The 272,292-nt window shown below is 47.9% G+C and overlaps 1 long non-coding RNA gene, 1 other non-coding gene and 1 pseudogene across 8 annotated transcripts; 1 reads left to right on the top strand and 2 right to left on the bottom strand.

The window, feature by feature from the left end:
• Positions 1 to 60,181: 60,181 nt before the first annotated feature.
• On the bottom strand, positions 60,182 to 221,730 carry LOC147355696 (uncharacterized). Of its 7 annotated transcripts, XR_015144045.1 has the most exons (7): positions 221,357 to 221,730; positions 215,938 to 216,065; positions 160,191 to 160,421; positions 143,898 to 144,016; positions 96,324 to 96,398; positions 64,926 to 65,095; positions 60,182 to 60,515 (listed from the first exon to the last, which is right to left on the bottom strand). It is a non-coding gene; the product is annotated as an uncharacterized LOC147355696 (long non-coding RNA). The 7 variants fall into 7 exon arrangements; XR_015144044.1 differs by lacking the exon at positions 64,926 to 65,095; XR_015144050.1 differs by lacking the exons at positions 64,926 to 65,095; positions 143,898 to 144,016.
• On the top strand, positions 179,066 to 179,161 carry LOC147355697 (U2 spliceosomal RNA; annotated as a pseudogene).
• A 10,061-nt stretch (positions 221,731 to 231,791) lies between the features above and the next one.
• TRNAG-ACC (transfer RNA glycine (anticodon ACC)) lies at positions 231,792 to 231,864 on the bottom strand. The gene has a single exon. It is a non-coding gene; the product is annotated as a tRNA-Gly (tRNA).
• Between the last annotated feature and the right edge of the window lie 40,428 nt (positions 231,865 to 272,292).

Genomic DNA, 272,292 nt, shown 5'->3' with positions numbered 1-272,292 from the left:
ATGGGCATGCCCTTGGGATCCTCATGAGATTTCATTAAGACGGTTAATGCATGTAAGGACCTCACGGAACAGTGGGAGTGGCAGGCTGTGGTGTGACTATCCCCATTTTACAGAAAAGGAGAGCTGGACCCTGGGCCATCCTCACTCCCTCACTCACCCATCCATCCATTCATTCATTCCCTCTTTCATCCCTTAGCTTGTTGACTGGAGAAGCACACCCCTCTACCCAGGTCTCCGGGGGTGTCAGCACCCCTGAAATGCATGTGGGGGAGAGGGAGGCCGGGAGCAGGTCTCCCCGCTCCCCAGGCCTTCTTGTCTCTCCCTGCTGAGGAGGCAGCTGCAGCCAGACATTTGGAAACCATTACGAACATCCCCGCCTGACTCTGTTCCCCTCAGTGCGTAGCTTAAAGCAACAGATTCCAAGGAATTTTGGCTGCGTTCCTTGGCAGAGAGAGACCCAGGAGGAATGGTGGAGAGAGCTGTCTCCTCTCCGCCCCGTCCACACATGGTCCTCTTCATGTCAGGGTCCGGGGCGGCGCACAGCAGACCCAGAGGGGGGCGGGCAGGAGCTGATGCCAGGAGGAGGACTCGGGTCTCCACCCAGACTCGGCGAGGTCCTGATGGAGCCCCCGTTCTGAGCCTCAGTTTCCCCATCTGTACCTGGAAGTCATCCCAGCATGAAGACTCCCTAGCCTTACTGAGAGGGACCCAGCATTCGATGTCAATTAAATGCCCGATGCATAGTAGGTGATGGAGAAATTCTGTCTCTCCGGTTCTCATTTCAAGGTTGCTTGTTGATGTGACTAAGAAAACAGGAAGGTGGATTAAGTGAGAGCCTGGTGAAGCTGTGAGGCCCCCAGACTGCCAGATGCCCTTGACAAAGCCACTTCCCCTTCCTCTGCCGCCGTCTCCCCAGTCTTCCAGCTCTGGCACCCCGACTTTCCTAGCTGGGCACCCTGCCCGCCTTGGGGGCTCCCAGCACAACCCTTGCCCAGGTGGCCCTCCAAAGCCCCTCACGTCTTCCTCTCTCCTGACCTCCCTCCATCATTTTATCTCATTTCTTTCTGTTTCCTTGTTCTCTCTCTTCTGCTCCTTTGGTTACATCTTCTCATGTGTTTCCTTTGCTCCTCACTCTCTCCAGCCTCTCCCTTCAATCTCCATGTGTTTTTGTCTCTCTATCTCCTTGAATATCCCTCTCTGCCTGTCCCTCTTTCCTATCTGTGCCTCTCTCCCTCCGTCCCTCCTTCTGTCTCTCTCCCCCTCTTTCTCTCTCCCTCTCTCTCTCTGACTCCCGCCCTCCACCCCATCACTTTGTTCCCTGCCCCTCCACACCTCTCTGCCTCTCCCCCTTCCCCACCACCTCCTGTCTACTTCCATCCGTTTCATCCACAGAAGCCCATTCATCCCAGAAGCCGCCAGGACTCTGTCGGGAGCCCCAGCATTCCGTGATGAGGCTCTCGTGAGTGATTTCTCTCCCCGCTGCGTCACTGAGCCCTGTCAGACTGCTTTCTGCAGGGCTGCACTGTCTGTTCCCCGTCTGCCCCCTCCAGCTTCTCCCGGAGCCCTCTGCTCTGAGAATGGACCTTCTGCAGGCATCATCACCAGCTCGCTCCGCCCTGGCTTCCGGATGCAGGTCCTGAAGGGGTTCAGGGTGCAGAAGGCAAGATCGGCTGGATACCCTGTAGTTTTGACTCCACCCCAGGGTCCAGGTCCTGGTGGGCGGCCAGCTCCCGCAGCCACGCCTGTCTCCAGGTCCCAGGAACTCCCCCTTCTCTCTCCCAGGCCTGGGGTGCTGACGGCTCCCCACTGTTGCCAGCCCAGAGGTGCTGCACCTTGCCTTTGGCTCCCCTAACCCTGGCCACGCTCTGATCACTCTGGCCTTCATTATGCATCCCTTTGGTCACCCCAGGTTGAATTGCCACTTGTGTCGTTATGCGACCAAGATGGATGCAAATTTCCCCCTTCTGCCAAACCCCTCCTGCCGTCTTCTCCCCCTCTTCTCTCCTTCGACACCTCTCCACCCCTCTGCTCTCACCCACCCTCCTGCACGGGGCCCAGATCCACTCCCTAGACATACTGGGAGTTCCGCAAGGGGCAGACCTTGTCTAGACCTCCAGGGCACCCCTGCCCAGAGCCCTGCATCTAGGAAGCTCTCAGAGGCTGTTAAAATATCGCTGAATGAGTCTGGGCAGTGGAGGGGCAAGACTGTCACCAGCACGCCAGCAAGTGACGTGTGTCTGCAGCACTGCGTGCATGCTCAGAGCACTGCGTCCGCTCTGGGGCTGTCCCTCCCCTTCCCAGGTGTCCCGTCAGAGCCCCTGCAGCCGTCCGGTGGGGAGGGGTGTCCCGGACAATGGGACGCAGCCATGCTCCAGCACCCCCAATTCCACAGCACCTCTCTGCATGCCCTGAGCTCACGGATGGGAGGGCTCCCCTGCTCCTGGCGCCCATTCAAGCTGCCTGGTGAACTAAATTGATTTTTTATCGTTGCTCTGGAGCGAGCTTAATGAATCTGTTAGTGACGGCTGCCTGCCCCAAATGCCTCCCAATGCCTGAGCCTCCAGAACCGCTCTTCCTACAAAAGAAAAGGCGTTATTTAAGGTTCAGCCTCCACCCCTGAGAGTGTCCGGGGATCAACTGTGCCATGCCTCATCCTTTCTGGGTGTTTCCCGTCCTGGGGTGAGGCTCTAACACGGGTTAGGAATGGAAAGGCAATTGAAGAGGTTAGTACACGTGGGCTTAGGGACCAATGGTCCATCTGTGCATCCATCCATCCATTCATCTATCCACTTATTCACATGTTTACCCACCCATCCACCCAACCATTCATCCACCCACCCAGCCATCTGTTTATCTATTCATCCATCCGTTCATGCGTCCATGCTTCCATCCATTCACCTATCCTGCAATCCATCCAACCATTCCTTCATCTATCCATACATTTAACCACCTACTCATCCAACCATCCATCCATACATCCTTCCATGAACTAACCCACCCATTCATCTATCCACGTGTCCACTCACTCATCCATCTATCCACCCACCCACCTTTCATCCACCCATTCATTCATTTACCTACCTATCCATCTGGGCATCCACTCATCCACCTATCATTCCATCCATTCACCCATTCCTTCATCTAACCATACATCTATTCATTCATTCACCAAACCACCTGTGCATCCACTCTTCCATCCATCCCTCCCTTCATCCATCCATCCATTCACCTGTCCATCCATCCACAAACCCATCCATCTCTCCACTGTTTCGCTTATTTCTTCATTCACTTGACTTTATGCATACTGATTATGAAACCCAATGTCCTTATGGTGGTCTGCAGGGTAACACACAACTGCCCCTCAAGCTGTCTCCCTCTACTCTCCCCGCTTCCCCCACTGCAATCTCTCTGACACTGCTGCTGCAGGCCCTGTGTATCTGCTCTCCTCTCTACCAGAAACTGTCCTTCCTGGACACCCCCATGGCTTACCCCTCCCTCGACTAGGCCTCTGCTCAAACTTCATCCCTCAGCACATCACTCTTTATCCGTTGTGCCACATGTGCTCAGTTGTGCCCGACTCTTTGTGACCCCGTGGACTGTAGCCCGCCAGGCTCCTCTGTCCATGGGATTCTCTAGACAAGAACACTGGAGTGGGTTGCCATTCCCTCCTCCAGAGAGTCTCCCCAACCCAGGGGTCGAACCCATGTCTCCTGTGCCTCCTGCATTGCAGGCAGATTCTTTACCCTCTGAGCCCCCTTTTAATTTCCACAGAGTTCTCCTTGCCGTCTGACATTACACAATAAATTAATTTATCTTGTTCAGTGTCTACTGTCTCCCACTGGAATGAAGCTCCATGAAGATAAGGGCTGTCCCAGTTCTCCTGGCCACGGCATCCCACCTCCTAGAACCATGCCTGGTCTGTAATCAGTACTCAGGACAGTTGACTTATTGAATCAATTATTTCATTAGCTAATACACGTTCCGTTACTTCTGTCACATACGAAGCCCTGAAATGAATGGTCAATGAAACCAGGCAGAGTCCTTCCCCCTATAGGACACCAGCTCCCTGGAAACACAAGATGGAAGAGGAGTCTGAGCCAAACACACACACACGTGATAGTAAAACTCCCTCTGGCTAACAGCCTTGATGACGGTCACATGGGGTCTATAAACATTTTAGGTTGTTTGAGTTGTATTTCTTTTTTTTCTTTTTTCTTTTTTTTTTTTGCTCGCACCCATGGCATCCTGTCTGCCACATCACCCACGTAGATGCTGGTTGAACCTAGAACCTGCTCTTCTCAAGGCTCATCTCTGTTGCTCCAGGCCCTCCGTCAGCAAGGAGAGAGGGCAATGGTGGGGGTGGGGGCGGCGCTCCCTCCTCTCTGAGCTGGGCCTGGGCCTGGCTTAGAGCGTGGATACGACTGGGTTTGCTCCCTCTTTTCCCTTCTTCCACCCAAGGCAGGGGCCAGGGCTACGGTGCTGCCCTGCCTCAGGAAAGAGGTGTTTAAGTAAGCCAGAGGCCCTTCCCATGTTTCATGCAGTGTCTGCTTACATTAGTCGCTCAGCCATGTCTGACCCTTTGTGAGTCTTTGCAACTGTAACCCACCAGGATCCTCTCTCCACGGGATTCTCCAGGTGAGAATACTGGAATAAGTAGCCATTCTCTTCTCCGGTGTATCTTCCTGACCCAGGGATTGAACCCGGGTCTCCTTCATTGCAGGCAGATTTTTTAGTCTCTGAGCCACCTGGGAAGTGCCTGAGTCTCCCTAAATGTGATCCTGGGTAGCCTGTGGGGTGAAGGGACTGAAGCCCAACTTTGGTGACAACAGGTATGCAGGAGGAGCACCCCAAGACCAAAATGAGGTTGGGGGAAGGTGGGGAAGGTGGGGACCTGAGGGTATTGAAGATGTTACCAGACCTCAGAAGGCACAGTAGTGGGTGCACCAAGGGAGGTGTAATCTTGGCCACAGAAGCTCTCTGAGACCTCCTTCCCCAAGATCCCCATACCTGCAGCTTGAGGATGGCGAGTCATGGCTATAGCAGTTCATTTTCCTCCAAAAGGCAACATTTCCAGTCCTCTCTGCTCTTCACCAGCCTTGCCATACCCCACCAAGAAGCAGAGTCTATTCCCCTTCCCCTTGACCCTGGGAGGGCTTATGACTGCTCTGATAAATAAAGTGCATTAATAGTGATAACATGTGACTTTGGTGGTGGGGTGGGAAGTGTAGATCTAAAAAAGCCTGACATGCTGCAGTCCATGGGGTCACAAAGAGTTGGGCATGACTCAGCAACTGAACGACAACAACAGTGGCACTAAAAGAGACACAGCTTCTACCCAGTCCTCTTCTGCTTGGGTTGCTCAGGCTTGGAACCAGCCGCCATGCTGTGAGGAAGCCCAGGCTCCATGGGGAGGCTGTGGACAGATGTGCTGGCCTGTGGCCCCAGCCAAGGTCTCAGCTTACAACCCTCATCAGCCATCTAATAGGCAAGTAAGTGAGACTTCAGATGACTCTAGTTCCTGACCCTCAAGTCTTCCAGTTGAAGTCCTAGATAAGCCAGCCCCACTGTGGCCTCTCTGAAGTTCTGACCCACAGACACTATGAGCATCATACATGCTCAGTAGTGTGTGCACTGGGTTTTGGCGTGATTTTTTCTAACACAGCCAGGTTAAGTGGGACAGCAAGTACATAGACTATAGCTCCCAGGGGGCCAATCACTGTGCTAAGCAACTTGCAAATATTCACTCCCTTAATCTTCAAGTTGTCTCCTAGAAGTCCTATTCACATCTCCATTTTACAGCTGAGGACCTGACGCACAGAGAGGTAAAGTAACTTGCCCAAGGCTGCAGAATAAGAGGTTGAACTGGGCTTGAACCCAAGCAGTTTGACTCCAGGGCTCACATTCTTAATGACTGGCCAGGGCAGCCTAATGCAATTTGCATCCTTAGGGAAGTGGTAGAAATTTAAGTGTGATCAATGGAGTTCCACCTTGTAGATGCACAACCTCAGGGGATTACTGTCTCTTGTAATCAAAACTGGAGCTCTTTCCAACTCTACAGGATAAGACTTCTCTGTTGAATGCAAGTTGATAAATAGAATCCAGAAAACTAGGGATGGGTGAATGGATGGATGGATGGATGGATGGATGAATGGATGGATGAATGGATAGATGGATGAATTGATGGATAAATGGAAAGATGGATAAATGAATAGATGAATGGATGAGTAGATGGCAGAATGGATAGATGGATGGATGGATGGATGAATGGATGGATAAATGGAAAGATGGATAAATAAATAGATGAATGGATGAGTGGATGACTGAATGGATAGACAGATGAATGGATGGATAGATGGATGGATGGATGGATAAATGGACAGATGGATAAATGGATGGATGGATGATGAATGAATGAATGGGTAGATGGATGGATGGATGGATAAATGAATAGATGGATGAGTAGATGGATAGACGTATGGGTGCATGGATAGATAGATAATGGTAGTCAGTGATAAGTAGTTTATTTTTGTGGCTTTTTTACATTCAGTTCAATTCAGTCACTCAGTCATGTCTAACTCTTTGTGACCCCATGGACTGCAGCATGCCAGGCCTTCCTGTCCATCACCAACTCCCAGAGTTTACTCAAACTCATGTCCATTGAGTCAGTGATGTCATCCAACTATCTCATCCTCTGTTGTCCCCTTCTCCTCCTGCCTTCAATCTTTCCCAACATCAGGGTCTTTTCAAATGAGGAAGATCTTTGCATCAGGTGGCCAAAGTATTGGAGCTTCAACTTCAACATCAGTCCTTCCAATGAATATTCAGGACTGATTTCCTTCAGGATGGACTGGTTAGATCTCCTTGCAGTCCTAGGGACTCTCAAGAGTCTTCTCCAACACCACAGTTTAAAAGCATCAATTCTTCAGCACTCAGCTTTCTTTATAGTCCCACTCTCACATCCATACACGACCACTGGAAAAACCATAGCTTTGACTAGACAGACCTTTATTGGCAAAGTGATGCCTCTGCTTTTTACATATACAGGAGTTATAGCTTAATGACAAGGCTTGTTCTGCAGTATTTGAGAAGGACAAATGAGAGATGAAGTCCCAGCTCCATGTTTCACCAACTCTCTCAGAGCCTCAGTTTCCTCATCTGTAAAATGGTCATGACCTTACCCCTCTCAGGGGATGTGACAAAGATCCATGGAGATAACACTTTTAAAGCACTTCTCATGACGCCAGCCCCTCATAAATGCTAGATTCCTCCTCTGGCCCCATCCCCTCGTCCATCCCCTTTCCTCACGCTGGCCCAGCTCCCACAAGTCCCCAGCTGGCCTGTGGCTCCCTGAGATGTCTCAGGCAGCAGGGGTCCCTCCCCAGCCCCCGCTCCCCTCGAGCTGGTGGTCATAGAAGTGTGTCTCCCTCTAACGTACGATGCCAGGCTGCTGGCAGCCTCCAGCGCCGAGCACAGCTGCCAGGCCGGCACGCCTCCTTCCACACAGCTGCTGGGATGCGACCTTGTCTATCAGGCAGCCCCAGGAAACCTGCTGAGTGCGCTCCCAGCTTGGGAGGTGACATAAATATTTTCCAACATGCAGGCAACAGTCTGATTGGTGCCTTCCCCAGAGTGCCAAACTCCAAGCTTGGGGCCGCAGAAGCAAAAAGGGAAAAAACAAAAAAAAATTCCTTTTGCCAGTGAAGTCTGGCTCCTTCCTTCACTGAAGTGTTTAACTCTTCCTATCTCCCATTTGTTTCCTTGTTTACTCCAAGTTCTAACCCAAATGCTGACACGCAGCAGGGTCCGGTGAAATACTCCCAGTGATGAGGACAGCCCTGGCCCTTACCTCACGGAGCCAACACACCATCTAGGGCAGCATCTCAGACCTGAGTGTGCATTAGAACCGTCCAACGTGAGAATAATATGGTGGCTTAAAACTTAATATAAGGTATGTTTTAGAGTCCTTGTCTCTCAGACATAGATGCAGCGCAATCCAAAGATATCATGACAGGGTGTCTAGATTTGCTCCAAAACAATACAGGAGGTAGTCACACAGGGAAAGTAGTATTATCGCCTTTAAATTCCAGATGACAAAACTGAGTCTTGGAGAGACTGGTGCCTCAGCCAGGGAGTGCTGGCAGGGCACTTGAACCCAGGAAATGTGTCTTCAGAGCCTCTAAACCCTGAGCTCCTGGTAAGACATTATCTCAGCGTCTTCACTGACCGCTTCCCCAGGTGACATGCCCCTGGAAACCCAGAAAGTCACACGCAGGGAGTTCTGTAATTCTATCTCATGTGCTTATCCTACTCTTTGTGACCCCATGGACTGTAGCCCGCCAGGCTCCTCTGTCCATGGGATTTTTCAGGCAAGAGTACTGGAGTAAGTTGCCATTTTTCTTCTCCAGGGGATCTTCCCCACCCAGGGATGGAACCCATGTCTTCTGTGTCTCCTGCATTACAGGTGGATTCTTTACCCACTGAGACATCGGGGGAGCCCCAATTCTATCTCATAAACAGATGCAAATCAGGTCCTTGAGCGAGATGGGAATGTTCCTGTTTTGAAAATGAAAAATAGTGGTGTGGTTTTCTTTGCAGCTACCATCTCCTGAGCCACGGTGTCACAGTCACAGTGGAGTGCGATCCATACCTGTCCTGTCATCGGGGGCTGGCGACTCCTGCAGGGAGATGTGCAGTCCTCAGCAAGGTGTGGGGAGAGCCCTGCCTGAGGTCACACACAGGCATCTGAGGGTGAAGGGAAGTCGGCCTGACAGCCAAACCCACCCCGATCCCCTTCCGGCCACCGAGCTGCCTGGAGATGAACACGGCAGCTCACCCTGAGGATACAGGACACTGTAGTGAAGAACGTGGTTGGTGCATTTTTTTTACAGAAAAGCTAAGAAGGTGCCTCACCAAAGCAGCGTCTTGCATCCCACTTGACCTGATTTTGAGGGCAAGGCGTTCCAAAAGTGAATGAACACAGGCAGGACTACTGCAGCGTACCAGCTGAGGAGTGCCGAGCACCCGAGCTTTCGGTGGCCTGATCTGCTGCGACGCGAGCCTCCCGATCCCCCGGAGGAGAGAGGCCGGTGAGCGTTCTCCTCACCCCTGGGGCCCCTGGGACGCTGAGCCCTCTCTGTTCTCTGAGAAGATGGGGAGGGGTCCCAGTGGAGGTCCCAGAGAAGACCCTTCCTGTGCTTTGACATCCTCCCCCAAGGAGAGTGGCCTTATTTTGGGGAGAGGGGGTGGGAAGGGAAGAATATCAACATAGATTCTCCCTTTATATGACAATATTAATTCCAGATGGGTCTTGTGAACACAGAGCCAAATGTAAAAATTAATAAAAATTTGAAGATAAAAATGGAAAGTTAATGACACTAGGGAAGGGAAGGTATTTCTTAAGCAGAAAAAAAAAAAAAAAACAAAGAAATAAATCACAAAGGAAGGGAAAATTGGATAGATTTGTGTACCTGAAATGAAACAGAAGGAGAAAAAAAGATTTAACTAAAGACATCATAAGTGAAATTAAAATCTGGCTGAAAAATGGATGAAGAGTATTTGCAACCCTCATGATAAACAAACGGCCAGTGCCCCATATATTTTTTTTTAACCAGGATCTTGCATATCAAATAGAAAACACTAAAACCCTAAGAGAAAAGAAGTCAAAGGAAATAAACAGATAGTTCCTAGAAGAAGAAATGTAATTGACAGATGAACTCATGAAAAAAAAAAATGTATCTAGCCAATCTCAAGAGAAACAAATTGTTGGTTGGGCAAAGATTTAAAGAAGTGGATTCTGTACTGGTGAGAGGCAGCTGAGCGAGGGCCCTTCACCACTGCTGGAGAGGGAACTCACCCTTCTAGAAGGCGTCTACTTGCGTGGCTTCCCAGGATGAGCTAGTGGTAAAGAATACACCTGCCAATGCAGGAGACAGAAGAGACGTGGGTTCGATCCCTGGATTGGGAAGATCCCCCGTAGGGGGTCATGGCAACCCACTCCAGTATTCTTGCCTGGAGAATCCCATGGACAGAGGAGCCTGGTGGGCTACAGATAGGGTTGCAAATCAAGAGACCTAAAACTTCCATTTCTGGCCTATTAAAACCACTTCCAAAAACCTATCCTCAGGGAAAATCATGTGTACAAAGGTCAGAACCATCCCAAGTATTCACTCTACATCATGGATTGGACATATGATGGGGTTCTGTACGCCTCTTTAGAAAGTAGTTAAAGACTCACAATTAAGACAGAATGTGGTAAAATATCTCGTACACAAAAACTGCATTTTAGAAATGATCTTGAAGTCGGTGTGAGCCTGTGGCTGTATGGACCTGCGTAAATGCAGAAATACTAGGTGGAAGGATATTCATCATAAAACACCATAAAATTAACAGCAGATTTGGGAATTGGGGACGATGTTTAATTGTCTTCCTTATATTTTTATATGTTACAATGTTCTATTACAAGCACATATTATTTTTGTAATAAGGAAAAATTTTAAGCCAATCCAGTAAAATTAGAAAAGCTGCCCTCCACTTGGGGCCATATGCACAGGTAGAGGCCTCGAAAGATGTGTAAGGGAAGGCGGGGTTGCTCGGCCTTGGGGCTGGTGGCATTCCAGGTCAAATAATTCTTTGTGGTGGAGGCTGTGCATTATGGGGTGTGCAGCAGCAGCCCTGGCCTCTACCCATCAAATGCAAGCAACAAACTTGCCAAGCTGTAACAAGCAAGTATGCCTCCAGACGTGGCCAAATGGGGGTGGGGGGTGGAGGAGGACCAAAAATCACCTCTGGGTGAGAACCACTGCAGCCAGGAGTAAGGAAGGAGCAGTTTATCTTTAAGGTATCTATTTCTTTTTGGTTGTGCTGGGTCTTCACTGCTACGCAGGCTTTTCTCTAGCTGCAGCGAGTGGAGGCTACTCTTCCTTGCGGTGCGGAAATTTCTCATCATGGTGGCCTCTCTTGTTGCAGGGCTCTGGAGCACAGGCTCAGTAGTTGTGGCACACAGGCTCTGTTTGTTGCTCCACGGCATGTGGAATCTTCCCGGACCAGGGATCGAACCCGTGTCTCCTGCGTTGGCAGGAGGATTCTTTACCACTGAGCCACAGGGAAGCCCAGGAAGGAGCACTTATCATCTCTTGGTTCTGGGGATGATACTCATGCAACCCTGTGTTCACTCATTCATTCATTTAATAGACATTTTCATATCCTAGCTCTGAGTGCTGGGGGACCACCGCGCTGGTCCCACGTCATAGTCTCATGGTGTGGACTCAGGAAAGTCACCCAAGGCTCCTGTATTGGTAAAACCCTCCCTGAGCCCTTTCTGAGGTGCTAGTCCAGCCACGAGGAGCATGCAGCCAGGGACGGTGCCATGGGACTCCAGGCTCTGCTCTCCAGAGGTCACAGTCTGGGAGAGACAGCCACGAGTCCACTACACAAACAGCTATGTTTGTGGAGAGGGATGGGTGTTAACAGGTGATGTCAGTGGTGATGGATGAATGGAAGAGAGACTGTCAGGGAGGGTAACAATGGTGGCCATGCCTTTAAAAATAGCCCTTTACACGTGCACTGCACTTTACAGTTTATAAAGTGAGACAGAGTATTAAAAGGCAGCAACATCACTTTGCCGACAAAGGTCGGTATAGTCAAAGCTATGGTTTTTCCAGTAGTCATGTATGGATGTGAGAGTTGAACTGTAAAGAAAGCTGAGCGCCAAAGAACTGATGCTTTCGAACTGTGGTGCTGGAGAAGACTCTTGAGAGTCCCTTGGACTGCAGGAAGACCAAACCAGTCCATCCTAAAGGAAATCAGTCCTGAATATTCATTGGAAGGACTGGCGCTGAGGCTGAAGCTCCAATACTTTGGCCACCTAATGCGAAGAGCTGACTCATTGGAAAAGACCCTGATGCTGGAAAAGATTGAGGGCAGGAGGAGAAGGGGATGACAGAGGATGAGATGGTTGCATGACATCACCGACTCGATGGACGTGCGTTTGAGCAAACTCCGGAAGACACTGAAGGACAGAGAAGCCTGGCGTGCTGTGGTCTGTGGGGTCGCAAAGAGTTAGACACGAATGAGTGACTGAACAACAACAACAAAAGGAGATCCTCAGGGTTTTGGCAGGAAACCAATAGTGCATTTTGTGGAGTTTACCTGAGAGAGTTTAAGGATGGGGTACTTGGAAAGCAAGGGAGGGGGGAGGAAAAGCCATCAAGGATGATGCAGCAGCACTTGAGAGTAACCAACAGCCAAGAACCCGTCCATCCTTCGGCCTAAAGGAGCCTCAGGAAGGTGCTGGGTTCTGGGGAGAGTTGTGGCTGCCACCGGGGGAGACAGCCTCCCCACAGAAAGGGATGGAGCAGGGGGAAGGAATTTCTCAATGTCACTCTCCTCCTGCCCTCCAGGCTCCTGACATCGCCTCCCACTGGCCAGACCCTACAGGACACCCGAGAGCAAGGGAGCCTGATACCGGTGTGGGTCAGACATGTGAGTCAAACCACAACTGGAGAAGGTAAAGGAGATCGAGAGGGGCGTACCGAAGAAGTCAGGGCAGAAAGCATTGTCTCCTGTCTTCTCATTCCACCACCACAGCAATCCTACGAGGTAGATTTTGTTATCTTCCTTTTATATAATGTTCAGAGAGCTATAGTGATTTTCCCAAAGTCATACAGCTAAAGGGGATGGAGGCAAGACTGAAAGCACGGTTTGCCTGGGTCTCTGAGTTCCAGGCTTTATTGTTAGGAGAAATCTGGGTTCAAATCCCCGCCCCTCCACTTATGAGCTTTTGACCTTGGGCGACACCTGTGTATCACTGTATGTGGATGTACCTACGAAGCGGGGTTAGTGGCGCCTACACCAGCGAGCTGCTGAGGGCTGGATCAGAAGTGTAGGTTGTAGGGCCCCTGCTGGGAGGGAAGGGAGCTGACTCAGGCAGAGGCCTGCCCACTTCCCACTGGGCAGCTATTAACCAGCGCATCAGACTCTGCATTAGGCAGGGGGCAATTTATCCGCCTTCTCCTCCACCTGCAGAATCGATCTCCATGCTCAGCTGCCTCATTGAGATTCAGGTCCTCCGCTCCGGGACTCCATCCCAGTGTCTGGTCAATAGCTTATATTTTTAATTTGTCAATAATCAGTCGGGACCTTGGCCAGTGCCCCGCGGAGGGAGGGCTCAGCAAGATCACTCCACAGTAGCGGGAGAGGAGGGCAGAGTGCGTGAAGGGGAACAGATCCTTGAGCTGGGCTAACAAACCCAGGTGGGGATGGCAAACAGCTGGGGTAGCCACAGCAGCCACGGCCTGGGTGTCACGAGACCTCAGACACGAGCCTGAAGTGGACAAAACCTGGGTTCAACACCAGCTCTGCCACTTTAAGGACAGGTGGCCTTGACAAGGTCAAAAACTTGTCAAGGCGGCTCTGGCCAGAGACTTACCTCTCAGAGCCTTCATTTCCACGTTTGTCAGGCAGCCACTGTAATAACGAACAATAACCTGCAGGGTGCTAGAACAGCCAGTGACTTCATACAGGCAAAGTTGCCGAGGAAAATGCCTGGCACATATACACATTAACTACAGTGGTTTTATTTTTAGCCAAACAAAAGACACAGTTTATAAATAAAACAGTAGTTATCAGTATCCTTGCTGATTCTTAATACAGATGGGGAACCGGACACCCACAGAGCAGAAATGACCGTTCCCGTTTTACAGACGAGGAGACTGAGGCTCAGAGAAGAGAAATTATTTGCCGCGAGTCACACAGCTGGAGGGTGGGAGAGCTGCAGTTGCAAAGCCAAGCCTCCTGCTTCTAATCATCATGCAAAAGTCAGAGTCTGCAGTGTAAGTGCCCAGAACAAATGCGGCTTCACCTCCCTCCTTCCAGTCTTGCCATGTTTTCTCCCCGCGACCTTTTTTTTGTGTGTGTGAATAAGTACATTGCTTCCTTCTCTTTGAGGAGCAAGCACAGTGCCCACCAGAGGACAGGGAAGTGAGAACAGCAGGAAAATCTGTTTTTTATGAGTCTTTACCCATCCTGTCACCTGAAAAAAAAAAAAAAAGGAAAAACTCAATTCCTACCTGTCCTGTGCCCCTCCCAAATAAAAAGCCCAGGAGAGATCAGGAGCGCTGGAATGGGGGGTGGGGGGGGTGGCTGAAGAAATCAGCACTGCCCGGAAGGGAGCAGGGGTCTTCCCAAGGTCAAAGGGCAGACAGCGTTAGAGCCAGGACATGCATATAGTATGTCGATGGCCAGCCCTAGGCTTTCTTTCCTAGTCCTTTGCCTCTAACATCATGGGAGCCTGGTTCCCCATGGCTGTTGATGCCTCTTCTTGTGGACTCCACTGTCAGGCCCCATGGGACAGGCAGATTCCCTAAGACAAGCCAGGCAGATGCTCCAGTTTTCTGTGGGCTGTCCAGCAGGCTCACAAGACACACGTGCCTGCCCAGCTTTCCCTGCTGCAGCCTCCAGGTCCCACCCAGCCCTGGAGACTTCCCCCCTCTTCATCCTGCCCGGCTCCTCAGTCTCCAGAGAACCTACCCTCCTGAGTCTGCATCTATTGAAAGATGCTTTTCCACCAGAACACTCCCCAGACACCAGCAGAATCCCCCACAGGTAGCATCCAGAAGCTGTTAAACGCCCCCCAGGGACTCCCAGAGCTCCTGGGACCCACTTCAAAGTGTCGATCACAGGCAGGGATCTCAGGGAGCCCAGAACATTGGTTTCTCAGGAACCTCTGTGGCCACCTAACCCCCTTCCTATTGAACAGAGGGGACACAGAGCCAGCTGGCAAAGAGCCGGGATTCTGCTCTTTGTGCGTGGCACCCCTCACCTCCTCACCAGTGCTGGGAGTGGTAAGTGGGTCAGAACCAGTCCGTCTTCAGGGCTGCAGACAACTCCAAGGGAATCAGGCTCTCTTGAGAGCCTCCTAGTGGGCTCATTGTCTCAGGCTGGTGGATGGAGTAAGGAGGGTGAGTTTGTCTACGCTTTGCTGTGTGAACCCAGGGAAGTCACTTTCCCTCTCTGAATTTTAGTTGTTCCATCTACATTGGATCATAACAAGTCATCCAAGTGATCAGGGGGATGAAGTATCATCCACAGCATCACTTTCCCCTCCCCCCCCCACTCCCTTCCCTCCTAACCTCCTCTTTTTTCTTCTTTTTCTTTGCAGTTCTCATTTATTAAACATTTGCACCATACACAAGACATATTTCAAAAAATGTTTGTAAGAAGCTTAGGAAGAAGTTCTTATTACCCTGTTTTCCAGGTGATGAGACTGAGGGTTGGAAAGATTTATTTGCTTGTCCTGCGTCACTATAAGGTCCCCAGAGAGGCAACCAGCATTTGGACCTGGGCGGCCGGAAAGTCGGCGACCTTAACCCCTGCCCAACCCTCCTCCCACACAGAAGAACTTGGCGGAGGAGACCCTGCAAACACCAGTGATGATTCTTCGCCTGGTGTTCTTTTTGGTTTCACAATCCAGAGCAGTCATGTTTGAGCCTAAGCATGAAGCATTGGGCCAGCATCCCTGGAGGCCCAGCTTTAATTCTTTCTGCCTTTCCCACGGCTGGGACTGAGGACAGCAGGTGGGTTTGCTGAGGAGCAGTCAGATGTGAAATGGGTCAGAGAACAAATGGAGAAGGAGCATTTAGCGTGTTTGGGTTCCTCGGCGGCTGGGAGTCATCCATGCAGGAAGTGCCTTGAATCTATAGATTTCCCCTGCGGCTGGGAGGGGTCAGCCAGTCTGGTGACAGGGAGGCCCTCGGGCAGGGAGGTGACGCTGCTAAGCCTTTGCACCAGTAAAAGGTCCCTTCCAGATTTTTCTCACCGTCTGACATGCCTGCCCTACTAGCTGTGTAGTCTTGGACAGGCTATGTCCCTCTCTGGGCACCAGTTTCTTTATCAGTGTAACATACACACTGGGGCTGAGGAATAGAGGTGTCGGCTACAGCTACTTCTTCAAAAGTTCCTATCCACTGGTTAGAGCTTCTAACTTCTACCATCTGAACATTAGAATTACTCGGGCTGGGGCAGCGGGGCGTCTTAGAAATGTCAATGACCACGCCCTGTCCCAAAAAATTGAAGAAAAATGCCTGGGGATTGGCTCAGCCATCAATATTCTCTAAGACTCTCCTGGTGGCTCTAGCTGGTAGCTGCTCTGTACCATCCCTGGAGCAATGCCTCTGAGTGGCAGGTGTTAAGTAGCGTCATTTGACTGCTAAGACACGGAGGCCCAGACAGGGAAATGAGCTGCCCAAGGTCACAGGTATAGGCCCAAGGGTCTCTGTCCAGAGTGCTGAAATGGGAGGGCTGGTGACTCCGGCCTGAGTCTAATGCTTGCACTCCTGGGATTTCACTCTCACCTTCGCACAGATTGCTTGTCCTATAAAAGACATTTTTCTCTTGTCTTCTCTCTTCCTTTCTCTCCACATGTAATTTGCTCTCTCCCTCAGTTCCCCACCTCTATCTTTTCATAGATGTATCTCTTCCTCCCTGGGGAAGCAGGGTGTGCTGCAGTCCATGGGATCGCAGAGTCAGATAACACAACTTAGCAACTGAACAACAGATCTCTTGCTCCTCCTCTCTCTTTTTCTTTCTTTCTCTGCTCTTTCTCTCTCTCTTTCCTCCATCTCTTCCTTGTTTTATCTTTCTCTCCATCTCTGTCTTTCCTTCTGCATTTCTCTCTACTTTCTCATTTTGCCTCCCTCTCCTCCTCCTCCTATCTCTTTCTCTCCCTCTCTCTTGGCTCAAATCCCCATCTTCCCAGCTGCTCCCCAGGACCCTTGACTTGAATCTCTTCCTCAGCCAGTCCTTGTCCCTCTGCCTGCCTCCCCACCAGCAAACACTGACCTCCAGCCCAAGTTCTCCTTCCCTAGCCTTACCCAGCCCTTTGGGGAAGTCTAGCTTCTCCGTATGATTCTAGAAGGGGATTGGGAACCAGAGATGTCCCTTCCTTCTCAATCCTCCACTGTAGAGAGACCACTGGGGAAAGTGGCTTTCCATAATCCAGTGGGGCAGTAGCTTCCCAGCAGCTCCTCCCAATGGGGACACATTCCTTCAATTGAAAAGCCTCTTGCTGAGCATCTATGTCCAAGATTCTGGGAACACAACAAACATGAAGGTGACCTGACCTCTTCTCCCCTCTTTCCAGTGAGGGGGACAAAAAATAAACAAAGAATTTAGACACTGATTTTAATTATCTGTCACTAAGATAATGGCCAAAATATCAGGTTAGAAGATGACTTGGGGTGGAACCAGGGTTACTTTAGGTTGAAAGATCAAGGAAAAGTATCTCCAAATAACTGACATTTAAACTAAGACCTACAAGATGAGAAGGAATCGGCTATGCTGAGGGGCAGGAAAAGAGGATTTCAAGCAGAAGGTACAGCAAATGCAAAGATCCTGCTCCTGGAAAGAACTTGATACAGTCAGACAACAGGAATAAGGCTCATGTAAATGCAGAAACAGAAATAAGGACTAAAACTCAAGAGATGAGGTTGGAGACATCAACTGCCAGGCTCTGAGTATCCTTGGAGTAGGCAAAATGGAATTTGTATTTTACTTTTTATGTCATGGGTTTGGGGCTGGGGCACACCTGTCATCTCATTCGCATGGTCATTGGTTCCTGAGGGCAGGAGGATGGGAAAGAGCAGACATCAGGACATAGATCATTTCATGGTTGTGGCTTGGATTTAGAGGTTCATTTAAAAGTGGTACCTTTCCCCTTCTCTTTTCCAACTCCACCCCACCAGGGCTTCAGCAATTCTGACTCACCTAGTCCCCCTCACAGGGCCCACATCTAGGGCCCTACCTCAGGTGTAGTGGCTGTCATCACTACAGTCGCCATCACCGTCATCCCCGTCATTATCACCATCCCCCTTATCGTCATCACCACCATCATCACCACAAGCACCACCACCACCACCACCATCCTCACTGCTGGGGGCTCTAGCTGACATAGGGATGAGCACAAGGAACAAATTACAGTGTCCTTCAAGGTCTAGCTCAAATTTTTGCCATAAAGTCAACGACAAGCGTATTTAATACCATAACCATTTACAGAATGCCTGCTACATGCAATACAGAGAGAAGCAGACCCCCCGAGTAAGCTAATATGGATGCTGACATCAAGAGCTGCTGTCGTTTATTGGACACTTGCTAAGGGCCAGTCCCCTTGCTAAGGGTTTTACATGAATTACCTCCCTAAATCCTTATGATAATCCTATGAGCCTTTCCACTTTTCTGATGAGAAAATTGAGACATGGGGAGTTGAAGCAATCAATTAGGCAAATTAAAAGCTGTCTACTCCATCCCTACCCTGGAGGCATCTTTTGGTTACTCGGCTTGCCCCCAACCCCCTAAAACTCTGTACTGAGGGGTTGACATGTTACCTTAAAGGGAACATATAGTTGAGCCCAGGGGAATAAGAGGTCAATTTGCCCAAGTGAATTCCAATCTGAGCACCTCTAATTTATTTATACTTGTTTTCTGTGAAACTGTTTCTTCATGTGCAAAGAAAGAAAAAAGAATCATTGCTCAAAAATTGGTGACTAGTGGAATAGTAATAGCAGTTTTAGAACTCATATCCATGTCAGCCCATACGGATACCTTCTCAAGCCCAAGAAGGATGACCTAACTAATGGTAGAGTTTCAGGCGTGCTGTCAAGAAGCATGAGTGTGTGCTTAGGTGCTCAGTTGTGTCTGACTCCTCGTGACCATTTGGACTGTAGCCTGCCAGGCTCCTCTGTCCATGGAATTTTCCAGGCAAGAACAGTGGAGTGGGTTGCCATTTTCCTCCTCCAGGGAAACTTCCCGACCCAAGGACTGAACCTACGTCTCCTGTATCTCCTGCATTGCAGGCAGATTCTATACCCAGTGAACCATCAGGGAAGCCTGTTGTCAAGAAGAGGGGATAGTATATTTTTGAGTGAAAATCTGGGAGTGATGGCTGATCCAGGAGCAAAAGGTTTCAGTAGGGACAATGTGTCCCTCTGGGCTAAGTGTCCTTCCTTCTCCATAGTGATACTAAAGGGGAACCTCCTTACTGCACCCCAGCACCAACAATCTTCTCCCACAAGCCCTCCCTCTGAATCACAAGCTATTTTGCCCCTTCTGGAATGCATGACTAATCAGCGCCTCATCGAAGGCAATACTCAGTCGTGCTGTGGCGTGAAGGGACTCGTGCACCACATATCACCCCAGCTGCTCTTACAAGCAGGAGATCAATAGTCCAGCAATAGACATTTCATAATTAAAAGTAGACGAAGAAGAAGATGAAGAAGAAGAGGGAGGAGGAGAAGGAGGAGGGTGGTGGGGAAGGCAAGGACCCTGGCAGATGGTCCTTCCTCTTCCTTAGCCCTCTGGTTCCCAAGGCTCTGGCGGATTTGCTAGGACAATAAGTCCTGTTTGGAGCTGCCCCAAAAGGCCAGCTGGGAAAGGACTTCAGTAAACTCACATAGTCCGTCCCCCTGCCTGGAGGATAAATGCTGCCATTTTTAGGCTTCTGAAGTGCCATTTAAGAACTTCTCAATGCCTTTCTGCATCACCCGAAGCCGGCTGGAGTGGACGTCGGTTCCTATTCTCTACCCACCATCCGTCCCCATCCTTAAGATAAGCTTTCAGCTCTTCCTCTGGGAAGATCTTCACCTCAGGGTCATTCGGTCCAGCATGGGATGAACATGACCTCCCCAACCTGGAGGTGGGCATGTGGACAGATCTGACCAGTAAGAGCAACCTATTAATTCTCAAGACCAGAAGGACTGGTTGACGGACGCACATGTGACCTGAATTAAGTCAATCTGGGTAAATTCTGGGACTTCTGCTACAACTGTTCCTCTCTCAGCTGGGGTTGGACAACAGACACCTGAAGCCCCTGTGGACCATCTTGTCACCGTGGATTTAAAAAATGACTTCCAGCCAGCATGCTGGAAAACAAAGCTGACAAATGGAAATGTGGGGGAAAAGGAAATCAATCAAGTCTCAGCAAAATTGGTGGGCCTCTGAATACAGCCATGCAAAACTCCAGGTTAGGCTCTTAATTATGAGACCTCATAAATCCTCTTTTGCCTAAATTATTTTGAATGAAACTTTCTTCCTTGTATATTAAAGAGTCCTGAAAAATTCACTTTTGTCTTTCTGGGTCCACCCTTCCAATCAATGAGTTGCTTAATGTAAAGGGAAAAGGCACAGATGGATACGGATTCAGAGTCCAGCGTCCGACTCCACTGTCTACAGGCTGTGTGATCTTTGGCAAATTGCCTCAGCTTTTTGAAACTCAGTTTCCTCATTTGGAAAGTGGGTATGATACCACCACTGTAAGAGTTGTTGTGAGGATTAAATAAGACAGTATCTAGATGTCATTGCAAAGACCCATCACTTACCTTCATCACCATTTGCAACAGCAAACTGGATCTGCTAGCCCGTTCCGGTGTGGAGAAAAAAAGGTGTGGCAGCGTCAACTGGCCCCATCCTGCAAAACAGAAATTTATGAAGTTTAATTGAGGTAACAGTTTTTCTTCAAGTACAGAATTAGCTGGAGGTAGTCATGATGCGAAAGTCAAAGTGTTAGTTGCTCAGTCGCGGCCGACTCTTTGGGACTCTATGGACTGTAGCCCACTAGGCTCCTCTGTCCATGGAACTCTCCAGGCAAGAATACTGGAGTGGGTAGCAATTCCCTTCTCCAGGGGATCTTCCTGAACCAGGGATCAAAGCCAGGTCTCCTGCATTGCAGGTGGATTCTTTACCCTCTGAGCCACCAGGGAAGCCATGATGCTAAAATGAAGATAAAATATTGCTTGAACATCCAGATGCCACCATCTGCTTTCTTTGTGTTATCTTACATAAGTTTCACAATTCTATGAGGAAACCAAGGTTCAGAGAGGTGCAGCAACTGTCCTAAGGTCACACAGCTGGCAAGCCTGAGTCCAGAGTCTGGGCCCCTCTTCTGGCACTGGGCTGTGCCAGTTCCCATGATGAAGCCCAGGTCTTGGATGCTGACCACGTCCTGAGCAAGCCTCGCTAAGCATCTCCCCAGCGAATCTTCTTACCATCCCTTTGAAAACCGCACGGGACCCATTTCATGGAAGGAAAAACAGTGGTGCTAGGTGTCAGGTACACTTAAAGCGGGGATCCAAGACCCCACTGCTCAATTTGGTATAAACTGTGATTTCATATTGCACAGATTTTACCACAATGTAAAAATGGTAGGAAAATCACGTTTTAAGAGCACATATGAATACATCCTTTGGCCCACTGCTGGAAGGTACCCTGAGAAAAATCAAGCTGATGTCCTCAAACTGGAAACAACTTAACGGGTCTACCAGTGCGGCCCTGATGTTAAAATAAGGGACGCACACGCATAAGAAGCTATTAATTATTCCAAAGACTGAAGTGGAACTGTTTGTGCTCACCATGAAAAGATGGATCCAACTATGTTAGCAAATGAAACAAGATGCAGAACAACAACAAAACACCCTGAAGCAAAAAGCCCTCCACGGCCCACCACCTCCTCCCTGTCAGCTTCACCCGCACCCCTCTCCCACACCACAGCCCTGGCAAACCCTCCTCATCACCCAGCCCCTCTGCTGGAAATGTGCTTCTTTTCCACATTCTTTAAAGGCACGCTCGTCAGCCTCTCTGTCCCAGCCCCCAGTCCCGCCCGACACAGATGGAGGGACAGTGGACCTGTTGCGGATGCCCAGCGGTATGATCGGTGGGGTCTGTGACCAGCGTCGGTCCCTGACCTTGAGTCTTTTCCTTGGTCATCCTCTGCTGACCCTGTGAATTCATGTGGGGTGGGAGGGTGAGGGGACAGAAGTGATGTGGTCAGGCATCTCCTTGGTTCCAGATGCTGTGCTGTTGTTTCCCTTCGGTGTGTTTTTCTCTGAATCTTTTGTTTTGTCCTCGTATTCTCCCATTTTACATATGAGAAAAACTGAGGTCTTGGAAGAGAAAGGATTTACTCTGACGAGGTTGCCAGCTGCTTGTTGCTGGGTTCAGTGTACAAACCTCTACTGGGAGAAGAGTGCAGCGGAGCAGCTGGCATGCTCAGCAGTGCGCCAGGCCCGTAGCGTTGAGACCCAGTGCTGTGGCGGGTTCTTACATCTGATCTATAATGTGTCACTCAGGCAACGCCGATACACAGGCACCGGTCGCTGGCAAACTGACCCTGAGATGACTCCTCGCTCACCATTGAAAGGGACGCCCACTTGTTAAGAAGCCTGTGGGCTGTTCCGAGAGCTGTCACCCTGTGACAATATTGACAGAGCCTGTGCCCCCACCTCATAAAACCCCAGTGTACACACTCGGGGAAAGCAAGCCCATCCTCTCTCGCTGAGAGAGTAAGTGTAAGGCATTAAGGAGACTCTGATTAAACAAACAGATGTTTTTAGTCGGCAATAGAAGTGTCAACACTATCCTAATTAATGAATGTGTTAATGGCTGTTCTCTGTTGGAAGACAATAGTCGCCGCCTTCTAGACGTATCCGCAATGACTCACGGGGCACACACAAAGATGCGCGCACAGAGACTGCACGGGGTGGGGGGTGCAAGCTGATACACCCGCAGGCAGCGTCAGGGAGCACGCCCCGAGCTCACGGAAGGGACACACAGCAGTTCAGAGTCACATACAGGGAATGTGCCCCTAATCCGCAGGGACTGCGTGAGACATTCGGGATGCAGGCTGTCGGAGGACACACGTGGACACACGTTACTCAAAATGCACACACAACACGCAATACTTGGGCCATTACAATTCCCTACAGCAACACACAGTACTCACAGAGCAGCCACATCACCCACACAGCATCACACAAAACACATGCGCCATACATAGTGTTCACAGGACACACCCACATCAGCCCGTGACACATGTACCACGCACACAAAACATCCATACTTGCAGCGCACACTGAACACAGAACACACTCACTCAGTAAGCACACACCACAGTCACAGCTCACCACCACACACACGCACAGTTCCAGAATAGAGCTCCCGGCTCCCAGAGTTCTAGCCTGACACACAGCACACCTCCATGCACACACACACTCTGTGTCAATAGTAATAACACTCTGTGTACCCACCATGTTTCAGACTCTGTAATAAGACATGAAAACAGAAATGAAGCGGGTAGAGTCTCTTTCCTCCAGCCTATCCTAAGACCACAGAGAAGCCTTGGTAGCTCCCTGTGAGAGGTACCAAAAGAACGCCTCTACCTCATTTACATGTCTGTGTTTTGGCATTTATACATATTTTCATGTGTTTCAACAAGGTAAAACATGGGAAGGAGCTTGCTATGAGGAAACAGAACTGGAGAATAGCAAGGCAAGCTGCAGCCTCTCAGTGATCTTTTTAACAAAGATGTTGAGGGAAAAAATATTCTGTAACTCTTATCGTATTTGTCCTTAGCAATGGTGCTTTTATTTACCTCAAAGGCTATGGATAGTAGAGAACTGAACAGCTCTTCCTTTTCACCCTGGCTTCTAGGAAGCTCTGAGCTGTATTTCTGACCCACACATAGTAGGGATGTTGGTTTGCATAGCACACATTTCTGAGTGTTATATCCGGCGCTGTCTTATATCCCCTCAAGTGGTTTTCTTTCCTTCTATTTTTAATATATATATATATATATATATATATATATTTAAATGAATACATTCTTTCTGGAACAATATGGGGATAAGAAGAAAGATTTTAACTAGATAGATATGTTAGGGAAGTTTAGCTCCTGTAACAAAGAACCTCCAATTCTCAATGGCTGAGCATGCCAAAGGTTTATTTCTTGTTCAGAGCACAGTCATGCGAGTCAGCATGGCACAAACCATTGTTCCACACGATCAGGAAGCCAGGCTTCTTTCCATCAAGTGGCAGTTAGAGAAAGTAGGATCGTGTCCTGTAAGTGTAGCTGTATCTTTATCCCCAACTCACAGTAGGGCCTCAGGAATGACATGCGCTAGGATCCAAGGTCTTGTCCCAAGGAAGAAGAGACAGCCTTCAATGGGCAAGAAAGACAAGACCTCAGGTCGGGTCAGTCTCTAAACTAGGCATTGAGGACAAGCCAATCCTGGGTCTGCAGGGAAGGGGAACAGCAGATGTGCAGACAGATATCTGGACAAACCAACAGAAAAGAGAAGTGGTGGGGAGACTGTGGAGACCAGAGGGCGCTCCCTTCTAGTCAAAGACCAGGACACAAGATGCTGGTTGAGGGCCCTCGTGGCAGGCAGAAAGAAAGGCAGAGCCTGGGTCAAGACAGCCCTGAGTGTCAGACACCAGAACCCTCTCTTCACAGCCCAAGCTTCTAATAACCCAACTTCTCTTGGGTGCTGAGAACTATGCTGAGTGCTTTGCTTGCAATCATGGCATCTGTTTCCATAGTAGCACCGTACGGCTCAATACAACCGTGATCCCAATCCTACCACAGTGGACAGTGAGGCTCAGAGAGATGAAAAGACTCACCTGAATTCACACAGGCAGAAAAGAGCACCATCAGAGGCTGAAACAGTGCACCCTCCAGGGCCCTCCCCTGTGTTGTGATCATTGCTGCAGTGGGCTGGGCTACATGGGTTAATCAGGGGGCAGGAGTAACTAGCCTAATTCTCAGAGTCAGCCACGGATCATGAGCTCAGTCCCCAGCTCTGTGTAATGCACCAAAGCTCGGGGCCTCATTTTTCCCACCCATAGAATGGGGCTAATGATACTTTCCATTGCAGAGCTCCGCAAGATGCAACATCCTCTAGCCCAGTGCCTGGCATACAGGAGGGGCCTCTGTTATTACTGTTGTGTTGTTGTTGTTGAAGGGATGGAGGAATCAAGGATCAGGCTGCTATCCCCAGCCAGGAGACAAGTAATTTGGGGATGCAGTAGCAGAGGCCGTGGAGAGGGACAGCTGTGAAGGAGATTAAGGAAATTCACGCGGAATATATGTACGTCTGGTACGTATGGCACTTTGGCAAAGGCAGAGTGGGGACGGATGCACTTCTCCCCAGAAAGATGTGAACGGCATTTGGCATTGCGTGTTGTTCAAGCCAGGAGCAGTCCTGCGTGTGTTTCTGTGTGTTTCATGCAAATGTGGGCGTGTGTAGATGTAAATTGCACACGGCTCGGAGACACAGGGGCGGGTGGGAACAAAAGAGAAGCACAGGCACTCACCCCCCTACACACAAGAAACCAGGCTCGTGGGGTCCGGAATGGCTGCAACGTGGACCTCAGTCCCCTCTTACACTGTGGGTCAGAAGCAGGCACTTGGCCTCAGTGGACTTGTCTATAAAATGAGACCCAGATCACTTGGTCTTGATGCTGGGGCTGGATTAGATCTATCTTGGAGGTTCCTTGTGGCTCAAGATCCAAGGCCAATGAGAGGGGACGATATGTCCAAACAGGAGAGGAAGAACAAGTTCTAAGACAGGATCATGGCTCCTTCATGTCAGGACACGTGGGAGAGAAAGAGGGTAGACAGTGGCCAAAAAAAAATCCAATGTCTCAAGGAGATGGCAGAGAAGGCAATGGCAACCCGCTCCAGTACTCTCGCCTGGAAAATCCCACGGACGGAGGAGCCTGGTAGGCTGCAGTCCATGGGGTCGCGAAGAGTCGAACAAGTCTGAGCGACTTCACTTTCACTGTTCACTTTCATGCATTGGAGGAAATGGCAACCCACTCTGGTGTTCTTGCCTGGAGAATCCCAGGGACAGGGGAGCCTGGTGGGCTGCCGTCTGTGGGGTCACACAGAGTTGGACACGACTGAAGCGACTTAGCAGCAGCAGCAGCAAGGAGATGGGAAAAGAAAAAGGAAGAACTCTAAGAAATATTGAGAAAAAAATACTAGAGCTTAGAATATTGATAGCAGGTCTTTCACCTGTAACCATGCCCACTCTCTGAGGTCTCCTGCCCAAAAGGTATTTAGTCCCCAGAGACTCATCCCCCTTGCAGAGGGAACGTGATCCTTGCAGTGAAAGTCATCAGCAGAGACAACTAGAGAGGAACCAGAGACAGCATCTCCGTCTCCAAGACCCTGCCCTTGAGAGAGGAACCCCTGCTTTAAGCGCCTTGTGTGCATGCGTGCTAAGTTACTTCCATCATGTCTGACTGTTTGGGACCCTGTGGACTGTAGCCCGCCAGGCTCTTCTGTCCATGGGAGTCTCCAGGCAAGAATGCTGGAGTGAGTTGCTATGCCCTCCTCCAGGGGATCTTCCCAATCCAGGGATCAAACCAGGGTCTCTCATGTGTCCTGCATTGGCAGGTGGGTTCTTTACCACTAGCGACACCTAGAGAGCCCGTTTTTAAGCCCCTTAATGATCCCCAAACAGAAGACCAGCACCAAAACTCAGAGAAACTAAGCTGGAAGCTGGAAGAAGGACTCCAGTATCAGCCTGGCTTGGGTGGCTGGTCCTGGGATCAGCTTGTGCAGATCACATGTCCTTGGCCAGAGCTTTTGTCTCTTGGGACCTCAATTTCCCCATCTGTGAAATGGGGCTGAAAATAGAAGCTACTCCCCAGGATGAACGTGAGGATCCACAGCCGTAGTTTTTGTCAAGTGCCTGGCAGAGAGTGTGGCCGAGAATCAGAATACTGTATTGGTCATTCACTGCCCAGCCCCCTGGCTTTTGTTGGAGGTCAGGGGGGGACACGGCCGCATTCAAACTTCTTTGCCATATGTTTGATTTTACGAAATCAGAAATGTCCTTAAGAAATGTCCTTAATGTCCTTAAGAAAGTCCTTCCTTTAGCCAAACACACCCAAACACTTTCTTTTTCTAAAATGTTTGTCTCCTCCAGCCGCCTTTCCACTTATGTATTGATTTAGAAGAAGATCAAAATACAACCTGGGAAGCTGTAAGCTGTAACACTATTTTTTTTTCCCCTCTCGGTACACTCTGCTTATGTGTAAACAGCAAATTGCAAATTAATTCCTCTTTATTTGTCAACTCCTCAAGCCACCTCTGGGTCCCTCGGAATGAGTAATGGGCTCTGGGACATCGTGTGACAATTGGCTTTGTGTAGATATTTATCTCCAGGGAGTCTGCTTCTGGCTCTTGGGTATTCCAGCACAGAGTGCCAGGTTGGGGGAGGGGGTCAGACCTACATGATCTGGGGGCTTTTTTACTCCCTCTGCAGAGCCTCTTTTGGGGAGAGGGGTGGCAGCGAAGACCACAGTCACATGATACAAAGAGAGACTGGTTGAAAAAAGCTCAATTGGGCTGATCTTTGAGTTTCATTTGCTGTCTCAGAATCTCTTTTGATTCCTGTTACACAGAGCAGAGAATACCTGCTCCCAGGAACCCCCAAACCTTGTACCTCCAGATTCCATCCTTAGAATCTTGTGAAACTCAACAGTCTTTGGGGACAAGACAAGGAGTACAGGTGGCTATGAGTTAGTCACTCAGTTGTGTCCAACTCTTTGCAGTCTCATGGACTGTAGCCTGCCAGGCTCCTCTGTCCATGGAATTCTCCAGGCAAGAATACTGGAGTGGGTTGCCATTCCCTTCTCCAGGGGATCTTCCTGACTCAGGGATTGAACCCAGATCTCCTGCATTGCAGTCAGATTCTTTACCATCTGTGCCACCAGCTACAAATTCTAAGCCGTGAAGTTTTACAACGTCTGGTTCAAATTTTGGTTCTGCCCCTGAAAGAGCACCAGGATTCTGGGCAAGAAATCTAACTTCCCTGTGCCTCTGTTTCTGCATCTTTAAAATGGATACAACCCTGAAGCTACCCTGGAGGCTGTCCTTTGCAGGAATTAGGAAAAGGCAGCCCTTTCTGGCAGAGAGATTAGAGAGCAGCAGCCCCTCCCCAAAGTGAGTGCAAGCCTGCCCCAGGGTCTAGGGAGCAGGGTACAGACTGGGTCAGCTCTCCCTGACCCTTTGGTGGGAGCTCTTCTGTAGGACACGGCCCGCACAGCTGGAGCTGGCAGCCTGGCTCATAGAGCGCCCACAGGAGCCAGGCTCGAGGGTGAGCACTCAGTATCGGGCAGCAGTCATGGTCATGGTCGTCATACATTACTACTTGAATGATTTTGACTCTTAAGATCCACAAAAAGCTAGGCACTCTGAAACTCTGTCATGTCTTTAACATGTGGAGGAAAAAGGATTAGGCACTCAGTCATGTCCAACTCTTTGCAACCCGATGGACTGTAGCCCGCCAGGCTCCAATGTCCCTGGGACTCTCCAGGCAAGATTACTGGAGGGGATTGCCGTGCCCTCCTTCAGGGGATCGTCCTGACCCAGGGATCAAACCCGTGTCTCTTATGTCTCTTGCACTGGCAGGTGAGTTCTTTACCACTAGGGAACAGTAATACCAGCTGGTGCTGGGCTTCTGGTTAGACAATGTATATGTCAAGTTCCCACAGTTCAGTGCCTGGCACAGGCTAGGTGCTCAGAAAATGTTAGTTCCTTCACAGCAAGCAAAAGGAGACCTCCTCACCATGGCTTTTTCCCCTTTAGCACAAGCTTCCATGGTCAATGTACTTAGAAGACATATCGAACCATTTTGATGAAAATACTCAGCAGTGTGAGGTACAACCTATTTGCAAGCCAAAAGCATCAAGTCTGGAATCAGGACACTGGGTGTCTAGTCCCTGGGTACCCGTCCCTCCCCCCGACTCTGCAACTTTGGATAAGTCACAGGCTCTCTGAGATTTGGTTTCCCTTTCTGTGAACCCAGGGGTAGAGGAAGCAGTGGTTATTGAATATTTTGTACAAAAGTGGCTGCCTTAATTCCAAACAAGCCTGTGTATAATCATAGTGTACAAATCGTGCAAAACAGAGATGCTCTGATTGAAGCAAGGTCCATGGAAGAGCCAAACATCCCACCACCTCCACCCCCAAACACACACACTTTTTCTCACCCTGCAGCACCCTCTGATGCTATTTTGAGGAAGAACAGGGCTCTGGGAATGCAACGTGGCAGCCATCAGACTCAGATCCCCTTCCTGCTGGGATATTCCAAGATGCTGTGTTTGTGCTTTGACATTCACTGCCTTGCCACCCAATTCATCCTGACCTGGAGTGGTGTGTGTGTGTGTGTGTGTGTGCCACAAACAAATGCTCAGAAAGAAAGCAAAAAGAAGTTCCAGCAGCCATTAAGGGGAAATTACAAATGCATTTTTCTCTGCCTCCGGCACATTAATAAAAGAGATTACAAAAGTGAGTGGAAGTGAGTCGAAGCCGGGCAGCCTCACAACAATTGGAAGGCGGGAGGTGGGGCGGGGGTTGGGGTGGGGGGACGGCTGCTTCCTGTACAGTCATCTGATTTCATGGCCGTTCCCATGCTGAGAGAATCTGTCTGCAGCGGCTGCAGGGAGGACAAGGAGCTCATGCATTAAACATCAGGGGACCCTCCCAACAAGCACTGTGGGCTGGGAGAAGGACAGGGAGGAGGACCGGCTGGGGGGTGTGCTTGTGACATGCCCCGGCACGGCAGTGCCAACGGGCAGAGACCCAGAGATTGTTTAGGGTGGCCTCCAGAAATATTGCTGAAAACTGCAGGGTGGGAGATGAAAGAGGGTGTCAGATACAAAAAGTGCAAAGATATTTTAGCGTCTTGAAGATGAGGCGGGTCCCCATGGTCACTTTCTCTCCAAAGTCATAGGGAGGGGCATCTGTGTGCCATGAGCTCGAAGCTAGATGCTAGAGGTGGTCACTGGGGTAGACAGATTTATGGACCCTGATCCTTCACCCTTCGATATGTCCATACCTTCTACCCTGACACTTTGAAGCCTCTCCTCTTAGACGGTACATCCTTGTCCACTGACTGAGCTTGACCGCCTGCCTAGCTTTGGCCAACGATACTGGACTAGAAGGGCCAAGGTACTAGTCCAGGGATGAGACCTCAAGAAACCACGTGTGTTTCCACTTTTCCCCTTGTACCTCTGCCCTCGCTATGTTCTGGTTAGACTGCTGGCCCATAGAGGACGACGCTCATGTGGAGCTGAGCCAGACACCACCTGTAGCTCGGAGCTCTCCCAGCTGACTCGCAGGATAAGGCTAAATGAAAAACAAATGCCTATTGTTGCATGCAGCTGAGATTTAGTGGCTGTTGTTACACAGCAACAGCTGACTGACACAGTTACATATGCAGTCACGCGTTTTATTTACCTGTTCATTCATTCAGTAACTATTTCCTGACCATGTCCGTGCCAGGCATGTGGTAGGCTGCAGGGATAGGATGGTTAGTAAGAAATCTGTGAAAATGGGTAGAGATTTCAGACTTATTAATTCAAGGATTAAACACCTACAGTATGCCAGGCATGAAAATAAGAGCAGCAGTTACAGCAGCAAGCAAAAGTATAGAAGGCCCTGTACTCAAGATGTTTACAGACAGCAGACCAAGAAAGCAACAAGGCAGAAAAACTCCCAAGACCCCTGATTAAGAAGTTTATCTCTTCCTTTTAAGCTAGCCACTGACCAGGGGAAAAGCCTTTACCCTAGAAAGCGTTAAGTACCAGGACGAGATACCTCCAAGCAACTCAGAGGAAGGACATCCAGGAGCCTGGGGTTGGAGACAGGAAGAAGGTAGGTTAGAGAAGGTTTCTCAGGGCCCAACATAGCTGAGTTGAGCACTGAAGTTCAACTAGTTCACAGACAAAGAGAGAAAGGGCAGGGGAGGAGCATCAGGCAGAAGGCAGCAGGAACCAAGGCAGGAAAGAGCATGGTGCCTGAGGGTTGACACAGACTTGTGCGTTTTGCTGGAAAACAGAATGTAAGAAGGAGACGCAGGAGATGAGGGGCTGAGAGGAACCAGAGCGTCCAGGATTTTGGATGCCAGGCTGAGATACTTCGACTTGATCCAAAGAAGGGAAATAGCCACCAAAGGGTTTGAGTATCAGATTGCCCTCTGAGACTTTTGGAAAAGTGGAGATAGGGTGAGACTGAAGGCAAGGAGGTCAGGAGGAGGCTGAGCAACAGTCCAGGAGAAGGAGGACACCCATGCTGGGGCAACATGGGGGTGAGAGATGGCCCCACCTTTGGAATGATGGAATTGGAGATAGTACAGCTGGGCATGTCCTGGGACCACCAAGCTCCATCCACTCTTTTTGCAAAAGTTGGGTCTTAGAGAAGAGGAGTGTCCTACACTCAGGTCTCATAACAGGCGAGTTTAGGGCTTGGGACTGTACACAAGATCCTCATTCCTATTCCCAAGCTCACTCCATGACCCCACTCTATGCCCCAGTCTCCACCATCCGATTAATAACAATAATTAAAGAACAATAATGACGACTATAATCCAGTAACTGAGCCCCTTCTGTAGTGCTAGGCTCTGTGCCCAGCACATTGTGCGTAAAATCTCACTGAATCCTCCCAACACTCTGGTCACAAGTCCCCATTTTACAGATAAGAAACCTGTGGATCCGGAGGTGAAGCCACTTAAACTCGAGCCTCAGCGACGGTCTTAGTCGGTTTGTGCTGCTACAACAAATACCAAAGGCTGAGTGGCTCGAAGGATAAATTTACTTCTTGCAACTCTGGACCCTTGAGAAATCAAGATCAAGATGTCGGAAGATTCTGTCTCTCGTGAGGCCTCTCATTCTGGCCTATACATGGCTGCCTCCTCAGTGTGTGACCTCCCCTCCTCTGTGTGTGCGTGCATGGAGAGAGAATGCGTGTATATGTGTATGGATGAGACAGCGATCTGTACCTTTTTTTACCACCATTAGGGCACTAATCCCATTATAGGGTCCCCACCCTCATGACCTCATCTAAACCTATTTACCAGGACTTCCCTGGAGTTCCAGGGGTTAAGACTTTACCTTCCAATGCAGGGAGTGTGGGTTCTATCCCTGGTTGAGGGAGCTAAGATCCTATGTGCTTCAAGGCCAAAAAAAAAAAAACCCCAAAACATAAAACAGAAGAAATATTATAACACATTCAAATAAATACTTTTTAAAAAAAGAATCTCAAATCAATATTTAAAAAAAATTAAAAATAAACCTATTTACCTCTTAGAGGTCCCACCTTCCAAATACCATCACACTAGGGGTTATGGCTTCAATGCTGGAATTTGAAGGGGGAACACAAGCATTCTGTCTGTAACAGTAACCTCGTTGGGAATAATTGTGCAGCTCCTGTGTAGAATTAGGGCCAAGGGCTAACTGAAGTAAGGAATATATGTGCCTGGCACATGGAAAGCTCTCAGCAGAGAAGAGTGACCACAAAGATGATGACAGCGATGGTGATGATGATGAAAAAGCCAGCTCTGTACCCTGGTCTTGTCTCCACTGGGTGACTTGCGGCCAGTCGCCTAACTCTTTGGGCCCCCGTCTTTCCAATAAAGACTTTAGTCTAGAGCAGTGACTCTCAGGGTGTCTCCCGGGGCCAGCGGCATCACCATCCCCCAGGAGCTTGTTGGAAGTGAGCATTTCTGAGCCCTCCCTGGACCAAGGCTGAGAATCTGGGAGGAGCACTCGGCAGTCTACGTTTAACAAGCCCTCCCGGTAAGTCTGATGCATGTTCAAGCTTGATCTGGTCTACGTGAATGATTTTTCAATTTTTTTAAAATGACGTAAATGCTTTCTTGTAAACAAAACCGGGAGAAGGCAGGTACATAAAGCAGATAAAAAGCAGTGGTGCTAGCCTGGAGCAGAAGCCAGGTCCATCCTCCCACTCTTGCCCGCGTACAGGCCAGGGGGAGGTGGACGCTCTCCGCACTTTGTGTCAATTCCTCCTGCCAACCACAGCCCGAAGCTCCCCACTGCCCGCCTGCCTCCTCCCAGCCTCCCTTCCTGTTGACATGCTCCGTGAAGTATGGATTTGTTGTGGCCTCGTGCAACCTGGTCTATTTCTTCTCTCCTTCTTTATTTATTTATTTTTCTTTTTTTGGAAAATAGGTTTGAGCCTGTGATTCAGTTCATTATTTCCCAGAGCACCGGTTTGGTGGCTACGGCACAGCACGAGGCAGGAGAACAGGAGACGGGTCCTCGGAAGCTTCTTTCCAGAAAATCTAATTTCATCATTGAGAAATCTTCTGTCTTAAGCAGCCTCCTCCGCCACCACCACCATAAATTTACATATTCTATATGCCGCTGCCGCCGGAACGCACTGGGCCCGATTTGCATAATGCTGCTGGAGGGGCTGGCGCTTCTCTTGAACCCGAATGCAGCGGGAGCAAGGAAGCAATTATTAAGCTGTAGACACTGGCAGGGAGAGAGGCCTCAGATGGATTTCGACTCCAAACCTCATTCGCAGCCTAGGCTGCTCATTACCCGAGGCTGACAGTGGACCCGAGGGCCCGGAACACCACTGAGGGGCTCTCTTCAGGTTATATCTACAGCCAGGCCAAGGCTGGGTGAGGATGAGTGGCTTTGGCTTTTCCAGTCTCGATGGCTGGAGCAATCTTGACTCTTTTCCCACAGGCAAATTTGTTCCTTGGATGGTTTTGTGGAGTTGCCTTTGCCAACACGTCCCTGCACCTTTCTGTAACACCCTTTCAAACAGCTTCAAGACAAGCTGGCAAGGGTTTGCCCACCTCCATGCAGACAGCCCACCAGAAATGATTAAGAAAATGATCTTCCACAAAATCCCAGGTGGGAAAGGGTGGGTGGAAGCAGGGATTCTTGCATGGCACAGTGGTCCTGCTTCACATCTATCCAAACTCAGGCTGCCTGAGAAGGGGGGGTCTTCCCCACCCTTGGCCTCTGGTTGGCAGATAGTCCATGTATACTTGAGCTCTGGGTCTCAGACTAGGGGTTCTTTGATGTTCCAGGATCCACAGGCCACTCTCTGTAGTTTCAAGACCTTCCAGAGCTCTGAGCTTGACCTCCAAGTCACTCCACGACCCACCACTCCCAACCTCAGTAGTCCGTGGATGAAAATGGCCACTTCCGAGTGTGGGGTGCCATTTTGGTTTGACTCCAGCATTGATGTAAAGGCTTCCTTATGCAGTCAATGCTCAAAGAACAAGTCTCAAGCACAGGGTGATCTCTTGGTCAGACTTCAAACCCAGCTCTTCCCGACAGTTTTTTTCAACCAGATTAATTCACAAAAGCAACCAGACAGAAAACCACCTGCCAACTTCCTACGGGTGAATTCCATGGGCACACTTTTCAGGCGACGCCAACAAAAGCACTAGACCCGCTTGATAAGTTTACTGACAGAACACACACCGTCAGCAGGAAAGTGGAGGACTGGCTGAGGACAGCCAGTGCTTTGCTTCTGATAGTTCATAATCAGCTAGGCAACTTCAACTTTTTCCAGCAAACATCTGTTATTTCTGAGGAAGTGGAAATACATTTGCAAACACCAGTTTCACTCCTGGCTGCCTTGATGTTCAAAATTGGTGGCGTTCATCAGAAAAGCCATGACACCAGAGATGGCCCATGGCATGAAAATTTCGCTCCATGCCAGTATTTGAACAGAAAGTCAGTTGTTGGAAATTTGAAACAGCAGGTTTTTCCACTGAGGGGGAAAAAAAAAAAGCATCTCCACTTACTAAGAGGCACCGTCTCCTCAAAAGACCTCAACATTTTGTCCTCAGCGCTGACTGTCTCATTGCAAGAATTTGGAGGGGACTCACTTTTTCCATGATTGCATCCAACACTGAATTATTTCTCCAAGAAAAGGAGATTGCTCCTGATTAGCCAAACCCAGGACTTCAAAAGCACAAATGGTGACTTTTCCAAAGGAAACCATTTTGGCGCATAACTGGGGTTAGTGCTTCAGAGCAACAGATGGTCTCTAACATGAGAGTCCAGGGTGCAGACATGAGTGTGTCCTCCAGCAAGTCTTTGCTGTTTCTAAACCCTCCATTTCTGGATCTGTCAAGTGAGGGTGGTAACAGTGCCTGCTGCGTAATTGTCACTGGGAGAATCAGATGAGCTCATGTGTGGTAGTGGAGTCGCAGGAAGACTAATCTGCCCTCAGTTACAGAACATTGAGGGTCCAGGCAGAGTCTGAACTCAAATGAGTTTGTTTATAGCCATCCAATTGCATGCTGGTCCCTACCACAGCCAAGGAATGCTGGAAAGCTGGTGCTTACAAAAACCCAGTCATATCCGTCGGCTTTCTGGGCTGAGCTGAGAGGGGCTAGGTTAGGACGTCTTTGAAGGAAGATACTCAAGGGAACATGGGCTTCACTGAACAGGTCACCGTGTTTAGAAACAGAGGTCAGAGCTGTTTCCAACTAGCCTTCTTAAAGACCCAAACTTTCTTTCATTTTATAGATAAGGCCGTCTTTGCTTGCCATGAAATGCAGGCTATTGCGGTCAAGGAAATGGGAGATGAAATGGCAGGAAAAGGAAATGTACCAAAGAGAAGAGCTGAGCTTATAAAACCTGTCACCTGAGTTGTTCCCTTGAGCTTCTGGGTCGTTGTGCTGCCGGTCCTTCAGCCCCAGGCTGCACCACGGATCTGCTTTATCTCGTGCAAGCTGGTGACTGCCTTCCCTGTGTCTCTGCAGTGATGCTGCAGCCCCTGGGGGCAGGTCCTGGGGCAGAAATAAGCGGTGCCTGGTGGTTCAGTCGGTAAAGGATCTGCCTGCAATACAGCAGATCCAGGTTTGATTCTTGAGTCAGGAAGATCCCCTGGAGAAGAGAATGGCCACCCACTGTGGCATTCTTCCCTGGAGAATTTCATGGACAGAGGAGTCTGGAGGGCTACAGTCCATGGGGTCGCAAAGAGCTGGACACGACTGAGCGACTAATACTTTCACTGCTCTAATACAAAGCAACAGCAAGCAGGAAGGGGAGGAAACAGCTGCACAGTCAAAACCCAAGAGCTCACCTAGCAGAGGATCATCAGTGCTACCGTTCCTCATCTAACAAAGCCTCCTAGGACCCCGAGATCCCGCATCTAGGTATGCACACAACAAAAATGAGAGTATCTGTGTGCCAAAAGATAGGTGAGAGCACATTCACAGCAGCATTCTTTGTAACAACCTAAAACTGAGAACTACCCAAACCTCCATCAACCATTTAAACACAAAGATTGCACCATATGCCCAGAAAGGTATACCACATGACGAGATGGGCAAATCCAGCCCACCATCATATCTGACCACTTCCTGTCTTGTAAATAAAGTTTTATTAGAATGCAGCCACCTCCATTCACTACATACTGTCTACGGCGGCTTTTGCACTAACTGGCAGAGATGAGCAGTTACAGAAGAAATAGTATAGCCTGCAGAGCCTCAAGTATTTACTCCCTGGCTCTTTCCAGAACAAATTTGCCAAACCTTGCCACATAAAAATGAAAATAAACAGTCTACAACTTCCCTTGGGCAATGTGGCTGATTTTCACAAACATAATATTGAGTGAAAGAAGTGAACACAGATGAGTACCGGTTGCACAACTGCATTTGTATGAAGTGTGGAGACAAGCAGCAGAGCCAGTCTACGTTGCTGGAAGACAGGTTACTCGGGGAGGGTAGTAACTAGACAGGGCCCGTGGCGGCTTACGGGCGCTGGAAACGTGCTTATTCTCCATCTTGGGTGCTCATTCTGTGACAGTCCATTAGGATGTACACAGGTGATGTGCACACTTTCGTGTATGTATGCTGTTCATCGATAAAATTTTTTTAAATAAATAAAAAAAAGAGAAACGGTGGGTGTGGACCACGATGCCAAGTATTTTCTCAATGTATTTCCTGGGCAGAAAGCTCAAATAACAGATTGTCAAGTTAGAAAACAGATAACTTTAACTTTTCCACACGAGCACACATTTATGCATTCACTCTACAAATGTTTATTGATCTCTCACCACGCACCAGGTGCTGGGGATTCAGCCGGGAGGGAGCTAGACTCAGCCCTCGCCTTCCCGGCATTTGCATTCACTCTCACACAAGTCCAGGGAGTCATATGTGTGTGTCTACACCAACACACACCTCTCCATCCCCCAGACGGAGCTGCACATGTGTGCGCTCCCGACCTGCAGGTCATGTCATTCTCAGGCGAATGCTTTTCTGAGTTTTGCTCTCTCTCCCCTCACATCCATAACTACCACCTCCCTCCCCACTCAGACACCAAGACTGATGGATGAAGCTCAGTTTAGCTAGCATCGCTCAGAAGGCCTGCATCCTCCAGGGGCCATGGGCCTGTGCTGGTTCCCCAGGTGAGATGGGTCAAACCAGCTGGTTTCCCCAAGGTCATACCTGGCATCTGAGACACCTCAGTTCATTTCAGTCACTCCAGTCATGTCCAACTCTTTGCGACCCCATGGACTGCAGCACACCAGGCTTTCCTGTCCATCACCAACTCCCAGAGCTTGCTCAAACTCATGTCCATCAAGTCAGTAATGCCATCCAACCATCTCATCCTCTGTTGGGCCTCCTGCCCTCGGTGTGGTCACTGCCACCCACAGAGCATGGTCACCAGAGCCTCATGGTCTAGTGATCAAGGCTTTCCTACATGTGGATTAGTGACTGATACATGCAGAGGTTATATATTTGCTTCTCATATTCTTGGAAGAGCTTCCCAGGCAGCTCAGTGGTAAAGAACCTGCCTGCCCAGGCAGGAGGCTCAGGAGAGATGGGTTTCTTTCCTGGGTTGGGGAAGAGTCCCCTGGAGGAGGAAACGGCAACCCACTCCAGTATTCTTGCCCGAAGAATCCCATGGACTGAGGAGCCTGACAGGCTACCATCCACGGGGTCGCAAAAGATTCAGACATGACTGAGCGACTAAGCATGCATGCACACATGTCTATAGAAGAAGGCCAGAACGTCAGTGATGGAAGGTCAGACCCCATGCCCTGTGCGTTGTGAATAAGGAAACGGAGTTTCCATAATGGGAGAAGCTGGAACAGAGCTCCACACTCAAGCAGGACTGGGTCTGCCAGACTCTAGCCAGACACCTGTCCCTAACTCCAGGTGGCTGAATGCCTCCTTGCTAAGGGGCCCTCACTGAAAGGGGCTGGCTGATCACCCTCATGGCCTCATCACTTAGAACAAAACCAACCCCTTATTCCTTTCTGTTCCTCCAACATCCCAAGCTCTTCCCCATCCCAGGGCCTTTGCACATGCTGTTCCCTAAACCTGGAGCACCCTTTGCTCTGTGTTCACAGGGCTGGTTCCTTCTCCTCGTTAGAATCTCAGCACAGAGGTCACCTTCTCAGAGAGCTGTTCCCTGAGCATCCAGTCTCAGCGAGATGCCACCTCCTTCCACCTGCTCTCCGTCTACCTCTCTCTGTGATTCTTTGCAGCACTCAGCAATATCTGAAAAGTATTTGTTTGTCTATTCTGTGAGCCCCACTGTGGCAAGGACTGCCTTCTTGCCCACTGCTCTCCTAGTGTCTCCAAGCAGCTTGGTATGCAGGAAGCATCGAGAGCATGTTGAATGAATGAATGAACGAATGCATGAATAGAAAGAGCCTACAGTAGAGCAGCTCACAATGCAGACACATCCCCGAGGGGCTGGGTGACCCCGCGAGGTGAGAGCTCGCTCGACTGCCCTGATTAAGACCTCCCCAGTATCAGCAACAGCTCCCGGCGTATTTATATATGGCAGCATATTGACCCAGGGCTGACGGGACCCTGGCGGCGATTTGTGTTTACCTCTCTGATCAATAGGCATCTCAGTGCTCACCCCAGCACAACCTACCGCTGAGCGTTGTTAATTCCGTGCCTGCCTTTTCTTGCATCTCTTGACCCCTCGTGAAGTCTGTCTTTGTCCGTCCTCTGCCTTGTGGATTTCTTGGGCCTGCAGCTGAGGTCAGGAGGGGGCCTGAGAGCGTTGCTTATTTTCTTCTCCTTCTGAACTAAGTGTCTGGACCACAGGTCTAGACGCTGCCCTCTTCTCTCCTGTGCATTTTCAGGAAAACACTTCTGGAGAGGCTGGGGTGGCCATGTGGTAGGAAAAAGGGCACCTTGATTCCAGCCTCAATCCTTCCCCTCACTTGCTGTGTGTCCTTGGCCCCATCCCTTTCCCTCTCTGGGCCTTGAGTCTCAGTTCAGTTCAGTTCAGTCGCTCAGTCGTGTCCAACTCTTTGCCACCCCATGAATCGCACTATGCCAGGCCTCCCTGTCCATCACCAGCTCCCGGAGTTCACTCAGACTCACGTCCATCGAGTCAGTAATGCCATCCAGCCATCTCATCCTCTGTCGTCCCCTTCCCTTCCTGCCCCCAATCCCTCCCAGCATCAGAGTCTTTTCCAATGAGTCAACTCTTCGCATGAGGTGGCCAAAGTACTGGAGTTTCAGCTTTAGCATCATTCCTTCCAAAGAAATCCCAGGGCTGATCTCCTTCAGAAAGGACTGGTTGGATCTCCTTGCAGTCCAAGGGACTCTCAAGAGTCTTCTCCAACACCACAGTTCAAAAGTATCTCCCCTTCAAAATGAAAAGGCTCTCAAAGACTCCCTCAGTTCCTGATAGCATGGGATTCTTCAAGTTTGGGATCTTCAAGATTCATGAAGAATCATGAACAGCCTCCACACTTTTAATGCCCAAAGGGTCAAGCAACGCAAGTCCTGCCGACTTTCTTGACTGGGGACACTGTCCACCCTGGTAACCTCTGAATGGCACAGCTTCATTTATTCATTCCACAATCGCTCGTGCATCTAGACACACTTCCAGAAGACACTTTTGGGAGTCTGCATATGTACCTGGTATGTGCCTAGTCACTCCATCCGCCTCCCCCTGGCCATACAGAATAAAGCTCTATGATCCCTATGACATGGATGAGGACACTGAGTCCCTGCATGGCCAAGGACTCGCCCAAGGTCACACAGCTAGTGGGTGGCTGAACCAAGACTGCAAGTCAGAGCTGTCTGGCTTAAGGGTGGGTTGCCATCTGACCATTCCAACTGAGAACCCCAACCCTAAAATTCTTATCTCCTCTGCCCCCTCTTGAAGAGAGATCCCTGGAGGTGAACTTGGCCATGAGCCATTGCTTTTCATCAAAGGTGGAAGCACTTCAGAAAAGAACTGTGGTCATTACAACCCTGACCCAAGTGTGGGTGGCTTACGGCCTGCAGGAGTTCACACATGAGGTCCAATTAGTTGACACCAATTAACACTGCGCCACAGACCCCTCCCTCCCGGTACCAAAGTCCTTTCAGGATCGAAAAGACAGACGACCCAGGTCATACTTTAAGAAAGAAGCTACGCAGCAAACACCATTTACTATGCAAAGCAATTCCTCTCTCCTAGAATGTGCTGGTGTTGAGACACGGAAATACATTCAAATTAACCCCTGAGCTATTCCTCTTCCAAATTCCTCATTTAGGGTTGACTCCCTGGCACATGATATTACTAATTCAGATCTCCAGGAAGGCATACTGATTACCTTGAATGCATATGAGGGCTCCACAAAAACCATTTGGTTCAGGGTGGAAATTAGAGTTCAAGGTACAAGTTCCAGCCCCCAGTGCAACATGGAAGGGCCCCCCAGGACCTGGCTGCAACCAAATTTGTTCATGAACCCATTAAACAAGTATTTATTGAACACCTATTCTATGCCAGACACTGTTCCCAGTGCTGGAGATACAGCAGTGAATAAAGCAATTGGAAAGTCCCTGCGCTCTAGGAATTCACATTTTAGTGGGAGAGAAAGTTAACAATAATAATAAATTCTAGAGCATAGTAGATGAAGAGAAGTGTTCTGAAGAAAAACAAAGCAGGGGACTTCCCTGGTGATCCAGTGGTTGAGACTCCGCCTCCCAATGCAGGGGACACAGGTTCAATCCCTGGCTGGGGAGCTAAAAGTCCACACGCATCGAGGCCCCAAACATAAAACAGAGCAGTGTTATAATAAATGCAATAAAGACTTTAAAAATAGTCCACATTTTCAAAAATCTTTGAAAATGAAAAAGAGAGCAGGATCAGGCAGTAGACAGGGTTGTGAGGCGAGGATGTTGATTTTTAACAGGGTTATCGGGGAAGACCTACTAAGAAGGAGAAAGCTGGACAAAGACTTTACTCCAAGGCGTACTGACATGATCTAAGGAGAGCTGGTGGGGGCTCCACGCAGAGGAGAAACAGTGAAACACAACAGGAGCTCAGAGTCTCTCAAAATATACGAAAAGGATGGCCCGCTGTGCTGACAATGGTTTAAAAGTGGGGGGAGGCGCTTCCCTGGTGGTCCAGTGGCAGAGACGCCACGCTCCCAGTGCAGGCGGCGTGGGTTTGACTCTTGGGCAGGGAACTAGATCCCACACGCCACGAATGAGAGTTCACGTGCCTTAACCGAAGATCCCCCGTTGTTGTTCTGTCGCTCCGTCGTGTCTTGACTCTCTGTCACCCCAAGGACTGCAACCCGCCAGGCTCCTCGGTCCGTGGGACTTCCCAGGCAAGAATACTGGAGTATTTCCTTCTCCAGGGGATCTCCCCTACCCAGGGATCAAAGACCTGGGTCTCCTGGAATGCAGGCGGACTCTTTATCACTGAGCCACCTGGGAAGCCAAAAGATCCCACATGCCACAACTCATAAAAGGGGCCCCACATGCCACAACCACAGAGCCTGCGTGTGGCAGTGAAGACCTGCAGCCAGATATACATCAATTCAGGGGAAGACTTGATCGAAGATGACCCCAAGGCATTCTGAGCCTCTGGGAAGGTGGGTCTGTTGACTCCTGCAAGACACGTCTGCAAATTAAATTGGAGGGGATCAGTTTGGGTTGAGGGTAGCACGGTACATATTCAATGCTCAAGTGTAGTCAGCAAGCAGGCTGGATAGTTTCCTCACAGGTCTCCTCCAGGAGGAGTCTCTGCTGTCTCTCTTTGTTCCCACCGAGCCTCTACCTGAAGGGCACCCCCCATCTCACAGCAGGAGCAGCCCCCACCTTCAATGCCAACTTGCCCAAGAACTGGAACACTGCCCCTCTTTGGAAATCTCCCAGTCCCTCTCCCTACAGCTTTTCCAGGCACTTGCTCTTTCCTACCAGAACCTAGCAGGCTGATGAAAGAGGGAATATTTAAGAGTTGAGCAGGGAATAGAGGGAATTGCTGCCTCATATCTCACGAGTGACTGACTCTCTCCTCGGGAGTAAGTTGACCTGCCTTCTCCCCCTGCCTCCTGAAGACCCCTGTCTCTTCTTAAGAGTCACAGGCCTTTTCACAATATGCCTTTATCAATATGATTCCAATAAATGTTTCAGGTCCGCGTATAAATTCCAGGGCCCAGCTGCCCAGCGGAGGTGACCTGCTCAATCAGCAGACCATAAAGATGTAATAATGCAATTAAAAGGTATGGCCTGTCACCCTCATAAAGCTGAAGATCAATGCAGGAGGAGCAGAGGACATCGGGGAGTGGAATCTGGCTTCTCGGCAACACCTGTAGGATGAGGAAACTGGGTGATTCAACAAAATGGGGGAACAAGATGCCCAAACCTGGAGAGGTTCTAGTTCCAGATTAGGGTCCCATCTTGATCTCTGGTCTCCTTCAGTGGGCTGGAGGTCAAGAGATGTGGACTCTGTCTCCAGGTCATACACAAAGATCCTGAGATTTCAAACAAGTCCCTTTAATTCTTTAAGCCTCAGTTGCCTCACCAGTAAAGTGGGTGTAATGCTAATACTACCTTCTTCACAAGACTGTTGAGACAGACCAGGCACAGAAAAAATTAATGCTGGAGGGATCCTAAGTCTGTAGACTGCAAAAATCAAATGCCTACAGGGGACAGGCAAATGATGGTATGGATCACCAGGGCTGGACAATCTCTTATCATTCATAGAATCACAAAGAATTTGAGTGGAAGGAAATTCAGATCAAATCTTCTTCATCTTATTTGTTGCACAGAAATAACACTGAAATCCAGGGAGGGTGACAAATTCCATGAAGCCCAAAAGAGCATCAGTGAGGGAGGTGGGAGCAGAACTCAAATATACTGACTGAATTCAGTGCTTAAAGCACTGTCCCACCCAGATGTCCAAGGATGAAAGGGGGAGTAAGAACCACTGAAAGAGGGAAGAGGTGAGCCATAATTTACCTGCAGACAGAAGACAGAGTGTTGTTCAGTCACTAAGTCATGTCCAACTCTTTGTGACCCCATGGACTGCAGTACGCTAGGCTCCTCTGGCCTCCACTGTCTCCCAGAGCTTACTCAAATTCACGTCCACTGAGTGTGATGTTATTAAACTTTTCCTCTTCTGCTGCCCTCTTCTCCTTTTGCCTTCAATCTTTCCAAGCACCAGAGTCTTTCCCAATGAGTTTGTACTTCGTGACAAGTGGCCAAAATATTGGAGCTTCAGCAACAGGCCTTCTGATGAATATTCAGGGCTGATTTACTTGAGGATTGACTGATTTGCTCTCCTTAAAGTCCAAGGGACATTCAAGAATCTTCTCCAGCACCACGATTCTAAAGCACCAATTCTTTGGCACTCAGCCTTTTTTATGGTCCAACTCTCATATCCATACATGACTACTGGAAAAAACATAGGTTTGACTATACAGACCCTTGTTGACTAAGGGATGTCTCTGCTTTTTGATACACTGCCTAGGTTTGTCATAGCTTTTCTTCCAAGGAGCAAGGGCTTTTAATTTCACGGCTGCACCTGGAAGGTGATGCAGTTAAGGTGAGATGAACCATAAAAGGCCTATTTGCCCCTGGAATGATGGACTCCCTTGGATGACCTTGGAAATCATGGGCTGGGAACACTCTAAGTTGAAGTCTTATGTAATACACTGCTTACGAAACTGGCCCTGTTCTCAATTCCTCTCGGTGTGTTTGCCATCTGCAATGTGTCTTTACAGTTCCTTCAGTTGGGAAGTAGAATCTATTTCTCTAGCTCTTTAGTTCGGATTAGCCATCTGGTAGAGGAGGAGATTGCATGTCTTTTCCAAGCCTGGGCCTCAAGAGGCCTTATGCATTTCTGTTCTTTACTTTGGAACTTGCCCATCTACCATGAGTCTGCTAGAGGATGGAAAACACTTGGTTCTTAATCCCCATCAGCCCAGTGCAATAGTTAGCCAAACAACAGACTTAAGCAAGGCTATCCTAGAGCATCCAGAAGCATGAGTGAGCCAAGTCCCAACTAGCCGAGTCCAGTCAAGACCAGAAGAACCACCTAGCTGACCCATAGGCTTGTAGACAATAATAAGTACTTACTGTTTGAAGCCAGTGAGCTTTGGCATTGTTTGTTACTCAGCAACAGCTAACTGATACTTACTTTCCCTTACTTCCTAGCCTTATAATCTTGGGCGAAATTCCTTTACTACTTTAAGCCTCAGTTTGCAAATAGTGGCAATGATGACGATAAGGATAATGCCAACCTGCCAGGGTCTTTGTGGAGATTAAACAAGAGACGGTACCTGCCATACAGTGAGTGCTCAGTATACATCAACATATATATTTCTTTCTTCCAGGAAGCCATACCACAGCCTTGGTTCACCAAGGGATTAGAGGATGTGTGGTTTGCCCCCAGGAACCATTTCTAGAAGACCTGTAATTAAATTGAAACCGGGCTAACAGGTCTTGGAATTCCAAGCCCAAGTCCTTAGGCACCCCTGGACTTCTCTGGAACCCTTGGTCTGCCGGGCAGTCAGGGCAGGGGCAGCGCCAGGGCAGGCGGCCTCGATGCCGGCTGAGTTCAGCAGTGCAGTTTGCTCTGCTTGCCAGAGCTTGCATGTTTACATACATCCCATAATTACCATCTGCACAGCCAGCGGCATTTGTTGCAAATGGGCCGTTTCCATCTGTTGAAGCAATTTCCTCAGAGGAATTTGCATTGATCACTTTTTTATGCAAAGCTTTTGTATAGATCATTTTTCCCCCCAATGGTTTTTAATAGGTCTAAATATTTGAAGGGCAGGGAGGGGCCTCAGAAGGAAGGAGGTAGAGGGCTGGGGAGATTCGTGGTGGGGGGAGGAGAAAGGGGGGGTGCTGCTCTTCCACAAAACTCCACCTGTATTCCTCATCTGCAGCGACCCAACTCAACTGCTGCTCAGGACCCCAGCCCAGGCAATGCCATTTCAAATATTTATTGTTTGCCTTTACACTTGAGCTGGTAGCTGATGGTTAATGGAGGAGCCTCCCTCGGAATGAGGGAAAATGGGGCGTGGTAATTAACCAAGCAACTGGTTGACTCCAGCTCAGAGCTTCGTACCTGAGAGGACCAGATGGACAACTTTGCATATTTTTGACAGCTGTAATGAACAGGGCAGCTCCGTATTGATTAAATGTCTGGGAAATTAGTGCAACCCTCTGGAGCTTCATTATTTACTATTTCTGCTCAAATTCTCAGCAAAGTTTACACAAACAGAAGTCTGCGGTAAGAGAAGGGGAAAAAAGAGGAGACAGTTGAATGAGATGATAAATGCATTCTAAGGGCTCCAGCCCAACAGATGCAGAATGGGGGTACTGCCTGTGGTTTTGACATTGAGCTCCCGGGGGGACAAAAATCTAGGTTGATTCACTTCAGCATCCCCGGTGTCCAAGCATGGTATCTGGTACAAAGCAGGCTCTTGGGAGATGACTGGCCCTACATAGAGCATTTGACTAGAAATAAAAATCTAGTTTCTGGACTCAAGCAGAAATCTGAGGCTCAATAGGTAGATGGCGGACTGTGCCTTTAAAGTAGATGACATCACATCCTTGAAAATATAACTAAATCTTTACTAAACAGCAACAAAAAAATTCATGTGCATGTAAGTGATGTTCATGCCAATACCCCAGCCCCACCTTAATTCTCTTTTAAGCATCACAACACTGAATGGCTATGAGATGCTGGATGAACAAAAGAAGACAGGTCTAAACAGGCCCAGCCAACACTCAGGTGGAGTTTCTGAAAGTATGGTCTGCAGAATACCTGCATCAGAATCAGCTGGGAAATGGATTACAAATGCAGATTCTTCGGCCCCTGTTAAAGAAAAGGTTATTCATACACTTGTTAAAAGTGGTGAGGAAGACCTCATTCAAGAGGGTAGGAAGTGCATAGTTACTACACCGGGAATTTTGCAATAGGTGAGAGACTGGGCTCAACTCTAAATGAATACAATAAGCAAAAGTGGGAATTTATAGTCAAGGAGCAGAGTTGAGGTGTGGGGGGGTGGGGGAGCACGGTATGTGGAATCTGTGGATGGAAAATTACTAAGAGGTAGGGTAATTCTTTGCTAGACTGACTTAATAGGATTCTTGCTGAAGGCAGGCCACAGTGACAAGATATCAAGTGTCAGGGGCTTGGGAAGTCCGATCAGATATCAAGGGTGATCAGGCCAAGGATGGGGGATTTTTGGCTAAATCTGACCCAGCAAGATTCTTGCTAAAACTGGGAAAAGTAAGTCAAAGACAGAGTCCATGGCCCAAGTCTAATCAGAAAGAGGACTCAGTGGAGCCTAACTCAAAGGGAAGAGTCTTTGTTACTCTCAAGAATAAGCAGGTTAAATAAGCTCCTAAGGGGATTCCGATGTGTTGAAGCTGGAGGATCACTGCGGGCTCTGGATCCTGGGTTGGAATCCTAGCTCCACCTCTTACCAGTCATGTGACCTGGACAGGTAGAGTTGCCCAATCAGAAGGCCTTGGAGCAGTCCCTGGTGCTGCCCTGGGCTTCAATGCCTCATTCTACTAGTCTGTTTTTTCCATCTTAGTTCACAACCTCTCTTCATTCAGGAAGCCATATTCTGTCACTTCCACTGATGTCTAGTCTCCTGTGTGCACCCTCATGCTAGGAAAACACACTCTGAAATTTATATATATACATACACACACACACACACACACACACACATATATATATATGCCTTTACCCTTCTCTCTTGTTTTTTTAGAGATCTCACCTACCTCTGATTCCACAGGTCTGAATGGCACCCCACTCCAGTACTCTTGCCTGGAAAATCTAATGGACGGAGGAGCCTAGTAGGCTGCAGTCCATGGGGTCGCTGAGGGTCGGACACGACTGAGCAACTTCACTTTCACTTTTCACTTTCATGCATTGGAGAAGGAAATGGCAACCCACTCCAGTGTTCTTGCCTGGAGAATCCCAGGGACGGGGGAGCCTGGTGGGCTGCCATCTATGGGGTCGCGCAGAGTCGGACACAACTGGAGTGACTTAGCAGCAGCAGCAGCAGCAGCAGCAGACCACAGTTCACCTAACACCTGTTGATTCCAGTCTTTGGCAAATGCAATCATTGCAACAGAATCTCAATGCTTCCACCAGAAGAAGAGGGAGAAAAATCCTGGGTGGGAGTCTAGGTGTCAAACAGATACACGGACTGGTCTAAGGGACTTCTTTGCTGAACTTTTTGCCTTTTGTCATATTCACAGAAGGTGAGTTGGATCTTGACTAGCATAGTAAGCCTTCAATAAGTGTTGAAAGGACAGAGGGAAAGCGGACATATCCAATAAGTGACAGATACGATGGAAACTATGATAATGATGATGAGGACGTTGACAATGAGGATGTCAGTCATGGAGCTAGTGGTGCTCCTAGTAGACTAGTAGACTAGTAGAATGAGGCATTGAAGCCCAGGGCAGCACCAGGGACAGCTCCAAGGCCTTCTGATTGGGCAACTCTAGTGGTTCTATTTTGTCACAGGACCACAAAGATTTACTCATTTATATCACTGACTCCTGAAGATATTTGGGTTTGAGACCCTGGTTTATTACATGGATGAAGAAATGGATGGATGGGTGGATGGATATAGGGTACAGGGAGGAGTTGAGTGATAGATGTATGAATGGGTGGAAAGAAGCACTAAAAGAAAGGCTGGAGGAAGAAAGGAAAGAAAATGAGATATTTAAAAAAAAAAAAAGAAAGAAAAGGAAGACAAGTGAAGATTAAAGAACGAAAAGAAAAACGTGGGGGGTCGTGGGATGCGGGAGACCATGAATTCTATTGTGCTGTAAATAGTCATCAAGCAAGACCGAGAGAAAATGGAGTAAATCCGTCCAATGCATCACGGAATATTTCTGTACTTCATTTACTTTCCCTTTAATTAGGTAAAAAGCCTATTCTATTAACAGCTACCCTTGCAGATCCAGACAAAATTAACTCCTGGTGCCTCATCCAGGCAGCAGGGCAATTGATTCTTCCCCCTAATCCGTTTATTTCATTAGCAATACATTTATTTGGTACATGCATTTTGCCACGCGGCAGCAATGAAATGTCCCTGCAAGGTGTGGGCCATGGGGGTAGCGTTTGGAATATTAACCAAATCGCTATTACCGCCATGGCAGTGCTTAAAGATCATATGTAAATCAAATGTCAAGGGAGAAAATTGTAGCGAGGGCTGTCAGGAAACAATTTAGCGGTGGTTAAAGGCACAGCTCATGGCTGGGTGAATTGTGAACTTAGTAAATGGAAAACCAAGCCAGCTTCCACTGTGGAGGCTGATGAGACCCAGAAGAAAAAGCATGGGGAGGCTGGGGAAGTGTTGGATAGTCGCACCCACAAAAATGGAAACAAGCAAACACTGTGTCCGGTCTTCAATGCTCACAGCCAGCCGCTGTGGTGAGTGCCCACTGAAAGTGAACTTGGTCTGTTGAAGAATTTCACCACCTTTTCTGCCCTTTTTATTTAGAAGGAGGATTTAATCACATGGAAAGAGCAGTGGTTCAACAGCAGCAACAACTAGTGTGGGCTCTTTCTTTTCTCAGACTCTTAGAGATTGGTTTCCATGTTGCAAGACAGATGATGATGATGATGATGATGATGATTTTAGTATCACATGCACAAGGATGTTTGATATAGACTTCTTTTCTCAGAAAGTTATCCTTGTAAGATGATTCTGTGTGTGTGTATGTTTATAAAATGACTGGTGGGTTACTCTGTTGAGGGTGAGTTACTGCTCAATTGTGCGTGTGTTTATAAAGTGACAGATGGGTTACTCTATCAGGGGTGAGTCACTGTTCAAAGGTATCTCAAGCAGGAAGGGATTTAATACAGGGAGTTAATTGTTGGAAAGACAGAAGGGAACACAGCTCAGGAAATCCAGAAGCACAGGAATCACGGGGACTCACATGGGAAATGTTGGTTTGCATGTCTCCTGGAAACTGACGATCCCCAAAGTTAAAGCAGATGCTGCCCGCCTTTGCCGATGCCTTGTACCTCCCTGCAGTGCTCTCTCGAGGATCATGGCTTCTCCTTCCCCACCTTCAAATCTCACCAAAGAGCTTCTCCTTCTTTCACACCACTCCCCTCTCCAGAAACTGCATCGCTTGGGAAGAAGTTTGCATTGGAGTTCAAATCATAGCTCCGACAGCAGTACTGAGATCTCAGGCCAGCTCACCTCTTGGAGTCTCCAACCTCCCATCTCTGATATGGGCTTACTAGTACCTGGTCACCACAGAGACGTTGCTGGGACAAAGTATAAAATATCCAGGTACCCAGCACACAGAGGGGGCCACACTAATGCCAGGTGTTTTCTGCCCTCTTCCTTTTACCCTTGCGTCTCCCTGGGAGGTTCATCTGAAGCCAGTTTCCTCCATAGAGACCTTGCCGGGGCACAGGGGGCGAATTCCCAAGGTTCCGGGTCCCCCTGGGAAAAGTCTGCCTTTAAAGAAAGCCATTAAGGATTTAATTTCTTATCATCTTCCATTCCAACTAGCCAGAGTGTTATGAATAATATCCTATTAGCTGGAGACATTCAAACAATCACCCGTTAACATGTTCTCACGGCGAAATGATGAAGCATCCTCCGAAATCACGGGCGCTTATCTGCGGCCCACTCAGCAGGCACTCCATCACGCCCACCAACGACACTTCTTGTATTGCTGTCTTGGATTCCAACTAATCATTACAGGGCAGCAGGAGAGCTGGGAGCTTCCTTCGGCTGGCTGCAGGCTCCTGGGCCAGGGCCCTGCTTCACCTTGGCCAGCCCCCTGGTGTCTGGATACGCACCGGCCCCAGAGGAAATTGAAGCAACTTCTCATTAGGCAAATCACCAGCATGCAATGATTTTTTAAGATTTTTTTTTTATGTGGACTATTTTTAACATCTTTATTGAACTTGTTACAATATTGTTTCTGTTTTGTGTTTGGGTTTTTTGGCTGGGAGGCAAGTGGGACCTTACTTCCCTGACCAGGGGTTGAACCCTTCCGACCCCTCTGCATTGGAAGGCAGAGTCTTAACCACTGGACCACCAGGAAGTCCTTCCACGCAGTGACTTTGCAAGAGGGAAGCCAAATCAGGAAAACCACTGGTTGCGAAATGCATTAAGCCAAGAACAGACAAAGAGGAAAATGACACAAGGGCGTTATTTAAAATAAAGATACAGATGAAAGAGATAAAATGGAGACATCAACTTTCAAGGGTAAGAAGGGGCCCCAGAGAAGGGCAGTTCCAGTTTTCATTCCTCTCCTCCCAAATGCCAGGAAACGCAACCCCATGGACTGTATAGTCCCTGGAATTTTCTAGGCCAGAATACTGGAGAGGGTAGCCTTTCCCTTCTCCAGGGGATCTTCCCAACTCAGGGATCAAACCCAGGTCTCCTGCATTACAGGCAGATTCTTTACCAGCTGAGCCACAAGGGAAGCCCAAGAATATTGGAGTGGGTAGCCTATCCCTTCTCCAGTGGATCTTCCCAACTCAGGAATCGAACCGGGGTCTCCTGCATTGCAGGCAGATTCTTTACCAACTGAGCTATGAGGGAAGCCACTTAAAATAAAGATATACATGAAACAGCTAAAATGGAGACATCAACTTTCAAGAGTAAGAAGGGGTCCCAGAGAAGGGCAGTTTCAGTTTTTATTCCTCTCCCCCCAAATGCCAGAAAAATGCGTCTTACAGAAGCTAAGCCCAGCAAAGCATCCTCTGGCCATGTAACTGAGGGAAACATTGAGTAATCAAAGCCCAGCTTGCTGCTTCAAAGTACGCATCACACGCTAAGGACGGCAACCTGCCCTGCAGGAAAGACAGTCGCTTCATTCTTTCTTTACAATGCTCACCAAACCTGTTTAACCAGAGAATCTCTCTTTTCGTTCCTGCATCTGCCAGAAACATTCCTTGGTAGGGATGGGGCTTTCTGTGAGACAAGGAGCCTTCGTTCTCTAAGTTCTCTTTGTTTTTACAGTCTCTCTTAATTAAGAGAGAGTGTTTTCCTGTGTTTATATTGATCTGCGATCAAAGGGAACTGTGATAGGTATTCCACAGAATGGTTCCCTTTGAGAATTCTGGATGGTGATGGTGACTCCACTGAGGTCAAGGAAAGAGGAAAAGGAGTAAATAGATACCGTGTTCCTACTATGTGCTAAGCCCTTCAGAGGCATTGTACCGCTAACCCTCCCAATAATCCTATGAAGTACATCCCACTGTTTCCCCCTTTATAGATGAGAACACTGAGGCCCGCATAGCTGGTGAAAGAGTCCCATTTCCCCGGGCCAGGGATAGCCCACGTCTGGATTCTGAGTACTGGCCCAGAGCACTTCTACCTGGAACAAGACATTCCTTAGTCCTCTGGGTGCCAGGACCCACTTGGAAAATCTGATGAATCTGAGTGTTCAAATGCAGAGAATTCTTGGACCCATTAAGGTCCAGGATTAAGGCTCCTATGCTTTTACACTAACGCTTCCAAGGGCGGAACACTGCCCCAGATGTAGCAGGGGAAGAAAGGGTCTACCTACGCCCCAGTGCCAACCTCTGCTGTGAAAAGACAAAAACCATTATGACAGGTGAGACCCTGTCCTCCCAGCATGCAACAGCTCCAAACATTTCACTGATCCCCACACTCAACTTGTAAGTCGTTCCTGTTATTGCACCCACTTTACAGATGAGCAAACTCGAGGCTTGGGGAGACTGCTTGCCTTGCCAAGAAGTGAAGTCACCTAGAATTTAGAAAAGAAAAGAAAACCAAAAAAAAGGTGGAAAGGAAGAAGCTCCAAGAAGGACAATCATTTTTGAGCACTTTGTCTACAGCCTTCCAGGTTCCTCATTTAGTCTTCCCAGAAATGAGAACTAAGCTGGTGCCCGGCTCCCATCTTACGGATAATGCTGTTGAGGTCAGAACTCTTTTAGCGAGTCCTTCCAGACCGCAGCGGGGTAAGATCTGAACCCGCTCCTGTTCCCAGCCCAGACCTGTTCTCTTTCCTCTCCCCTTCCCTCAGCTCCCTAAGGAATTTCAGGGGCTGTTCTTATCCTTGGGGTTGTAGATACAGAGGACAGTGGATCAGGCACTCGGTGGGTGGGAGGGAGGAGCAGCTTGAGGAAGGCTGCTCCTATTTAGGGGAATGTCCATGCTTAAACGCTTCCCTACCCGTTCTCTCTGACCTTGGGTGGCTGCCGTCACCTTAAATGCACAGTAATACACTCTCAGTCACTGTTCAATGCCCAGGGGAATGGTTTAAGGCCCTCCACTGGAGTGAATATTTTTATGCAGGCTATAATTTCTTTTAAGACCTTCACAGCGAAGCTGCAGCCTCCACCATGCCCTCTCCTCCGGGGAGCACGCGGCAGAAAGAAAAACCGCTCTCTAATGAGGGGGCGGCGAGCTGTAGGCAGAGGAGCCCAGGCTGCGTCACCCCTGGGCTGAGCGTAGGGTCTGCTTTCCTATTATCTTCTCTTTTACCCCCTAAAATCCATCCTCAGTAATAATAATTATGACCAACATTTACAGAGCGCTTGCTATGTGTCAGGCCCATTGTAGAGACCAATACTTATCCTCTCACTTAATCCTAACAGCACTGAGAGGCTGGTACCCCATTTTACAGATGGGCAGCTGAAACACAAAGAAGGCAAGTGCTGTATGAGTTATCCATGGTCACACAGCAAGAAACGGGAAGCCAGACTAGAAGCCTAGGGAGTCAGAGTTCCATATACAACACCGAAATACACTCCATCAAACGTGGCACAGTGGTAAAGAATCTGCCTGCCAATGCGGGAGATACAAGAGACGCAGGTTAGACCCCTGGGTTGGGAAGATTCCCCTGGAGGATGGCAACCCACTCCAGTATTCTTGCCTGGGAAATCCCATGGACAGAGGAGCCTCGGGGGCCACAGTCCATGGGGTGGCAAAGAGTCGGACACAACTGAGAGACTGATCACACACGCACACTCCATCCAGCAACCAAGAACAAACCTGGTCACGTCACCCCCAGGTGCAAATCCTCCAGTAGCTCCCTACTGCCCTTGGGCTGGAGGGCAAATCCTTCCCCCCTGCGTCCTCAGGCCCTGCCCACCGCTCCATCCTTGTTTTGCCTCCACACCCTTCCTGGCTCTCAGTGTGATGCTGGATTGGCCTCTTGTGTCTCTAGATCCCCCCTCCACACTCCTGCCTTTGCTACAGGGCCTTTGCACCTGCCTTTCCTCTGCCTGGAACACTCTCAGCCACATACCTTCAATCCATTCCCATCTGGTTATCTCCATCGCACCTAAATATCACCTCCTCAGGGAAGCCTGCTCTGATTGCCGCTCTCGGTCAACACCCCCATTGGTTCCCTTTGCTGCAGCTGCCACACTTCTATTTGTAATTTGTTTACAGGATTATTTGACCCACATCTGCTGCTCCAGTTAAACTGTCCATGCCAGGAAGCCAGAAACCATGATTATCTTGCACACTGCTATTTTTCTGGCTCCTGGAATCATGGACATCCAGAATATATGCTGAATGACTGCATGAGTAAACGAGCAGATGAATGAGTGAGTGAACAGACAGGAAAGGAGTAAGGTGTCCGGGTTGGCAGGGCAAGTCCAGGAGGGCCGGGACTAGGGTGAGGTGAGCGAGGCATCCGCGTCTGGGACTTAAAAAGGTCAGTAATCAAGAGAAGCGCTTTCATGCAGTATTTTTAAAATTCAAATTTAATGCAAACAAAAATCCATGATGAACAAAGTCTAAACATTTTAAATAAAGTGCCGTGTGAGTCACATTGGCGCCTGAGGCAAAAGGGAAAAAAATCAGTCATTCTAATTCTGTCTTTGTTTAAAATTTTGATATTTTGTTCATCAGAGATTTGTTTGCACTGACTTTTGCTTTTTGAAAAAATACTTCACTGAAGCTTTTTTTTTAATCTCAACTACTGGGATCATTGATAACCTTCCTTTCAATTCTGCGACCAATACTTTCCTCTTTCTAGTCCTGGCTGGCTCCAGCCTTTGCTTTGTCATCGGACAGCTCTGCAACCTCAAGCAAGCTACGTGACGTCTCTGGTCTTCTTCTTTCCCGTCCATAAAGGTGGATCAGGACCATGAGGCGGCCCCCACAGTCAGGGCCTTCATCAGGGAGGTGGTGACCATGAGCTTGCCACGGGATCTTTGCAGTTTCCTTTGCCTGGAACATGCTAGGAACTCATAAATGGCAGCTGCCCAATGAGTGTGTCATTTCTAGCTCATAAATGAGGAAACTGAGGCTCAGGGAGATTACGTGGGTTGTTTCAAGTTACAAATTCTGTAAGGTTCAAGATGAGTCTTGAACCTCAGTCTTGTGTTCTCCACTATCTCTCCAAGTTCAACCCTCCTCAGTGAACAGAGGCAGAGGCTGAGAACAGAGCTGGGAAGAAGAGGCAGCAAGCGAGGGGCAGAGACGGGACTGGAAGCCAGGTCTTCCTTCCCCAGCTCAGGCACTTTCCTCAACCCCGTGGTGCATTTGGAGTTTGCAAAGACTCATAAGGCTACATGGTGCGTGTTGTTCTAAGTCGCTTCAGTCACGTCCGACTCTTGGTGACTCTGTGGACCATAACGTGCCAGGCTCCTCTGTCCATGGGATTCTCCAGGCAAAAACACTGGGCTGGGTTGCCATGCCCTATATCAAGGGATCTTCCCAACCCAGGGATCAGACCTTGGTCTCCTACATCTCCTAAATTGGCAGGCGAGTTCTTTACCACAAGCACCACCTGGGAAAGCTAAATGCAGTGCCCAGCAAGGAGACCAGGAAGCCATGTAGCTCAGTCTCAGGGCATTTGAGGCATCTCCCAGTGGCCATCCGCTGGACGCATCCTTCCTTCGCAGCGGCCTCATATTTCACGAAGCCCAGAACTCTCTCATCTCCGACCTCATGCCGTTATCTATGCCCTCTGAGATGCATAGAGCCGTGCAAAGGGGGTACTTGGAGAGGCCGATGGTTCTCAGAAGATGCACATTGGGTAAACTCTTTAAAAACAGCCCCTCCTCAACTCTTTGGTTCAATTCACTCTGCTGTCAGCCGAAGAATAATGTGCAAACACCACAACCTGTGCAGTTAGACAGAGCTGGACTTGAACCCGGCTGCCTGGCATTGGGAAGTCCCTTCACCTCTATGTCACACCATTTATTTGTCAAAAGTGGATAAGGGATGGTGTAAGAGTGACAGAGATCATAAATTCATTTAGGTACCCTCATATACATTTTCATTTTTTGTGTAGATGGGATTATATTCTGTACAGTCATCTGCAAAGATGTGTTTTTTCTCTTAGTTTTTTTTCTCTTATTGTTTTCTCTCTTATTGCTTCTTGAGTATCTTAGTACTGGGGCTTAGGAATGCAGGCTTTAGAGACAGATCTCCTGTTTTGAATCTCAGATCTGCACCATGCTGGCTGGACAAACGTCCTAATGTCCTCCTCTCACCTTCCCTGAGCGTTCACTTCTATAAAATGGGGTGTTGACATTGTTCACAGTGTAGCTGAGATGATTAAGTGAGGGGCTGCAGGGAGAGTGTGTGAGCCCTGGTAAGGGCTCAGTAAAAGCTGGCTGATATTGCTCCAAACACCAACTTTGGTTCTCCTAGGCTATTGCCAATAAGATTGTATTCCAGAACGTGCTTAGCCTTTATTCTGGTGATGGACGTCAAGGCTCTTTTCCTACACCTGCCGTACAAGTGCATGTCAAATTGGGAGATGCAGGTTCCACTCGGCACTGACCACAGTCATCATTGCTAAGAAACTGAGTGGTCACAAGGCAGGAGATACAAAAGGGAAGGTTTGTATTGTCAGGACCGTGTTGATGCTTTACAGTGAAAAAGTACCCACGTACATCACTTATAGGAGATGAAAATTAAAAGAAAGAAAACAGAAGCAAGGGGAAGGAAGAAAAAGGGAACAAGGGAATGGGAAGAAAAAGGTAGAGAGGTTGGTGGATGGGACGTAAGATGTCAGGCGTAGGTCTGAAATAGACCAGCCAGGTGACCCCGGAATGGTAGCAGTGACTTTGTATCATCAATCCTCTGTGGTTATCATGACCCTGGAATCATTTGGAATCTGACCAACCCAAGATAGGGAACACAGCCTTCAGATTCATTGTTTGAAAGACTGGAAGAGAGCATGCGTGCCTGAATGTGGCTGTGCACTCGTGTATGTGTGTGTCTCTCCGGGTAAGTGTGTCTCTATGTGCGTGTGTTCTGTGTAAAGGCACGTCTGTGTGTGTGTGTGCACCCTCTGTGTGGGCATGCCAGCCAGCACCTGTGGGCATGCCTGCGTGTCTGTGCATTTGTGTATGCGTGTGCCTGTGTGTAAACGTATGTAAGCACGTGTGCATTTGTGTATACGCATGTCTGCATGTTTGTGGCACACGTGTGTGTATGAATGTGTGTGTGCATGTCTGTATGTACATAAGGATGTGTATGAGCGTGTGTCCTTATGCACAGCTGCACGTCCTTGTGCGTGTCTGTTCACATATGTGCTTGTGTCTCCTCTTAGCAGGCAAGAAGCCCAGTAAACGGGGTGAAATACAGATGTGAAATAGTTCTGAACACCACCCGGTCCTTCACACGGGTATGGAGGGAGGGTTAACATTCACGTTCAGGATGAAACGCCGTCCTGATTGATCTCCCCCACACCGTGCCCTCTCCCTTGTCTTCCCTTAAGTTCTCTAATTGTCAGCTCCGTCCACACAAAGAGCAGCAGATCTCAGCAGCATGTGTAACCTGCCCTGACCGAGCTGTTTGAGAAAGCCAAGCTTTCTGGTTGATGGACGATTACCTCTCTTTAATTACCGTTTTGAAAATTACATTTTGGATGGGGATCTCAGCAAAATGCACTCTGCTCTTTGATCGTTTGGATGGGGGCCCTTGAACTGAATCTCAGCTCCATCATTAGGAGCATCACTAATTTTCCAGAGAGAGATGCAAGCGTGTGCACGTGTCAGGGGGTTTCCCTGACACAAAGTGACTCCAGACGGCTCAGGCATTGACATTAAGCGAGGCGTTTTCCAAAGTCCTTTCTCTTCCTGGCCCACAAAAGCATCTGCAGCCACCTTTATCTGCTTTCACCTGAAGGTGTTCACTTCCTTTTCCCTTCTATTTGTTGCATCCAACCTGCAGACCAAACCAGATAACTGCCTTTGTTAATACTCTGCGCAAAATTAGGGTAACGAGGCTCTGAGTGAGAGTCAAGAGCAGCTAGCTAGGATGAAGGATTTAGAACATGAAGATCCTTGCTCTTATTGGTTGGCAGACGGACAGTAAGAGTGCTGATTCACCAAACTCAAAGAGTTGTACCAGGTTGCATAAAGGCTCCATCTGCTTCACTCATTCATTCATCACAGATTTATAGATCTCCAGCTACAACAGGTATTGTTCTCAGCACAGGGGCTCAGGGATACCAAAGTCTTTCTTGATATCTGAGGCTTTCAAAGAGGTGAGCTGTGGATACCTGACGTTCCTGAATTAGACACGAGTTGTTCTTCAGTTGCTGAGTTGTGTCCAACTCTTTGCAACCCCATGGACTGCAGCACGCCAGGTTTCCCTGTCCTCCACTATATCCGGGAGTTTGCTCAAGTTCATGTCCATGGAGTCAGTGATGCTATCTAACCATCTCATCCTCTGATGCTGGGAAAGACTGAAGGCAAAAGGAGAAGAGGGCAGCTGAGGATGAGACTTGGGACCTGTCCTTAAGACTTGGGTCATCTAAGTGTCTTATTTAATCCTCGCTGTAACCCAATGAAAGTGTTGGTGCTACTTTCCCATTTTACAGATGAGAAAGCTGAGGCTATAAGCAATGAAATGGCCTGCCCAAGATAACACAGCGAATTCATTGCAGACCTGGGATTCAGATCCAGGGCGTCCAAGCCCAGAGTCCATGTTCTTAACCACCATTCTGCTGGGCTTCTAACATTCTGTGATGCTATGGTTCTCGGGGCCTGTGTTCCTAGCCATCCATGCCCTGCTGCATGCTTCCCCATGCCTTCCCTTAGGGCCTTCGGAATAACATCTCAGACCTCAGGAGGGAGTGTGGGAGAGAGGGAAGAGGAGAGAGAGCCAGGGCCTCCAGTGCCTTGGAACTCCAGGCAGGCTGGCACCCCGAGGTCCCTGGGCCCAGATGCCCTGCACATTCATCTGGCACCGGCTGGCAGATGGGGACGATGGTCAGTCTTGCCAGCTTGCCAGCTGGCCCAGGACGCCCGGTGGCTGGCACCTCAGCCACTTGGATGGGCTGCCGGCCTGCCTCCCACAGGCATGCAGCTGGCAGTGAGGAGCAGATGGGCCGGCCGGTCGGGCCCTTGGCTCTCCGATAAGCTGCCAGCTGGCTTTGCTGCGCCTGGTGCCTTGGCACCTCTGGGCTGGCACTGCTGGGCTAGAGGGCCGACATGCTGGCTTCCTATGGATGGGCAGCTGGCACGGGCAGCAGCGAGGAGGGCCCTTTTAAATGTTGGGGGGCCTTGGCCAGTGGTAATTGAAGCCAGAACCCACCCCGCCGTCACCATCACATTGAAGCGTCTGCAAGGAGAGCAGGCTTCCTCTCCCACGCTTTCCATGACTTGCATCGAGTTTCGCAAGCTCCAGTCTCCCCTGGACGCGCCGCATTCCTGCACTCTGACTCCCACTGCTGTAGCCTCCTTCGTCTGCTTGGGATAGGGTGGCCCCTGGCAGGCACCCCACTCACCACCAGCTCCTGTCTGCCTCCCTCAAAGTCTGACCACCTGTCCTCTTTCAGCTTGGCTCAGTTTCTGCAGCCGCTAGAGGATGGGACCTGTAGAGGGCTGGGATTCTGGAGAGACGCCATGGGAACGCCCAGGAGATGCGGGCTCCAGTCCTGGCGTGTCCCCAGGGCTGCATTCCCACGACCTGGACCCAAGCCTTTCATTCTCTGGGCCTCGGTTTTCCTCTCCCTTTAAAGTGAAGAAGTCACATGGTATAGCTCACGGGGCTTTGCTCAGTGTTATGTGGCAGCCTGGATGGGAGGGGAGTTCGGGGGAGAATGAAAGTGAAAGTTAGTCACACCGTCGCGTCCAACTCTCTGCGATCCCATGGACTATAGCTAGCCTGGCTCCTCTGTGCGTGGAATTCTCCAGGCACGAATACTGGAGTGGGTTGCCACTGGGGGAGAATGGATACGTGTATGGGTGTAGCTGAGCTCCTTCCCTGTTCACCTGAAACTGTCACAACATATAAACCCCAATACAAAACATCTTTGGTGTTAAAAATAATTTAAATAAAAAATAAAGTGAAGAGGTCAGAATAGATAGAATCTCAGCTTGGAGTCCCTAGTAAACCTGAGTTGGTTTTATTCACAAACTTGTGTGTCTGGATGGCGTTTATGGGTTGAATTGTATTCTGCCCCCCCCCCGCCCCGCCACCACTGCACCTCAAAAGATGCTGAAGTCCTGCCCCCAGGAGCCGTGGATGTGATCTTATTTGGAAATTGGGTCTTTGCAGATGATCGAGTTAAGATGAGGTCATGACAATGGGCCTCATCCAAGATGACCGTGTCCTTGTAAAAGGGGAAGTCTGGACACAGAGACAGATGGAGGGAAGATGATGGAGGATACGAGGAGAAGGCCATCTACGAGCCAAGGATGCCTGAGGCCAGTGGAAGCAGAGAGAGAGTGCAATGGAGCAGATTCTCCCTCCCCAACGCCCTCCCCCTGAAGCCACCAACCTGCCGACACACCGGTTTCAAAATTCCAGCCACCAGGACCGTGAGATGATACCTTTCTGTTCTAATCCCTCCTGTGTGGGGTACTTTGTTACAGCAGCCCCCAGGTGCTAATACGGACAGGCGCAAACTTGTCTAAGAGACTCTGGTCCTTACATTGCATGAGGTGCTTGATGGGGTTCTTGACCCACCCCACCCCAACTCGGATAGTTAAAGTCCTCCCCAATCCTGGCATTCTAGAATCCTCCACAATAAAGTGGGAGGCCCAGAAAAGCATGAGAGGAGCCAGGCTTGGCTCCCCAGGGGAAGCTTTATTCAGGCAAACTGAATGCCATTACCTGTGATTTCAGATTTGAAGGAACTTCAGCAGGACTAAAGGCCAGCTCCCCCTTAATATCTAGCTTTGCATGTAGGATCAGATATTAAAGGGGATAAAGCTCCCCTTTAATATCTAGCTTTGCATGTAAACTTTGCCTTGGTTCAAACCCATTCCCTAAATTCTGGCTGGGAGACTGACTAAGCCTGTAGAGCCGCCAACTGGAAGGCAGATGAAAATATGAAAATGAAGCGACTTTAAAAATTAATACTCTCTCATCCTATAATTCCACTTCTGGGAATTTATCTGAGGATATGTGTCAAATTATAGAAAAAGTTTTATTTAAAAAGGTATCAATATTTATGGAAGTGGCTGGCTTATACATTTTTTAAAAACAAACAAACAAGGAAATAGCTGCCTCTGAATGGAGTCTGGTTTAGAATACTCACAGCTGTAGGTAATAGGCAACCAAGCTAGATGCCTGTAAAGCTCAGGACATCTGTTATCTCGCCTCGTGGGAAACCCAGGGGAAGGGTGCACTGATGGGATGCCTCCAGCCTCTGCATCCTTTCCTGCATGTCCACTCTGTCCCTGTTCTGGCTCTCCTGATGGACACAAGATGGCTGCAGGAGTCCTGACATTGATCCAGCCACCTGAAGAGAAAGAACGGGGTCAATGTCTCATGAATGTCTCTTTGTGAAAGTCAAGCAACCCTTCCCAGAGGCTCCTAGCAAACTTTCCTTCATATCTCATCACCTGTGACTGTGTTGTGTACCAGGTCCTAAGCAACCCTGAAAAGACAAACAGCATGACTGTGCTTGGCATGGTCAGTTAGGGCCCACCTGTGAAGTTGGAGGCAGTTTCCCTGCAGGACATGAAGGTGAACTTGGACCCTACTAGGAAGAAAAAGGTGGGAGTAGAATGGAATAGGGCTTCTCTGGTGGCTCAGATGGTAAAAAAAAAAAAAAAAAATCTGCCTGCAATGCAGGAGACATGGGTTCAATCCCTGGGTCAGCAAGATCCCCTGGAGGAGGGAATGGCAACCCACTCCAGTATTCTTGCCTGGAGAATTCCATGGACAGAGGAGCCTCAGGCTACAGTCAATGGGGTCACAAAGAGTTGTACACGACCAAGCGACTAACCCAAGAAAGGACTGACTATCTGGTAGGCAATCAACAGGGAGATGATCAGTCGTGGGACAGCGTGGTAGTCACGGGTTGGTAGATTAGCAGCAATTAAAAAATTAGAATTATGTTAAAATTAAAGGGCAAAATAATAAAAAGGTGTAAAGTCTGAGACGTACATGACAAAGGTGAATATCAGTGGAGAATGGATTCTAGCAAATCAGCAAGACCAACACTCCAAGATGATGGGCAAATATGTAAGTATGTAAGTATGATACAAATACTCACTAGTCCAGGGAAAAAAGTAAAACTGGTATCACTGATAATCAACACACTTCGTCTGTTAACCTGTCCAGGTAGATAGAAACTTACCAGTGCTACTGAATTTTTGAGGAACTGTTGGTGGATGCATTGTTGGTGGATGCATGAATCAGAAAAGCAAGTTGGCCTTGAGATTTGTGTCTGCTTTAGTTTTTCAATTGAGGCAAAATTCGTATAACATAAAATGAAGCTTTTGGAGTGAACAGTTTAGAGGCACTTGGTACATTCACAATGCGGTGTGACCATTGCCTTTTTCTCGTTCCAAAGCATTTTCAACAGCCCCCAAAGAAAACCCCACACTCATCAATCAATCGCTCCCCTAAGCCCTAGACTACAGCCCCTAGAAACCACTAACGTGCTTTCTTATTTTTGTGGATTTACCTATCCTGGATTTTTAATACAAATGGATCTATGCAACATGAGATCTCTCGTGTCTGGCTTCTTTCAGTAGCATCGTGTTTCCCAGATTCATCCACGCTAGTATTGTTGTTGCATCACTGTTCAGCTGCTAAGTTCTGTCCAGCTCTTTGCGACTCCATAGACTGCAGCATGCCAGGCTCCTCTGTCCTCTACTATCTCCTGGCCGCCGCCGCCACCGCTAAGTCGCTTCAGTCGTGTCCGACTCTGTGCGATCCCATAGACGGCAGCCTACCAGGTTCCGCCGTCCCTAGGATTCTCCAGGCAAGAATGCTGGAGTGGATTGCTGTTTCCTTCTCCAATGCATGAAAGTGAAAAGTGAAAGTGAAGTCACTCAGTCGTGTCTGACTCTTAGCGACCCCATGGACTGCAGCCCACCAGGCGCCTCCGTCCATGGGATTTTCCAGGCAAGAGTGCTGGAGTGGGGTGCCATTGCCTTCTCCGACTATCTCCTGGAGTTTGCTCAAATTAATGTCCACTCAGTCACTGATGCTATCTTCTGCCACTCCCTTGTCCTCCTGCCCTCAATCTGGCCCAGCATCAGGGTCTTTTCCAGTAAGTTGGCTCTTTGCATCAAGTGGCCAAATATTGGAGTTTCAGCTTCAGCATCAGTCCTTCCAATGAATATTCAGAGTTGATTTCCTTTAGGATTAACTGGTTTGATCTCCTTGCTGTCCAAGGGACTCTCAAGGGTCTTCTCCAGTACCCTAATTCAAAAGCATCAATTCTTTGGCATTCAGCCTTCTTTATTGTCCAAGTCTCACATCTGTACATGACTACTGGGAAAACCATGGCTTTCACTATATGGAGTTTTATCGGCAAAGTGATATCTCTGCATTTTAATACATTATCTAGGCTCATCATAGCCCTTCTTCCAAGGAGCAAGCGTCCTTTAATTTCATGGCTGCAGTCACTGCCATCCATGCTATAGTACATATCAGTACTTCATTCCTTTTTATGGCCGAATAATATTCCATTATATATGCTGGGTTTTGACTCATCAATTTCACCTCTGGAAACCTATGCCCAGAAAATTATCACAAGGTGTGCAAAGAATAACCACCATGATCTTCCTGGAGATGTTATTTGGATGGCTGCAAGATGAGACTAGAGAAGTTATTTATGACCCATCCATGTGACGGGATAGTATGCAGGCCACATCAGTTGTAGCACAGAGGAATGTTTTCGTAATACTAGTAAACACTTGTTACATACAGATGGCTAACAAACACATGAAAAGATGCTCAACATCACTCATTATCAGAGAAATGTAAATAAAAACCACTATGAGGTACCATTTCACGCCGGTCAGAATGGCTGTGATCCAAAAGTCTACAAGCAATAAATGCTGGAGAGGGTGTGGAGAAAAGGGAACCCTCTTACACTGTTGGTGGGAATGCAAACTAGTACAGCCACTATGGAGAACAGTGTGGAGATTCCTTAAAAAACTGGAAATAGAACTGCCTTATGACCCAGCAATCCCACTGCTGGGCATACACACTGAGGAAACCAGAAGGGAAAGAGACACGTGTACCCCAATGTTCATCGCGGCACTGTTTATAATAGCCAGGACATGGAAGCAACCTAGATGCCCATCAGCAGATTAATGGATAAGAAAGCTGTGGTACATATACACAATGGAGTATTACTCAGCCATTAAAAAGAATACATTTGAATCAGTTCTAATGAGATGGATGAAACTGGAACCTATTATACAGAGTGAAGTAAGCCAGAAAGAAAAACACCAATACAGTATACTAATGCATATATATGGAATTTAGAAAGATGGTAACAATAACCCTGTGTACGAGACTGCAAAAGAGACACCGAAGTATAGATCAGTCTTATGGACTCTGTGGGAGAGGGGAGAGGGTGGGGAGATTTGGGAGAATAGCATTGAAACATGTATAATATCATGTATGAAACGAGTTGCTAGTCCGGGTTCGATGCACGGTACTGGATGCTTGGGGCTGGTGCACTGGGACGACCCAGAGGGAGGGTAGGGGAGGGAGGAGGGAGGAGGGTTTAGGATGGGGAACGCGGGTATACCTGTGGCGGATTCATTACGATATTTGGCAAAACTAATACAATGTTGTAAAGTTTAAAAATAAAATTAAAAAAAAAAAACACTTGTGACACACTGATACTTTTTGGAAACACAGATTACACAATTGCACATCCTAGGTGACCCCATTCTCATCCTTTCTTTACATCACATACAATAGCTGCTGCTTCTGGAGCATCCGCTGTGTGTCAGGCACTGTTCTGGGTGGTAAATACAAAGCAGTGATAGAAAGCACTGACCTCAGGTAGCTTTCTGTGTCCTAGTATGAGTAAGTCTGGTGGATGTGGCAGGGAGGAGGGAGGATGAATAGGAAGTCAGGGGCCTTAGGAAGTAAGGTTAGAAGCAGGTTATCCTCATATGTGTTGGGAATCTGGACACATAAATAGAAAATAGCCTGGGTGGCGGATTACAAGCAGTCTTTCTTTCTTTTTATGTGCCCGTAATGTCCGCATCTTCTTCCATAAACATGTGTGCTACCTTTAAACTCAAGGAAAAGAAAGCTGACTTGAAGTGGTAGGCGGATTGAAAACTAGCTGCATCACAACATCAAAATGAATAGAATAGAAATAGAAATAAAATTGTACAATTTAAATGTTACAGAATCTATGCTTACAAATATATATCTATATATATTTAAAAACTCCTTGGAAACCCAGTTTTATTTGTATAGTGATTGGCACATAGTGGGTGTTCAATAAATACCTATGGGAAGAGTGATTTATTTTCCCTTTTACATCTTTTTTTTTTTTTGCACATATTCCTCTGGAGTATGCGGTTCCTTTCTTTGTGAAACAAAATATCACAGGTTTTAAAAAAAATTTAGGCATATAATACATTTACAAGGTAAATAAAGTTTAGTAAAGGAGATAAATGAAACCAGGTTTGTACAGAGTGACTTCTGCCTCATAGTAGGCCTTCTAGAAATGTTTGTTCCTACTCTTCTCCCTGGATTGCTTTAGAAAAGATCCTATTTACAAGAGAAAATTGATTCCCACACAACTGTTTTTCTCCTGCACATCTGTGACATAAATCACAGGCTTCCTGAAGAACATCTTTAGAGTTCTCAAACTCTCAGAATCAGAAGAAACCTGGATCATTTCCCCATCTTAACCCTGATCCTCCCGATCCCAACTTACAGATGAGGAAACTGAGGCCCAGAGAGGGACACAAACTGTCCAAGGTCACACTGGTGGCTGGTGACAGAGCAGCGATGGGACCTGTCGTAGTCCAACCAGGCTTCCGTAATGAAAGACTACAGACGAGGCAGCTTCAGCAACAGAAGTTTATCTTCCCATTGCTCTGGAGGCTGAAAGTCCAAGATCAAGGTATCAGCAGAGCTGATTTCTGATGAGGGCTCTCTTCCTGGCTTGCAGACAGCCACCTCCTCACTGAGTCCTCACATGGCCTTTCTCCTGTGTGCACGTGCGGAGAGTCAGCTCCCTGGTGACTCCTCCTCTTCTTATAAGGCACCAGGCATATTGGATCAGGGCCCCACCCTTATGACCGCATTAAGCATTTAATCATAATGACCTCCCCAGAGGCCCCATCTCCAAATACAGGCACTAATATTAGGGGTTGCAGGTTCAACATAGGAACTTGGAGGGCGCATAACTCAGCCCATAACTGGAACCCACTCCCCACTCCTCCCAGTTCAGTTCTCTCTACCAAGTCTGGCTGCCCCCGCCGACTAGAGAATGCATGATGCTCAGGGTTATCATAAACCTTTACACCCATTAGGGAAGAGCGGGATGTCTGTCCCAAGTCTTCACCTTCCCTACCCCAAGTCCACACTTCTGCTCGAGGCTGCCTTCATCCTTGCACAGAGACAAGGACCAGCTTGTAGGAGAAAAGCTCTAGAAGGGTCCCACTCCACCATGACACTCCGACAGTGGACTTGACAGGAGGAGACGTGCCTACTAGTACATTTAACATTTCCTGAGGGCCCTCTTGGCCAGCTCCCGCATGGAGCTCCAGGGGACAGAAAGAAGCCCCAGTTCTCCTTCCTGGATCCAGACACTGTGGAGGAGAAAGACTCAAACAGATGACTCATCAACTTGATGGAACAAAGCCCTGAGTCTTGGGGAGGCTCGTCTTGGTGGGGGCGGAATTAGGGGGGAAGCAGGTGTTAGTTAGGGTGAAGCTGGGGAGTAGCTTCCATAAAGGCAGGGACTGTGGGCCCATGTTCTTGAACTACAGATCCCTGAACCAGAGTCCAGGATGGGATTCACTGAGGGCTGGATGCCAGTGAGATTCTATGCAGAATGGTAGGAATGTGCTTTGTTCTTGGGAGACTGTGCAATTTTTCATGACTGTCCAAAGGCATTTTAAGTCTCTCTCACCTTCTAAGAACTGAAGAATCGGTGTCTCATTGGAGGAGAAGCCATTTCTAGTTGCAGAAGGTCGAGTCCTTAACAGTGGAGTGAGAAAGGTGGGGGCAAAGTAAGAGAACAGATGGAGCCCACAACACTCACCCCCAGCCCTCTTCAGTCTGGGTAAGGGATTGATCTTGTAGATGTATCAGGAAGGGTTACTGAAGCTCAGGGTTGTCCTTCTCTTGGGTCCTGTTAAGTCCAGAGATGCCCTTTTGTTTTTCATGGTCTCCTTGAAGCCACTGATGATCCAAGCATCCTTAGAGCCCTGTGTCCAGAGAACGGCTGCTTTCTCTGGACATGAGATTGGAAATGCAGCATCTCAGGCCCCACCCCAGACTTGCTGCCTGAACCTGCCTGTTGCCAAGATCCCCAGGGACACGCTGAGTCTGATAAGCCCCAACCATGGAGACCCCCTATCAGAAAGTTCACCTTGATGGCTTCCTCTGGCCCAGGTCAGATTAGCCCACCTCACCTCCAAATGGGCATGGCTAGCATGCTACGTTGGGCTTCCCACAAGAGATGAAGGAGATGCAGGTTCTATCACTCAGTCAGGAAGATCCCCTGGATGAGAAAATGGTAACCCACTCCAGCACTCTTGTCTGGAAAATCCCACGGACAGAGGAGCCTGGCAGGCTGCAGTCCTTTGAGTCGCAAAGAGCAGGACATAACTGAGCATGTACATACAAGGAGCATGCCACTTTGCAGAGGAAAATACTGAGGCTTGGAGAGAGGGGACTCCAGGTGTTCTGCCCCATCACGGAGCTGGTGAATCCTGGCCACACCAACTTGTCCACCGCCCTATAACCTCAAGAGAAGAGCCATCAGCTCTGACCGCTTGCCCGTGGCCCTCATCATGGAAGCCCTGCCCGGGAGACCCAAGGATGGAGTGGTCCACGCCCTCCATCCTTCCTGCCCACCCCCCAAATCCTCCCAACTCCCCGGTCATGTATAAAACATTCCCAGAAACCGCTTACTCCTCATGCATTTTCCATGAAGCCGGGCCCAAGTTAAAACTTATAAACATAAAAATATCAAGGAGCACTTAAAAAAAAAAAAAAAAAAAGGACATGTTTCATAAAACACCAGGAGACCCATCTCAGGGCTCACCCTCTCCCCAGGGCTACTGCCCAGGGTTGCCAATCACCTCCCCGCTCCACTCCCCTGCTTTTTCCTCCTCCCTTCACACAGTCCCTTTCCTTCCCAGCTTCTGCACATTCCATCTGTCTTCCTTTCCTTCCTCTCTTCTTGCCTCTTTCTCTCTTTCTGTCTCTTCCCTCTCTGCCTGGGCCATTGTCCCTCCTTCCATCCCTGTCTCTCTGTCTGGGTTTCCGCCTGCGAGTCTCTGCTTCTTCCTGCCTCTATCCCTCTTTCTCTCTCTCACTGCCTTCCTGGGTCTCCTTCTCAGCATTGCTCCAAGTTAGCACTTCCTCCTTTCTCCCTGCTAAGTGTCTGCCAGAGTCTCCTCTTGTCCCACACTCATGAAAATGGCTAAAAATTAAAAGGAATAACAACCCTACCAGCAGTTGGTGAAAACATGGAGTCATCAGAGTCTCAGGCACTGCTGGTGGGCGTGTAAAAATGGATGCAGCCACTTTGAAAATGCTTTGGCAGTTTCTAGTAAGGCTAAAAGGACATTCACCCTATGACCAGATATTTCACGCCCGGGCATTCTAAGGAGAAAGGAGGGCTTATGCCCGCCCCCTCCCCACCACAAGGCACGTAGACAAATGTGCGTGCCAGCATTATTCAGAACAGCCCAAACCAGAAACAACCCATATGGCCATGGACAGGAGAGTGGATGACTGGATTCTGGTTTATTTATATACTGGAGCATGGCACAGCAATTTAAAAAAAGAAAGAAAGAATGAACTACCATTACACATCGCAATATGGACCAATCTTCAAAATTTTGGATTTTGAGAAGTCTGAACACAAAAGAGTGCATCATGTATCATTTTTCTTAAAGGAAGTTCAAGAACAAGCAAAACTCATTGGTAGTCCAGGAATTCAGAAGAGTGGCTGTCCTTGAGGAGGGCTGTGGGACTGGAGGAGTTCCCGGGGGTGCTGGGAATGCTCTGTGTCTTGATCAGGGTGGAGTATGAAGCTGGGTAAAGCATTCATCAATATTACACCCTATACTTAGTGTTCATGTGGCTTGTTGTATGTGAACTTGACCTTGACGTGAAAACATAAAGAAAATGCTACCCACACAATGGAATACTACTCAGCCATAAAAAAGGGATGAAATAACGCCATGTGCAGCAATGGAATACTACTCAGCCATAAAAAGGGGATGAAATAACGCCACGTGCAGCAATGGAATACTACTCAGCCATAAAAAAGGGATGAAATAACGCCATGTGCAGCAAATGGAATACTACTCAGCCATAAAAAAGGAATGAAATAACGCCATGTGCAGCAATGGAATACTACTCAGCCATAAAAAAGGAATGAAATAACGCCACGTGCAGCAATGGAATACTACTCAGCCATAAAAAAGGAATGAAATAACGCCATGTGCAGCAATGGAATACTACTCAGCCATAAAAAGGGGATGAAATAACGCCACGTGCAGCAATGGAATACTACTCAGCCATAAAAAGGGGATGAAATAACGCCATGTGCAGCAATGGAATACTACTCAGCCATAAAAAGGGGATGAAATAACGCCACGTGCAGCAATGGAATACTACTCAGCCATAAAAAAGGGATGAAATAACGCCATGTGCAGCAATGGAATACTACTCAGCCATAAAAAGGGGATGAAATAACGCCATGTGCAGCAATGGAATACTACTCAGCCATAAAAAAGGGATGAAATAACGCCATGTGCAGCAATGGAATACTACTCAGCCATAAAAAGGGGATGAAATAACGCCACGTGCAGCAATGGAATACTACTCAGCCATAAAAAAGGGATGAAATAACGCCATGTGCAGCAATGGAATACTACTCAGCCATAAAAATGGGATGAAATAACGCCATGTGCAGCAATGGAATACTACTCAGCCATAAAAAAGGGATGAAATAACGCCACGTGCAGCAATGGAATACTACTCAGCCATAAAAAGGGGATGAAATAACGCCACGTGCAGCAATGGAATACTACTCAGCCATAAAAAGGAATGAAATAACGCCACGTGCAGCAATGGAATACTACTCAGCCATAAAAAAGGAATGAAATAACGCCACGTGCAGCAATGGAATACTACTCAGCCATAAAAAGGGGATGAAATAACGCCACGTGCAGCAATGGAATACTACTCAGCCATAAAAAAGGAATGAAATAACGCCACGTGCAGCAAATGGAATACTACTCAGCCATAAAAAAGGAATGAAATAACGCCACGTGCAGCAATGGAATACTACTCAGCCATAAAAAAGGGATAAAATAACGCCATGTGCAGCATCAGGGATGGACTTTGGAGGGCGTTACGCTGAGTGAAGTAAGTCAGAGAGAGAAAGACAGATACTACATAATCTCCCTGATACGTGGGATTCTTTGAAAACACAACGAACTAGTGAATATAACCAAAAAAGATGCAGACTCATAGATACAGAGAATAAAACTACCAGTGGAATGGGGAGGGGCCATGTAGGGGGAGGGGCAACATAGGGGAAGGGAAGTGGGAGGAACTTGTGGGTGTAAGTGAGGTTCAAGGAGATGGGCTTCCCTGGCTCAGATGGTAAAGAATCTGTCTGCAACACAGGAGACCTAGGTTCAATCCCTGGGTTTGGAAGATCCCCTGGAGAAAGGAATGGCCACCCACCCCAGTATTCTTGCCTGGAGAATTCCATGGACATAGGAGCCTGGCGGGCTATAATCCACAGGGTCGCAAAGAGTTGGACACAACTGAGCAACTAACCCTTCGACTTTTTCACTTTAGGCTCAAGGATGTCTTGTACAACACAGGGAAATACAGCCACTATTTTGCAATAATGGTAAATGGAAAGTAACCTTTTAAATTGTATTTAAAAATTTTAATATACATAGAGACAAAATAATGGTAATGGTAATTATTATTATTATTGCCACAATAGGCAAATGGCTTGTACCCAGGCCCAGAAACTCAGACATGTTTCCAATTCCATTGATTACAATTGCTGTCATTGTTGTTGAGTCCCTCAGTCGTGTCCAACTCTTTGTGACCCTATGGACTGCAGCCCGCCACGCTCCTCTGTCCACGGGGATTCTCCAAGCAAGAATACTGGAGTGGGTTGCCATTTCCTCATCCAGGGGATCTTCCGGACCCAGGAATTGAACCCATGTCTCCTGCACTGACAGGTGGATTTTTTACTGCTAAGCCACGTGGGAAGCTCGTTGATTAAAATGGGAACAGGCATCTGTGTCCCAGCCGGAGTCCTGATGGCTGGAAATCCACCTTCCTACCAGCCAGACTCAGATCCTGGACCCCCACCACCAAACATCACCAACCCTTGGAGGGCCAACCACCCCCGAGAACCTTTACAAAGACCTGCCCCAGAGAGAAAACCTATTTCCACTCAGTTCTTACACCAGGCGTCTTTCTGATGCTTTGGGGTTTTTTTAATCCCCCTACTTCATCTTAAACCAGTATGACTGTGGTTTAACTCAGCACTTACTCTGATAAACAACTAGTTAATTAACAGCCCCAAACCTGAATCCAAGCTAATAAGCAGAGGGTGCCTTGCTGGAAACCTTGGGGAAATCTTTCTGACCATGGAGCCATCAGAACGGTATTACAGCCAATGGGGGAAACTGGGAGAGATCCAAACTCCAGCTTGGGGACTCCGAAAAGGCCTTTATTTATGTTTTTCTTCTTTATTCGCATCTTCCCAGGAGGGGAGGAAAACACAGAACCCAGTTCTTCTGTTTCAGCTGCGTGGGTGTCAGCCCAACACACACAACCCTTGGAGGCAAACTGAAACCCGCTTATTTTCATTGAAGGGGAGGAACGGGACCAGAGGGACTCGAGCACTATTAGTTAAATAATGGTGCTTAAAAATGCATTGAATTTAGCTGCCTCCCTCCCCCCTAAAAAAAATCTGGAATTTTCCTATTGAGGATACTTTTTTCTTCTGGTCCATGAATATTAATGCTTCTCTCAGAGAGATCTACTTGAAAAAAAAAAAAAAACAAGAATAAATTAAATACCTACAGATTTTTCTAATTCCTCTTTTTGGTGACATGCCGTCATTACATCAAATTATACTGAGATGGGCCCGCTCCCCTTTTTTTTTTCTTTTTGGGTGAAAATTATGGAATATAAAGTATATGTAAATGGAGCAAAGGAGGGGAAAAAAACCTGTGAAGGAAGAATAGGGGAAGGAGAGGCATTAGGTATTCCGCCGGCGTAGTAGTCAGCCAATTAATCAAGCAGTGGCGAGAAAAAGATGCAGAAAGGATGAGTTCGCCCTTCACGTTGATGGGGCCGGCGCAGGGCAACACCATGGCACCTGAGCTCACGGTTAGGCATGCAGAAAGGGATCATGGGAATATCTTCCTGTCTTTGTCTTTCTTGTGAAGGATGGAAAATGTCAAGCTGTTGTTTGGCTGGATTGAGGCGGGTGGGGGGGAGTCGAGGCGAATTCGCAGTCTGGCAAGGCAAGGTTTTTAACTCTTTGAGGTTACCTCTGCCCCCCTCTCCCTCCCCAGCCTCCAGCTCCACCTTCCTCTCCTTCTCCCAGCCCACCCGCCTCAGCACATCTGTAGGGAACTCTGTCTGCAAACAGCAAGTGGGAGCGAGCTGATTGATGGTGACATGCAGGCTGGGGCAGTGTGTGTGTGTGTGTGTGTGTGTGTGTGTGTGTGTGTGTGTGTATTCTGTGCACATGTGTCAGGAGAAGGGGAGCAAGAGGCAGTTTTCCTCTCCCCCATAGTGTTCTTTGTTTACCCTGGAAATGAGCATGCATGACCCCTTCGTTCTCTAGCCCTGCCCCGTCCCCTTGGAAGTGAGCATTGTCTCCAAATCCGAGAGTGACTGTAAAAGGATAATGGGAGGAAGAAGGATCTGAGGCTTCGAGGCTCCCTCTCTATGGCCCTCAATGGAATGAGCCCACCCAGGAGGCTGGCCGATGGGGTTCCCTGGAGCCGTCAGAATTCCAGTGCGACTCTGAAGAGTGCACCAGCTCTGGGAGAGCCCCAGTCCAGGGCTTATCACCTGCGCCAATAACACAGAGGATGCTAACAATAATAGTAATAACCCGTCAACTTCCATCAGCATCTTCTTGCCCTGACTCCTTTAAATTCTTCCCAAGTCATTACACTATTCTTAAAATCTGGCAAATCCACGATTCCAAGGAAAGGCGTGTCATCAAATCACTCATTGAGAAAATGACTGCTTGATTCTCCTCACCTGCCCTGGGAAAGGGCGTTGAGTGGCCTACATGGCAGATGAGATGCTGAGAGAGGAGATGGGAGGCACTTGGTCTAGACTGCTATGTGGCCACAGAAGGGGTTCATGCCCACATCTCTGATTCTCACTCCAAAGACTGCCGTAATTCTGGCCAGAGATAAATAGTCAAAATGCCCCACACCCTGCCCCACCAGCCTCATCAGGACCAGCCCATGACCACTGCCAGCTCATCATGCGAGCCTGGTATGAGCCTCAGATACGGGAGGCAATCCCTACTCAAAGCGCGGTCCGTGGACCAGCCGCATCCTACCTGTGGGCTTGCTTGGAAAGCAGAATCTCTGGCCCCAGCCCTACCTAGTTGCAACTTGCATCCCAACATCTTAGGTGATATGTGAGCACACTGAAGTTTGAAATACACTGTTCCACAAACAAACTTTCTCCCCACATTTGCAATCTTAAATTGGGATGAGTCTGACAATCAAAGGCCACGTCTACTCCGTGAAATATGCTAACAGGTGGCACTGGCTTGGATGGGCGCTATGCTGGTGCTCCATATGCATTATTTCAGCATCCTCAGCACCTGTGAGGGGGTACTGTTGACAGCTCACATTACAGGTGGGGTCATGGAGGTGCAGAGGAGGTGAGAGGCTTGCCTGAGGACACACTGCCATATGTGGCATCCCCAGAATTCGAGGCAAAGCACCAGAATCCACAGGGTCAGCCTCTGAGGCAGTGCTTCTCACACTGGAGCACACAACACAATCACCCAGCCAACCTGTTGAAACATAGATTTCTGGGTCCCACCCCCAAAGTTTCTGAGAGTCAGCCCAAGAATCTGCATTTCTAACAAGTTCCCAGATAGCGATGCTGGTGTTGCAAATCAGGGGACCATGCCTTGAGAACCGCTGCTCACAGCAGGGTCATCACTTCTGTTGAGAAGCTAACTGGTTTAATTATGAGCTTCAACCAAATACGACCAGGAGGTGAATCAGTGCCCCTTCCCTAAAAAGACTTTTTTTTTTAAAGGGCGGTGGTGAACAGGAAATCTCAAACAAGTAAAATACAGACAAACAAAGTGCATGGCACCCCAGAGAAAGTCCAGTTGCCTCCCAATGATCCCTTATTTGGTAGCAGACGCTCCTCATGGTCGTGGCTAATTGCGGGTACATTGCAGCATCATTGCTGTGATAATCCTTTCCCTTATTTAACCTGGACGATACATGGTGTTATAATGAGTTTCCTTCCTCTGTTCATTAAACAGACATTTACAAGGCTCATTCTGTCCTGGCGGGCTCTGTGCAGGTCACTGGAGACCGAGACAGATGGGACACGGGCCCTGTCCTCTGACAACTCCCCGTGGCTGGGCTCACCCCTCCATCCCAGGGGAAGGTGCACACATTTTAAGGAAGTGGGGAGGGGGCGGGTCTTGAAAGGGAGTCACTGCTGAATGCTGATTTCTTATGGTCATAGGCAGTCTGGAAAAATTATATTTATTAATGGACTAAAACAGTAATAATTGTAAAATTCAAAATTGAGATTAAAACCTGAAAGTCTCTCTCCCCAAGGGTAATCACTTAATAAAAAATTTGATGGGGGGGTAGCAAACAATTCTTTTAGATATCAATTTTTGTCTCTGCCTTTCTCTCTCTCCCTCCCTCCCAGCTTCCTTCTCTCGCTCACTCCACCTCTCCCCGTCTCCCTCTCTCCCTCCACAATACGATTTATAACTAGACACAGACCTCCACATCTGAGAGCACTGGTGGGAAAAGGCTCAGAAGTCCACCAGCCACTTTTGGCCCACAGAGGTGTCAGGGCAGAGGGGAAGATGCGTGCTGAGCCCCAGGGGTATAAAAGGATGTGGGGAGCATCGGTACTGAAGCCGTGGTCTGAGGCTGGAGGTGGGAGGGTCGGCAGCAGGTGAGGCTGGGCTCAGGAGCTCTGTAAGCGCAGTTTGGGCGTTTGTTGGCTTCTGCTCCTCAGATTCTCACGGGCCAGATTTTCGAGAATGCACTTGGTAACCAAGGCAGCTGCCTACTTAGGGTGTGTTATCATCCCGGGAGCAGTTCCCCCATGAAAACAGCGGTGTCCCTGGAACTTCCCTGGTGGTCCAGTGGGTACGACTCCAAGCTTCCAGTGCAAGAGCTGCAGGTTCGATCCCTGGTCGGGAAACTAAGATCCTACATGCTGTCTGGTGTGGCCAAATATATATATATTTAATTTTTTTTTTAATGAAAAGAAAAGCAGCAATGCCCCCATCAGAGGATAACAGTACCCACCTTGAAGGTGTGGCCGGAGCCCTTGGGTGTGTGTGGAAGGGACCAGATCTTGAACAGGAGGGGGTCCTAATGTCAGGGGGCTGCCTATACTAAAGGGGGGGGGGGTTGTCCCCTCTATTCCCACCCACAATCACACTTGTCCTCATTTTTTTTTTTCAAGAACAGAAATAACTGGTCCTGGAACTGCTGAGGCTTGGAAAAATGTCTCCCACCTCTTCTTGGTATTTTGTGAGGGATTTTATAGAAGATATATGGATGTGACATGACATTCACAATCAATTCTTAAGTGGAAAAATTATTAAGTGAAGAAAGAAAGTTACGGGGCAATATGTATGGTATGGTGCTATATTTTAAAGATATATATACCATTTAAACATATATTTATATGTATAAGTATACACTTTATGGGGAAACGATCCTGGAGGTACATACAGCAAAATGCTAATGGTCGATTTCTCTGGGAAATAGGAAAAAAATAATATTTCTAAATTTTCTTCCCCCAATTCTGTGACCTTCAGTCACTGTAGCAAGAATGGCATGATGGTTTACTTGCCTCTGTGTATTCAGCATCCAGCATAACTCCAACACAGAGTAGGTGCACAGTGAAAACTCATTGACTGGATGGAGAGGAATTTTGCTACACATTTTCTATAATGTACAACGACCTTATTCTTATAGAGAGCAAATGTTAACTGCTTCGTTGTTAAGTATTGGGCCAAAAAGTTCATTCGGGGTGTTATGCAAAAATCCAAACAAACTTGCTGGCCAACACAATACTTTTTCAAACGAGCAGATGACTGGTCTAACGTGCTGCCTTTGGTGTGGTCTCCGACTCTTTGCAACCCCATGGGCTGTAGCCCGCCAGGCTCCTCTGTCCATGGGATTCTCCAGGCCAGAATACTGGAGAGGACTGCTGTGTCCCCCTCCAGGGGATTTCCCCGACCCAGGGATGAACCTGTGTCTCTTACATCTCCTGCACTGGCAGGCAGGTTCTTTACCACTAGCGCCAGCTGGGAAGCACGACTGGCCTAAATGGAGTGCTATTACGAGGGTCTGGAGAGAAGGAGGAGGAGGGTTGCTCGGAGCAACAGGATGGAGACCGGGGAGAGAAGAATGATGCTATGGGGTGGGCAGGGATGTGATGGTCAGAAGAGGCTTCTGGGGGCAGATGGTGGCCAAGCTGGGAGAGCTCTGAGGAGCCAGCAAGAGTGAATCAGAGAGGGACTCAGGAAGAAAGTGGCACACACAAAGGTCCTGAGGCACTGATGAGAATTTCCAGGAGAGTCCACCAATTTTCAAAGGGGTCAGTCTTGCCCCTACGAGACATTTAGTAATGTTTGGGGATATTTCTGCTTATCACAAGTATCGGGGGAGATGCTGCTGGCATCTAATGATAGAAGCCAAGGATGCCACCAAACCTCCTACTGTGCACAAGACAGGCCCCACCATGAAAGAGTGCTGAGCCCAGTATCACCAGTACTGAGGCTGAGAAGCTGGGGCAACACCAGCAGCAGGAGCATCACCTGGGAGCTTATTAGAAACGTAGGTTCTCTGGCCCTGCCCAACCCTGCCCAGCCCTGCTGAATCAGAAATTGGGAGGTGGACTATTAGAAAGCCCCCCCCCCAGGGTTCTAAGTCTCCCAGTGTGAGAACCACTTGCACAGCATTGGTTCTCAGCCCTGACTTTGTAATGCAATCACCCAGGAGCTCTTCACAGGGAGATCTGGACACACACACACACACACACTGAGGGAAGACAGCCACGTGAAGGCAAAGCTGAGGGATGCAGCTACAAGCTGAGGAACACCAAGCACTGCTGGAGACCACCAGAAGCTGGGAAGAGGCAAGAAAGGATCTCCCTTGGAGCAAATTGGTGGGACCATCACCCTGACAATAGAAGCAGTCCAAAGCCCAGACCGATGAGACAGGGGTGTCAGGCCTCAGCCACACTCTCCTCCAGGCCAGCTGCTGGTCCCTGAGGGCAGCTGTGGGCCAGGTGCTGGTGGAGGGAAGCCCAGGTGCCCACAGACTGCTGAGCCTGGCTGGGACTGGCAGGGCGCAGAGAGGGCAGAGGGGATGGTCAGGGTGGGATGGACAGAACTGGAGCCTGGTGGGAGAAACTGTCAGTGTCCCACAGGGCTAAGGAGCTTCAGGAAGCCGCGTGACCCACCCTTAAACTGGGCATGGCCCCACAGCCACTCTGAGGGCTGCCTGCTGAGTGCCTTGGCCAAAAATAAAGGCTTCTCATTCTTTATCCCCAAGAGAAGGAACTTGGGGCAGATGTGCTGATGGTCACCCAGCCTCCGTGGCCCCTCACCAGGGTCACACCAGTGACCTCCTAATGAATCTCCCTGCTTCTGCCCTCAATCCCCTCTGATGCATCCTCCAGGTAGCAGCCAGAAAGATATTTTTAAATGTAAGTCCAGTCTTTTCACTCCTCTGCTCGAGAGCCCACCATGGCTCCCATCAGATTTAGAGTAAAAGCCATCGTCCACATAACGTCTCAGAGGTTCTGTAGGATCTGGACCCATGTTAACCCGCTGACCTCATCTGCCTCTCCAGTTCACTCTGCCCCAGAAACACTGACTTTCCTGCCGTTATTTAAACAAGCACAGACCAACCTCAGAGCCTTTGCACATGCTGTTGCCTCTTCCTGAAATGCCCTTCCCACTGAGACTGGGAAATACTGCACCCTTGCCTTCTTCAGGTCTTTGTTCAAATGGCATCTTCCTCCCAGAGTGCTCACCTGGCCACATGTAACCCTCTGCTCCATCGTTTCCAGTCCCCTCAACCTTGTTCTTTTTAAAAAAGGTCCATATAGTCCAAGGTATGGTTTTTCCAGTAGTCATGTACAGATGTGAGAGCTGGACCATAAAGAAAGCTGAGCACTGAAGAATTGATACTTTCCAACTGTGGTGCTGGAGAAGACTCTTGAGAGTCCCTTGGAGAGCAAGGAGATCAAATGAGGCAATCCTAAAGGAAATCAATCATGACTATTCATTGGAAGGACTGATGCTGAAGCTTCAATACTTTGGCCACCTAATGCAAGAACCAACTCACTGGAGAAGACCCTGATACTGGGAAAGACTGAGGGCAGGAGGAGAAGGGGGTGACAGAGGATGAGACAGATGGCACCACTGACTCAATGGACATGAGTTTGAACAAACTCCAGGAGACAGTGAAGGACAGGAAAGCCTGGTGTGCTGCAGTTCATGGGGTCGCAGAGTCAGACACGACTGAGCAACTGAACAATAAGAACAACATTTGGTGTTTCTTGCTCTTCCCTGGAATGAGAGCCCCTGCAGTCAGGGTTGTGGTCACCAGTGTGTCTTCAGCTCCCAGTCCTTGTACCACTTAATCCTTCCAGGCCCCCTCCCCACCCTGAGGTGGGCACTATTATGATCCCTAATGAGCAGACGAGGAAATGGAGGCACAGAGAGGGATAGGAGCTTGCCCAAGGCTACACAGCTGGTAAGTGGGAGGGGAGCCAAGAATCCTACCCAGGCTATCTGACTGCACTCACTCGGCCCATGGCTTTCCCCGAGGCGTGTGTGTGCGGCAACAAAGCACATGGCCCAACCCACTGCAAAGTTATTTGCAGTGATAAATAACACGTGTAACAGAAGTTTATACAAATCGTTAGTGGAGGATTTACGTGGCGAAGGTTGGAGGCAATGGCCTGTGACCAGTACCTGTAGCTGTTAGCAATCCACAAAATGACAGCACCGCTGCCCACTGCAGCCAGCAGTTCTTTGCCATGGGCACTGGCAGCTGGAGGCCAGCTCACTCTGGGGCTGTGGACACCATGGTCCCCGGAAGGACGCTCATGCACCCATCCAAGGGGGAGGAGGAGGCGGTAAGTCCCCTCACGGCAATGCAACCAAACGCAGAGGTGGTGGGTACAGAGGAAAAAACATATACCTTCCTTCCTTCCCTCCTTCCTTCTTCCTTCCTTCCTGATCAAACATTTACTGAGTACCTACTATGTGCTATACATTAAGCTAAGGGATGGGATCTAATATGAGCAAAGCATGCTGAGTTGTTGTCATCAGGAAACTTACACTCTAGTGGAGAAAACCAGCTTGATATCTAACCATGGAGGTAAGAGAACATTGTTGCATGTGTATATAAGGAACAGACCTGACCCAGACAAGGGGAGGCATGGAGGGGGCTTGGGAGAGACTTGCAGGAAGAAGAGATGGTTGATCTGAGGTGTGAGAGAGCAGAAGGCAAAAAAGCACCTGAAGTAGGCAATGTGAACAGCATATGCAAAGGTCCTGTGGCAGGATGAAGTTGCCAAGGGATGGATCGTCAACCTGAAGCTCAGAGACGGAGGGAGGAAAGGGTAGAGAGGTGGGGAAGGCGAATATCTTTCAGGTCCTTTAGCCCTAAAGCAGTGTAAAGGGCAGATATGTGTTATCTTCATCAGTTCTGCACTTTTAAAAACCCCTCTACCATGGAGTGGAGGACCTATAGGTCCTATAGGGTGACCAGCATGGACTCAAGGAAACCAATAAGGGGAGCCCTGTGGTTATCAGCGGTGCTTTGGACATCCTTGGAGAGTTTGGTTCAAATTTCAGCTTTGACACCAGCTTAATGGTGTTGAGCAACCAACTTTCTCTCCCTGAGGCTCAGTGTCATCATCTGCAAAATGGGAATAGTACTAGTCACCATGCAAGGCTACTAAGAAGATGTTATAGGATGCTAAAGCTCAGCTCCCAGCAGAGGAGAGGAAATCAGAAGTTCCCAGAATCTCAGTTCAGCTCTGCCCCTCTACTCTCTGATTTCCTCTTGAAAAAATCTAAATTCCAACTTTATTTTTTTCCTTCTTAAGGGAGCTGCCAGACACAACATCTCCTCAGAAGATGATCTGGCCTTGGTGGACACAGCCATTGGCAGACAAAATGCTCTGTAATGGTCAATGGTTGAGGTCTGACCACTCAGCTCGACATTCAAGACTTTCTGAAATCCAGCCCTGGCTTGCAACCCCATGGGCAAAAATAATGAAGCAGCAAGACAGGACCAGCAGGTGGGAACCTTGTTTTGGCTTTCACTTTGTCCTAAGAGCAATGAAAATCCAGTGAAGAGTTCTAAGTAGGAGAGTGCCAGACCCAAATTTCTGAACTTGTGACTACTCTATCCACAGAGCAGATAACAGATTGAAGGGAAGCAGGGCTGGAAAGAAGGAATGGGGATGGAGAGAAGTGGACAGATTCAAAACTAAATCTGTGGTTAGAATGAATGGTGTGGGAAATGGGCGGGGAGTATAGAGTGAGGACATTATGGACAGAGACATACAGGGGAGCTTTCCAGGATGGAGCCTGAGCAACTTGGACTCAAACTAGAGGACTGTCAAATTCATCATTGTATCCCTGACACCTGGGATGTGGGAGGTGCTCAATGTCTGTTCTTGGAATAAAATTAGAGTGAAACCCAGGGCTTCCCGGACAATTGTTTCTTTTTTGAAACTAATTTTTATTGGTGTGTATTTGTTTTACAATGTTGTGTTAGTTTCCGCTGTACAGCAAAGTGAATTATATATTTTATATAAATTATATATAATTTATATAATATATAATTATTATATATATTTATATATATAATTATTAAATTATATATGTATATATATAGGCTTCCCAGGTGGCGCTAGTGGTAAAGAACCTGCCTGCCAATCCAGGAGATGTAAGAGACATAGGTTCAATCCCTGGGTCAGGAAGATCCCTGAAGGAGGGCATGGCAACCCACTCTAGTGTTCTTGCCTAGAGAATCCCATGGACAGAGGAGCCTGGCAGACTAAAGTCCATAGGGTCCCAAAGAGTTCGACACAACTAAAGCGACTTAGCTTCATATACATATATGATTTAGCTATATATATATATCTCTGCTGCTGCTGCTGCTAAGTCACTTCAGTCGTGTCCGACTCTGTGCGACCCATAGACGGCAGCCCACCAGGCTCCCCCGTCCCTAGTATTCTCCAGGCAAGAACACTGGAGTGGGTTGCCATTTCCTTCTCCAATGCATGAAAGTGAAAGTGAAGTTGCTCAGTCGTGTCTGACTCTTAGCGACCCCATGGACTGCAGCCTACCAGGCTCCTCCGTCCGTGGGATTTTCCAGGCAAGAGTACTGGAGTGGGGTGCCATTGCCTTCTCCATATATATCTATATGTATGTGTGTGTGTGTGTGTGTGTGTATGTATATCCCCTCTTTTTTAATTTCCTTCCCATTTTGGTCACCATAGAGCACTGAGTAGAATCCCCTCAGCTATACATTGGTTCTCACTGGTTATCTATTTTATACATAGTATCAATGGTGTATATATGTTGATCCTTTAAAAATCTACAAGCAATACATTCTGGAGAGGGTGTGGAGAACAAGGGACCCTCTTGCACTGTTGGTGGGAATATAAATTGACACAGTGTCTAGGGAGAACAGTATGGAGGTGCTTTAAGAAACTAAAATGGACAAGTGTTTCTTTCTTTTCTTTTTTTTTTTTGATAACCCTGTATGTGAGACAGCAAAAGAGACACAAATGTATAGAACAGTCTTTTGGACTCTGTGGGAGAGGGCGAGGGTGGGATGATTTGGGAGAATGGCATTGAAACATGCATAATATCATATATGGACAAGTGTTTCTTAAGGGAGGTAGTGCCATCTCCAAGGGGAATTTGAGGAACATAGGGCAATGGAGTATTATTCTGGCCCACTGTTTCTCAACAGAGGGTTATTTTGCACCCCCAGGGGACACTAGGAAGTATCTGTAGATATTTTTGGTTGTCACAACTTGGAGGGAAAGAGGGTACTACTGGCATCCAATGGGTCAAGGCCAGAGATGCTGCTAATTAGCCTACAATACACAGATCAGCCTCCCCACCACAAATAACTAACCAACCCAAGACATCAATTGTTTCAAGGCTGAGAAACCCAGCCTAGAGATTGGAAGGACTTAAATCATCCATGCTGGATCTGCAATGCCCAGGACAGTCCCATGTCAAGAAGAATAATCCCAAGTCTTTGATTCTGGGATTGCAAATGCCCTTTTGGGCAATCATGCTGGTAAATCTTTTACTTAGTAATGATCTGAGTCTGGAATTTAAATCCATTTTAAATACAGCAAAATCTTCTTTCGAACAGCTTCACTTTGCATGGGGTTATCACTGGAATGAAGCTGAAGTATAAATTGGGGGAGGGCGGCGCTTGGCTTTATCCAAAACTCTATCAATTTGTTTTCCATTTTGGATAATTCAGGCATTGACCTCAAAGCTGCTCCTGGAATGTGAGTTGCTACATGCCTGCATCCATCGACATTTGCAGCAGACCACAGTGATGCCACCCATACATATGAATGTACTAATTTAGCCCTTATTTCAAGATGTCAAATACAGAGAAAGAATGTCGACGATATTCAACTGAATATTTGTCTGAAATTTCAACTTACTCATTGTAAGCAGGTACAAGCATCAGGCTGCCTCATTATGTCTCCTGGCAGAGAATGGTTTCCTGATAATTTACATATTGAAATAGATATTATTTTATTATAAATTGCTTTCATTTTATTCTTCCTTTATATTACAGTTAGGGCATTATATTGATTTTTTTTTTTGAAATTACGTGTGTATGAAGATGAAAGGCATGAATTTCATTTCAGGATGGTAAAATGGGTGTTATAAAATAGACATAATGGAAAGAGAGTGTTGGGTCTGTTGGAGTAGAGATCCACAGTCCTAAACTAGTTCCCATGTTGAGGGGGAAACATTAAGGGACAGAAGACAGAGACTCTAGATATACTACAATTAACGAAACAATCCCACTCGGTAAAGAACTACCTTGAGTCTCACAAGAATTTTACATGTTCTGCAGAGTATTCATGAAGTCAAACCTCTGTTTATAATAATCTGAGTTCAGCTACTTAATGAGTCAGTTTTTGCTGTGTAACAAACAATCCCCAAAATCTCATTGACCAACCACAAGCATTTACTTTCCTTACTCACAGATCTATGGATTAGCTCAACTTGACTGTTGGCTGCTCTATCTGTCTCTCTTCCTCCACAGGCCAGCATCTACCAAGACCAGGCCATTCTTCAGCAAACAGCAGGAACGCAAGGGGCCAAGCCGCTCCTGTATCACCTGCTCACAGACCATTGGTCGAAATAAGTCACATGGCCAGGTCCACTAACAATTGGATGATGAAATAAGCCCCACCTCCAGAGGGAGGGACTGCAAAGTCACGTGACAGAGTATGGGTACATGAACGTTGGAAAAACCGGAAGTAACGTTTAACCCAGCTGTGTTTTGTGTCTAAACACAAGTTACTGTCACAGTTTTCTTTTCCATGCTCAATAAAAAGCTCGTTGGATAAATGCTTTCATTACAGAATGTAAAAATGGCACAAAAACTTTGAAAGAAGAAAGAAAAGGGTGGGTAAACTCACTTGTCCCAACACTCATGATTCCTGTATTGAAAACCTACTATGTGCCAGACACTACATGAGATATTTTTATCCTCACAGTAACCTAGGATTGTCTTTAATTGATGGATGGTAAAATGGAAGTTCAGAGAGGTTAAGAGACTCACTTGATGTCACACAGCTCACTAGTGCTGGAGGCCACCTTCAGACTTACATGCATCTGACTCCAAAGCCTGCGTGCTTTCTATTTCATCAGGGCATCACTCTATGGGTTTGAAGCCCTCCCAGGAACCCTCAGCTACTGGCCCTGGGTTCTAACGTTGGCTTGAGTCATTTCTAGCTGCTGGAAGGCAAGTTGAGTAACAGGGACATGTGACATTTATTTAGTTACGTATCTCCGGTGGGAGGTTTCGGGGGCCATTAATGCAGTGTGTCTGCATGGCTAGTTGACATGCTACTTCTTGTTATTGCTGTCTCTATTCCATGGCCCTCACACTCAATTTCAATTCAAAGTTTGGCAGTCAAGGTGTCAGAGCTAAAAAATGGAATGGCCTCCCTCCGAAATGAAATAATTTTGTTGTTCAGTTCCGAGCGATTTTGTAATTTCATGCTTGTGTATGATAATTTTATGCTGTCCTGCCTCACGTAACTCAGTTCTGGCAGATCCTGACAGGTGATAAATACAATCTTTTCCGCCCCGCATGCGACAGGCCGGTGCGAGGGAGGGGGAGGGAAAAACGGCAATTTCACATCTGAGGCCAGGGCACAACTGGAGGCAGTGGCAGGCCCAATTCTTTCATAATTTCACGCCTGGATTCCAGCCGGCGCCACCTCTGCTGTGGCTGAAGGACCCACGGGTCAAGGGAGCCTTCTTGGAAATGGAATGGCGTTGGGCAGGGCAGGGGTACTGGCGGTCGAGGAGGGGATGAGGAGAAAGTTATGACTTCGGGCCCGCCCCAGGCTGGCGCATCGTGGGCTGGCAAGGCTCAATTTATGGTCCTGCTCCCTGCTTGTGTACTGTCCTCTGTGTACTCCTATGGGGTGAATTCCTCCTGCAGGAATTATTTTTACAAATCTGTTAAACATCTGAAAGATAGCCATTTCCAATAAAAAAAAGGGGGGGGGAGGAGGAGGTTGTATCTTCAGAGACGGAGAAAGATAGAGAAAGAGGAAGAGAGGGAAGGAGGGAGAAACTGAGATAGAATAGGACATGACCGGGCTTCTCTGGTGGCTCAGTGCTTTAAAAAAAAAAACAAAAAACGCTCCTGTCAATTCAGGAGCCACAGGAGACCTGGGTTCAATCCTTGGGTCTGGAAGATCCCCTGAAGAAGGAAATGGCGACCCAGTCCAGTATTCTTGCCTGGAGAATCCCATGGACACAGGAGCCTGAAGGGCTATAGCCCATGGGGTCAAAGAGAGTCGGGCACAACTTGGTAACTAAACAAACAACTGATGCTTCCTGAGACTCTTCCGTGGCCCATTCTGAAGCTCCATCAACTACCCGAAAGGCAGGAGGCATGATCTGTTTTAGCATGTGAGAAAACAGGCTCAGTGACGTGGAGCCCCTTTCCTTGTAGGTCATGAGAAAGCAAAAAACAACCTAGACACATGTGTATCTGACTCCAGAGTCGAGGCTCTTTTCTTCCCCCTCCCCCTCACTAAGCTTATTTTCTTGCGCTCAGAGCTTCCCAGGCAAGTAGAAGATCCAGAGTCACTATGTTCTCAGAAATCTACCTGGACCTCCCCCTCTTCCCATGCACCATTCCAGTTTGTGAAGACATTTCCACAGCTATGACTCCATCTGGACCTTGGGAACAGTAGCTTGCTTCCCAAAGATGACAGTGATCATTGTTCTAATGCTACCAGTGTGAAATGAAGGCTTGGAGACCGGAGTTAGGGAGACAGCACCGGGCACAATGGACCTGGTCCCCGCCTTCATGGAGTTTATAGTCTATAGGGGAAGACGGAAGGTAAAGAATAACCAAAAAACAGTTCTAAATTATGATAAATTCTATGAAAGATTTAGGAACTAGATGCTGCTACAGGAAATACACCTGAAGGGGTGTTTGGAGGAAGACTCTGCTGAATGATGATCAAGCTGAGACTTGAAAGATGAGGCTGTAGTCAGGGGACATCCCTTCCCAAAGCAAAGAGCTTTTGAGGGGGTCCCAGGGTGGGACAGGGCTTGGTCTATTCAAGGAAATAAAAGAAGTCTTGTGTAGCAGAGCACAGTGTGAGTAAGGGGAAGATGATGCTTAGGGGATCAGTGATGGGCAGACTTGGCCTTTAGGTCAAGGAAAGGAGCTGGAACCCCACCGTGGAAGCCACTAAAGCATTTCCACAGGGGAAGATGGGATTTGATTTAGGTTTTTTTTTTTTAAGAAGAGTATTCCACCACGCTGGTGGAAAAAAAGATTGGGAGGGACAGGGAAGCAGGACTGGAATAAGTGCGGGGACCAGATGGAATCTCACTGCTCTCCAGGGGTGAGAGGACAGTGGCCTGGGCCAAAGTAGAGTGCCAGAGGTAGCCAGATGTGGTCAGATGCCAAAGAGAGAAATGGATGTATCTTGAACCAAAACTGTAGGACCTAATGATGGGTTTATTAGAGGGACAAAGAGGGAATAATTGAGATGAAAGTCCTCTCCTTATGCTTTTGAGTTTCTTAGAAAACTTTAGTTTTTCCAGATACTGGAACTTTCATGAGGAAGTTTTTGCTCCAAGACACCTTGTGGGCGTGCTGCGTGCTCAGTTGTCTGAGTCATGTCCGACTCTTTGCAACCCTATGGACTGTAGGCCACCAGGCTCCTCTGTCCATGGACTCTCCAAGCAGGAATACTGGAGTGGGTTTCCAAACCCTCCTCCAGGGGATCTTCATGACCCAGGGATCGAACCCTCATCTCATGTGTCTTCTGCACTGCAGGTGGATTCTTTATCCCCTGTGCCTCCTGGGAAGCCTTCCAAGACACCTTACTCGTGTGTAAAGAGAGTATTACATGTGATGCGCAGCAATCACAAGGAGGGCTCTGGTAGGTCGTGGCCAAGTGCTGTGTGAACCTTAAGCCTGGACAGAGAGGCTTCCCTCTTGGTCAGAAGGGCAGCCATAAATTTGCCAGAGATGCTGGCAGGATCTATCTGAGGGATGAATTATTTGGAAGCTTCCCTTACAAATGAGCTTTCAGATGTCTGGGCATGTTGCCTACACACTGGCTTTATCCTTCCTTTTGGGACAATCACATATAAATTCTTCCTTGTCAGCTATCTTTTGGGACAGTCAGCTCCTGCAGGATTAGATTCCTGTGGGAATCCCCCAAGATCCATTTTATGATCATTAAGTAGGCTTGCCGCTCGGCCAGAGCTCTGGAAACCTGTAGGCACATGAGCCACGTGTGCCATGCCATCACAAGGACATGTGGACTCAGGCAATCTTGAGTGCCTGACCCAAGAGATCATGGAGAATATGAGGAAGCTGGGGTCCCAAGTGGCCCAGTGATTTGCCCAGAGTTACAAAACAATCATGGGTTCTGACACAGAGAAGACAAGGGGCCATCTGCCTTGGAAGCCATCAAGGAGACAGGTGTTCTAGAGAGCTCATAAATATGTATAAATAAAAATAATATCTTAGTCATCATGGTATCCCCAGGTCATAGGATAGAGGCTGGATGGAGAAGATTCCACCAGCATTTGTTGAGGGAAATGCTGGGATCTCCATTCTACTTTCAAGTAAGTGAATCTAAGCATAAAGAGAACAGGAGGTGGAGCTTGGATTGAACCCATTTACTTGGCCCCAGACTCTGTGTCCATACATTACCCCTCACCTGAAAGCAGAGCTCACCAGTACACAAAGCACTCAGTGGTCATTTTGACTAATTTGAGAGAGGAGAGCATTACTGTCTGAGGATTATATAGAGCCCCACACCAATGACCATGATGGTACATAGCAGAGTCATGTAGCCAACCAGCCCTGCAGTCCAGACATGACTTCTTGGAAATGCAACTTTGCTGGGACCTCAGTTTCTATATCTGAAAATAAGAGGGGGGAAACGGTTGCCTTGCTCATAAATGTGCTGTGAATAAGAAAGAATATCATGGAGGAGAAAATTGATCTACCAACTAGACAGTGTTCTGTCCTCAGGTAGAATTTGACTATATTAAAAGTTCTTTGGAACTCAAAGCTTTTGCACTTGCTGTTCCCTGGGCCGTGTCCCACCCTGACACCTTCACCTAGCAAACTCTGACCCCCTCCTTCAGGACTCCAGCGAAGTATGTCTTCCTCCAGGAAGCCTTCCTGAAACTTCCAGACTGAGTCAGATTCCCTCTTGTTGTACACTGCGTGTCCGCCCCCCAACTGACACACGTTTCTGATCACTCAGTCATCGTCTAAGTGCCCACGACACCATAAGCTTGCGAGGCCAAGATCGCATCACAACATCACATCTCCATCCACCCCGCATATTCATTTTCCCATTGGTTCAGGAATAGTGTGTTGGGCAGACGCTCTTCTGGAATGAGAGATGCAGTGGTCACAGGACAAAATGAGCCAATGTGTGAAGAGACAGACTGCATGCAGCAAACATCACGGTGCACTGGCAGGTCGCAATAAATGCCAGGACGGGAAAGTAAAGCCAGATGACATAAATCTGTGTTTACCAGGAAGGGATCACAATGATTTGCTCATTCAGCCAATGAATCTACTTTTCTGTGATCTCCTTCAAGGCAGGGACTGTGTTTGACCTGCTCGTTTCTGTAACCCCTGGTGCCTAGCACAGTGCCTGGTACAAGCAAGGTATTAAAGAATATTCGATAACTTAATGAATAACTGAATGAATGAAATCGATAAAGGAATAAATGAAAAGATGGATGGATGGGTGAATGGACAGGTGAGTGGGGAGGTGAATATGTGGATCGCTGGGTGAACTGATGGATGGATAATGGAGAGATGGTTCCAGACATGACTAGATGGTTTGATGACTATCTGTGGTACATTCAGATGGGCCAATGAAACAGAGAAAAGAAATAGGAACCTGATACTGGGCCACCAGAATCCTGGAGCTTAGAGATTGGTGTTGAAATAAACAAGAGTTGAATCTTTCCGGTAAGAGGAAAACCAGAGCAAGGTGGTCAAGGCACATTCACAAGTACATGGAGATAAAGGTTTACATTAAGTCATGGGTGCCGGTTTCAGAGCCATGTTCAAGCAGCTGTGTGTTCTCACAGTTGAAGGCTTGTCTCTCACAGAGGACTATCCATGCACAGCTGTCATCAATGCTCCATTTTTTCTCAGGGCCACCTTGCTGACATCAACCTGAGGAGTAGTGTGATGTTAAAAAAAAAAAAAAGAGGCCAGCTTTGGTGTCAGATGGTCGGGTGACTCCCAGCTCTGCCATCTGCCAGCTGTGCAGACTGGGTGATTTTTTTCTCTCTCTCTCTAAGCTTCGTTTCCCTGGGGCCAAACTATAAGTACTGATCGCAACCTAACAGGGGAACCGGGTGAGTGAGGGTTACTCATGGTGTCAAGTGCTCCTCCGAGCCTAGGCATACAGGAAGTGCTCAATTGGTCACAGATACTCTACTGCCGTGGCACTGTTTATTTAACCTGTCCCCCCTTCTGTTTCCATTTGGGTCACTTCCAATTTTCCCTCTATTTTAAACGCCATAACAGAAACGTTTGCAGTTACTGTTTTGCGTACACCTGTGATTAATCCCCCAAGGGGAAAGCTCCAGAAGTGAAAGTTGCTGAGCCAAAGGAAATGAATGCTTTTATGGTCTTCAGTACACAGAGCCAAAGAGACGATGGGACGCCTTGTAAATATCATTCCACGAGCATCAGTGAATGTACGAGTTGCCAGATTTAGGAATCCTCTTCTTAAAACCCAAGACACAATCCCATCCCTTATTGTACAGATGGGAAAACTGAGAATCGGAGAGTGGTAAGAACTTACCCAGGATGCTCCATGCTCAGTCATGTCCGACTCTTTGTGATCCCGTGGACTTAGCCCGCCAGGCTCATCTGTCTGTGGGATTTTCCAGGCAAGAATACTGGAGTGGGTTGCCATGCCCTCCTCCAGGGAATCTTCCAGACCTAAAGGTTGAACCCACATCTCTTACATTTCCTACACTGTCAAGCAGGTTCTTTACCACTGTGTCACCTGCAAAGCCTCCCAAGGTAGGATAGGTAGGATAACAATAGTGATGAAAATCAACATGTGTGAAGACTAGGGATGCTGTGATAAAACCGGCTACACATGGACCGTCCACTGCTCACAGCACTACTTCTCCAGGCTAAGTGTCATCATCCTCTCCACACATGTGGGGAAATGAGGCCCCTAGAGAAGTTAAACACTTCTAAGGAGCCTCAGGTCACAGAACTCACATGCAGTGAGGCTGGGATTGGAACCCAGGAAGCCTGGCTCTAGAGCCGGTGCTCTAACCGTGAGGCTACAGGTGTTCCCTGGAATCAGCAACTCGGAAACTAAGAGCTTCTAGTCTTGGAGGGCAGAGTTTGGACCGTTTAGCAGGGCATGGGTGGAAGCTTTCCGAGAGACAGAGTTTGTTTCTGTGTGACTGCTCTGAATGCCTCCACCCTGCAGGTGCTTAATAAGCCAACATCCCAAGCCCAGTGCCATGTGTAAATTAATACCTGCCTAGACCATAAAGTGGATGACAGTGCCAGCTTACAGGTCCCTGGTCACCCCTCCCCTATGTGGATTCCCAAACCCACCAGTGTAAACTTCAGCTCCAGCACACCTCAGTTCTGCTCTGCCCTGCACAGTGTTCTAGCGGAGGGTCATGGATGGAAGCTTCGCAAAGTTACTAGCTTGCTTTGTTTGCCTACTCTGGAGTTCCCATGTCTTCCCGAAACCTGGAGGCCACCAGGAGGTCATGAAATCTGTGACAGACTCTTAAGCAGCTTTCTGACAACCCAAGGAGGAGCCACAGAAGGGCTTATCATTCCAACTCTACCACTTGCCTGCTGTGTGACTTTAGAAAACTGCCTTAACCTCTCTGGGCATCCCCCTTTCCCATCTGCAACAGCAACATTCCCACTGGTTGGCTCTATATCACTTCCTCAAAAATGCTACAGACCCATGAGCATCCCTATGACCTACTTACCACCAAACCCAGCCTTTGTCAGAGTTGATACACCCTTGGTCACTCCTGCAGGCCACAGTCCTCCCCACTTATCTCCATCTCCACACATCTAGAAATTAACTTCATAACTTCCCATTTTGCCATCACTCGGTGAGTAACCACAAATCACCATCAGTTTGGGTTGTGTATTTTTATACATTGCCCTTTTAATGTCTCTCAGAAAATATAAACAAAGCATACATAACCATTAGAACACCCTGGATCCTGAAAAGTACATAAGAATTTATTTGTCTCCATGTGGATCATACATATTGTATTAAAACCACATAAAGGGGTTTAATAAAATGGCAGAAAGAGAGGCAGGAGAGCAGCATCTCAGGCAGCGGGGAGAGGTGGAAGTGATCTTTCTTTGATGCCTGTTAAATGTTCCAGCAGATGAACCCTATATTCTGCCAGGAAATGAGTTTGCCACCAGCCTATTGGGTCTGTCGTAAGAGGTTGGTCTCACCACGGTCATCCCTCTTCCGCACCCAGCAATACATTACACTGCCTCAATTTTTCATTCCTTGCTGCCCGAAATGCAAATTTCTTCTCTGTTGTTTATATTAGGTTTTCAAATATATGGAAATCCAGGGATCTAGAGGGAAATGCCAGGGCCACGGAGGCACTCAATCTGTCTTTTTCCTCTGACTGACTTCTTTCCATCACTTACATGATGCGTGATGGGGGCCGAGTGTGCGGTACAGGGTACCAGGACAGAAAAGAGCTCCCCGGGGTAAAGAATGGCAGAGAGGAGCTTTTGAACTGGGGGCTGCACTTTGAGCCACAAAGGTCTGAAGGGGCCTCATTAATTGAGTGCCCAAGGGACTGGCGACTCCTCCAGACACGGTGGGCACCAAACTCTGTCTAAACCTTGAAGATGGAAACCTTCCTGCATTTGGCCACAGGAATATATTGAGCACATGCTGCATACCAGAAATTGTGACATGCTAATGAGATTTTCCTCTTCTTTTTTTTTGCTTGTGCTCAGTCACTCTGTCATGTCCAACTCTTTTGTGACCTCATAGACTGTAGGTAGCCCTCCAGGTTGCTCTGTCCGTGGGATTTTCCAGGCAAGAATATTGCAGTAGTTTTCTATTTCCTCCTCCAGGGGATCTTCCCAACCCTGGGATTGAACCTGCATCCCTTGGGTCTCCTGTATTGGCAGGTAGATTTTCCACCACTGTGCCACCTGGGAAGCCAATACTTATGGTCAAAAGCTTGACTGAGCTCTTGCTGGAAGCAGACACAAGTAGAGCTTGTCACATGAGCATCTCGTTGTCCTAATCATCCTATGGCATAAGTTTATCACTTCAATATGGCAAATTAGAAATGGTACTTTCACATAACAGACATAATCACACAGCGATGAAGGGCAAAGGTTGAGATTTAAACTCTGGTCTTATAAATATCAATCCCCGTGTTTTTCTATGCCAGCCAGGGATCTGCAACTTCTTTCTATAATAAATATTTTAGGCTTTGTGGATCATATGGTCACTATAGCAATGACTCAATTCTGCTATTGTATTTCAAAAACAGCCTTAGCCAATGTGTGAACAAATGGATGTGTTTCAATAAAACTTTATTTGCAGAAATAGGCAGTGGGTTGGATTTGGCTGACAGTCTGTGCTTTTTGCTGCTGCTCTCCCAAGGCTACCCCTGACATGATCACAGAACTTGATGTTTTATTGTGACTCACCAAGATCACACATTGTAGATGCCGATCTTCTGGGGACCAACTGGGTCTCCCAGGAAACTTCATCATTGTCATCGTGACATGCATGATCTTTTTCCAACCTCACAGCAACTGAAAGAGGCAGGGATTTTACTCTTCCCTATTTAAAAGGGAGGAAGCAGAGGTTCAGAGAGCACTCATGCTCAAGTTCACAGTCTAAACACTGGGCTACAGACCTTTAGCAGGTCAGGAGGGTTCAGAGGCAGTGTGACTGGGAGCAAAGGCTGCTCCTGGTGGGAGCCTGGACCCCTCTGGGAGTCAGAGGTGGGACCGAGTCAGACATCAGAGAGGGATGGGCCTCAGTGGCCAGTCTGTGTGGCCCCCTCCCACTCAGCCTTCTCACCCATGACCATACTCAGAGATTTCCCTGGCGGTCCAGTGGCTAAGACTCCATGCTTCCAACCCAGAGGACCCAGGTGATCCCTGGTCAGGGAACGAGATCCCACATGCCACCATGAAGACTGAAGATACCGCGTGCTGCAACCAAGCCCCGGATAGCCAAGTAAATAAATAAACACGAAAAGAAAAAAGGAAACAACAACCACACTCGAGAACACCACGTGGGTGAAGATGGAATCAGAGATGGAGGTGATGCTTCCATCAGAAGCTAGGCAAGAGGCACGGGATGCCCTCTCCCTGACAGCCTCAGAAGGAACCCACCCTGCAGGCACCTTGGTCTCAGACTACTCCCAACCTCCAGAACTGAGAGGATAATTTCTCTTCTATAAGCCAGCCAGTTGGTAGCACTTTGGTATGGGAGCCCTGGGAAACTGATACAGCTTTGTGTGTGGCCGGCATCCCACACAGCAGCTCTGAAAATCCTTCAGGTGTCCAACCCATACCCCAGCTCTGAGAGGCTGATTCTCCTTCCTCTGGACCATGAACTGGTTCTACCCATAGTTTGAACTTGGGACCTTGACAAGGAAATTGGAACCCAGAGAGGGGAAGCCACACATCTAAAGTCACACAGCAAAAAAGCTGAGAGGTTCAGGCGTCTGCTAGGCCAAGATCTGTTGGACTGTAAAGAACTCAGGCCTTTCTCGTATCACATGAAAGAGAGATATACAAATGGCCAATGAGCACTTGGAAAGATGTTCAATGTCACTAAGGAACATCAATGTCATTCAGGAAATGCAAATCAAAACACAATGAGATATCACCTCACACCCATCAGGATGGACAATCAAAAACAGAAACAAAATTCTTCAGAAAACTACAAATGTTGATGAGGAAGTGAAGGAATTGGCATCGCTGGTGGGATATAAAATGGTGCAACCACCACAGAAAAGAGCATGGTAGTTCTAGAAAATATTAAAAACAGAATTACTGTCAGTTCAGTTCAGTCACTCAGTCGTGTCCAACTCTTTGCAACCTCATGAATTGCAGCACACCAGGCCTCCCTGTCCATCACCATCTCCCAGAGTTCACCCAAAGTCTTGTCCATCGAGTCGGTGATGCCATCCAGCCATCTCATTCTCTGTCGTCCCCCTCTCCTCCTGCCCCCAATCCCTCCCAGCATCAGAGTCTTTTCCAATGAGTCAACTCTTCTCATGAGGTGGCCAAAGTACTGGAGCTTCAGCTTTAGCATCATTCCTTCCAATGAACACCCAGGACTGATCTCCTTTAGAATGGACTGGTTGGATCTCCTTATGATCTAGGAATTCTGGGCTTCCCAGGTGGTGCTAGTGGTAAAGAATCCTCCTGCCACGTCAGGAAACAAAAGAGACATAGGTTCGATCCCTGGGTCAGGAAGATCCCCTGGAGGAGGGCGCAGCAACCCACTCTGGTATTGTTGCCTAGAGAATCCCCTTGGACAGAAGAGCCTGGTGGGCTACAGTTCATAGGGCTCTAAAGAGTTGGACATGACTAAAGAGACCCAGCAGGTGCCCACTAGGAATTCTGCTTCTGAGTATATACCCAAAAGAATGGAAAACAGGGTCTTGAAGGGACAGTAGTCAGCCTATGTTCATAGGTCATTGCCCACAATAGCTAAAACATGGGAACCACCCAAATGCCCACCAACCAACAAATGGATAAACAAAGCATGGTATGAACGCATGATGGAATATTGCTCAGCCCTAAAAAGGCAGGAAGTTCTGACATCCGAGACAACATGGATAAACTTAGAGGACGTTATTTTAGGTGAAAGAAGCCAGCCACAAAAGTACAAAACACTGCATGATTCCACTCACAGAGGTCCCTGGAGCAGCCAGATTTACGGAGCCAGAGAGCAGAATGGTGGTCACCAGGGAGGGGAGAGATGGTGGGGGTTAGTGTTTAATGGGGACAGAGTTTCAGCCTAGGAAGATGAAAACTTCAGGAGGTGGATGGTGGTAAGGGTCACACAACAACATGAATGTACTTAATACCACTGAACTAAATGCTTAAGAATGGTTAGGATGTAAATGGTTAAATTTTGTAAGGGTATTTTGCCACAATTTTAAAAAGAGAGAGAGATGGGACACTCCCTAGAAAGCTAGTTCCAGCAGGGGTGGGGTGGTTGCAGGGGGCCACAGGCGAGGAAGCAGTCAAGAATCCCTGGTTAGTCTCAAGGTTTCCCAGCTCTGGGCCTGCTGCTTTCTCCAAGCAGCATTTAGCTCCTCCATCAAATAGGAACATCAGTCATCTCTTCTTCCTCCCAGAGATGAATCTGAAAATGCTCTATAAACCCTAAAGCGCTGTGCTCTGCTGTATTGCCATTTTCTGTATACCTCCTGGTCATCAGAAGTCCATAAGTCTTTGACCTTAGATGCCTTCCCTCATTGCCAAAGGCCCCCACAACCCTCCGGGAAACTTGTCATCAGAATTCCATTTCTGCCATTCATGCCCTTGGCAACTGTGATGTGCCCCATGAGGGCATGACAGGGCCCCTTGAGTTCCTCTCTGCACCCAGACATTGCTCAGCAGAGATGTGAAGACCCCTAGGGTCTTGCAGCCACCCTCCACCCACTCCTCAGGGCCACACATTACAGCAGCAACTCTTTTAAATAGAGTCCTCTCCCCCTTAGGAGGGAAATGAGGGGGTGCATCTTCAGTGGGTGAGAGACTGGAGCCGGGGGATTGAAGTAGGTGACCTCAGACTGAGCTTAGGGACATAGAGATCCTCCCCACCTCCACCCACAACCTCACCAGAGCCAAAGGCGTGAGCAGAGGGAGAGGGTGGTACCCACCTGTGCCCCACCCCCTGAACCCCTGTCCACCCTGCAGCTTGTGGGACCCTCCTTCCATTCTGTTCCCCTTCAAAGAGCCCCTGAGGTCTTTTACTTATTCACTCACCATCCAACAGATGTGTACTGAGTTCCCAGCACGTCAGGACGCTGGCTAAGAGCAGCGTCTGATGCCACTCTGAAGCTCTCTGTAAAGTGTTCATCAGAGCCTGGCCTGTGTTGAGCCCATGACACTTCCGTGGGTTTCCCCCAGGAAAAGCACATCATCAGAATTCCCTGGGAGCCGACCCCACCCTCTGAGATTGCATTCCAGGGCTGCAAACATCTCTTTTCCCTTCCTTCCACCTGGGCTCTCTAGACAGATGCTCCAGCCCCTGGGTCTTTGGCTCCTGATCTCCGTGTGGATCTATCCATCATTAGCCAAGGTCAAGTCGCCAGGTGCCTCCTATCATTTCTCAATTATGGGTGGCCCCTGGGCCAGCACCATAAAGTGGGCTCTGCTTGGCTCATATTAATTAAATATCACAGGCCCCAGGGAAAAGAGCCAGAGAGGGAGGCTTGGCAGCTGGCCTCTCCGGAGCAGCAGCTTTTTCTCAAGGTAGAAACACATGCATTCACTCGTGTGGCAGGTCTTTAGTAAGCCCCCACTTTGTGTGTGCCAGGCACTGTGCTAGTTTCAGGTTACCCAGCAGCAAAAGCGACCAACACCAATTATGTCCCTTGGTGCATATGCACTGGTGGTACCACTGAGCCACCAGAGAAGTCTACACACCAGTGGAAAGGTCCCCAAACTTCAAGACACATATTTATGAACTGGTGCGTTAACCCAGAGAGGGGAACCTCCAGGCTAAGTAACCAGAAAGAGAAGATTCAGGGTGAGAGTTACCTCTTCATTTATGAATTTGATAAGCATAAATCCTGGAGATCCAAGGCAGCATGGCTCAGGACAGGGGCCCCAGGAGTAAAGAGAGCTGTTTTGTGAGGCTTTCTTCAGCCTTATCACTCTGATTCTGTGACTTTCAAGTTCTCTGGGGTACTTCACTTACCACTGTCCAGGAAAAAATACTAATATTTATAAAAATATAACCAAAAAATATACTTTAAAATAGTACTAACCTGAGCACTCACTAAGTGTCATCTCACAGAACCATCACCACCAACATGCAGAGATCCAGCTCTCCCTGCTTGATGCTAAAAAAAAAAAAAAAAAGATCTGAGGGTCAGTGCAGTGAAGTTACTTGCCCCAAACCTCAGTGAAAGCAGGAACATTTCAGGGCCACTGCTTATAAAGAAAACTCTGTTTTGCATCCTTGGGTTCCCATAGGTGAAACCTACCTGTTTCTCTACCTTATTTCTTTCTTCCTTTCTTCACTCAGTTAGTGTCATATAGCACACCAAGACCCTAAAGCATGCCCTGTCCAGCACACGGGAGACACTCGGCCAGGTCTCCCAGAGAGGCATCCGTGCACCTGTCCAGGGACGGTGACTGCTGAAGTCAAGGTCCTAGCATGGGCCAGATACCAAACACACACTTGCTCATTTGATTCTCCCAGCCACCAGTAAGCCGGGTGCACCTGCCCCGTTTACAGATGACACTCAGACCCAAGGAGCCACTTCCTAAAAGTCTCTTGGTTCACAGTGGACAGCACGGTGGCCCCAGCCCAGGTCTCCCAGACTCCAAAGCCCTGGTTCTTTCCACCACACTGTTCAGAGGAAAGATCTGGGTGGAGACTGAATGGCAATGGGAAAATAACAGTGCAGGCTGCTGGAAGAAATGCTTTGGAGAAAGGCCTCCCCACACTGTGATCTCATGATGGGTAAAGAAGATGTTTCAGTTCCTATTCTGGACATCTCAAGGTTTAACATATTAGCGATGTCCTGGCTATCCAAATATCACAGAGATGCAGATCAAGCTCCGCCCCTTCAGACATCCCTCACCCAATCATGCACGGTCAACAACCAGGAAGTAATAATGAACATTTACTGGGTGCCAGACACTGTTCTATGTACTTATACTGATTTCACCCACATAATAACCCCATAAGCTATTACCCTTGTTTACAAATGAGGAAACTGAGGCACCGTGAAATTATATCACTTGTCTGTAACTGTATGTCACGAGATGGTAGCACAACATTTATCTGAATGCTGGTGCTTGGGGAAGGAACCTGGAGCCGTTACAGGAAACATCATCTTCCCAAATGCATGCTGGTAGGAAATTAGTTGAGTAAGTTAGGAAGCATCTACCCTATGGAGTACTGTGCAGTCATCAAAGATGCCAACAGTCGTTAACACATAGAAAAATGCAGAATAAAAAAGATATAAATTTACATGTGGTATTATTTCAACAGCATCTAAAGATGCAAAGGAAAGATTGGAGAATATTCTGAAATAAGTTCAGCTACCCAGTCATCCATCCACCCACCTACTCATCCATTCATCTATCCCTCCATTTGTCTATCCATCCATCTATCTGTTCATCTGTCCATCCATCCATCCTATCACCCATCCATCCATCCATTCATTCATCCAGTCACCCATCCATCCATCCATCCGATCACCCATCCAGCCAGCCAGCCAGCCAGCTGATGACCCATCCATCCATCCAGCCGATGACCCATCCATCTATCCATCCATCCATTCATTCATCCACTCATCCATCAATCCATCCATCCATCCGACCACCCGTCCATCCATCCATCCATCCATCCATTCATTCATCCACTCATCCATCCATCCATCCATCCATCCTATCACCCATCCATCCATCCATTCATCCACTCATCCATCCATCCATCCATCTGACCACCCGTCCATCCATCCATCCATCCATCCATCCATCCATCCATCCATCTGACCACCCGTCCATCCATCCATCCATCCATCCATCCATCCATCCATCCATTCATCCACTCATCCATCCATCCATCCATCCGACCACAGGTCCATCCATCCATCCATCCATCCAATCACCCATCCATCCATCCATCCGACCACCCATCCACCCATCCATCCATTCATTCATCCACTCATCCATCCATCCATCTGATCACCCATCCATCCATCCATCCATCCGACCACCCGTCCATCCATCCATCCATCCATCCATCCTATCACCCATCCATCCATCCATTCATCCACTCATCCATCCATCCATCCATCTGACCACCCATCCATCCATCCATCCATCCGACCACCCGTCCATCCATCCACCCATCTATCCGACCACCCGTCCATCCATCTATCCATCCATCCATCCATCCATCCATCCATCCGATCACCCATCCATCCATTCACTAAGTACTTACTGATGCCTCTTTGTACTGACTGCCCCTGAGTTGACCACTGGGACTATAAGGTTAGTGAACCATATAGGGTTGTTCCTTGCCCACCTGGAGCAATCTGCCTATTCAGGGAGACTGCAACCAGACAATTAGTGTTACATGTAGACAAGTTCATGGCGATTATGACATGTGTGTATAGGACATGGCAATGGCCTCAAATGGCAGAACTACAACCTTCAATGGAGGAAGGAAGAGAGGGGCCTCCAAGAGGAAGTGCTGTTTAGGCTGCACCCTGGAGAGAGAGTAGCAGTCATCCAAGGGCAGAGAAGAGAGGTAAATGATGTGGGCAAAGGGAACAGCATTGTTCCAAGACCCCTAGAGGGGAGAAACTCGGCCCAATCCAGTGATAAAGGAAAAGCCAGAATCGCGGGAGGGGGTGAGGTGAACAAGAAGTGGGGAGAGGATCATTTAGCTGGGGGTCTGAGATTAATGGTAATTTTTTCTTCCTGTCTTTGTAATGAGCATGCATTTCTTTAATAATGCGAAAGAAAAAGGTTTAAATAGGGTTAAAATGAAAAGAGTGAAGCTTCCTGAGGATGACAGAGAAAATCTAGGGAGAGGGTTGTCATTACAGAAAAGACACTGGGGCCACAAACAGACCTGGGGCTGGTGAGGAAGGCAAAGACCCAGCCCTTCTTGACCCCCACTCTAGACTTCCTTCCTTGCTGGACCTCCTCTGGGGGCTTTGAGTAGAGAAGGCAGGAAAGTGGGGAGAGCTGGAAGAATCTGGCATGTGGAATAGACATTAATGTCGCAGAAGGGGGAGCCGGGGGGAGGGCAGACTATTAAAATTCTGTAGTCCTGAAAAATACATAAGTCTAAAATAAGACTAATGAGACATTTACTGGTGTGGTTGCCTTGCATTAATGACCCTGCTGAGGATAAGATCGCAGAAGGCTTTCAATGTAATTACCAGGCTAATGATTAGCTGTGACATCACTGGAGACTAGAATGCAGACCTCACTTTGGATCACTTTCAAAGTCAGGACGCTGCTGACCGCCCTGACGATGGCTGAGCAATCTTGGGGTGCTGGCACCCCACCCGCTACACCCACCTCTGGCTGCTGCGGCTTGTGGCTTTCAGCCAACACCTCCCCAGTCTCCCTCTTCACCCCTCCCCATGCCTGCATTCCTGGACATTTTAAGGAGGCCTCTGGGACCATGGACTTCAAGCAGCAATTTGTCAACACTGGTGGGGGCTGGGGGGGTTGAATGCCTGGAAAAGTAGGAGCTACGAGGATATCCAGAAAGAATCTTTAATGAACAAGTGATGCATTAGCTGATGAATGCTTTCAAAATCCTCGTGCCCCGTGAGACCGGAGCAAGACACAACAGGAAGCATGTAATGCTCCATCCCAGAGAGTGCTTGGCTCTGAGCCCATCCAGCCCACCCATTTGAACAGATGGGGAATGCTGAGGCCCAGAGAGGAGAATTGGCTTCCTGAACATCACCCAGCAAGCCTTTTATTCGCCGTGTGGATTATAGGAAAATAAAAGTGCAGAGCGATGATCGTATCCTGCCTTCCCCCTTCTGGAATCCACAGCGCTCTAAACTTCTAATTGCATCCTTGTCATCAAAACTCAGAAGGAGTTCTTACTAGCTGCTGACCTTTGATCGGGATTTTGATTAGGACTCGTCCTTCCAATGTGGGATTAGGCAGGACTGTCTGGACAGTGGCATGGAGATGGGAAAGGTTCAGTGAAGCTTGTTGTAGTGTGGCTGCAAGGCTCAGGCCTTTATTTATATTGATGCTGAGGAGCCAGGGAACGGGCAAAGTCTAGGGGTACAGCTCCTGGTCTTCAGACTAGCTGACACCGCTAAGGGCATACAGATCTTCATACAAGGGCAGAGTGTCCTCATTATCAAGAATCCGTGAGAATCAGGTAGCATGGAAACATCTGTCAGGAAGAAAACCCTCATTCTCACACAAGTGCATGGTCAGACCCTGAGAAGAAGTGCCTCCTTTACTTTTGTACCCCGAATTCTTGCCTCACCCCAGTCCTATTCCTGAGGCCCAGATATGGACTCTTGTACAAGAGACTAAAAGACACTTGCTCCTTGGAAGAAAAACCATGACAAATCTACGCAGCATATTAAAAAGCAGAGACATCACTTTGCCGACAAAGCTCCATATAGTCAAAGCTATGGTTTTTCCAGTAGTCATGTATGGATGTGAGAGTTGGACAATAAAGAAAGCTGAGCACCAAAGAATTGATGCTTTTGAACTGTGGTGCTGGAGAAGACTCTTGAGAGTCCCTTGGGCTACAAGGAGATCAAACAAGTCAATCCTAAAGGAAATCCACCCTGGATATTCTACTGGAAGGACTGATGCTGATGCTGAAGCTCCAATACTTGGCCACCTAATGTGAAGACCCAACTCATTGGAAAAGACCCTGATGCTGGGAAAGATTGAGGGCATGAGGAGAAGAGGGCTACAGAGGATGAGATGGTTGGATGGCACCATCGACTCAATGGATGAAAGTTTGAGCAAACTCTGGGAGATAATGAAAGACAAGGAAACCTGGCAGGCTGCAGTCCATGGGGTCACAAAGAGTCAGACACGACTGAGCAACTGAACAATAACAAGAGATTAATTGCAGGAGAGTTCTAGAGAAAACCTGTAAGGATGGGGTGAGCCAGCCAGCAAAGGAGAAGAAGCGAAACAAAGATGTGGTTTTGGTTGAGGTCCAGGTTCTGCCTGACCTAACCTGGAGCATCAGTGGCACCAAAATGTTTGCCCCACAGGAAGCCAGAGGAGTTCCGTAAGAGTTCGTCATCAAGCAAAGACTGTCCCTGGGTGTGCGTATCTCCCAGGCATTTCTAAGCAAGGCAGCTCCAGGATGTATCTTCAGAAGTGCGGAAGACAAGGGCTATCAGCAGCCTATACTCACAGAAGCTGGAGGCTTGTCAGGTAATGGGACCAGCAATGTCTCTTACAAGTTCTTACCCCCACAGAACGGCTCTGAGGTTTAAAGAAGGGGATGTGCACACAGCTCATCTTGCTTCAATGGTGCAAAAGCAGGTTGTCAGCAAACTACAGCTCATACCACCCTGGACCAGACTGTAAGCTCCAGTGGGGCTGCCTCCATCTCCACCTTCTCTGTTGTAACCCTAGCGCCTAGTTCAGGGCGAGGCTCATGGTAGTGTTCATTTATTTGCCAAATGAATGCATTGCTACTAATGGTCTCTATCATTGTAATTTTTGCTGAATCTGAGACTGCAGATATGTGGCAGGTGAATCAGATTACCCTTTCCAAACCTGAGCTGACAAGATGTTTCCATGGGTAGAGGATCTCCGCTTTTGTTTGTTTGTTTGTTTGTTTTTTCCTTTTGAATTTACAGTGGATGGTTGCTAGAGGCAGTTTCTCTATGCCCCAGAGTGAGCAGCCCATGGCGGCCTCTTCTCTGCTCTGTCCGGTTGAGGTATCTGGCTCTCTGCATACCCTTGGCACTCTCAGATGGTCCCCATTAGCCACCCCCAAGCGAGACTCCCATGCAGGTCATGGCAACACTAGGTTCTTTCCCCAGGCTGTCTATACATGGCTCCTAAATTCTGATCTGAGCTTTCCAGCCTTTGTCAGATTTCCACCAAAGGTACATCTGGGGATTTGAGTTCTCCTTCCATATTTTGTAATCTAAACCTTCTTTGTCAGCAACAAGTCCAGAATGCTGGGCTAGAGAATCTGCGCTCAGTGGTTCATTGTCTTTGGGATACAGCAGGCCCAGGGTGCCACTCTTTTTCTGTGTGATTTTAGGCAAATTGCTGCCTGAGCTGCAGTTTCCTCACTCAAATAAGAGGGAATGGTTATAATTACCTGATCAGGCTACAGTGAGGATTTGATGAGATACCTTGAGAAAGGAGACCCTGATCAGTAACTCTCCTCATTTAGAATATTTGGTGGCTCCCCATTGCTCTATGATGAAGTCCAATCACTTCAATTCCCATAAGGCCATATCTAGTCTGGCTTCTGTCTAAATCTCAGATATATGTTGAGCCCTGTCCTACTTTCTGTTGTTCACACGTTCCAAACACAACTTAAGGGCCTCTATGTGACTCTTCTCTGTCCCCTACTCCCTGCTTCATAAATGCACAACTTGAATTCATCTTTCAGCTCTCATTCAAATGTCACCTCTTCCAGGCAGTCCTCTATGACCTCTACATCAGCCTCTAAGTTCTCACCACTCCTATGCTTTTATCCCAAATGTACTTTTTATGCAATAGCCATGATGGTTTGCTTAGTTCTGTCTGCCGCACCAGGCTAGGACCAACGTGAAGGCAGCAATATGTTTGGATGTCCAGCCCTGAACCCAGTGCCTGGCACTGAGTAGGTGCTCAATAAACACATGACAAATGAATGGTGGGTACCATGCAGGTGGGTAAGTCCCCTAGGCATCATCCTGTGAGCCTCGTGCAGTGCGTTCTAACCATCATAACTGCAAACAGATGCCACCCCCCCATCATCCCCCCTTACCCCCGCCTTCAGCTGCCTGCCTGCTGAATGCTATATATTTTCAAGATATTACCTTGCATGGTGTGTATTCACACCACCCCCGGCAGCTCAATCTTCCCCTCCCCGGCATCCATTGGCATAATCAACCAGGGGCCTGCCCAGAACCTGCCAAGCTTGTATTAATGTTGGCTCATGAAGAGATTTATTCCTTCCCAGCACAGCTCACACTGGTCTGGGCTCAGCTAGGACTTTCCCCACCCTTACCCACCCCCACCACATACATGCACATGAGCTCAGTGTTGAGTTAGTTCCGATTAGCTTTGGGGAGGGGAAGCTCCTCTGCCTTCATCCAACGTTAACCCCAGAGGGTTTCAGAACGTTTGCATCATTGGGACAGAAAACCCACTTCCTGCTTTGCTGAGGGTCACAAACACATTGGGAAGGTGGTCTTACCTGGAGGTTTAAATGCCAACCATGGGGTCAGACAGCTGTGTGATTTGAGTGGATAATTTACCTCTCCAACAGTCAGTTTGTTCATTGATAAAGTGGGGATGATGTTAGTGGGATAATGTCATAAAGTTGCATGTGTATTAAATGTATAATTCAGAAAGGAAAGCAAGCCCATCCTGCCCATGGAGCTAGGAGCAAATTAAGATAGAGCATTGACTCCCACCTCAGTCCAAGATGGAATCTGCAGTCTCTGAACCCTCCTAGCTCTAATAACACAACCCACAGATAGAGAGACAAGAGCATTTGCCCTAGATTCAGACCACAGCCCAGCTCATCTGATTCTGCCCTCGCCACATGTCCCTGAGCTCCGTTCACATCAAACTTTTCACTGATCCCAAGACACATCACATTAGCACATACTGTTCCACCTGCCTGGGTTTCCCTTCCACCTATTCTCTGCCCAAAAAACTTATATGCATCCTTCAAAGCCCAGATCTAAAATCCCCATTTGTTTGTAGTTCTTCCCAATCCCTTCCCTTCTTCTTCAGATCCAAGCAGAGATCATTTCCCAGTTTCCTGCAGAATCTCATATAATGTTTTATTTTTCAGTTTTTGCACTGCACCACCATGACCTACATCTTCCCTGGTGGTTCAGATGGTAAAGAAGCTGCCTGCAGTGCAGGAGACCAGGATTCGATCCCTGGGTTGGGAAGATCCCCTGGGGAAGGGCATGGCAACCCACTCTAGTATTCTTGCCTGGAGACTCCCATGGACAGAGGAGCCTGGCAGGCTAGAGTCAATGTGGTCACAAAGAGTAGGACAGAAGTGAGTGACTAACACTTCCACTTTCACCGTGACCTGGCTCTTCCACCAAGTGGTGAGCCTCCTGAGGATAAGAACTGTTCATCTTTAACCCCCAAATGCTGAGTGCTTAGCATGTGGCAGAAAATTAATCCATGTTTGAATGAATTATTCTTTGTATCCCCAGAGTTTAATGCCAAGACCAGAGCATACTGCTTATCTAATTAATGTTTATGGAAATAATCAATTGATTATTATTTATTTATCATGTAGCCCTATAATTTCAGGGCCAGGTACTTGAATGAATGAACTGTTATTCACGTTCCTGGAGCTTAGTATGCTGCCTGGACCATAGCAAATGGCAGGGAAAGGCTCTCATCAATGTTTATGCCACCAATACCTGGTATAATGTCTAGAGAACCACAGTAACCATCTTTCTGCAGCTCAAAAAGCATGGGTATATTTTGTTTACCTGATGACACAATATAGTTTTAGGTCAGCAGAGGCTTAGCATAGGGGAGGGGTTATGCTCCACTTGCTCATTCAGGAACCCCATATACTGATGGCTCTGCCAGTTTCAACAAGAGGCCTTCTAGGACTGCCCTGGGTGTTGACGCCCAGTAGGCAGGATGGGGAAAGAGCATGGAAGAGCACATGCAAGAGAATTTTAAGGGCCAGGCCAGGGAGTGACCTGCATCACTTCTGTTCACATCCTGCTGGTTAGAATTCCATTACACATCCATACCTAACTTCAAGGAATTCTGGGAAATGCAACCTAACTGTGTGTTCAGGAGGAAATGGGTTTGATGAGGAGTTTAGCAGTCCTGTGAACTAGTCAATCAGCAATAAGCATTTGAATGAATAATGTGGGTAATACGTTTCTCTGTATTTGGACCCCATCACAATGTTTGCACACAGCATGCGTTCATTAGACAGTTGAAATAATTTATCTTTGCATCCACAAGGCTTTACATGGTGTCTGACATGAAGATGATACTCTATAATTTCAGATCTTGATATAATGATCAGCATATGTTGAGAATTTAGGAAATTGTGACCTCCATAAACCTGGGCAATCAGCAACTCTTGCAGACTCCTGCCTTCTGGACTTTAGATCTTGACCCTAAAGACCTATTGGATCTGTCCTGATCCTTTGGGTCTATACCAGCCCCATCCCTCATATAATCTTACACAGGGACCTGGCCGATTCCAGCTCCTGGGCAGGAGTGAGGTTACCTCCTATGTTTCCCAGGCTTTGTGTATTCTACAGTCCCGAGCAGGAGAACTAAAAGGAAGGGGGTGGGGAGAGAGAGCAGGGTTTTCGATTCAAGGTCTGCTCCCTGCTTGAGTGATCAACATCATTTCCATACTATAATTACATTGCCCAATCCTCTCCTGATTTTACTGCTATCTTGTAAGCCGTCCCGGTTGTGAGTAATTTAAAGCTATATGAGATGTCAGACTCCGTGAAACAATCACCCCTCAAAGAAATATGGCCCTAGATCATAATTGATAAGTCCCATTAGGCAATGGGGCCTCTTATTTCCTATTTGGTCTCTTCTGAGATGGCCTTGTTGATTCGCCTAATGTAGACTGTGTCCCCAGCATTGCTGAGGGAGAAAGATTCATCTGGCTTTGGGGGACAAGGGCTCAGGAGCCCCAAGCCAGGGAGTAGGAGGAGAAGGAGGCTGGGACTTGGGAGGGGGTGGGGGCTCCTGGCTAGGCCAGATACACCCTGGCTGGATTTTCTCCATAATCATCATCCTGATTTGTCTGATACAGAGAACTTCTACAGGGACAGTTTACCACTTCTGGGGCTTAGATCAGCAGCCAGAGGAGCTGCTTTTATGAAGCTTGATTAGGATGAAAGGAAGAGGGGGAGCATCTGGCCCTGATCCCAAAGGTCTCCCTGAGGGATGTCCCAGGACTCTGCAAGTGGTCCAGAAGAGGCACTTGTCTTTTCAAAGGCATTTCTGACTCTCTAATACCGCTGTCTCCTTTCCTAGGCCTCTGTCCCTTAGGCCTGGCACTTCAGCTGAGCTAGGATGTGTTGAAATAATTGTGGCTATATTGTGCTGTTCCAACATTCAGGACTGATTTGCTCAAACATCTTCCCCTGTATTTTATCCCTTCCCCTGCATCACCCAGGCCCAGGGCTCATAGAGGAGAGGCCTCTCCTGTCAAACAGGAGAGCAAACTGAAGTGGAGGGAAAGTCAGTGAACCAGGAGTCAAGCACTGAGGCTCTAGGTCCCACCCTGTCATCAACATGCTGAGATGCTTTGAACATGTCCCTTCCCCTCTCTGGAGCCCAAGATCTCTATCTTTAAATAAGGGGCTAGTCAAAAATGTCTTTGGATTTGCTGCAAGCATTTAAAACTCAGAGAGTCCATCGAAAAGAGGTTTACGGCTCCTCTTTCAAATTCTGATGGAATGCGCTCTTCATACAGTCCCCACATGGCCTCCAATTCATTTGGGACAAGAGGTGGCTGCTCTGTTTAGATGGGGCATGTGCCATCTAGTTAACCACAGTTCCTATGGTCTTAAACCACAGTCCCCACCATTCATTATCGTTTTACAAACTTGTCTCCCTTGTTTGTGTTATCTGCTGGCTCATGTAGGCTTATGTGTTTGGAATTTCTGAGTATCTGTCCCCCAACTCCAGCTTCATCAATCCACAATAAACTCACTCTCACACAGGAGTGAATGACTGATAATTATCCCCTGGGACTGCTTCTCTCCAACACTAATTAACACTGAGTAGTATGATTCAGCACCATGGACAGATCACCAACCAAGGTATTGGAGGCAAGAGACCTGCCTTGTGGGCAGCCACCCATTTGCTTGTGATTGAGATATGCTGGCATGCCATCCTGTTACTACCACCCGAGCCCTGAGTCTCTGCTGCTTCTGTTCTCTGCCTGATTGATTTGTTTGTAATTCTGTCATTCCCTGTGATTTGGCCGGGAGGGTGGGGGGACGGGGGTGGGGTGGGTGACTCTTCTCTGGCAAGACATGTCAAAACTGCCTGTCTATCTTTTGGGTGCAACTGCTGTTTTCCAAGCGCCATCGTCCATGTTGCTGTAAAGAATGACGGATCTGATATCATATATTACTGTTCGTGCACTTTCGTTTTTGATATCTGTTTTTCCTTCCAAAAAGTGCTGAGTGATTGAGAGGCCACGGTTGCTTTTTTGAGATGCATCATAAGGCCTCCTTCATGAACAACTTGGCCAGGCAACGTGGATCATCATAGATAGGGGGAAATTGTCAAGTGCCTCCAAGCTGTCTCTCAAAGGCATCTCTGTGTGAGTTTCACCCCCCCAAACACACACAACAGCGACTCTCCAGGAGTCCACAGCTGTCAAGAGGACATTGGTTGGTGAAGCTGGTTTAAACTCCTTGTAATTACTTAGCACAGTGCTCGAAACCCACCACAATTTGGAGCCCACTGAGTGACTTCTCTGTGCCAAATCCTGTGCTAGGAAGTGAAAAAGGAATGTCTCTAGTCTCAGTAGTTCATATTCCAGTGGGCAAGACAGACAAAAGAAATATATAAAATAGCAAGAAGTGGTAAGTGTTTGGAAGAAAAATTAATCTGAGTAAAAGAAGGATGATGGTGGTGGGTGTTTTAAATTAGTCAAGCAAACTCTCCCAGGACGTGGCAGTTAAGCAGAGATCTGGACCAAATGGCAGTACGGGTCATTCATGTACCTAGGGGAGGAGCGTTTCAATGGGGGGGAAGCGCAAACACCAAGGTCTGGCAGCTATTATCATGCCTGGCACATCTGAGGACTGGAAACGTCTTTGCGGCTGGAGCAGTGAAGGGAAGAATAGAAAAGGCTGGTCCTCCTCTCCTGCTCCTCCCACCGACCCTGGTCCTAAGTTCTCACCTGGGGCTCTGTACCCATCAGGGGTCTCCAGAGAAAGAGAAGTGGGACACATAAATAAAACCCAGACCTGTGGAGAGATTTATTCCAAGACCTTGGCTTATGCGATTGTGGGGCTGGCAAGTCTAAAATCTGTAGGGCAGTTCCACAGAAAGCGTTCGGGTAAGAGCTCAAGCTGCAGTCTTGGGGCAGAATTTCTTCTTCTTCAAAGAAACCTCTCAGTTCAGTCCTTAAAAGCCTTTCAAATGACTGGATGAGACCCACTCTTACTCTCAAGGATAACTTCTTTTCTCTAAAGACAACTGATAGTGTATGTTAACCACATCTGCAAAATACCTTCACAGAAACAGAATAGGGTTTGACTGAATCACTGGATGCCAGAGAACAGCCACGTTGACACATGACTCACCACCACAGGCTCTCTGAGTCCTCCATACTATTGTCCACCCTGTGCCTCTGCTCAAGTCAGCCCCTCTGCCCACATCTTCAAGTGCATCTCCTACACAGCGGCCAGCACTCTGCCCAGAGGATGTACGTTGCCATTATCTTGTCAGCCACCTTAGAGGCACTGAAGAATATGTTACCAATGAAAAGAGATCATTTCAATGTCCATATGTGGGATTTAAGATGTTTGGATATAGGAAAGGGGAAGCTGGCATTGGCAACCAAGTCTTGGTAATGCGGAAAGTAAGGAAGTGCTGGTAACAAACACCTTTGATTCTGGGTAAGGTCTAGCAATACTAGCTCCTTAGAGCCACCTCTGGCATAATTGTTAGCAAGCTAAATGCAGAGTTCTCTGACTCCCTAGTTCCTGGGAGCAGGGGACTCAGCAATCCTTGACATTTGTGAAGTATTGTTCACAAAGCATTTCATGCCCTTGAGCTCATTTGAGTCTGCATCCTTCTCTGTGGATAAAGACACGGAGGTCCAGAGAGGGGAAGGGACCTCCCCAAGGACACACAGCCATGAGCTGAGGCACATAATCCGGGTCTCCTGCCCACACCCCCCAGCTCTTCTCAGGCCTCTGCCATGTCTTTCATCTCAGAGAAACAAGATTCTTCCCAGACACAGGACAGGCAGCTTTGCCCCTTCCCTTCTGAGGCTCTCAGACAGCTGATAGATTAAGGACTGGTCTGTGACCCTCTGAGTCATCTGCTTGTTCTCCAAGCTTTTACTTAAGAGCAGAACAACAGCGCCAGACTGTCAGGGGCTGAGAGGGCTGTGACGCTGTCCTTAAGGATGTCATCCATGAGTGCATCTCCACGCCACATCTTCAGTCAACACCCATCTGTGAGGAAGCAATGCCAAGCCCTGTCTATGTCTGTCCAGGCTGGGCCCTCCCGGCCCCCCACATCCCTGCCTTCCCCAGCTTCCCCTCACCCCTCCACCTGCATCTTGACACTCAATGTTGGATTAATATTCCTAATACCTGCTCTGGTCTTGGCAGCCCTTACGTAAAACTTCATTCCCTGTGGACTTCAGGAAGGAAGTCCGAACTCCACACCCTGACATCACAAAGCCCCTGTGATTAGTACCCACCACCTCCTCCAACCTCAGCCCATCCCCACATTCCTCCACCCCCTTGAATGTCAGGCCACAGCTAATGCGCTTGTTTTCCATAAGGCTCCAAAGTTCCTGCCTCCCCACCTCTGCTCACTCCTCTCTCCCCACTGGAAAAGTCTGATTTCTGCATTCAAATATACTTAAGAAAATAAATAAATAAAATGCACTACATTAAATGTAAAAACACCCTGTCCATCAAATGTCACCACTAAGAGGGGGAGACGGCAACCCACTCCCACAGAACGGGAGAACTCTTCTCCATAGTATATTCTATCAAGGATACGTGTCCAGAATATGTAAAAAGCACCATGCAACTAATAAGAAAAAGTAGATAATCCAATAAGAGAAAAAAATAGGCAAACGCCTTGATCAAGCACTTCGCCCAAAGAAGTAAATGACCAAAAAATGACCAAAAAAAAAAAACCATATAAAAACATGCCCAGCTGTATTAGTCATCAAGACGATGAAAATTAAAACCAAAATGTAATATCATCTCACCCTCACCAGGAATGAAAATAAAAGGAAATGAAACGAAATGAAAATGACAGAAAATACCGAGTGTTAGCAAAGATAAGTTGCTCAGACACACGCTTCTGGTGGGAGTGTTAATTGGTGCAACCATTTTGGAAACCCGCTTGGCAGCATTACGAAAGCGCAACATATGCACACCCTTGACCCAGCAAGTTTACTCCTAGCTCACACCCAACAGAAATGCACACATATGTTCACCAAAAGACACGCACCAGAATGTCATAGCAGCAACACCCGGGATGGCCCAAAATGGAAACAACTCAAAACTCCAGCAATAGCGAAGCGAGCAAAAAAGTAAATCACGGCATATTCACACGTTGGGATTCTGCATAGTAATGAGAATAAATGAGATACAATTACACACAACATGCATGAATCTCGCAAACATAGTCTCAAACAAGAGAAGCCATGCATAAGAGAGGATGCACTGTGTAAACGCAGGCAAAATTAACCTAGGCTGCTAGAAGCCAGGCTATGGGAGACCTGGGTGTAGCTGAAAGGGATTTAAGGGACTTCTGGGGAGCTGGTCACTCTGATTCTTGAGTAAGCTGCTGGTTACATGAGGGCATCAATCTTGTGAAAGTTTATCAGGCTGTGCACTGCCTGGTGTACTTATACTGTTAAGACAAAGGGTTTGAGGAAATTCCACTTGGCCTTCAAATCCAGGGCAAGTCCTTCCCTGAGCAGACTAGCCCTTCCCCTTCCTATTTTATGTCATCCTTTCTGTATCTGCCTGGGACCATAAGGTTGTGACCACCACGAGTCTGCCTCCCCTGCCCAATCTGTGAACCCCCTGAGGGCAGAGACTGTGTCTAGTAGACTCCATGATCTCCTCTGCTCTCTGACCCATGCCACCCACACATTAGGTGCTTGGGAAAGCACATGCTGAGTGGAACAGCATCGTCGGAAAACAGCGTGAAGCATAGGTGGTTCTGAGTGTCAGGCCCACCTCAGGGCCTTTGCACCTGCTGTTTCCATTGCCTAGAGTATATTCCCTGATGTCCAGGTGGCTTCTTTCTGCCTCACTTCATCCAGATCTCTGCTCAAAGTCATTTAATCAAAATATCCTTCTCTGGACCATCCTCTGTAAAATAACACTATCCTCTTCATTCTCCCAGACCCTCTGGAGCCTGCAGAAACCTCAAACACCATACAGCAAAGCTGAGCCCAGCATCTTCTCCCAACCTGTTACACTGCCCACTGCATTCATCATGGCAGGCTTGGGGATCATTTTTGAATCTTCCCTCACATCTTCATCCAGTCAGATACAAGATTTGTCCACTCAAGTTCCCCAGTGTCTCTGGGGGTCCATTCACTTCTCTCCTCCTCAACCACTTCTGCCTAGTTCAGACCTCCACCATCTTCCAGATGCCTCAGTGAACCTATAACTGAGTCTTTCTATTAGATAGGGAACCCACTGAGTTGCCACCACAACAAAAAGTATCAGTATCTAAAGCTAGAGAAAAGTTCATTGTCCTCTCATCTCTCACTCTTGATACAGATAGGTTGCCAAGGTGGGTAGGTGTTTCTGCTCCATGAAACCACCCAGGAACCCAATTTCCTTTCATATCGTTACTCTGCCATCCACCAGAGCAGAACTGAGCTAGTTTCCAGAAGCAAACATACAGTCAGTTGGCTTTGAAAGTCATGTCAATCTCAGTCACAACCATTCCACTCTGTTATTGTAGCAAGAAAACAGCCACAGACACTAGGCAAATGAATACATATGTCTGTGTCCCAATAATACTTTATTTACAAAAGCAAATGGGATGTTCTTGGTGGTCCAAATGGCTAAGACTCTGCACTTCCAAGATAGGCAGCCCGGGATTGATTCCTGGTCAGGAAACTAGATCCCACAATGCAAACTAAAGATCCTGCATGCCACAGCAAAGACCCAACACAGCTTAATTACTTAAAGCATTAAAAATAACAACAAATGGCCAGCCATTACTGGTTCACAGGGGCTTCTCAGGTGGCTCAGTGGTAAAGAATCCACTTGCCAATGCAGGAGACTTGGGTTAGACCCCTGGGTTGGAAACATCCCTTGGAGAAGGAAATGGCAATGCACTCCAGTATTCTTGCCTGGAAAATCCTGTGGACAGAGGAGCCTGGCAAGCTACAGTCTACAGGGTCACAAAAGAGTCAGACTCTACCTAACAACTAAACAACAACATCAGTTCATAGAATTTGCCCATTTCTGCATTCATCACTATGGTTGAAGCTATCTCCCCTTCATCAGGACTACACTCAAAACAGATTTTTTTAAAGGAAGGAAATAGGGTAAACAGCTTCCTTTTTAGGGAGGCAGTGTAAAAGTTGCACCCACATTTCATCGGTTAGAGCCTAGTTACATGGCCACACCTAGATGCAAGGGAGTCTGGGAAATGTAGTCTCTAGATAAGCAGTCTGGTGCCCTGTTCAGCTTCAGGGGAATCTATCACCAAGAAGGAGAAGGGGGACTTGGAGAATGGGGCACTGTTAACCGTGTTGACCACAAGTCCACCCGGCTCCCTTCTTCCTCCAAGTCACTGTTCACCCCTCACTCGTCCAGAAGGGCCTTCCTAGAATGCGAACATGATCTTGTTGTTCCTGCATTCAAGATTCTTTCATGTCTCCCCAAAGACTTCTGGAATCAAAAAGCCAGTCAACAAATACCTGCTGCGTCCTGTTTTGTGATGAACAAAGGGCTAGGAAATGAGGCCTCACTGGTGAGAGAATAGAAGACATAGTCCTTGCCCTCAAGGAACCTTCAGTTTAGTGGGAGCTGAGGACCTGAGTCCCGCCTAGGGAATCTGATCCCTGCCTCACTCCCCACACTTCCTCCCACTCAGTCACTACGTCACTTCAGTCATGTCCGACTCTGTGCAGCCCCATGGACTGCAGCCCGCCAGGCTCCTCTGTCCATGGGATTCTCCAGGCAAGAATACTAGAGTGGGTTGCCATTTCCTTCTCCAACTTAGTATATATCCCCTGCAAATACACACCATACCCCATGGTGCCTCTGAGCCTTTGCAAATGTTGCTCACTCCTACATGGAATGTCAGTCTTCATTCCATCTCCTATCACTGGATTAATACCTATGTCTTTAAGAATCAGCTAGGGACATCCTTAGTAGACCAGTGGTTAAGGCTTCGACTTCCAATGCAGGGAGTGCATATTTGATCCCTGGTCCAGGAGCTGAGATCCCACATGCTTTGGGACCCAAAACCCAAAACATCAAAAGAAATGATACTGTAACAAATTCAATAAAGACTTCAAAAGTGATCCACATCAAAAACAAATCTTTTTTTTAAAAAAAAAAGAAGAAGAAGAACCAACTCGAGCATCCCTTTCTGTTAGAAGTATCCCTGACCATTTTCTGGCTGGGTCAGGGGTCCCTTCTGGTCCACACAGCTTCCACCATCAGATCACTGATCACTCGGGGCTGTAATTCTCTTTTCTCCAAATAGCCTGCAGGGCCTTTATCAATATAGGACTCTGATTTATTCATTGCGTATGCCAAGGACTTTACAATGTGGCTTGTGAAGAGCAGGGACTTAAAATTTTGGAACACAAAAACAGAGAGGAATGGAGAGAAGAGGTGAAGGAAGGAAACAGGGAGAAAGGAAGGATGGAGGGAGAGAAGAGAGGAAGGAATCAGGATACCTTCTGAGTCCCTGAGCCTTGACCACTAGAGAGAAGAAATTAGTGATGTTTCCACTGACATTCTTAAGTCTAAGAAATGACAAGTCACCAGCGAGGTTTTTTTTTCTCATTGTCCGTTTGCTTTTCTTGTTCTTCCCCCATGTTTCCTCTTCCAAAGCTTTATTTATCTCTGTCTACTTAATGATGATACAACTCACATCCTCTTTTTTTTTTTTGTCCTTAAACTTCTGAATTTTTAATCAAGCAATGTAAACTTAATTTTCTGTGTCTACCAGATATGAGAGGTCTTAGACCCTGACAGGAAACCGAGTGATGAATTATGCAGGCAGCAAGCGCCCATCTGACTTCTGTGATGTGTTGGGTTATAATTGCGCAAACTATTGCATGCCCAGATCCGGGAAATGTGCTTTTACACTTTCTCAGACATCTTTACAAAAGGGTGACAGTGGATTCCTCAAGTAGAGAAAAACAAGGAAACTGGACTGCTTTTTCCAGGAACGGCACGGACTGGGATGCCCACCTTCTCCTGGCCCTTCAGAGTGTGGACTCAGCTCCCTTGCCCATGTTTGGCAGCAGGCCCCTGGTGTCCCATCCAGCTGAGAAATAAGGCCTCATGCCTTCCCACAAGGGTGGCCATTTATCAGCTGTGACGCTTGGTGACTCAGGGGACTGGAAATGGGATATGGCATCTCCTCACTGAGACTGAGTCAGAGTCTACCCATTACACGCGGACCCCAAGTAACATGGGACAGAATTCACTTATTAAGCATTTCACCCCACTGGTGCTTGTTAAATGCCTTTTTTTTTTTTTTTTTGCCAGTCACTTATTTGGACATTGGAAATACCCCGATGATCAAGACAGACACAGCCCAGCTTTCACGGGGCATATGTCTTCCTGCTGGAGACAGAGAAAAGAATAAACTGACTAGGTAATTCCAGCTCGTTTGGTGAAAGCTCAAGAAGCAGAGGACAATGTAGGGTGTGGGTATGGGGGACGGGACGGGTGGCATATTTCAGATGGATGAACAGGAAAGCTTCTTTGTGGAGGTGATGTCTGAGCGGACACCCCACTGAGTGGAGGAGAAAGCCAGTTCCAAGCAGAGGAAGCAGCCAGTGCAAAAGCCCTGAGGCGGGCCTGAAAATGGACTATTGTTGATGGACAGGAAGTCTAGCCAGGTGGCTGGAGCATAGCAGGGAAGGGGCTTTTTCTTATAAACCTAACCAACATTGAGGTTCAGATTTAGACTTTTTTTTTTTTTTTCGGTTTTTGAAGAAAGCATTTGATATTGCTACTTGGGAGTCACAGGGTGCCGGAGCAAGGACCTCAGAGGTAGGTGGTGCATTTAAGCTGTGAAACTGACTGCACAAAACGCATGGAGATGCTGACTTATCAAGGCACCGGAACTGACAGCATCCAACGGGACAGATATTATGGTTCACGAATCGCTTTTGTACCTGTGGTTTCAGTAAAACCTCATCCCCTCCCGGTGAGGTGGGCCTCTTTGCTCCCATTTCACCTATAAGAAAGCCAAGTTTGTGTGAGACACAGTGGCACAACCGCATTCACATGGCGAGAAGGAGGTGATACTGGAATGAGGGTGTGAGTGTCCTGCCTCTATGATCCCTTCTGTTTCCAGACGCCCACGTCTCTGAGTCTCGACCTATAATGGGGAAACTTTCACGCTGGAGATAAGAACAGTGGGATTTTGGTTTCAGAGCTGTTTCTCTTGGGCTCTGTGACCCTGACCAGGTCCTTTCCCTCTCTGAAGCTCTTTCATCACCTATATTGATAATAATGACGGCCTTATCACAGCAGTGAGATTAGTTGAGTTCTTGGCCACAAAAAAAAAAAAAAGCATTAGAGGGGGGTGAGATGAATTGGGAGATTGGGATGGACCTATACACACTACTGATGCTATCTGTAAAACAGACAGTTAATGAGAGCCTACTGTATAGGTAGGCTCTACTCTACTCTTCTCAGCACTCTGCAGTGACCTAAATGGGAAGGAAATCCAGAAAAGAGGGGGTATATGTAAACAGATAGCTGATTCGCTTTGCTGTACAGCAGAAACTCACGCAGCATTGTAAAACAACCATACTGCAGTAGCAATGAATGCTGCGAAAGCGTTAAAATTTCATGGGTGACAGCAGAGTTAGGCAGACTTGAGTTCTGCTCCTTACCTGATGGATCACTTTAGGAAAAGACTTTAGTTTCATTCCTTCATATGTAAAATGGAAATGATGGTAAGTAAATGTACAGTTATACAAGTGGAAATAATAAGTGTAGAGCTATTGCAAGAATCATGCGAAATAATGCATGTGAACTACCTGGAAAATAATAAAAGTTCTAGAAACGGTATCATCGCCATCATCATCACCGCCACCATCAACCGTCAGCATTATCTCCATCACAGGCATCATCTTCATCATCCTCATTCTCTTCACCACCACCATCATCATCTTCACCATGAGCACTTCTCAGTATTAAGTGCTATCTGAGTTGTGACGCGCAGTCCAGACACAAAGAATCATTTTGACTGAGTTTCTTTGCTAACTGCCATCCCTCCTCTCACACTGAGTGTAATACCTGAGAGAAGCTTGGCCATGAACTCCTGTATCCACTCATTCCTTTATTCAACCAACGTTTATTGAAAATCATCTCTGTGCAAAGAGCCGGGGCAGGCAACAGAGACCCAGCTGTGAATAAAGATGAACACAGCCCTTGCCCTCATGGAGCTCACAGGCTGAAGGGAGAACTCACGAGTAAACAATTAAACCCACAAATCAATACCCTAATTACAGGTTGCTGTGTTATTTAATTACAGAGGGTGATTAATGACTGGACTGGGAGGAACTTTTCAGGATGTGTAGTGCCTTGGAGGTGACAGGCACACTGAGTCCTTAAATCAACAAAACATTGGCACGTAGTCAAACGACCTCTCTTGGGGGTAAGGAAAAGACCTGTATTAAAAGGTGGTGAATGTGGCTTTGGTTTTGGAGCCAAATACACCACACTCACAAGACGCACATAAAAAGAAACCCATTTGCCTCACTCCAGCACTGCAGGAAAAAGACAGAAGGGGGAGAATTAAGTGTATCCTTGGAACTGTGCTTGTGCTGCTTCATTTAATGTTCATTAAGAAGTATTAACCCCATTTAACAAAGCAAAGAACTGAAGTGGGGAAGACACCCCACCAGGCTCACACAGCTAGGCCAGCCAGAGGAAGAAGCACATCCTTCTGTTGACTCGGGGGTTCCAGATTGTAACCACCAAGCAATGCAGCCTCCCTTTCCTGAAAGTCCTGGATGGGTTAGTAAAGGAAACGTGCAAGAAATTCACAAGTGTACCTTTCTTCTGAGCTAGACAGTGGCTTGCAGATCTGGAATGGATGATTCTCCAGAGATATCTTGTGGAGTCGGTGGAAGTGAAGTCTCTTCTCTAAAGACACACCTCCTAAATTATTGCCTGACCAGGATGAGCATGGAGAAAGCAGGTACAAGTGTTCCTGGGGCATGGAGGGCTAGTGGGGCTGCTGGTCAGATGCTATCACCACACACGTACCATCTGGGGCCATCACCATCCACCCTCTGCTGGAAGAAAGGGAAGCCCTTGGCCCTCCATACTGGATGACAGTGGGCATGGTAGACCAGAGCTCCCTGTATCATCAGCTGAAGCCTCAGTAGCAACTGCAAGGTGGATCAAAGCCTTGTCTCCACTAATCTTTCCTTACTTCCTTCTTCCATCCATACCCTCATTCCTTGTTTCCTCCCTTCCATGGTTATCCCCTGAGAGCACTCTTCAGTAAACCTTCCACATATAATCTTCCATCTCAGAATCTGTTTCCTGGTAACCCAATCCAAGATAACTCCATGAGCTTCAGTTCAAAACTGGGGGCGATGAGTGTGTGGCCTAAACATAATTGGTGCTCAGGTGATATACATTAAATGATACCATTTTTAAGCATCCCTCCTGCAATGGGTTCATTCTCTTGGGTTGAATGAGGTTGGTATGAACATTTCCGTTTAGCTTACAAATACCAGGTTGGGCTCCAGGCTGGGGCCTGGGATACATGATAATCCTAGTTCTCAGTCTGAAACACTAGTCTCTCCTGCTGCAGAAAGTCTGCCCTGGTTCACTGAGATCTTATCCAATATTCATATGGACGAGCTCATCCATGTTCATATGATGAGCATTTACTGAGCACCTACTGTAGATCCTGCCCTGAGCTGGAGGTTTGTGATATGAAGGTGAAGAATAAAAACTCTCGAGCTGCTTATGGTGCCATGGAGGAAATGGACAATGACAGCACTGTGATACATGTGGGACAAGAAAGATCGTATCGGGTGGGAAGCCCATTGCCCACAGATAATAATGGGCCAGAGACCTTTCTTCCAAGGCCCAGCTGTGAGTTTCCATCCCTAGACTAGATCCCTAAACTCAGAGAGTGAGCACAGTGGATCTCCCTGAATGCTGAGTAGATTCCCCTTCTCCCCACTGACATGCACAGCATAGCCCGTGAACATGGTCCTCAGGTCAATAGTGGGGCGTCCATGCTGGAGTGTTCATGAATGTCTAATTAGACACTGCTCACCACGTGCTCCGTTTTAACAGAAATAAATGTGGACGGTCTTAGCTTGTCAAAATGGGTCTTGATGAGGAGCTACCAAAGAGAAACTCTGAATTCTAGGTGCTCGTAGAGAACACAATGGGGATCTAATGGAACTATCTGCCTGGAGAGCCATTGACCAGACTGCTGACAGATGGGTCCTGTTCATGAGCGTTGGTTTTTTAACTCAAGTGTGACTAATCCCAGGCCCATCAGCACGCTGGCCGGGAAGAGCTGCAGAAATGCTGGCTCCATTACACTTAGCGTGTAATTCACAGAAGCATAGAACTAAGCGTAATTCAACACTACCCTTCTCACTCTGCACAGAGAAATCTGAGGCCCTCTGCCTCTGTCCCCCATAAGCCTGATACATGAAGGGACATCTGACAAAATAAACTTCTGATATTCCTAAGCAGAGTTTCCTTCAGATGTGTTTATTGGTCAGCTGCTCAGTCGTGTCCAACTCTGCGACCCCATGAACTACAGTACGTCAGGCTTCCCTGTCCTTCACTATCTCCCAGTGAATGAAGTGAAAGTTTCTCACTCACGTCTGACTCTTTGCAACCCCATGGACTATACACTCCCTGTAATTCTCTAGGCCAGGATACTGGAGTGGGTAGCCTTTCCCTTCTCCAGGGGAACTTCTCAACCCAGGGATCGAACTCAGGTCTCCTGCATTGCAGGCAGATTCTTTACCAGCTGAGCCACCAGGGAAGCCCAAGAATACTCCCAGAGTTTGCTCAAATCCATGTCCATCAAGTCAGCGATGCCATCCAACCATCTCATCCCCTGTCTCCTCCTGCCTTCAATCTTTCCCAGCATCATGGACTTTTCCAATGAATCAGCTATTCACATCACATGGCCAAAGTATTGGAGCTTCAACTTCAGCATTAGTCCTTCCAATGAATATTCATGGTTGATTTCCTTTAGGATTGACTGGTTTGACCTCCTTGCAGTCCAAGGGACTCTCAAGAGTCTTCTCCAACACTACAATTCAAAAGCATCAATTCATCAATGCTCAGCCTTCTTTATGATCCAGCTCTCACATCTGAACATGACTACTGGATGGAAAAATCCAGAGACATCTAGAACACTGGAATGTTGAGGCAGGAGGTAACTAGGAAATCATCTTTACCAACCCCCATTTTACAGATGAGAAAACTGAGGCCAAGAGCAGGGAAAGGAGAGTTCCAAGGTCACACAGTCCAGGACTCCTGACTTCAGTCCAGAGTTCTACCCAGCAAACTCCATTATCCTGTATTGACTTTTCATTCTAAATCCAGTGTGCTTCCTACAAATCAATTGGAATTAAGCTTCACCCTTTATTCAAAGGAGTGAAGAGAGTGCCTTCAAAAATTCTAACAGAGAATGTACTCAGTGAGGAACGGATAAACAAAACGTGGCACAGCTGTACAGTGGAATATGATTCAGCCACAAAAAGGAGCAAAGCGTTGAACATGCTACCATATGGAGGAACCTCAAAAACCTGATGCTGAGAGAAGCCAGACACAGAAGGCCACGTGTTGTATGAGTCCATTCACATGAAATATTCAAAGTAGATCAGTCCATAGAGATGGAAAGCAGAGAAGCGGTTGCCAGGGGCTGGGGGAAAGGGAGTGGGGACTGAGATTTCCCTTTGGAGTGATGAGAATGTTGTGGAACTGGATCAAGTGCAAGATGCATGTGATTGTACAACACTGTGGATACACTAAATGCCGCTGAACTGTACACTCTAAAATGGCTAATATTATGCTGTGTGAGATTTACCTTGACACACACACACACGCACGCACGCACGCACACACACACCAGAAAGTACTGAGACCCTTCAGAAGCCCCATATTTTGGGGACCTGGAAGGTGGGTATCAAGATCCTATTTAACACGGGAATAAGCTGAGTCAAAGAGTTTTAGCATTGAGTCCAGGAAGGCCCAGCCACCAGGTGGTGGAGCTGCGATTGGAACTTGCGTCTGACAGCCAAGCAGCCTCCTTCCTCTTAGTCCCTGCCATTAAGGACTACGTAGCCGGATGCAAACTCTGAAGAGATGACTGTGATCATTATCTGGAGAGTCTCAAATTCATCTCTTCTAGGTACAGACGAGGGGTACACTTGGGAAGCTGGTGAATCTGAGAAGATGGAACATAGAAAGGATCTTTAAAAATAGAAGAAAATAAAAGAGCAAGTAGTCCTTTGATTGTCAAAGAAGGAGCAGTGTGGGGAGAAAACCCACTTAGATGAGGCCTATACTTCCTGAAAGAGTTCATTCTTTGTAGTATCTGGCTAGTGGATCTGCTCAGAAACCTTAGGATGAAACAACGTTCAACAGACTTCATCACTGCAGGCCTTCTCAGAGCCTTTAACTTCCCAGTGGGCTCTGTGATTCTCCAACAGCCCCCTACATCGTGTGCAGCATTTCCCAACTTATTAGACCTCAGGCCCCTCTCTTCCCATTCCCTGACCAAGAATCCCTGGGGCTGGGGCTAAGTGTCACGCATTTGGGGAAACACTGGGTTAATGGCTGCTGTGGTTTCAAGGGAAGAAAATAGGGCCAGCAGGCAGACAGTGGTGGGGACGGTCCGAGTGCACATAGATCCCAGCTGGCCCTTCTGAGCTGCAACAGCATATTCCATTTTCCTGCCAGAATCTCATGTTTAAGCTATTCGTTCAACCAGCTCTCTTTTTCAGGAAAAGAGGAGCAGCTGAGTGAGGGCGATACAAGGAAAGAGCGAGGGAGAGAAAGATGCAGAGAGAAAGGGAGAAAGAGGAGAGGGCAGCAGAGGGGAAAGAAGGGTGGAGCCTTACAGATCAACAGGAGGATGAGAGAGAGAAGAGGCCCCCCAAAAACCCCAAGTCGACTGGGTCCCCTCCAGGTCCAACATCATCAATCCGCTGCAGAAAAAGACCCCAACAGCTATGGCTGCTCGAGAAGAGGCAGGCAGCCATTAAATTAATGAGGTATTACCCAAGACGAAGGAAACAATTAGGATATTTAGCACCAGAGATAAAGCAAACACTTTTTCCATCAAAAAAAAAAAAAAAATATATATATATATATAAACTAATTCAATTGGAAAAGAGGCAATGGGGAGAAAGTCTTGGAAGCCCAGGCATGGGGGACAAAGGGCTTGGTGATGAGCATGAAGAAGAGATTTATCCAAACTCAAATATGTGCGCAAGGAGGACAGGGGAGGGGGTTCAGGAGCCTCCCCAGCTGTGCTTGAATAAACAAGTCGATGTCAGCTTTTCCTTTCGATAAGTGAGAGGGTGATGGGCAAACCACACTTCCCCCAGTTGGCAGACTTGAAATGAGTGATCGATAGGGCAGTATCACTGAGCTAATTAAATCAGAGCACCACGGGGCTGAGTTCTTTATAGCCCAGGACCAGTGAGAGACGGATGTGCAGGGCAGGATGGTGCTTGAAGATCTAGTCCGATCTCCTGCCTCCAGTTGTATATAGTTGAGGCTCTCCTGCCTCCTACCAGGCTTACCCTTTCCCTTTCTTCCCTGCACCACCCAAGGCAGCTCATCCTGCAATTTGGAAACACCGAGAATAACAGTCATAAAGAGCCTTACCCTGGGTAGCTCTGAGCATCAGATTTTGAGTTTAGTGCCCCTTTATCTCATTTTATCCCTAAGACAACTCCCTGCAGGGGCTACAATGATTACCACTATTTTACTAAGAAGATGCTGAGAGCCAGAGAGGTAAAGGAACTGAATCAAGGTCACACAACTGGAGAATATTAGAATTTGAATCCAGATTTTCCAAAATCCCAACTAGGAGGTCTTAACCTCTGATTCTGCAAAAGTCCAGTCAAACTGGCTTTCAGGCAGCTTTAACCCACCAGTATGTTAGTTGTTCAGTCATGCCCAAGTCTTTGTGACCCCATGAACTATAGCCCACCAGGCTCCTCTCTCCATGGAATTCTCCAGGAGAGAATACTGGAATGGCTGGCCATTCCCTTCTCCAGGGAATCTTTCTGATCCAAGAACTGAACCCAGGTCTCCTGCATCACCAGCAGATTCTTTACTGCCTGAGCCACCAGGGAAACTCAATGTACAATGGACTAACTCTAATTTACCAGGCCCATACTTTTATTCACTTTTTCATTCTACTCGATTTATAACTAGAGCAGGCCCCACTGCCATTTTGCAGTGGGAACAAAATAGGGGAAAAGCAGACAGGATCCTTGCCCTCAAACTAGAGTGGGAAGATGGAGCAGGGCAAAAGGGTAGCCAATTAGTAAAAGGTGATCACAAAGTGAGGTAGGAGCTGCATGGAACAGAAAGAACTGTGACAGGGAGCAAAAGGCCCTGGCAGAGATAGTGTAATCAGGGAAGACTTCTCGGAAGAGGTAGTGCTCACAGTGAGGCCCAAAGGATAAGAAGCCAGTCAGGTGCAAAGTGGAGGAGGCATCTGTGAGCACCTCAGGGTGGGAATGACCTCAGAGTTTACAAGACCAGAAGGAAGCCTGGAGCAGAGAGATTGGGGCAGGCAGTGATGGGAGATTAGGAGGGAGTGGTGTGTGGGGCACCATTTTGCAGGAACACCAGGGTGAGCCTTTGAATGTACTCCCAAATGTGGTGGCAAGAACTTGGAGGGCCTCTAAGCTAGCTAGTGACAAGACTCAATTTGTGGTTTTTCATCTTCACTCTCGGCTTCAAAGAGGAGAAAAGAGACTCAGACATGACTAGTGATTTTCTCGGAATAACAGTGCAAATTCCTGGCTGCACCAGCCCAGAGCCCAGGCTTCCTGATGTCCAGCCCTCAGCTCTTTCATCTGGCCCTGCAGCCTCTCCTGCTGGATGGTAAGTGCCATGGGAACAGCCACCATGTCTCCTTTATTTGTCAGCATATCCCCAGCACGGAGTCCTCAGTCTGGTACATACAAAGCATCACTGAATGTTTGCTGGGTGAATTAATGACTTGAAAAGGAGGACTGAAGAGATGGACTCAACACCTATTGAGCATCTATTGTGTGCAAGGCACCATAACCATTACAGCGGATCGGAAGTGATGAAAGATCCTCTTTTTTAACGGGATTCTTAGTTTTAGCATCTGCCACTTCCTGACTCACAGGCTCCACTCTAGCGGTACTGCCTCCACTCCAGGGGTACTCTCTCTCAGGTGCGTATCTCACACACGAGTCTCCTTTCCACAGTTTCCTTTGCCCTTGCTCTACCCTCACCTGACCTTTGTTGTTGTCCAGTCACTAAGTCATGTCTGACTCTTTGTAACCTCATGGACCGCAGCATGCCAGGCTTTCCTGTCCTTCACCATCTCCCAGAGTTTGCTCGAACTCCTGTCCATCAAGTCAATGATGCCATCCAACCATCTCATCCTTGTTGCCCTCTTCTCTTGCCCTCAGTCTTTCACAGAATCAGGGTCTTTTCCAGTGAGTCAGCTCTTCGCATCAGGTGGCCAAAGTATTAGAGCTTTAGCTTCAGCATCAGTCCTTCCAATGACTATTCAAGGTTGATTTCCTTTAGGATTGACTGCTTTGATCTCCTTGCTGTCCAAGGGACTCTCAGGAGTCTTCTCTAGAACCACAGTTTGAAAGCACCAATTCTTCAGTGCTCAACCTTCTTTATGGTCCAACTCTCATGTCAGTACATGACTACTTGTAAAACCATAGCTCTGACTATATGACCTTTGTTGGCAAAGTGATGGCTCTGCTTTTTAATACACTGTCTAGATTTGTCATAGCTTTTCTTCCAAATGGCAAGCATCTTTTATTTCATGGCTATAGTCACCATCCACAGTGATTTTGGAGCTCAAGAAAATAAAATATGTCACTGTTTCCTCTTTTTCCCCATCTATTTGCCATGAAGTGATGGAAACCAGATGCCATGGTCTTCATCTTTTTGAATGTTGAGTTTCAAGCTAGCATTTTCGGTAAAGCATCTGCCCGCAATTCAAGAGACCTGGGTTCAATCCCTGGGTCAGGAAAATCCCCTGGAGAAGGAAATGGAAACCCACTCCAGTAACCTTGCCTGGAAAATCCCATGGACGGAAGAGCCTGGTAGGCTACAGTCCATGGGATTGCAAAGAGTCAAACATAACTGAGAGACTTCACTTTCTACTTTCTTTTTCGCTCTCTTTTACCTTCATCAAGAGGTTCTTTAGTTCTCCTTTACTTTCTGCCTTTAGGATGGTATCATCTACATATTTGAGGTTGTTGATATTTCTCTTGGCAATCTTGATTCCAACTTGTGCTTCATCCATCCCAGCATTTCACATGATGTACTCTGCATATAAGTTAAATAAACAGGATGAATATAAACAGGCTTGATGAACTCTTTTCCCAATTTTAAACCTGTCCATTATTCCATGTCTTGTTCTATTGCTTCTTGACCTCCATACAGGTTTCTCAGGAGGCAGGTAAGGTGGTCTGGTACTCCTATCTCTTTAAGAATTTTCCATAGTCTGTTGTGATCCACACAAAGGTTTTAGGGTAGTCAATGAAGCAGAAGTAAATGTTTTTCTGGAATTCTCTTGCTTTTTCTATGATTCAGTGGATGTTAGCAATTTGAGTTCTGGTTCCTCTGTCTTTTCTAAATCCAGCTTGTACATCTGGAAGTTCTTGGTTCATGTATTGCTAAAGACTATCTTGAAGGATTTTGAGTATTACCTTCCTAGCATGTGAAATGATAGTAATTTTGTGGCAGTTTGACCATTCCTTGGCATTACGCTTCTTTGGGTCTGGAATGAAAACTAACTTTTCCAGTCCTGTGGCTCACTGCTGAGTTTTCCAAATTGCTGGCATATTGAATGCAGAACTTTAACAGCATCATCTTTTAGGATCTGAAATAGATCAGTTGGAATTCCATCACCTCCACTAGCTTTGTTTGTAGTAATGCTTCCTAAGGCCCACTTGACTTCACACTCCAGGATGTCTGGCTCTAGGTGAGTGACCACACCATCGTGGTTATCCAGGACATTGAGACCTTTTTGTACAGTTCTTCTGTGTATTCTTGCCACCTCTTCTTAATATCTTCTGCTTCTGTTAGGTCATTGCTGTTTCTGTCCTTTATTGTGCCTATCTTTGCATGAAATGTTCCCTTGGTATCTCTGATTTCCTTGAAGGGATCACTAGTCTCATTCTATTGTTTTCCTCTATTTCTTTGCATTGTTCACTTAAGAAGGCTTTCTTATCTCTCCTTGCTATTCTTTGACTCTGCATTCAGATGGGTATATCTTTCCCTTTCTCCTTTACCTTTCACTTCTCTTCTTTTCTTAGCTATTTGTAAGGTTTCCTCAGACAACCACTCTGCCTTCTTGCATTTTTTTTTCCCCTTTGGGATGGTTTTGCTCTCTGCCTCCTATACAATGTCACGAACCTCTGTCCAGAGTTCTTCAGGTACTCTGTCCACCAGATCTAATCCCTTGAATCTGTCTGTCACTTTCACTGTATAGTCTTAAGGGATTTGATTTAGGTCATACCTGAGTGATCTAGTGGTTTTCCCTACTTTCTTCAATTTAAGCCTGAATTTTGCAATAAGGTGTTCATGGTCTAAGCCACAGTAAGCTCCAGGTCTTGTTTCTGCTGACTGTGTAGAGCCTCTCCATCTTTGGCTGCAAAGAATATAATCAGTTTGATTTTGGTTTTGACCATCTGGTGATGTCCATGTGTAGAGTCATCCCTCATGTTGTAGGAAGAGAGTATTTGCTATGATGAGTGTGTTCTCTTGGCAAAACTCTGTCAGCCTTTGCCCTGCTTCATTTGTACTCCAAGGCCAGGTACCTCTTCACCTCCTACTTTTGCATTCTAGTCCCCCTTGATGAAAAGGACATCTTTTTTGAGGGTTAGGTCTAGAAGGTCTTGTAGGTCTTCATAGAACCATTCAACTTCAGCTTCTTCAGCATTAGTGGTTGGGGAACAGACTTGGATTACTGTAATGCTAAGTGATTTGCCTTGGAAACGAACTGAGATCATTCTGTCATTTTTGAGGGAGAGTATGGAGACCTACTTTCCCTCAGTATATTCAGGGGAACAAGTTAGTTGAGTCCTCCACGACCCTCCTCCCCTGTGAAGCCCTCCTTTCGCCATTTCTCTGGACTGTCTCTGCATATACTATCCATGTCTCTGTAACACGTGAGGTCACCAAGAGCCCAAGCCAAGGATCCTATTTTCCTTGCAGTACTGGGCCTAGGAATGTGGGTGAATAAATCCTTGCTCAACTGACTCCTAAGGATCTTGTCTCAAAGAATGGATGTGACTTGCCCAAGGCCCTTAGGAAACCAGAGGCTTCCATAACTGAGAGATAAGACCAAATTGTAACAAGGATGGCAAATCTGTGGTATCTGTACCACTGCATCTTCTCCCTGAGTCAAAGCAGACATTACTAATCAATCACTGACAATTTTCCACCCCCCTGTGACTGGATACACATTTAGAATACTAATTCCAAGCAGCCATTACTAAGAAATGAAAACTTTGTGAGCCAGATGAAAACTACTTGCCGCTTCTTAATACAATAAACTCTAAAGTGTTTTTCTGTTTGATCTTTGGTCATCTACAATGAACCTGATGCAGAGAATATGAGATGAGAAGACTGAAACATAATTTACATAAGCCTCAACTTCCTTTTCTGTGATGGGGCATATCTTATAAGATGTGTTCTGTACACATAGCACTGCTTTTTACCTGTGGTAATAAGAAGAATCAGGATGTAACAAGGTTATTATACTTGTTATAATTGTGCATAACTATGACTTTATTGGGGGTTCTCAGATGGTGCTAGCAGTAAAGAACCCACCTGTCAATGCAGGAGACATGAGACATGGATTTGATTCCTGGGTTAGGAAGACCCCTGGAGGAGGGCACGGCAACCCACGCCAATATTCTTGCCTGGAGAATCCCATGGACAGAGAAGCCTGGTGGGCTACAGTTCTTAGGGTCACAAAGAGTTGGACACAACTGAAGCAACTAAGCATGCATGACATTATTAGGCTCTAAGGCAGGAAGCCTGAAGATTCCTCTTAGTAAGTCCCTGTGCCGTGCTTTGTGTGTGTCCTCAGTCATGTCCAGCTATTTGTGACCCCATGGACTGTAGCCCACCAAGCTCCTCTGTCCATGGGATTTTCCAAGCAAGCATAATGGAGCGGGTTATCATTTCCTTCTCCCAGGGAACTTCCCAACCCAGGGGTTGAACCCATGTCTCCACCATCTCTTGCATTGGCAGGTGGATTCTTTACCACTGAGCCACCTGGAAACCCAGGAAGCTCCTAGAAGTCCTCTAATAAGTGTCAGTTGCTTCTGCTGCCTTGGCAGAAGTAGACTGAATAGCAGAACTCCACACCTCAGGGTGGAAAAACTTCATACCTCAGTGTGAAAAAAAACTCCATACCTCAGTGAAGAAAAGCTATGACCAATCTAGACAGCACATTAAAAGACAAAGACATTACTTTGCCAACAAAGGTCCATCTAATCAAAGCTATGGTTTTTCCAGTAGTCATGTGTGGATATGAGACTTGGACTATAAAGAAAGCTGAGCGCTGAAGAACTGATGCTTTTGAACTATGGTGTTGGAGAAGACTCTTGAGAGTCCCTGCAAGGAGATGCAACCAGTCAATCCTAAAGGAAATCAACCATGAATATTCATTGAAAGGACTGATGCTAAAGCTGAAACTGCAACACTTTGGCCACCTGATGTGAAGAACTGACTCATTGGAAAAGACCCTGATGCTGGGAAAGATTGAAGGCAGGAGGAAAAGGGGACAACAGAGGATGAGATAGTTGGCTGGCATCACTGACTTGATGGACAGGAGTTTGAGCAAGCTTCAGGAGTTGGTGATGGACAGGGAAGCCTGGCATGCTGCAGTCCATGGGGTTTCAAAGAGTCAGACACGACTGAGCGACTGAACTGAACTGAGCTGAATATCTCAGTCTCCTAAGCCCATCAGGCAGCAAGCCCCTTGAGGGCAAGGGTTCTGTCTCATGCACAGCTGTATCCCTAGCACCCAGCCCTGGGCCAGAAGCTTCATGGATGCTCAGTCAAGATTTGTTGAATGAATGGATGGAGGGAGGAAAGATAATGACACCATTTAATTTCCCTACACCGTGCATTCCACATGCAGAGCCTGTGAGCACACACTACTCTCACTCGGACACAATTATGTTAAAAGAGCAATTAGCAACCTTTTAAGCCTGATTGCCAACTCCTCCATTAATCACTTGCAATTATAAACCCCAAATCTTCAAAACAATTGGTCCCAGACGCCCACTAGAGAGAATCGCTAATAACCTTCCTTCTTCGTCTGGAAAGCTCTGCTCAGCTGGAGTCTCTGGGTCACAGAAGGATGGAGAGGCCAGGAGCAGCTGAATAGCCTGATGTGGGAGCAGCCACCCTGCAGAAGGGGGCAGAAAAGTCACCCTGCAGGGGCCAGAGGACATTCTGGGAGACTGCCCCATTGTCCCCCTGCCTGCTTCCACCCTGTTACCACTGCCAGCCTGGGCCATATATCTCCCTGTGCCTTCACCAAGCCACTCTAATTCCACATTATGAAGACACTCTAATTACTGCAGCTAATTAGCTCCTTACAGCCACCCCAGTTGAGGTGCATGAGAGACAGAGCAGCCCGCAAGGCCTCGGACGTGGCTGGCTGCCTCCAGCCACTGGCCGCCACTTTGCTACCACAATGACACCCCATGAGCTGACCCCCATGTTTCAGGAGAAAAGGAGGAGGAGGGTGAGAGATGGCGGGAGGCTGCTCGGTCAATCTGAACCCCCTCTCTCCGCCAGTCCCCTGCTGCGGGCAGCAGGCAATTCAGACCTGAGTGCAGCAGCTAATTAAATCAATATGAGATAATGAACGGCAATTAGAGGTCCGGCTAGGCACATCTTCTCTTGTAAATACTGTTTCTCTCCCAACGGGGAGCTCTTTTTTAATAATCTGTTTGTGTTTCATTTCCAAGAGCCCTAATTCCCCCAAGAAGCACTTTGGGAGAGTGATTTGTTTGTCTGTATAATCGCCAAAGCATTCCGGTAGACTTGTTTGTTTTGCTGAGCGACTGCTACTACTGGAGAGACACAATTTGCATCCCTCCTCTTCTTTTTTTTTTTTTAATTTCTATTTCCTGTCTAAGTATCCTGATGTCGGACCAGGTCAACGGAATGCATTCTAGAAGTCTAATGAGCTGCTTCTTCTCCCCCTCCCTGGGTCCCTCACCACCATTTTGAGGGATGAATAATAAAACTTGAAACCTTAAATGATCACGGAAGGACTGGAGGAAGCCTGGTGATTCCCATCCTATAGATGGAAAGACTGAGGTTGGGTGTGGTCACCAATGACTGACTGACCGACAAGCTAACCATTCTCCTCTTCTCCATTCAAATATCTCATAAATTTAATGTGGTGCCCAGGGAGATGGTTGGGAGGGCATTGCATGGAACCCTCTGCCCTCAAGAAGCTTGCAAATGTGTCTGGTGAGACAGGCTGAGGCACATATCAATTAGAAAGCAATTAAGTGCTTAATTGTGTGGCACCAACAAGCTCAAAGTGTTCAGGGAAGGAAAACATCCTTTGGGGAATAGAGTATAGAAAGAGAGGGCATCATAACCATTTGCATCTTAGCTCTATCTTTATCCTTCATCAATTCCTGTTTTCTCAGCTCTGGACTTTTGTGTCTTCATTTGGATTCCCCGAGGCCCCACAAAGTTCAAAATACCCCCAAACCAAAGCATTACCTCTGCCTCCAGTTCCACTTGTTCCCATATCTGTTCTCTTTGCTCATAAGTGGACCTCTAGACATCCTGTTTCCCAATCTAGAAAACTCAATTCCTTTTCTCTTGGCATCTACATCCAGTAGTAGACAGAACCATGCAAACCTCTCTCAATTTTATTTGCTTCATTGCACCCCACTATCACTACCCCAGCCCAGCCACCAACACTGGGCACTTGCATTCTTACAACACTCACCATACTGGTCTCCAGGTCTAGTCTCCTTCCTTTCCAGCAAATACCCATGCTGCAACCAGGGCCACTTTCTGCGATGCAATCTGACCAAGTCATTTCTCCTGATCAAAACCCTTTCAGGACTTCCCCGGTGGTCCAGTGGTTAAGAATTCACCTTGCAATTCAGGGTGCATAGGTTCAGCCCCTGGTCACGAAATATTCCACATGCCATGGAGCAACTAAGCCCAGGAAGGATGAAGCATGACAAACTCCAAGTGCAACTCAGTTTACATATCACTCCGATTCTTTTCAATAAATTTTCTCCTCCACACAGTCTACAGGTTATGAATGGAAGGACTTTCACCACCAAAACTATCATCATCACCTCCAGTTTTCAGATCAGGGAATAGGGGCACAGATGAATAAGGAGGAAATGTTGGGTGAGCATTTTTGAGGAACAAGAGTGAAAGGGAAAGATTGGGGTTGAAAGATCCCTTATACTAGCATTTATAAACATGCTGTTTATGGAACCTCTCCTTAAATATCCTATACACAGCCATATTGCTTATCTCTTCAACTGCCACCTTCTATTTACAGATGTGGAGACTGGGGCTCAGAGAGAGTAAACAATCTGTGCAAGAAACATATCTGGTCAATATTGAAACAATGATTCAATTCAAGTCTTTATGCTACCCTAAGCCTCTCTTTTGTGCAGAACACAGCCTTCTTTAAAGAAGGTTTGAAGAAGTCTGCCAGACATATCTGGTACAGAATAACTGGGTCTCATGTGAGGTTTGGAATATAAACTTGGGAACCATGTCAGAGGTTCAAGCTGCCCATTCACCTTCCAGTAAGAGCTAATGACAAAAGCTGTTGGTAGATGATTCTAGACAAAGCTTGGGGCTGTGATATGGTTGCATATTATTCTTGAGCATACAGGACATGTGTCCTTCAGATTGTACCATGGAGAGAAAATCAAGAGGACTTCTCAGAGTAGAGGCCACGGGCCAGAGCCACAGATGGGCTCCCCTCCACAATGTAAGCACCAAGACAAATATTTCAGAACCACGGACAGCTCCCTAGACGTAGGCTCACCAGGGCTCACCCTTGCATAGCCTACTGGCTTGCGGTAAATGTGCAGTGAATGATTGTTCAATTAATTTTAAAAGAAAAGGAAAATAAGTAAGACCTTAGTGGACTTTTCTCCCCAGAGGGTCATAATTTCTCCTTTTGGCGGAAGGACATTTACAGAGGACTCAACCACCCACAAAGCCACACCATCAACCTCATAGCCTCAGTTCTTCCATGGGGCCTCAGCCTAGATAAAGATTTCCCACAAAGTGCTTGGCTTGGGTTTCCTCTGAAGCATTCCTGACCTCCAGAGAGTCTGGAATACCAAACCTTTGAGGAAAGGTGGACCAACGATAATCTGTCATCCTTCGGATCCAGTCCGTAAAAGGCAAATGTGGAGAAAACACCACCAGCTCTGTTAGCCTCCCCATGGGGGAAAGCAAGGCCCACAGGGAGACATCAATTTATCTTATATTAGGAACTGGGGAAATCCTAAATTATAACTATGACATTGTCACTGCCTACTTCTGGCATTTTGAACTGTTTATTTGTGTATTTACTTAGTCAGCTGTGCTGGGTCTCCACTGCTGCTCAGCTTTTCTCTAGTTGCAATGAGTGGCCTACTCTCTAGCTGTCGTGCACGGTCTTCTCACTGGAGGGGGTTCTCTTGTTGCAGAGCACAGGCTCTATAGCGCTCAGGCTTCAGTAGTTGTTGGGCACAGGCATAACTGCTTGGGTGGCATGTGGGATCATCCCAGACCAGGGACTGAATCTGTGTCTCCTGCATTTACTATCATATTTTTTTTTTAATGCATTTACCACTGAGCCACCAGGGAAGCCCCTACTGCCATTTTCTATTGATACTTTTCAAGTACACTTATAAACATAATCTCATTGGGTTGCTCAGTCACCCTGTGATTAAGATACCATTAACTCCATTTTGTAGATGAGTAATCTAAGGCTCAGAGCGGGGCACTAATGGGACACAAGTCACATAACCAGGAACTGGCAGAGCCTGGCTTCAAATCCAGATTTTTTGACTCAAGTCCATGATGTTTCTACCCTATTACATTATCTTCGGTGGACCTCCTTGATCTTTGAGCCAGTAAAACCTGTAACTCTCAAGCTAGGAGCAGGACACAGCTAAGTAAAATGCAAGTCGCTCAGTCATGTCAGACTCTTCGTGACCCCATGGACTATACAGTCTGTGGTATTCTCCAGGCCAGAATACTGGAATGGGTAGCCTTTCCCTTCTCCAGGGGATCTTCCCAACCCAGGGATTGAACCCAGGTCTCCTGCATTGCAGGTGGATTCTTTACCAACTGAGCTATCAGGGAAGCCCCTAGGACACAGCAAACCTATTCCAGATGAAAGTTGGGACATTCCTTCTGGTCCTTGTGGGATACTGAATTATTTTTTCTCTCTTCATTATTCCATGATGCCTGGCAATAACCGGGCCAAATTTCACTGTTTTTTAACCATTCCTTCTTCCTTTCTGCTGTGATCATAGCTCAAAAATATGAAACCTAATTTTCTCAGGACAGCAAAAAGCCCCAGATAGGAAGGCTTTCATCCACAATGCACTGTTGACAAAATGCCAAATCCACCTTCCCTTTTACTTTCTTTCCTATTTGTGTGCCAAGGTCCAGGGTAAATCTGTAAATTCAGACTTCTGATCACACTCTCCAACCTACAACAGTAGACACACGTGCTGTACACTTATTATTTTCTGTATTCAATTTCTTCCTTCTCCTCTCCCTTACAAAACTCTAAGTCACTTTTGACTTGGAAAAAACTCTGCCTGAGCCTGATGAAATGGAATAAAATGGGCTTTGGAATCAGGTAGAGAAGGATTCAAAAATATGCTCATTTCTTCTAGCTCTGTGACCTTGGGCAAGCTTCTAAGGTTTAATTATGTCATGTGTAAACTGGAGATGACACCTATCTTCACCATGCCATAGAAACTAGCAATGATGTACATATACATCACAGAATCTCTAGTAATAATAAATTTAACATTAATAATAAAAATAATAATTACTAACTCATTAAATGCTCACCATTTACCAGGCACTATTTTAAATGTTTTATATATAATAGTTAAGTCCTCATAAAAACTCCATGTGGTTATACTAGAAATACCTCCACTTTCTCATAAGGAAACTGAGGCATATGGAAGTTAAATAGCAAGCATAAAACTACACACCTACTAATTTTCAGTGCTTGTAAAGAGTAGGTGTTACAAACAGCAACTCTATATCCCACTTCTCCCTCAACTTCCATCATGCAATTCCTTTCTTCCACTGTCAAGGATCGATTACAGTTTGTCCTCCTAAATACTGTGAGTTCTGTTTTCCTCATCCATAAAATAGGTATCATTACTTACTTTTAGGAATGCACTGAAGACCCAATAGTATAAATGGGAAAGTGCACCACATATAAAATATGTTTAATATTTGTCAAAAACTAATCATACTCACTACCCCACATCAGAGATAAGGAGCAGCAGCTGCACTTTGCTGGAGCAGCCATGAAGAGAGACCCCACGTCCAAGGTAAGAGAAACCCAAGTAAGACGGTAGGCACTGAGAGAGGGGATCAGAGGGCAGACAGACTGCAACTACAATCACAGACAACTAGCCAATCTTATCACGTGGACCACAGCCTTGTCTAACTCAATGAAACTAAGCCATGTCATGTGGGGCCACCCAAGACAGCTGGGTCATGGTGGAGAGGTCTGACAGAATGTTGTCCACTGGAGAAGGGAATGGCAAGCCACTTCAGTATTCTTGCCTTGAGAACCCCATGAACAGTATGAAAAGGCAAAAAGATAGGACACTGAAAGATGAACTCCCCAGGTTGGTAGGTGCCCAATATGCTACTGGAGATCAGTGGAGAAATAACTCCAGAAAGAATGAAGGGATGGAGCCAAAGCAAAAATAATACCCAGTTGGGAATGTGACTGGTGAAGGAAGCAGGGTTCCATGCTGTAAAGAGCAATACTGCATAGGAACCTTGAATGTTAGGTCCATGAATCAAAGCTAATTGGAAGTGGTCAAACAGGAGATGGCTAGAGTGAACATCAACTTTCTAGGAATCAGTGAACTAAAATGGACTGGAATTGATGAATTTAACTCAGATGACCATTATATCTACTACTATGGGCAGGAATCCCTTAGAAGAAATGGAGTAGCCATCATAGTCAACAAAAGAGTCCAAAATGCAATATTTGGATGCAATCTCAAAAACGACAGAATGATCTCTGTTCGTTTCCAAGGCAAACCATTCAATATCACGGTAATCCAAGTCTATTCCCCAACCAGTAATGCTGAAGAAGCTGAAGTTGAATGGCTCTATGAAGACCTTCTAGAACTAACACCCCAAAAAGATGTCTTTTTCATTATAGGGGACTGGAATGCAAAAGTAGGAAGTCAAGAAACACCTGAAGTAACAGGCAAATTTGGCCTTGGAGTACAGAATGCAGCAGGGCAAAGGCAAATAGAGTTCTGCCAAGAGAACGTACTGGTCATAGCAAACACCCTCTTCCAACAACACAAGAGAAGACTCATGGACATCACCAGATGGTCAACACCGAAATCAGATTGATTATATTCTTTGCAGCCAAAGATGGAGAAGCTCTATTCAGTCAGCAAAAACAAGACTGGGAGCTGACTGTGGCTCAGATCATGAACTCTTTATTGCCAAATTCAAACTGAAATTGAAGAAAGTGGAGAAAACCACTAGACCATTCAGGTATTACCTAAATCAAATCCCTTATGATTATATAGTGGAAGTGAGAAATAGATTTAAGGGACTAGATCTGATAGACAGAGTGCCTGATGAACTATGGGGTGGAGGTTCATGACATTGTACAGGAGACAGGAATCAAGACCATCCCCAAGAAAAAGAAATGCAAAAAAGCAAAATGGCTGTCTGAGGAGGCCTTACAAATAGCTGTGAAAAGAAGGGAAGTGAAAAGCAAAGGAGAAAAGGAAAGATATACCCATTTGAATGCAGAGTTTCAAAGAATAGCAAGGAGAGATAAGAAAGCCTTTCTCAGTGATCAATGCAAAGAAATAGAGGAAAACAATAGAATGGGAAAGACTAGAGATCTCTTTAAGAAAATTAGAGATACCAAGGGAACATTTCATGCAAAGATGGGCACAATAAAGGACAGAAACAGCAATGACCTAACAGAAGCAGAAGATATTCAGAAGAAGTGGCAAGAATACACAGAAGAACTGTACAAAAAAGATCTTCATGACCTAGATAATCACGATGGTGTGATCACTCACCTAGAGCCAGACATCCTGGAATGTGAAGTCAAGTGGGCCTTAAGAAGCATCACTATGAACAAAGCTAGTGGAGGTGATGGAATACCAGCTGAGCTATTCCAAATCCTGAAAGATGATGCTGTGAAAGTGCTGCACTCAATATGCCAGCAAATTTGGAAAACTCAGCAGTGGCCACAGGACTGGAAAAGGTCAGTTTTCATTCCAATCCCAAAGAAAGGCAATGCCAAAGAATGCTCAAACTACCGCACAATTGCACTCATCTCACACGCTAGTAAAGTAATGCTCAAAATTCTCCAAGCCAGGCTTCAGCAATACGTGAACTGTGAACTTCCAGATGTTCAAGCTGGTTTTAGAAAAGGCAGAGGAACCAGAGATAAAATTGCCAACATCCACTGGATCATTGAAAAAGGAAGAGAGTTCCAGAAAAACATCTATTTCTGCTTTATTGACTATGCCAAAGCCTTTGACTGTGTGGATCACAATAAACTGTGGGAAATTCTGAAAGAGATGGGAATACCAGACCACCTGACCTGTATCTTGAGAAACCTGTATGAATGTCAGGAAGAAACAGTTAGAACTGGACATGGAACAACAGACTGGTTCCAAATAGGAAAAGGAGTACGTCAAGGCTGTAAATTGTCACCCTGCTTATTTAACTTATATACAGAGTACATCATGAGAAACACTGGGCTGGAAGAAGCACAAGCTGGAATCAAGATTGCTGGGAGAAATAGCAATAACCTCAGATATGCAGATGACACCACCCTTATGGCAGAAAGTGAAGAACTAAAGAGCCTCTTGATGAAAGTGAAAGAGGAGACTGAAAAAGTTGGCTTAAAGCTCAACATTCAGAAAACGAAGATCACGGCATCTGGTCCCATCACTTCATGGGAAATAGATGGGGAAACAGTGTCAGACTTTATTTTGGGGGGCTCCAAAATCACTGAAAATGGTGATTGCAGCCATGAAATTAAAAGATGCTTATTCCTTGGAAGGAAAGTTATGACCAACCTAAACAGCATATTAAAAAGCAGAGATATTACATTGCCAAAAAAGGTCCATCTAGTCAAGGTTATGGTTTTTCCTTGGTTTTTCCTATGGATGTGAGATTTTGACTATAAAGAAAGCTGAGTGCCAAAGAATTGATGCTTTTGAACTATGGTGTTGGAGAAGACTCTTGAGAGTCCCTTGGCCTGCAAGGTTATCCAACCAGTCCATCCTAAAGATTAGTTCTGGGTGTTCGTTGGAAGGACTGATGTTGAAGCTGAAATTCCAATACTTTGGCCACCTGATGCAAAGAGCTGACTCATTTGAAAAGACCCTGATGCTGGGAAAAATTGAGGGCAGGAGGAGAAGGGGACAACAGAGGATAAGATGGTCGGATGGCATCACCGACTCGATGGACATGGGTTTGGGTGAACTCTAGGAGTTGGTGATGGACGTCAGGGAGGCCTGGCATGCTGCGGTTCATGGTGTCACAAAGAGTCGGACACGACTGAGCAACTGAACTGAACTGAACTGAATCATACTCACTTGTGTTTTGTTCCACCTCACTCTACTTCTGGAAATCTAGTTCTGTTCTCACCATACCACACTTGCTCTGAAAATAATGATGAATGATATAATTGCTACGTCTGAGAGCCTATTCCAGTTCTATCAGAGGTAGAGACCATGGACCAGAGCTACAGATAGACTCCCCTCCCCAATATGATGTGCTTCAAGGATGTGCTTAGTCACTCAGTCATGTCTGACTCTTTGTGACTCCATGGACTGTAGCCTGTCCATGGGGATTCTTCAGGTGAGAATGGGTAGTCTTTCATTTCTCCAGGGGATCTTCCCAACCCAGGGATTGAACCCAGGTCTCCTGCATATCAGGCAGATTCTTTACCATCTGAGCCACCAGGGAAGTCCAAGAATACTGGAGTGGGTAGCCTATCCTCCAGAGAATCTTTCTGACCCTGGAATCGAACCGGGGTCTCCTGCACTGCAGGTGGATTCTTTACCATCTAAACTACAAGGGAAACCCAGGCAATTTCAGCACCACAGACAGCTCCTAGGAGGCCCTGCTACTGTGTGACCAACACACCTAAACCCCTCTCCTTCCTGGCTCCCAGAATCTTGCCTTCTCTGTTTTCTCCTTCCCTCTGACCTCCCTTCCCAATTCTGCATGTTTTTACCCAAGATTAAGTTCTGACTTCTTGAGTTGCTTCTCTCTTGCCTCCAGCCCTGAGGTCCATGATCCGGTTCTGCGGGGAAGACTCTCGTTTTAGTTTGAGTTCTCCCATAAGCAGAAAGTTTTGAGTGTAAGCAAGAAACAGTGGGAAGACGTAGGCAGAAGTGAAACAGGGAAGGAAAGGCAGCCGACCAAAGGCACAAAGTCAAGCCAGACACCACTACGGGCTGCGGCTGCTGCTAAGCCCCTTCAGTCGTGTCCAATTCTGTGCAACCCCATAGACGGCAGCCCACCAGGCTCCCCCGTCCCTGGGTTTCTCCAGGCAAGAACACTGGAGTGGGTTGCCATTTCCTTCTCCAATGCATGAAAGTGAAAAGTGAAAGTGAAGTCACTCAGTCGTGTCCGACTCTTCGAGACCCCACGGACTCCAGCCCTCCAGGCTCCCCTGTCCATGGGATTTTCCAGGCAAGAGTGACCACTATGGGCAGCTAGAGCCAGATCCCACTGGAGAAGTAGTGTAGAAACGCTCTACAGGGTTATCCCACTTGAGGTACCAGGGGGCTGAGACAATTTATTCATGAACTCCCTCCAATCATCGGTTGAAAGTTACTCCTGGATTGTTAATTCTCAGACACATTTAGCTTACTTGCCTGCAAGCAGAGCAGGCTCCAGCCAACAGCGACAGCCTTAGGCTGTGGGCATGCATCCCAGCCAGCTCTATAAAGGTAAGTCTATGGGGATGTGAGTAAGGACACCAACAGTGTCTACTATAACCCTCATATTTTCATCTCCATCTACCTACCCTCTCCCAAGGGTTTTACTTGGGAGTGTCTCTGGTCCCAGGACACTGAGACGCCTCTCTGGAGAGGTTGTGATGGAGTGTAGAATGGCCAGCATACAATGCCAGGAACACTGCAGATCCTCCAGTGGCCTCTGAGGGAGTGTGGGTAGGAGGGGAGCAGCTCAGGTTCCCTTGGTCTTTGCAGCCCACCAAGCCTGCTACCTCCCCTGAGTATCACGTACTATCAGTGTCACATGTATCTTGAAAGATGCTTACATATTTTAGCACAGGAAATTGTTCTAAATGGGGACTGGGAGCCTTTCTGTATGTAGTTAGTCTAGTGTTGAACATCATATCAAAGGTAAAGACACAGAGGCCCAAGGAGATTATAGGACTTGCTCGAGCTCACGAAAAAAAGATCACAGCAGTGCAAGAACGCAAGCCCAGTGGTCCTGCCTCCTGGCCCAGTGCTCTGTCTTAAGCTGCCTGCACCCCCATTCCCAGGACCTTGCACAGTAGCAGCCACTAGCCCCAGAGAAATCATATCCCCAGTCCAATCACTGGGGTCTCCATGGAGGGCCCACCCATAGTCCCTCTCCCAAGAGACATGACGAGGGGAGAAGCCTGGCTGGGAAGAAATGGTAATTTCCTGTAAGTCCATGAAGGGATGAAAAATAGTGCCAAGATAAAATATGCCCCATCTCCAACTCAGCTTGGATGCAAGCCCAGGACATGTGGTATGTGGGCACTGGGCTGAGGTATATGGATGGGTAAGGGGAGGGGGGAAGGGCAGGCAGCAGAGAAGGTGGGAGGGGGAAAAGTTCTCCAAGTCACCAAGACGTTTGAAAGTGAGATCCAACACCCTTGATAAGTGTAAGAAAGCCCTGGTTCCACTCTGAGCTCTGGCAGATGGAATGGGCCTGTCTCAATCACTGCAGCATCCCTACTGCCTAGAATGGTGCCTGGTGCAACATATATACTCCATAAATTCCAGCTGAATGGAAAAACTTGGAGCCCCACAGTCCCTGAACTGGGAATCCTAGATGACACCTCATCTGTCTGGGCCTCTCTTTCACCATCTGCAAATCTACCTGCCAGATAACTGGTTAAAAAATTAACTACAGCAAGTGTCAGTTGAACTTAAACACCTAGACTCTAGAGTCAGAAGCCTAGTGCTTAAATCCCCTCTCTGCTGCTGCTGCTGCTAAGTCGCTTCAGTCGTGTCCGACTCTGCGACTCCATAGACGGCAGCCCACCAGGCTCCGCTGTCCCTGGGATTCTCCAGGCAAGAACACTGGAGTGGGTTGCCATTTCCTTCTCCAATGCATGAGAGTGAAAAGTGACAGTGAAGTTGCTCAGTCGTGTCCGACTCTTAGCGACGCCATGGACTGCAGCCTACCAGGTTCCTCCATCCATGGGATTTTCCAGGCAAGAGTACTGGAGTGGGGTGCCATTGCCTTCTCCAAATCCCCTCTCTACTCCCTTCTAAAAATGGAAAAGTTTTGCACACAATTAACCTGTGTAAGAATATTTAACATGTTGACTATCAGTTGACTTTTCAGTCACTCACACTTGAGTATGAATGAAGAGCCGATTGCAGGCTTTTTAAGAGCTGATGAAGGGACTTGCGATTTGTTGAGTGTCTACCATGTGCCATACACTCTACATGTAAAAGCACTTTGCATGTAAAAGTGTATTTGATTTTTCACAACAACCTTGCAGGAATCAAAGCAGAGAAGGAAAGCGTGTAAAGCCCACAGCTTGGTAAGTGGCCAAGTCATGATTTAACCCAATGTCTGTGTAAGTCCAGACCCTGGATTTCTTTTTTTTTTTTTTTAATATTTATTTATTTATCTGTCTGTGTCAGGTCTGAGTTGCAGCACACAGGGTCTCCAATCTTCATTGCAGCTTGCAGGATCTTTCGTTGTGGCATGCAAACTCTCTAGCTGTGGCATGCAGGCTCAGGAGTTGTGGCACATGGGCTTAGTTTGCTCCGTGGCCCGTGGGATCTTAATTCCCTGACCAGGGATCAAGCCTGTGTTCCCTGCATTGAAAGGCAGATTCTTAACCATTGGACCACCAGGGAAGTCCCAGACCCTGGATTCTTAATACTGCAATACCTTCAGATCAAAATTGCATATATGCCATGAAAACTAGCTTAGAATTTATCCTGCAGTTCAGTGCTTCTCAGACTTTATTGTGCACAGGAATCAGATTCCTTAAACAGTAGGTCCTGGGGTGAAAGGCCCAAGAATCTACATTTCTAACTAGCTCCCTGGGGCAGGTGAAGCTGCTGATTCACACTGAGTGGTGCAGTTCTAAGCCTGGGGACCACACTGACGGTTTTTAAGCAGGAATGTGATAGAGTCAGATCAAGCCTGCAGGAGCTTGTCTGGCTACTGTCTGAGGGTGAATTAGAGCAGGTGAGGTTAAAGGTGGGTGTTGATGCCCTAAGGTTCCTTCAAGCTCAAACACCTCACGATTTGATTCTAAGAGATGGTCTAAGCCTCTTAGGGAAACTGAAGAATGGGGGAACCTTCCCACTCCACCCGCTCCCCAGGCCCAGAAAGAACATCAGCTTTGAGGCAGCTTCTGCTTAAAAATGATGCTCTGAGCAGCCACTCAGTATTCCAGGGACCACGCTGGATTCAATACATCAAAGGTTGAAGGATCATATAGCCCCATTAGCTGCAAAGTTTAATTTCCCTTCGGGGCTGGTGGTTACAATGAAACTACAGCAGCAATTACAACTTCCCCTTCACCGACAACCTGCTTAGATCAATAACGGCCGCGTCGCAGGGATCAGCCTCATTCGTCAGGAGACTCTGGGCCACCCAAGGCCTATCACTGCCCACCACACACCCTCCCTCGTGGTGTGATGGGTGACAGAGCACGGGGACCCCTTCCAAGATGCCAAGACTCCCTCCCTGATTTTGCAGAGTGGGGGAGCCCGAGGCCAAGAGAGTGAGAAACCACATTAATTAATTAATCCACCGTATAGTTAATAAGTGTCAACCGTTCTAGGCCCTGAGGGCACAACTGTGCATGAGACAGATGTGGTCCTCGTCTTCAAAAGGAGACCGAGGTAAACAAGGGAATGAACAAGTGCAAAAACTAAAGAGTGGGATGCGTGCCTGGTTGAGTCAAGATGGGACTGTGGTGACTTTGGAGCAGGGCCCTAGGCAAGCCAAGGAGTGAGCTGTCTGCAGATCGGGGAAGGGCATTCCAGGAAGGGGAGAATTCAGGTGCAAGGGTCCTGCAGTGGGAACATATGCAACTGAGAAAGCACAGAAAGGAAGTCAGAATGGAGCTTCAGGAGGAAGGGGAGAGAGGCTGAAGATAGGCCAGAGAGGTGGCAGGGCTCAGCAAGGACCCTGGATTTCATTCTGGGCACAGTGGGATCCAAGGGGGGTTTCTGCAAAGGAATGGCTTAGGTGAGGCTTCATGTGGAGCCCAACCAACCTGAGATAGAACCAACATCTCCCAAAGCCTTAGATCAGGGTTCTCGTCCCCCAGGCCATGCTGGGCTCTGTTTTGCAGGAACATCACCCAAAGTCAAAGGTGCTCTGGTCATTCATGGACTCACAGTCAGAAGTTTGGAGTCCACAGTTACTATCCCCAGGGTCTGGGGTGGGGCAAACAGACCTTGTGAAACCCTACAATGTCTTCAGGACATGAACTAGAGTCTTCAGAATCCATACTCCCTGTGGTTTAGTGTGGTCATCATTTTCTAAGGCTGTCCCTTCCCTCATCAGAACCTCACAGCAAACCTAGGATGCCAGGGGCCGGGGGGAGTATTTCATTTGGACAAAAGAAGAAGCCAGAGGCCAGGGCAGCTGCAGAAGTATTGCTGCCCACCTGGAGGCTGGTCTTGAACAGTCTCCTCTGTCCCACAGCCCTGGTTTCTCCATCTACACCCAGCTAAAGCCCAGCCCACCAACGCACTGCCAGGATTTCCCTGAGGCTGGAGCCAGCTCCTCTCTCTTCTCTCCCTTGGTGTCTTCCTTCTCTTTGCAACACTGCCATTCATCCCTTGATGGATTAATACAACCATTATCAAACTCCTGCTCTAGGCTGGGCAGTAGGAAACTGATAAACAGAGCACAAGAAAAGATTAGAGGGGAAAAAGGAAAGATCGGGGCGGGGCGGGGGCGGTTGGCAAAGAACACATAGCAAAGGAAGCCAAAGGTCAAATCAAATGACGTTCTATTTGTCCCAGGCATTATCCCCTCTGGGCTTGATTAGCAATGCCTTTCCTGCACTGATACATTAACCCAGCTCTTTGGTAGTCTCCTGAAGGGAAGCTCAGTCCCAGTCTGAGATGCAGCGCCAACTGGAGCGTCCTGCACAGACTGTTCAAATGCAGCACAGTGTGCCTGCTGAAAGCGCACACTCTGGGGCCAGTTTACCAGGGTATAACTCCCAGCTTCAAGAGGTACCCGCTGTGTGACTCTGGGCAGTTGGCTTAACCTCTCTGGGCATCAGGGTCTTCACCTCAGAAATGGGGATTTGTCTAGGGTCTCTCTCAATGCATATCGGTAAGACTCGGCAGGAAGTGCTGCGTGGAGGACAATTTCAATTGCAAGGAAACTGTTACCTGGTCGCTCTGCTGCCCTGAGCAATCCTGTCCTCTCCCTGAGCTTTGGCTTCCCCTTTCGTTCATCCTCATGGGACAACAGTCTAGGTGGGGCACAGTGGCCAGAAACAAGGGCAGCTCCAGCCTCCCACAAGGCTTGGCAGTAAGGCAGGAGTCAGGGGACACGCAAGGCAGCCCCCACTGCTCCGCTGGTCCTGGACCAACCGGGCTCTTTCCTGGCAAGCTGGATGGAACCTGAGAGCCCGCTCAGGAGGGGGATTTGGGGAGGAGTATGTGGCCTGGGGAGAGGGATTAGGCAGGGCAGCGCCACACTGACAGGCCCAGGTGGTTGTTATAAGACAGGAATGGAGCCATTCTCTGGCCGTGAAATATGGCCCCCAGCCAATGTAAACGCCTTGGCAGAATTAATGCACAGCACTTTGATCCCTAGTTCATCTGCCAGGTGGAGGCATATGTGGGAGAAAGGCAGGGTCTGTGAATGGATTCCTAACACCTTCCAAATTCCCAGGAAACCGAGGGCACACTTCCTACTTCGCAGAAGAAAAACCCACTCTCACAGATAAACCACAAGTGGGCAGAACTTCTCTGCACTTACCCCGCTCAGTGGGGAGGATGCGGGGTGAGAGTCAGCAGGGCACTTCGCGCTGCGGGGGAGCCTCGACATGTCACCTCCAAGGATCCTCTCCCTGACTCAGAGGGAGGGTGAAGTCCATTCTGCAGATGGGAAAGTTGAGGATATCAGTATTACACAGCAGAACGGAATTTGAGCTGAGGTTTTTCTCCCCCTCAAATGAAGTGAAGTGAAACTGAAAGTCACTCAGTCATGTCCAGCTCTTTGTGACTCTGTGGACTATCCAGTCCATAGAATTCCCTAGGCCAGAATACCGGAGTGGGTAGCCTTTCCCTTCTCCAGGGTATCTTCCCAACCTAGGGATCGAACCCAGGTCTCCCGCATTGCAGGCAGATTCTTTACCAGCTGAGCCACAAGGGAAGCCTGCCTCTAATGAGAAATTCAGGAAGGAAGGGACATTAGAGTCTATGTAACTTAACCTCCCATTCCAAGGTGAGAATCCTACAACCAGGCATCTTTCTGCAAAGATTTGCATGCCTCTGCTGAAGGTGGCTAGTTCACTCCTGGCAACACAGCTGAAGTCATATCCCTTGCCAGTCCTGGTGGTCCTTATCTATTTATTTATCAAACACTTATTGAAAAATGAGGAGGAGAAGGAAAAGAAGTTTATGGAAGCAAGATTTTCTTGATCAGTGAAGTCATTCGGCTAAAGAGGAAGAGCAGTAAATATAAGCATTATAACTACACCCAGAATTTGGGATCAGGTCTGGGATAGACCCTTTTTAAAAAAAATTTATTTATTTATTTTAATTGGAGGCTAATTATCTTATAATATTGTGGTGGTTTTCACCATACATTGACACGAATCAGCCATGGGTGTACATGTGTCCCAGACCCTTTTTAGCTGAGTGACATTCACTCTTCACCTCTTTGAGTCTCAGTTTTCTTCTCCTTAAAGTGGGCATAATGTATCCACCCAAAAGATAATTATAATGTCCACAGAAGAATGGATAAACAAACTATGATGTATCTGTACAATGGACACTACTCAGCAATAAAAAAGAGTGAACTATTTACTGATACAGACAATAATGCAGAAAAATCACAAAAGCATTACAAGAAATGGAATAAGCTAACGACACAAGGCTACATACTCTGTGGTTCCAGTGTATGATGTTCTAGAATAGACAAAACCACAGGGCTGGTCATCTAATCAGTCCTGTCTGGAAGCTGAGTCTGGGAGCAGGGAATTGACCATGCTATGAGAGAATCTGGGGGACAGGCAAGAAAAATAGCCTATATCTTGATAGTGTTGGCAGTTATACTACGTTATACATCTGTCAAAGTTCAACAAACTGCACACTTTTAGAAGGGTAAATTGTTCTACAGATAAGTCATACCTCAATAAGCATGGCTTTAAAGGGAAACAATGATGATTTAGTATTTACTAAAGTAAGTGGGGCTCCCCTCATAGCTCAGTTGGTAAAGAATCTGCCTGCAATGCAGGAGACCCCGGTTTGATTCCTGAGTTGGGAAGATCCGCTAGAGAGCAGATAGGCTGCCCACTCCAGTATTCTTGGGCTTCCCTTGTGGCTCAGCTGGTAAAGAATCTGCCCGCAATGTGGGAGACCTGGGTTCAATCCCTGGGTTGGGAAGATCTCCTGGAGAAGGGAAAGGCTCCAGTATTCTGGCCTGGAGAATTCCATGGACTGTATAGTCCATGAGGTCACAAAGAGTCAGACACAACTGAGTGACTTTCACTTTCACTACTAAAGTGAGTGAGTGATGCATGTTGCTTGTTGTTCAGTCGCTAAGTCGTGTCTGACTCTTTGCGACCCTGTGTAGCCCACCAGGCTCCTCTGTCCTCCACTATCTTCAAATGCATGTTCATTGAGTCAATGATGCCATCTAACCATCTCATCCTCTGACACCCCCTTCTTCTTTTGCCTTCAATCCTTCCCAGCACCAGGGTCTTTTCCAATGAGTCAGCTCTTAGCATCGGGTGGCCAAAGTATTGGAGCTTCAGCTTCAGCATCAGTCCTTCCAATGAATATTCTGAGTTGATTTCGTTTAGGACTGACTGGTTTGATCTCCACGCAGTCCAGGGGATTCTCAGAGTCTTCTGCAGACAGTTAAGTGTAGATTTCTTTTGCCTCGCGGATGTAGTAAAACAGGTAGAGCTAGGTTGCTATATCCCAATCCACCAGTAGGTGTCGCTAACACAGTATGCTGTTTGACAGACCCATTCACTCACTTTCAGCCCCAAATAAGATAAACTACCTTCCAATTGTAACGTGAACAATTTGTGTTGCAAGGCTGTCTGCATGCCTCTGATAAACTGCCTGTAGATGGTAAGTTAGGTCCTCTCCCCCATCCAGATGAATGATGTAATAGAATTGGTCCCATTCCATGCCCCAAGCAGCAGAGGTGAGACCCAAGACAGCACTGGGCAGGATGACATTCGAAGTGCTTTTCTGGCTACCCCCACTGAGCATGGATTGATATTTCTTGAAATCTTCCAGTCCACAATTGAATCCAGCTCCTTGGAATGCTGAGGTCTCGCCAGACCTGTAGGCAGCGGCAGACTTTGAGCTTATGTGGACACGCTCCCCTGCCAAACCCCTCACGGCTGTGCTTCTTCCAATAACAATATTTTCTCTGCTCCCTCTGAAGAGAAAGTCATGTGTTAAATGGAAGATTTGCTTGAGTGAGTCACTGGGAACCTAAGCAAAATCATATTAAGGAAGTAATATTTATTATATCCATAAAGCAACCCGCACAGCCAATGTGCGGGGGCCAGATGGGAGACCCAGATGTGCAGGGAGCCAAATCAAGCCTGTCAAAAGGGGAGCCTTGGCCTGTGAGTTAAAGCCCTTCAGCTAGGGAGGAATTGGAGGTGGATTCAGTCAACGGAAGGGTCCTCCGGTGGCCTCAGAGGTAGGGGCTCCCAGAGGAAGTTGAAGGGGTCAAGGGCTCCCTGCAGTGACAGTGACTGGTGAGATGGTTTAGGATAAAAGAGGGGAGAGGTGGTGTGAAGGCCAAAAATGAGAGTGGCCAGGTCTGCATGACATGCATAATAAGAACCAGGGCTGGGGGGTAGAGAGACGGAAGGAAAAATGGAAAGGGTGGCAGAAGGAAGAAGACCCTTGGGGACAATTGTTTGAGTCACTGCTTGTTCAAGGATGCTCAGCCAATGGGACAGGTAGGGCCTGAAATCCAATTTACAGTGTAGCTCGAAGCTGTTTATCTTGGGCAGGAATAGGCTCTATCGGGAGGAGGAGCCCTTCACTCATTTGCACAGAGCTGCCAAGTGGATGAACCACAGTCCTAGATGGAAGGATGAAAGGAAGGTAAGAGAGAGAAGGGATCTTTTCACTCTGCGTCTCTCTAAGATGATCCACATAGTCTCAAGATGAACATTCTCTTCAGTTGCATTCTCCTTGGTCCATGCTAATCCCACTAATAAATCAAAGCCCAGCTCAGTCATCACCAACTCCCAGGAGCCTTCTAAGTTGTTCACATCTTCCAAAGGCAGCTCCTGATTCCTGCTGAGCAAACTGAAATTTCATCTATAAGCCGAGTCAACCTTGAGCACGGCTGAGGTGCCTTCATTGCTATTGGTGTCAATGGCCCTTTTGATGGCACCTCTCTCCCTATCCAGAGCTCACTGAGCTCAAACTACCCTAGTCTTGGGTGCAAGGAATTAAATGGTCCCCTTTTATTATTCTTTATATTCCTGTTTTGATGAAGACCACACGGTGGCATTCAGATGCCAGACGAGTGGACAGGGCAATTGTGAGCCCTGACCTGGGCAATGCACAGCAAACATCTGTTATTCTTGACTAACATCCACTCCCCTGGCCTCTGGGAACAAGGTGCTTATACCCCTTTAGGCACTCGCCCTTCCTCCAGTCTCAGTCCTTGGGGCTCTAGTTGCACAAATCCCTCTCCCTGATTGGCTTAGGAATGGGCACGTGACTCAGTCCACCGAATGAGAGCCAGTCCTTTGACTTTTGCTGCAACTTAAAGGGAACACTTTCTCGGAATGGGCTGGGGCAAATAATAGATGGAGTTGCAGGCACTGCCATCATCTTACCACCCCAGAGAGAAATCCTTTCCCCAAGAATGGAGTCAACTCAGAGAACAGCCAAGCCAAAGACAGGAAAACACAAATATTCTTGATATCACTTGAGCAGCTGGAACCAGCCATACCTGAATCTGGTGCCCCTTTCATTTCTTTTCATATAAACCAACACATTCCTTTTCTAGATGAGTACAATTTCATTTGGATTCCTGGCATTTGTTACTTAAAGAGCCCTGATCAATAAGGAAAGCTTCCCAAATCTGCTGCTGCTGTTGCTGCTAAGTCGCTTCAGTCGCGTCCAACTCTGTGCGACCCCATAGATGGCAGCCCACCAGGCTCCCCCCGTCCCTGGGATTCTCCAGGCAAGAACACTGGAGTGGGTTGCCATTTCCTTCTCCAATGCATGAAAGTGAAAAGTGAAAGTGAAGTCGTTCAGTCATGTCCGACTCTTTGCGACCCCATAGACTGCAGCCCACCAGGCTCCTTTATCCACAGGATTTTCCAGGCAAGAGTACTGGAGTGGGGTGCCATTGCCTTCTCCGTCCCAAATCTAGTTCTTTGTAAATCATCTCTGAAATACAGAAATGTGGGACTTTGAGCTGGAGGTTCTTAGATCTGAGATTTTACTCTAGTTCTTAGATTAAGCAGATAAGTGATCCTACGACACTCATTTCCCACCTTACCAGGACTAATTTTTTCATATATGAAAGAAAACCTGTCTTCTGTTTGGTTAAATTTTTCTCTTTTTAAACAAAATGTGTTCTTTAAACTTTTGTGCAGAACGGTGATTTCTTTGGGTATAGGAGGACAACACCGCCGTGAACACGTTTCATCCATAATCTACTCCCTGTGGTCTCTGGACTACCTCTAACTATTGGGCACAGCAATCTTCCCCATCCTGTAAGAAGCAGGGCTTCAAGAGATGGGTGTCCACAGTAACAGAAAGTTCCTACAACTTTGGCACCAGGCAGACACTGGCTCAAATCCCAGGGTGCCTGCTCAAGGCATGAGAGCCTTGACAAGCTTCATCACTCCTCAGAATGCCAGCTTCCTCCTCGTGGAATGGGGACCCTTGCCTAATCTTCACAGACAAAAGACTACACTAAATGCTTTCTGTGTATCTGTACCCTTTACCTTCACAATGCCCTTTTGAGGGCCTACTATGATCTCCATTTTGCAGAAGACAAACCCCAGCTGCTGAGAGGTTAAGGCTCACACATAAAGTCAAGTCCTGAACGAGGATTTGAATCCACATCTGCTTGAAACCAGAGCTGTCCACAGATGTAAGACACAACCCAACACAGAGTTGACACTCAAAACGAGTAGACATAAACGCACTGTTGTCCACCAGAATTCCCTGCAAGGATGAAAATGCTTTAGTGCTCATCTACCCACTGCAGTAGCCTGCACGTGGCACCTAACACTGGGGACTTTTAAATTTTATTTAATTTAAATTTAAAGAGCCACACGCGGCTAGTGGCTAGCATATTGGACAGCATGAGACTAGACACTGTGCTCCCTGAGGGAAAGATGGGATATGTTTGTAAGATAAATATATCTGGGGTCCGGCTGATCTGTGTTCAAATCCCAGTTGGCCACTGACTGGCATTTTTGAGTTTACCCAGTGATTTCAATTTCTAGTGACAAAAACTCGACCTCCTAGGATCATCATGACAGGCACTCACTCACATATTCATTCGACAACAGTCAGCCCCTCCTGCAGCTGGGGCCCTTTGCTAATGTCAGGAATCTCGTGAAGAACAGAACAGAAAAGAATCCGGCTCTCGAAAAAAAAGTTCAACTTCAGGATGCTCTAAGTGCAAACACAAATCATGCACTTGAGGCAGGGAGCACAGCCCTGGCACACAACACCCACATGCTCGAGAGAGGGGAGTTGATTTCAAGCAGCAAGCATCGTAAACTTAACACAATGTTATATGTCAATTACATCTCAATAAAGCTGGGGGTGGGGAGTAGGAAAGTTTAAAAAAAAAAGAAGAAGAAGAAGAAAAAGAAGCAGACGTCTTCTGGAAGAGACTTGGCAATGTCTCCAGAGCATTTTGTGTTAACTCAAGGAAGTTGGGAGGGTTATGCAAATGGGCCTGTTGAATAAAGAATATTCCTAGGTAAAATCATTATGCAGAACGTTTTCCCCTTTGCATAAGGTGGCAAAAATTATCTCCCCGGTGCCAATTATGTGCTTGTTAGCACTGACATTCTCAGAGTCATTACACCGAATGGGTGCCGTTTATGTAAGGCCTACACTGGATTCTATTGTAATTTTTCCTCTGTTTACAACTCAGTATAATAAATGTCATTTTTTCAAATGTTAAGGTATTTGGTATTTAATTTAACATTAAGGCTTGGAATATGTTTGCCCCTAAAAGGCACTTGCATCCAAACACCCTCAGGAGTCACGAAAGGGAACAAATATTCAGGAATGCTTGATGAGAGTGGGGGTCAGGACACAAGAATTCCATTTCTGACTGTGTCCTTGAATGTGGAGCTGCCATCCTCTGAGCCTAATTGCCCCATGTGTGATACTACGTGATCAGACAAAGTAATTTCTAAAGTCCTTTTGCAAACTCGACTTCCTATAACCCTACTGAGATGCTTAGCTTTTGCCACTGTTGATTACAACCATTTTAAGAGTATATTTTTTAAAAGAGAAATGGAGCAAATAGAGAGCAGAGATAAAGTAGATAGACAGATACAACCATATTAATAGTATATTTTTTAAAAGACAAATGGAGCAAAATGGAGAGCAAAGTAAACTAGATGGATAGATAGATAATAGAAAGGCAGGTAGAATCACAGACAGTGGGGAAATGATGAATTATTGAGTATGATATTGAGACAACTCAACTACTCAAGAGGGAAAAATCAAGGTGGATTCCTACCTCACACCATATACAAAAATAAAATCTAAATACATTAAATACCTCAACATGAAAAGCAAAAAAGCAGAAAGCAAACCAAAGAAAATAACAGGAGAATATTTTGTGACCTTCAACAGGAGGGAGTAGAATTTCTTGAAGACATATCAACATTAGAGATGATAACATAGGTAAAGAATGGAATTTACCACATCAAAATTAAAGATATCCGTCCCAAGAACACCATAGATGAAGTTAGCACAAGGCCAATGGAATGAAACAAGATATTTGCAAAGGATAACTCTCTAGGAAACACCGAGATCTATAAATCAGAAAAAAAAAAAAAACCTTTAAAAATCCAATAGTGAAATGGACAAAATACATTAATAAATAACTCACAGAAAGGGAAAAAAATTCTAATAAGTATATTACATGTTCAAGATTACCAGTGATGACTGACATGGAAATTAAATTAACCATGAAGTACCACATTATCCCCATTTGACTGGCAAAAGTCAAAGGGAAAGATAGTATTGTGTCTTCGCAAAAATGTGGTGAAAGAGCCATTCTCACTCACAGCTGGAGAGAGTGTGAAGGACACAGCCGTCTGAGAACAGTCTGGCCACACTTGGCGGAATTAAATGTGCAGACACTCAAGAGCTCAGCAAAGCCATCGTTGGTGACAGAGCCGGAAGACATTCTCAGTCGGGGCCACAGGAAGATACGCACAAGGGTATTCATGGCATGCTCCTTATACTGACACAAGGTTGGCCGTACTCCTTCCCTGGAGAAGCAGGTGAGTCAACATGTGGTGGGAGGCAAACTGAGAAATGGGAAATACTCTACAACTGTCGGGAAAAAAGAAGTCAGACCTGAATGCAGCAGCAGCAGCAGATCTCAGAAATGATGCTGAGGACTTCCCTGGTGGTCCAGTGGTTAATAATCTGCCTGCCCTTGCAGGAGACACGGGTTTGACCCCTGGTCTGGGAAGATTCACATGTCACAGAGCAACCCATGCGCCACAACTACTGAGCCCGTGCGCCCTAGAGACCATGTTCCCCAACAAGAGGAAGTCACCACAGTGAGCAGCCCGGGCACCACAACAGAAAGTGGCCCCCAGTCTCCGCAACTAGAGAAAGCCCACATGCAGCAACAAAGACCCAGCACAGCCATAAATAAATAAACAAATAAAAATTTAAATGATGTTGAAAAAGAATAAAAATCCAGAAAAAGAACCCAATCAATTCTGCAATTTATGAAGTTACACACACCATACATTTTCCAAAGACACAAGTATGTATGAACGGCCAGACTGTGGGCTGGAGGTCATGAAAACTAGGAATGCGTGCCAACGCGGTCAAGAGGAGGGGCATCCGGGTGGAAGACAGGGGTGGGTAATTTACAAGAGTCCTTGCAGAGAGGGTCTACACAGTTCTGTGCACCTGGGCCCCCACTGCCCAAATAATTGTGGTATCCACAGGTTAAGTTCCCAGGCACTGTGTTGAAAAATGAGAGATCCACTATAGAATGCTGTTGTTGTTCAGTCACTAAAAAAAGGAAAAAAAGTCAGTCGTGTCCGACTCTTTGTGAGCCTGTGGACTGCAGCCCACCAGGCTCCTCCATCCATGGGATTCTCCAGGCAAGAACACTGGAGTGACTTGCCATTTCCTTCTCCAAGGGATCTTCCCGACCCAGGGATAGAACCCAGGTCTCCCGCACTACAGGCAGACTCTTTACCAGCTGAGCCACCAGGGAAGAGGCACCAAGTCGTGTCCAACTCTCTGCAACCACAAGACCTACAGCCCACCAGGCTTCCCTGTCCTTCACTATGTCCCAGAGTTTCTATATCTAACATTGATGTCATTTAATATAGATACTTTAATCCTCACTTTCCTCACCATTCAGAACTGGGCAGATTTATGCATCTCAGGTTGGACCCAAACCCACTTCTCCAGAGTAGGTAACACATGTGAGGCATGGCTATACACCCAGACACGGTGTATAGCAGACATGAGACAGGAGTGCATGGTCAGGAACAGGATATTCAGATGCTGTGCTGATGCACAAAGCACGCTGTCACCCCACCTGCTGATGAAGCAGAGGTGCTGGTCCCGACTCCTGACATCGAGGTAATGGTGGTCCTCTTCCTTTCCTCCCTCTCTGCCCCAAAGGACAGAGTCTTACAGCTCTGTGCGACCTTGGGCTCACTGAATATGCTGCACTGTGTCCACTGCTACTTGCTGAGAGCCTACAAAATGCCAGGAACTGTGCTAAGGAATACTGGACCCCTTGCCTAAGGACCCCCCAAGAGCAGTGACTCCCACCCTTCAGACATCAGCCCGTGGATCACACAGCTCCAGGGTGGACCCCAGTACCTGAGTGTTTCCACGGCTCACTTTTCAGTGATTCTACAGTGATTCTACTGCAGCCATTAGAAGGGCTCCCTGCCCAGAGAAGAACAAGCCAGAATGTAGGTGCCAGAATCGAGGTTCAGTGAAGGAAGATGAGGACCCAGAAGGAAACCAACCCTGTGCCTCTCAGAGGGAATAGCCTCACCTTTATTCGCAATCCATATTTTGGCTTTTCATTGTACGTTTTCTGATGAAAAGAAGAGACACCCCAAGGGCTGAGATGGAGGGAAAAGCCAACACACAAAAAGGGGGGACATGTAAGAAAGGGACAGGCCACTGGTCAAAGGTCCAGCAGGTTGAATTCCTGTGTCTGACTCAGCTGTCAGGGCGCTGTGTGACCTTAAGCAGGTCAGGCGTCCTCTCTGGGCTTCAGTTTCTGCATCCTTAAAATGGGCAGAGGCTGGGTAGATGACCCATTAACAGGTATCCATTGAATTCTCTAGTAGGATCTGGAAATTCGAGTGACGGCCAAGACAAGGTTGGTGCCTTCGAGAAGCTGACAACCAGAGGGAGAGGTAAATATCAGCTGGAACAACGACTGTCCAAGTGGAGTGAGCAAGGGGGAGAGAGGTGAGGGGTGAAGGTGAAGGGCGACACAGAGACAGAGCTTGGAGGATTTTGCTCCTGATGTCTGTGAGGCCCTGTATGTATCAACTTTACACTTCTTTTGTTTCCGCATTAAGAAAGCAAGCATCACTCAACGGTCAGACCCATGACCACCAGTGTAGACACTGCCCCTCCCCCAGGCTCTGCATCCAGGGCGGTGCCCCCTGCGCCATCGGGCCCACCAACCCATGAGCCCCTTCCCTCCCCACCCCCATGCCACTGGGCCCTGAGCCCCCCAACTTCCATTTCGCCCATTTTTCTCTCTGCACTTCTCGCCTTTCATTTCTGACCAAACTTCGGATGACGGGAACACTGATAAATTAATGATTGTAATTAATAAAAATCGACTCTGTGCTAATAAATTATTATGAAATGGCCTGTCAGGTTTTTTAATGAAATGCAAAAAGCTGCAGTAATGAGATGAGTGTGTGCACTTTTTTTTTTCAGCCAAGACGTGAGGAAATACATCCATGGGGGTACTCAAGAGTTTTTTTTTTTAATAAGGAAAGAATCCAGGAGAAGAAAAGCGCAATTGTAGCAATGCTCAGAGGGGAATAGGAGAAATTACCACCGTATGAGTACCTACTGTGTTAGACACATCGCCTATGTTGTTTTCTATTATCTTATCAGTCCCATGAGCTGGATATTATTATCACTTCTTATTCTTACTGATGGGGCCTTCCCAGGTAGTGTGGTGGTAATAAATCCACCTGCCAATGCAGGAGACACAAGAGACATGAGTTCAGTCCCTGGGTCAGGAAGACCCCCTGGAGCAGGAAATGGCAACCCATGACAGTATTCTGGCCTGAGAAATTCCATGGACAGGGGGGCCTGGCAGGCAGGCTGCAGTCCATGAGGTCGCAAAGAGCTGGACACGACTGAGCGACTGAGCACATACACACACACGCTTACTGATGAGGAAACAGGCCTGGAGAGGGTAAGGAGTCATCCGAGGTCACTCGGTAATTATGTTATAGAGCTAGGATTGAGCCCGGATATTTTAGATTCCAGACTCATCCCAAGCTCTTAACCACTCAATCATACTACCCTTCAAAACCTCTGGATTTGGAGACAAAGGGCATGAGTTCAGAGTCTGAATTCATCCACTTGACGTTGTGACCTGCAGCAGGTTCCCAACCTCTCTGCGCCTCAGGTGAGCCATCTATTTAATGGAGGCAACAGCACTTCTTTGACATGCTCTTGCATGTGTACAGATAAGAAGGAAGCAGGATGAAGAATGTGAACACACGTAGCCCTAAGCATCCTTCCTCTCTTTTTCTAAGAGTTTGGCATAAGAAGTTCTGTCCATGAGCAGGTGAAGCATCACAAGAAATGTGGTCCAAAGTCAAGGAGAGGAAGCATGGCAGCCGTCTCATCCACACCCCATCCTAGCTCTGTGGAGTGTTTAATATTACAAGGTTGTCCCAGTTCTTTGTAAACTATAGCCATGAATGTAAAACAACTGATTTTTACAACAGAATTGTTTAACCCTGCACCAATTAAAAGTACCTGTTATTAAAAAAGGTAATTATGCTGTAATTAGTTTGACACAAGACATTAAGCAGATTATTATCAAAGCCAGGGAAATAGTAACTTCAAAGCAATTTCCCTTCTTGAAAGAGGCATTTACATGCCACCACTGAACACAATCCTCACTCGAGGCACTTTTTAAAGCAGGGAAACGTGGTTCCAAATTCTGCCGAGCAGCTTGGAGCTTTATGGCAGGGAAAGCCCGCAGTACAGATGAACTTGGGTGGCTGGGCTGCAGAAATTCTTCCCAGGAAATCCATGTTCTGGGTGGGTAATCGCTGGCCGGGATGCAGCGTGGCCAGAGCAAATGTAGGCAGAGGATACTTACTGATAAAACCAGGAGAAGGGCTAAAGAGAGTGCACCCAGGTGTGCCAGGTGTCACACTTGGACTTTTCACTATTCTATGAGGCAAGGATACAGAGACCCCACTTGTGAGGGACAGAAAATAGGCTGCTAGCCACTAATGTGGTAAGCAGGGTGAAGATCAGCTGTCTCCAAAAGCACTTCCCCCAGCAATGTTGTTTTCATATATATATACATATATATATATGAACACACACACACATATATATATAATCAAGTCACTTTTATTTCTCCTCAGCAACCTTTCATGAAATATCTCCTTGCAAAAGGCCCTGATTCTCTCTCTCACCGACTTCTTGTGTTCTTTCCTTTCTATATTCCTTCCCCAAGGCGTCCTCTCTTACCTGTCAGATTTCTAGCAGAGGCAGGACAGGGGGCACTGATGAACAGGAATTCTAAGGAATAGCTCAGCCCGATAGGCCACTAAGGTTTCAGGACCAAGGTCAGCGGCATCAGTCCTTCCTGCCCCTCATTCTCAAGAATAAGCACACACCTGTGGCTGAGGTCCCATCTCTGCCACTTACCAGCTCTGTGACTTTGGGTGATAGATGTAACCTCTCTGAGCCTCAGCTTCCTCTTTTCTAAAATGGAATAATAAGAGCACCTAACAAAGAATCATTGTTAAGAATTCATGCCAAACATTTAGCAAGGAGCCTGGCACATAGTAAGCTCCCAATAAATGAGAACTATTATTTATTATTAACCTATATCTCCTGACTACTGACCTATGGGCTTTCCCTAGCAAATAGAGCTCTGCTCTCCAAGAGACAGAAAAATATAGCTATAAATGTAAGGCAGGCAAAGAGGCAAAACCAGATGGTTCAAGAAGTAAAGTAGATCCCGCCTCTCATGATGCTACACAAATACAGTGGATATTTTTTTCCAGCCAGCAAAATGTGAAGCTGCTTCTTGCTGGCTAACCTTATAATATTATTATTATAGGGATATTTATTGAGCATTTATGCTTTACCAAGCACCATATGAAGCATTTTATATTAGTTATGTCATTCAAAAATTTCAACCACTCTATGAGGCAGACAATATTATAAATCATAAACTCCATCCATTTTGTAGATGAGGAAACTGAGACTCAGGGGTAATAACAGGCACCACCACCCACTGGGTAAGTGGCCAAGCAAGAATTTGAAACCAGGTCTCTCTGACACCTAACCCATAACCAAGATGCTCCCCTGCCCTCCCAAATCACACAGTCAGGTGGCAAAGAGAGACACGTCATTAGAAGTGAGGTGAAAGTACCAGTTACCTACTATGTGCTTAGAAAACATTGTCCTCACCACTTTCCTCCTTAATACTCAGTCTCCTCATCTTTCAATTCAGGGATTTGGACAGGTCTTCTCTAAGAGCCCATTGATTTGGCAGGTCCCAGAGCTGCCTCCTCCCTGGCTGTCACCCTGAGACCCCACCTGTGTTCTCAGGGCCCCCACCTGAGCCTCTTGCCTTCCCTCAAAGGCTCTGGAATCCAGGAGGAGCTGGAGGAGCTGGTCCCGGCAGTGGGGCCTCAAGCCCATCCTGTCGTTGCCATGACGACAGTGCCGGCATCAATCTTCTTCAAGCCCCTCTCTCCAGCTCTGCCTCTCTCCCTCTCCTGTCGTGCCTGTGCCTTCTGGGTGCCCCTGCAGTAGGATTCAAGGCTCAGGGCCAGGACCAAGCATGGGTGCAGCGATGGGGCAAGAGAGAGAGGCAGGAAGAGAAGAAGCCTCAGGACTAAGGTGGATCAGACTCAGGGAGCCTCGGGGGAGTACTGGATCCCCCAGCAACCTCATTTCTTATTCTCTTCCTTTTCCTTTATAAGCATATAATCCACCTCAGGTATTATACTAAGCTTTTCACATACCTTGTTGCCATTTAAAGTTCAGCTTAGGTATAACCTTCTACAATCATCATCCCCCACTGGAAGGGTTAACACTACCCCTGTCTCCTGCGGGTCATAGCAATTATCATACTGCTTTACCTGAATTAATATACTGGTTATCACAATGACTTTATGAGGTTGAATCTACTTTAGTCTAATGTTGCTTATTATTATCCCCATTTGCCAAGTGGATAAACTATGGCTCATGGGAGTTGAGCAATTTGCTCACAAGCAAGTAGCCCAGCCACCACTGAAACCCATCTCAGCTCAACTGCACCAGGAGGCCTCAGGAATTGACTTGGCTGAGGAGACAAAGTGATATTACGTGTTTAACTGTTGGTTTGCTTTGTGAGTTTGGGGAGGAATCGATGTGCCTGAGGACACGGACTGGACATCAGCAGAGACCAGTCAACTTGGCCTGTGGTCTCAGGATGCTCCCCTGACCCTAGGCCCTATTCACGATGCAGGGAGAAGCGAGTGCATTGGGGTGACCACCATCAACCCTAAGGTCTCAAGAACATGATGGGAAGTGCACTTTCTCAGAAAACCAAACTAAGGGCTTCAAGTGAGCTACAAAAGCCCCCTACCCACCCCCAACAGTATGAATCCTCATAAGAAGGTCACAGCTGGAAGGATGCTTATGGGCCATCTCCCCCCACACCCATCACACAGACCGGAAAACTGAGACCTGGATCACAGTAAGAACAAGTCTGAGATCATCTGTCTATTAGTGAGAGACAGATCTATGACTTGTGCCCCGTCCTCCCGATCCCTAGTCCAAGATTCTTTCCTCCAGTCCCTCACTGGAGCAGCCAAACACATCTAAGCTAGTAGACCTGAACTCCATCCACCTACAGCCTCACTAGAAAAGAACACATATTGTGGGCCCTGATCTGTGCTAAATGTTTGATGTCCATTAACTCAATTTTCAATACACAATGAGGCATGATTATTAAACTCATTTCTCAGATGAAGAAATGGGGGTCTGGATGAGTTTCCTACTGTTGCTGTGATGAATAACCACATACACCATGGCTTCAAATAACACAGACTTACTTTATTACAGTTCTGGGGATCGGAAGCCCAAAATGGGTCTCACTAGGCTAGTCACTGGGGCTGTGTTCCACCTGGAGACTGTAAGGGAGAACCAGTTTCCCTGCCTTTTAAGGCTTCTTTCTAGAGGCTGCCTCATTCCTAAACTCAAAGCCCCTTCCTCCATCTACAAAGCCAGAAATGCTGGGCCGATTCCTCCTTGTGCTGCCGTCTCTCTAGTTCTCTCTCTTCCACTTTTAGGAACTCCTATGCTCATACTGAAGGAGATCAGCCCTGGGATTTCTTTGGAGGGAATGATGCTGAAGCTGAAACTCCAGTACTTTGGCCACCTCATGCGAAGAGTTGACTCATTGGAAAAAACTCTGATGCTGGGAGGGATTGGGGGCAGGAGGAGAAGGGGACGACCGAGGATGAGATGGCTGGATGGCATCACTGACTCGATGGACGTGAGTCCGAGTGAACTCCGGGAGTTGGTGATGGACAGGGAGGCCTGGCGTGCTGCGATTCATGGGGTCGCAAAGAGTCGGACACGACTGAGTGACTGAACTGAACTGAACTGAACTGATGCTCATACTGGGCCCACTCACAGAATCCATGATGATCTCTCCATTTCAAGGTCAGTAGATTTGCAGGCTTAATTCCATATGCAACCTTAATTCCCTTTTTCCATGTAACCTGACACAGTCAGGAGTCCACAGGGTGGTGGAGATGTCTACAATCCTAAAAGGAGGTCAGTGATGACGGAGGTCAGGAAGCCAGGCCTCCAAGCCAATTGTCAGAGGTGTGGTAGGGATCGGGGTAAAAGCTTGCTTCTGCTGAGTGTCCGAGGAAAAGCAGACTGCAGGGTAAGAATTCTCAGACCTTCCCCAACTAGCTGCATCTCTTGACCTCCCCATTTCATATACTCTCAGCTCCTGCCACTGAAATTTGCCCTGACCCCCAGTACAACTGGGCTCCTCATGGCCCCATGGATTTGCAAGTGTTGTTCCTGCCTTCCCAACTTTCCCGCTTCCTCTACTAATGAGCTTCATCTCATCTTCTGAGGTCTTCTGTGATGCACGTGAGACCTGGCTCCTCTTAACCACACTCTTCTCTCTCACCCAAGTTTAATGGTTATAACAGATATTTCAACCAATACACATTTCCACTTGGGTTAAGAATCACTGTCGTTACATTAGAAATTTCTGGTGTGATTCTAAAGAAACAGAACTGTCTTTGAACGTAAATTTTTAGCCAGTATCCATCCTAGACTCAGAAAACGTTAAGTTACTGTCTGACAAAGACAAGGAACAACCTATTCCTGTCTCAGAACGTTTCTAAAATTGGACCAAACGTTGTGTTCACCACCACGGCTAAAATCAAAGTGATGGATTTCTCTTAGGAAACCAATCCTAAAATGTTTCCCCTCCTGGCAGTCAGAAAACTCACTCTCCATTTGGACTACTGTGAACCCTGTAATTGCTTTTCACAATTACGTTGTGACTACCCTTCACCCTGAAGGAAATCTGAGAAACACTAACCTCACCCGAGTTACTTCCTGTCTCAGCTCCAAGACCCGTAGACACTTCCGGCGAGGGCCAGGGCTGGGCTGAACACTTCCGGGTTGAAGAAGGAGGTTCCGGGTTGAAGAAGGAGGTTCCAGGTTGAAGAAGGTAGAGGAGGGAGGGCGCAGCTCTGATAAGTCAAGGCAGAAGACCTTGTGTGTCCCACCCCTCACTGTCTGGTTTCCCGCTGGCTCATCCAGATTGCATCTAAAAGAAGGAAAAAATGTTTGCCTACATGAATGTTTGGAGTAATCCGAATGCCAAGGATTTAATTGCTGGCCACTTCCACTCAGATCTAAGTCATTTTGGAATGACTGGAATCCTGCAAAACCTGGAGCGCCTCTCGTGTTGGCAGCCAGAAAACTTAAATATTGAAACTTCCATCTTTTTCTCCATAGAACGCTGTACCCCCGCCCTCCACAACCCTGATTTTGAGTCCTGTCATCTCCACTTGCAAATTGTTTTCCCTCTTCAGACCTCAGTTTTCTTGTCCTCTGAAGGGGGAATCATAGGAATTCCTGCATCAGGGTGTCGGATCAAGTTAATAAAATCATATGCCTACTGTTGTTGTTTAGTCACTAAGTTGTGTCCAGCTCTTTTGCGACCCCATGGACCCATAGCCCACCAGACTTCTCTGTCCATGGGATTTCCCAGGCAATAATACTGGAGTGGGTGGTCGTTGCCTTCTCCAGCGGATCTTCCCAATCCAGGGATCAAGCCCACATCTCTTATGTGTCCTGAACTGGCAATGGGTTCTTTACCACTAGCTCAACAAGGAGTTTGGCCCCGGGGAAATGCTAAAGTCAGCTATGGGCAGGAATTTAATATGAAATACCAAGGTTCAGTTCCCACCCTGCCCCCAACTTCTTGAATTAGTCTGGGACATTAGTTCTCAACTTGGGCTGATTCTAACCAGGAGGTATTTATTTGTTTGTTTATTTTGAGATTAGGGCATTTCTGCTGGCATCTTCAGAGTAGAGTCCAAGGTTGCTGCTCAACATGCCTCAATGGACACGACAGCCCCCGACCACAAAGACTTATTCAGCCCAGTATGTCAATAGCGGTGAGCTGGAGGAAGACTGGTCTGGGATGAGGCCCAGGCATTGGTATGTTTAGAAAGCTCTTCAGGTGATTCTAATGAGAGCCACTGGGTTAATCAAATGCTCAGCAATTAGCCTTGGGGAATTAGAGTCTTTTAGATGGAGCCTCTATAACCAGCCAGCTGTTATTAAATCATCAATATCTGTGGCCAAATTAAACCCAGAGTTGAGAGTGCTTCAAGCATTGACTTATCCATTCCTGCTAGGGAAGCCAACCGTTCAGTTTTCCCAGGACGAAGGGAGTTCCCAGGGAGTGAGACCTTGTGGTTTCCAAACTGGGACAGTCCAGGGAACACCTGAGGTGGGAGGGGGCTCACCTCATCTCTGCCTCTCTTTCGTTTCCTCTACTAGCCATCTGTCCATTGTTTATTGACTTTGTACAACATGTCAGGCCTATACAAACACTTCACCCACATCAGCTTGAACCCTAAGAGGCAGATGTTAAGATCATCCCACAGGCGGACTTCCTGGTGGTCCAGTGGTTAAGACTTTGTGCTTCCAATGCAGTGGGGCGTGGTTTCAATCCCTGGCTGGAGAACTAAGATCTTACGTACCAGGTGGCACAGCCAAAAAAGAAAAAACACAGGGGGGTAGAGGGGAAGGTAACATTTCATCTTTAAAACAAAGTATCATTCCCCAAGAATTCAGCAGGTAAAATGCTCGACCACAGAGATCACTCAGACAGTCAAGTGTTAGAGTCAGGACTTGGAGCCTGGTCTCTGGACTTCGTGGTCCTCACCACAAGACCACGCTGTCTGTCTCCTTTGTTGTGACTTGATTCCCATGGTAAGTTCAGGGAAGCGAACCCCCACTTGGCAGGAATACCACCTCTAGGTTCTGCATTACTTCTGCTGCTTCCATTAATCCTATCCTACTGTCTTTTATTTTCAGATGGGGGCCCTGCCAATTAAACAGAAAAGAAGGAAGACTCTGAAGATGACCTGCAGCCAAAACTGATTAGCAAAGGCCTTTCAGCGCTGTGCAATGCTGCAGACGTGCACGTGAGTGAAACAGCAAAGACAGCCATCTTGGTTCCCCACTCTGGTCCTCCCGCATTTCACATCACAGATCTCTGTACCACGATAATTCCTGTGGTCCAGAGAAGGAAGCTGAGGCCAGAGACGTGAATACCATGGCCATCTCCCCGGTTAGGGGCGAATCTGGTGTTAGAACCCACGTCTGTTTCCTCCAGTGCCCGTGCTTTGGGCATTTTATTCCACAATATGTGGGGAAGCCTGACTTCTGGTTGATTTAACAGCCCAGCTTGGGCAAAGCGCCCCTAACAAATCCCAGAAGATTGGCTCAGGGAGGTGTTCTTGTTGTGCAAACAGCTTTACACATGTCCTGGGCCTTGTAGCATCGTTTCAAATATTGACGAGGCCCATTAAGGAATTCCGAGAGAACAGGCCGGCATTAAGTGGAACAGGTTCTGAGTTCAGAATGGCTGGTGTGATAACAGACCACACAGCTATCCGGGCACCAGGCAGCTGACTGCTCCACCCGGGTGCCTGATGTTCTGTGCACGCCCGTGTGCACACGCCCACCATCCTCTGCAAACCTCACTTCACCCCCCTCCCCATGCACGCCCGCCGAGGTGCGAACCCCGCAGTGCCCTGTGCATTTCTATGAAATGATATTTTATTAAATAAACAAACTGGAGCCGTTCCAGTAGATTTATGAACAGTTCCTCAAGTCTCACTTGTTCGACCCACTGCGGATTTACGGCCCTGCATTAACCTCGTGAGCGCTCATAACGTTTACTAAGATAATGTTGGCAGGAGGGAGAAGGGATTTTTATAGCCGAGTAATAATTACGAAATGCAGGGAGTGCTCCGCTCAGGAACCTATTTATTAGTTATGCCGGGTGCGTGGTCAACAGTAGAATTGCACATTCCATGGCGGTAGAGATCAACCCCTTCCTGCCAAGCTAGCTTTACATCCCTGGCTCCTCTGGAGCCTGCTGTACCCTTTGAGAGACTATGTCGCCAGTGTGTTAGAAAGCGCCGAAGACCATCAAGCATCAAGCGGCCCTTGATTCACACTTTCCTCGCCTCTCCAGAGAGTGGACCCTTAGAACCTGGAAGCGGGTGCTGCCCCTGGAGAGAAGTCAGTCCCGTAGGATGCAGTCTCTCCCCTCCTCCGCACCGCCCTGAGAGCAAACAAGTGGGTCCTTGGGCTCCTTCTTGCAAACGATATTGTTTAGTGAGAAGGAAACAAACGCACCCCCACCCCGCAACACACACACACACACATCCAATGTAAAGTGGCATTGGAGGCTGAAGGGGAGTTGGGAAAGACAGGGTCTTGGAAAATGGTCAGGAAATATGATGGCAATGAACAATAAAGTATTAATAATAGGGACTGCCATAATCTGGCTGCATATAAGAACTAAGAGGGGTCGGGGTTAAAACTCTTTGCAACCGCATGAATCACAGCATGCCAGGCCTCCCTGTCCATCATCAACTCCCGGAGTTCACTCAAACTCATGTCCATTAAGTCGGTGATGCCATCCAGCCATCTTATCCTCTGCTGTTGCCTTCTCCTCCCACCCTCAATCCCTCTGAGCATCAGGGTCTTTTCCAATGAGTCAGCTCTTCGCATGAGGTGGCCAAAGTACTGGAGTTTCAGCTTCAACATCAGTCCTTCCAATGAACACCCAGGACTGATCTCCTTTAGGATGGACTGGTTGGATCTCCTTGCAGTCCAAGGGACTCTCAAGAGTCTTCTCCAACACCACAGTTCAAAAGCATCAATTCTTGGGCGCTCAGCGTTCTTCACAGTCCAACTCTCACATCCATACATGACCACAGGAAAAACCATAGCCTTGACTAGACGGACCTTTGTTGGCAAAGTAATATCTCTGCTTTTTGATATACTATCTAGGTTGGTCATAACTTTCCTTCCAAGGAGTAAACGTCTTTTAATTTCATGGCTGCAATCACCATCTGCAGTGATTTTGGAGCCCCAAAAAATAAAGTCTGACACTGTTTCCCCTGTTTCCCCATCTATTTCCCATGAAGTGACGGGACCAGATGCCATGATCTGGGCCCAACCAATTAAACTCAACCTTCAAGGGATGCTGTGGGCATCACACCTTTCCAAACTGCCCAGGGAGGTGGATACAAAGCAGAAAGCCTTGAGGACCAGCAGATCCACCCTACAGAGTGCTTCCCTGTTAGCATGGCCTTGCTAGAGCCTCCGAGGCTGGGGTCCACACACCGGCGGCCCCGTCTCACCCAGGAGCTAGCTGGGGATGCAGAATCTCAGGCCCCACCCCTGACTTGGCGGCACTGGACTCTCCATCCAGCAAGATCCCTGTGTGATTCCTAAGCATGCAAGTATAAGACGCAGCCTCTGAACCTCAGACGTTCCATTCTCCCTCCACCGCGGCAAAGTAGGCAGAAGAACTGCTGATGGGCTTCCCTGTTTTGCAGACTCAGAGAGGTTTCGCCACCAGCCGGAGCTCGCACAGTGCCAGGACCGGAAGCCAGCCGCGCATGCCCACCTCCACCCGTTGGCCCTCTCCAGTTGACACACAGCACAAGGGCCGTGGATGGGGGCGATCTAGCAGCGAGGCAGGTGCTTGTGGGCAGGAGCTGAAAATGAGAGCTGGAAGAGAGGGCACCCTGGGGAAGGGGCTCTGTGAGAACTTGTCAATTAGTCACCCGACCTAGTGCAGCTGGCAGAGCGGCCGTCTCCCGCCACCCCCTCCGCTGCCTCTGCCCTCTCTCCCTTCCCCTTCCAGAGCCTCCTTGAGATATGAAACTCAGACAAGAGGGTATGAATAATGTAGCGCGATTGCTCCTCTCGTCTACCCCAATCCTCAGAGGGTGCGCAAGGCTCCTTGTCTGCCTCATTAGTGGCCGTTCAACCATTTGATTTCGGTAACAATGAGTGTGCCTTCCTCAGAATTTTCATACCTATTTGCGTCACTGGAGTCAACACTGAATTTTTGAATCCGCATGAAATGTTAATGGGGCGATCTGCATACTGTGCGCTCTCTCCGTCTCCGTGGTCGTGGCTGCCACCTCAGCCCTGGGGCCCGACAGGCACGGAGAGGGGCTGAAGACAGACCAGTTACAGAAAAGTGGCTGAGAACCTAGTAGACACCCAGCTTGGAGAGCCTGTGGCGGGGGCAGGGGGCCAAGGGGAGGCCACCCAGGGTAGAGAGGGTCCTTCCAGCTAAGCTCCCTGCACCCAAGGTGAGCAGTCTCCAGTATCAGCTTAAGGGTTAAGTCAACCTGGAGCCCTGAAGCTTCACCATTTGCTGGCTGTGTGACTCAGGGTAAGCTGCTTTCCCACTCTGAGCCTCCGTCTGCTCATTCGTCAGATAGGGATTATAGCAGTGTTGTTGCAGGGGTCTTAAACCCTGTGCCTGGCGCATGACAGGTACCCAGTGCTAAGTAGACATTATTCTTATCATTATTATCAGTTTTCCTCCTTCTCTCCCCCTCGACACATATGACTGGAATTTGGAACTTTGCAAAACATGGTCAGGTCTGCTTTTTTCCATCTGCACGTTGGACTTGGCAGCAGAGAGACCTGGGTTGATCCTAGCTTCACCTCTTACAAACGATATAACACAGAGGAAGTGGCTTCGCCTCCGTGAGCCTCAGTCTTCCCAGCTTGTAATGGGGAGAATAAACTGTACCTTTTAGGATTATTGTCAGGAAATGTATGTAAGGTGCCTATTCTTATGTCCCACATGGGGCAGGCACCACATGCAGGAGGAAAGCTCTCGATTCTAAGCATGCTTTATATATATATATATATATATATATATATATATATATGTTAGCATCTCTCAATTCAGGGTACATCTTGCCATCACGACAGCAACTTAGATTGGATGAAATATGATATTCTTTCAGTCGAGAGCATTTATTGAGCTCTGGCTCATGTGCCAGATATGTGCTAAAAGGTACATGGAAGCTAGCTCATGGAATCTTTGCAATAATACAGAGGGACCCATGGCACCTCTAAACATGCTTTGGCGGGGGGGTTGGAGCCCAGAGAGGCGATGCCACCTCCGCTGGGTGGGTGGCACAGGTGGTGAAGGGAGAAGCCCAGGTTTGCGTTACAGAGCTCCTACTCTTGGGAGCCGGGTTCTCCCAGCTCTGTACCATTCTGATTGGACAGCTAAGGAGAAGGAGGGGCGGGGAGACGAGCAACTGCCCAGAGCATCGTGACCAGTAAGTGCAGAGCTGGGACTGGAACCAAGCCCGTGGGCCCACAAATGCCAAGCTCTCTCTGCCAGGACCACGCCAGGGCAGGGAGGTGGCCGGAGCAGTCCCTTTACTGACCAGCAGTTCAGGACACCCAGCCAAAGCCTGCAGACCCACTTCTCGCTCCCAGGCGTGTCGCACGGGGCTCCATGACTCCGAGCCTCACTTTTTCACCTGTGCAATGGAGGTGACGATCCCAACCTTGAAGAAGCAGTGTGAAGATTAAAAGGAGCGATGCGAAGAGGGGGCTCTGTAAGCCACAGGAAGTCCTCAAAATGCAAGTGATGACTGAGGACAGGGAAGGGCAGAGGGGCTGAGAGCTGGAGAGGGCTGGGGGCAGGACCCTCAGGGTTTGGAAAGAGCATCAAAGGGGCACCCACTCCCTCTCACACCACTGACCTCCCTCCTCGGGGGAGCCCAGTGTGAAGCTCCCCCCTCCCCGCCTCACCTGACACAGAGACGGGAGTGAAATGAAACACAGCCCCCAGCCCACCCCCTGTGGTCCAGTATTTCTCACCCGGTGTAATGAAATGGAAGGAATTTCTGCTGAGAAGGGTGATTACTAACCTGCCAAGATGAGTGAGAAAAATCAATTCAGAGAGTGCGGGAAGGTAGGGACTCTGCTGAGTGGGGGAAACATTGGGGGTGGGGGGGGTGGGGAGAGGGCAGGAGGGGGCGACAGAGAGCAACCAGAAGGGGGGAGAGACGGACAGACAGACAGACAGACCACAGGTCCTGTTCAGTGACAACAGACTTCAGGGGGATTTAACCTCAGTCCTCTCCCACCATTTCTCTCTTCAGTGATAAGCAAAGAAGATTAAGGAAGTAGGTTCAAGAGGCAAACACACAGGGCCTTCCCTGGTGGTCCAATGTTTAAGACTTTGCCTACCGAAGCAGGGGTTGCGAGTTTGATCCCTGGTCTGGATCGAACTGAGATCCAGATCCGGGGAGCTGAGATCCCACCTGCCTCAGGGCCAAAAAGCCAAAACATAAAACAGAAACAATATTGGAATAAATTCAATAAAGACTTTTTAAAAAAATGGTCCACATCTGAAAAAAAAAAAAAAACTTAAAAAAAAAAGAGGCAAAGGTGTGTTTCATACAGAGGTTCAGTGGGAGGGGATTGGGACCAAGGTCCTGCACTTCTGACCAGCTTGGGGGGTCTGATGACTGTTCTGGGGACCAGACTTGGCTGAAGATAGAAACAGTCCACACGGCAATCTGTGAATGGACACCACAAATCTTTCCCAAGTGCCTACTATATGTTTTCACACCAAGAGCCTGACACTTAGCAAATGCGCGGTTGGGCCTGACTGAAGGTTACTTGCGTGATGTGTTTGGTAATTAATTGTTTGATGGGGGTAAAATCCACCTGACATAAAATTAACCATTTTAAAGTGTCCAATTTGGCAGCGTTTTGCACCTTCTCGATGTTGCGCCACCATCATCTCTAACTAGTTCCAAAACACTTTTTATCACCCCCACAATGAGCCCACTTCCCATTCCCTCCTCCCCGGGTCCTGGCAACCACCAGTCTTCTTACTTTTTGCATGGATTCACTTATTCTAGATATTTCATTTTATGTTAACTATAACCTGTGACCTTCAGTGTCTGGCTTCTTTCAGGTAGCATCAGATAAACTTGCACAGGAATGTTCACAGTAGCAATATCCATCAAGAGGAAACAACCCAAGTGTCCATCGACTGATGAATGAACAAAAGGTGGTGTATGTTTACACAATGGAATATCATTCAGCCATAAAAAGGAGCAAAGTGCTAACGCATTCTATAACGCAGATGGACCTAAAAATCTTCATGCTGTATAATTAATTATTTCTTGGGCTGTGCCATGCAGCATTTGGAATCTTAGTTCCCTGACCAGGGACAGAACTTGTGCCTCTTCCAGGAGAAGCACAGAGTCTTATCCACTGGACAGTCAGAGAAGTCCCATGCTGCATGATTCATTTTTAAATGATGTTTCTTGCCCTTATGGCTCCTCTGTGACCCAACCCAAGGGTCATCACTTCCCACTCCATATAAATAGAAGCTGAGCATCCATGACGGGGGAGATGCTGGACACACCAGGGTCAAAGGTCAGTAAGACCAAGGCTGGCACTTGGCTCCTTATTGACTTACCCGATGACCTTAGGCAAGCCCCTTGCCTTTCCCGAGGCTTGGATTTCTCATCTGTAAGATGGGATTCAAGATTTCTCACGGGGTTGGCCCCAGAGCCCCACTAGGTGAGGGTGAGTGCTCTGGGTAAGCTGCAGAACTGGATGAGGGTCGGTGACTGTCAGGGCTTGAATGAGGGGGAACTTCAAATCCATCCACTACCCACAGTGTTTAGGAGGCAGGACACCAGTGCCAGAAAGAGAATTCGAAGCACAAGGAGAGTGCTGGTCATCACAGAGGATCTCAGTGGGTGGCTGCTCTCACATAAAATCCAAACCCCTGTTCACTACCCATCAAGCACGTCTGACCAGCACTGTCCCCCTCCAAGACTTTGGCTGGGCCCTAGCACTCATCCAGTCCAACTCCCTCCTTTCATAGGTGAAGAACTGGAGACCCAAGGAAGAGAAGCAATTTGCCCAAAGTCTAAACTTCCAGTTCACTTGTTACTGACGTCCAGTTCAGATGGTGGACTGAACAAACCTCTTGAATATATTTCCCTCCACGAAACCCAATAAAATTCCAGTAAAGGAATTTTTCAAGGCATAAACATCTAAGGACAGGGTGCACTGAGGGAAAAGACAATAGCCATAAGGTTCAGAAATTGGAAAGAAGGAGGACAAGGGTAATTGACTTAGCAGACGCAGCACAGCTGAATCCTAAGTCAGCCATGGGAATGCTGGAGACCAACCTGATTGGAACCCATTTGTTATGGCATCCAATTATCTTTCCTTTGTCAGATTCTCCGTGCAGACCCAGCATAAGATGAATACATCTCCCCAGACCATTCTTTGGTGAAGGAAGCAACAGAGAGCAAAGCCAACACGGCATTGTGAAAAGTTCTTCAGTGGAGATATAGATAGAGAGATACTAGAGGAGGACATGGCAACCATTCCAATATTCTTGCTGGAGAATCCCACGAACAGAGGAGCACGATAGGCCATAGTCCATGGGGTCACAAAGAGTTGGGCACAACTTAGGAACTAAAGAGCAACAACAACAAAAATATCTAGAAACATACGTGCCTACCTATTAATATGTCTAGATAGATAGATATGGCAGGAGATACCCCAAAGAAGGAGCAATCAGTTCTCTTTGGGAAGATAGAGGGTGAAGGTTGCAAAGGACAGAGGAGTTGGAGCTGGTTACTGAAGAATAACCAGCAGAAGAAGGATCGGGAGCACTTCCAACTGCAGAACAGCAAAAGCAAGATGCAGTAAGAATACGAATGTTTCAGAGCGTGGCAAGTAACTCAGAGAAGGCGAGACAGAGACACCCTCAGGTGCCAGGTCTTGACAGACCTGCTGAGCTAGAACTCAAGAGTCCTGGGGAGCCACTGAAAGGTTTAGAGCAGTGGAGTGACTAGGGTCTAAAAGATCACTCTTATGAGAGTGGAATAGAGGAGTCACAAGAATTCCCATTTATGTCTCAGATTCCACCCCTTCATTATTTCTTCCACATGCTTTAATTGAGCCCTACTGTGTGCACAGCCCCATGCTGGGTGCCAAAGACTGGGGCAAGTATCCGCACACACACACACACACACAAGAGCATGGTGTGATCAGGCGAGAGCAGCGGTAATTGGGCCCCGTCTGCATCTGCCATCTCCTGTTGCTTGGAAAAGACATCCCACTGAGTGTCAAATGTGCACCTGCCGGCTGGCCAGAACACTCGCATAAAAGTCTGTGAAAAAAAAAATGGATTATATTCATTCTCTTAACCTCACCCCAACCCGAACATAAATCGTCTCTGTTTATAACACTTCTGGCGTTTTGTGCATTTTGCCGAGTGACATAAAATGACAATAAATTTCGGCCCCACCAGCAGAAAAGTACCTAAAATGCCACATGTCACTAATATTGACAGGTTCTAAAAGTAAAACTTGGAAATGGTTCAGGCGACATAAATTAAAATAAAAATATATACTTTGTCCTTGAGAGAGAATCAGCTAAAATTAAACCTTCATGTGGGAGGGATGTCCAGGAATGTGAGGGAGAGAAACACCAGGGACACTGTTTCAGAACAGAGCCGCAGAGTGGGGGGCCGAGAAGGACTCGAAGGAAACCCAAGCTGGACCCCTGATAGAAGCAAGAAGGACTGTCCTCAGGGCAGGACTTCAGATATGCAGCCACCGCCTTCAGACGACCGTTCACGTTTAAATATAAATTAATACATTTAAATACATGGCTGTTCGCATTTAAATTTAAATGCAGTTAAACTCCAGTTCCTCGGTTCTGCGGCCACATTCCAAGGGCTCAGTGGCCACAGAAGGCGAGGGGCTATTGCGTTGGACCTTGGATGGAGATGTCTGTCACAGAAGGTTCTATCAGACTGGGCTGTCCAGGACCAAAAGCATCCCTACTGCTCTCCCCAGGGGCGACTGACATCTGTGAATTTCCTCCTTTCCCCTGATGTTCTCAGCCGCCTCCCCTTAATTTCCTCCTTTCCTCCTCTCTCTGGCCATCTGCCTGCCTGCCTCTCTCTGGCCCCTTTCTTGGCCTCTCTCCTCTGGTTCCTTTTTTTTTCTCCATACTTCTCTAATACACAAATAAATCCAGAAGGCAGACTAGGATTTGAAACCAGAGCTCCAAACCCTGCTTGACCACTGTGGGATCCTGGTGAATGAGGACAGCATGCCTGCCCCCCAAGCTGGTAGTTATGGGGGGAGTGACACCTACTGTGCGTGTTTGTGAAACGGAATCACACCGAGTGGCACATCAGCTCGGGGCCACTCCTTCCTTTCTTCTCCTTGAATGCAGATCTTCAGAGGCATAGAAAAATCGACCAGATCTATGTCAGCCTCTTTAGCTCAGAACTGAAGACTTCACAAAATTCTTCCTGTTTCACCTCTGGCTCCAGCCCACTCATCCCTCTTTCCATGTTCTACATACTCCGTGTGTTTTTCAACCTCCCTATCTCCCCAGCCTGGGATGTCCTTTGCCCTTCTGTCTCCCTTTTATTATCCTACTCCCAGTGGAGGGTCCAGTTCAGAGAACACCTATTCTCCTGGGTAACTTCACCTTGTCCACTGAGGCTCAAACACAGGACTGGTTGATGATTACAAGAAGGAGGTGGAGGCGGGGAAACCCAGAGAAGTTGAAGAGCTGGTCTGTTTCCTTTCGGGCAGACAGGAGCCTGCTTGCTCTCCATCTGTGGCTGGGCGGACTTCTCTCATTCCTCCAATCAACATTTACTGGGTGCCCACTGTTGCATGGGGCTTCCCAGGTGGTGCCAGTGGTAAAGAAGCCACCTGCCAATGCAGGAGACACAAGAGACTCGGGATCGACCCCTGGGTGGGGAAGATCCCCTGGAGGAGGAAATGGCAACCCACTCCAGTATTCTCGCCTGGAAAATCCCACAGGGAGAGGAGACTGGCGGGCTGCAGTCTGTGAGGTGCAAAGAGTGGGACACAACTGAGTATGCACGCCTAACACCACTGTTTGCACGGCCCTGCCCTGCTGGATACAGGATGTTTCAAGCACATCCCTTTCCTGGAGGAGTCCCAGCCTGATGGAGTAAGGGGCCGTCCCCTGAGCAAGTACTAGGCAGCCTGACGAGTTCTGGCCATGCCAGAGGGGCTTCCGTCCACGGCAGGAGGCTTCAGGATGTGAGGAAATGCCCCAAGAGCCCGGGGGGAGTGTCTGGAACCAGGGGGAGGGGTTTGTCACAAAGAGGCTGGCCTTTGTGGGAGGACATTCCAAGATAGGAGCAGAGGCCAGGAAGAGAAAAACATGCTCAAGGACCCAGGGGTCCTTCAGGGGGACTGAGCATATGTATGAAGAGAGAACAAAAATGATGATCGGGTCAGGGGAGCAGGAGGGGTCAGTAGGCTGGTTATGGGTAAGGAGACTTCATCCTGGAGGAGCCCACAACAGGCTTTAAGCAAGGGAGAGCTGTGATCACAGAGGTGCTTGAGAACTCGACTACCCTGGAGAGGCGGGATGGTGTGGGGGCAGTTCAGGGCTGGGACATGCCGTGGGGAGGCCTGGGGGAAGGTTGCTGTAGGGTGGGCCATGTTAGGGACAGACGGGCAGGCAGGAGGCCCTGTCTTGGGCCTTGGGCCTTCCCCCTGCTGCTGCCTCGGGCATCTAACCAGTGCAGCACGCCCCCCCACCCCCACCCCCCAGCACCTTCCTGCCAGCCCAGAAGCCTTCTGGGCTGCACAATTTGTGAAGAACATTATGTAAATGGGCTTTATGCAAATCCAGCCTCCCCCTGCTTGCTGGACTCCTGAACCCTAATTAACTTGCCAGAGCCTCGTGTTGCCATCCCCTCTACGCCAGCCCAGCCCCCAAGCCCGCTCCCCCAACCAAGAAATCCATCTTCAGAGGCGAACCCGGTCTAATCGCTCCCTCATTTGGATGTGCGGGCTGTCACCCACACGTTAGCCGGCAGGAGAAGGCGGCATTTCAGCCAGTTGACACTTCTGTTTCCAATACAGCTCCAAAATAAATGTCTGGTGTGTGTGTGTGTGTGTGTGTGTGTGTGTGTGTGTTTTCTTTTCTCCCCCTCCTGCTTTATTTTTGCTTGCTTCCAGAGCCAGAAACAGCTCTGGGGAAAGTTGATGCAATTTCTCATTATCTTCAAGTCTTTCTTCTCCCATCTTGGGCCATCCTCCCCTCCCCGACCTCAGAGTCAGGGGTCCCAAAACCCTCTCCCCTGCCTCTCTCCAAAGATGCGCTCTGGGAAGGAGCAGGCATCTGCTGTTTTTGAAATCAGACCATCAAGGATTTATTCCTCAAGGCGCTGACGGTGAACGTGTGTATCCCTCAAGGTATGTTTCCGAACTAGAAAGAACCTCAGGAGCACCTCACCCAGCCTCCCGGATTCTGAGACAGTGGAACCTAGGTTCAGGGAGCACCAGGGATGGAGTCACACCCAGCCCCCTCGCCCACCCCACCCCCTGCCTCCATTGCAGGGCTGGCTTCTGTCCCCCTCCCCCACCCAGCCTAACATCCCCTGTGTCCCAAGCAGCTCAGTGAAAGGAGCTGCTCTTGACAGTCTGGTGCCTGCTCACTTTCAAGTGCAGAACAAAGCAAAATAAAGGCTGTCCCAGGAAACAGGAAGAATTGTGTTGTCAGCCGGTTCCTGCTGCTGCAGCAGATTCCCTGGGTACCATTCTAAAGGCAGAAATGGGTGGGGTGGGGAAGTGGGGAGGGCCGTTTGTGCCTCTGGAGCTCGGGAGGGCAGAGCAGGCACGATGTTTAAGGCTCAACACTGTAAAGGGGTGCTTTTTTTTTAAGATGTAGTGTATAGGATATTTACTCGAGTTTGGTCTGACAACACAGAGCGGGAACAAGCAGGGTGACTGTTCGATCATTCATTCATTCAGCCATCATTCATTCCAGAAGCATTTATTACTGGTAGCTCCTGGACCAGAGTGGACCCCCCAAATTCATTTCTGCTGCCGAGCCTGGTAACCAACCCACTTGTCACCCACGAGGAGCCCAAGATCACCATATGGAGGCAGCCGTCTGACACCACGTCTGTCCCAGTGGCCAAGTCTCTCTCCCTCCACCCTCGGCATCTGTGCACATGAATTTTTAAAGGATCCACGTTTGGAAATCCCCAAAATCATCTTGTCCTTTCATTTTTGTTTCTGAGAAGGAATGATGTCTCCTTGTACTTAACCCTGAGAGGAAGTTTATCACAGAAGAAGGAATCTGGAGTGAACACACACAGAGGGTTCAAATCTTATGACCTTAGGCAAGGCACTGCTTCCAAAATCTCGTTTTCTCGTCTGTAAAAGGACCATAACAGTGCTTACTTCACAGTGATTAAAGAGGCTATAGATAAATGTAAAAAATCACCTTCTGTCTGAGATAAAAGTCTGCTCACATACCCTCTATTAAAGCCATCGTCAATTTATTAGTGTTTCAAAAACAAATGTAGGGAATCAGAATCCTTTTAAGAATTTTATGATTAGAATTTTATTACATCAGACATGCCAATGAAGATGTCTCCAGAAAACACGTGGGTCTAATTAGTTCACCTCTTCGAGCCTCAATTTTCTAGCTATGAAATGGGAATAATAAAATTAGCTACCTCCTAAGGTTGTTGGAAGGAAGAGTCTTAGTACTGCATGAGTCATATAGTTAGGGCTCAGTGAATCCTGGACAACAAATATAGACAGGCTTCCCTGGTGGTTCAGTGGTTAAAAGAAAAAAAAAAAAAATCCACTTGCCAATACAGGAGACATGGGTTCGATCTCTGGTCTGGGAAGATCCCACGTGCTGCCAGCAACTAAGCCCATGAGTCTGTGCTCTAGAGCCCGGGAGTCACGACCCCTGTGGCCATGTGCCACAGTTACTGAAGCCCATGCACCCCAGAGCCTTGTGCTCCACAACCAGAGAAGACTCCCCAGTGAAGAGCCCACGTGTAGCAGCTAGGGAGCAGACCTTGCTCGTGGCAACTCAAAAACACCCGAGCAGCGACGAAGATCCAGCACAGCCAGCACTAAATAAATAAATAAAACTAAACAAGAACATAGACATAAGTACATGCGTAAGTTATGTGCAGTGACAGGGAGTTCTCTAATCAATTAATTTAAAAGTAATTACCCTAGGCTGTCTATAAAGGAAAGTTTCTCCCTCCAGACTTAATGATAGATGATTTGAATAGAAATACTGGGTTACATTCCTATTGCTATTTGGAAAGAAAACACACAAAAATGTTTTGAAAACTGTAGAAATTAAATGAGTTTGCTTATTCCAACAGAAGACAAATCTATCTCTGAGAATAAGCATTCAGACTTGGATAGGTGGCAATTCTTTATATCTCAGGTTTCCAAACTCTCATCTTAGATACACGGCAGGCATGGTCCAAATGTCATTCTTGATGATATATTCGATGACAAATGCCAGGATATGCATGGCGCACTTTACAATTATTATAGAGCTTTTCGACCCTCCTCTGCTTTGGAATTTTTTCTTGGGGGCATTGGAATGTGGCTACAGAGACTACCACAGCTCAAGTTCATGGCCAGCCATCAGTCTCACTCTGGGATATCACTTAGTCCTCTAAGGCAAGAAGATCTCATTTAGCACACCAACTCCTGTCAATCTGTAGCTGCAGCCTGAAGTGCTATGTTAAGAAGGATTCTGAGGTCTTACCTAAGCTTAATGGCAAAGAGTGCCTTATGGATTGGTGATGTCTGCCGAGGAGCTAGGTGACAGCAGCGTGTGTGTGCCTCATATGTGCTCACCCTGAGTTAGTGTAACCCTCTGTGTATGACAGTCCAAGAAACTGAAGCTCGGAGAGGGGAACTGATTTGCCAAGGTCACACAGCTATTTAGTGGCAGAGGGAGAAATGGAATAAGTATCTCCTGGCTCTGTGCCCAGGTCTATTTCCTCTCCATGGTGACACACGCAAGTTCCTAGGAGATCCAGTGGTATCTATGAGGCAGTCATACGTTTGGCATTTGCTATCCTATTTACCACCCCCATATGGTTCCAAAAAGATCTGTGGTGATTACACTCCAGAAATATACACATTCAAGAGAAATGCACACATTAACAGAGGACTCAAATAAAACAGACAAGGTAGACAGGGGAAAGGAACCAGGAAACTTAGAATAAAAAATAAGAGGGAGCCAAGAGTAAGTTTGACACACAAAAATGCATCCCTACACAGGTGCCAGGCAACTGGTGGCCAATGCAAAGAAGTAACCAGGAATCCAGGAGTTTGGAAAAGGGGGATTCAGTCACTCAAAAGAAAGAGATTTCTGTGAAGTTCTCCTGGGAGAAATACCTCCATGGGTGCTCATGCCTAGGCAGCTGTGAAGCATTGCAGGATGTTCCTCAAAGATACGTCTCCAAGAAACAAAGAATTTTGATACCACTGACTCTTGGAATGTCTCCTGGTGAAGGTCAATGATGACATGTCAAAAGGTGGTCCAAGAACTCAAGATTTTTAGTGTTGACAGCCATGTTTCCAAAGCCGCAGTCGGTTCTATTGTCCCTCTCACTTGACCCCCTGGCAGTCTTTGATATAGTTGGTGGCCTCACCCTTGGGTTTATGCTCACCTGCAGGGCACCACATTCTCTTGCATCTCCTTCTATGTCGATGACAGCTGCTTCCCCATATCCTGTGTGGCACATTTATCCTCCCCTTCAGTGAGTGTCTAAATGTTGCAGGCTCCAAGACTCAGCCTACAGGCCTTCTCTTACACTTCTCTGTCTTCAGCTCTTGGTGATCTCATGGCTTTAAAACCATCCTCGGGCTGATGACTTCAAAATTTATATCTCCAGCCTGACCTCTCTCCTAGACTCCAGACTCATACATCCACCGGCCCCCGTGACATCCCCAGCTGGACACTAACGGCATCTCAAACTTCAGACGTCCATCGCCAGAGACTCGACGCCACTCCACCCTTTCTCTAACCTGGTGCCCCTCCCTCATCCTCCCCATTTCAGGGAATGGCAACACTGTCCCCCAGGTGCTCAGGCCAGAGACCTGGGGCTTGACCTTTACTCCTGTCTTCTGCCTCATCCGATATCCAGTTCATCAACAAGTCCTGACAACTCAGTTACAAAAACTGCTTCAAATGCAGCCCTCTTTCCCCGTCTCAACCACAGCCTCCCTGTTTGAGCCACCTTACCGTCATACTTTACAGCTAGTGGACGGGAAATTCTCCAACCTCACCTTTCTGATTCCACTCCTGCCCCCTACAGTCTGTTCTCCAGACAGCAGTCAGAACAACCATTATTTTAAATGCCGAACTGATCAGATCTGGCTCAGAGGCCTCCATCACTCTGCTCCAGTCACACTGGGCTTCTGCTGGGGACACTCTCCTCTCAATAACTCTGCATTGCCTCGTCCCGCCTCTTGAGATGCTCTTTCCCTAGACAGCCCATAGTTTAGTCCCTTACCCATGACTCTGATGAAAACCACCTCCTGCAGGAGGCCTTCCCTGACCACTCTGTTTTAAATGGACCTTACCAGCCTCCCTCCCAACTTCCTCCAGCATCTCTCCCCATTCCCCACTGGCATCCCTCCCACCTCTTACTAGCAACCCTCACACCTACTGACTTCCCTCCCACCCCACCCCCAACCTGCGTCCCTACCACCACCACCACCACCAGGAAGAGGTCTTGTCTGTCTCTTGCCCACACTGTGCTATAAGAGCAGGGACATTTGCCTCATTTTCAAACCACTGTAGCCCCATATCCTGCACTTAATGCATGCTAAGTTGCTTCAGTCATGTCCTACTGTTTGTGACCCTATGGACCGTAGCCTGACAGACTCCTCTGTCCATGGGATTCTCCAGGCAGGAATACTGGAGTGGGTTGCTGTGCCCTCCTCCAGAGGATATGCACATAATAGGTGCTCAATAAACACATTTTGCACCAATGACTCTCTACTCATCAGACTTATTCAAGATAAATCCCTGAACTGAAAATTCCAAGGTGATCAGCCCATGGGGGAAGCAGAGTGGACTCCGGTCCCTCATCGGCTGCTAAGTTGGCAGGAGAGTTTTGCCTTCAAAGGTGGCACAGGGAGTCATATCTGTCCCCTCAGCTGATGCCACTAGGGATGTCCCGATGATTTCCACAGCATCCCCCTACTCGTAAATATCTCCCCTTGGTGTCAGCTGACCCCTTGGATCTCACCATAGGGAATACTGTCATCAAACCCCAATAAATTGCTAAAAGCCTAAGCAGATCGGGCCAATTTACAGCAGGTTTTGACTTTAATAATGTTTTGTCTTGGATTTGGCCCTAATTATAAATCATTTGCAACTGTGCTTTAAACCATAAGCAAATCTTACATGGCATTCTTATTATCTACTTAATATCGCAGGAAGAAAGATTTACGGAATTGCATTCTGGGAATTAAGCAAACGAGGAAACTTTTAGGTGAAGGTGAAACACATGAAAATTATAGTTTTGTCGTAAAATGCTGATTGATCAATGATTATTGTAAAACTGTAGTAACCAAGCTGGCGTCAACATAAATCTGTAATTGGCTGGATTTATTCTTTTTCAAAATACTGTATTTCCTACAGTTTTGACCATCGTGTTAATCTGAGCCTGTCAGATTTACTGTAGTTTTAAGTTAATTAACTCCATTGAGCTGATGCATATATGTGTGTGTGCAAGTGAATGTAGTGTGTGCGTGGGCATGTGTGTGGTTTAGAATGATAGGGAGACAGATTAGATGCACGGATAGAGATTGAGAGAATAAAGAGACAGGGGGAGAGAGACCAGGAGGATGGACAGAGAGAGATGGAAAGGTAGAGCAACAGATAGACCAGATGCGTGGACAGAGAGAGACGGACGCAGTACCACCAGTTGTTTGTACTTTTCAATGCTGTGTGTTTTTTCTTTAAATCTAACTTTTGAAATATTTGAAGATAATCGCTTCTCGGCCTTCTGGCTAAGATCAAGTGTGGTATCTGTTCTTATCCCTTTAAAATATTTGAAGATAACGCCCTAAGCTAAGTGAAGCCAATCCTGCTGCAGAAATGGGTCCAAAGCACTACTTCCTACGTCATCCTCCTGAGGGATGACCACCTCGGGTCATAATATCGCATCTTAGGAGGCAGGGAGGACTGCAGAAAGCTCGTGATTGACTCAGATCTTGGCTCTGCCGTTTGCTGGCTGTATCACTCTAAAGAACCTACATCGTCTCACTGAGCCTCAGACTCCTGCATCTGTAAAATGGGAATAATTACAGCCACTTTAGCGGCTACTCTGAGGCTTAAATGAAATGACAGATGTGAAGTGGTTAGCCCTGGGGCTTGCACATTGCGGATGTTCAGGACCTGCTGTGGAAGCTCCCTTTTCCTCTCCCCGGTCAGGGGATGGACTTGTGATGTAGGGGCAAGGGGAGCATGCCCTAAGGAACGAGGTCCAGGAAGCACTCTAACCCTCAGAGGGACCCTCACAGAGGGGGTAGTCCTCACACCAGGGGGAAACCAGACTGGACCTCAGAATCATCTTCTATCCCCACAGGACCAGGGACATGGTAGGTCCAGACCAAAACCACACAGGGACATGCTAATGCAAAATTAAGTGAGTGAAAGTCGCTCAGTCATGTCTGACTCTTTGCGACCCCATGGACTACACAGTCCATGGAATTCTCCAGGCCAGAATACTGGAGTGGGTAGTCTTTCCCTTCTCCAGGGGATCTTCCCAACCCAGGGATCGAACCCGGGTCTCCCGCACTGCGGGCGGATTCTTTACCAGCTGAGCCACAAAGGAAACAGTAGTAGCCCCCACTCAGTCCTTCAGTTCAGGTCAGCTCAGTCGCTCAGCCGTGTCCGACTCTTTGCGACCCCATGGACTGCAGCAAACCAGGCTTCCCTGTCCATCACCAGCTCCCGGAGCTTGCTCAAACTCATGTCCATTGAGTCGGTGATGCCATCCAACCATCTCTTCCTCTGTCGTCCCCTTCTCCTCCCACCTTCAATCTTTCCCAGCATCAGGATCTTTTCAAATGAGTCAGTTCTTTGCATCGGGTGGCCAAAGTCCTTACAGTCATACTTTTGTGAAATCTCAGCAGAGCCAGCCACCTCTGAGCTAAGAATGAGGATGTCAGAGGTGTGACTTGCCCAGGCAAACAGCAAACAGTGGCAGAACCAAGACTCCAAGCCCACAAGCTGAGCTCTGAGCTTTGCTGCTTCCAAGAGTCATTGGGCTTACTCATCCCTTCGGGGGCGGCACTCTCTCTTGGAGGGAAAGGGAGACCCAGCGGAGCCATTTCGGTCTCTTCTCAGCTAATTGCTGAGGACAGACCTGAGAAGTAGCCAGTCTGAGGTGGAACCTCCCCCCTCTCTTCTCACAGAGTAGTGCACTTGGGTTGAACAGTGCTCTTTTTCTTGACTCAGCCAGTGAAAAATATTTTCTGAAACTATTCTGAGTCACTGATTCACACTGTCTGTTTTCAAGTTGCCCAGGGTCAAGAGAGTCAACCGTGGCTAAATGAACCCAGACATTGAATTTCACCAAAAGGTAAATATTCTGAGCCATGAAAAAAAAAAAATGTTGGTTTCAAATATAACTTTCATGTGCCATCTCCCTTCCTCTCTTCCCCATCTCCCTCTCCCAACCTCTCTCCCTCCTTCCTTCCTTTTCACCTTGATTTCTTCTCTTTTCTCCACCTCTCTATTCTTCAGTCTTTCTCTTCCTCCTTTTTTAATCTCTCTTTCTCCTGTTCCATTTTCCCTCTTATTTCCCTCTCTTCCTTCATCTATTCTCTTCTATCCTCCTTCCTTCTCTTTTGTGTTAAAATATGCACAGGAGTTTTTTGTTTGTTTTACAATGGTGATCAGGAGATGACTGCCATTGAAAAGATGGTTTGGACTTCCCTGGTGGGCCAGTGACTAAGAATCTGCCTGCCGATGAAGGGGACAGGGGTTCAACCTCTGGTCCGGGAGGATCCCATAGGCTGTGAGTAACTAACCCGGGGACCACAGCTACTGAGCTGGAGCTCTGGAGCCCAAGAGCCGCCACTACTGAAGCCAGTGTGCTCTACAGCTTGTGCTTCGCAACAAGAGAAGTCACTGCGATGAGAAGCCCAAGCACCGCAACTAGAGTGGAGCCCCAGCTTGCTGCAACTAGAGAAAGTCTGAGAACAGCAACGAAGATCCAGTGCAGCAAACTATTTTTTGATGTTTTTAAAAAAATTAGAAAAAAAAAAAAACATGGTTGTTGCTCACATTTCCCAAGAGGAGGGGACACAACAGGCTGGGCCATGTGAGGAAACACCAGGAGGAGATTCTGGTAGGGAGGCAGAAGGAACAAGAAGAAAACACGTGCCAGAGACCTGATTGTGGTTTTTGCAGGAAGGACAGGTGAGGCAAGAGTAAGCTAATCTAGTATTGGCTAGTTGCAGAATTTCAGCAGACTTAGGGCTTCCCTGGTGGCTCAGCCAGTAAAGAATCTGCACAATGTGGGAGACCTGGGTTCCATCCCTGGAATGGGAAGCTCCCCTGGAGAAGGGAACAGCTGCCCACTCCAGCATTCTCACCTGGAGAATTCCATGGGCAGAGGAGTGCTGCTACCAGTTGCAGGGCTTCCCTTGTGGCTCAGATGGTAAAGAATCCACCTGCCAATGCAGGAGACCCAAGGTCCATCCCTGGGTTAGGAAGATCTCCTGGAGAAGGAAATGGCAACTCACTCCAGTATTCTTGCCTGGAGAATTCCATAGACAGAGGAGCCTGGCAGGCTACAACTTCAGAGTTGAGCATTTTGGGGGCTTCCTTGGTGGCTCAGATGGTAAAGAATCCACCTGCAATGTGGGAGACCTGGCTTCAATCCCTGGGTTGGGAAGATCCCCTGGAGGAGGGCATGGCAACCCACTTCGGTATTCTTGCCTGGAGAATCCCCATGGACTGAGGAGCCTGGAGGGCTACAGTCCATGGGGCTGCAAAGAGTTGAATACAACTGAGCAACTGAGCACAGCTGGACTATAAGAGCTGATGGATCCCCTGTCGTCTGGGACCTGGCCCCAGGGTGACTCAGACAGAGAGATGGTATCCTGAGCTGCAAAAGCCTGATAAAAGGAGGTAGAGGAGTGTGTGGCCTTTGCATTGGTTGGTTTGTGTATCAAAGGTGTGCTGAAAGGCAATGCATGCTCCCTCTAGGAAACAGCTAACCCTGGGAGGGGCAGTTAGGGGGTCTGCAAGGTGCCACTGCCACGTCAAAGCATCATGGTTAGGGCTTAGGGCTTAGGGCTTCCCTGGTGGCTCAGAAATTAAAGCATCTGCCTGCAATGCGGGAGACCCGGGTTCAATTCTTGGGTTGGGAAGCTCCCCTGGAGAAGGAAATGGCAACCCACTCCAGTATTCTTGCCTGGAGAATCCCTTGGAGAGAGGAGCCTAGTAGGCTACAGTCCACAGGGTCGCAAAGAGTTGGACATGACTGAGCGGCTTCACTTTCACTTTCTTTCAAGGTGCCACCACCATGTCAAAGCATCATGACATCCAGAAAATGTTTTAAAAGCTTTCTCCCTTCTTCTTTCTCCTCCCTTCTGCCTCCCCCGAGTCTGCAAAGAACTCACCACAAATGTTGGGGTAAATGTGAATAAGGGCTGGATTGGGTGGGCAACCAGGAGCCAGGAGAGGAACACACAGTCTCAAGAATGACTGGGGAGACAGAGCCCTGGTTTTCAGAGACTGAAGGTGCCTCCCACCAGCCAGTGGAGGAAAGAGCTTCATGCAGCTCCTGGTGGCCTGAGCCCTACCCCTCTGCTTCTCAGAAGCCGTCCCCTGTCCTGACAGCCATGGCCACCACTTCCTCACCCTGCCACCGTCCCGTGGGCTGGTTGTTTTGCCCAGTCCTGGAATTACCCAAATCCCCTTAAATACATGGCTGCAAATGAGGACACTGGAAAAAAAGGCAATAATTGTGACAGTAACTCACGGGGCCAGGCCTGACACGTCTCTAATTGCCTGCTAAAATTGTCGCTGTCTCCTAAAGTGCAAATTATCACCCGAAATGACAAGAATAATGAATGAGTAACTCTGATGTAATGCAACAATTAGTCCTCAAAGACACTGTCTAATATGGTAATTCAGAACACCCACTCCTTGTTATTAAGTGCCTGATAATTATTTAATTATCTATCTGCCAGCATGATTTACTTGGTTTATTTAGCTGCAGATGTGGGCAGGAGCATTCGGGTTTAAGGTCAGGACGAGCTGGCCCCTCTGTCGGCCGCCACATTGCTTTGCTTGGGTGCTGGAGGCCACCGTCTGTCTGACGCCCCTAATTGACTCTGGCAGTCCGGACCCAGAGTCAGAAAATCCTCCTCTCTCCACTCCTGGCTCTGGCCTGCAGTCACTCAGGGACTGAGGTCCATGAAGACCAGGACTGAAGGTCTCTACTTGCCTCTTGCCCAGTGGATCCCCCAACAAGTGATAAGATTATTTAGGGTAAACAGCTGCCCCACCAAGATCAAGGTGAGTGTCCACTCTGTGCCAGGCTCAGGGCCATGTGTTTGCCCAAACGTTAGCTCGTGTAATCTCAGTAACACCAGGAGGTAAAAGAGTCGGTATCAGCATGTGACAGAGGAGGTCACTTGCCCAAGTTCCCACCGTAAACGAGTGATGAGGCCAGGACCGCCGGCCCAGAGCCACTGTGTGCTCCTGGACCCCAACACCTGCCACAGTGAGGCTGGCCCCAGAGCTCCCAGCCACCGCACAGTCCAGGGCCAGGGCACAAACAGGAGAGTCTGTGTCAGGATTCAGGAGGTCATGTCTTGGTCTCCAAACCACAAAATGACTGATAGGAGAAGGAAGAAGGTTTAGTCTGTGTTGGTTCAAAGAACTCAGAGTAAAGAAGTAGAGGCTGCTACAGAGAGACAGGCTTGGGATCTAAAACTGGACGGCTTACTAGCTGAATGCACTTGGGCACGTTACTGAACTTCTCAAAGCCTCAGTTTCCTCGTCTGTAAAATGGGTGTGATCGGAAAGTCTCTCCATGACCAGCCTGTCAAAAGTACCCCTCATTATCATCAGATACTCTCCATTCAGGACCCTGTTGGTTTCCTTTACCACATGTGTGCGTATCTGAAATTATCTTGTTTATTTATCTAATTCCCTACTACACACACACACACACAGAATATAAGCTCCAAGGACAGGGATCTTTTCTTATTTTTTTTTTATCTTCTTTATACTGCTGTACACTGAGTCTTTGTTACAGAGCTTAAGTATTATTATTATCCTCCAATTAAAATAAATAATTTTTTTAAACTACGTTAACTACCACAGTATACATAGGTTGAAATGATTCTTTTTCCTAAAATTTTACTTATAATACATTGCTTACAAAAATTGAATCAGAGATTCAAACTAGCTATTTCTTGGTGCACATTTAAAATAAAAATTGTACAAAATAGTCATAGTCCACAAATTTATAAAAATCTAATTGTTCTCAAAATATTATTTCAGAGAACACTTACTTTGTCTGCCTTATTTATTCATCATAGTCTCTGCACTGAGCACAATGCTATATGCAATATGAACCATGGCGCATTACAGGCCCTCTACAAATACCTGCAGAATAAATGAATGCGTGAGTGACCAGCATCCAGACGTGTTCTCAGGCCAGCATAACCCTCCCTGAGTGACGTTCCAGCGTCTGCACACACGGCTCTCTGCCCTACTCTCTCCCCAGCCATCCCCTCTAATGATGCCCCAACTTCACACCCACACAGCTTCCACATGCAAAAGGCCATGATGGTCACCCAGCTGGGACCCTGTGATTTTCCTGGGTGCTCCAGCCAATGCGCCCTGTGCCTCCAGCAGCTTCCCAAGTCCACACATCTGAGGGGTAAGTGTGGTTGGCCCAGGCCATCTGCAGTGGATGATCCTGGTTCTCACACACCTGTGTTTCCTCAACGCTTCCCATTTCTGGGCACATTTGCCCAACTCCCATGCTCTCACACACAGGGTCTCATTGCGGAGGACTTCCTGTCTGCTGGAGCTCTCCAAGGCCCCACACAGGTCAAGCCGTGCTCCTTCAGGCTGGGAATCAAGCTCCCAGGGAAGCAGCCTTCAGGAGGACTGATGGGAGTCGGTGGATAGAAGCCTGCTCTCACGGGGACGTGCAAGTTTCTCAGTCTCTGTCAGTTTCCCAGTGGGAGGAAGCTCCAGTTTCCCAGCAACACGTACTATCCGTGCCCCACTCAGGTCCCTTGGAAAGACCAGTCCATCCAGTCCCACCCACTGCAAACGCTGACTGTCCATGCTCACAGCTGCACCTGCAGCTAAGAATTGCCCTCAGCCAGCAAGAGCCAACTTGCTCGGAAATACCCAGGAGACTACACCCTCCCTGAGGGGTGTCCCACTGCCACTAACTAAGCAGTGTGAGGTACAAAAGGCCAGGCCCCTTGCTCCAGGGTGGGACAACTCCACAGTCATGCTCCATGGCCCTTGGGGGTAATCTGGAGGATGGACATCAACTGAACCACCCCTTTTCCTAGGTTCTCCAAGGCAGGACATGTCTGACTTGTTGACAAAGCACCGTATTTCTTCACTTAGTGAGTGAATGAATATGCACATAATACATTCAGATATACATACACAAATGACTGAATCAGCCATAGGATTCCCAAATCATGACCAGAACCCTCTTTTTTAAATCATCAGATTGTGCTCTGAAGTGGTAGGAGGCAGCGAAGGTGAGGTCTGGGTTGGGAGTCAGAAGATCTCAGCTCTTGTCTTTGACTCACTGGGTAACTTGAGACCCCATGCTCTGGGTCTCCATTTTTCCATCTGTCCAAGGAGAAAAAGAACATTTTTCTCCACATTCTCTTCCAGCCAAACACAGAGTACGTTTTGCAATATATTTTTAATGTTCTATTTTGAAACAATTTTAGACAAAAGGTTAAAAAAAATAATAAAGGAAGAAAACCAGTAGCACAGAGAGCTCCCTCTGTCCTTCACCCAGCCTCCCCGAATGTTGATGGTCTGTGATCTTTAAGCCTTCAGTTCAAATGTCCAGGCAATTGTCTTAAGGGTGGAGATGTGGCGGGAGCGCCAGAAAGGAAGCTCCCCTGAGCAAACGCAGGATGAAAACGCACCGTGCCGGGCAGCCTTGGAAAACCAGGCGGCAGCAGACAGACAAAACGCCTTCCCTTTTCATTTCTCTCTGCTGCTCGTGGCACATCCACTGCTTCTTTTTATTTGTGGTCTCTCACCTCCTATGCCATGGCAAACAAGGAACTTTATAAATATTTCAAGCACTAATAATTTGTGCTGTCCCTGCTTAGACTTTTAAATGAATCTAAGAGCATTTCTCTCTGAGAAACCTGCCAAAATGCAGGCAGGTGAAAGAAATACCACCACCGGCCGCTGCCTGAGCTGGGTTCTTGATGGAGAGATGGCACCAGAGGCTGTGGCCAAGGATGTAAGATACCCGTCTTTTCTCCCACCCCCATCCCTTACCCCAGCGTCTGCTCTGGGGAAGCTCTGCCTGGCAGGGGAAATAGCTAGTCTAAATCCCCAGTCCACAGGGTGGGGAGACCCCCACTGCTCCAGCTGACAGAGAGAGAGAGGACTGGTTAATTCTGTGATTGGTTTTAGAATCAGATATTCTTGGGTGATGCTGGAAAAGACTGAAGGCAGGAGGAGAAGGGAGCAGCAGAGAATGAGATGGCTAGATGGCATCACTGGCTCAATGGATGTGAGTTTCAAGCAAACTCCAGGAGATTGTCAAGGACAGGGAAACCTGGTGTGCTGCAGTCCATGGGGTCGCAAAGAGTCAGACACAACTGAGCAACTGAGCAACAACAACAATTGCTGGGTTCAGATCTCAGCTCGTCTACTCATTAGCTGTATGGCCTGGGGCAAGTAACTTCACCTCTCTTTGTTTCTTTATCTATAAAGTGGATATCATCAGGATTAAATGAAAGTATGCATATAGAGTGTACAGAGTCTGGCTTATGCCATGCACTCAATGCTCAGTAGCTGGTATTTTCCCTTTTGATATTTCCAAGATTTATTTCCAATATTTATAATGGCTCAGACATAATATGTTAGTTTCTCGTTCACACAGACTACTCAATGAGGTTCTAGGTTGGCTCAGGAGAGTGAGTTGGGGGGATATTATTCTACTTTGCCCAAGTTAATGGAGATTCTGCCATAGCTTCAAGATTTTCCTGGGGGCTCACCACCCAGCCAGCAGAGAGGAAAAGAATCAGAGGGAGGGTCACAGACAGTTCCTCCTGCCCCTCTGAAGCTCACACACAGTCTAGGAGCAGGAGAACTATGGAAACCACAGCCTATAAGATGCAGGGCAGATCTTCAAGGGAGGAGGGCCCAGGGCACTCAGGAGAACAGAGAAGAAGAAGTTGTTTTCAGGAGGCAAATCCAATCCTGGCACACCTGCCTGAACCCCTTCAGAGGTTCACCTTGTTCTCAGGATGGAGACTGGACTCCTTCTCCAGCTTTCAAGCCCACCTGGTCCAGTCCCCCCAGCCTCTCCAGCCTTGGCCCCTCCTCCTCCTGCAGTCCTGACACTCTGGGCTTCTTTTTATTCCCCGAACAGGGCCACAATCACAGGGCAACCATACAATTTATCTTTCAAGCTAGGCCACTTTGGAGAGAAAAAGAGGATGCTACTAATTAATAACCCAGGACAGCTGGGGTTGTCTAGCACAGACAGGAATATGTGGTCACTATACTGCACTGGGCCTGCCACAGGGCCTTTGCATGGGCTGCTCTTCCTATTCCTTACTCACCCGGCTAACTTGCCCTGATGCTTCAGCATCACTTCCTCAAGGAAGCCTCTTCTGATCACCAATCGAAGTCAGATCCCTTTGCTATATGTTCTCCTAGAATCTGTTTCTTTCTCTCCTCTCTCTCTCTCTTTCTGACTGTGCTGGGTCTTCAATGCTGTGCACAGGATTTCTCCAGTTGCTGTATGCGGGCTTCTCATTGTGGTGGCTTCTCTTGTTGCAGAGCATGGGCTCTAGAGTGCACAGACTTCAGTAGTTACGATACGCAGGTTCAGTAGTTTTTGCTCGCAGGCTCTAGAGCATGGGCTCAGTAGCTGTGGCACACAAACTTAGTTGCCTCACAGCATGAGAAATCTTCCCAGACCAGGGATTGAACCCATGTTCCCTGCCTTGGGGGGACTTCCCTGACAGCTCAGTTGGTAAAGAATCTGCCTGAATGCAGGAGACCCAGGTTTGATTCCTGGGCTGGGAAGATTCACTGGAGAAGGGATAGGCTACCCACTCCAGTATTCTTGGGCTTCCCTTGTGGCTCAACTGGTAAAGAATTCGCCTGCAATGCAGGAGACCCCGGTTCGATCCCTGGGTTGGGAAGAGCCCCTGGAGAAGGGAAAGGCTACCCACTCCAGTATTCTGACCTGGAGAATTCCAGGACTGTATAGTCCATGGGGTCACAAAGAGTGGGACACGACTGAGCAACTTTCACTTTCTCCTGCATTGGCAGGCAGATTCTTAAACACAGAGCCACCAGGGAAGCTCTAGAACCCTTTTATTTCATTAGGGGCACTAATGTAAATTCCTACATATATATTCAATCATTTATGTATTTGATAGTTGTCTCTCTCTTCCCATCAGGACTGTAAGTTCCATGAAGGTAGGGACCATCTCTTTTTTGGCTCACGCTTTGCCTCCAATGTCCAGCACAAAGTAAGCATTCAATAAACATTGGAATACATGAATAATTGCTTACTTCTGCTCAGAGGCATCAAAATAGAAACCTTCTGACGCGAAAGGACACTTCAGCACAGTCTGGAAGGGTAAGTATAAGACGGAAGGACATGGAGAAGCAGATGAACAGCACTGCAGATGGGGAAGACCCAGTGACCAGATGCAAAGATGCTAGGACACATTTAATATATCCAGAGAGTGTCCCAGAGTTTAATACCTGGAGCACAAAAGTGTAGAGGAAATGTGGGAATTAGCCAGCCAGGGGGCAGGGTCAGGCTGGGAGACTCCGAATGCCAAGGAATGGTGCTTGGAAGAGGACTCACCCTCAGATGTGTTTGAGAGTGGCATCACTGGAGATGGGTGATAGTCCTCTGAGCAAACCAAGGGACTACTGGCTACAGTAGCAACTCTCCAATTTTTCTTGGAGCTTAAATCTATTTTTAGTGGCTTTTTGAGACATAAAATCAGATGTCAGGAGTGTGTCCTGGGGCTGGGCGTGGGGGTGGGGTATTAAACAGAGCCTCATTCATAGCCCCTGAGGCACCTCTGTTTCCTGCAGCATCAGCTGATATACTGAGTCTTGGGACTTGAGTCCTATGACCTCCCTTTATGGTCCTCTACCTCCTGGATAATAAAATAGACCTGGGAGATGGGTACACAGGCCTCAGAGTGGTGCTTCAGATGGGGGTCTTACTTAGTCCCCAGATCCAGAAAGAATTGCCCTCAGTGATGTTGGAAGATACAAGGAGGGAGCTGAGTAATTGTTCTCACTAACCTGGAACCATATATATAGGTTTCTTGAGAAACCTATATGCAGGTCAGGAAGCAATAGTTAGAACTGGACATGGAACAACAGACTGGTTCCAAATAGGAAAAGGAGTACATCAAGGCTATATATTGTCACCCTGCTTATTTAACTTATAAAATGTTATGTACTCTGTACTTATATGCAGAGTACATCATGAGAAACGCTGGGCTGGGAGAAGCACAAGCTGGAATCAAGAATGATGGGAGAAATATCAATAACCTCAGATATGCAGATGACACCACCCTTATGGCAGAAAATGAAGAGGAACTAAAAAGCCTCTTGATGAAAGTGAAAGAGGAGAGTGAAAAAGTTGGCTTAAAGCTCAGCATTCAGAAAATGAAGATCACAGCATCCGGTCCCACCACTTCATGGGAAATAGATGGGGAAACAGTGGAAACAGTGTCAGACTTTATTTTTCTGGGCTCCAAAATCACTGCAGATGGTGATTGCAGCCATGAAATTAAAAGACACTTACTCCTTGGAAGGAAAGTTATGACCAACCTAGATAGCATATTCAAAAGCAGAGACGTTATTTTCCAAAGGTCCATCTAGTCAAGGCTATGGTTTTTCCAATGGTCATGTATGGATGTGAGAGTTGGACTGTGAAGAAAGCTGAGCACCAAAAAATTGATGCTTTTGAACTGTGGTGTTAGAGAAGACTTGAGAGTCCCTTGGACTGCAAGGAGATCCAACCAGTCCATTTCAAAGGAGATTGGTCCTGGGTGTTCTTTGGAAGGAATGATGCTAAAGCTGAAACTCCAGTACTTTGGCCACCTGATGCGAAGAGCCGACTCATTAGAAAAGACTCTGATACTAGAAGGGATTGGGAGCAGGAGGAGAAGGGGATGACAGAGGATGAGATGGCTGGATGGCATCACTGACTCGATGGGCGTGAGTTTGAGTGAACTCCGGGAGTTGGTGATGGACAGGGAGGCCTGGCATGCTGCAGTTCATGGGGTCACAAAGAGTCGGACGTGACTGAGTGACTGAACTGAACTGAACTGAACCTGGAACCCTGAATATTCATTGGAAGCACTGATGTTGAAGCTGAAGCTCCGATACTTTGGCCACCTGATGCGAAGAGCTGACTCATTGGAAAAGATCCTGATGCTGGGAAAGATTGAAGGTGGGAGGAGAAGGGGACGACAGAGGATGAGATGGTTGGATGGCATGTACGACTCAGTGGACATGAATTTGAGCAAACTCTGGGAGAGAGTGGACAGAGGAGCCTGGCGGGCTACAGTCCATGGGGTCACAAGGAGACAGGCGCGACCGAGCGACTGCAGGACACCAACCTGGTGCAGCCCCACCCCCTGAGCGTTTACTGTGACCCTGCTCCTGCCCTTAAAGCCCGTGGCAACCTTTGAGCTGGGCGCTATTCTCATCTTTCATCTTAGTGGTGAGGGAACCGAGTGGTTCATTAACTTGCCTGAGGTCACACAGCTTGTGAATGACTCGACCAGGATTTAAGCCCAGATTTTACCCCAGAACATTTTCACACTGTATTCACCATTACCAAAAGAAAAAAAAGTAGAAGAGGTCTGAGTAGATTTTCCTTTCTTTGCGGAGATTTCTAAGAAAGAGAACAGGCAGGCACCTTCCTGGATGAGATGAGCTAGGAGGGTTCCCACTAAACCCAAGGGAAGGACACGGTCACTCTGTGGGTCCCGCCTAGTCTCTCAAACGCTATTTTCAGGGCCATCCCTGCTGGGACAGATGACGCGGCCCCCAGTTAGGCATGCTGTCCATCTGGCTGTCTGCATGATGTTATTTATAATGCCTAACCCACAGCCAGGCTGTAATGAAGAAGAATTCAGTTCCAGCTCCTTAGCAGGGGAGGCAGTTGACTTTGGAGCCAGCTGTCCTGGCAGCCCAGTGCAGCAAATGGGACTTAGATGTGAACCACGATTTGAGGCAGCCTGGCACCCGGAGAGAAGGTGGAGACCACGCTGTTCAGACGGGGCCATTTGTGTGTCTGACAGCCACAAGGGCTTGTCCAGAAGTTTGGATGATGCCGTGCAGGTCTCTCATGGCGGAATGTGGAGTCAGATGAATGTATTTTTCACGACTCAACTGATGGGTATTGCTTCAGGAAGGGAGACATACTTTCTGAGCCCAGAACTCTTGTTGACTCTGTTTTACTTTTGCCGTCTTATCTGTGCTTAATAAATACACAGGGATACTTGTGTGCATATGTGTGTGTGCACACACAAACGTGTGGTGTCACCGGGGTGCATGGTAACCCCTGTAAATGAGGAAGGAGGGACCAATGTGGATTTCCCACTTTCTGTAAGCCAGGGAACTGGTCAGTCTCCTATTGAATCCCCTCAAAAATCAATGAGGTATGTATTGTGATCCCCTCTACAGAGAGGAAGAAATGAAACTCAGAGGGGGAAAGGGCCTGGCCAAAGCAGCCCAGAATATACCACCTTCCCAAACGCCAGCCCACTGCCCAGCACACGTGGCCGCCACATCTGAAGTTCTCAGAGTTAGCTCCCGTCAACCTCATTTCTACATCACCTTCTCTCTAAACCGTAAGTTCCTCTGGCACAGGAATCATGTGCCACTAGCTGTGAATCCACGGCCAACAGTGTATGTTCAAATGACTGTAGCTGTCATAAAATTCTGTGCCCTAATCCCTAACTGTTTGAGCATATATATTCACACTTCTACCAGACTGATCGTTCTCAAGCCTATTTTAACAAAGGAATCATAGTGAAATACAAAAAAAATGGTGGTTATTCAATAATTATGCCACTGAAACCATGGCAAAAGAAGATGTTATTCTACAAGGAATCTGAAAGAGACTTTTTTGAGTTTTCCTGGTCCACAGAGGGAGTGTCCCCAAACTGCAAAGGTAAAATGCCGAACAAAGACTCAGAGAAAAATTCTAGTCACTATTTATTAATCCTCAATTATATGTTAGACATAGTATGAGGTGCTTTACATGTATCGACTCAGTATTTATTCTCAAAACACCCCTGGAGTTGGTATTACATTCCTCGCTCTATGGGCAAGTCCAGAGAGGTGATGTGACTTGCCCAAGCTAGTAAGTGGCAGAGCCAGGATTTAGATGTAGGCTCGCCTGTGCCTTCTGCCTTAGCATCCTTCTCAATAGGCCCCCAAGATAGATAAACTCTACAGATGCTTCAAAAGAGAATGAGCTTCTCAGATTTCTTCCTCTGGTCATTCATTCATTTAAACCATGTTTCTCAAGGCCCTTTGAAAGGTGCCAAGTGTAGACAGGTGAATAAGACACAGTCCCTGCCCCCAAGAGCTCACAGTCTAGTGCAGATGAGACCGGAAAGTAAGATAAAGTGTTGTGAGGATTCTGGGGGCCAGAAAGGCGAGGGAGATGAATAGAGAGAATTTTCTAATTTATGAGATTCGGTTTCCTCATACCTACACTGAGGAGGTTTGAAAAGGCTATGGTTTCAAGGGCTTGTTCAAAAACCAACTGTAAACAACTACACATTTTATAGATATTATTTTGGTATAGCATGCGAAGTACCCTTCAGCCGAAAAGATGCTAAACCAATTTATTAAATTGCACTCCACTGAATTTCATTACATTGTTGGGACATCTTGTGCAGGAAGTATTTTCTTATTTGAATTTGCTTGTGTTAAGTTAGGTTGGTAGACTGATAAGCAGTTATTGTATTGTGTTGAGTTTTACAATTTGTTGGGTTGGGTTGGTTTTGTTAAATAATATCTGGTCAAATTGGGTTGCATTTTGTTAGTTGAGTTGGGCTGAGCTGGGTCATTATATTGGTGCATTTCAATGGAATTGATGTGAACTAAGTTGGGTACATTTTGTAGGATTCATTTGGCTTGGCTTGGCATGAATGAGACAGATTTGTATTCCTCTATTTTAGAAAGTCTTTCTGGTATGGAAGCACTTCCTGTCCAACAACTAGAATTGTTCTTGAAAGCTCTGTATTCATGGCCAAAACCACAATGGACAGAGTGTTTTGTATTGGGGAGGCCTGATGCAAATAAATAGCCTGAGAAGATTGGGTCTTCCTATCTCTGCTAAAGTCCAGTTTACTTTCTAGAAAGATTGCAATAAGGGTGTCAGAAGTGGGATACTGCAAAGGTAAAAAGGCTTTTACTCATTTCTGGCATCTCCATGGGATGAATTCCATTCACCCATTTGCCAAGCATTATGGAGCACTTCTACATGAGATGCTCTGTTCTGGGTACTGAAGATTGAGGATGAACAATGCCCTTTTAATGTCCCTTTTAAGGAATTAATCATGTCAAGCAATTACTATCCACTATACCATTGTCTTCCTTGGGCAAACTCTTTATCCTTGAACCTGACTACAAGCACACCTTGTTTTATTGCACTTCACAGATAATGCACTTTGTTTTTGCTTTACAAATGGAAGGCTTTTGGCAACGCAGCATTGATCAAATCTATTGATGTCATTTTCCAACAGCATTTGCTCACTTCATGCCTGTGTCACATTTTGGCAATTCTTACAGTATTTCAAACTTTTTCATTATTATTATATTTGCTGTGGTGATCTTAGATGTGACTACTACAGCCTGCTGAAGTCTCAGTGCATAACATTTTTTAGCAACAAAGTTTGTTTTTTTTTTCATTAAGGGGTATAAAACTTTTAGACATGGTGCTATTGCACACTTAATGGGCAATAGTATAGTGTAAATATAACTTTTTTATGCACTGGGAAACCAAAACATGTATATGACTTGCTTTATAGCAATATTTATTTTACTGCGGTGGTCTGGAACCAAACCCGCAGCTTCTTCAAGGTATGTCTGTACCAGCAGGGCGACTGCCAAAATTCCAGCCCCAAGACCTCAGAACCATAGAGAGGATCAACAAACACAAAAGCCACTGTTCAAAATAAAACAAATAAACAAAAACATCTCGCAAGTCTGGATTACACTAATAGGGAGAGGGGGAGCACACAAATACATAACATGATAATTTTCAACCCACAGAAACAGTAAATTAAAAATAGCAGGAATCTTCCTCAATCTGATCGTTTAAATTTAAATGTATCAAAGTTTATTCCTAATGGTGAAAACTACTGAAAACTTTTCCCACGAAATAAGGAACTAGATAAGAATGCTTGCTGTCAACAGTTCTATTTAGCATTGTACTACAGGACTTAGAGCAATCGGAAAGAAAAAGAAAGTAAAAGCTTAAGGATTGAGAATGAAGAAATAAAACTGTATTTATTCACTGGTGACATACGTAAGTAGAAGATTCGAAAGAATCTATAGCGGATTCATGTTGATGTATGGCAAAACCAACACAATATTGTAAAGTAAAAAAATAAAAATAAAAAAAGATTAAAATATAAACTATTCAGTCAATTCAGTCGCTCAGTCATGTCTGACTCTTTGTGACCCCATGGACTGTAGCACGCCAGGCCTCCCTGTCCATCACCGACTCCCAGAGCTTACTCAAACTCATGTCCATTGAGTCCGTGATGCCATCCAACCATCTCATCCTCTGTCGCCCCTTCTCCTCCTGCCTTCAGTCTCTCCCAGCATCATTCAGCATTAATACTTTTAGTTTAACAATGTCACTGAGAAAAAGGCCAACACACACAAAAATCAATTTTATTTCTGTATACCAACAATGAACAAACAGAAAAAAATTTAAGAAAATTACAAAACTATAATAGTATCAAATATTTCAAATACCTAAGAAATAAATCTAACAAACAATAAGAAAATTTATTACACTAAAAACTGCAAGACATTACTGAGAATCAGAGATGAAAAGATGGAATATTTCTTAAATTGTAGTGGGACAATTGGGTACATACATGTAAAACAAAGAAAATTAGATTCCTCTCTAACATATTATGCAAAAATAAATTCTGGGTTAATTAAAGACCTAACAGGGAAAAATCAAACTTTTAAAATTATACAATAAATTATAAGAATATATCTTATAACCTGAGGATGGACTATCTATATTAAACTGGGCTCAAAGCACAAATCCTAAAAGATTAAACTCTGTGATTAATTAAACTTGAAAACTTCTACACAAAGATATCCCACACAGTATTGAAAAACAGGATTTGTACTGGTAGAAAAAAAATTTCACTCACTTCATACAATCACAAAGTATTAAGAATCAGAATACATTTTTAATTGATTTACAAAAAAGATAAACAATACTTTGGGGGGAAATGGCATAAGAAACGAATAGATAATTCACAAAACAGAAAAATAAATGTCCATTGAACATATGTAAAGATGCGCAATCTTGCTAGTAATCAGGAAAATGCAAATTAAAGCCACAAAGAGATATCATTTTACACCCATCAGATTGGAAAATATTAAGCCATCTGACAATGCCAATTGTTGGCAAGAACTCTTATCCACTGCTAGTGGGAGTGTAAATTTGTACAACCATTTTGGGGAGCAACTTGGCAAACCTAGTAGAGATTAAGATATGCATATTCTTGCACCTAGAAATTTCACTTCTAAGTATATACCTTAAAAATTCTTACATATGTGCACCAGGAGATGTGTACAAAAATTGGAAACAGCCTACATGTCCATCAGTGGAGAAAAGAATAAATTAATGTTAGTATATTTATACAATGGAACACCATATAGAAATTAAAATGAATGAACTAGAATTACATATATCAACATGTATAAATCTTTTAAAAAAACATAAAATGTATTTTAAAATAAAAGTTGTGGAATGATGCATATGGTAGAATACGACGGATATAAATCTAAGGATATGCAAAACAATACCATGTATTATTTATGGACACATATGTAGTAAAAATATTTTTAAAACATGATAAACACCAAGTTTGGGATGGGACTATATTTCTGGATCAGGAAGCAAATGAATGAGATTGTGGGGAGTAATACAGATGGAGCCAACTGTTTTTGTATCATTTTATCCCTTAAAAGAAAAATGAAAGGTCTGAAACAAATACATACAGCAAAATGTCAAGATTTACCGAAGCTGGGTGGTGGGTATATAAGCGTTATTATATTAGTCTAGTGGCATGCTGGTAAATATTTAACAACTGACTCTCCTAGGGAAAACTCTGATTCACGGTGTTGGCCAATCGTCCTGGTGTAAGTAGTCCCACCATGGCCAATTTCAAGCTACCAACACAACTTCCCTGAATACAGTTGGGAAGAGATGGACACAATAGGCTCTTATGAGCCAGCAGAAGTGGGCTCCAACATACCACAGTCTTAGCTTTCTGTGTGAAGCAGAGCAAAATAAAACACTAAACAGAAATAATTTTACCTTTTTTTTTTTTTTGGCCACACCACACAGCATGGTGTGCTAGCGTAGATAGCTAGTACAGATAGCTAGTACAGACAGCTAGCATAGATAGCTAGTGAGAAGCTGTTGTATAGCACAGGGAGCTCAGCTCTGTGTTCTGTGATGACCTAGAGGTGTGGGATGAGGGGCTGAGAGGCTCGAGGGAACTGCGTGCATGCTAAGTCACTTCAGTCGTGTCCAGCTCTTTGCAACCCCATGGACTATAGCCCATCAGGCTCCTCTGTCCACGGGACTCTCCAGGCAAGAACACTGGAGTGGATTGCCATTTCCTCCTCCAGGGGATCTTCCCAACTCAAGGATGGAATCCGCTTCTCTTATGTCTCCTGCATTGGCAGGCAGGTTCTTTACCACTGGCACCACCTGCTAAGCCCTTAGGAGGAAGGGGATATATGTATACATATAGCTGACTCACATTATTGTACTGCAGCAACTAACACAACATTTTAAAGCAGTTATACTCCGATTTTTAAAAAAATACTATTTTAGAAGCACACACGCACATGGAAAGCAGTCAAAGCGCAGGTACTCTGGTGAGGGAAGGGGTGGTGGGCGGACCCTGCCTTTCCTTTCCTCCCCCAGGAGAACCACAGAGACACCTTTCCTCCCTGCATGTAGACCATCAGCCTAAACCACATCCGATGTGCTAGAATTCACAACGACATCCTCATCTCCTTTGTTGATGGTGACACTTCTTCACTCAGCAAAGAAGAAAGGAGGCATCCGAAGAGGGAGTGGGAGTTCTCCCACAAGACTTGAGGCACAGGCAAGCTTGTGACTTGGAGGAAACTGCAGACCCATATTCCAAAGCCAGATAGAAATCAACGGCCAAGGCCATAGCACCCTCTCTGCTCAAACTCTCAGGACGTTGGACAGGCTCACCTTGCTCCACTGAGAAGTTCTAAGCTGAGTTGTTTAGGATGATAAGAGACATTGAACATTGGAGGAATAAATATCTTTAGGGACCATTTGGTCACCTCTTTTCAAACAGTGTCTTATGGCGCGCTGGTGTTCACTGTGGGTGCCTTGGGTGCCACTGGGGAGCTGAGGGGCGGGATCAACACCCCCATTCCCTCTCCACCCACTTGACTGTGAGCCTTCCTCAGAACAATTTCATCTGAGCATCTGGTTCAACTGCCTCACAAACAAAAACAGCATGGAAGCCAGTTAAACAATAATACAACTCGCATGCTTCTGCAACTGTGGGAAAGGATGTCCAGGGAGAGAAGGATTGTCCCCAGAGTCACACAGATAGCAGGGCCAGAACTCAAGCCCCTGTGTCCCGGCCCAATCCTTCCCACCCACCTGCACCCTTAATCTAGAAGCCACTCTTGCCATCACTAGGACATCAGGACCTCCTCCTGCTTTATTGGGAAGGAAGACCATGAGGACCAGCAAAAAGACAAGTGGGAGTAGGTACAGAATCAACGCAACTCATGAGAATCTCCCCAGGAAAACAACTGCTTTCCTGCCTGACTCGTACAGACAATGGCCCTACCTCCCTGGCCAAGGGCCAAAGACAAAACAGGTATTGCCGGGAGACTCCTCCCAAATGTTCTTCACTGAGCTTCTGGAGAAAAGCACAGAGAAGATAAACCCACGGTCCTCCTCCCTCAGCAGCACAGACCCAGGCTTTCCCATCTCAGCGTGAATCCCAGAACCAGCACACACCACCCCTGTAACTATGAGTAGGAAGACTAACCTGAGACTCAGTCTCCTCCTCTGACGCACGGGATAATCACGGGCTCAGAGGGCGGTTATAAGGGCCAAGTGACGTCACAAACATAAAGCCTTCAGTACAGAGGTTGACCCCACAGCAAATGCCCAAGAGATAATTGACCCTCATGCTTAACCCACAAAAACATTCAGTAGGAAAGATAGGACATACCCATGGATAACTAACATTACAAGTCAGAACAGCAGTCAATATTTATTGAGCACCAACTGCGTATGAGGCACCTTACTAGGCTCCCCTTGAGCACCTCCCTTAATCCTCACAACAATCCTATGAGACAGCCTGTTTTACAGATGAGAAAGCTGAGGCTCAAATGACATGCCTAACTCAAGTTCAGTGCACTGAAGCAAGGTTCCAGCCCAACATCTGATCCCATGCTCCATGCTTTTGGGTGGTTTACCAGATGCCCGCCATCCCATTGCCTGGTACCAAAGCTGTGATGTTTTAAAGGGTGGAGCAATCACTCCTAATTGTGACAGAGCACAATTGAAGGTTCCTTGGAGGACAGGACCTTGTAGGATGAATGGGAAGGGAAGACCTGCTGGGCTGAACAAGCAGTGCCCACAAAGGCAGAAGACAGGCCAGAGCTGGGCCATCTGGGATGCTGTCTGGCAATAGACTCACCTACAAGTGTGCTCACTTGCACTTCCATGCACTGCCTAATCCACAGCATCCCAGGTGGGGACAAAAGAACCACCGACAGAGACTTCCCTGGCAGTCCAGTGGTTAAGACTCCATGTTTCCAATGCAGCGGGGGTGGGTTCGATCCCTGGTCAGGGAACTAAGATCCCACATACTGTGGGGTGTGGCCAAAAAAGAAGGAACCATCAACAGTATCTTGAGATGGGATACTTAGATTCTGCACTTATGGGATTGAACACAGGCTGCCTGAGCTTAAAGCTTAACCCTGCCACTTACCAGCTGTATGTTCTTAAACATGTTATTCAACCCTTCTGTGCTTCAGTTTACCCAGCTGTGTAATGGGGTTAATCAAGAGTTTCAGGGGATGTGAAGATTAAATGAAATGGTGTATAGGAAGCACTTAGCACCATGCCTGCACATAATAAGCTCTTAATAAATGCTAGCTATTATTGTGGCTCTTGTCAATATTATTCTAATTCTGAGAGACAACACTTCTCAGCAGAACTGAATCTTGGACTGTTGGATTAATTTATCCTAAAAATCAAGTGCCTTGGGAACTTGGACACACGGAATTTCAATATCTCAGAACTGTTAAAAATTAGATTCCGAGAATTATAGAACCTTCAAACCTTAGAATAAAAATACAGTTCAGGCCAATAAAAGTTACAAGATAAATTTCCCCCTCAATTCTGCTCTCCTCCTCTCTCGTTGGGGGATTAGAACTATTATTGTGTCACCTGGATCTCTGACTTTTTTTCCCCAGAAATATATGTATTATTATTTTTTTTTGTTTCAAGGAGAAGCAGTTATGTTCTTTTTCCCCCCTCTCCCCTCCTCTTTTTCGCTCTCTTGTGCTGAGAATATGATGTGATGGGTAAAATATCAAGCGCAATAAGTCAAAATTTCTGACAGAAATAATAGAGCCCACATCCATTTCCAGCCGTTCTCCCAGTGATAACAATTAAGCTCCGGACAGTTTGAACTTTTTACAAAGAATTAATGATGCATGTGAACACGGGGGGAGAACAATTGCTAATAATTTATGAAGTCTTCACCAGCTCCAAGTAGTAAGTTTGGTAAAGTGAAGGGGGGGAAGCTTTGAAAGGTAAACACTTTGAAAAGCCATTCTGAGGGTCTGCCCTGTCAATTGAGAATTTACTACATTCCATTAAACAACCGAAAATAACTTCTATGGTAATCACCCTTCAGATACAGGCGCCGGTGCCGACAAAGGTATTATTAAGTTAAATTACCCTAAAAGTGTTGGATTGACAGAAAGGTTCAGTCAATGGTTTGGAAAGCCGGGGTCCCTAAGTGACACCGGCAAACAGATACTGATGTTCTGGGGCTGGGAAACTTGGCTTTCCAAGACCTGGCGCTAACAGGATTTCAATTTAAGCTTTTAAATATTTCATGCTCCCCCTGCAGATCTCAGGAGGAGGGCTGTGGGATTCACGGAGGTGGAAGCCAGGGCCCCTCCTTGCCTTGCCTTTCAGGACCACGATTTGATAGGTGGCTCTGAGTGGAAATAAACAAAGAGACATATGGTGAGGAGGGCTTGTCTCTTTGAGGGCAGGAGGGAGTGATGAAAAGGGAATTCGCCAGCTGAGTGTGATTGGGGAAAAGAGTTAGGAGTCTCAACTTACAGATGGGGAAATGAGACCCAGTTCTCCTATCTCTAAGGGAAATGGGGTCTCTCGCCTGAGGCCACCCAGCAAGTCCACGTTATCCACTGGGACATCTAATACTTCGTCTCATGATGGGGAGGGTTTCCTCTCCATTGATTTTGGATGACTCCCTAGAGTCAAGCCTGGTTTGCACAATGCAGGACCCCATAAATATGTTTAAATAAACTCTATTAATATATAACATACTTGTGGAAAGATGTACAAGTCAGAGTACGCAACCAATGAAATTTTGCCAACCAAACACGTGTGCAACTAGCACTTTTGCTCAAGACACACAACATTCCCAGCCTTCCCTACCCCATGACCCCAGAACGTTGTCATATCCCCCAAGTCATCCCCCCCAACTTCAAAGAATAACCACCCTCCCAACTCCCGACACACAGACAAGTCTGTCCAACTGTTGAACTTGAGGTAGATAGACTCACAGGGCACATGTTCTTTTGGGGTCTGCCTTCTTTCACCCGAAATCATGTTTGTGAGATTCGCCATGAGATTCATCCATGTTTTTGTATGTATCTGTGGTTTGTTCGTGGTCTTGGGTGCTTGGTTTTCAACTGCATGAATGTACCGTAGTTTATTTAGCCATGCTTCTGTTGTTAGCATTTATGTTGTTTCTGCTTGGGACTAATGCAAATAGTGCTGTTATAAACTTCCTTTTACAAGTCTCCTGGTGCATATCTGTATGTATTTCAGTTGGATTTATACCAAGAAATGGAATTACTAGGTCATAGGATATACATAAGCTTGGCTTTAGTAGATGCCAGCAAACAGATTTCCCAAATGGTTATCTCAATTTATTCTCCCACAAGCAACGCAAAATTGTTGCAGTTACTCCATATTCTCACCAACATTTGGAATTCCCTAGCTTTTAAAATATTTTAACCATTATATAGTGTGTGCAGTAGTATCACATGGTGATTTTAATCCGCATTATTCTGTTGACTTCTGAAAATGAACACATACGTGTATCGCTCATTTCGATGTCCATTTTGGTGAACTGCCTATTCAAGCCTTTTGCCCATTTCTCTATAGGATTATCTGCCATTCTCGTGTGGATGGTGGGAGTCCTTTTATTTGGTCTACATATGACCTCTTCATCAAGTATACAGATTTCAAATATCTCCTCCCACTCAATTTCTTACCTTTTCACTCTGACCTTTCCTGACACTTTCCACTCTGTTCATGTCTTTCAATGAACACACATTCTCAATTTTAAGTTTAATGTGATTGATCTATTTTTGGCCCCCACAAATATCTGTCCCATGAAGAAATGCTGCTGGATGGGGTGGACTTCCCCAGTGGTCCAGTGGTTAAGAATCCATCTTGCAATGCAGGGGACTCAGGTTTGATCCCTGGATCAGGAACTAGGATCCCACATGCCAAGGAGCAACTAAGCCCACAAGAGCGCCACAACTACTGAGCCTGCGGGAGGCAACTAGAGCGTCCGTGAGCCACCGTGGAAAATCCCGCATGACACAGGGAAGATTCCAGATGCCACAACTAAGACCTAACGCAGCCAAATAAATAAAAAGAGTGCTGCTGGGAGTAGAGCCAAGGTGTCTTGGAGGCCTGGCTATTCTTATCTCGCATGCCTAAAGTGAGGAAGTCCAATAGTGGCTGGTGTATTTTAAAAGGATTTCCTACGTAAAGTGTGATGCTCTCTGCCTATAGCCAACCGCTGCAGCAGGGAGCTGTGGTAACAGTTGGGAAGAGGTGAAGGTGACTCTGGTTACAGTTTCAGAGGGCGGCTGCAAGTACAGACCAGAATGCTTTCACGGGCTGGAAAGGAACTGTGAGACAGTAAGGCACCCGTCCCCCTGCAGTTGTGCAAATCATAGTCAAGGCTCCTCAAGACAGGGACGGCAAAGATGAGAGTGTTCCCACTGTTCGTAAAAGCCTTTCACAGAAGATCATGTCTGCCTCTCGAAAACCACAGGCTCTTGGAAATGGAGGGATTTCAGGGGTATCCTAGTCCAATTTCTCATACTACTTTTCCCCTGACTTCTTTTCTTCTCTAATTTATCTATCTATTTTTGACTGCACTGGGTCTTCATTGGTTTTTGCACAGGCTTTCTCTAGTTGCAGCGAGCAGGGGCTACTCTCTCGCTGGAAGTACACGGGCTTCTCACTGGGATAGCTTCTCTTGTTGCAGAGCACAGGCTCTAAGGTACACGGACTTCAGCAGTTGTGGCTCGCAGACTCCAGAATGTGGGAGCTCAGAAGTTGCCGAGCACAGGCTTAGTTGCCCCAAGGCATGTGGAATCTTCCCGGACCAGAGATCGAACCCATGTCCCCTGCAGTGGCAGGTGGATTCTTTACCACTGGACCACCAGCGAAGTCCCTGACTTCTCTCTGGCTGCTCTCAAAACATCTCCAATGAGGAATTAGCCAGGTTAACATTTGCATATCCCCATAACAGGGAGCTCACTACCTCTTAGAGCTCTGTACAATCATTCTTCGACTGAGCTAAACCTGTTTCCTTAATATATCTGTCTCAATTTGACCCTCCAGGAAACAAAGAAAGAACCTGTCTAGACCATTCATGTTGCCAAGGGTAACCCTGCAGAAACAGAGCATCTCTTCTGAGATAGAACAGAAAATTCCTCCACAACGCTACCCTCAATTCCTCGCCAGTGTGAGTGGCCCACACAGCCTTGGACATCAAGTCAGGCAACATCACCGAATGAGTAGATAGCATGTCAGCCACATGTCGTGTCTGGCAAAGCACCGCTTCCCTCTGCGTTTGTGGTCATTGTTGTTATCATCTCCATTGTTATTATTATTAAGAATAGCAGCACTGTCTTTTTTTTTTTTCCAAGAAATGAAAGCTTTATCCTGCAATGTCTACATGGTGTTGTCTTAATAAAGCTTGTTTTGTGTGAACATCTGCTCCATGTGACCATCTGAATTTCTTCAGGTATCAACCAACAGACGACATTCACTCTCATATTTTAATCACTTCACACTTGCTGTTGCTTCTACTTCCAACACTCTTCCCTCCTTCATTCTCTTGAATAGTATTAACTGTTTAGGACATGGCCCAGGCACCACGTTCTCCATGCAACCCTCTTTCTCTTTCTCTCTCTGCCCCCTTCTCTTTTGCACACATACACACATACACAAATGCACATACACACTGCACAGAGAGACCCTTCCTCTTCTGTGTTTCATCATCAAAGCATTTCATGCGGCGGTCTTGCACTTTTCAGCCCCTCGGGCCAGCAAGCAGTTCCTAGGTCAAAGGTGAAACTTCCAATCTACGGTGGCTTCACATGGAGGTGTGCTATGATGTGTGCTAACTAAGGACCATCTGTGTACCATCCATTTCCCCGTCTCGTGGCATTTCATCCTCACAAATGTCCTAGAATGTTGGTGCTACTGTTATCCCATTTTACAGACAAGAAAATTGAGACTTCAAGAGGTGAAGTGATTCTTCACCTGGTTATCCTTTGGTCCTGGTGCCAATGTCACTCCCTCAGGAAAGCCCTTCCTGGCCAATCCCCCAGTGAAGCCAGTCCCTGCTGCAGAGAGATGTGTCACTCCCTGACATAACCCTCCCAGTGTGTAAACATGCCTTTCTTTGTGCCAGTTATCTGATGGTTTCTGTCTTCCCCACCTAGACCCAGCATGGAGCTGGAGACTGGGTCTGCCTGGTTCTTCCTGAGCATAATACACAGTAGGTGCCCCAAAATAACCATGGAAGAAAAAGAGAGAGAAAGACAGGGAAGAAGGCCACATCAAAAGAATTAAGAAGCTGAAAACAGATCCTTCTGGGGCTCCTTTTCCAGCTGTGTAATTCCAGAATTGCATGGGAGAAGAGGACTTTGGGGTCTGACATCATCCCCCTGGAAGAAGCGAGGCCCTCCATGGCCTTCCCTACCTGCCATGAGCCTTTCTCTGCCCACGTAGGTTCTTGGGCCTGCAGAACAGAGCCCCTGAGCCACGGAGGTCTTCTCTCTGCCACCTGGGTGCCTTCCCTTCAGTCTGAACCAAGCTGAGCTGTCTCAGCCCCTCACTTCCCTGCTGGGAGCTGGAGATGCAACTAATCCTGCAGGGCCCCCACTGCTCTCGGGATCCAGAGACTCCTGGGAGCCTGACGGCTGTGTGTACTCACATCTGGGAGGTGTGGAGAACCCTCCAGGCTGCTCTGAGCACAGGCTGACCAGTCAGGGTTCTCAGGAGGAGACACCCCCTGGGGAAGGAGCAGAGACAATTCTGGGAGAAGGCATTTGTCTTCCTACTCCCACGATTGTCTCGTGGGGCCAGGAGCCAGCATGCACCCCTCCAAGAGAAGACCACTGTCCTAAAGGCACAGTGAAGGAGACAGAAGCCCCCCTGGAATTCCAAAGACCAGGGACTAGAGCCTGGCTTGAGTGTTCCTGTCCTGGGTGACCTCAGGTAGCGCACTTAATCTCTCTGAATCTAAGAAATAATGGTAAATCTGGGAAATAAGAGTAACTCCTTTTCAAAACTGCTGAGGACATCAACTGAGATAATTCACATAAATGTCTAATCATAATGCCTAATGCATAGCAACACTCAATAAATGATAGCTATTATTATTTTATGTGTTGTTACCTATAACTTTCAGGGCTGTAAAAGGACTAAATGAGATCATGTACCTAAAGCTTCTAGACATAGCCCAGCACAGGGTAGTTGCCCAGTAATCATTCATCCCCATCCCAAATCTGAAGTGCCACCAGTTTAATGGGCCTGGAGTCTCCACCCTTCACATGGTACACAGTTAACCTTCTAAATGTTCTTAATAGTTAGATGGATGGAAGGATGATGGGTGGATGGACAGATGGAAGGATGATGGGTGGATGGACAGATGGATGGATCATGGGTGGAAGGATGATGGGTGGATGGACAGATGGATGGATGATGGGTGGATGGACAGATGGATGGATGATGGGTGGAAGGATGATGGGTGGATGGACAGATGGATGGATGATGAATGCATGATGGATGGATGGACAGATGGATGGATGGATGGATGGACAGATGGATGAATGGATGGATGGACGATGGGTGGATGAACAGATGGATGGATGGGTGGATGGACAGATGGATGAATGGATGGATGATGGGTGGATGAACAGATGGATGGATGATGAATGCATGATGGATGGATGGACAGATGGATGGATGGATGGACAGATGGATGAATGGATGGATGGATGATGGGTGGATGGACAGATGGATGGATGATGGGTGGAAGGATGATGGGTGGATGGACAGATGGATGGATGGACGATGGGTGGATGAATAGATGGATGGATGATGGGTGGATGGACAGATGGATAGATGAATGGATGGATGGATGATGGGTGGATGAACAGATGGATGGATGGATGGATGGACAGATGGATGGATGGATGGATGGACAGATGGATGAATGGATGGATGGATGATGGGTGGATGGACAGATGGATGGATGAATGGATGGGTAAATCTCAAGAAACATGATACACATCTTCATGGTGACATGGTGTAATTTCAACCTATTTTCCAGAACAACACAAAGCTCTCACAAATGCCAAAATTTAAGCACCATTTTTTCTAGACCTTCTCATTATCTCATTCTTTTTCTTCCCCTGATATTATACTTTCCATCAAACTTGCACATAGTCCTTCTTTGAGCTAATTCAGCAGTGCTTACAGACAAGGGACACTATTACTACTGTCACTTGACATATGAGGAAACATAAACCCAGAGAGGTAAGGAGGAAGCCCTACAGTTAGCAAGCAGCACGACAGATTCTAACCCAAATGTCTGATTCCAAAACATCCACCAACTCTTTCTTAACCTCTTTTCTTAACCTCTTTTCTTAAACCTCTATCTTAAATGAGGAAAATGAGACCAAGCAAGGGCAGGTGGCTTGCCCAAGGTCATACACATAGTTGAGGTCCAGAACCCAGGTTAGAATGCCCTTTCTTGGCTCCTTCCACCAGCGAGATTCAAGGCAACATTTTCAAAGATTCTCTTGGCATCCTCTCTCCCTGGTGTGGCAATCCCTCTTTTCAGCCTTGGGGGAGCCCTGGGCACACTTTGCGGCCAGCAGCAATATAAAATGGGTGAAAATATTCCAGTTAGATTTTCTCCTCTTGATGGGTGAGAATTTTTCAGGTCTGGGCACCTTTGAAATCTCTCAACGTCAGCCATCATCAGCTGTAACTGGCACCTCTGCTAATAAATTGAGAATGTCACATCTCCCAAACTGCATTATTACCGTTTATAATTTTGATTGTTCATTTGCATACGAAAATTAGTCCTGTGACATGCGTGAATTTTATTTTATTCTTGAACTAATTATAAACAAGAATGCCACATTATTTACATAACTAATTATTGTTCCGTATGTTCCCCTGCTTTTAAATCGGGGGCCCATTCTCCATTGGTTAACTACGCAGATGAAAAATCCAAGAACATTTCTAAAGTTTAGGAACTTGTTCTATTTGCATCAAATACAAATTCCTTTGAATGAGAGATAATATGCTTTCCATTTTAATAGGCCTAAATTAGGTTGATCTTAATTTATAGTTAATTTGAATGAATAATTCCTGTCTACCTGAGTCTGTTTTTTCAGCGGCTCATTGTAAATGTTTATTAACCCATAAATCTGCTGCCTTCCTTTAGGAGGCAATTTTAAGCACCCCCTCCCCCCACCCAAAAAAAAACTAGAAGGAATATGGTGCAGAGAGGAAAAAAGCACAAGAGCGTTTAAGAAACCCTGGTACAAGTCCCTATGCTGTAAGTCACCTGCTGTGTGCCTTCGGGCAAATACCTAACCCTCTCTGAACCTCAGGTTTCTCGGGCGTTACATAAGTGGATTGAATTAGGTGGTTACTAAGATTGTGACCTCTCTAAGCTTATGTTACTAAGACTTCTCTAAGATTATGGGGTTGTGGGGAGGTGAAAAGGAGGTAGAGAGTCTAGGTATCTTCTCCATCTTGCCTTTGATTATGCATGCATACACAGTCACTTCAGTTGCGTACAACTCTTTGGGACCGTACCCACCAGGCTCCTCTGTCTATGGGATTTTCCCAGCAAGAATACTAGAGTGGGTTACCATGCCCTCCTCCAGGGGATCTTCCCAATCCAGGGATCGAACCCTCGTCTCCTGCACCTCCTGCCTTGCAAGCAGGTTCTTCACCACTGACGCCACCTAGGAAGCCCACCTTTAAATGTACCTGCTCCCAAATCTCTCTTTTAATCAACATCTTAAATTTGTCTCTCCTCATGGGGAGTTGACCCATTTTGTTGGCCACTATAAATAATGAGGAAAAAATTCTACCCAAAAGAGGACTGTAAGGGCTGCCAACCTAATGGCAGGGTTCCAGGCACAATGAACCTTTGGGAAGACAAACGCTCTGCAAATCTAATTGCTGGGACTCTGTGAAGACTTCTGTCTGACTCCTTGTGACCCCATAGACTGTAGCCTGCCAGGCTCCTCTGTCCATGGAATTCTCCAGACAAGAATACTGGAATGGGTAGCCATTCCCTTCTCCAGGGGATCTTCCCAACCCAGGAATCGAACCAGGATCTCCTGCATTGCAGGCAGATTCTTTACCAGCTGAGCTAAACTGACCTCTGAAGGTGAGAAAGAAGAGGACAATGATACATACACTGAATGCTTTCCAGCTGTTGCTTCTTTGGATTTTTGCCCAAGAGTCACTACTTCAGGGAAGCTTTCTCTGACCTTCCAGACAAGGCTGAACTCCTCCCTGGAGACTCAGAGATTTGTGCAACTCCACTCACAGGAGTGATCACAATGGCAATTTCACATTTCTCTGTGTGATTTCTAACTTGACCATTACCACCACCAGCCTACTACCAACAGAGGCAGACACTGTATCTGCTTTTGTCTCCACTATATCTCTCGAGTCTTGGCACCAAGCCAGCCCTCAATACATATTTGAGGAAGTCAGGACTAAGTACTTGTCCCAGACTACCTTACTGAATCTTCACAAGAATGGGTTCTGCTACTATCATACCCATTTACAGATGAGGAAACCGAGGCTCAGAGAACAGACATTCATTCCCTGCCCGAGGTTACACGTAGAGCAAATGGTAGACCCTGGATCTGAACTCAGACCTGTTTGATACTGAAGAAGCTCAATTTCTGTAACTGTTTATCCCTGATCCAGAGATAGAAGAAAAGGGAGAGGCAACAAGGCTAGAATGAGCAGGTCCTACCTCCAAAAGCCATCCAAAGTTTCTCGTTTTGCCCAGTTGCTTAAAAGGATGCTGACTGGCCTGTGAGGCACTTCTCAGCTGGTAGGGCGAGGGGTGTCTCTGCAGCCCCCAGGCCAAAGGTACGCAAGTTAAACAGTACTGGCACCGGGTAATATTTCTCCATAACTAGTAGCTAAAGACCTGCTTCCCCTGGTGAGAGGTGTAGTCACGGTGCCAACAGCCCAATCCTCCTGCCTCTGACCGCCCCATTTCTGGTTTTAGATTTCCGCTGTTGGAAAAGATGGCCCTCCCTAGGGCAGACCGTCATGCTGCTTCTTAAATTCAGTCATGCATTTACTGAGTGTCCCTGCTTCAGATGCCCCACTGGTTGCTGAGGACAGGAGTAAATAAGGTACAATTCTTAAAGTCCACAGCTTAGACGGGGAGTTCTAGGAGAGGGCCTGGATAACCTTCTGCCAGACCTTTCTGCCTCCCAGACCCTGTGTCCCCCTCCCTTCCCCCACCCCTGTTAAGGCCACGTGACCCTGAACACCCATCCTCTCAGACATGGCCCCCACCAGAGTTTCCTCCAGAGCATCTATTTTAACTGGTGAGGAGAGGAGAACGAATTCCCCTTTACCTCATCCTAGATTCTGGGGTTCTTTTTGGCCTAAGGCAGGGAAAAACTACCGCGGTCCTGGGACTGCGCACTCAGACTTTAGGCAGTCATGTTCATCATCCTGACGGCTGTAAGGAAATAGCTCGTTGTGATGTTTTAATATTTATTTATTGGCTGCTTTGGATCATAATTACGGCACACGGGCTCTTCCTTGCGATGTGTGGCCTTCTCTCAGTTACAGCAGATGGGCTCCAGAACACACAGGTTTTGTAGCTTGTGGGGCAAGGGCTCAGGAGTTGTGGTGTGCTGGCTTAGTTGTCCCTCGGCCTGTGGGATCTTGGGTCCCAGACCAGAGATCAAGCCTGCGTCCTCTGAATTGGAAGGCGGACTCTTAACCCCTGGCCCGCCAGGGAAGTCCCCTCGCTGTAGTTTTGACTTGCGTTTCCCTGATGGTTAGGTGTGTTCAGCACCTTTTCATGCACCTTTCAGAGCATTATTGCGTCCGTGGGTAACCAATACACATGTGTATATTACGGTATACTTCAGCAAGCAACGTCACGTAAGTCACTTCATCCCCATAACTACATCCATGAAAAGAGATTAATTCCTTTCTCTAGTTCACACAATTAGCAAAGAAAAGCAGCCTTTGTTCTCATATCCATTCCTATGCTCACACAGTACAATAAGCAATTAGCAGGCACCTACTCTGTGCCAAACATTGTTCCAGGAAAAAAATAAAAGACATAAGTCCCTGCCCTCAGTGAGCTTAAATTCAAAATCCCTTTTAACATTCATTCAGCCCATCAGTTAGTCAGCCAGTCATACACTCACTGAACACTTACTGTGTCCAGCACTGCACAGATAAGTCAGGTCTGTTCCTTGCCCTTGAGGGTCTGAGAGTCTCAAAGGGGCAGATACAGCTTAGGTTATTGCCCATCACATCCACAAGACAAGACTCCTAAAGAAAGGAGTAACAGAGACATGAACTCCAAATAAGTCACGAATGTGTGATGAAAATGACACAGGTTTGGTTGAGGGCAGAGGTGGAAGTTAAATCCTTGTTCTCCTGGCCTGGGAAGGATTTTGCATTCACATGATCACCTTTCTGCTAAACTATTAGTTTGGTCAAACAATCATTTCTGTAATTAAACAGAGGGTGCTGAGGAGAAACTCTGCAAAGGTGTCTTATTTAGTTCTATAAGTGGGACTCCGGTGACCTCTCCCCCTGTCTGTTCAGTGATCAGACAGTGGAAATAGGACCATTAATTGGGTGTTCTAGGTACCGATACAGTTGTCCAAGCAGTCATGGAGCTAAGTGGCCCCAAAGTTGCTGATGAACTATGGTCCACAGCTTAAGGACACAGCCTTTGTTTTTCTAAATCTCATTATCTATTTATTATTCAAAGAGGTTTGGAATTGGAAGGGACCCTAATTAGAACAAGCAGCAACTCTCACTTAGACAACCTTCCTAGAGTGCTTTGGAGAGATGAGGGCCCTCCAAGCGTCTCATAAAAAAAGAAAGAAATGTCCATCAACACCGTACTTATCACTTCATAAGGAAGTGGAACCAAGAAGCAATGAAATACCCACATAAGGAGTTAAGCTCATCAGATCTCGGACATTAATTAGCTGCTACCCTTCTCTGCACTAGAGCTCAGCTAAGGGTATTGCGGGTGGGTGGGGGGGCGGTGGCAGGGAGGCTTATGTGCCTCTGTCAAAGGTCCTTAACTAAGATCTTTGCTCTCTCGATCACCCTGCAGTTTCTTTGGCCCCTTAAACACTAGTTAAGAAAGAAAGGAGGGAGGGGGAAGAGAGAGAGTAAGAGAGAGAGACAGCACTGGAGAAAAACGACTGTTTTGACACGGTTTTCAAGTAATTGCAGTTACCAAGAAAGAAAATTGTTTTCCTTCAGAAAGTCAAGAGAGCACTTACTTCCCCTTCACCTCCCTCAACACTGTTTGTGAGTACAAGGCTGTCAGCCTGTGGTTTTGTTATGAGCAAACTCCCCTGTTGGGATTTGGCCCTGCATGGGCCTTGGGTTGAAGGGACCGTCCCAGGGTCCCTGCTTCAGTGACTCAGGAAGGCTGCTTCTGGTCTCATCAACAGGGTTGAGACAATGGCCAATTGCCATAATGCCATCACCCCCTAGAAAGAGTATGAGGGCTGAGTGCTCATCTTGGCTCTGCGTTTACAGCTGTGTGACCATAGACAAGCACTCTTCCCTCTCCGGCTCTCAGGCATTACAAGTTCAATGTGAGGAGATAAGGCTGAATGGACTTGAGGTCATCCAGCCCTCTGCGGACATTCTGAAATTCCTCAAGCCAACTTTTTTTCCAGGAGTGAAAGAAATGACCACATTTCTCACTTAAGGTGGCCCAAGAAAGCATTTCTCCACTATTAGGCAACTACTGGGCCAAGCAGCAGACATGGAAGAATATAAGTCCCTCAGCGTAAGAAATATGTCTTTGCCTCCGGTAAGGCAAAATGTTGGCCTTCTGGGACCTTCTGTGTTCACTACTTTACTCACTTCCTGCTCACAGCAACTCTAAGAGGTAAACACTGTTGCAATCCCCAGTTTACAGATAAGAAAACTAAAGCCCAAGAGATGAAGTGACTTCTTCAAGGTCACCTAGAGGAGCTGGTGTTCTAAACCTTAGCTGCTTGAGTCCACATTATTTTCACTAGGCTTCCACACAAGGGTCACTGTGAACATACATCCTGCTCTGATGAGCCCCACTGAGCTCAGGGAGACTGTCCAGGCTCCCTCAGCCCCTCTGAACTGGCTCTGTCCTGACTTCCTGGGTAGCAAGTTCTCACTAAAGACCTCTGCCAACTAGCTTTCCATCTTGGATAAGGTAATGCCAAGCTGCAGTCCCAAGCACAGGGACCAAACGAAGACTGGTTTTTAATTAGGAGGCCCATGATTGTTTGTTGTGACTTCGATAATAAGCACTGTGAGACCTGGGGAAATCATTACCCAAGCAGAGAGGTAACAAGGCTTGCTTAGGACTCGTGCTTGAGGACCTACAGAGGCAGAAGAGGGAGGAGGTCCCGTCTCAAGGAGTGTAGTGCTGCTTCCAGGCCCGCGGCTAAGACCAACAGGACCAGACTCCGGTCCAGGAGTGAGGCACTGATCTGTTCCCAGCCCCCTCCACCCAGTGCTCCCAACCGAGAAAAGGAAAGCTACTCTGCCTTCTGCCCAGGTCTGCCCAGCCAGGGAAAGGTCTCTTAGAGCATGGAGTCTCAGAGCTGGAAGGGACTTGAAGACCCAGGTGAAGTCCACCCACTCTCCCCCCAAGCATGTGCCAGCTCCAAACATGACAAAGAATTTTCCTTGATCGAGACAAGGTCTGCGCCCCTGTATTCTCTCTTTAGATGCCCACTGAGCATCACTTGAGTTAAGGTTCTGTATCAGAGATGGGGCTAGATCCTGGGGACATCCTGGGGAACAGAGACAGTCTTGTCTTCACAGGATAGTGACATGTCTCACGTTCCCCAGGTCTGTTCCTTGCCAGATTTAACACATGTAGTTTAGGCACCTGTTTCTTTTAAAACACAGTTCTGGTCACTCTCCAACTTATCATCTCATAGCTACAAATCTGATACCTATGTCAGTTCCCTGAGAAAAACCACCACATCCCATCCCACCCACCTCATGCATACCCTAGACCCACACTCACACCCGTGCAATTCAACCTTTCAAATGACAGTTACTGAGTTCCTACCAGGTGCCCAGGGGCCAACTGTGAATTCTAAAAAAGCATGAGTTTTGCTTCCCTGGAGCTTTTGGTCTGCTGAGAAAGAGAGGCATTCATCAAATAGGCACAGAATAAACATACTCATACCACTGGTGCCATGCGTGATAGTGGAAATAAAACAGCACAGTAAGGGTAATACGCAGGGGTGGAGACTGACCCAGCTCAGAGGCACTGGGGGCAGGGGAGTGGGGACCTCTAGGATAAAGTGAGCTTTAGATCCAGGCCTGAAGGGTGAGGAGTTGCTGTCACGTGATGCTCAGACAGGATGAGCAGAGGGTGGCCCCAAGGTGGTCATAGGAATGGTCCATCTGAAGACAGGAAGAGGCCTTGAGGTTGGCGTGAGGTTGTTTAGGGTGGAATATCCCAGGATGGGGTTGGCGAAGGAACCAGAGTCACGAGGGTCCTTGTCTGCCAAGCAAAGGCCTTTGGGATTATTTTCCAAGTGCAATGGGAATCCACTGAAAGTCAGAAGCAGGGAAAGGTGTGAGCTAATTCACATGTTAGGCCATAGCAGGAGAGAGGCAAGCGTGGAAGAAGAGATAGACAGACAGGAAGAGGGGGCTACTGTGGTGTGCCGTGTCCCCACGTCACCCACCCTCCCCCGTCACTCTTTCCACACTCATAGTACAGCTGATGTACAATGTCATGTTAATTTTTGCTGCACAGCACAGTGATTCAGTTTTACCTATACACACACGTGCATTCTTTCTCATATTCTTTTATACTATTATTACAGGATACTAAAGAGAGTTCTGTATGCTATATAGTAGGGCCTTGGTGTCTACCCATTCTCCATACAGTAGTTTGTATCCGCTAATCTCGAACTCCCAGTCCAACCCTCTCCCACCCCCCGCCTTGGTGACCACAGGTCCACCGTCTGAGAGTCCGTTTCTGTTTCGTAGGTAAGTTCGTTTGTGTCACACTTCAGTTCCATATACAAGTGACGTCACGTGGTACTTGTCTTTCTCTTTCTGACTGACTTCACTTAGTATGATCATCTGTGTGTGTGCTAAGTCACTTTAATCGTGTCCAGCTCTTTGTGACCCCATGGGCCGTAGCCCGCCAGGCTTCTCTGTCTATGGGATTCTCCAGGCAAGATTACTGGAGTGGGTTGCCATTTCCTCCTCCAGGGGATCTTCCCAATGCAGGGATGGAACTTGCACTGGCAGGCGGGCTCTTTACCAGTAGCGCCACCCAACAATCTCCAGGTCCATCTTACTGCTGCAGATATTATTTCATCCTTTTCTGTGGCCAAGTGGTGCTCCATTGTATATGCTGACCACGTCTTCTTCATCCACTCATCTGCTGACGGCCATTTAGGTTGTTTCCAGTCTTGGCTGCTGTGAAAACCGGGGTGCCCGCCTCTTCTTGAATTAGAGTTTTATTTGGATATATGCCCAGGAGTGGGATTTCTGAATTATATGGCAACTCTATTTTTAGTTTTTTGAAGAGCCTCCATACTGCTTTTCATAGTTGGGGCACCAATTTACCTCCCCACCAACGGTGCAGGAGGGTTCCCTTTCCAGAGACCTTATTTCTAATCTTTCTGTTTGGTTCCTGGGCCTCAGCCCCTTCATGTATAAAGTGGAATCTTAAGGAGAAAGAGTAACACATGTATGGGACCTTATAAAGTCTCCTTGAATCAGGATTCTCTGTGTGAGGCTTCTATTCCCTATAGAATTTAACATTATAAAACATAAGGAGCTGCCCATCCCTAGAGGTATTCAAGCAGAAGCTGAGCAACTACATAGATGGGAAACTCAAATGGAAAGAATGAGGCTAACAATTATTTATCTCCTACTATCTGCCAGTTACTGGAACAAGTAAGTGATTGTCTACCTTCTTTATGCTTTTAACAAAAATGTGAGGACAAAATTATTAGCCCTCTTTTACAAATGAGAAAACTAAGGTCTATACAAGCAAAGTGACTAAATTCACTCAGCTGGCAATGAGGAAAGCTAACATGGTCTATATGCTATTTGCTTCCCAAGTGTTATATCATTTCATCTCCCAACAATATTATGAGGATAATGATATGTTGTCCCTATTTCACAGAGGAGAAAACTGAGGCCCAGAGAAGTTAGACCTGGTGTCCCACAGGGAGGAAGTAAGGATGTCTTCATTCTATCTCCAGAGCCCCGATTCTGACTCTCAACACCAAATTCCCTTCTAAAACTTCAACTCTCATTTTCAAAGTCAATTCTGGCTGATCCCAGAGTTCATCCTCTATGTCCTGCCCACGTAGTACCTCCTTGGACCCCTAGGGATCTGTGAATTCCCTTCCTGGATTATTTTCCTAGGCTGCTGTAACAAACCATCACAAATTGGGCAGCTTAGAATCACAGAAATTCATTGTCTCACAGTTCTGAGGCCAGAAGTCCAAAGTCAAGATATGGGCAGGGCCAGGGTCCCTCTGATGACTTTAGGAAAGGGTCTCTTCCAGGCTTCTCTCCCAGCTTCTGGCAGTCCTCAGGCTTGTGGCAGCACACCTGCAGTATTCAGAAAGAGTTCCCTGTGTGTGTCTCCAAACCTCCCCCCTTTACGGGGACATCAGACACACTGGATTAGGGACCCGCCCTACTCCAGTACGACCTCATCTTGACTACTCACATCTGCAGTTGCACTATTTCTGAATAATGTCACCTTTTGAAGTACTGGGGGTTAGGGCTTCAACACAGAGATTGGAGATGGAGACAATTCAACCCATAGCTCCTTCCAATCCCAAGTGTCTCTGCCTATGGGGAAGAGGTGAGTAATGAGGCTCTGATGGACCCTGGACCATTACAGACAACAGGTCCCCTCCGTCTCTTCTGCACCACCCACCAGCCTCACCCCTCTGTCCCAGATGCCCAGGGCTGTGCTTCAGGTCCTAGTATCACCCTGTGTTGGTGACAGCCTGGGGCTTGGCTCCCTCCATGGTGGAGCGGCCAGGAAGCAGGGAGAAGCTCTCATCCCTTCCAGGGGAGGCAGGTGAGTATTTCATATGGCACAGGACAGCCACCTCCTGCAAATGCAACATGACACCTCATAATGGGGCGATATCAGTACAAATCCGGCCTCGCAGCAGCCCGGAGTCTCCTGGTAATTCCTTACATATTGTGCTCGTGTTACTGTAAATACGACTGCCAAGCTCAGGCCAGCTGATCTGAAAGGATCGCCCCCATTCCTGCAGCTGAGAAGACTGAGACCCGCAGAAGGTAACTGGCCCTAGATCACACAGTGGGTGAATGGTGTCCAGCTGGACAAGAGCCAAAGAAGCAGAGAAGGAATGAGGAAGGTTGGTCCCTGATGCCACATCTGGAAAGAGGTGGGAGCAGGACAGAGGGGGCTTAATGTGCCAAGCCCTGAGGGGGTGGGATGAGGGAGGGGCGAGGAACGACATGGTTGGAAAAAAGCTAAGTACCAGGGTACAAGCAAGAAAGAAATGGAGCCCAAGGAGGCTACTGAAGTTGGGTGGACTTGGACAAGAAGTGAGTGGGGTGGTGGGGGAGGGAGGAATCCAAAGTCAGGCATCGAGCCGTGGGACCCTGGGTCTTGACAGAGACCAAGCCAGAGGGAGGTTGTTTCATGCTTCCTCCCAACTGGCCCACCAGGAGGAGGGCCAGCCAATGCCTGGGCATGTAAAGAGCATCCTATCCCTAGGATAAAAACAAGCTTCAGGGCAGTCTCCTCTTTTGGCAGAAAATCTGTGGCACTTAAGAAGGCATCAAGACTGGATCCTAGAGATGGGGAGTAGGAAAGAGTGTTGGCTATATTCCTTCCAACCTCCATCTCAGTCCCATTCTCCTTCACCCCCTGCTCTGCTCTGAGACCCAGGAGGAGGCTGACCCACACGAATCATGTCACCTCATCGTCTAACTTGAGGTGAAGTAATGAAGCCAATGGTGGGAGGTGGGGGGAAAGCAGCCTGTGCCAGATACCATAAAGCCAGTGGAAATCTCACTACAAAGGGGAGAGGGGCTTCTTGAAGGTGGCAACATCACAGAGGGAAGAGAGGCTAATAGCTGAAGGCCTATGTGCTCTAATCTGGAGAAGGCAATGGCACCCCACTCCAGTACTCTTGCCTGGAAAATCCCATGGATGGAGGAGCCTGGTAGGCTGTAGCCCATGGGGTCGCACAGAGTCGGACACGACTGAAGCGACTTAGCAGCAGCATGTGCTCTGTTCAGGCACCTGGATTCAGCCTTGCCTGAAAGCCTGCTTTGAAAGCTCTCAATTTGATGATCCAACAAATTTCTTTCTTCCCTAAAGCTAATCTCTGCATTCAAAAAGAGTTCTGATGGGACTTAAACTTCCAATCTTTTTCAGATTTTATATTAACATTCCATAAATGATATACGTAAACAAACAGAACAGAGTCCTGACAGGCTTGGGTGATCTTGCGGTATTATAAAATGAGCAGCTCACTTGGGATTGGTCTGTCCAGTGTTTTAATCATAGCTCTGCATAAGCCTGGACAAAAGACATCAATCTCCGAGGCTATTCTTTCACACCCACAGACTCCCAGAGAAAAATTAAATAAAATAACACCTATACAAGCATCTAGATTATAGTAGATGCGCCCAATAAATGAGTTTACTACGAACTCTCTCCCCTTTCTCCTAGGACCCTAACAAGAGAAAGTGTGGACCTCAGCACTGATGAGTTTGTAAATTTCATGAGACAACCCCATACACTGTCTTACACCATCATGCTCTCTCCACCCCTTGGAATGTTAATGAAAAGCTACCATCTTGTGTGATTTCTGTGCAAATGGCATGGCATTGCTGGGTCTCAATTTTCTCAAGTATGTTGCTTACCAACCGTTGTGAAAATGAAACATGTACAGTATTAGAACAGGGTCTAGTACATAATACACGCTCAATAAATGCTGATTGTTTTATTGGTGGAGGTGGTGGTTTTACTAATAAGTCCTGTTACTGTCTCTGAGCACCTGCTCTGGTTTTGTGTACATACCATCTCATCATCTAGATCTTGATAACACGACCCTGTGAGGTCGGTAATGATGTTCCAACTGCACAGATGGGCTACAGCTCAAAGAAACTGAATTACTTACCTGAGTGTTGGAGCTGGGATTTGAATATTTGTGCCCTAACCCAAGCACAATGTATTTAAGGACTACAGGCATCGCCTTCCCAGAGTCCCCACTCACGTTTCACATTCAGCCAGCCACAATCTCTGAACTTAGAAAGGCATCTTTCTGGCACTCGGCAGGTGCAAGCCCTCCAGAGAAGCTTCCCAAGTCTGCTCCTCCAGCCATCATCTCCCTTTGCAAACACACTTTCTGTTCATGTGAATGAAACCCGCTAACTGGTATGGTGTCTGCTCTAATTATAGGCTCTCCAGCCTGTGCCAAGAGGAAGCTGGTTAGTGTACACTTGAGTAGATTTCAAATCGGATTTTGTGAGTCCCCGGCATGAGGGAAGGAGGCCAAGTTCTCCTCCGGAAGAAAATAACGGGAAATGCTGGCCCATATGAGCGTCCCCGGCTCCTCGCCTGCTGGAGCAGGTGATGCCTTTGCTTCCCGGGTTACAGAGTCCTCTTTCCAGCTCCTTTTCCTCTGTTTCTAGCCTTTTTCAGGAGCTGGGAAGCTGGGGGAAGGAATGGGAGAGGCAACCCGCGGTGCTGAAATGGAGGAACTACAGCAAAGGGCAAACAATGCCTTGGAATCAGAGGAAACTGAATTCTGAACACAGCTCTGCTTCATTTCAGCTTTCGCTGCCTTTCTGAGTCTCAAGCTCCTCATCTGTCAAACAGTACTTTCTCTACAACGATGCAAGGATGTGTGTTGTTGTGTTTATTCAACATTTATTCAATATTTCCAGTGTGACCTATTTCATGGTGCATTATACCCATTACAGCTATGAATAAGATGCTTTCCTGGGAGCTTTAGAACTCCTGGTCCAGCAAGAAGCAAGCCATTTTATACTAATCACAAACTGTGATGAAAGAAGGACAAGGCTCTACAAGAAGGAGGGGCACTTGACCCAGAACTGGTGCACCCCTGAAGACTTCCTGGAGGAGGCACATCTAGGATGCAACCTTAAGAATGACTTGAATTAAAGGAGGACAGGACAGAATGCTCTCCTTCATGTGGGCCAAGAGAGGAAAAAAAAATAGCACATTCCAGAAACATCATTTAGAATAGCCAAATATCAGGGGTGGGGGGGTGGGAGACAGGAATGGTCAAAATAAACACACATTTTTTTCAAAAATCATGGAATTCAACAGAGCCAATCAAAACAACATTGACAAAGAACACTTTCTTTTTTTCTCTAGTCTCTTTTCTCAACTGTCTTAACTATATTTGCAAGTCCTATAGTACATTTTTAGTATAAGTTTATTTTGTACTGAAGTATAGTTGCTGCACAGTATTATACGTTACAGATGTATAATATAGTGAGTCACCATTTTTAGAGACTATACTCCATTTACAGTTATTATCAAACTTTGGCTATATTCCCCATGTTGTAAAATATATCCTTGTAGTTTATTTTATACTTAACAGTTGGTACCAGTTACTTCCCTGGCCCTATGTGGCTCCTTACCCTTTCCTTCTCCCCACTGCTAACTGCTGGTTTGTTCTCTATATCCATGAGTCTGCTTTTTTGTTTAGTCACTAATTTGCTTTATACATGTAAGTGATATTGTATAGTATTTGTCTCTCTCTGTCTGACTTACTTCACTCAATATGATAATCTCTAGGTCACCCATGTTGCTACAAATGGCAATATTTCCTTCTTTTTATGGCTGAGTAGTATTCCACCTATTGATGAATCCATAGGTTGCTTCATACCTTGGCAATTGCAGATAATGCTGCTATGCACATAGAGGTGCATGCATCTTTTTGTATTGTGGGGTTTTTTTTTAATATATACCTTTTTTTCCATACACATGCCACATTTCTCCTTCACAAATGTTCTAAAGAAGGGCAGATGGGCCGTGATGAAAACAAAGGGGAAAAAAAACATGACGTCTCTGCAGCATTATTGGCACCATGATTCTGTTGGGAGCAATTGCACTTATCCCCGGTTTAGGAATTTCAGAAACATCTTCACAGCCACACCCAGAACATCCAGACTCTCCATGATCCAGTCAAGTTGACACATAAAATCTACCATCAAAGCGTTTATAGAAGAAACCAGCCGTGGTGACAAGGTAGAAAAAATTTTTGAACACACCAAACTCCTCTCATGAACACACCAAAATCACAACTGCGCACAACAACCACGGATGAAAAAGGCCGGAACTCTCCAGAAAAGACCTACAGCTGAAGAAGGAACCACAATGAGACGGGCAAGAGGGGTGGACCGGTGACGCAGCCAAACCCCACACCCCAGGAGGGTGACCCACACGCAGCGCTTCTCCACAGGAGTGAGGGGTCTGGGTCCCTCCTTGGGGTCCCCAGCCCGGGGGTCCTGTACCAGGAAGATGAGCCCCCAGAGCACGTGGCTTTGAAGGCGAGCAGGACATTATTTCTGGAGCCCCTGGGGGCCGGGGGATATAGAGGCTTTACTCTTAAAGGCGTGCAGACAACCTCACACACTCTGGAGCACAGGGCACAAGTGCCTGGGCCACACCTAACTGCTGGTCTTGGAGGGTCTCTGGGTGAGGCCAGGAGACGGGCTCATCCTGACAGAAGCCATACTTGGGAGCTCCTTCCATTGAAGGAGGCTGACGCGGCCTCCAGCTCCTTAGGGCCAAAGACCTGGCCTGGCCCTGCCAGTGCTGCCACACTTCAGGCCAAGCAGTTAACTGGGCGGGACGCAGCCTCACTCACCTGCTGTCAAGCGAGCTGTCAAATGGGCCTGAACCCACAGCGGCCTCTGACAAGAACCTGCCAGCTCACAATCCCAGCATCCCCTGCGCCCAGGACCCAACTCCCCCACGGCCCCAGAATCCCCTGCGCCCAGGGCCCAGCCCCGCCCCCAACAGTCCTAGAATGTCCTGAGATCAGGACTCAGCTCCCCCACGGTCCTAGAATCCCCTGCACCCAGGGCCCAGGTCCGCCACAGTCCTAGAATGTCCTGAGATTAGGACTCAGCTCCCCCACGGTCCTAGAATCCCCTGCGCCCAGGGCCCAGGTCCGCCACAATCCCAAAATCTCCTGAGACCAAGACTGAGCTCCCCCACTGTCCTAGAATCCCCTGCGGCGTGGGCCCAGCTGCATCATGTTCCCAGAATCCCCTGCGCCCAGCCCCGCCCCAGGAGCCTCTGAACCAGCCCCACCCACCTGGGGCGGACACCAGACTCAGAAAAGCCACGATCCCCTTTCCTGCAGACCCAGCCTGCTCCCGGCAAACCAGACCCTACCCTGGGATCAGCTTGGCCCCAGCCCTGCCCTCTGGTGAAAGTGAAAGTGAAGTCGCTCAGTGGTGTCCGAGTCTTTGCGACCTCTTGGACTGTAGCCCACCAGGCTCCTCCATCCATGGGATTTTCTAGGCAAGAGTACTTGAGTGGGGTGCCATTTCTTTCTCCAGGGGATATTCCCGACCCTGGGATCGAACCCGGGTCTCCTGCATTGCGGGCAGACACTTTACCATCTGAGCCGTCAGATCAGATCAGATCAGATCAGTCGCTCAGTCGTGTCCAACTCTTTGCGACCCCATGAATCGCAGCATGCCAGGCCTCCCTGTCCCTCACCAACTCCCGGAGTTCACTCAGACTCACGTCCATCGAGTCAGTTATGCCATCCAGCCATCTCATCCTCTGTCGTCCCCTTCTCCTCCTGCCCCCAATCCCTCCCAGCATCAGAGTCTTTTCCAGTGAGTCAACTCTTCGCATGAGGGGGCCAAAGTACTGGAGTTTCAGCTTTAGCATCATTCCTTCCAAAGAAATCCCAGGGCTGATCTCCTTCTCAATGGACTGGTTGGATCTCCTTGCAGTCCAAGGGACTCTCAAGAGTCTTCTCCAACACCACAGTTCAAAAGCATCAATTCTTGGGCGCTCAGCTTTCTTCACAGTCCAACTCTCACATCCATACATGACTACAGGAAAAACCATAGCCTTGACTAGATGAACCTTTGTTGGCAAAGTAATGTCTCTGCTTTTGAATATGCTATCTAGGTCGGTCATAACTTTCTTTCCAAGGAGTAAGCGTCTTTTAATTTCATGGCTGCAGTCACCATCTGCAGTGATTTTGGAGCCCAGAAAAATAAAGTCTGACACTATTTCCACTGTTTCCCCATCTATTTCCCATGAAGTGGTGGGACCCGATGCCATGATCTTCATTTTCTGAATGTTGAGCTTTAAGCCAACTTTTTCACTCTCCACTTTTACTTTCATCAAGAGGCTTTTGAGTTCCTCTTCACTTCCTGCCATAAGGGTGGTGTCATCTGCATATCTGAGGTTATTGAGATTTCTCCCGGCAATCTTGATTCCAGCTTGTGTTTCTTCCAGTCCAGCGTTTCTCATGATGTACTCTGCATAGAAGTTAAATAAACAGGGTGACACTATACAGCCTTGACAAACTCCTTTTCCTATTTGGAACCAGTCTGTTGTTCCATGTCCAGTTCTAACTGTTGCTTCCTGACCTGCATACAAATTTCTCAAGAGGCAGGTCAGGTGGTCTGGGATTCCAATTTATTGAAGAATTTTCCACAGTTTATTGTGATCCACACAGTCAAAGGCTTTGGCATAGTCAATAAAGCAGAAATAGATGTTTTTCTGGAACTCTCTTGCTTTTTCCATGATCCAGCGGATGTTGGCAATTTGATCTCTGGTTCCTCTGCCTTTTCTAAAGCCAGCTTGAACATCAGGAAGTTCACAGTTCACATATTGCTGAAGCCTGGCTTGGAGAATTTTGAGCATTACTTTACTAGCATGTGAGATGAGTGCAATTGTGCAGTAGTTTGAGCATTCTTTGGCATTGCCTTTCTTTGGGATTGGAATGAAAACTGACCTTTTCCAGTCCTGTGGCCACTGCTGAGTTTTCCAAATTTGCTGACATATTGAGTGCAGCACTTTCACAGCATCATCTTTCAGGATTTGGAATAGCTCAACTGGAATTCCATCACCTCCACTAACTTTGTTCGTAGTGATGCTTTCTAAGGCCCACTTGACTTCACATTCCAGGATGTCTGGCTCTAGGTCATTGATCACACCATCGTGATTATCTGGGTTGTGAAGATCTTTTTTGTACAGTTCTTCTGTGTATTCTTGCCATATCTTCTTAATATCTTCTGCTTCTGTTAGGTCCATACCATTTCTGTCCTTTATCGAGCTCATCTTTGCATGAAATGTTCCTTTGGTATCTCTGATTTTCTTGAAGAGATCTCTAGTCTTTCCCATTCTGTTGTTTTCCTCTATTTCTTTGCATTGATCGCTGAAGAAGGCTTTCTTATCTCTTCTTGCTATTCTTTGGAACTCTGCATTCAGATGTTTATATCTTTCCTTTTCTCCTTTGCTTTTCGCTTGTCTTCTTTTCACAGCTATTTGTAAGGCCTCCCCAGACAGCCATTTTGCTTTTTTGCATTTCTTTTCTATGGGAATGGTCTTGATCCCTGTCTCCTGTACAATGTCACAAACCTCATTCCATAGTTCATCAGGCACTCTATCTATCAGATCTAGTCCCTTAAATCTATTTCTCACTTCCACTGTATAATCATAAGGGATTTGATTTAGGTCATACCTGAATGGTCTAGTGGTTTTCCCCACTTTCTTCAATTTAAGTCTGAATTTGGCAATAAGGAGTTCATGGTCTGAGCCACAGTCAGCTCCTGGTCTTGTTTTTGCTGACTGTATAGAGCTTCTCCATCTTTGGCTGCAAAGAATATAATCAATCTGATTTTGGTGTTGACCATCTGGTGATGTCCATGTATAGAGTCTTCTCTTGTGTTGTTGGAAGAGGGTGTTTGTTATGACCAGTGCATTTTCTTGGCAAAACTCTATTAGTCTTTGCCCTGCTTCATTCTGTATTCCAAGGCCAAATTTGCCTGTTACTCCAGGTGTTTCTTGACTTCCTACTTTTGCATTCCAGTCCCCTATAATGAAAAGGACATCTTTTTTGGGTGTTAGTTCTAAAAGGTCTTGTAGGTCTCCATAGAACCGTTCAACTTCAGCTTCTTCAGCATTACTGGTTGGGGCATAGACTTGGATTTCTGAGCCATAGGCCAACACAACCTTCAGAACACCACAGACCCTATACCCAAATGTGTCCGGGACCTCAGCCCCACACACCCAGCGGACAATGTGACACCAAGTCTGGGGCCCCTGGTCTCTGCAGCCAGACTCCCAAGACCAGCTCTGCATGCCAGTAGTGTGGCAGCAACCCCAGGACCCGACTTCACCCACCACTGGGCGGGCAATAGCCTCAGAGTCCTCTGGACCCTGACTCAGCCCAGCAGTGAGCCAGCACTAGCACCAGGGTCCCCTCCGTTTCTGTCATCAGGCACCTCGTGACTCCGGTTTGCCAACCAGTTGCTGGCAGCCTCCACACAGGAAAAGCCTGGCAACCAGCTGGATCGGGGGCCTGTCAACCTACCAGACTTCCCATATAGCCAGCTCACCACCACAGAAGGACCTAAGCAGCCCTCATAGGGAAGCCCCTAATGCTCGGGGGTAATGAGAGGGGAATATGTGCTGGGACCCACAGGACGTCCCCATAGTGAACATTTGTCCTACTCAGACCACCTCTCCCTCCTTCTGTTCTTGGCCCCTCAGTCCTTGAAATTCACCTGTTTCTCAGTCACCCTGGCTTCGATAACCTGCTCACCAGAAAACCCCTGAACAGTCATTGCTGAATGTGCCAGACTACACGGTAGTCATTTTGCATTCATGACACCTTGTTTAAGCCTCACAGGAACACTTCACGTGAGAATAAGGGGCCAAGAAAGGGCTCTGCAGACTTAACAGGATGAGAACTGTTTAATTATAGCTGAACTGAGCATTAATTATTGTCAGACATTGTCATGAGCACTGTACATACACTATTTCTTTTAACCTAAATATTAACCCTACAAGGCATTGTTGTCATCCCTACTTTACATGTAGGAAAATTGAGGTCCAAAGAGGTGAACCATATGCCAACTGAGGGTAACAGTGGGGACTGGTGACTACTCTTGGACATAAATCCAATTAAAAACAAAAAGCCCTTAATCTAAGAAAAGGAACTTACAGGCTCATGTAGCAGAAAAATGTAAAGGAACAGCATCAGGTATGGCTGGATCTAGGCACTTAGGTATCTGTCTCCATCTCTTGGTATACTTTGTTTTATGATAATTTTACTCCCAGAAAAGTTCTCCTTCATTGAGGTAAGATGACCAAAAGCAGCTCTAGGTGTACCCCAAAGCAACTCAGCGACCACCATCAAAATGCAAGTCTCACTGAACCAAACCTGGGGCCAATGACCATCTAACCTGCTCTCTGTGGTCAAAAGGGTTGAAAGCTACTATTGTCCAGGCCAGGGTTGCCTGCCCACTCTTGAGCCTGGGAGGGGCGTAAGGTGTAGGAGAGGAGCCTTCTCACAAAGGAAGACCAAGAATCTGTTATTAAAACCCACAGAGCAGAACAAGGCAGCTGAGCGGCAGTGACCGCCACGCAGGGATCTGACCCAGAGCCGCCTCGCTCACAGCCTGCATGTTAACCAGTATGCGCCATCCCCTCTGTTTTGATTGCCTCTTTCTAATTCCCTGGCCCTGGGCTGACCCCTCACGAGTCCCCTCCTTCAGCCCTCGGCGCTGAGCGCTGGTACTTAACGGTCATGCCAAGCAGGTGATGGATGGCAGCTGCCCAGGAGGCTCTTCAAAGGGGACAGGCAGCTGCTGGCTTTGCAATGACTCTTCTGTAGGGACGAAACCCAAATGCGATCACAGCACCGAGGGGCCACCTCAGCTTTTTGTGGATTCTCCCTCTTTGGGCCCCCTGCCTCTGTTTCCAGTTTACATCCCAGGCTGCTCTGAGGCAGGAAAATCTTATCAGAAATGGAAGCATGTGACCATCCTAGCAGCCAAATAATTGTTCCTTTGTGCTGTCAGAACATCAGCCCTGGAAGATACCCCACGTGGTTCCCTATCCCACCTTCCCGTCAAGCAGAGGAGGTTCAGAGAGGCTGAGATCTTATCCAGAGGCTGCATAGCTGGGGAGTGGAGGCAGAGTTAGGACACATGAAAGAGAACTCAGACTAACTGTGCACCTACTGTGTGCCGAGCTCACACTGGGGGCTTCAGCCAGGTTGTAGCTGCTTGTTCAAACCACGGGGCCAAACTTTAGGGATGAACCCTCAGTGTGTACGGCAGGGAAGCCTGAATTCCACACCAAGGTCCTGATGTGCGGGGCATCCATGGTCCAATCTTGTCTGGGATTTGGTTTCTCCATTTAGAAAACAGGATTGACGACCTCAAGGGTGATTCCACCTCAACATTCCAGATTGTGTGGTAAAGGCCATCCTGGGGGAAGGGGGGCCCTCTGGGCAACGTTTTAGCCACGAGAGGGAGAGGCCACAGACTCTTCTGTGAGCAACTGTGACCTTGAAGCAGGCCCCCCTAGACTAAGAGGATGAAGTCCTAAGTCATAGACCACGCCCTTCCTGATCCAATCCCCCGCAGCCCCTCCTCCCTCCAACCTCCAGCCTTGCCTGTCACACTCCAGCACTCGCCGCTCTGAAACACGTGAACTTCCAGGAGCCACCCTGCTGTCCCTCCCCTCCAGGACTCTGCCATGCTGTCCCCTCCCTGGCTAACTCCCACTCATGCTTCTGTTCCTACTAGAACACCACCCCATCTTCCCTTGCTCAACCCCGAGATTAATTTAGGAGCCTCCCCAAAGTTTCTCAGGCCCCTCTGCTCCCCATCAGAGTGCTTTTCATTAGGTTGCAATCTGCCACTTGTCTGTCTCCCCTCCTGGATCATAAAATCAAGGACAGGACCGACTCTGGTCACAGCCGTATCCCCGACATCCAGGATGGAACTGGCCCAACAAGTGGTAAAGAGGGAACCCTAACTAAATTCGAGTGGTCATGAGCATCCCAAGGTTCCTGGGAAGACTGTGCCCCAGAAGACCCCTCTGAGCATCAAACAGAAGAGATTTTTTTTCCCCTATTTACCAGGAGGACTTCTGTCCCCGCCTGCATGGTTTATCGGCAGTAACAGCAGTAGTGCCCGTTGGCAGTGATCATATTTCTGACTGTGAGACCTGAGAGGGGGACTTGTCACCTTGCTCCTGAACCGCACTGCAAGCCTCCCAATACCTGGAGGCCAGGAGTCCACTATATTCTCCGCACAGCAGCCAGGGAGCATCCTTCCAAAAGGCAGATCAGATCACAGCTGTTCTGGGAGCACAAACTTCTGAGCCTTTCCCGTTTCACTAAAAGCTCAAATCCTTAGAATTCCCTGAAAGGCTGTAGCGGGCTGGATTTCAGGAAAAGGCACAAAAGGTGACCTCGGACCCCAGCCAGAACGGCCTTTTATCACACAGTCCAGAACGCTGAGATGGAAGGATCTTTGGGGCCATCAATGCCATTTTCTAAAAGGAAAAACTGAGATGGGGTTAGACATCATGCACCCTTGGATCAGTGCAGTCAGAAGGGAGGTGGGGAGGGATGGGCAGGGGGAGGACCCAGGCCAAAAGGCGGGTCCAGGAGAGCCCCGTAGCCAGAATGGCCTATCGGAGTTAGCCCACACTGGGGGGGAAATGACTAAGCTCCTACACCCGCCGTTGTGAGTTACTGGATGTGGACAGCAAGGAAGGGCAAGGTGGCCCTCTGGGGCTGGCCCGTCCCTGGGGTTGACAGCTGAAGGCCAGAGGCCAGTGACGCCGCAAGGCCTCCCGCCAAGGAGAGTCCTAACAAAGCCCACCCACCCTGGCCCCTGTCACCTCTCTGACCTCACCTCTCCCCCACTGCCTCTGGCCACCCTAACCCCCTCCTTCCTTAAACCTTCCTCGCCTTCCCACCTCAGGGCCTCTGCTCTTGCTGACCTGTCCGCCTGGAGTGCTTTTCCTCCAGTCACATCCATGCCTTGTCCCCTCAGTCTCTGTAAAGGTCACCTTATTAGAGCATCCTTCCTTGAGCCCCCCCCTCAAAAAAAGAGCAGCTCCCCACTTTGCCCTGCCCTTCTTCCCTGCCGCTCTCTGACTCACTGCATTGTTTTTATGTACTAAGTCTTATCCAACTCTTTGTGGGCCCCATGTATTGTCGCCCTCCAGGCTCCTCTGGCCATGGGATTTCCTAGGCAAGAAGACTGGAGTGGGTTGACATGCCCGTCTCCAGGAGATCTTCCTGACCCAGGGATCGAACCCTTGTGTCCTGAGCCTCATGCTTGGCAGGTGGATTCTTTCCCACTGAGCCACCTGGATAAGCCTTGTTTATTTGTTATTGTCCATCTCCTTCCTCTCAAACCGAGGCCCAGGGGACTTGTCTGGTGCAGTGCACACAAGCAGCGCCACACTGAGAACTCAGTGCGTCACAGGAACTCAGTAAATACCTGGGGGTTGAATCAACAAGCCTCCAGTCCTTCACCTGCAGCAGAAGAGATCCTGGCTTTGAACTGTTTAGAGGAGACCGCCTGTACTGGCCCTCCACAGGACACCAGGCTTCAGCATCATAGCGCACCCAGGATGTGGGTGCCATAACTGTTTAATTCCCCTTTGCCCCACTGTACAGAGGAGGCAGCCATGAGCCAGAAGCCACATGCCCCAGGTCACAGACCAGGGGACAGCTGAGCCATTGCAGGAAGTGAGGACTGTCTGACATTGTGTGGGTGGTGGGGATGGAGGGTGGGGTGTTCTGGGCACAGCTGCTCCTCAGCTCAGGCGTCCTGCCGCCCCCTGGCTATTTCTCTTATTTCGTACTCAAGTCTGCCATTGCTCTCTGAGTACAATGGTGTTTATTAACTTCCCACTGAGCTCATTACGGAACAGCCACCTTATCACCGACCACCTGCATTCGGAGCTGGGCAGGATCACACTCAGTTTATAAACAGCCCCAGTCTCCACCCCAAGGGTAGTCATAGACTCAGGGGCCGCCAGCTTCACTCGGAAGTTCAAGTCCGAGGGCAAAGAGCTGGCCCCTCCTCTGTCCCCAGCCCTCACCACCACTCCGGGACCGGGAGTCAAGCAGGAATCCATCTGAGTCTCCCACTCTCTCTGTCCCATCTGCCATCCCTGCGCCAGACACACATTCATCTTGACACTGTGACAAGTTCACTGCCACGTGGCTGTCATCCTCAGCACGGCCCAAGAGAGCTGTCGTTGGAACTTCCCGTGACGACGTGGTGAACCTCAGGCAGGTGTGAGCTTTGCCGTGGATTCACTCTGTGCTCCTGGGCCAGATGGCTAATCTCTGCGAGCCTCAGCTTTCCCATCTCTGTAATGGACGTAATCACGCCCCCTGTGAATGCTTGTATGCAATTTACATGTAATAACAAATGCTTAGAGTCAAAACCTCAATCGTTCAGTCCTGACTTCTCCGCCATGCACAGTCAGCTGAGTGTTTAGGGATCACGACATTTTAGGGGCCCATGAAAAGGTTTTAATTTCTTTTAAAACCAAAAGCCAAGTTGTAACATAATCCAGTGGAAGATAATATTCCTTCTTGTACCAAAGCAGTCATAAAATACAATTTTAATTGTTTTTTTTTTTTAATGGAGGAAGAGGCCCATAAAGGCAGAAATGCGTAGAGCCCAGGAACTCTGTGATACAGTCCAGGAAAGCCACAGTGCAGCTCTGCAGCCATGTTTGTTCGGGGAGTTGGAGGCACAGACCGGGACCCAGAGAAGGTACTGGATTAGTTTGACCTGTGCTTGACCAGCATGACTTGAACTTTGGTAACTTGATGAGCCACAAGGCTTGACAAGCAATCGGCTTTCAGTCTAGCTCACAGTCTAACAAAACCCATTCCTTATTCTTGCCACAAATATATTCTAAGGGCTTCCCAGGTAGCCCTAGTAGTAAAGAATCCACCCGCCAATGCAGGAGACTCGGGTTCGATCCCTGGGTTGGGAAGATCCCCTGGAGAAGGGCATGGCAACCCACTCCAGTATTCTTGCCTGGAGAATCCCATGGACAGAGGAGTCCTCTGGGCTGCAGTCCATGGGGTCAAAAAGAGTTGGACACGACTGAACGACTTAGCACACACGTACTCCAAGCTAGGCTCGGTCTGGGTTCAAGTGTTGGTGTGAGTACTGTCTGGCTGTGTGAACTTGGGAAAGTGACTTTATGTCCGTGTGCCACTGATAAAATGGGAGTGATGGGTGTCAGAATTCAGACAATCCAGTGAAAACTTTTAGAAGATAGCCCAGTGTATAATAATCACTCCAAAATGTTAGCCCAGGGTAACCATCACAGACATGGTCCCCGGCCCAAGGGAGCCTGCAAAACACAGGCCATGAACAAGCACGTTAATGAAGGGTTTGGCCTTGGTGGTTCTCAGTGCTATGAAGGAAATAGGAGAGCGGTGTTAGAGTAACTCCCCCTTGACGGCCTTCGGTCAAAGGCCACATCCAGCCCAGGGAGGCCAGATGGACAAACACCCAACCCTCCTCTCCTCCCACCCCCTGATCTCCTGCTGGGCTCTTCATTGGCTGAACCCAGCCAGGGCCAGGCATGGGAATCTGTGGACGTGTCCAATCAGGTCAGCTTCCCGGGCTCAGGGCAGGATGGTGAAGGATGGAGCGCAATCTGGAGGGTCAAGCAGGATACCTCCCACATAGAGCCCTGCCTCTCTGCAAGGCTGAAATCATTCATTAGCTCCTCTTTGCCCACAGGTTCCCAAGGATGCCCCCACAGCCCCTCGGTCCCTACACCTGCTCCCACTCCCATCTCACCCTCAAGTTTGGGGAACTTCTCATGGTTCCCCCAAAGCATAAGGCCATTTTACATCTCTAGAGCTTTACCCCAGCCGTTGCCACCCCCTAGAATGCCCTCCCCACACCCACATCTGGGCAAACCCCAACAGGACAGTGGGACAGGGCAGAGCCTGGAAACCTGGCTTCCAGCTCCGCTTCTACCACTTCTTAGCTGCATGACCTGGGGGAAGCCAGTTCATCCAGTGGAACCTCCGTGTCTCACCTGTAACATGCAAAGGATGCGAGTCCACACTGTGAAGTTACTATGAGAACCAAATGAAATCATGCTTACAAAGGGCTGGGCAGGAGGTCACCCAGTGAGTCAGAGGCAATGTTTAAAAATTTCTTTGTTTGGCTGTGTCTGTTCTAATTGTGGCACATGGGACCCTTTTAGTTGAGGCATGTGAGCTCTTAGTTGAGGCATGTGGGATCTAGTTCCCTGGCTAGGAATCGAACCCAGGCCCCCTGCATTGGTAGCGCAGAGTCGTAGCCACTGGACCACCAGGGAAGTCCCCAGAGGCAATCTTTAAGAAGTACATCGTTTATGAAGCTGTTGCTGACCATCTGTCCCTCGAGCATCAGGGCCCCACTGTTCTGTGAGCATCAGTGCACCTTTCCTGGACAGCTCTTGGGGCCCCTAGAATGCTTTCCTCTGCACCTCCATCCATGCCCTGTGAGCTCCAAGAGGGTCTATCTGTGTCCTCAGCATCCAGCGCACGGCAGACACTCGGTGAATACGGAATGAATGAATGAATGAATGAACAAGTGTTCAAACCAGTGGACCAGTCTGCCTGCCCCTCCACCTGAATAAAGCTTGAACTACTTCAGTCCCCGCCTGGACTACTAAACAGGGCACGGGGTGACCTCTTGAGGAAGCCCAGGCCCAAGGTCATGGCGGGGGGAGGGGTACTAAGGGCAGTACCGGGGCTGGGAGGAGGTGGCAGGCCCCAGCTCATTGGAAATGCAGAGAGAATCCCAGCGCGGCCGCCTTCTCTGGCAGGGAGCGCGCGGGAAAAGACAAGAAAAATGAAGCCGCCACAATCTCATTTTCTGAGGCCTGCAAGTCAGCCAGGAAATAGCTATTATTCCATCGCACTGTCGGTATTAAGTTATTTCCTTCACTAAATACGGGAATGTTCATGAATATCTATTGAGTCCCAGGTACAGACACCTCCTGGCTCTGTGGCTCCGTCACTCTGCCTTTACATTCCTCCAACAACACCCCTCAATCTTGCTCTGAAGTGAAAGACAATAGTATTTTAAATTGGTTAATAAATCTCGGAATTGATGCTCCTCGAAGGCCCGGGAACTTCGTCTCTATTACTTGAATAAAAGGGATCACATTTTAACCACTGCTGGGCTAGGAACTCAGGAGAGGGACCTGAACCAGCCTGTCCTTCGTGCTGGGGAGGGGAGGGTCGGAGGTTTCAGGACCCTGGGTCCGACGGAACCCTTTGGACAGCCAGGAAATTCTCATTTTTCTGGTTGATTCAGGCCAGCGGGACATCTTGGACCACTTTGGTTTTGATGGCTTTGTGTTCGGCCAGTTCCCCTGGATTCAAATAAAAGAGATTTGGAAGCAGAGCTCCAGGGAGAAGATGGGTATCTGACATCCTTAAAAAGGATGGGGACTTCCCTGGCTGTCCAGTGGTTAAGACTCTGAGTTTCCAATACAGGGGTGTGGGTTCAATCCCTGGTCAGGGAACTAACATCTAGCATGCTGCACGGTGTGGCCAAATTTAAAAAAGTAATTAAAAATAAAAACCACCTGTATGCAGATAAGGAAGGTGGGGGAGGAAAGCATAAATAATACTGTCTGGAACACCATTCCAGGTGTTGATTCTTTTATCACCTTCCTCATGGGCACAGGTGACCTTGAACATCCTTGTTGGGGTGGAGAAAGCTTTGAAAAGCCCAGATGCGGGAGAATGAGAAGTAGGACTAAAATGTCTCCTGTTTTTTCAGTGTCTTGCCATCTGCTTCACATGTTTTCCCAACCCATCCTCGCAGCCACCCTAGGAAATGCAAAGTCCAGACGTTGTCAACGGGCCAGAAAACCCACAGGTCAGAATCATCTCTATGTACTCAGCACCCAACACCCGGCCTGGCCCCAGAGCTGTTGCTGTTGGGTACTAGCTCAGTCATGTCCAGTTCTTTGTGACCCCATGGCTTGCAGCCCACCAGGCTCGTCCATCTGTGGAATTTTCCAGGCAGGAATACTGGAGTGGATTGTCATTTCCTTCTCCAGGGGATCTTTCCAACCCAGGGATCGAACCCGTGTCTTCTTCATTGGCAGCCAGGTTCTTAACCCCTGAGCCCCCAGCCCCAGCGTATCAGCTTCAAAAATAGTGGGGAAATGGGCTATTGTACAACATCCCCAATTTACAGATGTGCCAAGTGAGGCTTGGGGCAGGCAAAGACTTGCTCAGCAACTCATCAATGACTCAGCTAAGACAGTCTGTGCACCCACTATGTCCAGGCCCTGAGCTGGGTACTACAGATACAGGTGTGAACAAAAAAAGGCGCTTGATGGGGCTCGTCATCTCGGAGTGAGGTGGGGGGCGGGGGGGCAGCAGGGCAGAGAGCACTTGAGTGACTAAAGAGAGAACCGGGACAACTTCAGGTGTACAGTAAATCCACTACGTACGGCAAGTTCCATTCCGAGTGAGTTAGTAAGTCCAATCGGTTCATACATCCAGCAAAGTTAGCCTGGATACCCAACTAACACAATTGGTTATGAGTAATGTACTGTAATAGGTTTCTACTACTTTTCACACAATCAATACATCAGTGAAAGTGAAAGTTGCTCAGTCGTGTCCAACTCTTTGCAACCCCATAGATATACAGTCCATGGAATTCTCCAGGCCAGACTACTGGAGTGGGTAGCCTTTCTCTTCTCCACAGGATCTTCCCAACCCAGGGATCGAACCCAGGTCTCCCACATTGCAGGTCGATTCTTTACCAGCTGATCCTCAATGGAAGCCTAAGAATACTGGAGTGGGTAGCCTATCCTTTCTCCAGCGGATCTTCCCAACCCAGGAATCGAACCAGGGTCTCCTGCATTTCAGGTGGATTCCTTACCAGCTGAGCCACAGGGGAAGTCTAAGAATACTGGAGTGGGTAGCCTATCCCTTCTCCAGCAGATCTTCCCGACCCAGGAATCGAACCAGGGTCTCCTGCACTGCAGGTGGATTCTTTACCAACTGAGCTATCAGAACAAATACAAAAAGAAAACATTTTTAATCTTACAGGACAGTCCCAGGTTTGTTTCTGGAAACTGGGTCCCAACTACAGGACTCAGGATATCCTGGTCTCTTCAAGATTCATCAAAGCACACATCGCATGGCTGTCACTGGCGGAGCAGGTGGAGAGTGACCCCCAGCTAACCAAGGGACCTCTCGTCACGGGTGGGTCGGAGAAGCCGAGCTCCGAGGCACTTTCAGAAAATCTCACAGTCTGGCAAGGGCCTCGTCCAGAGTGCTGAACTCCATCTGGGGAATAAAGCCAGACACATCACTCTTTTGGACAAGCAATTTTTTTTTTTGCATAATTGACAATTCTTGGCATATTCTCCCCTTCTCTGCTCACAGCCTTCTTTTCATGTCACTCATGCACGTACCAGACACTCCGAGGTGACTTCCCTTGAAAGGAGAACGCCAGAGAGACCTCTGTCTCCCTACCCTTAAATATTCCACTTGTTATAAATTCCCCGAGGAGTCTTCTCAGCTCCAAATATCAGGGGAACGGAAAGGGGGGAGGAAAGGGGGGGGGGGAACACATTCTCAGAACAGTTCTTTGTACTTGAGATTCTTTGGTTTGTATTAAAATATTCTCATCTCCCCATAATTTATGAACACTCCTGGCACTAAGAGGCTTCGCTTTGTCCCTGATCCTCCGTTCTAGAAATAAAACGAAGAATGTCAGTGCGGACATCTCCCGGAGGGAGGGGGCGACTGGCCAGACACTTCCAGAGCATCTGATTTGAGTGGTCGGGGAAAGGCAGACTCATTTCCTGACCCCTTTTATCAGGGAGGAGACTCAGCAGTAGGCACTTCCCTGTCCGTGATCTCATTTGATTTTCCCAACAGTCCTACCATGTTACTATTATAATTATTATGACACCACTCTCTCAAAGCAAACAGTGAGACTCTAAGGGCTAAAGTGTCCTCTCAAGAGCCGGAGCCGGCAAAACATGGGCCTTGGATTTAAATCCAGATGCAGCTGATGTCCCAGTGCTCCTACCAATTGATGACTCCTTCTGGAGGAGGAGTAATCAAGGCAGGCTGCCTGGAAGAGGCAGGATTTAAACTGAGTCTCAGAGCTGCTGGTGTCCCAGCTTGCTGTGTTTTCTGGTGGCAGAGATGCAGCTGTCCTCAGTCATTCAGTCTCTATAACACCCTGAAGGAGGCAGGATCTGTAATTTATTCAGCATCATTTTTGAAAATACATGGATTTGATATTTTCTCCCTCATACGAAAACCTCTGCTTCTCCTACCCCTGTGACAGCTGAGCAAAATTTAACATCCTGATCATGACATTCAAGGTTCTTAATAATTTGTCCTAACATACCTTTTTAGCTTTCTGCCTCATTACCATCACACACATACACACACACACACACACACAGATATGCCCTTAAAGATACACATGCTAGTCAAATAACACTTTATCCTCAAACAGGAGGATACAGACTTCCTCCTCTATATTGCTCGTGGGATTCCCACTTCTTGCAATGCCTTTCTCTGCCTAGTGAACTCCTATGCATCCCTCAGAGCCCAAGTCAAATGCCCCATCAGCAAGGAAGCTTTTGCTTCATCCCTTCATATACAGTTCTTTGTACATGTATCTGGTAAGAACCAGCCCAGAACTAACTGGCCCATAGTGAGACATCTGTCCCCCTTACAATGAATGTTGCAGATAGGAGCTCAGGTCTTATATTTCTCTGAATCCCCACAGCTTTAGCCCAGGGCCTGGCCTTTTGTCTAGGGGGTCAATAACCACAGATGCTGATGGATGAATAAATGAATGAGTGAGTGAATGGATGAATGTATTGCAGACTTTCAGGAGTTGCCTGTTGGATGAACCTAAGCCTCTGCTTCACACACACACACAAGAAAGTCTGCCTCACGACCTGACATACAGTTGGTCCTCAAACAACGCCTTTGGTGCACAAGACATCCCTCTTCTCACCTGAAACTGCTTGTTAGGGGAGAATGAAGACAACAAAAATGGACTTCCCTGGTGGCCCAGTGGTTAAGAATCTGCCTGCCAACACAGAGGACGCAGGTTCCATCCCTGGTTCTGGAAGATTCCAAATGCCTGGGAGCAACTAAGCCCATGCGCCCCAACTACTGAGCCCACACACGCCAGAGCCCATTCTCTGCAACGAGAGAAGCTGCTGCAATGAGAAGCCTGCACACGGCAATGAACACCCAGCACAGCCAAAAAGGAACAGAATAAGTTAATTTAAAAAGCAACACGGGGCTTCCCTGGTGGTCCAGTGGTTAAGAATCTGTCTGCCAATGCAGGGGACACGGGTTCAGTCCCTGGCCTGGGATGACTCAGCGTGCCACAGGGCAATTAAACCCATGCAGCACAACTGCTGAGCCTGTGCTCTAGAGCCCCTGTGCCGCAACTACTGAAGCCCACGCGCCCTAGAGCCCATGCTTTACGAGAGAAGCTACGGCAGTGAGAAGCCCCCTGCACCGCATCTAGAGGGTAGCCCCGCTCACCTCTACCAGAAAAAGCCCATGTGCAGCCATGCAAACCCAGTGCAGCCAAAATAAAATAAATTTTTTTTAAAACAAATAAATAAAAAGCAACCACAAATATAAGGCCTGGGTGGCAGTCTGAGCCCTCAGCGGCCCCACTGGAAGGAAATAGACAGAGCAGCTTCCAGGGTCCGGCTCCTCTCCCTCTCTCCAAGCTCCAGATCCATCTTTTACTGACCAGTGGCCTATCTTGCCTAACATCCTCCCCGAGAAGAGGAACTGGGGGTTTTCAGACCCACAGTCCAGTCGAGGGGCTGAGACTGGAGACAGAGCTGACCGAGCAGTAAAATGGCATCAAACACGCAGTAGCTTTCATCCCAAGTGTCCAGGCCTGTGGACATTTGGGGAGTGGATGGAGGAGCCCTGATTTATAACACGGGCCAATTTCCAGGGTGCAAATATTCCCATCACGACAGATTTCAAGCTGATGGTTTAACAAGTGGCTTAGAAAACTCCTGAATTTTTAACAACCAGCTCTCGTGAACCGGGGTGAACCAGCTCCAGGACTTCAGGGTTACCTGTTATGGTCGTTATTATTATTACGGTCCAACCAAGCAGTGTTATTTTCAGCGTCTTCCTTTCACAAAACTACGTGAGATTTCCCTTCAACATTGGAATGTGCAGGCTAAACATAGTTTGAAAGTCATCAAAGCAAATGGTAAGGTCTCAATAACCTTCCAGAAGTTCAGCACCCAAGTCCTCCCCCTGGGAGATAACTCCCCAGACTCCCTCCAAGACACAAGAATCCCATCCCTTGCCCTTTTTTCCAATAGCTCTACAATGGGCAAGTCAGAAAGTGCACCCCAAAGGAGTACTGTGTGGGCTCAGACAAATCACCCAACCTCTCTGAGCCTCAGTTTCCTCATCTGGCTCCCAGAGATGCTGTGAAGGGTTAATGAGGTAACGTATGTGGAATATATTTGAAATACCCATCACAGAATAATGCCCAATAAAACACAGCTATTATTAAGAATACTCATCATAATACAAGCAGCAGTCCCAGGGCCCCTGCTCCTCTGCAGAGGGTCCGGGGTCTCCCAGGACCCCCACAAGTTATGCAAACAGCAGGACAGAGCTGGATCCTTGGAGCTGAGCAAGCCTCCCGTCTCCTCCCCCCACCGCCCCCTCACTTCCAGTCCCCCTCCAGGACTAATTTATTTATTTCCTTCTGAATCCTCCGAGTCCAGCAAGCTGTGGAGTGGTCAGATGGATTTTTTAAATTAATTGACAGGAAATCAATGAAGCAGGGATCGTTTTGGCCCTGGCTGGGTGGGGGGCCATCTCGGCCATGGGAGACAAATGGGTGGCTTCAGGCAGCACGGGGGTGGGGGCTTTGTTGAGCTGTGGTTGGGCTGTGGGTCCTGAGGCCCAGGAGGCCAGCACCTGCCGTGGGAGGCAGGATGGAGAAGTGAAAGGCGGTCAACCTGCCCGCCAAGGAGCCAGGAGATCCGAGTTCAGGCCCTGACACCTCCACCTACCAGCCATAATCACCACGCCTTTCAGAGCCTCAGTCTCCTCCGAGGGTGGCGGTAAGGATTTGACTCAGACACATCTGGGGAGAGAGTCGGGGGGCGCTATTCAACCCACCACAACAGTGAGACTAAAGCAAATGTCACAGAAGCTTGGGAGTGCTTGTGCCATACGGCTGGCCCTCTCGGGCTTTGCTGGGAACCCTTCACCAGGAGTGCCAGCCCAAGCTAGCCCGCTGGGAAAGGAGAGAGACACGCGGCCCAGGCACCCCAGCCAACAGCCAGCCAACCCCCAGTGACGGAGCTGCCTTGCTGACCAACAGCTGATGGCCGACTCTTGTGTGAGCCCGGGTAGCATCCTTGGTGGCTCAGATGGTGAAGAATCTGCCTGCAATGTGGGAGACCTGGGTTCGATCCCTGGGTTGGGAAGATCCCCTGGAGAAGGTCATGGAAACCCACTCCAGTGTTCCTACCTGGAGAATCCCGTGGACAGAGGAGCCTGGCAGAGGAGCGTGGACAGAGAATCCCGTGGACTGAGGGGTCCCAAAGAGTTGGACACCGCTGAGAGGCTGAGCACACATACTACAGGTAAAGAAACCGAGGCTCAAGCAGGGGAAACCACTAGCTTAAGACCTCATGGCTAGGACCAGTGTCACCCTCTGACCTGCCTGACCCCAAAGCCATGGGTCTTCCAACAGCCCCACTCGGTTCTAAAATCATGCTGAGTCAGCATGATTATCCATGACTGGTTCCCTCTTCCCCAGTCACCTTTCCAACAAACTGTTACCACATTCCCCCCACCTCACCCACCCAGCCCCCCTCCACTCATTCGGCAGTTATTTGTTGAAGCAGGAGAGCACAGTGGTTAAGCATTCAGACTCTGATGTCAGAGTCAAATTCCAGCTCTGTTTCTTCCCAGCTATGTGACTTAGGACAAGTTAACTCACCTCTGTGATCCATGTCTTCCTCATCAGTAATAGGGAGAACACAAGAATGTCTGCTGCTGCTGCTGCTGCTGCTGCTGCGTCGCTTCAGTCATGTCTGACTCTGTGCGACCCCATAGACAGCAGCCCACCAGGCTCCCCCGTCCCTGGGATTCTCCAGGCAAGAACACTGGACTGGGTTGCCATCTCCTTCTCCAATGCATGAAAGTGAAAAGTGAAAGTGAGAGCACTCAGTCGTCGATTCTTAGCGACCCCGTGGACTGCAGCCTACCAGGCTCCTCCGCCCATGGGATTTTCCAGGCAAGAGTACTGGAGTGGGGTGCCATTGCCTTCTCCCAAGGACGTCTACTTGGTGGAATTCTTTGCAGATGAATTAGGAAAGGCATGGAAAGCACTATGACAGTGCCTGGCATGGAGTGTGTGCTCAGCAAATGCTGGTGTTATATCTGTGGCCATTGCTCCTGACAGCCTGCCACAGACCAGGCACTGAAGTGGTCCCTTTGGAAGACCATGAAGACGCCAGTCTCTACCCAACAGGGGCAGAGCCTCTTACTGACTGAACTGGGCAGTACTGAACCATTTCAGAACTTGCTTCTTTTACTTACTGCTTTTTCTGGACAACGGGAAGATGTGAGAAAGCAGCAGAAAGAAGAGGCAATCTTTACTCGGGATGCCAGGGTCCCAACTCTGCCTGCAATCCACTCTGAATGATGCCTCCCTTGTCTGGCCTTCAGTTTTCCCATCATATCATGAAGGAATGAACTTCCAAACTGTCCCATCTCTTCCTGCCATTCTGTCATCTTGGGATCACCAGCTGTTCATCCCCATTCCATCTAACCTGACATCAGAACAAACCTCCCCCCAAATACATTCAATGCCAAGCAGATTTCGATAATCCGAGGAATTCTGGTTTTTATTGATGATGTCCACCCGCCCCCTTCCTTCCACAGCCCAAGATAAATTTGCATTAGGGGCTGGATTCAAAAAGAGGAGAAAAAAAAAAAGCAAGCAAGAAAGAGGGCTGTCTTTGAAGTGAATGACATGAATTATTTCGACCTAACTTACTAATTAAGACCTCATTAGCAGCCCAAATTTGTGATAGATCAGCAGAGGACTTGGCACAATGGTTTAATTTAATGATTTCTTGCATTACTTTGTTAATCATCTTTAGTCTGATTTAATTTATGCCAATGTGACTGTCCTAATTTCTAATTAAGGCATTGATGGCGGGGACGCCCGCTATAGCATAAGAATTTCAATCAAGGCTGATACAAAAGCAGATATTCGTTTTTAAGGCCTGTGAGATAGCAATTTGCTAAGCCTTCTGCTTATTGTTTTATTCGCCCCCACCGAAAGGTTGGGGAGGGTCTGGTCTTTGCCTGGGGCAGACGGATTCTCACTAATCACAGACCTTTACAGTGATCGATTTTTTTTTAAGGCTCTGAAAAAGACCTTGGAGATTAACCAGACTAAGCTCCTCATTTCACGCATGAGGCAACAGGGGCCAGAGAGGGTGAGGTGCTCACCCAAGGTCACACAGCAAGTTAGCAAGATGGCAGGGGGAGACCCCAGGCACGTGCTGTCCTCCACGGTCACCAGCTTGACGGCAGTGGTGGTTTCCGCAGGCAGGGGTTGCAACTGACTGGGGTTTCAGTCAGTGAATTAAAGTTGACATAATAATTCCAATAACTTCCAGCACTTGAGGGCCAGACCCTGAGCTTGAAGTGTGATGCACATTTTTCTCATATCCACAAACCAACACCCACGCCTGCCCTCCCATTTTATAGAGGCTCAGAGAGGTACAATGCCTCCCCAGCGTTCCACAGCAAAAAAATGGGATTTGAACCCAGATCTTCCTGATTCCCAAGTCCATGCTACTATCACGGCTCCGGCCTGCCTCCCTAGGTCACCATCAGGTATCCATAGTAATTTGTATCAATATTATAGCTAACGTGTATTTAGAACTTACCAAGTGCCAAGAGCTGTACTAAGCCCCTCACATGAGAATCCCATTTGATCCTCACAACACCCTGTGAAGAAGGCATCATTCTTATGACAAATCATACCTAGAAAAGCCAAGGACCAGAGAGGTTACTTGAGCTGCCCAACAATGCACAGCAAGATGGCAGTGTCCTCTAATCTAAAACTTCCTACGTCCCGCTTCTGTCCTGAGTATTTCTGACCTTGGCTGAGCCAGAATGCCTGGGCTTTGCCTCCCCAGGGCATTAGAATATGCCTTTGGGCTCCTTTAAGGATGCCAGAGGCAGCCTGAGCCACAGAGGAGACGTGCGCCGAGCCAAGAGCCGGAAGGAACATCCTTCCATCCTAGTTCCACCACCAATTTGCAAATCCTGTCTCCTCCCTGGGCCTCAGTTTCCCACTCTGAAAATGAGGGGACTGGAAAAGCCGTTCTCCAGTGTGGCTGCACGTTGGAATCACCAGAGGCCACCCTCCCCCTAAATAAACCCAGCTCAATAAACCCAGCCCAGACCTAATGAATCAGAATCTCTAGGGACAAGGTCCAGGACTCTGGATGGCAACCAGCATCCTTGGTGATTCCAATACACTTAACATCTGAGAATGAGTCCTACTGGCCCTTTCCACTGACAGGACCAAAAATATACTCTTGACCTGCTACTTGAGCTGTTCCTTCCCACATCCTCTTCCCCAGAATGGGAAATGGTACCCAGATGCTCAGATCAAGGCTGGAAGCATCCTTGGCTCCTCTCTCCCTGTCTCCAGATCTCTGATCCATCACTGTGTCCTGTCAACTCGACCTCCACAAAATCCTGAATGTCGGCTTCTCTCCCTCCCCCTACCTACCCTTAATAACTGCACCTGCCTCCCCTCTGTTCCTCCATGCCCATCCTGGCCCCCTGCAATCCACTCTCCTCCCAGCATCCTAGTGACCTTGGCAAAATATAAAGTCTTTGCACCTGCTATTCCGTCTGCCTGGAAGTCCATGTCTTTGGCTGTTCATCTCCTTCTTGCCATTCTCTCTGACTTTCCAATCTAAAGGAACCCTGTGCGGCACATTCCCCACCCCAGTAGTCTGCATTACTCCCTTCCTAACAAGCATCGCTATTTAAAATTATCTCATTTTTCTTTTGTCCATTGTCTCCCCGTGATGTTGTGATATAATAATACTTATATATTTGGTCTTTGTTCCCAGTTCCTGGCACGGAGCTCCTAAAACCCTTGGAATTTCCTGAGTGACAGGGGTGAGAGGAATATCTTTTGTTATTCATAATCAGCCCCTTTCAACTCTAGCGAGTTTATGTTAATGAGGTGACTTGGGGAAAACCCCTAAGGATGGGGGCTGGTTGCCAAGGGAACCAGCTCTGCGATTAGAGGGTTGGAACTTTCAGTCCCACCCCACCCCCAACTTCTGGAGACGTGAGAGGGGCCGGAGATTGAGGTCAGTCACCGATGACAATCACTGCAATGGAGGTAATGAAGCCTCAGTAGAAACCCCAGGCAAAGGTGTGGATAGCTTTGGGGTTGGAGCTGGGAGGGCAGGGGGGCCCCATGCCACCTCCCACATACCAAGCCCTATGCACCTCTTCATTCGGCTCTTCTTGAGTTGTATCCTTCACCATCAACAAATAATAGCGTGCAAAGGACTTTGCTGTATCTGCTAGGTGTTTCAGCAAATTATTGAACCCATGCAGGGGCCTGTGGGAATCCGAAACGTATGGGGGCCAGTCTGTCCTTTAACTGCGTCCTCGACCAGTGCGGTCTGCACTGAGCCCAGGCGGTGAGTGTCAGAACTGAGAAAGAGGACACCCAGTTGGTGTCCAGAGCATTGGAGAATTGGCTGGGGTGGGGTGGGGGGAGGGGGGGGAAACCCACATATTTGGTGTCAGAAGCATTATAAGTAGTAGAAGAAAAACGTGCTCTTTCCTTTTAGTTGCTATTCACAGTCGTAGCAGAGAAAGAGAGCTTCGTTTTTAATTGTACCTTTATTGGCATGCCAGGTCCATGGGAGCAGGGCCCCTACCTGACTAGGGCACCCCAGTGTCCCCAGGAGGCAACACCTGACACAGAGCAGACACCCCAAGTACTCATCACATGAACAAATGCAGGATGACATCTGTGCTCCTGGAAGAGCTGGGTCTAAACCCCAGTCCTTGGCGATGCCCCAGAATAGGAACACCTTAAGAAATGACATCCTGGGGACTTCCCCCATCCCGGGCGGTCCAGTGGTTAGCACTCTGCCTTCCAATGCAGGGGGCAAAGGTTCGATCCTGGTCAGGGATCTAAGGTCCCACCTGCCACAGGATGTGGCCAAAAAAATTTTTTTTTTTTTAAAGAAAGGACATCCTGGGAACCTTTAATGCACAGGACAGCCTCAGGCCGCAATGAGGGGAACCAACAGCAACATTCAGTGACCACTTTCTCCTGGAGATCCAGCCTCCACTACGCCCTTGAGCGCGATCATAGAGAATTTAAAAGTTTGCAAGAAAGTGCATCTGCTAATGTGCAACATTTATGTTAGTCAATATAGATTTATTTAATGCAATAAATGACATAATTGGACTTTTATTTCCATAATATATTTTTCCAAGATAACTAATATTGTGAGTACCCCTGCCTTGCTGATGTCTCCTGAACGAACATATTTCCTGTATTATTACTCTTGTATAAAACTGACATTTAAACAGTTTAATAAATGAGCAGTTGTTTGACTTGTATCAGTTTCAATACATTCCAGGATATTAATAAAATATATTTCATAAGCCAGCTCAATAGACCATGCTGTAAAAATTCAATGATTTATTAGCAACACACTGGCTATTAGTTGGGACAGATACTCAAAATGCCATTAGGGTTAAAATAATAATCAATCAAACTAATTAGACCCTATTTTTCATATGCAAATATAATTAAGCATACATTTCTCCCGTAACTTTAAAGAGAATTATTGAAGCTCAACCTCGTATGAAGAGCCCCTCACTTGAGTTAATGAAATGACAGGGTCTGAAGTTGGATATACAAATGAAATTGATGAACTGTCTTGGGCTTTGAGGATCACAGGGAGGTGGAACAGGAAAAGAAGGGCTGAAAAAAGACCCCCCTGTACACCTGAGTCTATTCATCCTACCAAAGCTGATTAGGGGAAAGTTTCAAGACTCAAAGTGGGCATGGATGACAAAGCCAATATGGTGCCATGAGTTAGAACATGGACTGAACTCACACCACTGAGTTCAAACCTTAGCTTCACCAACAGAGTGGACCTTGGCTTCCTCTGCCCCAGTTTCACCATCTATAAAATGGGAGTGATGATGACAGCACACTGAAATTTGCTGAAAAGAGTAATATGTGCCTCATTCATAACAAGCACCCCAAAAACATTAGCTGTTTTTATCCAGAGGTAGTTTATTTGACCCCTCAGCTTTTTCTGCAAGACCTCTCAGCTGCTTGCTGGCTGAGTGACCCTGGCAAAAGTCTAATCCTTTCTCTCTGGGGGTCAGCTTCCAAGTCTAGAGAGTCAGTGGGTCGGACTAGATGATTCAGAAGGTCAGAGCTAACAGCTGAAGAAGTTGACGAATGATGACCCCTAATCATTCTTTTCTGTCTCCGTTTGGGTCTAAGTCACAAATCCTAGCTGTGCCGTGGAACAGGGCCCAATGGGCCAAGGAAAGCAGAACCAAGTCAGGGCAGGAAGTCAGAGCATCTGGGAGTGGTCTCTTCAAAGAAACCAGTGTTGGAGAGCGCGAGAAGACTCTAGACTGCTTCTTCCAGCCTAGACGCTTGGCGTATTAGCAAAGACCAGGGTCAGTAAATGGTTTCTGTAAAAGGCCAGAGAGTACATATTTCAGGCTCTGCAGACCATACAGTCTGTCACAACTCCTCAACTCTGCTGGTGCAGCTTCAAAGCAGCCACAGCCTGTGTTCCAACAAAACGATGTACAGACGCAGGGGACAGGAGAGTTGAGGCTCTTGAATTCAGGTAATGTCATCTGATGTAACAAACAAACCCTGAAATGTGCAATGACTTAACCACGGCAGAGGCGTCTTTCTAGCTCTCTCAAAGTGCACTGCAGACACTCCTGGTTGGGTAGCTCTCTAGGGTGACTTTCCTGCAAGAGTAGTGGAGACCCAGGTTCTTGCCATATTGTGGCTCCTCCATCCTCAGCTCAAGAGTCTCCCAACTCACTGGACTGATGTGAATTAAATCAGTAGACGGGAAAGGGCATGTAAGATCACACCTGGGAGAGTTTATGACCAGGACTGAGGGTAGAGCCCATCTCCTCCACTCACATTTGGCTAGAACTTGGTCTCAGGGTCACTGCGAGGGAGGCTGAGACCTGAGCTGTGTGTCCTGAAAGAGAACGAAACAGATTTGGGAAAAAGCTAGTCATCTCTGCCACAGGAGAGGGAAAAAAAAAACCTCAATATGTCTGGATGTGACAGGATGCATTCACCATTTCCATCCTACCTTTTTGCTTCTGATTTCGATCTGGACAAATAACATAATTATTCTACTTGGGGACCTCCCCAAGGCTTCTGGGGTTACTTGCCCATCCCTCTCCTTTTCCATATTCCCTCCCCATGTCTCCCTGTAAGATCCTCCCCCCAATACCTGTCTGTCCTCCTGGCAGGTTCTGTCTTTCTCGAGGGCAAGGTCAGGTCTGTCTGACTCACCACTGTGCCGGTCTTCACACTGACCACGTGGGAGATTCTCAATAAAAATTAATGCGTGAATAGATAAATCTAAGATGAGTCATAATGATCAAGCACATGTAAAATTGGGTTAAAAATAACAGAAAATAATTAAGAAGAGAGAAAGAAATTGATGTGACATATCCCTGAGAAAAACCCCATGCATGTCCAGGAAAAGAAGAAACCTGAAAAATTCAGAAGAAAGCCCAGAGTTAAAAGTAGGAAAACAGGGACTTGCGATGGTCCAGTGGGTAAGACTTCACCTTCCAACACAGGGGGAGCAGGTTGGTTCATCCCTGATTGGGGGGCTAAGATTCCCTCATGCCTCTTGGCCAAAAAACCAAAACATAAAACAGAAGCGCTATTGTAACAAATTCAATGAAGAGTTTTAAAATGTTCCATATTACCTGAAACCATGACAGTATTATTAATAGGTTATACCCCAATACAAAATAAAAAGCTTTAAAAAAAAATGGCCCACAGAAATGTAGCAAACAGCTGCAGCCATACAGCCCTAAAGAATAGGAAAGAATGAGCTGTGTGTCCGTGTGAGCACCTATGTGTGTGTTTGTGTGTGGGGTTACGCCAGTCCCTTTGTCTAAGATAGGAGCTCATGCCGCAGACACTAACTTGGTCTGGTTTTTCCAGCCCTTTCTTTCCACCTTAGGTCAGAACATGCACGGGGCTCTGGAGAGGAGAAAGGTAATTATGCCCAATGGGTGGAGAGCAAACTCAGCATTTTTCGCAAAAAGGCTGTGGGCTCTCCAAGGGACATCCGTGGCCAGAAACCTGGCTTCAGCCAGAAGATGTATTTCCAGCCTCAGGGAGGAAGAAGAATGAGATGGTTGGGGCTTCTGCGCCAGCCGTCTTTTTTAAAAAATCATTTCGAAATTAAATTAAATGCTATTAAATTAGCGAAAGTGCCAGGGGAGCCTGGGAAGAGAGTCACTCAGATAAATGGTCCGGGCTGGGCATCTTAAAATCATGGAGGTGTCAGATGCTGGGGCTGGATGGGGGGCCCCAGTTTTCTGGCTCTGAACCATGCCCTGCGTCCAGATGACCCGGGGAGTTTTCACAAAAGCACAGCACAGGGCACATGCCCTTGTAGAGAAGCTGGCTCTGCAGGTGTGCACAGAGTAGGGCTTTGTCTCTTGGGAAAAGTCCAAGAAGGTGATTCTGACATACATCCCCGGTGACAAAGCGTGGATATACCCCAGTGCCTTCATTTTGCAGAGAAGGGAGAGAAAGGGACTTGCAAGTTTCTCCCAAGGTACGACATCAGTGCAGAGGGAGATCAGAGGTTTTTCAGTCCTGAAACAGTCTCCATACTGGAGGAAGGGGATTTGGGAAGATTCCAAAGAAGGAGAGGTGAACGTCTGGGGCAGGAAATGCTTTCCCATTCTCCAACGCTTGCTGACATGTTCAGCAAATATTCACAGCACATCCCCTCTGTCCTGGGGACCCCATGATGGCCAAGCCCCAGCTCGTGATAAACAAAATGACTTCAGCTACTGATAAATGCTCTGATGGAAATGAAACAGGAGGAGAGAGAGAGGAGGGAGGCCACTTTAGCCGTGACATTTGACCAGAAATGTGAGCAATGGGCAACGAAATCCAAGGATGAGAAACAAGGAACAAATATCACCAAAATGTCTAATAGTAGGGGCAGAGGGGAACCCTGGTGGCTCAGCGGTAAAGGACCTGCCTGCAATGAAGGAGACGCGGGAGACATGGGTTCGATCCCTGGGTTGGGAAGATCTCCTGGAGGAAGGCATGGCAACCCACTCCAGTATTCTTGCCTGGAGAATCCCGTGGACAGAGGAGCCTGGTGGGCTACAGTTCATGGCGTCGCAAAGAGTCGGACACACCTGAAGCAACTGAGCACTTATGCACAAGTTCAGGCTTTTTCAACCCTGAAAAAGCAGCCTTTGACCTGGGAACAAAAGGATAGGTCAGAAGGGGCAAGGCAGTGTGTCCATGCATTCATTCAACCTTTTAGCAAATCCCTATTGAAGACCTACTGCGCGCCAAGCACTAGAATGAGTGATAAAATTCAGTGGTGAGCAAGACAGCATGTGCTAGCTTTCAGAGAGGACAGCAGACACTGAACAAGGAATCCCGATAAAGCTGGGCTTCTCAGTCTCACCACAGTGGACAGGTGGGGCTGGATCACTCTTTGAGATGGTGGCGGGGCTGGGGGGCTCTCTTGTGCATCAGAAGATGTTGACCAGCACCCCTGGCCTCCACCCACCAGATGGCCAGTAGCGTCTCCCAGTTGTGACGACCAAAAACATCTGCAGACAGTGCTATGTGTTCACGGGGGGCAAAACCACCACCGGTGAGTGGTTAGAACCCCTGTACTGAAGTGTAATGAGAGAGAGAATAGAAATACAATGCATAATATTTTTAAGAGGAGATGGGAAATATGGAGAGTTTGGGGAGGAACCTACCTAATCCAGACCCCCAAAGCACTCCTGAACCTCAGAGGTCTATGGAGCACATTTCTACAAACCCAAGCCCCTCATTTTAACAAAGAATCGTCTGTGACCCTTTCACACCCAAAGGGAGGGGCCAGGTAGAGAAGGCTGGGAGCACATGGAGGGTAGTGGGCACCAAGGGACCCTTGGAAGGCGATTCTGTTTCCTCCCACTGGGGTATAAAAACCCCCGCTCCCGGCTGAATCCCAGTGGCTCTGCCCACCGGGCTCAGAAAGGGTTAACCTGCAATGTTTATTTATGAACTTGGCCTATTACTGTAGCATAATTTGAATACAGTGCCTATGAGGTTTTTTATTGCCGGCTATAATTTCATTTTTAAAGCTCTCCCTATGCCATACTTTAAAAATGATATCTCAAACAAGAAATAAATTCTGTTTTGCAGCTGTGTTAACTATATTTACCCATGGGACACACTATTTTGTCCTTGACACAAACCCCTGGGGGTTTCACTGAGAATTGCTTTGGCAGCTCCGTCTTTTTCTCTCTCTCTTCCCCCATACTGCTGCTCTTCCCTGAAACACCCCACAGCACCCCAACTGCATTCCCGGGAGGCCTGAGCCCTGGACAGAGGAAGACCTGGGCAGCTTTCAGTCCAAGAGTGGCCTCCGCCCCCTCACCAGCCAGCTGTATGGACAGGGCAGCACTCCTGAGCCTTTCTGAGCTTTTGTATCAGAAAAGAGGGACTTGGGGCACAATACTGTCACCCCTCCATGCCCGCACGCCCCCCCACCCCTCCTCGGCCACAGCTGGAAGTCAGCGGAATCTCTCCCTCCTTCTTGCCCGCACTCCTGGAGCTGGGGATGGAGTTCAGATAATCTCTGCATCTGCAGAGTGATGGATCGGAAACCTAAGTCATCCAGCTTTCGTAATTTTAAGCTTTCCCACCACATCTCGGAGCAGAAAAAAAATATGGCAGGGCCCAACTGACAGTAACAATAGCTTACATTTATGGACTGCTTCCTCTCTCCCAGACGCTGTGCTAGAACCAGACGTAAGCATATTTTGATACTGACAATAGGCCTTGGAGAGTGTGTGACTCTTCCCATTCTCCAGAGGAGGCAACTGAGGCTCAGAGAGTCAGAGGGAATGTTCACTCGGGTTAGCTCGGGGTGGGGACAGTCAGGAGAAGAGGCTGAGATACCATCCTCAGCCCTGCACCCCGGGGTGGCCCACATCAGCTAATCAGATGAGCTCCTGTCCCCAGAGGACCGGAGGCAACAGAAAGAGAAGGGTGAAGAGTAGAGGGTGTGGCAGGCAGAGAGCCTGCTGGATGCAGACGCTCAGTGCAGAAATGCCTCAATTAATCAGATGGAGACTAGTTCAGGCGGGGAGCCGGAGAGAGCGGCCAGAGATGGCCAGTTTCCTGCACAACACACAGCAACTGACCCTTCTCTGCACCTCAGCCCTGCAGAGACACGAAAACTGCAGCTTTGGTGGCAAGCAATTCAAGTGCTGGTTCCGTGCCGCAAAATCACCTCTGGCTCTGTGACCCGAGCGAGAGACCCCACTTCTCCGCAAGGCAGTTTCCCCATCCTTAAGATGGGGACAGCACCACTGTCCTTCTGAGAGTCCATTATTGACTATAATTTATTGAGCACATTATTTTGATGGACATAGTCTGGTTACAGAAAAGATGCAGGGAGAGAGAGAGAGAGAGAGACATGCCAGGCAGATGAAACCTCGGATACAAAGACACGCTGGCGTGGACTTCGAGAGACCTATGTTCCGGTCCTGAGTTTGTTGCCATTTACTTATTAGTCATTGGCGCTTGGACAAGTTCCTTAGCCTGAGTCTCAATTCCTCATCTGTAAAATGGGAATATAAATGCCTTCATCTGAAAGTTGTTTTGGACTGGTGAGAAGTCAAGCAAAGCCCTTGGGGTTTTTTATTTGTTTGTTGGCTGTGCTAGGTCATTATTGCTCTGTGCTGGCTTTTCTCTAGCTGTGGCGAGAGGAGGCTCCTCTCCAGTTTTGGCTCACAGGCATCTCGCTGCAGTGGCTCCTCTTGTTTCAGAGCACGGGCTCCAGGCCACATGGGCTCGATAGTTGCGGCTCACGAGCTCTGCGGTGCAGTCCCAGTAGTTGCGGCACACAGGCTTAGTGGCCCTGCATCATGTGGGGTCTTCCTGGATCGGGAATCAAACCCATGTCCCCTGCATCGGCAGGCCAATTCTTAACCACTGAACCACCAGGGAAGTCCTAGAAGCAGTTTATAAATGGTACATGCACTGTGATTCAAGGTGGATCAGAGTACCTGGTGATTGAGAGGGACACGGTCTTTGAAGTGTTAAGCTCTTAGCTCCACCGTCGGTGACTTGCTGAGTCCAAATCTCAGTTTTCTCATCAGGAAAATGGGAATAATTTCTCCTTCACAGGAACATCATGCGGAAGGACAAACAATCATCTTGCATGCTTCTGTCCCTGCCACGATAGTAACATGCGCCGCTCAGCACTGGTCCCAGAAAGAGGAGAGAGCCATGTGGACAGAGATCCGTGCACCCAGCCTGGATGATCCAAGCCTCAGCTGCTAGAGCAAGTCCGACCAAGATTAGCAGGGCCACCCAGCTGAGTCCACTCTAGGGGAACCAACCCTCAACTTACCCCACAAATCTGAGAGAATACATTAGTGTTGTTTTAAGCCACCAAGATTGGGGCTGATTTGTTATGCAGCATCACTGAGTCCGTAGCTAACTGACACTGGGGAACGCCATTCCACAAAGTAATAGCTATAGATTCATACACACAGCCACTGCTCACTGAGCCCGACTCTGCACCAGCCTTTGTAGGAAGCACCTTGCATGTTTTCCCTTCTTGGATCTTCACAACAACCACAGCAGGGAGGGACATGACTACCACCGTTTCATAGACAAAGGAACCGAGGCAAGGAGAGGCGTGGTCACCTGCCCAAGGGCACTTAGCCCCGAAGAAATGCAATGTGGATTAAAAGCTCAGGTCTCTGACACTGGAGCCCCCACCTTGAACTGCTAGGCCCCAGGGGCCTCCAGGCTGGCTGGGTTTGATCCCCAGGGTCCAGCACCCAGTTAGTGCAACATAGACGGATGTCCACTGTGCCTCAGGAAGGCGCCAGGGGCAGACCAGATGGCCAAGCAGGACCCTGAACGCAGGCCGACTCTCGCCGGTTCAGTGGCCCCCACCCGGGCCTTCCCACCCCCTCCCTCCCACCCGCCCGCAGCCGTTCAGGCTGAACACCTCCCTTGCAGCCCCTCTGGCACCAACCCTATAAATATTAAACCAGCAGTAATTAGGGGGAAATCAGTCAGTCACCACACTCCAGAGCACTGCCACATCTCCCCACCAGGCCTGGGCTGCCTTTGACTAGGGAGCTCTGTTTCTTTTAATTTGGGGACCTCAGACAAGGCATGTGTCAGGCTCCGGGACATCAAACCCATCCCCACGTGAGCCGCGGCCCCGCCAGCAGACCCCACCCCCTCGGGGCCTGGCAGGTTCTGCCAAGACCCAGCAGAGGGGCTCTGAGTTGAAGGTGGGGGGCACGGGGGACCGCAGGGCTCCTGTCAACGCCCGAGACGCACCCCCCCAGGGGGCCCACATCGTTCTTGTGTCGCTCGTGTGGCATCAGGCTCCGGTGTCACCACTTTGCGGGGCTGATGACACATAATGCACGGTGACAAGGTGTCACATCAGAAAAAACAGCCCCACGTGCGCTCGAGTGGGACCACAAGCCCCAGGGGTGCCGAGGAAACCAAAGGCAGGACTCTCCCGCAAAGGCAGCCGCGAGGATAAGACACCAGCCCACCCATACCCCCTCTCTTGGGAAATAAACAGCCAAACTTCCCACCAGGCCTCACGGAATCAGGGTGGGTGGGAGGACGGAAAAGTGCCCGTGCGTCTCCCAACCCACGTACATTCACAAAGAAGGAGAGTAATTGATCTTGTCCAATTCTAGCCACCTCTTTGCCTGGAATAAGTTAGCAGGAACCCCTTATACAGATGGAGAGACTGAGGCAACTGGAGGCAGGGAAGTGTAGCAGCGACAGGCATCAGCTCTGGAATCCCAGGGAACCAGACCCAAGTCCCGGGTCTGATGATCCCTGGTTGTGTGACCTCAGGAAACTTACTTGACCTTGCTGAGTCAGAGTTTCCTCATCTGTAAAATGGGCATAAAAAGAATACCTACAGCCTAGAGGGTTTAATATGACCACACAGTACACAGCAAGCACCAGTGAGTCATTATCGCTGTCATTATTATACTGAAGACCACGTAACTCACGAGAGTTGAAAGTGATCAGTTTCACTTGAAAGCCAATGGCCTTTCTCCTGCCTCTCCACTCCCACCCAGCACCTGGCACCCAAACCACCCCCTGTAGAGTTTCCCTTGCCCGATACAGCAAGTCATCACTCAACTCATTAGCACCACGGGACAATCACAGCCTCCATCTTCACTGGCCAAGTACTACTGGCCAGGCTCCCATGCAAGCATGAGACAGGGAAGGAGCAATCATTCCCATTTTGCAGATGGGGAAACTGAGGCCCAGGAACATGAAGGCCTTGTCCCATGACTCACAGCAAAGCAAGAGGTGGCCCCAAGAAGGAGAACCCTAATATCCTGACCATGCCCCCAGCCACTGTCCTGCCATTTCTAGTAAAAATTCTAAGGCTAGATGAAGTTACACTCAATCCTATGAAATTCTCGTGGTAACACTAAAATGGGCATGCACCCTATTTTTTGCATGAAGAAACCAAGACTCAGGCTGGAGGTGTGGCTTGCCAAGGACCTCAGGGCTTGTCCAAGGCAGAACAGAGACTGGCGAATGGAAGTCACATCCCCCAGCCGTCCCCACCCTTCAAGAAGGAGGCAGTCCCCGCCTGGCCGAGGTCTGATGGGGCACCCCTCTCCGGAAAATGACAATACCTGGGGAACAAACCCCTGTTCTCCCCAGCCCGTGGCCTGGAGGAACTCTGGGGACCCACAGTGGCCGCACAGGCCCACGGCGTCTGCACACCCGCGGAGGAAGGGAGCCAAACCTCAAACTCAACAGACCCACACGAGTGGCAGGTATTAATTGGTGCAATTAGGCAGCCCTTTCCCAAGGCCATAGAAGCTGCAGCATCAATAATTAGACTCAGATTGGAATTCCTTCGGCTCTGCGTGTAAACAGGACACTCTCTCTGCAGTTGCGGTAAATGATTTGTTCAAGGGGGGAAACATTTACTGTAATTTGAAAGGAGCAATTGACTGTATTATTAGTGAATGTGAGTGCCCAGCTGGTGACAGACTCCACATTATTCTGTCTTCTTCCCCGGGCTCGAGGACGGAAACCTGTGTCCTAGGGGTTGGGGTGGCCCAGTTCCAGAGGCACAAAATCCCAGACTAGGGTTCAAGTCTTAACTCCCCCAATTGCTTGTGTGCTGTGTGAGCTTAGGCAAGTAAGACAACATCTCTGAGCCTCCCTTTCCTCAAGATGATACCAGCACACTTCTTAGAAGGATTCTGTGAAGATGAGATGAGCCAGGCACACAGAAAGTGCTCAATGAAATGAGCTGTTTGTCATTACTGTCATTAAGTAATGATAATTATTGTCATCTCTGGAGCATTCCTGAGACCCCCAAGGAACTTATACTCCACTACCCACCTGCAAAGGGAATAAAGCAAAAAGACAAAAGCTACCATCCACCCAACAGATCACGCCTTTGTCACTTATTGAGCACCCACTGAGTACATGGTTGAATCAGTCAAGGAATCAGCTCTCAAGGTGCTGAGTCTTTAGTGAAAGTAGATAATGGCCAAACTTCCCAACAGACAGCACTTTACAGTTTATAAAGCACGCAAACCTCCATTAGCCCCCCACCTCCCACAACACATGGAAGCTGGTATCTTGGTACCCATTTTACTGATGAGAACTCTGAGGTTTTAACTTGCTTTTCCAGAATCTCATGGCAAGAAGAGGCAGAACTGGGATTTGAACTCAGGTCTGTCCACCCCGACACCCACTAGAATCACTTAACAAATTCCCTCTGTGGAGGAAGTGGGTGGAGATGGGCTGAGATCACCCACTTCCTGGAAAGGAACCTGCCCTGGGGACCTCAGGATCAGGTGTGAATCTGGCCAACCCCATTCCAGTTGGTGGTGGTGGTTTAGTCGCTAAGTCCTGTCCGACTCTTTGTAACCCTGTGGACTGTAGCCAATCTCCTCTGTGCATGGGATTTCCCAGGCGAGAAAACTGGAGAAGATTGCCATTTCCTCCTCTAGGGGATCTTCCCTACCCAGGGATTGAACCCAAGTCTCCGGCATTGCAGGCGGTCTCCTGCATTGTAGACGGAATCTTTACTGACTAAGCCCATCCCAGGGCTCCCTCCAAAAGCCTAGACACCCTTGCCATCTCTCTGCCTTGCCTGGACCCCCATGGCTGCTTTCCCAGGACTGTCTTCATACCTCATGGGCGCCCACTCGCCCACACTTTTCTTGGGGACCTCACCCCTTCTGGGGGCACCTGCGTTAGTCCCTGCAGGCAGCCCTCTAAGACAGAGATGAGTCAGAAGTCAAATAGAGCTGAGTCTCCATCCTTCATCCTCCTCGGACCATCTGGGCAGCCTTTCCCAAGTGATCAAAGCCTCAGTTTCCACATCTGCTAAATGGGGGTAAGGATGGGGCTGTTGCAAGTGAAGCTGTGAGCCCCATGAGGACAAGAGCATCCTCTTCCATCTCCCATCACTGCATTCCTGGGACAAAGGAGACACTCAGCAATGGAAGGAGGGAGGGGAGGAGGAGGAAAGGAGAGAGGAGGAAGGAAGGAAAGAAAGAAGGGAGGGCGGGAGGGCAAGATGGTAGGAGGTGACTGGAGGGTCCTACCTAGTCCCAGGAGTCCTGCTAGGGGAGAAGGGTGCTCTGTGAGCTGTCCCTTACCCCTCCCACCCCAAGTTGGGCTCTAGGAAAGAGAAGGGCGAGGAACCCTATGCCATGAACTACCTCCCCTTGATTCCCTCCCTATCCAAGCACAGAAGCTCTGTTAACCCTCAGCTCAGCAGGCCCGGGTAGGATTCAGAACTGTGTCTCCTCGGGCCCAGAACCCAGCCTATTCCCAGGCCCAGGCTGCCCCGCCACTCGCCTCCCCCTCCCCAAGGGAGACAGCAGAGGAGCCCAGCGCCTCCTGACTCCTGTGTGATGGGACAGCCCACCTGGGCCAGGGAGGAGGGAGGGGAGGAGGAGGAAGGGGCGGTGAGCGGTGGCCGGGAGGATATTTTAGTGCCCCGTGAAAACCTGAATAAATAGTGTCTAACCTTTCCCGCTCCCACTTCCTTATCTCAATATTCCATTTAATAGCACCTTTCAGGCCTCACTAAAAGAAAACGAGGGTGTTATATCAGCTCTAAGTCACTGTTACAACAGGCCTGCCTGCCACGCTCGGGGCTCCCGGCTTCCCTGTTCCTCATGGTCTTCTGGGAATGCCCAGCGCCCCTGACTGGAGACCCACCGGGGCCTGGAGACGATGCCGGCTGGGGATGGGGCTCTGCCAGCAGCCCGCTTTGGAACTGTGATGGAGCAAAACATGATGGACCAAAAGCTGCATTAGGGTCCGAGGACTGCCATAACAAAGTACCAAAAACTAGGCAGCTTAAGTCATCAAAATGTATTGCCCCAAACTTCTGGAGACTAGAAGTCCAAAGTCAAGGTGTGGGCAGGGTGGGTTCCTTCCGAGGACTGCAGGGGAAGGGTTGGCCCCCAGCTTCTCTCCTTGGCTTGTCGGTGGCCGTCTTTTCCTGCATCCTTACATCACCTCTCTCTGCAGGGGTACCATTAGGATAACAGTATAATGTTAGGATTAGAGTCCCTTGGACTGCAAGGAGATCCAACCAGTCCATCCTAAAGGAAATCAGTCCTGAATATTCATTGGAAGGACTGATGCTGAAGCTGAAGCTCCAATGCTTGGACCACCTGATGCGAAGAACTGACTCATTGGAAAAGACCCTGATGCTGGGAAAGATTGAAGGAGGAGAAGGGGGTGACAGAGGATGAGATGGTTGGATGGCATCACCGACTCAATGCACGTGAGTTTGAGTAAACTCTGGGACTTGATGATGGGCAGGGAGTCCTGCCACGCCACAGTCCGTGGAGTCGCAAAGAGTCGGACATGACTGAACTGAACTGAATATAGAGATGACTTCTGCCCGCTGCTTACAGGGCACCCCTCACCGAGCCTGTCCCTCCACATCGGTTCTCCCCTTGGTCCTACACCAGATGCCACAAAGCAGCTGCTGTCCTTCCCCATTTCAGGAGCAAGCACAAAATCTCCCAGACTTACCCAAGACCACACAGCTGGTGAGCGGCAGAGCCGGGACCCAAACCCAGGTTTGCGCCTGGCTCCCCACGATACAGCCTGTGCTGGGATGTGATCAAGGCCCCACCCCCTCCAGCTTGGGTGAGTCCCAGCTGCAGCTCCGTGTCCTCTGTGAAGTGGGCATATGTAACGCCCGGCCCACAGAAGGCAGTGGGAACCGAAGGAGCTTTTGTCCATTGACAGGGCCTGCAAGCGCCGCTCATCAGTAGGTGAGTAGAGCTTCACACAGACTCAGAAACAGTACAGACAGACAGACAGACACAGTGCCAGTGCATACAAAGATCTGTGGGGCCCTCGTGCATCAGGGTGGGTGTGTCTGTGAATTGCAATGACTGTCCATGAACTGCAGTGTCTGTACAATGGCACGTGTGTGTGTGGTGTGTGTGTGTTCAGCGGGTATGCATTCCTGAATCCAGTAGGGCCTGCATTTGGAGGCCTCCGTGTGTGTGTGTGTGTGTGTGTGTGTGTGTGCTTCAGAGCACACGTGTTGACCATCCTCACTATGCCTGGGTGAGCAGACAGAAGCTCTGTGTCCCATGCACTTGGGCACCTACTGTGCATACTGTGTGCAGGGAAGTGAGCTTGCGTGTGTTTGCACAAGCATACACCATGTCTGCCCACCTTTGTACACCCAGATGCCTATGTGTGTCGCTGATGTGTGGACGTGAGCACATCCCTGCAGTTCTGTATCTGAGGGCACCTCTGGGCACCCATGTGTACACCTGCCTGAGCGTGTAAGCCTGGCTGTGTATCCTCCGGGCCCGTGACCGTGTTGACCCAGGGCCCAAGGTGTGTGTATGTGGGGGGAGCCACATGCGTGTACCTCTGGAAGCCCACCTGGCGCGCATGCGGCCAACGGGCACAGGATCCAGCGCTGGGGTAAATGAGTCCTTTTCCGCCCCCGGCTGCACCCAGGGCCTGCGGGCGGCTGCGCTAATAAGGCTGCTTTCCCCGAGGCGGTGGCTGCCGGGAGCAGGTCGGAGAGCCAGAGCCTCCGGGCTAGGCTCTGCAGCCCCTCACCGAGGCTGCCTCGTCAGGGAGACCACGGCCCACCGTGACCCTGTGCCCTGCGGTAGCCGGGGGCCAGCTGCGGTCCAGGAGTGACCCCTGGGGACACCTGCCCTTCCCCAGCCTGCATGTCTCCTCCTCTGAGACAGTGGCCCTAACCCTAGAGGGTCCTGGAAGGAACCAGGTCCACCCGCCTACATGGGACCCCTCTGACTGGGACTCTGACCAGCCTTGAACATGGCCTGTTGAGGACTCAGCCTTCCTATCTGTAAAATGGGGCAAGGCTCTTCTAGATGGGCCACCTCCCTCAAAGCCTCCAGACAAGATAGCTGGAGTGGGGAGGACTTCCCTGATGGTCCAGTGGTTAAGACTCCAAGCTTTCAGTGCAGGGAGCACAGGTTTGATCCCTGGTCAGGGAACTAAGTTCCCACATGCCGCATGGCCAAAAAAAATTACAAAAAGATCACTGGGGTGAGGATGGAGCAGGAGGAGAAGGTCTCACCTCTCAGTACAATCCTAACAGTGATCAGGAGATATTCCACGAATGCTAATCATGGCCCAGAGCCAGGTGGCTAATGATGATAATAATAATAAAGGCAGTTACTGTTTACAGCTCACCTAAGCTGTGATGGTTACTATTATTATTATCATCATAGGTGTTCTTATTATTGTTCTCTCTCTGCTACGCAGCTCAGGACCCATGGCTGCCCCACCACCCATCTCCCCCATCCAGGGAGCTGAATGCCAAGAGCTGACACTCCAACCTCCTCACCGGGGCTTAATTAGATCCCTTAGAAGGCATAACTGGCTCAGGCCCTGCAGGGAGCTTGGAGCAGAGGAAGCTGCGAGGAGCTAAGGAGGTGGCTACAGGCAAAGACAAAGCAGCGTTGGGCTGGGCTGGTGAGGTGGTCTCCCCTAACCCAGGGAGTGCCCCTATTCACCACTAGAGCCCCTCTCTGCAGTGAAGGCCAGGCCTGAGTGAGCTAAACACACACACACACACAGATATACAGGCATTGTTCTCCAAGCTCCTCATCCACCCTTTAGCTGTGAGCAAAAGCTCCCCGCAAGCTTCATCAGGGCAGAATAGTGCTGGGGTTCATTCCTCAGAGTCAGACCCACCTGGGCTTGAATCCAGTTCCATGAAACCTTGACCTCGAGCTACTGGCTTTCCCGCTCTGAGACTCTGCTGCCTCTTCTTGAAAATCATCGTGCCCATCCACAAGGCAGCTCTGAGGATCAAACAGTAAAATGCAGCTAAGGGGTTGAGCCCCATCCCTGGGCCAGAGTCGAGTCCCTCATGGTGCCTGTTCCATTATTAGTGCTATTATTATTGTATCAGTTGGGATGGGATAAGGCATGCTGCTGTAACAAGTAACCCCCACATCTTTATAGGTTTATTTCAAACTTTGCACTGCATGCCTCCTAGGTTTTTGGATCCCCACAGCCTGAAATGGATAAGCACACCAGTATCTGTGGAATGAACTGATGAACTGATTGAATTTTCTACATGGGCCAGGCTAAGCCTTATCTGTGCCCTTGCAAGAAAGCACCCCAGAGGCTGCAAGGGTGAGTGTGGCAGAAACGTTGCAACAGGCTGTATGTCCACATTCTAGCCCAGCAACGGCATTGCTAGCATTCTACTGCAGGAAGACAAGCTGAAAGCAAGACTCAGCATTAACCAGTCTGCCTGTTAACCCAATTTCTAGGCTGTAAGCCCTTTGAGGGCAGTGATGGTTTTTGAGAAGTGTCTGTCCATTTGGATGAGAGCTGGGTCCTGAAGAGGGGTGAGTTTCCAGGGCTCCTCACATCAGATGGCTCTCCCGGGCCCTGCATCTATCACGGCAAGTTGGTCTTGGAGAAAAAAGAAACAGTGCTTGAGAGATGGATGTCAATGGCAAATGGGCTGTGATGATCGTGCGTCTCCATTTTCCCCTTAATATACATGATGAATAAACTTAATTACATGGAAAATTGCTGCCTTTGAAGAATGGGGCGCATGTGGCTTTCTCAAGTTGCTTAGTGCTTCCTCTCTCCCAAAGGTCCAAAGGCAGGTACCCAGAGTCACCACCACGGACTCCGGGACTTGTCTTCACAGCATAGCCATGCTCAGGCAGAGGTCAAGCCAGCTCGCAATGAAGCGATACCGTGTTGGCTCTGAGAAGACCTGGAGTGTTCACTTCATCCAACCACCCATTTTACAGATGGGGATAATTGAGTCCCGGAGAAATGGACGTGATGACTTGAATCAGGGCTCCATCTCTTCCTTCTCCAAGCCTGAATACTGTCCTGATCCAAAAGACTCATAAGTCAAATTCCTCTTGATTTCAATATTTTCCAAAGCAGACATTTGGGAGACTGACCCATGCCAAGGACGTACTCTCTAAAGGGCAAAATTCTGAGCACAGGGCCAGACCAGAACCAATGCATAACAGAAGTTAGCTGTCATTTTTATTGTTTTTGTGGTTATTATTATTACAAATTTTAGGCATTGAATAAAACCAGCTCCCCCAGAAGGAAAGAGAGAGAAAGTCAGGACCTGGGAAGGAGGAAACCTAGATGGTGGTATAGCCTCTGTTACTAATCATGCACAATTTAGCAAAGCCACACCAACCTCTGAGTTTGTTTCATGTCCTGTAAAATGAACGTAGTAATCTTTTCTGTTAACCATCAGCAGCCTATTGAGGCTCCAGATACCTAATGAGTGTCTGAGCTGCACGGACTTGTGAGTGGTTGTGTAATAGTTATTATCGGGAGACTTCTGTACCATATCACTGCTCAGCTGTTCACTGACAGAGCCAAGGCTTGGGCAAGCGTCCTGCGGTCTTCTGGACTCTGCTGAGATGGAGATAAGTTTGCCTGAAGCCAGGTGGGCAGAGGCAGGATAGCAGGGAGGAACTGAGAGCATCTGAGGTCTGTGTTCAGCCTTCATCTTTATTCAGCAGACCTCTACTCTGGGGCGGTGATGTGCCAAGGGAAGAGCACAGAGCTGAGCAAGACATAGCATCAGCTCTCAAGAAGCACACATTCTGGGGACTTCCCTGGTGGTCCAGTGGTCTGCCTTCCAAAGCAGGCGACACGGGTTCAATCCCTGATCAGAGAACTATGATGGCACGTGCCATAGGGCAACTGAGCCCGTGTGTCTTAACTAAGGAACCCATGAGCCAAAAACTACAGAGCCCACGCACTCTGCAGCCCACACGCCGCAACTAGAGAGCAGCCCATGTGACAAAACAAAAGATCCTGCCTGCTGCAAAGTGGCCAAAAATAAATAATAAATACTTTTAAAAAGAGGAAGCACACAGTTTAGTAGAAGAGACAGACACAGCATCAGTTAGTGTTGTGACTGAAAAACAGCCAGAAGTGGATGCAAAGCACAGGAGGCAGTTGAGGCAGACCCTCTGAGAAGTGTGGGATTGAATGCACCATGTATTCATTCATTCGTTCAGGTCGGCAGGCAGGGTGTCTCATGCGCTGGATATCCCAAAATGAATAAAACCTATATGGTCCTTGCTTTCATTGACCCCAGAGTCTACAAAATGAGACTGAGCCAGGCCAACAGGAAGCAGTGGGAAGCCCACTTGGAGCAGAAGGGACAGCATGGGCAAAGGCTGAAGGTGGGAGGCAACTTGATATTCTCAGAGCAACAGCCCTACACAGGAGAGGAAGCTCAGTGGGTGTTAGTGTTAGTCACTCAGTCAGGTCCGACTCTTTGCAACCCCATGGCCTGCAGCAGCCCACCAGGCTCCTCTCTCCATGGAATTGTCTAGGCAAGAGTACTGGAGTGGGTTGCCACTTCCTTCCCAACCAGGGAAGGAAGTTATCTTCCCAACCCAGGGATTGAACCCAGGTCTCTTGCATCAGGGGGCAGATTCTTTACCATCTGAGCTAACAGGGAAGTTCTAAGGGAACCCTCTCTTGTTCTGCAGGCTGCCAAGGAGCTGAACTGTCTAATCCCTCACCTTGGAACACCTACTCTTCTCTCAAAAGTACCCTGTACAACAGATAAGTGGAAAAACAATTGGGTTCTGTTTCTACAACGAAACATTACCCAGCCATAAAAAAGGGACAAAGAATTGACACATATCATGACATGGGCAAACCCTGAGGACGCTACACCAAGTGAAACACGCCACACGCGAAAGGACAAATAGTGTGTGATTCCACTCACGTGAATTGCCTACAATAGGGAAATTCATTGACATAGAAAGTGGAATAGAGGCTATCCAAAGGTGCAGGGAGGAGGAAATGGGAGTTATTGTTTAATGAGTACAAGAGCTTCTGTTTGGGGTGATGAAAAGTTCTTGAAATAGTTGGTGATGGTTGTATCGTACAGTGTCATGAATATACTTATAACATCGCTAAAATATATCCTTAGAAATGGCTAAAATGGTAAGTATTATATATGCTATGTGTATTTTGCCACAATAAATTTTTTTTTAAACTTTTATTGAAGTGTAGTTGATTTACAGTGTGGTGTTTATTTATTTATTTTTGGCCACCCTGCGGCACATGGGGTCTTCGTTTTCCAACCAGGTATCGAACCTGCACCCCTCGCACTGATTGAAAGGTGAAGTCTTAACCACTAGACCACCAGAGAAGTCCCTAAAAAATGTTTGAGAGTGGGGGCGATGGGGGCGTCCTTACTGGTTCAGTGGTTAAGAATCCACCTGCCAATGCAGAGAGGCAGGTTCAGTCCCCGTTCCAGGAGGATCTCACATGTTGTGGAGCAACTAAGCCCTGGTGTCGTAACTACTGAGCCTGCGCTCTAGAGCCGGTGCTGAGAAACGAGACAATCCAGCGCAATAAGGAGCCTGTGCGCTGCAACCAAAGAGTCGTCTCCACTCACCACAGCTAGAGAAAAGCCCGCACAGCAACAAAGACCCAGCACAGCCATAAACAAATAAACTTCCCTGCCCCAAAATTTTTTCAAGTGAACTAAGCTACGCTGGGGCTTCCCTGGTGGCTCAGACAATAAAGAATCTGTATGCATGCAGGAGACCCAGGTTCAATCCCTGGGCTGGGAAGATCCCCTGGAGAAGGGAATGTCTACCCACTCCGGTATTCTTGCCTGCAGAATCTCATGGACAGAGGAGCCTGGTGGGCTACAGTCCACGGGGTCACAAAGAGTTGGACAAAACTGAGTAACTAACACTTTCACACAAGCTACTCTGAGCTACCGGTGTATCTTTTAAATACTCACAAGTTCATTCATTCATTCATTCCATAAATATTTACTAAGCACCAACAACAGACTAGACATGGTTCCAAGCACCGGGGAAGCAGAGGCAAAAAAAAAGAGAGAGAGAGAAAGACAAAGACCCCTGAGAGCACGGAGGTGACAGGCTTGCAGGAGCCAGACAGTAAACAAGTAAATGCATTAATAAACCAGATAATTATAGATGGCAATGAACGAGGGAGGATACAAACAGGGCGATGTGCTGCGAAGAGATGGAGAGGGAGGTTTTCTACTCTGAGACTGAGTTCTGGGCTGGGCTCACTGCAGAGGCAGCTGGTCCCGAGTCCTACTGGAAGCAGCCATACAAACAGCTGGGAGAAGAGCAAATCTTAAGATAGGCTAGACGCCCTGTGTATAACATGTGTTTCCCTGTCTCTCTCTCTCCCCCACCTGCCCCAGTCTTTCTGATGCTGGCCCCATTCTGGGAGGGTATGAGGGTCTGAGGCTGGATACAGACACAGCTAAGACTCAGGACCCTTACATAAGCATCTTCCAAGCCTCCCCATCAGAAAGGACTTCCCCGAGTCTAACTTCCTTCTCTCCGGCTGCAGGCAGGAGGAGAGAGACTCTTCAGAGAGGTGGCCCTGGCTCTGACCCTCTCAGCCATCACACCCTCTACAATCTCCAACTCTGCCACCTGAGACACACAATGGGAGAAAGGAACCCGATCACTAATACCAAGCAGTCGGTGGTGGTGCAGCTCGCGAACCGTGACATAATTAAGTCCCAAGCTGGGGCTGGCCCATTAGTGCCTTTTAGATCATCCAGAGACAGTGGTTTCCTTAATGAAAGGCTCTTCATGACAAAATTGGGCTTCCATCCATCTCCATTATGGGGGGTAGTTTACCTGCTTATACACACGCCACTCGCACTCCTTGGCAGGGGGTGGCGGTGACTTGAGGGTGCGGAATGGCTTTGCAGGCACCAGGACGCTGATAAACAGCCTGTCCCTGACGCCGAGACAGACAGAACGGCCCTGGGAGAACAGTTCTCCCGGGGCCGGCTGTCTGCCAGTGTCTGGAGGATGAGGGTAGACGGAGATTTCTTGGGATGGGGCAAATGCTGGCCAAGACTAGAAGGTTCCTGCCTCAGGGAGTAGGTTCAGCCAAAGTGACGAGCAGGGCAACTTCAGCACAGCAACTGGGAGATGGGATTTCCATCCCAGCCTAGTGGGCACACGTGCTGGGCACTGTGTGAGCCTCACTCCAACTTTTTCGTTCATGAATCGAGGCATCTGCACTTCCTTGTTACTCCCCTGACTGCAAACTCACCACCCACTGACTCTACCATTAAGATACTACCAGGATCTGGACGCCACCCCCCATCACCTCCATTGTGGACGAGTTATCATTACTTTCATCATGATCTTCCAACCAAACTCCCAGCTTCTACTCGTGCCCTCTTCCGGGCAGTTGTTCAGTCACTGAGTCATGTCTGGCTCTTTGCGACCCCATGAATCGCAGCACGCCAGGCCTCCCTGTCCATCACCAACTCCCGGAATTCACTCAAACTCATGTCCATTGAGTTGGTGATGCCATCCAGCCATCTCATCCTCTGTCATCCCCTTCTCCTCTTGCCTCCAATCCCTCCCAGCATCAGGGTCTTTTACAATGAGTCTTCTCTTCTCATCAGGTGGCCAAAGTATTGGAGCTTCAGCTTCAGCATCAGTCCTTCCAATGGATATTCAGGGTTGATTTCCTTTTGGATTGACTGGTTGGATCTCTTTGCACTCCAAGGGACTATCAAAAGTCTTCTCCAACACCACAGTTCAAAAGCGTCAGTTCTTCAGCACTCAGCCTTCTTTATGGTCCAGCTCTCACATCCATACATGACTCCTGGAAAAGCCACCAGAGGAATCTTTTTTGTTTTTTTTAACTTCATTGCAGTGAAATTCACATAATGGAGCAATTTCACTCCTAGGTGTACACCCAAACGAACCGAAAATAGGTGTTTCAGCAAATTCTCATACACGAATACTCCTAGTAGCACCATCCATAATAACCAAAAGGTGGAGACCATCCAAATGTCTATCAGCAGGTGAATGGATAAACAAATGGAGTCTATCCATATATGTTACTTTTTTTTTTTTTTTTGGCCAGGTAATGCAGTTTATGGGATCTCAGTTCCCCAACCAGGGACCAAACCCAGGCCACAGCAGCGAAAGCCCAGAACAAGGGAACTGTAAGCTATCAGGGGACTCCCCATCTATCCATATGATGGAATATTACTTGGCTGTAAAAAGGAGGCAGGTTGTCATACATGCTACAATGTGGATGAAGAGGGGCCTTTTTAAAAGCAGATCATGTGCCTCCTCTGCGTGGAACTATCCACTGGTCTCTTTGAATGACCTCCAGACTCTGTGTGAAGGTCTGTAAGGTCCTAATGCCCCCATGTCCTCTCTTACTTTTTTTCTATGTCTGCCCAACCCCCTACACATCCCCAGGTCCATCTAGCCAAAGCTATGGTTTCTCCAGTAGTCATGTATGGATGTGAGAGTTGGACCATAAAAAAAGCTGAGTGCCAAAGAATTGATGCTTTTGAACTGTGGTGTTGGAGAAGACTCTTGAGAGTCCCTTGGACTGCATGGAGGTCAAACCAGTCCATCCTAAAGGAAATCAGTCCTGATTATTCTTTGGAAGGATTGACGCTGAAGCTGAAGCTTCAATACTTTGGCCATCTGATGCAAAGAACTGACTCACTGGAAAAGACCCTGATGCTGGGAAAGATTGAAGGCAGGAGGAGAGGGCAAGGATGAGATGGTTGGATGGCATCACCAACTCGATGGGCGTGAGTTTGAGCAAGCTCCAGGATTTGGTGATGGACAGGGAAGCCTGGTGTGCTACAGTCCATGGGGTCGCAAAGAGTCGGACATGACTGAGAGACTGAACTGATGCAGACTTTTCTCCTTAGGCAGCCCCTCCCTTTTTCCCAATCTTCTGTCAGCTCCCCCCACCAACACAGCCCCCTTTTGGGCATCAAGGGGTTAGCCTCTCCACCCCCCTGTTTGCCCAGACTCAAGTTCATTACACTGACTAATTGCTTCAAAGTCAGCGATTCCACCATCACTAATGGAAAATGTATCTGCAAGTAATAGATTAATTGGCCACTTGTGATCAGCTCTGAACCAGAGGATCACTGGGCACACTGGACTCACCCAGCCCCTCCTTCCAGAGCCAGGAAAGGAAACCAGAATCTGGACTCAAGGGGACTTTGGGGGCATCCAGAGTTTCACTGACCATCGCCCTGAGAAAGGCCTGCCAGTCAGTTCTGCCCCTAAGGAGACACATCCTACATCCTTTCCAAAACATTAAAATGCAAGTGTGTTAACTTGAAAAAAAATGAAAATTTTATCAGCGTAATTAGCCACCAAATATCAGAACTACAGCTTCCCCTTACCCCAGAAGGGAGGGGGCTTTCCTCAGAAGGTTTAAAGTCATTAATTAGAAAGTAACAGTTACCCGTTTGCACACTAGATATGTTCCATCGCTGCCTTTTCTCACTGAATCCTAGAGACAGCTCAGTTGTTGCTGGTGTTATCATTATCCCATTTTACAGAAGGGAAACTGGGCGCAGAGAGATGCAGCAACCTGCCCAAGGTCACAGAAAAGAAGGAAAAGAAGTGACCCAGGGGAAACTGCAGGTCTGCATGACCTCCAAACCAGATCTTTCTTTTTTTTGGCCACACTACATGGCATGCAGGATCTTAGTCCCCTGACCAGGGTTGGAAGCTGTACCCCCTGCAATGGAAGCACAGAGTCTTAACCACTGAACTGCCCAAGAACTTCTCCAAACCAGATCTTTTCTCCTCTGCTCTAAGGACAGCAAATGAAAGGCCATGCATGGGCTAAATCTGGCCCAAGGCTTGTGTTTGTAAATAAAGTTTTATTGGAACACAGCCACACCCACTCATTTACATACTCTCTCTGCATCACAGCAGCTGAGTGAGTTCAATTCAGTTCAGTGGCTCAATGACTCTTTGCCACCCCATGGATTGCAGCACACCAGGCTTCCCTGTCCTCCCAGAGCTTGCTCAAACTCATGTCCATCACGTCGGTGATGCCATCCAACCATCTCATCCTCTGTTGTCCCCTTCTCCTCCAGTCTTCAATCTTTCCCAGCATCAGGGGCTTTTCCAATGAGTCGGTTCTTCAAATCAGGTGGTCAAAGTATTGGAGTTTCAGCTTCAGCGTGAGTAGTTAGGACAAAGTCTGAAATATGTATTATCTGCCCTTTGCAGAAAAAGCTTGCAGACCGATGCCAGACTCAGTTACCCTTCCCAGTAGATGGGATTTGCACCTTAGCAAAACGAGGGGGAAGAAAGCTGAGACAAGGGGCCGGCATGAACCAGGCGATGCAGAGGGAAACCAGTCTGCAGGAAGATCTCTGTGAGCCTGGAAGCAGATAAGGGAGCTTAGAATTGGGGAGAACAGAGGGAGACAAAGGAGGGCTTAGCAGGCACACAGCAGGCACTCAATAGATGCTTGGGAGATGGGGGATGAACAAGGCTGGCGTCTGAGAGGTGAAACTTGGCAGAGTTTGCCCCTCTGCCTGCATGGTAACTGAGCGCTCCCCATCTCCTTGCTGGTCGAGGAAGTTTTACAGGCTGCAGAGTTGCTGGAGGCTGTAAAAACATGAGGGCTTTTTTCCTTTAAGTCTCCCCTGTAAGTCACCTCAAAGCATTTCCCTGATCGATTGGCTCTTCTCCTCCGTGTAGGAGCCCTCCCCGGGGAACTGTTTGCCGAAAGGAATTGGCCAGTTTGCATTTAGTCACCTTTATCTGACCCAGGAGATAAATCTCTCTTAGTTTAGTTTTTCCACAGGGAGGAGGGATTCTTGGAGGCCCTTTGGGTACCAGCGAAAGCTGGAGATGCACTAATTCAGATGCTGATCATTCCAAATGGGAGCTGATAGGAGGGCCTGAGAGAGCCTTGTGTCCCTGGGAAAAGCAGGTTTCTCTAAGAAAAGGGACAGGGTTTATATAAAGGTGCATCTGAGCTGCCTTGAAGCATCAAGCTTCCCTCTGGGGACTCAAGTACATGGATGGTGCCCCTGAATGTGCCATCAGTGGGGGCACTGTGGTCAGGGAGAAAACAGGTCCCCTCTGTGAGAGTGACTTGAACCTGGGCGGAGAAGCTGTACGTGTACAAAGTGTATCCAGGGCCGTGTGTCTGCGTCACAGGCTCCAGGTTTCCAGCTCAGCCATGGGATCTTGGGTGAACAGCTTCGCTTCTGAGCCTCAGTTTCTTCCCCTGTGAAATGGACAGAACGATACCAACCTCATAGCCCCTGATCTCCTAAAACGGTCTCGAAGCTTCAACAAACTTCTGCATTTAAATAAAGGGCTCAGTTGAGTTCAGTTGCTCAGTCATGCCCGACTCTTTACGACCCCATGGACTGCAGCATGCTGGGCTTCCCTGTCCTTCACTGTCTCCCGGAGTTTGCTCAAACTCATGCCCATTGAGTCAGTGATGCCATCCAACCATCTCATCCTCTGTCATCCCCTTCTCCTCCTGCCTTCAATCTTTCCCAGCATCAGGGTCTTTTCCAGTGAGTCAGTTCTTCGCATCAGGTGGCCAAAATATTGGAGCTTCAGCTTCAGCATCAATCCTTCCAATGAATAATCAGGACTGATTTCCTTTAGGATGGACTGGTTGAATCTCCTTGCTGTCCAAGGGACTCTCAAGAGTCTTCTCCAACACCACAGTTCAAAAGCATCAATTCTTCGGCGCTCAGCTTTCTTTATAGTCCAACTCTCACATCCATACATGACCACAGGAAGAACCATAGCTTTGACTAGACGGATCTTTGTTGGCAAAGTAGTGTCTCTGCTTTTGAATATGCTGTCTAGGTTGGTCATAGTTTTACTTTCAAGGAGCAAGCGTCTTTTAATTTCATGGCTGCAATCACCATCTGCAGTGATTTTGGAGCCCAGAAAAATAAAGTCTGACACTGTTTCCACTGTTTCCCCATCTATTTCCCATGAAGTGATGGGACCAGATGCCATGGTCTTAGTTTTCTGAGTGTTGAGCTTTAAGTCAACTTTTTCACTCTCCTCTTTCACTTTCATCAAGAGGCTTTTCAGTTCCTCTTCACTTTCTGCCATAAGGGTGGTGCCATCTGCATATCTGAGGTTATTGAGATTTCTCCCGGCAATCTTGATTCCAGCTTGTGCTTCATCCAACCCGGCATTTCGCATGATGTACTCTGCATATAAGTTAAACAAGCAGGATGACAATATACAGCTTTGACGTACTCCTTTCCCGATTTGGAACCAGTCTGCTCAGCACACGGCAAACTCTGAATAAAGGTCGCTATTCCTACTCCTGGGCTTCCCAAGTGTCTCAGTGGTAAAGAAGCCCCCCTGCCAATGCAGGAGATGCAGGAGACGTGGGTTCAATCCCTGGATCAGGAAGATCCCCTGGGGGAGGAAATGGCAGCCCACTCCAGTATTCTTGCCTGGAGAATCCCATGGACAGAGGAGCCTGGTGGGCTACAGTCCATATAGGTCACAAATAAGCAGACATGATTTAGCGACTAAACAACATTCCTACTCCTATTACTATTGTTGCTGTTATTTGGCTGATGCGAAAAAGCAGAGGCTGTTATTCATGCACATACCCTGCTAGATCCCCTCCCACCAGCACACATGGTTGATGTAGACCACCACTCCCAGCTTCTGCATCCCCTAGAGAAAGTTATTCCTCTGGTGGTCAAATCCATCAGAAAGAACCCACTGGCATCCCCAAAGATGCAGATTTTGTATCCAGAGATCCTGAACCCCCTCATGAATAAATTTCCTTCCATTCAAAGACCCTCCCCTTCCCATAAGGTTTTTCTGGGCTCAGGGCAGATCCTTTGGGATGCTGTAAAGTCAGCCTTTATGAGAAGGATAAAACTCTTGAATCTCTGCCTCCCCGTGGGGACAACCCATAGGTGACAATGCTTAACCCAAGGAGACCATCACAAAGTGACAGGGATGCATCAGACAGACCACCTTTCCAATCTCAGATGTGTCCCTTTTTAGCCTGGTATTTAAATCTCTATAAGCCTCAGTTTCCTTGTCAGGAGAATGGGACTACTAGTTGCATCAGCCTCATGGGATTATCAAGAGGTTAACAGAGATAATACATCACAAAACCCTGAACCTAGAGGCTATCACACCGCGCATGCCCTGGAAAGGGTATGATTATGAAGGATATCATTAACAAAGAGCTCCTGATTGCACATAGAACGCCATGACTTTTAATCCCAGTTTGGCCACAAAATAACTGATGACCTTGGGCAAGTCCCTCTTGGCCTCAGTTTACCGCTCCTGCTCACCAAAGCCTCCCTCCCCTCTGGAAATCCACCACGCTACCAGCAAGCTCCATCCCCACCCAGTGTCAGCACCAAGTCTAAGCATCTTTGCTCCTGAATCTCTGCAAATCTCTGAATAGAAGAGCTGCTTACTCACTGTGTCTTTTTCACCAAGAGCAAAAAATCAGGGGTTTTTCGAAGCCAGGACTCACCCCATGTCCTCTGCCTCTTTGAAACACACACACACACACACACACACACACCCCTTGGCAGAAGAGCCATCGGCAGCTGCCTTCATCCTCCCCGCCGCCCCATCACGTGTTCATCCAGAAGTCCTTGTCAGAATATCCCCCCCGGGACTAGCAGGTGGGAAATGTCATTTTGGATCCATTACTAGAGCTCTAAGGTGCTTAGAGATGATCAACACCAATTCTAACTTCCATCCAGGGAGGAGGGGCGGCCAGAAGCAGCCCGCATCTCGGGCAAGCAGTCCTGCCGCGGCCACCCCAAGCTGCTGGGTACCACCGGCTGGGGAGGGCAGGCAAAGGGGGCTCTCCGGAGGCCGGGGACCCTCGCCACTCTGTGTCCTCAGACTTCCCTGCCACAGCTGATTTGAATAATTCAGCAATGCCAGGTCTCCTGGGCACTATTGTCTTCAGTGAAGGCAAATCAGTCGCCTGCTTGGCCTGTTAAGAGGGCCCCTGCCTGCTGCCTTTTTCTGTAAATCAGGATTAACGAGATGGCGAGGGAAAGCGCCGGGCCCTGGGCAGAGATGCTGGCAACCGGCTCTCCTGGAGCTGCGGCTTCTGCCTCCGTGTCCTCAGGCGGCCTTCTGAGGCAGTCATCAACCTGTCGATCACGAGATATCACCCTCCCTGCCAGCCCTCGCCTCGGCCCCTTTGCCGGCCCCCAGGGCTCCAGGGGAAAGAGAAGGCAAGAGAGAGACAGCTGTCTGCAAGGGGGCTTTGCCCCCTCACCCCCAGCTGCCCGGCGGGCTAGGCTGGTGTCAGGGGCTGGGCTCCTTTCCCTCCGGCTGCACCCAAGAGAGAGGCGTGGGGGAGATTCTCCCAGCTTGGGGCTGGCAGACAGCTTGTTAGGCTCCGAGACAGCAAGCATCCTGGGCCTGGCTCGTTGACAGCTGTCACTCACACGGGACAAACACCTCATGCCTCTCTCTGGTGACACCTTCCTCCCCCTCCTCCTGCCTTGTAGCAGCTAAACAGCTGGACTCTGGCTACCCCACTGCTAGGCTGTGTGATCTTGGGCAAGTCACTTAGCTTCTTGGGCCTCAACTGCATTATTTGGAAAGTGGAGATAAAAACATTTATTTGCTGCACAGGTGGTCAAGAGGATTCCACGGTGTGTGAAACGGACAGTGTTAATAGCTCAGGGATGTCCAACTCTTTGTGACACCATGGACTGCAGCCCTCCAGGCTCCTCTGTCCATGGGATTCTCCAGTCAAGAATGCCGGAGTGGGTAGCCATTCCCATCTCCAGCGGATCTTCCCGACCCAGGGATCGAACCCAGGTCTCCTACATTGCAGGCAGATTCTTTTCTGTCTGAGCCCCCAGGGAACCCCATTCCAAGGTACATAGGCTTGTAAATTCCTACCACCAGCCAATGTCCAGCCCACAATCATGTGTCATCGTATCGTATTCATATCATTTTCATTATTAACTCTGGAATTGTGCTGCTCAAAGTATGGGCCACATGCTGTGCCAGGTCACAAA

This window comes from Bos grunniens, chromosome 17 (assembly GCF_055505025.1).
Source record: "Bos grunniens cultivar Pamir isolate PY7600 chromosome 17, Bosgru_T2T1.0, whole genome shotgun sequence".
Lineage (NCBI taxonomy): Eukaryota > Metazoa > Chordata > Mammalia > Artiodactyla > Bovidae > Bos > Bos grunniens.
The sequence above is the reverse complement of the archived record's forward strand: the minus strand, read 5'-3'. Positions and strand labels throughout refer to the sequence as shown.